This window comes from Lagenorhynchus albirostris, chromosome 9, assembly GCF_949774975.1.
Source record: "Lagenorhynchus albirostris chromosome 9, mLagAlb1.1, whole genome shotgun sequence".
NCBI lineage: Eukaryota > Metazoa > Chordata > Mammalia > Artiodactyla > Delphinidae > Lagenorhynchus > Lagenorhynchus albirostris.
This window is the reverse complement of record NC_083103.1, coordinates 32,742,190-33,030,547: the sequence shown is the minus strand read 5'-3', so window position 1 is coordinate 33,030,547 and position 288,358 is coordinate 32,742,190. Positions and strand designations below refer to the sequence as shown.

At 35.7% G+C, this 288,358-nt stretch overlaps 1 protein-coding gene across 1 annotated transcript; it reads left to right on the top strand.

Annotated features, from left to right (window-relative positions):
• The first annotated feature begins 149,735 nt into the window (after positions 1 to 149,735).
• On the top strand, positions 149,736 to 150,176 carry LOC132525212 (NADH dehydrogenase [ubiquinone] 1 alpha subcomplex subunit 13-like). The gene has a single exon (XM_060157751.1). It carries the CDS (start codon positions 149,736 to 149,738, stop codon positions 150,174 to 150,176), a length of 441 nt encoding a protein of 146 aa, XP_060013734.1.
• The last annotated feature ends 138,182 nt before the right edge of the window (positions 150,177 to 288,358 follow it).

The window sequence follows — 288,358 nt, the reverse complement described above, 5'->3', positions numbered from 1 at the left end:
TGGACCACCAGAGATCTCCCAGCCCCATCGGTGAGAGCTCTCCCAGAGATCTCCATCTCAATGCCAAGACACAGCTCCACCTAATGGTCAGCAAGCTCCAGTGCTGGACGCCCCATGCCAAACAACTAGCAAACAACTAGCAACACAGCACCACTCATTAGCAGAGAGGCTGCTTAAAGTCACACTAAGTTCACAAACATCCCAAACACACCACCAGACATGGCCCTGCCCACCAGAAATACAAGATCCAGTCCCACCCACCAGAACACAAGCACTAGTCCCCTCCACCAGGAAGCCTACACAAGCCCTGAACCAAACTCACCCACTGGGGGCAGACACCAAAAACAACGGGAACTACGAACCTGTAGCCTGTAAAAAGGAGACCCCAAACACAGTAAGTTAAGCAAAATGAGAAGGCAGAGAAACATGCAGCAGATGAAGGAGCAAGGTAAAAACCCACCAGACCAAAGAAATGAAGAGGAAATAGGCAGTCTACCTGAAAAAGAGTTCAGAGTAATGAGAGTAAAGATGATCCAAAATCTTGGAAATAGAATGGAGAAAATACAAGAAACGTTTAACAAGGACCTAGAAGAACTAAAGAGCAAAGAAACAATGATGAACAACACAATAAATGAAATTATAAACTCTCTAGAAGGAATCAAGAGCAGAATAACTGAAGCAGGAGAACGGATAATGGACCTGGAAGATAAAATAGTGGAAATAACTACCACAGAGCAGAATAAAGAAAAAAGAATGAAAAGAATTGAAGACAGTCTCTGAGACCTCTGGGACAACATTAAATGCACCAACATTCAAATTACAGTGGTCATAGAAGAAGAGGAGACAAAGAAAGTGTCTGAGAAAATATTTGAAGAGATTATAGATGAAAACTTCCCTAACATGGGAAAGGAAATAGTCAGTCAAGTCCAGGAAGGGCAAAGAGTCCCATACAGGATAAATCCAAGGAGAAACATGCCAAGACACATATTAATCAAACTATCAAAAATTAAATAGAAAGGAATAATATTAAAAGCAGCAAGGGAAAAGCAAGAAATAACATTCAAGGGAATCCCCATAAGGTTAACAGCTGATCGTTCAGTAGAAACTCTGCAAGCCAGAAGGGTGTGGCATGACATATTAAAGTGATGAAGTAGAAAAACCTACAACCAAGATTACTTGACCCAGCAAGGATCTCATTCAGATTTGACAGAGAAATTAAAACCTTTACAGACAAGCAACAGCTAGAGAATTCAGCACCACCAAACCAGCTTTACAACAAATGCTAAAGGAACTTCTCTAGGCAGGAAACACAAGAGAAGGAAAAGACCTACAAAACCAAACCCAAAACAATTAAGAAAATGTAATAAGAACATACATATAGATAATTACCTTAATGTAAATGGATTAAATGTTCCAACCAAAAGACATAGACTGGCTGAATGGATACAAAAACAAGACCTGTATATATGCTGTCTACAAGAGACCCACTTCAGACCTAGGGACATACACAGACTGAAAATGAGGGGACGGGAAAAGATATTCCATTCAAGTGGAAATCAAAAGAAAGCCGGAGTAGCAATACTCATATCAGACAAAATAGACTTTAAAATAAAGACTATTACAAGAGACAAAGGACACTTCATAATGATTAAGGGATCAATCTAAGAAGATATAACAATTGAAAATATCGACATAGGAGCACCTCAATACATAAAGCAAATGACAACAGCCATAAAAGAGGAAATCGACAGTAACACAATAATAGCAGGGGACTTTAAGACCTCACTTTCACCAATGGACAGATCATCCAAAATTAAAATAAATAAGGAATAATAAGCGTTAAATGACACATTAAACAAGATGGACATAATTGGTATTAATAGGATATTCCATGCAAAAAAAACCAGAATGCACTTTCTTCTCAAGTGCTCATGGAAGATTCTCTAGGATAGATCATATTTTGGGTCACAAATGAAGCCTTGGTAAATTTAAGAAAATTGAAATCATATCAAGTATCTTTTCCGACCACAACGCTATGAGACTACATATCAATTACAGGCAAAAAACTGTAAAAAATACAAACACGTGGAGGCTAAAAAATAAATATTAAATAACCAAGAGATCACTAAGAAATCAAAGAGGAAATCAAAAAATACCTAGACACACATGACAATGAAAACACGACAACCCAAAACCTATGGGATGCAGCAAAAGCAGTTCTAACAGGGACGTTTATAGCAATATAATCTTACCTCAAAAAAAAAAAAAAAGAAAATTGCAAATAACCTAACCTTACACCTAAAGCAATTAGAGAAAGAAGAACAAAAAAACCCTCCAAAGTTAGCAGTGGATCAAAAAAGAAATCATAAAGATCAGATCACAAATAAATGAAAAAGAAATGAAAGAAACAATAGCAAAGATCAATAAAACTAAAAGCTGATTCTTTGAGAATATAAACAAAATTGATAAACCATTAGCCAGACTCATTAAGAAAAAAAGGGAGAAGACTCAAATCAACAGAATTAGAAATAAAAAGGGGAGGTAACAAGTGACACTGCAGAAATATAAAGGATCATGAGAGATTACTACAGGCAACTCTATGCCAATACAATGTACAACCTGGAAGAAATGGACAAATTCTTAGAAATGCACAACCTGCCAAGACTGAATCAGGAAGAAATAGAAAATATAAACAGACCAATCACAAGCACTGAAATTGAAACTGTGATTAAAAATCTTCCAACAAACAGAAGCCCAGGACCAGATGGCTTCACAGGCGAATTCTATCAAACATTTAGAGAAGAGCTAACACCTATCCTTCTCAAACTCTTCCCAAATATACCAGAGGGAGGAATACTTCCAAACTCAATCTACGAGGCCACCATCACCTTGATACCAAAACCAGACAAAGATGTCACAAAAAAAGAAAACTACAGGCCAGCGTCCCTGATGAAGATAGACAAAAAATCCTCAACAAAATACTAGCAAACAGAATCCAACAGCACATTAAAAGGATCATACACCATGATCAAGTGGGGTTTATCCCGGGAATGCAAGGATTCTTCAATATACACAAATCAATCAATGTGATACACCATATTAAGAAACTGAAGGATAAATACCATATGATAATCTTAATAGACGCAGAAAAAGCTTTTGACAGAATTCAACACCCATTTATGAAAAAAACTCTCCAGAAACTAGGTATAGACGAAGCCTACCTCAACATAATAAAGGTCATATATGACAAACCCACAGCCAACATCATTCTCAATGGTGAAAACCTGAAAACATTTTCTTCAAGATCAGGAACAAGACAAGGCTTCCCACTTTCACCACTATTATTCAATATAGATTTGGAAGTTTTAGCCATGGCAATCAGAAAAGAAAAGAAATAAAAGGAATCCAAATTGGAAAACTGTCACTGTTTGCAGATGACATGATACTATACATAGAGAATCCTAAAGATGCTACCAGAAAACTATTAGAACTAATCAATTTATTTGGTAGACCAGCAGGAAACAAAATTAATGCACAGAAATCTCTTGCATTCCTATACATTAATGATGAAAAATCAGAAAGAAATTAAGGAAACACTCCCATTTACCACTGCAACAAAAAGAATAAAATACCTAGGAATAAACCTACCTAAGGAGACAAAACACCTGTATGCTAAAAACTAGAAGACACTGATGAAAGAAATTAAAGATTATACAAACAGGTGGAGAGCTATACCATGTTCTAGGATTGGAAGAATCAACATTGTGATATGTCTATACTACCCAAAGCAATCTAAAGATTGAAGCCAATCCCTATCAAACTACCAATGGCATTTTTCATAGAACTAGAACAAAAAAATTTCACAATTTGTATGGAAACACAAAAGACCCCGAATAGCCAAAGCAATCTTGAGAAAGAAAAACAGAGCTGGAGGAATCAGGCTCCCTGACTTCACACTATACTACAAAGCTACAGTAATCAAGACAGTATGGTACTGGAACAAAAACAGAAATATAGATCAATGGAACAGGACAGAAAGCCCAGAGATAAACTCACACACATATGGTCACCTTATCTTTGGTAAAGGAGGCAAAATATACAGTGAAGAAAAGACAGCCTCTTCAATAAGTGGTGCTGGGAAAACTGGATAGCTACATGTAAAAGAATGAAATTAGAATACTTCCTAACACCATACACAAAAATAAACTCAAAATGGATTAAAGACCTAAATGTAAGGCCAGATACTATCAAAACTCTTAAAGGAAAACACAGGCAGAACACTCTATGACATAAATCACAGCAAGATCCTAATTGTCCCACCTCCTAGAGAAATGAAAATAAAACAAAAATAAACAAATGGTACCTAATGAAATTTAAAAGCTTTTGCACAGCAAAGGAAAACATAAACAAGATGAAAAGACAATCCTCAGAATGGGAGAAAATATTTGCAAATGAAGCAACTGACAAAGGATTAATCTCTAAAATATACAAGCAGCTCATGCAGCTCAATATCAAAAAAAAGAAACAACCCTATCCAAAAATGAGCAGAAGATCTAAATAGACATTTCTCCAAAGAAGATATACAGATTTCCAACAAATATATGAAAGGATAATCAACATCACTAATCATTAGAGAAATGCAAATCAAAACTACAGTGAGGTATCACGTCACACCAGTCAGAATGGCCATCATAAAAAATCTACAAACAATAAATGCTGGAGAGGGTGTGGAGAAAAGGAAACTCTCTTACATTGTTGGTGGAATGTAAATTGATACAGCCACTATGGAGAACAGTATGGAGGTTCCTTAAAAAACTAAAACTAGAACTACCATATGACCCAGCAATCCCAGTACTGGGCATATACCCTGAAAAAACCATAATTCAAAAAGAGACATGTACCACAATGTTCATTGCAACACTATTTGCAATACCCAGGACATGGAAGCAACCTAAGTGTCCATCAACAGAGGAATGGATAAAGAAGATGTGGCACATATATTCAATGGAATTTTATTCAGCCATAAAAAGAAACAAAATTGAGTTATTTGTAGTAAGGTGGATGGACCTAGAGTCTGTCATACAGAGTGAAGTAAGTCAGAAAGAGAAAAAACAAATACCATATGCTAACACATATATATGGAATCTAAAAAAGGAAAGATGGTTCTCATGAACCTAGGGGCAGGACAGGATTAAAGACACAGATGTAGAAAACGGACTTGGGGACATGGGGAGGGGGAAGGTAAGCTGGGACGAAGTGAGAGGGTAGCATTGACATATATACACTACGAAGTGTAAAACAGATAGCTAGTGAGAAGCAGCTGCATGGCACAGGGAGATCAGCTCAGTGCTTTGTGACCATCTATTGGGGCGGGATAGGGAGGGTGGGAGGGAGGCTTAAGAGGGAGGGGATACGAGGATATATGTATACATATAGCTGATTCACTTTGTTTACATTAGAAACTAACAGAATATTGTAAAGTAATTATACTCTAATAAAGGTGTTAAAGAAAAAAGATTATTTCTTCCTTGAATAAAGAATGTTTTGCCTTTCCTTTCTAATTTTTATGACTTATAACTTTACACTGGGTAGACCTTCTAGTACTAACGTTCAACAGGAGTTGTGAGAGAAGAAATTATTGCTTTGTCCCTGAAGTTAGAGGGAAAACATTCAGTCTCTCACTATTAAGCATGATGTTAGTTGTAGGATTGCTGTAGATGTTTCTTTTTTTAGTTTGAAAAAGTTGCCGTTTATACCTAATGGCTTGCTAGTATTTATTATGAATGGATGTTGAGATTTTTCCATTGTTTTCTGGGTCATTTGAGATTTTCATGTGTTTTCTATCTTTTATTCTATTAATATGTTGCAATATATTAATTGAAATTCAGATGTCAAATGTACCTTGCATTCCTGGGATCAACTTTACTTGGTCATAGTATGTAATCCCTTTTATATGTTGCTGGATTTGATCTGCTGTTTTTTTAAGGGTTTTTGTATCTACGTTCATGAAGTATATAGGGCTGTAGTTTGTCTTATCTTGTGGATTTTCATGTTCTCTTAATATAAATTTTAAAAAATGGTTTCTCCTGAATCTTCTGATATATTTTATATGGGATTCATATCATCTCATCCTTAAATATTTGTTAGAATTCACCAGTGACACAATCCAGGCTTGAACTTTTATTTGTAGGAAGATTTTTAATTACAAATTTAATTTATTTATTCAAAATATCTATTTCTTCTTTAGATAGCTGTTATGTTTTTCTAGGAATTTATCTATTATATAAGTAGTGTCATGTGTTAAAATGAAGTTGTTCATAACATTCTCTTACAATTTTTGAAATTTTGGTAATGATTTCATTGCTGGTTTTAGTGACTTGTATGTTCTCCTTTTTATTTTGGTCAGTCTAGCTAAGGTTTATCAATTTAATTGAACTTTTTAAAAACTGACTTCTAATTTCATTGATTTTCTATATTATTATCTTTTTAAATAAATAAATAGATAATTTTTTTTTTGATTTTTGCTCTTATATTTACTATTTTTCTCCTTACTTTGGTTTTCTATTTTTGTTTTGCTCTTCTTTTTGTTACTTTCTGAAATGTTAGCGTACATTATTGCTATTAGATACTTCTTTTCTAACATAGGCATTTATAGCTATGAATTTCCCAACTTCACTTTTCACTTGGTATGTGATCATGAATGAATTACTTAATACTTCATGTGTCAGTTATCTTGTCTGTATATGTCGTAAGGATTTTTTGAATTATTAAAGGGCTTAAAATTGTAACTGACATGGAGAGTGTCCTATATGTGTTAACGTTTAATATTATTTTTGTTTGGAGGATCTGCCATTTAAATTCAGGCAATATAATAAAATAAACTGTTTGGTTGACATGATAGAAGAGTTTCAAAGCTAGTTAAAGTTAATTTTTGACACAGTAAAGCTAAATCTTGAGAAAACACAGTATCATCACTTAGCCTTCTGAACTCCTCCTATTATTAAATAAAAGACACAGGCTCTAGCCAGAACTTTTTTTTACATCATTCAAATGAATGTTCTTCAATTTAGTCACCCTCGATAGACGGGGAGTTATTTCAATGATACATGAGACATTTCTAGAACTCCTCAGTAGGATATGTCACTGGAACCTGGAACAAATTACTTTGAACAAACTCAGTAAATGAACTTTTTCGTTCTTCACAGATAGGTGATCAACTTTTAAAAACAGCAAATTGTTCTAGTTGCTATATAAGGCAGATTATGAAGTTCATCGTAATATGGTTTTTAATGAGATGAGATAAAAATAATGATTCATTTTTCTCTCTACAAGATGGTAACTTGTAAGGTGAAGTTTTATAAAATGTCTTGAAGATGTGTAGTCTTGGGAGATGACTAGTTAAGACATTAGTGATCACTTAATTTTATCTGGGTTTGTTTAAATCAGGATCAAGTAAATAAGCTAAAAAATCTAACACTATAGTGAAACAGCTAAATGTGACCCTCATGCATTTATGGGCTAATCCTTTAGAAACACACATTATACTGTTTGAGCTCTGTGTGAGTTAAATCCTATTTGACTTCATCCACAGTCAGATATTATTGAGCTATTTTGTCTAGGCTTTCTCATGTTAACTGAAATCATGCTGAGTTTATGGAAGCCTCAACTGAAAACACAGGATTCCAGATGAATAGCGGTTGACGGTTTTTTTTCTGCTCCAAGGCCATCAGAGACACCTCAGTAGTGGTGGTTACTTAGAGCTTATGTTCAGGATTTGCCACATGTGGGAATAAGTAACTCTAAATCTTCTTCTTATTCTCTCCTTTTTGATCAGTCTCCTTCATCTTCTAGTCTACATGTATTTTCTCTACTTGAGTTGTTATTCATAGTTTCTGCCATTTCTCATCTTTCTCATCTTTTCTCATCATCATTTCACATCTTTCTCATCTCATCTTTTTTAAAAAAAAAGTGATCCCTGGGCTGCTGCAAAACTGGTGAATTTCCAGAGTTCCAAAAAAGTTAATTCTGACAGTTTATGCCACTTCTTTGTGACTTTTATGGAGGAGAAGTAATTCTTTTTCTTTAATTGAAATATAGTTGATATACAATGTTAGGTCAGTTTCAGGTGTGCAACATGATAATTTGACATCTGCATACATTATGAAATGATCACCATAATAAGCCTAGTAACCACCTATCTCATTCAAAGTTATTACAATATATGTTGGCATTGCTTATGCTGTAATTACATCCCTGTGACTTACTTAAATGGGGGTTTGTAAATTTTAGTCCCATTTCACCTATTTTGCCAATCCTTCAGCCATCCTCCCTTTGACAACCACCCATTTGTTTTTGGTATCTATGAGTCTATTTTCAGTCTGTTTTGTTTGTATGTTTTCTTTTTTAGATTTCACATATAAGTGAGATCATGTGGTATTTGTCTTTCTCTGTCTGACTTATTTCACTTAGCATAATACCCTTCATGTCCATCCATGTTGCTGCAAATGGCAAGATTTCATTCCATTTTATGGCTAATATGCCATTGTATACATATACCACTTCTTTATCCATTTGTCTGTTGATTGACATTAAGGTTGCTTCATATCTTGGTTAATGTAAATGCTGCAATGAACATCGGGGTGCATATATCTTTTTGAATTAGTGGGTTTTTTTCCTTCTAGTAAATAATCAGAAGTAAAATTGCTGAATCATATTGGCAGTTCTATTGGTAATTTTTTGAGGAACGTTCATAATATTTCCATAGTGGCTGCATCAATTTATAGCAATGCATGAGGGTTACCTTTATTCCACATCCTCACCAATACTTGTTATTTGTTGTCTTTCTGATGATAGCTACTGTGTCAGGTGTGAGGTGGCATCTCATTGTGCTTTTATTTTGTAGTTCTGTGGTGATTAGTTATGTTGTGTAACTTTTCATGTACCTATTGGCCATCTATATGTATTCTTTGGGAAAATATCTACTCAGGACCTCTGCCTATTTTTTTTTTTTTAATGTTGAGCCTTCTTTTAATTTATTTATTTTTATTTTTGGTTGTGTTTGGTCTTCGTTTCTGTGCAAGGGCTTTCTCTAGTTGTGGCAAGTGGGGGCCACTCTTCATCGCGGTGCATGGGCCTCTCACTGTCGTGGCCTCTCTTGTTGTGGAGCACAGGCTCCAGATGCGCAGGCTCAGTAGTTGTGGCTCACGGGCCCAGTTGCTCTGCAGCATGTGGGATCTTCCCAGACCAGGGCTCAAACCCATGTCCCCTGCATTAGCAGGCAGATTCTCAACAACTGCGCCACCAGGGAAGCCCCCTCTGTCTATTTTTTAATCCAGCTGTTTGTTTGTTTATGATGCGTTGTATGAGTTCTTTTTATATTTTGGGTATTAACCTTTTATCAGATATATCATTTACAAATATCTTCTCCCATTCAGTACATGACTTTTAAATTGTGTTGATAGTTTTCTTTGCCATGAAAAAGCTTTTTAGTCTGATGCAGCCCCATTTGTTTATTTTTACTTTTGTTTCCCTTGACTGAGAAGACATCCAAAAAACAATGCTAAGACATGTCCAAGAGCAAGTTGCTTATGTTCTTGTCTACGAGTTTTATGGTTTTAGGTCTTACATTTAAGGCTTTAATCCACTTTGAGTTTATTTTTGTTTATAGTGTGAGAAACTAGTCCAGTTTGATTATTTTGCATGTTGCCTTCAAGTTTTCCCAACATCATTTTTTGAAGATGCTGTCTTTTCCCCATTGGGTATTCTTGTCTCCTTTGTCACAGATTAAGTAACCATGCAAGTATGGGTTTATTTCTGGGCTCTCTATTCTATTCCATTGATCTCTGTGTCTGTTTTTGTGCAAGTATCATACTGCTTTGATTATTTTAGCCTTGTAGTATAGTTTGAAATCAGGAAGCATAATAACTCTAGCTTTGTTCTTCTTTCTCAAGATTATCTTGGCAATTCTGGGTCTTTTGTGTTCCATTACATATTTTAGAATTGTTCTATTGCTATGAAAATTGACATCAGTATTTTGATAAGAATTCCATTGAATCTATAGATTGCCTTGAGTAGTATGATCATTTTAACAAGATTAATTTTCCAACCAATGGGCATGGTATGTCTTTCCATTTGTTTGTGTTATCTTCAGTTTCTTTTGTCAATGTCTTATAGTTTTCTGAGTACAAGTTTTTTACCTCTTTGGTTAGATTTATTCCTAGGTATTTTACAATTACAAATTGTAAATTTACATTTACAATTGCATCTTTCTGATGCAATTGTAAATGGAATTTTTTTCTTAATTTCTTTTTCTGATAGTCCATTGTTAGTGTATAGAAAAACAACAGATTACTGCATATTAATTTCATATCCTGCAACTTTACTGAATTTATTTATTAGTTCTAATGTGTTTTTTTTTTGTGACATCTTTAGGATTTTCTATGTATAGTATCATGTCATCTGAAAACAGCGACAGTTTTACTTCTTCCTTTCCAATTGGAATTCATTTTATTCATTTATTTTTTTGGTCTGATTTCTGTGACTAGAATTTCCAATGCTATGTTGAATAAACATGTTGAGAGAGGGCATCCCTGTATTGTTTCTTATCTTAGATGGAATGCTTTCAGCTTTTCACCATTGAGTATGTTGTTGGCTGTAGGTTTGTCATGTATGGCCTTTATTATTTTGAGGTATGTTCTCTCTATACTCACTTTGTGGAGAATGTTTTTCCTGTGAACAAAGGCTTTAATTTGTTGAAAGTAGCAATTTTCCCAGTGAAAAACTTGCTATCAATTACTACTGGAAGTAACAGTTTGAGCCAGATCTAGACAATAAAACATCAGCCAAAGTCTTTACTGAGATATTGGAAATCATCAGAACAGAATTATTTGTCCCCCACATATAGCACCCACATGCCACTTAGTGCTATATTGAACATGGATATGGTGGTTAGAAAAGAAATAGTCACATAACACCCATGGCTAAATGCAGAGGAGCAAATTTAAAAGCCAAAAATAGTAGAACTTTAAAATAGAAAATCTTGAGTCTCTGATGGTGTCATTGAGAAACTGAACCACTGATGCCAGTAGTAACACACCTCATTACCTCATATCATATAAGGAAATGATACCCTCATATGTAAATACACTCATGGTTGGGCTTTTTTCACTTACAATAAACACTTTTGTAATTGCTACAACCTTTGATACTTATTTGAAACACAACTATGAAATATTAGATTCATTTTCTTTTTTTCTTTGGTGACACTGTATCCTTGCTGCATCACACACGTGCTCAATCCAGTTATTCTGGGCTTAATGGAGATAAATAAGAAGGGGCCTGTAGTCATTGAGCTCTTAACTATGTGTCTGCCTAAGATCTGAAAGCCAGTTCTCCTTCATTTATCCCCGAAACCTTGTATTGAATAAATACAGTGTTATAATTTTCAGAGTTTATAGATAGAATCTGAGGTTCAAAATTATGAAGTAGCTAGTCCAAGGGTATGCCACTAATGTGTACAGAATATAGTACTGAACTCATGTATGTTTTGCTTCTACTTTTAATCACTGTGCAATATTACCTCCTAAAATCAATGATCCATTTTGTTATACAAGGTTAAAGAGACTGAAATTTAAGTAATGTGCAAGACTTGATTTGCTCAGGATTGATAGAAAAAGAAGGGAAAGTGGAAAAGACTTTTTCTAAGACAATATATGTATTTATTGTAGGTGGTCAAGTTCATTGTTTATGCATACTTCTATAATTTTCTGTATAATAGCTTCTTTATACTCTTTTGAGAAATAATGGTAACCAAAGTGCCAAAATTTATCCCTAATGGAATTTAAAATGGCCAAGTAATGCATGTTTTAAATTTTTTGGAGGACTACTTCAAGGAAAATACTAACAAGTTGTTAAGAGGCCAATTACCGGGCACTTTGCTGATTAGATTTATTGAAAACAGTGTGTTTCTGTTTGTTTTGAAAAATAATATTTGTGGAAACATCTGAACATAACAACTGCAGCAGTCAAATGTTCATGAGTTAGAGCTCCCACCATCTTACCTTCCCACCCCCGGAGCTGTGTCCTAATTTCAGGATTTTGTAAACTACAGAATCTGCATTTCAAAGAAATGTGAGTGGTTGCAGTCTGGCCAGTTCCACTCCACTCCTTACAATTATGAAAATAACAATTTGATAATAAGAAGCCTTTACATAAATGAGTTAAATAGCTTCCAATATATTCAAGAGAACTATCTCATGCTCTTCATCTTTAATGAAAAAAAGAGGAAATGCTTGAAAACCTCACAGTGCTATTGTCTGTGTGCTTCTCACCATTCTCCTGACCCTCTCCCTCACTTTCTTTTCCTTTGAAAACATATTTTCTTCTTTCATTATGAAATTGGCAATAGGTAGGTAGGAAAATAGTGAGCTGAGTATTCAAATCATTATTGTACATAATGTCAGCAGGCTTCAGAATAGCTAGTGTTATACTCAAAACGGAACAAACACAAAAGCATTTTTCTAAGCAGATTTAGACCAATAACATACTTAGGGAAGGGAGAGAAAATAGAAAAAAGCATTAGAGGTAGGGGCATGAAAATTGAATTTCTTTAAATATTTATCACTCCTAACTCTTCAGCCCAATAAGAATTGATATGCTGACTTTTGTCCTTTTTTTTTTTTTTTTTGTGAGAAGTGTTTTGTTTTTGTTAGGAATTATTTGACAACATCTGCAGTTTTTATTCCTGAAGTTAGTTATACTCCTTAGTTCTGGCAAGAATAAACCAAATAAGAGACAATACTAGTTGCCTTTTATGTCATCGCCTTTGTCTTCAACTCAACTTCATGATGGAAAGAAACTCTATTTACAGATGATAGAATATAAACATATGTTTAAATACTTTCTAAAGGTTATACAACCAGAAAATGTTGAAGCCAGAATTCAGCTTAGGTCCTGTTGATGTCATTACTGCTTCTCTTTCTACTAGGGGGCATCACAAAAATGTTAAAATACGTGAGTATTGCAAGATGCATTTTCATGAACATTAAGAAGCAAGATAATCTTTTAGAAATTGGATTATTTTTTTCCCCTTGATCAGATAGATCTGTTGAATGCTTGTTTGATCAGATATTCAAGAGGAAGACCTCTTTTCTATTGCTTTCCACAAAAAAATAACAGACTACAGTAAAAGCTAAATGAACAAAACAAAATCAGTTACTATCAGCACTAAATTGTTTGGTGTTAACCAAAGATGGATTAGGTATTCAAGACCCAGAGGAAATTTAAATTGACCTCATACTTGTGTAGGAGTTAGATAATATAGAAGAGGGAAGCCGTTGTATCATAAAAATTGATCCTTTTATTCAAGAGAGAAACTCCTAATTTTTTTAAACACTTGATAATTTAGTACTTTATCTTGAATGCTTATTGTTTGTATGTATAGTTAGAAACGTACGGAGAAACACATATTCCATTAAATTGATGTAGCCTTTCACTGACAGAAAAGTGGTTTAATGGGAGGTATGAAATCAGTCACAATAGAGTGCACAAGTGGACAAGACCATAGGTGTCAGCTTTGAGTCAGATGAGAGTCAAATCCCAGTTCTCTCTGGGTTGGTTTTCTCACTGTGAGCACATTGCTTGATTTCTCAGCCTCAGTTTATCTATAAAACAATGGTAATGGTGCCTATAGAAATACTACTGAGAAATAAATTAGAACACACAAGTAAATATTCAAGATCTAGTGCTAAAGTTCTTGAATATAGCCTGTGTATTAGTATAGTACTTAGTACTTGTGGGTGTTCAGTAAGTGTCTGTTTCTTCCATTTAAATGAGACTTTTCTAGAGAACAAAAATTAAAATACATTCCTTGGGTATTGAGCAACCTGCTCAGTCAATGATTTGAGGAATTAGAGAAACTATTCAAGAATAATTAACTTTTAGGGCATAGATAATGCAGGGAATTTCAAGTCTGCTTCCTGGTGCTCGCTGCTTCATGATACGCACCACCTTAGTGCTACTCTAATGAAAAGAACTATCATGAAATGTATCAGGTGACATAACCTAGCCAATATTTCCACCTGTTTTCCTTTCTGAGTTAGTTTTCTGTGTTCAAGTGCTTGTTGATCTGGCTGTCTTGAAACCTGGCGTGAGTTTTAATGTTGCATATTCAACCCTGCTTGAGTGGGTTTACAAAGAAACATGCTAGTATTTTAGCTATTTATTCCAGTTTTTCCCATTTGGTTTGGGTAGCTGTGCATAAAAGGAGGGTTGCAAGTGAGGGAGGGAGGGTGGTGCACTCTTCTTGATGCAGTGAGAACAGGGGGATGGCAGCTGATGTGGCACTTACCCTTCACTGCACAATTGTATGCAACACCTGAGTGGGTTCCACTGAAGCTCCCAGGGAAAACCGACCACGAGTGACTATCATCCTACTGTTCTTACAGCCCTCATCTGAAATTTTCAACTTGATACTGTGCAGGAATGCCCAGCTGCCAGCAAATGACATGATAGAAACACAAGGCAGAGCCAAGGAACATCTTCTACTCTAGAAGCACCATGGGACTGTAGGATAGAAGGTCTGAATTTTTCATAAAATGCTACAAGAGTTGAGAGTTGCAGACACATTGTAGCACATTCAAGGGACAATTGCCAGGATTAGAATCATATCATGTGAGAAATCAATGCAGGGACTTAGAAATAAGGATATTTAATCTACAGAAGTAATTATTAGTCAGGGATGTAAGTATGAAAATTGCCTGCATATTTGGAAGCAGTAGAAAATCAAAGAGAAATTAGAATTCGTTCTGTGTGGCCCCAGATTGTAGATAAATCCAGCATTACTTGTTGAAAGGTAAGGTAATTCTAGTTGGAATCAAGAGAGAGCATCCTAATGTTTCGCATTATCCAAATTAAAGCGTGTAGTCACAGGAAACAGAGAATTCTCCATTACTGGAAGTATTCGAGAAGCACCAACACAATGCTATAGAGCATATTCAGTCTTAGATGAGTACCCTCCAATGATTAGTCATTAATTAGCCAACTAATGATGAAGTTAGGACAGTACACCTAGTCGGCCTGCTTCCATTTCCCTTACAGTAAATCCTGAGGCTTCAGGATCAGTTGTTTAGTCCATATGTGTTCCTAGTTCAATGGGACATTGTATAGACTCTGTGTTGCTGCCATGAGGTAGAAAGAGAATTATAGGTGAGACCAAAATCTTCACTGAAACGGTAGGAATATTAACACTACTCTTGCACCCCTCCCAGGAGACTAACAGCTACTACGTTTTTCGATTTAGTGAGAAGAATATGTTCTTAGTCCTGGTTCTTCCCATGGTTAATCATATGACCAGTCTTGGCAATAATGAAGCCTTATCATTATAGCACAGAATATATTTTCGTTCCTCACTTCCAATTAATAAAAACATCTTGATTTCACTCCCGAAATAATTCTGAATCCATCTGGGTTATTTCCCTCTTCTCAATCTCTATTACCACCCTTCAAAATTTAGCTTTTTAATCACTATGTTCTGCAATTTTATAATAGGGTTCGGATTGTCCTTCCTGCTTCCCATTGTACCCACCTTATTAGATTTTTCACTGTGCGGCCTTAAGGAGCTATCTAAATTCAAATATAATCCTTTGCAAAACCCTTCAGTGGTTCTATATTTTTCATAATAGTGATTTCCAAAATTTCTAGCTGAGGAATCATTTATTCCACACATAGTTACATGCGAGACCCTAATATTTAAATAATGACATTTTTCTATGTAATTAAACGTTTATATACCATAAAATGTTAACATTTGCTTATTATAAAACTAGTTACTAATTTACTTTTAAATCATTTTAATTTTAATAAAAATTTTAAACTGGCTATTCCAGATAACAGTTGTATTTTATATCAATTTATTTCTCTATTTTAAATTGGATATATACTATCTAGAAAACCTTGATCACCAGACATTGTGAATCATATTTCCATTGTAAAATGGGATACTAAAATGCATTCTAATCATAAATATTATGAATGTAATACTTATGTAATGTCTAAGCAAGCAATGCTCAGCTTGCTTGGGCCAGAAATATGAAAATAAAAATAAAATGCCATTTATTTTAAAAATTAAAGTAGAAAGTACTTTCTTGAATTAGTCAATTTTTCATTTAGAGGGAGTTGATGAGTAGATTAACAGCAACTGTAGTTTAATTTTCAGGTTGGATGTACCTCTCCAAATATACCATATAACATTTTTGCATTCCCAAGAATATAATTTAAAAATCTCTGAGACTGTATTGCTTATTTTTAAAATTAATGCACTCAAAATTGTAAAAGTCAAATTGTTAAATGAGTCCAAACCTTGCTCGAATTTTCTCATTGAATTCTGCATCAATGAGAATTGAATTCAAGGTGGTATCTTTGCAACACAGAATTATCTATTCAAGTTTACTTAGCTTGTTAAAAATAGCAAAGCATGCAAGTTGGTATAATCATGTTATATCAGATAAGTATTCCAATAATGAATTTTCTTTGTCATGAAAAAATAGTGATTTCTTGTCTCAGAAAAATTTGTACCATCACCTTCCCTCAGGACAGCCAATGAAATTAAGTATAAAAATGGACATTCTGTAAACCACTTCCTGTTTCATTAAAAATGAATTTGGAATGTCAGCAATTTAAAAACTTAATCAATTCACATTTGTATGGCATAATTTGACATGTTTTTGGTTAATGCTGTCATCACCTTAATTTACTAATGCTTATCTACCTAACACCCCATGACTGTCTGAACACATTTCAATAGCAGATTTAACATGAGGTGACACTCCTTTAAATTTCTGCCATTGTTTTCACACCATCAATACAATTGTCCTATGATTTTCCATTACTTAGTTGAGAGTGTATTCAAAATTTATCTAAATACTCAGAAATATTTTCTCTTGTATAAGTGCCAAATCCTATGAATAGACACAACACATCAAACTCTCATGAAAATAAACTAGAAATATTTTGCTTGAACTACATTCCCCAAGCTATTTCATAAAATATATTAGATGCACAAATCGTTTCATTTAGGTCTCTTTGGAAAGCAACACACCCAATTAGTCAACTATATCTCTCTATCCTTTGTTCTACCTCATTCTTCTTCATGGAGTCTCCAGTTGTATTGCATATTTATTTGTCTACTTATAACAATATATTGTCTATCATCTCCTCTAGCATGTAAGACTTTGCCTCATTTTCTGCTGTATACTTTGAATCTAGAAAACTTCTGTACTTGCGATGGAAGCTCAGTAGGTATATTTTTGAAAGAACTAATGAATATTTATTTCTAATTTCTTCTTTGAACTAAATGATGCTAATTCATTTTAATCTTGATTTTTAATTGACTTCCTTATATATAACATTTGTAAGCAATGTCAACATCATAGGATCTAGTCAACATTTCTTTCTGAAGATATATGTCTCTTCCTTACACATGTGCATATATAACATTAAATTTTCTTTGCATTACTATTTTTATAACATAGAGTAACTGAATTTAGGCTGAAAGCAAAAGAGATTTTATGATTATGTTTTGTTTCAATATAGTGTAATTTGGCAAGGATCATATGATTATTTTGCAAAATCATTGTAAAATTTCACCTTGTAAACATGGGCAATATATATATATATTGTAATAATAATTAAATCTATATAAAATAATTCTTTTAATTCTTCATATGTTTTTGTGATTTTTTGTGATTACAGCTACTATATAAGGGTAAATTTTTTAAATGAATAAAAAATTCCAACTGCTTCTTAAGTAAGTAGGTGTCCTGGTTCCACAAGCTGAATTGGGAATATAGTGCAAATTCCAACAATATCCCCCCATAGAAGTGGGATGTATAATTCGTATTTGATGGAGAACATTTGACAAGACCTCTACCAAAATGTCATAGAAAAACAAACAAACAAACAAACCTAGAACCATTTCCTTCAATAAAGTATTCACAGTATTCCTACCGAGTTCTCCCTCTCTTTGGTTACGCCCACATACAAAAACAAAGGACATTTAGATTACAGTTTGGTGAAGAAGACAAACAGGTTTCAGGTAAGGTAAAATTAGTGACAGAAGATTTCCACATAATAAATAAAGAAAATAGATTACATTAAATCTCTTTTAAAAATCATCTAGGTAAAGAAAATTAGGAACAAATAAAAGTAGAGTTTACATGCAGAAGAACAGTAAAAAATACTAAGAAAATTAAATCCTCTAAGAAGAGTATAACATTTCAGACTCATAAAGAATTACTGTAGAAAAACTTGCTGAGAAAGTTAATTCAATATGACAAGATCTCAAAGACTTGAGCATGAAACAACAGAGAGAAATATAAATTGCAGAACTAAAGAAACAAATTGACGAACAAAATAAATCTATCAAGAACTCATATATAAATGGATGAGATAATTCAAGATTGAAAATCATGTTTCTTCTGTAGAAGAAAAGATTGGTTTTTTCATTAAATGAAGAAAAAATTCACTTAGAACAGTGGAAAAGAGAATGAAAGATATACATGGTCCAAAATACTCCCACAGAAATATAATTAATAAAAAATAATATTAGAAAGATAAAGAAGATATTATGATTAAAAAATGGTTTCCTGAAACAAGAATTGGATCTGAATATTTAAAGGACTAGCTTGTGTTAGACAGAAAAAAATGATCCAGAATGAAAAAAATCAAGCCATGCTTTGTTACATTGTTGAATGTCAAACATAAAAGAAAAACAAACAGAAAAGAACCAAAGAAGTACAATTTAGTCAACTTTAATGAGGAAGAAAACACGGCTGGACTTTCACTTCTAACACAGCAACGTGTAATGACTATAGATAGTAGAAATGTCTACAGCATTCTGAGTGGGGTACAAAGAGCATCCTGATGACATTAAACCTGTTGTATGTGTCTGTACATACTTGTTACATCTCTGTATTGCACTTGTATTATATCTGTTGTATAAAGACAACAGATGAGCATTTGTAGATTTCAAAGCAGCCTCCAGAATTGACTTAGTGACAAAATCCAGTCAATAGACAGTGAAAGACCTACAATCAAAGGCCTAACTATATTCAGAGGGAGAAGACAAAGACCAATATCTCAATATCTGAGAAAAAGTGTGGCAACCATTTTGTACCTGCCATAGTCAATTAAGAAGAAGGAATGTGATAAATCAAGGACTGCAACTCCTCTGATCCCTTCCTAATGGGCATCAAGGATGAGGTTTTGGTTAAATCCAAAGAACAATACATTTATGTTAAGAATTTAGTTTGGAGGAACTGGTTTATAAAGAATGGTGTGAACATTTAACACATTCACATGTAAAACAAAGAAAATAATATATTGTTGGAGAAATACGTTTATAGAGGAAAATAAAAATGGTCTAAATCTCAACAGTCTAAAGAAGTAGAATAACTCAATTGGAGGCCAGGAGAAAGGAAGAGAATAAAGAGAGAATTCTTAAAGGAAAGAGTTAAAACATGTAATAATGAATCACATAGGTAACTGTGACTTCTTTTAAAATTCTTCAGAATCTTAAATTATAGAATGGTCACTTTGAAATAAAATATTCCATTTGAGATGAAAAATTATCTAAATCTGTACTTCCCAGTACAGAACTACACATGGCTACTAAGCAGCTGAACTGCGGCTGGTCTGAAATAAGATGTCTTATAAGTGTAAAGTACACACTAGATTTCAAAAGCCTATGAAAAAAAGGGCAAAAAATATCTCATTAAACACTTTTATATTGATTAAATATTGAAATGATAGTATTTTGATATATTAGGTTAAGTACAATATATTAAAATTAATTTCAACTCTTATTTTTTTATACTGTTAATATGTGGTTACTAGAAAATCTACAATTATATATGTTCCTCATATTATATTTCTATTGGGCAGCACTGACTTAAAACATTTGATTTACTTTATAAAATATAATATATTTTTTAGCTGGTAGGTCTGCATTTTAAATTTTTTGGATACATTATCCAACATAAAATAAAATAAAATAAATATTAATAATGTTAATTCTTTTCTTTTTGAATTTTTATTTGAAATTCAATTGCTTTCAAACTTAATATGATTGTTCTGTAATACTATGCCAACATTTTAGTGATTGAATACCACTTAGAAATCTATTGGTGAGAAGCAAAATTAACAGTACTTTAAATCTGTGTCATATTCTTATTTAACTTTTTGAATTTCTTTATTGATTTCAGAATGCTTATTGATCTGCTTCTTCGTTTTCTGTATTTTATTTCAAGGAAAATGGTTCCCATCATTATCTCATTATTTCTGAGATACTGGCTGTATTAAAATCTCATTACCATTTACAACTATGGTTTGAACTCTTTCTCTCAGCCAAATTCTCAAAGAAAAAAAATATCTATTTTTATATCACTTATCCTTTCCTTAGAACCCTGTGGTTGAAGTACTGTGAACCTCCTTCCCTTCCACCCAACACTTTAATAAAGCAATTGATTTAAGGCCATGATCAAAGTAATTGTCCTCATTTTCTTTGATGCTTATTAAGGTCTTATTGTTTTAATATTTTGTTTCCTACATTTTGTGCCAGCCTTTTTCTGCAAGAATCCATTCTTGTCTATGCTGTTTACCCAACACAAGTCCCATAGTTTTAGTTTCACTCATCTCATTTAAGATAATGACCTGTAAATCTCTGTCCCAGCCCTGAACACCATCCATCAACTCATGTGACACAGTTATGGAAAGAGTTAAGGTACCAGGCTAGAAAATGTATTTCCTTTGCTGGATTTAAAGCTTTATTAAAAATAGATATGGCAAGGTATTAAGTTTAAAATTTTACTTTGTACATTTCCCTCCCCTAATTTTAAAATGAAAGACAGGTTTTAACCTCCACTGACTTAGGGAAAGTGCTTTGCAAGGAGGAGAGCAGATCCTTCAAGGTCATCAAGTTGTTGCCCATAAGCTACTCTTACAATCCTCAGAATTTTGCAGATATAATTAAGGTATAATTAAGATCCTATATTGTGGATGTGAGAAGACCATTTAGCCTTCAAGACTGGGGTATAATTTCTAACTAGACACATGAGTAGGGGTTAGATCATACAAAGAGCTAAACTAGAGGTTGCCTAACAACTAGAAGATCCTAAAAAATATATAGATTCAAAAGTCTTTTTCTGAGACCTCTAAGAAAACAGATGAAACTTTAAAGTTACAGGGGAAAAAAAATTTAGAAGAGCCAACACTAGTGACTAAATTTCCAACACTGAATCTTTCCTTTTGACACTGCACATAGGCATGTTTCCTCTTGGGATTTCCCACATAACATACAAACTCTGCACTCATTTTCTTAGAGTCATCTTTGAAAGCCTAATATTTTACCTTTCATTTTATCAATTTTTATACTATTGCCTTTTATAATGCTTTCTTAAGTATCTCCAGTCTAAGGCAATTATGATCTGTAGGACCCGAATTTCAACACTACCTTGCAATCCATCACTCTCAATTCATTTCCAGATCATAATCCAAAATAGTCTCACTGGTTCTAATTATTCCTAAAAGGAGGGGGTTTGGAGAGCTTCCAGGCTGAGGAAACAGAACACTTCCATATGGCACTGCACTGCGCCCCAAACTCCATGAGGACAGAAACTTCTTTATTTAGGACCTTGCCCTACATATCTCTTCATGATTGTTTTCTTTAATGGTCTTTTTAATAAATTGGTAACCTAGTAAGTAAAATGTTTCTCTGAGTCCTGTGAGCTGCTCTAGCAAATTAATCAAAAGTGAGGAGGGGGCCATGGGAACCTCTGATTTATAGTCAGTCATTCAGAAGTACAGGTAAAAACCTGGGCTTCTGGTTGGGGTCTGAACTGGAGGGCAGTCTTGCCCCACTGAGCCTTTCACTCAGAATTGAGTTGAATTGTAGGACACCCAGCTGGTGTGAAAAATTGTTGGTGATGGAGAAATCTCCCTCAGCCATTGGAAATTGGGTGCAGAAACCTTTCAGAAGTTATAAAAAGTACTTTAATTAAGAAGACCTAGCAATGGAATCAATACTATAATTTCAAAGTTATGACATGTAAAAAAGATACTTTGAGGTGTCTGCTACAGCAAAGATATTTTATATAAGAATTTCTCTGATTTCTATTGAGGATAGAATCATAATACTGCTCATGCAGCTGTGATTTTTGCTGTAATAATGGAACAAAATTCTAAACATGAATTAAAGGTTAGTAAAAATAAAGATATAAAAATATCTTTATCCGAATTCATGGGTCTCCTGATTCTTATGCAAGGATCCTGTGTTAAGAACATCTGCTCTTGGAGAGGGGGAAGATGGTGGAAGAGTAAGAGGTGGAGATCACCTTCCTCCACACAGATACATCAGAAATACATCTACTCGTGGAACAACTCCTACAGAACACCTACTGAATGCTGGCAGAAGACCTCAGACCTCCCAAAAGGCAAGAAACTCCCCACATATCTGGGTAGGGCAAAAGAAAAAAGAAAAAACAGAGACAAAAGAATAGGGACGGGACCTTCACCAGTGGGAGAGAGCTGTGAAGGAGGAAAGGTTTCCACACACTAGAAGCCCCTTCGCGGGTGGAGGCTGCTGGTGGCGGAGGTGGGGAGCTTGGGGGCCGCGGAGGAGAGCGCAGCAACAGGGATGCGGTGGGCAAAGCGGAGATATTTCCGCCCAGAGGATCAGTGCCGCCCAGCACTCACCAGCCCGAGAGGCTTGAGTGCTCACCCGCCGGGGTGGGCGGGGACTGGGAGCTGAGGCTTGGGCTTCTGTCGGAGCACAGGGAGAGGACTGGGGTTGGCGCCGTGAACACAGCCTGAAGGGGTTAGTGCATCACAGCTAGCCGGAAGGGAGTCCGGGAAAAAGTCTGGACCTGCCGAAGAGGCAAGAGACTTTTGCTTCCCTCTTTGTTTCCTGGTGCTCGAGGAGAGGGGATTAAGAGTGCTGCTTAAAGGAGCTCCAGAGACGGACGCAAGCCGTGGCTATCAGCGTGGACATCAGAGACGGGCATGAGACGCTAAGGCTGCTGCTGCTGCCACCAAGAAGCCTGTGTGCGAGCACAGGTCACTATCCACACCTCCCCTCCCGGGAGCCTGTGCAGCCCGCCACTGCCAGGGTCCCGGGGATCCCGGGACAACTTCCCCGGGAGAACGCATGGCGCACCTCACGCTGTTGCAATGTCCCGCCAGCCTCTGACGCCGCAGGCTCGCCCCGCACTCCGAACCCCTCCCTCCCCCACCGGCCTGAGTGAGCCAGAGCCCCTGAATCAGCGGCTCCTTTAACCCCGTCCTGTCTGAGCGAAGAACAGACGCCCTCAGGTGACCTACACGCAGAGGCGGTGCCAAATCCAAAGCTGAACCCCGGTAGCTGTGAGAACACAGAAGAGAAAGGGAAATCTCTCCCAGCAGCCTCAGGAGCAGTGGATTAAATCTCCACAATCAACTTGATTTACCTGCACCTGTGGAATACCTGAATAGACAACGAATCATCACAAATTGAGGAGGTGGACTTTGAGAGCAAGATTTATTATTTATTCCCCTTTGCCTCTTTTTGTGAGTGTGTATGTGTATGCTTCTGTGTGAGATTTTGTCTGTATAGCTTTGCTTTCACCATTTGTCCTAGGGTTCTATCCGTCCGTTTTTGTTTTTATATTTACTCTAAAATTTTTTTTAATAATTATTTTTTATTTTAATAACTTTATTTTACCGTACTTTATTTTCTTTTCTTTTATTCTTTCTTTCTTTTCTTTCTTTCTTTTTTTTTTTTTTTTTTGCGGTACGCGGATGTCTCACTGTTGGGACCTACCCCGCTGCGGAGCACAGGCTCCGAACGTGCAGGCTCAGCGGCCATGGCCCACGGGCCCAGCCGCTCCGCGGCACGCGGGATCTTCCCGGACCGGGACACGAACCCGTGTCCCCTGCATCGGCAGGCGAACTCTCAACCACTGCGCCATCAGGGAAGCCCTCTTTCTTTCTTTCTCTTTCTTTCTTTCTTCCTTTCTTTCTTCTTTCTTTCTCCCTTCCTTCCTTTCTTTTTATTTCTTTCCCTTCCTTCCTTCCTTCCTTCCTTTCTTTCTTTTCTTTTCTTTTCTTTCTTTCTACTTTTTCTCCCTTTTATTCTGAGCCGTGTGGATGAAAGGCTCTTGGTGCTGCAGCCAGGAGACAGAGCTGAGCCTCTGAGATAGGAGAGCAAACTTCAGGATACTGGTCCACAACGGACCTCCCAGCTCCACGTAATATCAAACGGTGAAAATCTCCCAGAGATATCCATCTCAAAACCAACACCCAGCTTCACTCAACGACCAGCAAGCTACAGTGCTGGACACCCTATGCCAAACAACTAGCAACACAGGAACACAACACCATGCATTAGCAGAGAGGCTGCCTAAAATCATAATAAGTCCACAGACACCCCAAAACACACAAGCAGACGTGGACCTGCCCACCAGAAAGACAAGGTCCAGCCTCATCCACCAGAACACAGGCACTAGTCCCCTCCACCAGGAAGCCTACACAACCCACTGAACCAACTTTAGTCACTGGGGACAGACAACAAAAACAACGGGAAGTATGAAACTGCAACCTGCAAAAAGGAGACCCCAAACACAGTAAGATAAGCAAAATGAGACAACAGAAAAACACACAGCAGATGAAGGAGCAAGATAAAAACCCACGAGACCTAACAAATGAAGAGGAAATAGGCAGTCTACCTGAAAAAGAATTCAGAAAAATGATAGTAAAGATGATCCAAAATCTTGGAAATAGAATAGAGAAAATGCAAGAAACATTTTAAAAAGACCTAGAAGAACTAAAGATGAAACAAGCAATGATGAACAACACAACAAATGAAATTAAAAATACTCTAGATGGGATCAATAGCAGAATAACTGAGGCAGAAGAACGGATAAGTGACCTGGAAGATAAAATAGTGGAAATAACTACTGCAGAGCAGAATAAAGAAAAAAGAATGAAAAGAACTGAGGACAGTCTCAGAGACCTCTGGGACAACATTAAATGCATGAACATTAGAATTATAGGGGTTCCAGAAGAAGAAGAGAAAAAGAAAGGGACTGAGAAAATATTTGAAGAGATTATAGTTGAAAAATTCCCTAATATGGGAAAGAAAATAGATAATCAAGTCGAGGAAGCACAGAGAGTCCCATACAGGATAAATCCAAGGAGAAATATGCCAAGACACATATTAATCAAACTGTCAAAAAAAAAATACAAAGAAAACATATTAAAAGAGGCAAGGGAAAAACAACAAATAAAACACAGGGGAATCCCCATAAGGTTAACAGCTGATCTTTCAGCAGAAACTCTGCAAGCCAGAAGGTACTGGCAGGACATATTTAAAGTGATGAAGGAGAAAAACCGACAACCAAAATTACTCTACCCAGCAAGGATCTCATTCAGATTTGATGGAGAAATTAAAACCTTTACAGACAAGCAAAAGCTGAGAGAGTTCAGCACCACCAAACCAGCTTTACAACAAATGCTAAGGGATCTTCTCTAGGCAAGAAACACAAGAGAAGGAAAAGACCTATAATAACAAACCCAAAACAATTAAGAAAATGGGAATAGGAACATACATATTGATAATTACCTTAAATGTAAATGGATTAAATGCTCCAACCAAAAGACATAGACTGGCTGAATGGATACCAAAACAAGACCTGCATATATGCTGTCTACAAGAGACCCACTTCAGACCTAGAGACACATACAGACTGAAAGTGAGGGGATGGAAAAAGATATTCCATGCAAATGGAAACCAAAAGAAAGCTGGAGTAGCAATCTCATATCAGACAAAATAGACTTTAAAATAAGGACTATTAGAAGAGACAAAGATGGACACTACATAATGATCAAGGAATTGATCCAAGAAGACGATATAATAGTTGTAAATATTTATGCACCCTACATAGGAGAACCTCAATATATAAGGCAAATACTAACAGCCATAAAAGGGGAATTCGACAGTAACACATTCATAGTAGGGGACTTTAACACCCCACTTTCACCAATGGACAGATCATCCAAAATGAAAATAAATAAGGAAACACAATCTTCAAATGATACATTAAACAAGATGGACTTAATTGATATTTATATGACATTACATCCAAAGATAACAGAATACACATTTTTCTCAAGTGCTTATGGAAAATTCTCCAGGATAGATCATATCTTGGGTCATAAATCAAGCCTTGGTAAATTTAAGAAAATTGAAATGGCATCAAGTATTTTTTCCGACCACAACATGATGACACTAGCTATTACAGGAAAAGATCTGTAAAAAATACAAACACATGGAGGCTAAACAATACACTACTTAATAACGAAGTGATCAATGAAGAAATCAAAGAGGAAATCAAAAAATACCTAGAAACAAATGACAATGGAGACACGACGACCCAAAACCTATGGGATGCAGCAAAAGCAGTTCTAAGAGGGAAGTTTATAGCAATACAGTGCTACCCTAAGAAACAGGAAACATCTCGAATAAACAACCTAACCTTGCACCTATAGCAATTAGAGAAAGAAGAACAAAAAACCCCAAAGTTAGCTGAAGGAAAGAAATCATAAAGATCAGATCAGAAATAAATGAAAAAGAAATGAAGGAAACGATAGCAAAGATCAATAAAACTAAAAGCTGGTTCCTTGAGAAGATAAACAAAATTGATAAACCATTAGCCAGACTCATCAAGAAAAAAAAAGGGAGAAGACTCAAATCAATAGAATTAGAAATGAAAAAGAAGTAACAACTGACACTGCAGAAGTAGAAAGGATCATGAGCGATTACTACAAGCAACTCTATGCCGATAAAATGGACAACCTGGAAGAAATGGACAAATTCTTAGAAATGCATAACCTGCCAAGACTGAATCAGGAAGAAATACAAAATATGAACAGACCAATCACAAGCACTGAAATTGAAACTGTGAATAAAAATCTTCCAACAAACAAAAGCCCAGGACCAGATGGCTTCACAGGTGAATTCTATCAAACATTTAGAGAAGAGCTAACACCTATCCTTCTCAAACTTTTCCAAAATATAGCAGAGGGAGGAACACTCCCAAACTCATTCTACGAGGCCAGCATCACCCTGATACCAAAACCAGACAAGGATGTCACAAAGAAAGGAAACTACAAGCTAATATCACTGATGAACATAGATGCAAAAATCCTCAACAAAATAATAGCAAACAGAATCCAACAGCACATTAAAAGGATCATACACCATGGTCAAGTGGGGTTTATTCTAGGACTGCAAGGATTCTTCAATAGACGCAAATCAATCAACGTGATACACCATATTAACAAGTTGAAGTAGAAAAACCATATGGTCATCTCAATAGATGCAGAGAAAGCTTTTGAAAAAATTCAACACCCATTTATGATAAAAACGCTCCAGAAAGTAGGCACAAGGGAACTTTCCTCAACATAATAAAGGCCATATATGACAAACCCACAGCCAACATCATCCTCAATGGTGAAAAACTGAAAGCATTTCCACTAAGATCAGGAACAAGACAAGGTTGCTCACTCTCACTACTCTTATTCAACATAGTTTTGGAAGTTTTAGCCACAGCAATCAGAGAAGAAAAGGAAATAAAAGGAATCCATCTCGGAAAAGAAGAAGTAAAGCTGTCACTGTTTGCAGATGACATGATACTATACATAGAGAATCCTAAAGATGCTACCAGAAAACTACTAGGGCTAATGAATGAATTTGGTAAAGTTGCAGGATACAAAATTAATGCACAGAAATCTCTGGCATTCCTATACACTAATGATGAAAAATCTGAAAGTGAAATGAAGAAAGCACTCCCATTTACCATTGCAACAAAAAGAATAAAATATCTAGGAATAAACCTACCTAAGGAGACAAAAGACCTGTATGCAGAAAATTATAAGACACGGATGAAAGAAATTAAAAATGATACAAATAGATGGAGAGATATACCATGTTCTTGAATTGGAAGAATCAACATTGTGAAAATGACTCTACTACCCAAAGCAATCTACAGATTCAATGCAATCCCTGTCAAACTACCACTGACATTTTTCACAGAACTAGAAAAAAAAAAATTCACAATTTGTATGGAAACACAAAAGACCCCGAATAGCCAAAGCAATCTTGAGAACGAAAAACGGATCTGGAGGAATCAGGCTCCCTGACTTCAGACTATACTACAAAGCTACAGTCATCAAGACAGTATGGTACTGGCACAAAAACAGAAATATAGATCAATGGAACAGGATAGAAATCTCAGAGATCAACCCACACACATATGGTCACCTTATCTTTGATAAAGGAGGCAGGAATGTACAGTGGAGAAAGGACAGCCTCTTCAATAAGTGGTGCTGGGAAAACTGGACAGGTACATGTAAATGTATGAAATTAGATCACTCCCTAACACCATACACAATAATCAGCTCAAAATGGATTAAAGACCTAAATGTAAGGCCAGAAACTATCAAACTCTTAGAAGAAAACATAGGCAGAACACTCTATGACAGAAATCACAGCAAGATCCTTTTTGACCCACCTCCTAGAGAAATGGAAATAAAAACAAAAATAAACAAATGGGAACTAATGAAACTTCAAAGCTTTTGCACAGCAAAGGAAACCATAAACAAGACCAAAAGACAACCCTCAGAATGGGAGAAGATATTTGCCAATGAAGCAACTGACAAAGGATTAATCTCCAAAATTTATAAGCAGCTCATGCAGCTCAATAACAAAAAAACCAAACAACCCAATCCAAAAATGGGCAGAAGACCTAACTAGACATTTCTCCAAAGAAGGCATACAGACTGCCAATAAACACATGAAAGAATGCTCAACAGCATTAATCATTAGAGAAATGCAAATCCAAACTACAATGAGATATCATCTCACACCAGTCAGGATGGCCATCATCAAAAAATCTAGAAACAATAAATGCTGGAGAGGGTGTGGAGAAAAGGGAACACTCTTGCAGTGTTGTTGGGAATGTGAATTGGTACAGCCACTATGGAGAACTGTACGGAGGTTCCTTAAAAAACTACAAATAGAACTACCATATGACCCAGCAATCCCACTACTGGGCATATACCCTGAGAAAACCATAATTCAAAAAGAGTCATGTACCAAAATGTTCATTGCAGCACTATTTACAATAGCCAGGAGATGGAAACAACCTAAGTGTCCATCATCGAATGAATGGATAAAGAAGATGTGGCACATATACACAATGGAATATTACTCAGCCATAGAAAGAAACGAAATTGAGCTATTTGTAATGAGGTGGATGGACCTAGAGTCTGTCATACAGAGTGAAGTAAGTCAGAAAGAGAAAGACAAATACCGTATGCTAACACACATATATATGGAATTTAAGAAAAAAAATGTGAAGAAGAACTTAGGGGTAAGACAGGGATAAAGACACAGACCTACTAGAGAATGTACTTGACGATATGGGGAGGGGGACGGGTAAGCTGTGACAAAGTGAGAGAGTGGCATGGACATATATACACTGCCAAATGTAAAATAGATAGCCAGTGGGAAGCAGCCGCATAGCACAGGGAGATCAGCTCCATGCTTTGTGACCACCTGGAGGGGTGGGCTAGGGAGGGTGGGAGGGAGGGAGACGCAAGAGATATGGGAACATATGTATATGTATAATTGATTCAGTTTGTTATAAAGCAGAAACTAACACAGCATTGTAAAGCAATTATACTCCAATAAAAATGTAAAAAAAAAAAAGAAAAAAAAGAACGTCTGTTCTTGAGTGCTGTGGTAAAGTAAGAAGTTTCACTAACATTCTGTACACACTGCCTAAATTGTAACTGAAATGGTCTTACTTTGTCAGTTAGCCAGAAAAAAATCAATTGAAGAAGGCAGCAATTTCAGTTAGCACATGTTTACTGTGCTCTTTAATACCACTAGAACATTGACATTAGGATTCCAAATTTCATTAGTTTTACTCACACTATTTTCAACAAGAAATTAGGGTTACTTAAGCTTATGATGAGAGACATGAAACTGTACTGTTTAAATGAAGACTAAGTTGAAAATCCATACGACCAGGTGTGATATTGTGATTTATAGGACATATATACTTGGTCCTCTTCTGCAGTTCCTGGCTCACAGCTTTTAAAACCCTTAGAATTTCCTGAGTGATAAGAGCAATGGAAGCATTCTTTGTCACAATATATAGTCTTATTCTCAGCTTCTAAAATCTGCTTCAGAGCCATAAAAATGAAATGGATAACTTGTTACTCATAATAAGTCCTTTCCATGACTGAGTTTATGTTAATGAGGTAAGGTGACTTTTGGAGAACATTTAAGGGTGGGCCTGGCTGCCAGGGAAACCAACAATGAATAGAGAGGTAGAACTTTAAGTTCCACCTCTTGATTTCCTGGAAGGGGAGAGGGGCTAGAGGTTAAATCATTCACCAATGACCAATTATTTAATCTTGTCTATGTAATAAAACCTCTATAAAAACCCAAAGGGGGATGTCTGGAGAGCTTCCAAATTGGTGAACAGGTGGAGATTTGGGGAGAGTGGCTCAGAGAGAGCATAGTAGCTCTGAGCCATTTCCTCATATATTGCTCTGTGCATGTCTTCCATCTGCCTTTCCTGAGTTGTACCTTTTATAATAAACAAGTAATCTATTTCTCTGCATAGTATCTCTGAGCCATTTCCTCATATATTGCTCTGTGCATGTCTTCCATCTGCCTTTCCTGAGTTGTATCCTTTTATAATAAACAAGTAATCTATTTCTCTGCATTCTGTGAGCCAATTCTAACAAATTAATCAAACTTAAGGAAGGGGTCATGGGAGCCTCTGATCTGTAGCTAGTTGTTCAGAAGTACAGGTAACAAACAACCTGGACTTGTAGTTGGCATCCTGAGGTGGGGTGGAGTGGTCTTTGGAACCTCTGATTTGTAGTCTGCTGGTTAGAAGAGCAGGTAATAACTTGGACTTGTGACAAGGATGTGAAGTGGAGGTGGGGGGCAGTCTTGTGGACTGAACCCTTAACCTATGGAATCTGATGCTATCTCTGAGTAGATACTGTCAGAACTGAGTTGAATTCTTGAACACGTTGCTGATGTATCGAGAATTGCTTGCTGTTTGTGTGGAGATCCCCCCAACCCCAACATTGGAATTGGCTCCAAGAACCTAATTTACCAGGGATCATGAAGAGAAAATTTTATCGGAAGCCTAAATATGTTCCTAGTAATTTCTATATTCTTTTATGTTATAGAAGTAAGTTCTACTCTTTTAGGCTATGACAAATAAAATTTTATTTTTCATAGATTATACTTGCATTGTTGTTTTCAGACACAGTTTCTTTTTCACAATCACATATTTTAACTAAAGCACTGAATTCATAACTCCTCAAGGGAAAAAATATGAATCTACGAGATAACACAGACCTTAATCACCAAGTCATATTTTTACATTATAAAATCATAAAAATTTACTTCATTTGTTTCAGATTTTTGAATGACCTAACAAAAGAATTTGATGCTGTGATACACTAAAAATGCAATATTCTTTGTTACCGTAATCTTGCAGCAATTCTTGCCAATCTGTAGACAATACTGAATATTGAATCCCAGGAAAATTTCAGCTTAGCTACTCTGCTTCATTGTCGAATGATCGCCTATTAGGAGAAAAATCTTGCCCATGCTGGCATATGAATTTAAATGAAACTTCCTGACGATTGTTGCAAGTTAGAAGCAACACCTGCTGCCTTTTTGAAATAATTTGCATCTTTTCTTGGTTTTCTGTGGGCCCTGCCTGTTTAATGGGCTACAAACAGATGCTTGGATCAGATGTCACCTTGCACAGCTGGGGCTGTTAAGCCAACAAGCACATTTCTGCTCCATTCGTCTCTCCTTGTTGGCACAGCTGTCCTTTTCAGTACACTGAGTTTGAGGTTATGTTGTTGATGATTCCACTGACCTCAGTTTTCTCTGGGGTTGAAATCTCACCATATGCAGACAGACCATCAGCCTCTTTTCTTGGGCTGAGGAGACTGGTTCACACTCTCCTGGGACTCTGTACTTACATATCTCAGTAACAGAGCTCATGAAAAATAATACTTTCTTAAATAAGGCAAAATATTAACAATTAGAGACAATAGATAAAGGACTTTCAAGAGTTCATTGTATATACCTTTCAAATTTATCAGTGATACCATAAAAAGAGGAGACCCATAGATGGGGATTGGAGCTGTAGGAAGAAAAACAATCTCCATAAGCATTGTTTCAACCCAAGAGTGTCTACTGGACCCAAACTCACCAGCACCAAGTCATTTTTTTTTTAACCAAAAAAGCTATGAAAAGCGTAAGTAATCCAGAACAAATTTATTTCAGAGACATGTAAATTTCCAAATGGAAAACCACTTTTGTGTTGGTCCTTTTCCCCTCAGGCAAAGAAGGAAAGAGAGGAACAGTTGAAAACTCATTGAAATCCATCACTGTATTTTACATTCAAACATAAAGCTAAAAAGGATGTTGGTAGTTTTCTGAGATGATTTAATTTCCAGCATTATATACAAATCTGATGAAATAAAGAGAAAGTTATATAAAGATATCTGTTCTTACGACCTAGAAGAAAGTTTACGCTCAGATATAGATTCCCATTTTAATGAATGATTAGTGAAGTAGATGTAGGAGAAAGATTAATTTTCAAAAAAGAAAATCCCTTGCTTTCTAAGTTTGGAAGCCAAAATGCTTTTTAATGTAAATCCTAAATAATGGATGAAAAAATTAATGAAGAAGCCAAAAGGATCCTGTCAAGAAATTTGGGAAAGGAGCAGAACACAGTAGAAAAAAATATTTGAGCCAATATCTTAAGACAGTGTTTCAGGCCCTTTATTCCAATACTCAGTTTTTTTAGAGCTTTATAAAAATTACTCAACCTCTCTTTTGAGTCCCCTCAGCTGGCCTTATATGGAGTTTTTGTAGAGATAAAAGGCGATAAATTATGGAAATCTGCTTTGAAATTTGCAAGGTACCATAAGTATATTGAATGTCATTATGAACACTGACCAAGAGGAGTTCCTTATTTATTCATGTTTTTTTTTTCCAAAATAAACTTATAAACTTATCTCTCAGCTCCCCACCTCCAAATATATAAGTGCTGCTTGAATGAAAAAAAAAAGTGCATTTATTGAATGCCTACTAAGTTAACGAAATTGTAGTAGGTATTTTCTTGGGGAGACGGGAGAATTGGTGAAGGCTGAGAAGACAGAGAGAGCATATATCTTTAAAGGATTCAATTGCTGTCACCAGATTTCTTGATTTGCTCCCTCCCCTGCAGTCCAAGGTCCCAAGAACAATTAACCTCAACAATCTAAGGACCTGTGTGGGGCCCAAGTGAGCAAACCCAGTAGGTGATAAATAGATTTAGTCAAAAATATAAAATACACCATAAGAGAAGTCCAGATTTTGTGACCCTGTGTGTCACCGTGACTTTGAAAATGTTCCCAAATGAGGTGGCAGACTAGAATTGGCCTTTCAGCAATCCATGAGCCCTAAAACTGAAGTCTTCTGGTGTACTTCAGGATTTTCGAGCTGTAATACTGCCAGTCAACAACTCTGGTTAAACTATATAATACGTGAGTTTAGAGGACATCTGCAAAGCATTAATAACTAATTTAAAAAGAAAGTAACAATGGCAGGGGAAAAATGTTCTAAAGGGGAAAATAAACAATAATAACACCAATATCAAAAAGCAATCCCATAGAGTCACACAAATTAGAGGAAACTAATGTCAAAATCACAGATGGCACCAGGCTGAGAAAAACTGAAAAATATTAATGAACAACCAAAAATCTTAAGTGATAAGAGTGCCTTGGGGGGACCTTCAAGATGGCAGAGGAATAAGATGTGGAAAACACCTTCCTCCCCACAAATACATCAAAAATACATCTACATGTGGAACAACTCCTACAGAACACCTACTGAACACTGGCAGAAGACCTCAGACCTCCCAAAAGGAACAGATGCTGAGGGAGATCTACATGCAGAGGTGGGGCCAAAACCAAAGCTGAACCTCAGGAGCTGTGCAAACAAAGAAGAGAAAGCGAAGTTTTTCCGTGCAGCCTCAGGAGCAGCGGATTAAATCCCCACAATCAACTTGATGTACCCTGCATCTGTGGGAATACCTGATTAGACAAAGAATTGTCCCAAAATTGAGGTGGTGGACTTTGGGAGCAACTGTAGACTTGGGGTTTGCTGTCTGTGACTGATTTTTTTCTGATTTTTATGCTTATCTTAGTTTAGTTTTTAGTGCTTGTTATCACTGGTGGATTTGTTTGTTGGTTGGGTTGCTCTCTTCTTTTATTATGATTATTTTTTTAATTTAATATAATTTTAAATTTTATTTTATTATTATTTTTTTCTTTCTTTTTTTCCCCCTTTTCTTCTGAGCTGTGTGGCTGACAGGGTCTTGGTGCTCCAGCCTGGTGTCAGGTCTGAACCTCTGAGGTGGGAGAGTCGAATTCAGGACATTGGACCACCAGAGACCACCTAGCCCCCCATAATATCAATCAGCAAGAGCTCTCCCAGAGATCTCCATCTCAGTGCTAAGACTCAGCTCCACCTAATGGCCAGCAAGCTCTAGTGCTGGATGCCCCATGCCAAACAACTAGTAAGACAGGAACACAACCCCACCCATTAGCAGAGAGGCTGCCTAAAGTCATACTAAGTTCACAAACACCCCAAAACACACCACCAGATGCGGCCCTGCCCACCAGAAAGACAAGATCCAGCCCCACCCACCAGAACACAGGCACCAGTTCCCTCCACCAGGAAGCCTACACAAGCCACTGAACCAAACTTACCCACTGGGGGCAGACACCAAAAATAACAGGAACTACGAACCTGCAGCTTGTGAAAAGGAGACCCCCAAAACAGTAAGTTAAACAAAATGAGAAGACAGAGAAATATGAACCAGATGAAGGAGCAAGGTAAAAACCCACCAGACCAAAGAAATGAAGAGGAAATAGGCAGACTACCTGAAAAAGAGTTCAGAGTAATGAGAGTAAAGATGATCCAAAATCTTGGAAATAGAATGGAGAAAATACAAGAAACGTTTAACAAGGACCTAGAAGAACTAAAGAGCAAAGAAACAATGATGAACAACACAATAAATGAAATTAAAAACTCTCTAGAAGGAATCAAGAGCAGAATAACTGAGGCAGAAGAATAACTGAGGCAGAAGAACGGATAAGTGACCTGGCAGATAAAATAGTGGAAATAACTACCGCAGAGCAGAATAAAGAAAAAAGAATAGAAAAAATTGAGGACAGTCTCAGAGACCTCTGGGACAACATTAAATGCACCAACATTATAGGGGTCCCAGAAGAAAAGAAAAAGAAAGGGACTGAGAAAATATTTGAAGAGATTATAGTTGAAAACTTCCCTAATATGGGAAAGGAAATAGCCAGTCAAGTCCAGGAAGTACAGATAATCCCATACAGGATAAATCCAAGGAGAAACATGCCAAGACTCATATTGATTAAACTGTCAAAAATTAAATACAAAGAAAAAATATTAAAAGCAGCAAGGGAAAAGCAACAAATAACATTCAAGGGAATCCCCATAAGGTTAACAGTTGATATTTCAGCAGAAACTCTGCAAGCCTGAAGGGGGTGGCAGGACATATTTAAAGTGACTAAAGGGAAAAATCTACAACCAAGATTACTCTACCCAGCAAGGATCTCATTCAGATTTGATGGAGAAATTAAAACCTTTACAGACAAGCAAAAGCTAAGAGAATTCAGCACCACCAAACCAGCTTTACAACAAATGCTAAAGGAACTTCACTAGGCAGGAAACACAAGAGAAGGAAAAGACCTACAAAACCAAACCCGAAACAATTAAGAAAATGGTAATAGGAACATACATATTGATAATTACCTTAAATGTAAATGGATTAAATGCTCCAACCAAAAGACATAGACTGGCTGAATGGATACCAAAACAAGACCTGCATATATGCTGTCTACAAGAGACCCACTTCAGACCTAGAGACACATACAGACTGAAAGTGAGGGGATGGAAAAAGATATTTCATGCAAATGGAAATCAAAAGAAAGTTGGAGTAACAATTTTCATGTCAGACAAGATAGACTTTAAGATAAAGACTACTGTAAGAGACAAAGAAGGACATTACATAATGATCAAGGGATATTCATTTTTAAGATTTAAAACTATCTGACATGTTTCCCTTCTAAGCAAATTTAGTGCTGCTATATAAGCAGCACAGGGAAGCTGGAAGCAGCTTTACAAATGTGGAAATAATGAGCCTTGATCCTTTTCTGCCATAAGGGCATCAGGGAATCTTCACCTCCCTTTTGCATGACTGGAGGAAAGAATTTCATCTGGCACTATTAAATTTCTATTATGTCTTCTCTTCTTTTCCTAGTTCCTCTTTCTTTTTCCTTTTTTCTTGTTTCTCTACTTCAAGCCAACCATTGTATCCTGTAACATCTTATGGAAAAACCCAAATGAAATTTTTGGTCAACCCAATATCACAGTTATCTATTTTTAGGAATGCTCAGTGGTGCCAAGCGTACAATTCATGAAAATTGAATTGCCCCCTTTTTCTGCTATCAGATATCTTTCTGTAATAGTGGTGCATTTCCATGGAACTGGGCTTCATCTCTCAGTACCTCAGAATACATTCTGTTGGCTCTAGTTAGAAAGAGCTTGGTTTGTCTTTTCTTATTTACATATTATTCATTTTTTTCCCATTGGCATCTGCTTTCCTCAGACACATACCTTACCTGACCAGCAATGCCAGCTTTGTTCACTATTCTCCTTTAGGTAAACCATTTCACTTCTTTCAATAGGTCTAACATGACCCACCTTATGCCAACTGAAATTTGACCTTGTGTATTATGTATGCATGTGTATTATTTTTCTGGACTTCCAAGTGACATTTAAAAGTCAGTTCATCCAAAAGAAGACCCATAATCCCTATATTGTCACCCCCATTCCGTGCCAAGATTAGTACTTTAAATTTTTGATTTCAACTGGCAATAACATTAGAGAGTCATGCCTGATCTCTTTTTTTCTTATGTTTTCTATAGCCAAACTTCAAGTCCCAGAAATTCTACCTTCCTAATATTTCTCCTACCTTCTCCTCTTCTCTCTTTCCACTGACTTTTTGTCTAAAGCAAATCATCAAAACTTTGTGATTCTTGAAATGCCTCCTAAATCTTTCCTTTCTCTAATTTTTTCTCCCTTTCAACCCATCCTAAACATGATTACCAAACTCATCTTTCTGAAGCTTAGTTTTGCTTTCATCCTTTCATCTGCTCCTTGTTGCCTATAGGAAAAAGAAACAACCAAAAAAGAAATGTTCCACAACCTTACATCTGAGTCTAACCACCATCTCCCACAGTATTTCCGGGGTTCTAAGGGCTTATGTTTTCTTATTCAACCTTGCTCTGTTGTCTCATCCTTTTACTTTAGCTGTTCTCTTTTCTCAGACCCAGATTAACCCAAATAAAACAGTTACTTTTCCCTTAACTGCCTATTTCCCAAAGTTTCCCTTCCATAAAGCATTATGTTACTGAAGTTTGCAAAGGATTATTGAAATAAGAAATAATAGCATATTTAATTAAATGACATATTGCTATAGTTTGAATACTTGTGTTCCCCCAAAAGGCATATGTTGAAATCTTAATCCTCATGTGATGGTATTAGGAGGTGGGGCCTTTGGGAGGTGCTTAGATCTTGAGAGTGGATCCCTTGTGAAGGGGATTAGTGCTCTCATAAAGGACCCCACAGAGCTCCCTAGTCCCCTTTCACCATGAGGACACAGCAAGAAGGCCCTGGCTATGAAGAGCGTCCTCACCAGAGTGTGACTGGCGAGGACTGGAACCTTGATCTTGGACTTCCCAGCTTCTAGAGCTGTAAGAAGTAAATTTCTGTTGTTTATAAGCTACCTAGTCTGTGGTATTTTGTTGTAGCAGCCTGGATGGACTGAGACACATATCAAATTATCTTTTCGAGGCACCACAAATGATTTATCGAATACCTTTGCTCCTAGTAACCTGGCCTCGTGTTGCATTTCTGAGACCATATCTAAGTTAATCTGACATCTATGTTCTCTAAGCCTTACCAACCCTCTCAAAAATAAAATTCCTCACATTTTCTTCTAAGTATAAATTTAGTCTTTGTAGACTGTCGTCCAGATGGGACCAATGGGCAGGGTAAGCAGGTACCCAACATTTTCACAATAGAATTCAAGTTCCCTAGTCCTTCAAGATCCAGCATCCACCTACCTATCAACTTTTTTCTTCTCTCAGCAACCCTCTCATAGGGCCTTCCTACAGTGAATACTAAAACGGCTCCATTTTTCTGAAAGCATCATGCTTTCTTTCCTCTGTGCATTTACACTTGCCTTGCCTTCTACCTGTAACATGATATACAGTTTCCTTTCTCATGTTGTAACCAGCTCAAATATCATCTCCTAAAAGACTTTCCTGATCACCTACCCATTCTGACTCTGCTTAACTATCTATCCTCTCTGTACCCGTAGTCCCCAGGTCATGCATCAACTCTAATTGATGTCTTCTTGCTTATATTCTGTTAAATAATGTAGTCTGTGATTGTCCCTGGGAGATGAAACTATGTTTTTTATTTTATTGATGTAACTCCTCAGTTCCTACCTAGCAGAGAATAGACAATCAATACATGTTTTTGAATGAACAGTTATTAGGGTTTTGCTTTGCCTAATAGATGGGACCACCTAAAGCACTTTGATGACCTATTCCCAAATATTTGTGAAAGAGAATTAAAGCATGTATTATACTATACTACTTCATACTTGAACAGAATGTGAGGACTTATTCTCTCACGTTTGGTTGACACTATCATATATGTACTATTCACTCCTGACATTTTTAAAATTGTGCATCATAATATTGAAATAGTAGGTAAATCGATCGTATTAATAGTTACTGAGGTTGGCAAACATCATTTTATGCCTTTGTTTTCACTATGAAATAAGCAAGTGTGAAAAGTTGCTTTATAAAACATAGGAAGTTAGGTTTTTAGCAACATTTGGGAAGAAAAAAAGTGTGGTTTGCAAAGTGATAATTCACTGAGTTGATTTCGTTGTCATTTGAATAACTTGTTGCAGCTTTTCATTGCCCTTCACAAAGCCATATTCTCTGCTTAACAGTGGTATCATTTAGTGCTTGGAACAGTTGCTCCCTAGACATTTGTTTCAACATAAACAATTAAGAGGCAGCTTTGGAATGTTCCCAAGCTAGTTATAGGATGTACTGGGAAAGAAGTTTAGTATGTTCTATGAAGTCCCTTTCCCCTTCGTAAAGTTACACATCCCAGCAAATATGCTTTACAAAATCATTTTCCCACTCAGAGACCTAAGTGCATCTGTCCAACATACATTTGCATTTTCTTCCCATTGAATTTGTTCTAGAGGCTCATCCAAATAGCATCTCATCTGGTATCTATAGGAAACAATCCAATACTTCTTAGGAGTTTGGCTTCCCAAATGCTGGCTTCTAGCTCTTTTGGCAGTAATATGATGGTCCAGTGCTTATGAGCACAGTGACATCCAAAATTCTGCTTCTGTTAGGTAGACACTTGTTAATTCTCCCTAATATATCTGGGTTTCAACCTCCTTACATCATAGCTGGAGCCCTTGATGTTTTTATGCTGATGGCCTGACCCTAGTCTTGCTGTTCCTTCTGTCCTCCACAGAAATGTCAAGGAACTTGACATGGAGATCAAACTTTGAAACTTCACAAAATAAGTTTTATTAACATATTAACACTTGCATGGCCAAAGGATCCACTGGGTTGTGCCTCATAAATTGTTCTATGATGAGGGTTTAATGTGTCTGAGAAAAAGTAAAGAAAAGAAAAGAAAAACAATGTACCCCAGAGTCTTCAACTAAGCTGATTTGTCAATTTAATGGATGTCCTTTCATTCTGAGATAATGTCTTCTCCTACACTCTTCGTGTTAAAATATCCTTTGTCCTATGAAATGATGATGACAATAGACGGGAGTTAATAAATTTTAAATGTCTTTACTTGGAAAAAATCAACATTTAAAAAGCTTGTTTTTCTCCCCCCAAAACTATTTTGGAGATATTTACTTGTCTGTGAGATTCAGAAGATTAACAATCACTATAAAAAGTTGCAATAAATCTGGTAAGAAAGCTAACATTTACTGTATTTTGGGCACTCTTAGCAGTTTACATATTTAATATACATTAATTCCTCTAATCTTCACAATGTTCCTGGAGATACTATTTTATAGATGAGCAAACTGAGGATTAGAGGAGTCCCACTATAGCTAATTTAACCAAATATCTACTTCTTGACCCCCTAATAAATTTCTCCCCAGTATTTTAGAAACTTCAGTAATTAGAGTGATTAATGTTAAAGAATATCTAGTCTAGACTTTTCATCTTACACATACATAACTGGAGACAGAGAGATGCTAGGGCCTGGCCTGAGGTGAGAAATGGAGATAGAGATAGAAGCAGAACCAGAGTTCCATTGTCCATGGTGTCAACTCACCTGGTGTCATGGCCTGAAGTGCAGGTTCAGAGGTCTGAACACAGGAAATATGAGGGCAGTAGAAAAGAAATAATGTTTGAAATATACAGAAAGAGAATCTGGTACATGGAAAATTCCATAAGCATCCAGAGTGTGAACTTTGAAGCAGAGGATTTAATTCACATGGTGGCCCGTTCAACATGGAAGTTCAGGTTTGCTAAGAATATATCCAGTGATGATGATGAAGCGTATACAATTATAAACATAGTATACTTTTGTTGGAATACCCTGAAACAAAATTAATCAGAATCCCTGTATTTCTTGCAATACATAGTGTGTGTACCTGTGTGTGAAGTCGTATTTTATCCAGTCCATCTTACAGTATCTGATGCATCTTGTCCTGATAAAATAGAGTGATTCTAGTAAAAAGGCAGGCAATATTACCAGGGTGTAGTGAAATAACCTAAATTGAAGTGTTCCTGGGATAAGCTCCTGTGAATATCCATCAATAAATCAATGTGATTAGTATAAGAGGTATGTCAGGTAATTTATTAATAAAATAATGTTATGTTTTTCTGAATATTGTAATAGTTTTGGCATTTCTCACTTAAAAAATATATTTTATTTAGTATTCATAAAATTCCTTAAAAAGAGAATAAGCAGTTGTAAAAGTTTCAGGTCTATAAATCTGGATCTGCTCCTAAAGGAGAAAATGGAAGATAAAGTATACAGTTTCCTCCCTTGTGGATTAGCAAGGGGCAAGAATGTGCCTTGTCATTATAGACACATTGAAGAACAAGGTAACTCCTCTTAGATAAAAGGGAATAGTTTTCACTTACATAGAAGGATGAATTGGAAACAGTGGATACAGACTTGGGAAGTTCTAATTTTGGAGCTTATAAATTTGTAAGAAAATATCTCTCTGTGTTGGGCTTCCTCAAGTAGCACATAACTTGTTATCAATGGCATGGGGTATTCCATGGACCAATAAAGCCCAGTGAAATTCAGCCAGCCAAATGGGACTTTCTCTTGATTATGGTTTCCCAGGAACCATGGTGTGTACTAGTAACAGGAATTGAGAATACAAAGATTGATTCCATGGGTTGGTTTTAGAACAATAATTCTATCACATCAATTAAAATATTATCATATACAGGAAAAACAATATATTGCACCTTCTGAAATTTTCAGTAAAATTATGTCAGTCAGGTCATTTAAACATAATTTATACTGGTACTGGCACAAAAAGAGACTTATAGATCAATGGAAAAGGATAGAAAGCCCAGAAATAAATCCATGTGCCTATGGTCAATTAATCTATGATAAAGGAGGCAAGAATATACAGTGGAGAAAAGACAGTCTGTTCAACAAGTGGTGCCGGGGAAAGTGGACAGTTACATGTAAAAGAATGAAATTAGAACCCTCCCTAATACCATACACAAAAATAAATTCAAAATGGATTAAAGATCTAAATGTAAGACCGGACACTATAAAACTCTTCGAGGAAAACATAGGCAGAGCACTCTTATAAATCACACAAGATCTCTTAGGATCCACCTCCTAGAGCAATGAAAATAAAACAAAAATAAACAGATGGGACTTAATTAAACTTAAAAGGTTTTTGCACAGCAAAGAAAACCATAAACAAAACAAAAAGGCAACCCACAGAATGGGAGAAAATATTTGCAAACGATGAGACCAACAAGGAATTAATCTTCAAAATACACAAATAGCTCATGCAGCACAATAAAAAAAAAAAGAAACCAATAAAAAAATGGGCAAAAGATCTAAATAGACAGTTCTCCAAAGAAGACATACAGATGGCCAAAAAGCACATGAAAAGATGCTCAGCATTGCTGATTATTAGAGAAATTCAAATCAAAACTACTGCGAGGTATCACCTCACACTGGTCAGGATGGTCATCATCAAAAAGTCTATAAACAATAAAGGCTGGAGAGGGTGTGAAGAAAAGGGAACCCTCCTGCACTGTTGGAATGTAAATTGATGCAGCCACTATGGAGAACGGTATGGGGGTTCCTTAAAAAATTAAAAACAGAGCTACAATATGATCCAGCAATCCCATTGGGCATATATCCAGAGAAAACCATAATATGAAAGGCTACATGCACCCCAATGTTCATTGCAGCGCTATTTACAATAGGCAAGACATGGAAGCAACCTAAATGTCCATTGACAGATGAATGGGTAAAGAAGATGTGGTATACATATATATACACTACAATATATAAAATAGATAATCAACAGGGACCTACTGTATAGCACAGGGGACTCTACTAAATATTCTGTAATAACCTAAATGGGAAAAGATTCTTAGAAAGAATTGATATATGAAAAAAAAATTTATAGCCATACACACTTACTTCAGAAGCCTTTTGTTTTCCCTTGTGGTCTCTATATTTACTTGAACCCAGTGATTTCTTCAATATCTCCTTTCAAAATTGATAGAATGTCAGGACAATCTACTCTTCTTGAAAAATTAGAAAATTTTTAGTAGTGGATCTACAGTTTTTAGCCCACACTATACAAGTTACTAAACTAGTTTCATCTCAAGGCTCTCAAGCAGAAGTACAAAGTACTATAAGTTGGCTTCAAGCATTTTATTGTTGACTGCTCCTTGATGTTTTGTGTTGCCTTTGACCATGAAAATGAAACAAAACAACACAAGCAGAAATTTGACTTTCATATTCACTGTATCACTCTTTACACAACCAAAAATGGGAACACCTTTTTAAAAATTTTTTTTTATTAGAGTATAGTTAATTTACAATGTTGTGTTAGTCTCAGGTGTACAGCAAAGTGAATCAGCTATACATATACATATATCCACTCGTTTTTAGATTCCTTTCTCATATAGGCCATTACAGAGTATTGAATAGAGTTCCCTGTGCTATAGAATAAGTCCTTATTAGTTACCTATTTTATATATAGTAGGGTGTATATGTCAATCCCAATATCCCAATTTATCCCTTCTCCCTTTTCTCCCTGGTAACCATAAGTTTGTTTTCTATAGCTGTGCAGCAACATGGACAGACCTAGAGACTGTCATACTGAAGGAAGTAAGTCAGACAGTGAAAGACAAATATCATATGATATCGTTTATATGTGGAATCTAAAAAAAGGTACAAATGAATTTATCTCCAAAACAGAAATAAGAGTCACAGATGTAGAAATGGGAACATCTTAATGTCTGACCCTTAATCTCTACAATATATTTTTTCTGCATTTTATAACATTATTTTGTGTTTCATCTTAAATGAAGTATATGATCATTGCCTGACATGGAAAGAATAAACTTTATATTGATAAAAGTCATAAATAATATGCATTTTCTTATAAAATGAAAGTTGAATAATAATATTTCTATGAAAGAGATAATTGTGAATTAAGCTAATAATAGGGCTTAAACTTATTTGCTCTTTTATCAAATGAACAATTTTCATGCACTATATTTATAGGATACTTTGACTTTTAATGTGACAAAACAGAGACAAAAGATACATTTACTTTTCAATTGAAATTGTAGTGAAAATGTTAGATGGGTACACATAAAAATAAAAACTCAAATGGCAAATGAGCACAAATGGGCAATAGATATATGATAAATACTTGAACTCACTGATTATTATACTATAAAATAAAGTATAAATCATATATGCTTTTTACTGGTCAGATTAGCCAAATTTAAGAGGATTGGCAGCCAGTTATGGTTAAAAAGCTGGGAGAAATAGAAACTTGCAAACACTTCTGGTTTGCTGGTAATGTAATACAAAACTTAGAGAGGGTAATTGGGCAGTATGTATAAAATTTTAAATGGGCACACCTCTACCACAGTAATTCCATGTGTTGGTAATTATTCTGACATAGTAGCCACAATGAGGTTTTATTTGCACTATGAAACTTACAAGTTATCACTGTATATTCAGAAAATGTCAGGTTTTTAACTTCTTCCTTCTGTGAAGGAAAAAGTGAAATCAATTTAGTTTTGATATAAGCCACCCATCCAAGCTTTAATTTTCAAGGGCAAGGATTACTTTAAAACTTTATATTTTTAAAAAAATATATTTCCTTCTGCCTAAATTTTTATAGTTAAAGTAGGTTATGCTTTTTCCTTGAATATAATAAAACAGCAGAAGAGATGATGGAAGAAAGGACTAGTAGAAAAAAATCTTAAGAGGATTTGTGGGAGGGATTTTAGTCATGTTTTATTTTCCTTAACAGTTCTCCAAATCCATCTCTTTATAGCTAACATGTCATTATTTGCCAGAACAAACCCAACCTGGATTTGAAGACCAATGGGTCAGTTTACAAAATTTAGGACATCCAGAACTAGGTAGAGTGTTCTCTGAAGATATGAAGCTAAACAATTGTGAAGCTATAGGTTTCAGTATGTACTGAAAGTAAATTCTTCAGCAGATATTCATTGTGGATGGTAATAAACAGCTGTGCCTGTTGGACACCATTTGAAGGTAGCAACCTGGTAACAAGGTAACATGTGAATTGCTCATTTTTAAAACAATAAGTTTGGGACTGAAGCTAAACAATTACAACTAAAATGTTGCAGATGGCCTCCACTGATTGAAATAATGTCAATTGCTACTACTGTTCACCTTGATTAATAGGTGTTTGTTATGCCACCTGGACCTTTAAAAAAGGATCTTTTATGTTTTTAGTGTGGCTATTAATATAATTGGTGCATACATATATTCAATAATTTATCATATTGATGCAAAATTCCAAATAAACATGACATATTCACATGGGAATATGATAAACTTCCTAGTTAACATTCCAAAAATCTTTTAAACTGACACATGTGCTAACAATACTAAAATAAATAAATAGATAAATAAGTGTCCTGAGGCTGCTGATGGCCTTTTTAGAAAGTACTGAGGGACAGGTGGACCAGAGGATGTACCCTTCAGGGTGAGACTACCTTACCTCCTAAAACCACGGGGACCTTTTCCTTGTGAGTCGTACAGCCAATTGTCCTTGACAAACCCTTTTCAGATGGGTGAAGAAATAGTCATATTTTGAGGCCCCCAAAACTTGACTATATGGCTCATGTGTCTGTTATGTTCAATGTTTGTGTTAAAATGATATGATGGTGATGTTGACAATGAAATGATGATGACAATCCTTTTAAAAATTACCATATATTTTTATATATTGAGAGGGAAATATAAAAAGAGGTGAAAAAATATTTACTGAATGCCAAGTGATTTTCACATACATGATTTCTTTAAGAGAAATATAGCTTGGGTATACCCGATAATCCAAATTTCTTTTTAAAAAAATTATTTTTAAAACTGTCTTGATCCCCAATCCCATGCTATATGCAGACAGAAATCTAGTGTCCTCTTATCAGTAACGTTAAGAATTTTCTGAGCTCTTCCTTTTGTCCTAAGAAACTCCTGCTTAGATTTCTTACTTCCATTTATGCTTGATTGCTCTCCTATGTGTTACTTTGCTTGTCTATTCTTTTATCTATATCTCATATGAACCCCAAAGTAAAGTGAAGCTCTCCCTTTCCTTTAATGGCTCCCAACACTCAACAGACACATGACAATTACTGAAATATTGGATAATCAGGGAACAGCATAGTTCAGAAACTGATGTAAAATGTAATAGCTTAAAAGATATATTTGTACCTGAATGTTTATTAGTCCTTCCTCTTATAGGCAGTTTTGCATGGCCCAAGTTTGCTGCCTGGCCCTGCTCTTCTGCCACTTGTTGAGTTGTCTCTCTCCCTCCTTACAACTCTTCCCTTTCTCCTTCTTTCCACCCCTATCCAACACTACCTCTTTAGGGTGTGCCTCACTTTCCCTGTCTTCCCTCACAGAAATATAATTCTTCCTACTTCTTTCACAGATCAAATCAGCCATCCATTTATTTATTCATCAGCTTCCACATCTTGAGATTCAACGTATACATTTACACAAAAATGGCCTATGGAGGTTCCTTAGAAAAACAAAAATAGAACTACCATATGACCCAGCAATTTCACTACTGGGCACATAACCTGAGAAAACCATAATTCAAAAAGACACATGCACCCCCATGTTCATTGCAGCACTGTTTACAATAGCCAGGACATGGAAGCAACCAAAATGTCCATTGACAGATGAATGGATAAAGAAGATGTGGTATATATATACAATGGAATTATTACTCAGCCATAAAAAAGGAACAAAATTGGGTCATTTGTAGAGATGTGGATGGACTTAGAGACTGTCATACAGAGTGAAGTAAGCCAGAAAGAGAAAAACAAATACCGTATGTCAATGCATATATGTGGAATCTAGAAAAATGGTACTGATGAACCTATTTGCAGGGCACCAATAAGAGATGCAGATGTAGAGAACAGACGTGTGGACCTGGCGTGGGAAGGGGAGGGTGGGATGAATTGGGAGATTGGAATTGACATATATACACCACCATGTGTGGAATAGATAGCTAGTAGGGACCTGCTATATAGCAGGGAGCTCAGCTTGGTGTTCTGTGGTGACCTAGATGGTTGGGATGGGGGGATGGGAGGGAGGTCCAAGAGGGTGGGTATGTATGTATACATACAGCTGATTCACTTTGTTGTACAGCAGAAACTAGCACAACATTGTAAAGCAAATATGCCCCAATTTTTAAAAAAAGTACAAAAAAATGACCAGTGTATTTTACTAACTAAAAGAACAAACACAAAATCTTTATCTAAAAGGTATTTTGCATTACAGACGTAAATTTTATTCAAAAAAGGTGTTTATAGTCTCACTTTTAAAATAAGAATACTGAGACTCAGAGATTAATTAGCCTGTCCAAGTCACACAGCTGGTGAGAGTTAGAGTTTGTATATACATCAGTACGCCTGTTGGTATGGACACTTGCCCTGGATGTTTTGTTTGCTTTATGACATTGTTTTTTTATATATCTATATATATAAACACACACACACACACACACACACACACACACACACACACACACACACACACACACACACATATATGTTGCATTTAGTCCTTTAGGACATAGCCAGCATTTAGTCCAACAGTTAGAACAAGCAGATTCAATGACGTCAACTGGAATTCAGGAAAGCTTCTTGGTATCTAAGATGGTAGTAAGTACCAAAGAAATATGGAGAGACTTGAGGCCAATAAGGCAATGAGTGTTAAATAAACTTTAGCAAAACAAGAAGAAAGGCTCTAAGTAAACAACCTGCTGAATGGGAGAAAATATTTGCAAATGATATGACTGATAAGGGGTTAATATCCAATATATATAAACAGCTCGTACAACTCAACATCAAAATAACAAATATCCCAATTAAAAAATGGGCAGAAGAACTGAATAGACATTTTTTTCAAAGAGGAAATGCAGATGGACAACAGGCACATGAATAGATGCTCAACATCAATAATTATCAGGGAAGTGCAAATCAAAACCACAATGAGATATTACCTCACACCTGTCCAAATTGCTATCATCAAAAAGAACACAAATGACAAATGTTGGCGAGGACATGGAGAAAAGGGAACCCTTGTACACTGCTGGTGGGAATGTAAATTGGTACAACTACTAGAGAAAACAGTACGGTAGTTTCTCGAAAAACTAAAAATAGAACTATCACATGACCCAGCAATTCCACTCCTGGATATATATCCAAAAAAAAAAAAAATGAAAACACTAATTCTAAAAGATACATGCACCCCAATGTTCATAGCAGCATTATTTACAATTGCCAAGATATGGAAGCAAGCTAAGTGTCCATCAACAGATGACATATATATAGATTTAATATATCTATATATTAAAAAAAAAGAATTTTTGCCATTTGCAGCAACATGGATGGACTTGGAGGGCATTACGTTAAATGAAGTAAGTCAGACAGAGAAAGATAAATACTGTATGATAGCACTAACATAAAAGAACAGACTCACAGATACAGAGAACAAACTAGTGGTTACCAGTGGGGAGAGGGAAGGGGGGAGGGACATATAGGGATAGGGGGTAAGATGTACAAACTATTAGTATAAAATCAAACTCTATACAGTTATATCAGAGGTTCCAGTAATTCAAGTATCTAAAAGAGTATTTTCAAACAGATGTGATATTTTAAATGGACATACATATATTTGCAGGAAAATTTATGAAGTTATGTGTAGGATACTTTATCAATTAACATCTTTGCCTACAGGTCTTTTGTTGAATCTGTTAGACATTTATTATCTCCCTGTTTAAACAACTCCTGTGCAAACACTTGTACTTTGAAACCTATGTATTCTTTCAGAAGATACCTTGGAAAGTCTCACGTTTTATTTCTGTGCTATCTCTGCTGGAGGTAGTCTGAAAGCATTTTAATTAAGTCATTTTGGATATAACATTTTTTATCACCTTGGATATAATTATCAGGTACTGCATTATTAGGTCTTCAAGTAAATAACATTTGAGGAGTTGTGGGAGGAAAGAATATATTTTACAAAATGTTACAATTAAGTTCACGACTGACCTTTGACTATTAGAGGTATGTTTGTTGTTAAAAATATATAATGGATAATGCAGAAATAGAGACACAGATATAGAGAACAAACGTATGGACTCCAAGGGGGGAAAGTGGCGGGGGGCAGGGTGGTGGTGGGATGAATTAGGAGATTGGGATTGACATATATACACTAATATGTATAAAATAACTAATACGAACCTGCTGTATAAAAAATAAATAAAATAAAATTCAAAAAAATATGTATATATAATGGACAGTTAAGGAAATTACCAGAAAGTAAGAAAAACTGTGAGCTCCTCATATAAAGATTTCGGTGTAGATATACTTAAAGATAAAATGGAAGAGGCAGCCGTGGTTGTTTCCTATTGTTGTTCCTCATTACACACCCTTATTGAATTTCCACCCTAACTGCATCATAAGCTTTTTATCAGGTATATGTTGAACACTTCTGTTTCAGAGTAAAGATAGATACAGAGACCATGAATACAGAGAACTTATGTGTCTCTTCTCTTCTATCTTCCCCCATTACTGTATCTACTTCTGTCTTAGTCTGCTTGAGCTGCCATAACCGAATACTAGAAATTGGGTGGCTTCAAAATACTAGAAATTGGGTGGCTTCAAAAATATAAATTTATGTAAATATATATGTATATATATGTAAATATATGTAAATATATATGTAAAAATATATGTAAATATAAATTTATGTTCTCACAGTTGGAGCTGGGAAAGTCCAAGACCAAGTTACCAGTAGGGTTTGTGGATGGCTGCCTTCTTGCTGTGTCCTCACACTGTAAAGAGAAGAAGCTCTGCTGCCTTTTTCTCTTCTTATAAGGGCATTAGCCCCATCAGATCAGGGCCCCACTCTTATCATTTCACCTAAACTTAATTACATTTTATCCCCAAATATAATCATATTGGGAATTAGGGCTTCGACACTGGATTTTAGGGGGCACACACAGTCCACAGCAACTCTTTTGTCTTGATATATGAGCAAAGTGAGAAAATAAATTTTGCAAGATGTGTTGCCTTCTGATTAACTTTGTGTGTTTACATAAAAAACACATTTCACTAGTAGAGGATGTACCCATGACTGTTTGATTTATAACCTTCTGCAGCATGTATGTGACTGATAGAGCTATATTGATTCGGCAATCCTGGTATGCTGCGTGGTTTTCAGATCTGTCATTCTGCACCTCGTATCTGGTTAGGAAAAGACTAAATGAGAAAATGAAAGGCATAAGGCCTGCATGATCCCTCTGCTTGTACATGTGGAAATCTTCAAAGCCACCTTTATAGTAATGAAACCATCCCTTTTCATATACATAAATCCTTTCGTTTCAGGAGCTGAGTGGTTCAGAAACGGCTTCCCACTGATCCTCACAATTGCTCATGAAGTCACTGACACTGGCCTGTTAAAGTGTTAAGTGGGTCTGGACCAAGCAAATGATAATAACAGTTAACCTGGGGGCAAAGAAAATTGTTCTCTCCAGAGGAATGAATTTGTATTACTTCCCAAGGTGGGAACATTTAACTAGAGATCAGACTCTGGCACATGGTTATTGGAATTGTCTCATAATCTAGGGTCTGATTAAACCGGCAGCTGAGAGAAGCCAGACACCACAGCAGCTATTTAATCCATGAGCTCCTCTAGGAAACTCAATTTGCTGCTGAACAGAAGTCTGACTTAAATTCTTCTACCCTTCTCTTTTCCCCCTCTCTGACTGTGTTTGATGCCAAAAGATATAAACATGTCTAAATATATAAATAACATAGACGTAAATTGTATTTACACCTCCTTATTAGTAGCTATCAGATGAATCAAACCGTGATTTACCTTTTGAAACTCATCTAGAAAGACTCTAAATGTTTAAAGGACTTCAACCGGCCAGGTTTTGTTTTTTGTTTGTTTGTTGGCCTGTTTTCATTATTTTTAAGAAAGAGTCTATGGCTTGATAGTGGGTTCCTACATTAATTATAGGGGATTCACAGAAAGGTTTCAAGGGGTTGTGCATCTGTGATTTTTCATTGAATTTTAGATGTGTATGAGTACATTTTTCTTCTGGGTAGAATGTTCATACCTTCAACAGATTCTCAAGGAAGCTTGTAAGTCTCAAAGTTTAATAACCACTGCTCTTGAGCTATCACAGAGTGGAGTCAATCAGTTAAGTTCTAAGGTCAAAATGCATCTGTCTGCTTGGGCTGCCGTAACAAAAATATCACAGACTGTGTAGCTTAAATAACAGAAATTTATTTTCTCACAGTCCTGGAGACTAGAAGTCCAAGATTAACGTGCTATCAGGGTGGGTGTCTTGTGAAGTCTCTCTTCCTGGTTTGATAGCCTTCTTGCTGTGTCCTCACATGGCCTTTCTTCTCTGCAGGAGTGGGGAGAGGGAGATCTCTGGTGGCTCTTCTTTTTATAAGTATATTAGTTCTATTGGATTAGGGGCCCACACTTATGACCTCATTCTACCTTTGTTACCTGGTTTCTCCAAATACATTCATATTGGAAGCTGGGACTTCAGCATGTGAATATTGGAGCGAACACAGTTCAGTCCATAGCAGTCGGTAAAATAAAAATAACACTTTAGATTGAGCCATGTCAAAAGCACACAGAGCCAACCTGAAAGAGCTCCCAATAGTCAAAACTGGAATTATCTGAGCAACAAAAAATGATGATAATATTGGATTATAATCAAAGAACAGAAATATGAACCTATACTGATATAAATAAATAATTGATTGTACAAAGGGTGGATAAGGGACAAGTCTTCCTTACAGAAGACTCTCAAAGCATAACTGCAGGTACACACTCATTCAGGTGGTGAAGCCTAATCCCCCCCTCATTGAGTATAGGCTGAACTTAGTGATATATTTCCAAAGAATAGAGTATGGAAGCTAATAGTAACTTCACACTGGAGAAATCTGGCTGACATCATTTAAAAAGCAATCAACAAGCAAAAAAAAAAAAAAAAAAGCAATCAACAAGCAATCAACTTTGCGGCAGAAGGACATGCTCCCAAAGCATTCGAACCACCTCAGTCTAATGGCCTCCTTGGATTACTTTAATAATACAAATATACACAATTTTAAAATACTTTTTAGAGAAAATCAGCATTGATTATTCTGTGTCTGCATTTTGAATATATTTTCAGACACTTTGCGGCAGACGGACATAGGAACAACAACAAGAATGTCAACAATAGAATATCTATTATTTTGTATTTTCCACAATATGACATTGTCTCATATATAATCCATCAATAATGTTCAATCAGCAACTATATGTCACTAGCACTATAATAGCAGCTTTAGGGCAGTTATTTTCCACCTATAATTTGTGACTCAGTTAACGTATCATAAAATCAAATTTCAGCGTTATGGCCAGTTTTAAAAATTACAGAGACGTAAAGGAAAATAAAATAGAAAATGCCAGAATATAACTCATGGTATTAAGGATAAGAATTTTTCTATGAATATTTTAAATTCATAAGCAAATATGCATGTTCAGATACATACATGTCTCTCTTAGTGGGTCAGTTATTTGAAAGGTATTTTTCACAGAGGGTAGTTGTAAAATAAATTTGAAAAACATTACTGTAAGAGATGGGATGGAAGACTATAGCACAATCATTTATTAAAAAGTACAAATCTTAAATTATTAATCACGAAATGGTGTAGTGGAGAACATGTAGGACACAGGATCAAAAGAGGGAAAGATGATATGGAAGAGACTTGAAGAAGGAAGTGATGCGACCTAGTATGTCCACCTAGATTGACAGATAGTGCATTAGGGCACATCATCCTGTTTAAAAGCAAGGCATAGGATTTTATCCAGTTAATTAATGCTTTTCAGGCATCTTACTGTGTGCCAAGTACTCTGTAGAAAATGGTGCTACGTAGTCAATCTTTGCAGTGTAAAACCTCATTGTTTTGTGGTTCAATAGTGAAATAGTTAGATGGCACAATTGGCCCAATATTTCAGTAAGACTCATAAGAATCGGGGATCTTTCCCAAGATCATTCTTTGCTAATGACTTCAAGGACACAGAGGCTCACAGATAAAGGCAAAGCAAGAATTCGAAACCATCAACGTTGCTTCTTGTTACTTTAAACTCTTCCCGGTCCAAATTTAACATAAGACCACTCTAACTGATACATTTGTGGCATTATTAACAAAGGGGAGAGATTTTTTGTCATGGAATATATCTTCCTTTTATACTATGAAAGTCAGAGAGCTTGTATGACATTTTCTAAAGAGCCATTCCCCATTCCATCCATTCCAAGTTTATTTGTAATAAGCAACGTATATAAGCAAGGCACTTCATACTAAAACCACTTAATGAAAAGAATTTTTCCTATTTTAAATATCATTATTATGTTTGCCAGGAAGTCTGTTATTAGCATGTTTATGAAGTATATTATTGAGGCATGCTTCTGTTTTTCTTGAACATCATTGCAGAAGGTGAATATAGACTATAGACCTGATTTTAACTTTCACTTATAGCCTAACCCCAGTCAATATATCCTTATCAAATATTACTCAGGTACCTCTTAAGAATTCATCTTACTTCAATCTTTCATTAAAAATAATAATAACAAGCCCACTGACACCTCATATGACCACCAGGATTTAAATCACCCAATAAGGGAATAGAGATTCCCTCTATAAAGCATGTTAATTGTTATAATATCCCTATAGGGATCTTTTCATCTTATCCTAATCACTTAATTGCTCTTTTTTTCATCATTCAAAGTCATTTGTACCTTTTCATGTGTTAGTGGAGGCATTTAATTGTGAAATTCAATTTTTAAGACCAAATTCATTAATTTTTCTGGCCAATCACTTTCCATCATTATTTTATTATTTGGGAACTTCAAATCAAAACCTCTTTAATTTTCTCATCTGAGGACATCATCACATAATTTTTTTAAAAATTCTACTAGTGAACTTACAAACCCTTTAATACACCTTGGATCTGTAGCAGAGAGACTGAAATGATATTTAATGTATCATCCATCTAACAAAACTAGAGCACCATTCTCTATTTCTTCCTAACAGAATTGACCCTTTCCTATGGGTCACATATTCCCAGTGACTGGAATTGTGACTAGGAGCCATTGTTCAGTAGAACATTATTTCATATAGTTTGTGATCATAACCATAGCTCATGTATTATAGTGTTTTAAAGACACAGCTTCCTAGTAATACTTAGATAATGCTGTCAATCTAATTTCTATAAAGGTGACATTCTCTATCCAATCTTTGACTAGTTTCCTTTTTGTCTCTGGTAACCAGACTATTATAGAACAATGGGTAAAGGCCAAAATGTCCAATGATGCCCCATCATAATTTAGGTGTATTTTAATGTTCCCATAGATATACACCCTTCATCTGGACCTCAAGCACTCTAGACAATAAAGACTCAAGATTCTATAGCAATTAAAATATCCAGTAGCCTTTGGTGAAAGGACGAGTCCTCTCCCAGCGTTACTGACTGAAGTAATTACTTGATTAGCCAAGTTACTTATACCTTTACTGACCTCCCAGGCTGATGGATAGCCACAATCACTCTTCTGGAAAAGAGTTCTTATTAGCATCACTATTTGGATAGATTAGCAAGCCTTTTTCATCATGGTGAGACTTTAGCATTGCCTTTCAGTTGGCTTCAGTAGTATCCCCACCAAAGCAGCACTTAAAAGCCCCACAAAGCATCTGGCAAAATTTGGCCTTTACAGACCAAACCTTTACATGTATTGTTCTCATTGAAACTATCAGGTTCATGCCTTTTGGAACAATGGCATGCAACCAAAAATATTATATGCCAATGGGACTTTCATTTCTATTTATATATTTACCTTCAAATACATCTCCATGCAGCTGGACAATAAGGCTTTACATAAATGTTCTTGGTCTACCTCTGGAGAAGAGTTATATGTGTATTGGGTCACCAAATTGCACCCAATTTACTTCTATTCAGGTTATCTGGGGTCCATTTCCACTTTTCTTATATGAATTTCATCTGTAATCACTTTTGATAGAACCAAATGGGAAAATCAAGCTAGAACAAACCATTGTCTGGGTTCAATTCTGAGATACCACTTATTGCTAGAAGTGTTACCTTGGGTGGGTAACATTCTCCCTGTGCTTCAAATTTCTCAACTGTAAGACAAAACTAATCTTAATCTTACCTCACAGAGTTGTTCTGAAGATTAAATGAATTAGTGTGCTAATGTAATAAGAATATGATGTAGCACACAGTATGCGTTCAGTAAATTACATTCACCTTTATAATAAATTACAATCACTTAAAATAACTTTGGAGATGTACTTATTGTCACAGACATTTGGGATAAATAAACTGGGGCATGAACTGAAGTTGTACAATTGGAAGAAAATGAAAATGTGATTCCCCATTTATTATGTGACTTTGCTAATAAGATTGAAAGGAAACCTGGAAGCATTAATAACAATCTGATTACTGGCTGATTACTCTTAGTCAGTGGAAAGTACATCAGGAAGATATACTGTGGTTCTTAGCAATGAACCATTCCAGTTACTCTCAAAGGAGATAGATGTGATCAGTTCCAGAGACCTACATCAAGAAAGGTGAGAAGAAGGAATTCTAATAGAAACTCATTGTAGATGGGAATGGGGTGCATTTATTAGTCAGTACTACAGAATTTGGCTGTATTAACCACATTTTCTAGTTTCTGTATCTGATGTTTTGGCATCTGAGGTCTTGCTGAGTAGGCAAGGACTGCTTTTCCCAGGGTTAGCAGTTTCCTACAGATAGCAAACAACTCTCCCAATATGCAAACTAACCCCCACTCTCCTGTGTTATCAGGCTCTTAAACTCATGAGACACAATTCTTCTTCCATAATCACTCTGGGGCCAAGCATCAGGCAATTAGGGGCTGCCCCTACACCACACAGTCCACTGAAATTATTCAAACTAACCATTCCTAAAACCTGCTAGCCCACCTACCCTACCTCACCCATTTCTTCGCATAAAAATCACAACAAAGGCTTTTTTGCAGTTCCCCTGGATGTCTTTCCACCTTTGACTGGGCTCAGTGTTCTCTTGTGAGGCTCTGCGTGGCCATGTTGTGCCCCTTTCTCTTAGAAACTGTGAGTAATAAACTATCTTTTCTTCTGTTCTGTTGGAGTCACCATACACGAATAAAAACAAAATCCCAGATACCTTTTAAAACATTGGTAAACACAGCTTCTTTTAATTCTGTAGAAAAGCTGTGAAGCATGCCAAACTCCTTAGAGATAGTGATTATATCTTTTCTTTATTAGGTGGCTACTGTGGGATTACACGGTTTTGTTATAAACTTACCTTATTTTTAACTATTTTTAGGAGAAAAAATAAGAAAACCCCATAGTCAATTAAGGCATACACTGATCTAGATTCTGCTAAAAATGTCAGGGATAATTACTATGATGAAAGTAATTGCTTGTAATAAGTAAAGTTTCAGGTTAAAAAAAAAAAAAGCCAAGGGCTAGCAAATATCTGATGCAATATATCACCTTCAAAATAACTAATATTTTTTGAGCAGTTACTGTTGTCCTAAGAGTTTTGTCATCCATTATTTCATTTAATTCTAATGACAAATTTTAAAAGTATACTATTATGATTTTCCACCAAGTTATTGGTGAGAAAATAGGTTTAAATTGAACAAGTCACTTGTTGAATTACATAGAGATAATGAAAGAAATTAAACTCAGTCTGACTTCAGAATCTCTCATTTTAACTTGTGATACACTGGGTTTGAACCATAGCAGTCACCATCATTTACCATTTTCCACATTCTCCTTAGTTGTCTTTGCATTCATGGGATGATAGTAATGAAGGTGCCAACATCTTTAATTTGTTAAATATCTACAAGACCCTGTGATAGGTACTTCACTGATATAATACATGCAATTGTCACAGAAAGGCTATTATTGTTATCCTCGTGTTAGAGGTGAAGACACTGACATCCAAAAAGGTATAGTGATTTCCCCAGTGACACAGAGTGAGTCAGTTTCAGAGACAGGATTTAAATAAGAGTTTGTTTCCTTTCTATTGCCACTATCCCTACATGTCTCATACTACACTATCTCAGTTTTCAACTTCTAATATAATAGACATAATAATGTAATGGAAATTGATAGTTATGAGAATTGGAGTGTTCAACTAACAAACCTCTTAGAGAATGCTTGGTAAGACAGTGCATTTGCTATATAACAAATACCCCAAAATATTGTGGCTTAAAACAACATTTATTGTTGTTTCTCTGGGTCAGGAATCTGAGTGTGACTTAGCTGTAATTCTGGATCAGGGTTACTCACAAAACTGCAACTAAAGTGTCAGCCAAAGTTACAATAGTCTTAAGGTATGATATGGGAAGATTTACCTCCAAGCTCATTCGAGGTTCTCATAGGCTATTGGCAGAGACCTAAGTTTCATGTCACATGGGTCTCTCCACACAGTAGCTAACAGTATGTTAGCCTGTTACTCTCAGAGCGAGGGTTTCCAGAGAGAAAAAGAGAGAGAGACGTGCACACAAAAAGTCACAATCTCAGAAGTGACATCTCATTACTTGCACTATATTCTATATTGAATAGAAGTCAGTAGGTCCAGCCCGCATTCCAAGTGTGGGAATTATATACACAAGGGAATGCATATTAAGAGATGGGGATCATTGGTAGTCCTTTTAGAGGCTGGCTCCCATAGAAAAGGATTGGTGATTTTTTATGTTTAAATCATTGTCTGCTAATGTTGACTTTTTCAGATTAAACAATTACTGATTAAGGTATTATATTAACAGTTTTTCTTAGTACCCTATCTTCACAGACTAATTTTTTTTAAAACATGGATTCCAGATTCCTGTGGACTTAATGCATAAATCATAAATAATAAATAGAAAGGACCAAACAGCTACTTATTTTTGACTTCTTTGGCCATGACCTGTCTAATGTTTGGGTTTATGTAGGGGCACTATTTATTCACCCTTGTATTTGTAGAAACTAAGCTTGACACCGTATTATCATATCTTTAGAGAGCACAGGAAGACTTTAAAGAGAGAGAAGAGATACTATTTTTATATTCTGTTATAAAAAGAAACCTAGATACACTGAAGTGCATCAGTTGGTGTCATAAATTCCTGTGTGTGTTCTTAGAGCTGTACCTGCTAGCACGGTGTGTTTGCACATTACTGTTTCTGAGAGTAAGTGCTGGCATATCATGGTCCATAGAGCTAAAAGTAGTATAAGCCTCCATTTTTCACCAAAGAAAATCTCTTCCTCACCCCACCTCCACTTTTTTTAAAAGTCTTCGGAAAACCACAAGGAAACAACCAACAGTAATGTCGAGAATCTTCTAAAATCTAGAATTACGCAGCCCTTTTCCTTCTCCTATGTTTTTATTCTGTCTTCCTAACCCCTAAACCCAGATCTGCTTGCCATAGTGGCTATGAAACTATAAATTTTTATTTTTCCAAGATAAACTGTGAAACATACCACAGTTATGGAGACAGGAAGTCATGGACAACAGTTAAAAAGAGTTTTAAAAAAATTCCATATTGTTTGAGCCACATATAAAGAATTTTTTGATGTTTTCTAGTCTTCAATGAGAATCTGAAAGTTCAGAAGACCACTGAATATATAAATGTATAATAAACAAATTCTAGTAAAATTATTGAATATAGTTTGATATCCTGGTTTTCTACTGTACTTTCCTCTATATACCTCAGTCAGATAGACCCTAATAAGTGTCTGCCTATCCACAGGTATACAAAATTACACTGACTGCAATGGAATATATATAATGGTACCACAATGAGAATTTAGCATTCTGTAGTTGTGAAGTAGCTTGGCTGAATTAACACTCACACAGATAAAAATTATGAAGTTTAGATAAAATGTTATTTTTTACAAACTAATGGAATGTAGATTTATCAAAAGTACTCAGAAACTAGAAGGAAATCAACTCTTAAAGATGGGAATGACACTGGGTGAGATTTGAATATTTCTGGTTTTTCGTCTGAGGGTGATATTGAAAGCTTAATTTTTACTGGCTGGATATGTCAGAAGACAATTTTCTGGACTAGTATATCTGTAGAAAATCATAAAGTAGAATCCTAGAAAGGAGGGAGTCTCAGGGAGTGTAAGCTTCAGAATTTGTACGTAAACCTTTCCAAATGTTTCCCTAAACACTGACCTACATGTGCATGGAAGATACTCCAGAGCACTGGGCAAAGACAGCAGTTGGAAGCTGAGAGAAGTAAGCAAGGATTTCAGATGTTTCCTGGCATAAGTGAGAGAGGGATTGGAGTTTAAGTCGAACCAAGTAAGATGCTACTAAATAAAATAAATAAATAAAATTTTTATAGAAATTTAACTTAATCTAGTCTGTACAATGTGTTAATCATAATCTATAAAAATATTTAATCACTATGTTTTATACCTGAAACTAATATAATATTGTAAACCAACTATACATCAATAAAAAAATAAAAATAAATAAAATGACAATTTCTGGACATGTTTTATATTTTGTTGTTGAGATTCTTTGTTCTATTTTTCCAAAGAGTCTTGATGTTTTTGTTTTATCAGGTTACACTCAAACTGCTAACTCTATATTATCTGCACTGAATAACATTTCTAATCTGTTTATTTCTTTTGGTCTTAATTACAAGTTGCATTGAGACTGCCCGGTATATGCATGTTTCAGGAATCAGCCTGTCAATTATGTAGAGCTTATACATAGAACTAATGTTTATACACAGAATAATTGTGGTTGTCCTGAGCTCTCTTCTCTTGTTCTTCAGACCACAAAGATGAGTTTTCCATCAGGAATATAGCTGCACTGCACTGCAAATGCAGTTGCCCTTCAAGCTAAAGCTAAAAAATTGAGGAATTTATGCAGTGCCAGTCCCTATTCCAAGTTTTGACTCACTGCCAAAATCTGACTGCTCTTGTTCATCCTCCAGAGACTCTGCATTTGCTCAGAGTTTATAGTTATTACTTTGGGGAGAGTCATGTGTTAGGAGCTGACTCCATGGCACTGGAAACAGAAACCCCATGTCCGTGTCTCCTGAGAACGAGAGGGGGCATTCTAACAAAAATTAGAAAGTTTCTTTTTTTTTTTTTTCTGAATTATTTGATTCTTATCCCTTTTTCTTAGCATTTAGAATTTTCTCTATTTTTTAATTCTTATATTTTAGTATAACGTGTGGATTTTTCTTTCTTTCTCCTCTTTGGCATTGTAGGCACTTTCAACCTTAGGCCTGTTACCTTTTAAGAAATCTGGGACATTAGTCTACATTATTTCTTCAGATATTTACCTCTCTTTTTAAATTTTCTTTTTTTCTGTGATTTCCATTATTTGGAGTTTAGCATGTCTGTTTCTATTCTTTTATACCTGTTGACTTTTATATTTTTCATTTTGTTTCCTTTTCTTCTTTTCTCAGCGATGTCTTTTTAAAATGTATCCTTGTTTTTTGTTTCCTTATCAATGATTATTTGCTTCCTTCTGGCTTTATTAAGATATAATTGACATACAGTACTGTATAAACTTAAGTTGTAGAGCATAATGACTTGACTTACATGCATCATGAAATGATTACCACCATACATTTAGTGAACATACATCATCTCACACACATACAAAATGAAAGAAAAAAAGAAATCTCCTCGTGATGAGAACTCCTAGGATTTACTCTCTTAACTTTCACACATAACATGTTGTACAATACCTGTCATGTTGTACACTGCATCTCTAGTACTTATTTATCGTATACCTAGAAGCTTATACCTTTTGACTACATTTTTGAATTCCCTCTCTCCACCTATTGCCTTTGGTAACCACAAATCTGATCTGTTTTTCTATGAGTTTGTTTGTTTGTTTTTGAAGTATAATTGATCTACAACATTATGTTAGTTCCTGTTACACAACACAATGATTCGATACTTCTATACATATCAAACTGATCACCATGGTACATGTAGTTACCATCTGTTATCATCCTTACAAAGATATTACATAGTTAGTGACTGTATTCCTCACCCTGTACATTTCACACCCGTGACTCCTTTATTCTGTAACTGGAAGTTTGTACCTCTTAATCTCCCCCACCTATTTTGTTCTTATTTTTGTCGTGTTCAGACATAATTACAGAGTGGTCTTGTTTTTGTCTCCGTCTGTTACAGTCAGAGAATGGCTATGTCTTATGTTGAAATTCTCTGACATTGTTTAGGTTTTGTATGGCACAGTCATTACAGCCAGATTATCGCCAAGCTGACAGGAATCAGGGCAACTGTTTTTCTTTTTCAGTAAGGTTATGACACACAAAAAGTGTCATAAAAATAGTGATATAGTTTTCTTTTTTAAATGAAAAGTTACTTGTGAAAGCATCTGTTGTAAATGGCAAACTTGTAGAGCAAAGAATATTTGGTGGGTTTTTTTTTCCATTTTCAACAAGTGAAGCAAAGCCCAGGCTTATAAGAACATTGTAACCCAAAGGGGAAAAGTGCTTCTGACATATGCTTCTTTACTGTGTCCCCTGTCAAAAAGGCCACTCTAAAGTTCAAATAGAGAACATGCTTTTCTTAATTTTCACAAAGACTCAGGCCGCATAAAGAATTTTTGTTACCTCTTAGCTCCGAGTAAGCAGGAATTAATCAGTCAGGAGCAGCAGAGGGGAACAGAGATTTTACTCTATTAGCAAGGCTTGAGTAATTCTTTTCTAGCTGGTAACTTCACACCCCGGTATGCAGTCAATGGTAATAGCTCTCCAGTCTTATTATATTAATTGTGCCTCTCTTCTTTTCTCTCTTTTCTATTAAAGTAAGGAATCAATTAAGTCTCTTCCAGAGGTCATTCAAAGTCAGCTCAGACAAAGAGACATCTGAGAAGGAAATATATTTTTTTGAAGACAAGGAGAAGCAGAAAGAATTTATCAATAGCACTTCTTCTATTCAATAAATATTGAGGGAAATTCTTCAGGAAGATGAAAATAAATCTACATGAAAGTAGGGAATTATAGGAAGAATAAACATTACTAGAAACAAAAACTACGTGAGGAAATATAAAGAATATTATAAAGTAAAAGACTATTGGCTGTTTAAAGCACAAAAAAGGCAATTTATTGCAGAATGTCTACATATGTAGTATACATATAGAGAAAACAGATAGATAGATACAGGTATATAGATATGTAAATTTAAAACTTCCACTCATCAAATGATACCAATAAGCAAATAAAAGTCACAACTGGAAGAAAATATTTTCAATACATATATGCAACAAAAGCCTTGTATCCTTCAAGTCTGAATATCTTGTACAGCAGAATAAGAAAAAGACAAACATCCCAATACAATGATAAGCAAAAGACTTCAACTGGCATTTCACAAAACATATCCAAATGGCCGTGAAGCATATGAAAATGTGCCAAGCACCCCTAGTCATCAAGGAAATGCAAACTAAAATCACAAGTAACTACTATTACATATCTCCCAGAATGGTTAAACTTTAACATATAACAAATCCAAGTGATGATAAAGATATGGAGCAACTGGGACCTCTATACATTGCAGGTGGGAGTGTAATATGGTGCAAACGCTTGGGACTATTCTATGTTACTTCATAAAAAAATTAAACTTAATGTATCTAGTAACCAAGTGATACTACTCTTAGGTAAACATTCGAAAGAAACAGTGCAAATGTCCACAAAAAGCTTATTATATTAATGTTTATGAGAACTTTTTCTTAAGTATCCCAATGTGAAAACAACCCAAATGTCCATCTAGAAAGAAGTAGATAAACATGGGCATAGGCATATATAAGAACATTACACAGAAAAAAAAGAGACAGCCTGTTGCAAACCACGGATGAAGGGAATAATTGATCGTGCAGAAAAATACGAAAATGGAAGGAAAGAAAATATTAAGAAGCTATGGTTCCCACACTTTGAGATGCTAACAAAGAATTTTAAAAGCGCCCGCTCTTCTAACAGCAGAATTGGTTTTCAAATATGTAAGATGTTATGGTGTGTAACAAGAATGCACACCATATATACACATATATCTTTCCTACCTTATATAATAGTTAATTTTTCAATTAAAAAGAGAGCATTTCTTTAGTGGTTATAAAATAATTATTTTAATTTGATCATCTAAATATTCATTAAGAACACTTTAATTCTATTTCTGATAAAGATATTAAAAGCTTTTCTGTATTATTTCTTAGAATTTATTATTATTATTTATTATCATTATTATTATTAGATCATTATGCCTTTAGTTCTTTGAAAGAAAAGAAATATGTATGATTTACGCAAAAATGTTTTAAACACCCACCAATTTTATCAGTAAATCGGTAGATAAACATTATAAAACATAAAGATGGTGTTAGATGGTATATCATAAAATACAGAAAAAGACAATTTTTTAAAAGGCAGGAAACTTGTTTTGACCTAATTCTGTTCACACATACTATTTCCTGAGATCTGCACTTTTTCCCCCTAAGCAAATTAGCAAAGTGGCAAATCTATCGAAACCTATGTCCCCAATAGAAAACCTTTATAGACTTCCAAAGCAAATGTGCTGTCATGTGTGGCCAAAGAGATTATTTAAATATATCGAAGTGCACTTGATGCATTTCACTGGTTCGGATTATTTTTATGGCTTTGCTTGTTCTAAATGAAACATAATTTGTCTTAAAGTAAGATTCAGTTTTAACCTTTGACTTTCATTAAGAATAAATACTCACTATGTTTTTCCATTCTTTATTCAAAGTGAAAAACTAAGTATTATCTTTCTGAAGCTTATTTTATAACCATTTTCTAAGAGTATTTTTTCAGTAGGGTTAAAACCTGCTGGAATTCTATCTAGGCCAATAGTTCCAAAATGCCAATACTTTTGAAATTATCTAGATATACTTTAAAGCTCTGAATATTTGAGTATTGCATTCTCATAGAAACAGTAACCATCCTGTTTCAAAATGAAGTGAGCAAACTTTTGACCTTACAGTATGTTTTTATTAAACTTTTCATTAAAATTAGTTGTTCAATAGGAAAAATTGATATTGAACATGAGCAATTTATAAGCATTTGGTGGAAATAATTTGCACTAGTAAATAAACAGATTAATATAAGAGGTTAACTTATAATTTTAAGAGGTAAAATCAAGACTCTCATTTGAATATAAAATGATTTTAGTTAATTCATTAATAAATGAGAGGCATTAAGATGTTCAGCAAGTCTAAAGTCCACCTAAAAACTTAGGCACATAGAGACAATTTAAAAAACAGGATAAGAATGCTGAGTTAGATACAAAAAAGTTTAACATCTAATAGCGTTATGAAATACAATCTCTGTGGTTATCTGTTCTAGTGGACAGAAATTATTTGTATCTCCAACAGACAAAAAGCAGCAAGTAAATCTCTGCCCCTACAGAGTTGTAAATTGCCAAGTCAACATAAAGTCAAACTGAGCACTGAGCTGAAAGAAAACATTTCGCCAGGACTACTTGGCACCATTCACCAACTGAGCTTGTAGGAAGTACTATAAAGTTCCTCTAAATATGCAAATTTCATATCAATTTCCACTGAAAAACCTAATTATTAGCAGAAGGTTTTCTTATGGTACAAATAGATTCTTTCTTAATTAAAGTCACAATTTACTTACATAATTGCCTTATCAGAAAAAAAAATACAAAATTTGGAAACAGGTAGATGATTACCCTGTGGCCATCGGACTTAGGGTGCTGAACTTCAGTGCTTTAAAGGGTTGGAAAAGTTAACTATTCGTTTATCCCAAACAAAATGTATAAGATGGTTTCTCAGCATTTCTTTCAAAGTCTTCTGGTTAATATTTCTAGCTTGACCAGCTAAGCTAGTTCTTAGGCCAACTGCCTACTCACTTAAGCATCATCTCAGAAAATGTGTCGACGACTGTCACTAGCAAAGGGAGGAAGGAATAAGTAAGCAGAGAAGTCTCAGATTACAGGGAGAAGAGTGAGGAGAATCCAAGTTTTAAAATTATGACTTAAGAAAATTATTTGAACATAACTACTTTACCTGGATATTTCTGGAGGCAAATAAGCCTGAAGGGGAGATAGGGGTGGTAACTGGGGAGAGTATATAATCAAGGGTAGGGGTCTTAACAACTCCTGTCTATCAGGATTCCTTCATTGCTACCATGCAGTGACTACTATATGTTCCCCACCCCCACCATCCATTTTATGTGGGAATTCTTTTTTTTTTTTTTTTTTGCGGTACGCGGGCCTCTCACTGTTGTGGCCTCTCCCGTTGCGCAGCACAGGATCCGGACGCACAGGCTCAGCGGCCATGGCTCACGGGCCCAGCCGCTCAGCGGCATGTGGGATCCTCCCGGACCGGGGCACGAACCCGCGTCCCCTGCATCGGCAGGCAGACTCTCAACCTCTGCGCCACCAGGGAAGCCCCAGAGAAAATTTTTTATGTATAAATATTTCTTTTCTTACCATAAAATATGATTTTATTTCGCATATCAATATTTAATTGATCTAATGAGAGCACCATATGGATATAGTCTACCATAGTGTACATAGTAAGCTCTCAAAAAAGGGCATTAATATTGGATTTAAAGAGTTCCTTCTCCACCATTTGTCAAAGATGAATTGCAAGAACATAGAGGGGGAAAGAATTTCTTATTCAACAAGCTGAAAGTGTGAAGAGGGAAGGAAAGGGTACTGAGACATTGCATTACTGGAGATAAGTGCTACAGGACAGACAGAGTTCAGTGATACTGGCAGATCAGGGAGGCGGTGGAAAAACAGCCAGGACAGAGCCTGTATGTCCATTGTCTCCCAAAAGATAGGAAGGTTAAAAGTGCTGTCCTCTGAGTTCATGCTTTTTCCTTTGCAAAGACCTATGGTATTGCCCTCTGGAGAAATTGATTTATTCAGGAAACATTTAGTAAGTGACTCATAGAAGCCAGGTACTGGAAGCTTGTGTCCTGAATCTGTCAGAAATAATCTCAGTATATTTGGGTCATTGAAAAATGGAGCTGGGAATAGTCATTAAGATACTGTAGCACACTAATTTCCAAATATGTGTCTTAACTTAGATTCTCCCCTTCCTCCAAGAAGACCCTGAGTGGAAGGAAATAGCTTATTTGGGATGCAAAGCAAACATCAGAAAAGAAGGGCAAGGAAGAATGTCAGCAAAAAGGGTACATTATGGTGCCAGATTTTAAGCTTTGTCCTTGGGGAAACTGGAAGCCAGTGTTATACCTCAGAGTGTGAGAAACCAGAGTACCTCAGCACATCAACTCCTGCAGAGGGATGCTGGGGTGTGGGTGGAGCTAATTTATCAGTATTTCTGGTTCCCTATGGGCATGCAAAACACTGGTGGGAGGGACAGAGAAAATCCTTCAGGCAAAATGAAGCAAGTACTGACAGATTGAAGTTAGGCAGTTAGGAAGGGGATCTGGGTGGATGACAGAGTTTAAATACTTAGACATTACTTTGATAAAAGGTAGGTTAAGCAAACAAAGTAGGGTCTTTTTTTTTTTTACTCCAAGTCTTCTCAGGTCTGTTAGCATGTGAATGTAAATGTACATTGTAGCTTTAAGATAGGGGCATATTATCAGTGTTTCCCAAACTGTTTAACAAAGACTACTTTTATTTCCCAAATATCTTATAATATCAGAATTTCTTAGAAATACTTTAGGGCTTTAAGATGGAATCCAATTGCCTATATTTTACACCTGAGGAAAATGAGGTCTAGGTAAGTGGTAATATATTCATAAGGACAAAAAGTATGGAAATGTAGAAAAAGGAGGCGCTTATCTGCCAAGAGTTAAGGCAATGGTGTGATAGGGACTTGCTGTTAAACATATCATTATGGTTACTTTCCTCATTCAGATTCCAGCTATTCTCCACTTAGCCTTTAATACTGTCTTTATTTTCTGAGATCAAAACTTGCGCTAGCACAGTGACCTGTGCTAAAATATACATTTTATTATAACCTCATATGAATTATGATTATTTAATAAAATGTATATTAAGTATTAGATAATGTAATTGCATTTTAATATTAGTTCATATATTGGTATATTGATACCAATGCATTAGTATTATGCCATTGTTATAAGGAAAATTTCACCTCCCCTTAACAGGGAACTTCTAACTTCTATTTTCTATTTATTATTCCTCTGAGAAGATTAGGCATGCTGGGTTATTCTTTTTTAGGTGAGGAGGCTTAGACCCAGAAATGTTGCCAATTTCTAAAAGTGATAAAATAATTTATGTTCAGAACCAAGATTCAGGATCAAAAATCTTCTGAGCAGCTGAAGCCTGGTGCTTGTTCCACCAATTTCCTTCACTTCTCAAAGTTCTTGAGTTAATGTTTTAGAATATTTTAGTCAGCATTATAATGGCCTGATGTAGAGTCATTTTCTCTAAAACACTTTTCATAAACTGGTGGCTCTCAGGCATACGTTTTACATGTCAACAGACTAAGTGGCCTCTATGCACAACTAGGCTTTAATTGGGCTCTAATGTAAACATATACATATATATCCATACAATGAAATTATTTCTCTGAGTTTGTTATTTGTATTTGTATTGACCCTACATTTTTTCTAGTCCTAAAGATCAGCAACCTCTAGAAAACTGGTGGATAAAGTCAAACAAATCTACTTGAGCGTGTACTAAGGCTCCTGAGAAGAAAATGATGCTGAGAACACCCAGTCCAGGAAAACTTTAAAGTAACAGCAAAGACCTCGTCTACCTGTCAGAGTGGACATCTAAAAATGTCACCTTCTTGTTTGAAGAAGCTCCTTGCACAGATCTCTATGGAATAATGTATGAGTTATTTGGTGGTAGAGAAATGCCTAGTTAAGGAGGAAAAGACAAAAATAGGCACTTCATTTAAAAGATTGCTAAACAAGTTGAGGTTCAAACAGCACCATTTAAGATTCATCAGAAACAGCAAAGGGGGAGAAAAGGGAAGTAAATGATCTGGACACTTCACACTGTTCTACTGTATGGAAACTGGAAAGAGACTGTGTAGCCAATAGTCACAGTCATCAAAATACAAATGTTGAATGAGGTCAGAAGTGAAATAAAAGTATGTTCATTAAAAGGAACCCATGCTTCTCCAGAAATACATGGGGTGACTATTTTGCTGGAAGCTGTAGTACTACATTATTAAATCAGTAAAGGACACCTAACACAGAAGTCATGATGACAGAAATAGAAGTAAAACAAGAATGCATATTTTATCACTGTTTATAGATGTCTATATGATCATCTTTAATTTCAAATGATTTGAGTTACTTCAGGAAAACCAAGGAGATCCATATTGCTACTGTTGCCAAATCCTTGAGCCCAAAACATGTGTTTCTTTTTGAATTTTCATTTATTTTTTTATAGAGCAGGTTCATATTAGTTATCCATTTTATACATATCACTGTATACATGTCAATCCCAATCGCCCAATTCATCCCACCCTCCCCACCCTCCTGCCACTTTCCCCCCTTGGTGTCCATACATTTGCTCTCTACATCTGTGTCACTATTTCTGCCCTGCAAACCAGTTCATCTGTACCATCTTTTTAGGTTCCACTATATGCGTTAGTATACAATATTTGTTTTTCTCTTTCTGACTTACTTCACTCTGTATGACAGTCTCTAGATCCATCCACGTCTCTACAAATGACCCAATTTCATTCCTTATTATGGCTGAGTAATATTCCATTGTATATATGCACCACATCTTCTTCATCCATTTGTCTGTTGATGGGCATTTAGGTTTCTTCCATGACCAGGCTATTGGAAATAGAGCTGCAATGAACATTGTGCTACATGACTCTTTTTGAATAATGGTTTTCTCAAGGTATATGCCCTGTAGTGGGATTGCTGGGTTGTATAGTAGTTCTATTTTCAGTTTTTTTAAGGAAGCTCCATACTGTTCTCTGTAGTAGCAGTATCAATTTACATTCCCACCAACAGTGCAACAGGGTTCCCTTTTCTCCACACCCTCTCCAGCATTTGTTGTTTGTAGATTTTTTTGATGATGCCCATTCTAACCAGTGTGAGGTGATACCTCATTGTAGTTTTGATTTGAATTTCTTTAATAATTAGTGATGCTGAGCAGCTTTTCATATGCTTCTTGGCTATCTGTACATCTTCTTTGGAGAAATGTCTATTTAGGTCTTCTGCCCATTTTTTGATAGGTTGTTTGTTTTTTTTTTTTGTTTTCATTTCCACTACTCTAGGAGGTGGGTCAAAAAAGATCTTGCTGTGATTTATGTCAGTGTTCTTCCTATGATTTCCTCTAAGAGTTTTATACTGTCCAATCTTACATTTAGGTCTCTAATCCATTTTGAGTTTATTTTTGGGTATGGTGTTAGGGAGTGTTCTAATTTCATTCTTTTACATGTAGCTGTCCAGTTTTCCCAGCACCACTTATTGAAGAGACTGTCTTTTCTACATTGTATATCCTTGTCTCCTTTGTCATAGATTAGTTGACCATAGGTGTGTGGGTTTATCTCTGGCATTTCTATCCTGTTCCACTGATCTATATTTCTGTTTTTGTGCCAGTACCATACTGTCTTGATGACTGTAACTTTGTAGTATAGTGTGAAGTCAGGGAGTCTGATTCCTCCAGCTCCATTTTTCTCCCTCAGGATTGCCTTGGCAATTCGGGGTCTTTTGTGTCTCCATACAAATTTTAAGATTTTTTGTTCTGGCTCTGTAAAAAATGCCATTGGTAATTTGATAGGGATTGCATTGAATCTGTAGATTGCTTTGGGTAATATAGTCATTTTCACCATATTGATTCTTCCAATCCAAGAATACGGTATATCTCTCCATATGTTTGTGTCATCTCTAATTTCTTTCATCAGTGTCTTATAGTTTTCTGCATAGAGGTCTTTTGTCTCCCTAGGTAGGTTTATTCCTAGGTATTTTATTCTTTTTGTTGCAGTGGTGAATGGGACTGTTTCCTTAATTTCTCTTTCTGAATTTTTGTTGTTAGTGTATAGGAATGCAAGAGATTTCTGTGCATTAATTTTGTATCCTGCTACTTTACCAAATTCATTGATTAGCTCTAGTAGTTTTCTGGTGGCATCTTTAGGATTCTCTATGTATAGTATCATGTCATCTGCAAACAGTGACAGTTTTACTTCTTCTTTTCTGATTTGGATTCCTTTTATTACTTTTTCTTCTCTGATTGCTGTGGCTAGGACTTCCAAAAGTATGTTGAATAACAGTGGCGAGAGTGGACATCCTTGTCTTTTTCCTGATCTTAGAGGAAATGCTTTCAGTTTTTCACCACTGAGAATGATGTTTGCTGTGGGTTTGTCATATATGGCTTTTAGTTTTTCTGAGAACTCTCCATGCTCTTTTCCAAAGTGGCTGCACCAGTTTACATTCCCACCAACAGTGTACAAGGGTTCCCATTTCTCCACATCGTCTCCAACATTTTGACTAGAAGAGATTAGAATGATGCCACTATAAGCCAAGAAATGCTAAGAATTGCCAGGAGCCCCTAGAAACAGGAAGAGAAAAGGGAGGATTCTGCCCGTATCTTTGAGAGGGAACATGGCTCTGCCAACACCTTGATTTTGGACTCTGGCCTCCAGAACTGTGAAAGAATAAGTCTCTATTGTTTTAATCCAAAAAAAACCAAAATTAAAATGTAGTTTAAAAGCAATAACTTCTTAGTTTTTCATAGTTTTTTCCCTAACCCAGATAACTGGTATTGCTTGTGGTAAAGAAAAATTATCTAATATTCTACAATTCCTTCAAATTTACTGTTATGTTATTAAATTAAAATTAAATTTAGCACTAAAACAGTAGATTGTGCAGTGATGCCATTTTTATAAAATTACTTCCATTAATTCATGTAATCTATCAAATATATCTTTGCACATACAGGTTACAGTTATATGGAATAATGTTCTGATGTTTATCTAATATTAATCATTAAAATATCTAGATTGCAATATAAAATAAAATAAAATAAAAGTAATGAACCACATATTCAACAACATGATTAAACATAATTATGCTGAGTGAAAGATAACAGTTAAAAAATACAACATACTCTGTGATTCCACTTATACAAGATTCTTGAAAGTGAAGCCTTTTCTGTAGTAAGAGATAGCAAATAGTTATTGCTTGAAGGTGAGGTACAGGCAGGAAAGAGGTATTACAAAGGAGAATGGGGAAATTTTTGAGGGTCACATGTACGTTCATAATCTCAACTGGGAATGTTTTCATGAATGTATACAAGTGGCAAATATATTTAATTGTATTTCTTAAATGTATGCAGTATACTGTATGTCCATTTTTTAAAAGGCATATGCAGAAGTTTTGCCCAGCTTTATTAAACTTATTGAGATACCTCCATACGTTAAAGTACCCAGAGTTAAATATGAATAAACTGTAAGCAATAGTATACATTTCATATCAAAAGCATTGTGCTGGGTAAAGAAGCTACATATGATACAATTTCATTAATAAGACATTTTGGAAAAGGCAGAAATGTTGGGAAATAGAGCAGTGATTTCTAGGGTGGAAGGAGAGGGAGTAGACTACAAAGAACCATGAGGGAACTCTTGAGGTGATGGAAATAATTCTATATCTTCTCTGTAGTAGTGTTTATATGACTGTATACATTTGACAAAGTTCCTAGAAGAATGCTCCCAGAAAAGCTGAATTTTATCTATGTAAATTATACCTCAATAAACCTGCCTTAATGACATGTTCTAAGTATGCATTAACAATTGCCTTTCTTATCCCTTCAACTGATGACATTCATATAACCAACAATCCTTCACTACGCTAAGTGCAAGCTGCATGGGATGCAGGTTTAGTGCATAAGAATTTTACAGACACATTCATGCATTTTCTTCCGTCTTAATGCCAGTCTCTTACATAAAAACATTTTATCTTGATGCACTTGTCTCAGAGACTCGGGAGCACTGCTATATTTAAAATGATGTGTTGTAACTTTTCCTAATATGCTTAATAACTAAAAGAAGACAAATGTAACCACATATGAAAGCTTTTCATCAAACTATATATATATGTATGTATATATATATTTGATTAAGCATACACATTCTCTAAAGAAGTGTTTGCCAACCATTTTAACCCCAAATTCTCAACTCATGAAAATTTCCCTGAGCTGTGCATTTTGTAATTTATATTATGAGAACAATGGTACCTTTTTAAGTTTCTCAGATATAAAATGATATTCTTACAGCACATGTAATTTTTCAAAGACATATATTCCTCTACCCTATCTTCTCCCAGAATTCCTGCCATCCCCTATCCTCTGTCCACTCCCTCTCCTCTTTAGGAGCCTCTGCTCTAACACCAGGAAACAACAACACTGTGTCCCAGTTGTCAGGACCAGGACTTAGTCTTCCCTCAAGTTGTGCCTCCACATCTGGTCCACCTTGTGATGAATCTTATGGAGATTTTGCTAATATAAATAAAGGACAGATTTTTATAATTTCATTCTGTCTCCTGACTGGCAGCCTTTGACAGTTATTTTAGTCATTAGAGGTGAAGTAGATAATAAAAATAAACCCCCCAACAAAGCTCACACATCAAACCCCACTCTCTACACAATTCTTTCTCAAAGGAAATTAGCAACAAGCCTGCTGAGGCCTGTTCATTCTAATCCTATCCTAGTGAACCTTGATACCATGTCATTTCAAGAAGCTGCATTAAGGAAAAAAAAAAAAAAAAGCAAAGGAAACTCCATTGCTTTGCTTGCCTTTGCAGAAAGTAGCTTTAACAGACCTTAATTTTGCAAGACCTGTCTTGTACAAATAAGTGTTAACAACTGAGGGAGACAGAATAATGGTCTCTCCAAAATGTCCAGGCCCACCAGAACCTGTGACTATGCAACTTACATGGAAAAATTGACTTTGTGTATGTGATTAAGTTTTTTAAAAATCTACTCCAAGCCAAATAGCTAACTGAGGATGATCGAGCATTTTAACTGTCTTGCTGCTACTAAATTAGTCTTTATTGTTTCAAACTAGCTATCTTGTTTCTTGAACACGCTAGGTATGTCCTCCACTTAGGGCTTGTATTAGTTATCTACTGCGGCATAACAGATTACCCAAAACTTAGTGACTTATAACAACAAATTTACAAAACCTCTCAGATTTTGTGGATCAGGAACTTGAGAGTGGCTTAGGTGGGTAGCTCTAGTGAGGGGTTCCTATCATCTTGCAGTCAATATGTTGGCCAGGGCTGCAGTCATCTGAAAGACTGACTGGACCTGGAAGATATACTTGAAGACGGCACACTCACATGGCTACAGGCAGGAGGCCTAAGTCTTCACCAGAGGGCCTTAGGGAAGTTTGATATGTCCTTAGCACATGGCAGCTGGCTTCAGTCAGAGTGATCCAAGAGAAGGAGACCAAGAATGAGCTTCAATGCTTTTTATGATCTAGTTTCAGATGTCACATACCATCACTTCTGTCTTACAGATTCATTAGAAGCAAATTACAAAGTCCAGTCCATGCTAAAGAGGAAGGGGATTTGAATATAATTTTTGAAGAAAGTATCAAAGAATTTGTGGACTTATTTAAATAATGATTTTGCTTTGACTTTCCCCACTGTTGAAATGCTCTCCTCTGACTTCTGCTGGGCTAACTCTCTTAACTTTCAAGTCTGCACACATCTACTTTGTCAATGAAACTTACCATGACTATTGCAGACACCATTGGTACTCTGCCCAGATCTCCTCATATTCATTTTACTATTTCCGTATGCCCTTTCCCCAGCTTTCCTCCTGAAACCTGTGCATCTGGGACACTCTGGAGGATTGTCCCTATGTTACTGAAGCTGCTTAACCTTTTGCAGAGATCCAGAAGTTCCCGGGAGTTTATGTTCCACCTTATTTCCACCAGAGGTGGCCTTTAGCCAATGACTGTCTGATATGGAAGAATAATAGCACAGTCCTCTTTTCTCTTGCTAAGATAGAAACTGATACACACTTCAGAGCAACTCTACAGTATGAGGCTGAGGCCAATCATTTGCTTGAGACTGAACCTTTGTTTGTTTTCTTCCTCATTATTGTCTTGCTTACCCCAATCTATTACCATTTTCTCTTGAAAACATTATTAATAAATTATTTGTACACTAGCCTGGACCTCTGGATCAGCTTCTTGAGAATCTGACTTAATAGAACTACCCAGTTTAATCCTATAAAATGCCTACCACCTACACATACATCTCTGATATCCCTCATTTTTTTCTATTATTCCACAGTACTTACCTTCTAATGTATAACACAATTTACTTACTCATTTATTAATTACTGCATGTCTCCCACAACTAATAAGTAAGTTCAACTAAGCAGAATCATTATCTGATTTATTTTCTGTGAGTTTTGTTCTTTTCATTATTTTGAGGATGTTAGCAGTTTCCCTGTCAGGGTGATGCTTAGTGGCCAAGTAAAAATGAACATGTCAATTATCTTGGAAGTCTGCTGAGCCCAATCACAGTCTAAAAAGCAGCTGGTCCTAGATGATGCCTAAGCTTTGAAAATTTGTACAATTTTAAAACAAATAGGGTCTTTGGGAGAAATTAATGTGGACAAGCATCAGCCCTAGGCAATCTATGGTGCAGAGTTAAAAACTGGTAGTCAAGTCTTTCCCAGCATCACACTGATGACTGAAGTTGTAAACTTATAGCCCCTGTTATTATTCTTTGTAGAGTAGAATCTGATCATAAATAACAAGAGGTATTGAAGGTTCTGTTACTACCTCCACCCGAAACATCCTACTTCAGAGTACAGAAATTCAGATCCAGAAGTTTGGAGCAGTGTGTGTGTGTGTGTGTGTGTGTGTGTGTGTGTGTGTGTGTGTGTGTGTGTGTGTGTGTGTGTGTGTGTGTGTGTGTGTGTGTGTGTGTGTGTGTGTGTGTGTGTGTGTGTGTGTGTGTGTGTGTGTGTGTGTGTGTGTGTGTGTGTGTGTGTCTACGTAAGTGAATATAGTATACTTGCATTCCCTGTCAGAAATGTTCAGAAGTCTTCTCTTGTCATTTCCAAGTTTTGGGGTATTTATTTCTTACTTTTGACAGAGGATATCTAAATGACTGCTTCACCCACATGGCATTTACTAGACTATATCAGAGAACCAGCATGTAATGAAAATCTGTTTCACCCTGTTTTTTGTGGCCCTGGCTTATGAAATCTTTCTTATTCCAATCCCCCACCTGTGTGCAGCAACAGACATTTTATATCTTTGATCTTCCCTTTCCTTTCCCCTTCCCCTATGGCTGTCAAAGATGATAGGGTATAGTTTGAAAGAATGTGAATGTAAAAAAATAAAATTTATAGCTTATTATTTTTGATTTTTTACTCTTCCAACTATGTTTATAGTCATAAACAATCACTAAGTTCTGTGTGTTGATTTTATCTATTATTTGACAGAATATAGTTAAGTGTCTCATTCACTGTGCTAATGTCAGGGAAACCTATATTTAAAATGTTTAAGGCGTCTACCTTGGTCCAGTTGCATTCTCCTAATATTTTTATTGGATGATTTTACTCATTTATTCATTTATTAAATAATTTACTGAATGTCTACTATATGTCAGGCATTGTTCTAGGATCTGAAGATATGGTAGGGAACAAAATAGACAACAATCTTTACCTTTGTGTATGTTACAATTTACTGGGCTTCAAAGGCTTTACCTACAGCTTTACCAAGGATGTCATTCACACAGACTGTAATATGTATATTACGCCGTGTGGCAGCTTTAGTAGGTAGAGATATACTAAACAAAATGAACACGTAAAATGTAGTGAATTTATTTATGCAGCATATCTTTTTGACTACTTCCATGGATTACTTATTTCCCTGTTCAACTTACTTGGAATAACCTGAAGAATAAAATAAGCAGAGATTCCAAATTTCATAGAGCCTCTGTATTCTATTGGGAGGAGGCAGACATTTAAAAAGTTAAAAATGAAATTATAGTCATTGCTAAAAGGTGACAAGTCCTATTAAAAAAAAAACAATAAAAATAGAAAACAAGGTGAGGGGACCTGAGTTGGTATTGCTAACAGTAGACACATTTTGAAGCAGCAGTATATAGGGTTGTCAGGGTAAATATTACTTGAAGAAGGTGAGGGATTTTGCCAGAGTCCAAGAAATAAAAAATAGTGTATTCCAGGAAGTGGGAGCAACTAGACCAAAACTGCTAAATTGTTCAGAAGGATAATGGGGAAATCAGTAATACAAGTCTTGTGGGCCATTGTAAGGACTTTGATTTACATAATCTAAGTAAAACTCAGAGACACTGAGGTTTTTGAGAAGTGAAGTAAATAGTCTGACTTATGTCTTAAAATCATCACTCTGGCTACTCTTTTTTGACACAGAAGCAAAGAAACCAGAGAAAGGTCATAGAGAGACCAGATGAGAGCTGATGGTGGCTTGAACTGGCGGTAACAATGGGTGTGCTGCTGATTGGTGAATTTGTGAATATATTTTAAATAATGAGCTAATAGAATTTTCTGAAAGACTGGACCTGGGCTTTAACAAAAGAGAGAAGTAAAGTTGACTTTAAGGTTTTTGACCTGAGCAATTGAATTTCAGTGCGGAGCTGCCATCAGCTGAGAGGGAAAGCAGGTTTGGGGGTAAAATTAGCAGTTCAGTTTGGGACGTGTTGAGTTGAATGTCTATTAGACATCTACATGGAAAAGTAAAGTTGGTGGATATGGAATTGGAGAGAGTTCTGGGCTGGAGGTATATATTTTGAGGCAGATTAAAAGGTACGAACTGCAATGGTGACCCATGAATCACAAAAAATTAAATTCTGATGGGGGCTATGCTAGAGGATATCAGAGAGGATAGCATTTGCACAAAACTTGAGATAGGCAAGGGAAAGAGTCAATCAGATATAAATGGGAAGACTATTTCAGGTCATAGTGAAAGCACAAAATCCCTGGCTGATGGAATTGGCGGAAGACTGTGCCCACTCTGTTGAAGGACAACATGGAGAGCAGTGTGACCATCGCAGAGTGGCCAGAAGGAGGAGGAGAAAGGCCACAGAGGAGTCGGACCCTGTAGGGCCTTCCACACCCTTTAATGTCAATAAATGAGGGGTGTAATGAACATTCTGATCAGGGAAGAGACACGGTCTGACAAGTTTGCAAAGAACATTCTAACTGCATTCTAATCTTCTGAAGTCAGAAAACTTTGTAGGGGCTGCAATTTGAAAGCAAGAAGAAAATTGCAAAAATTATTTTAAACGTCCAAATAAGAGATATTGGTGGTTTGGACAAGAGTGTAGCAGTAGAGATGCAATCTTTATCTGTGTTTCTCCAGAAGCAGATTTTGAGGTAAGTATTTCAGGGCAAATAGAAGGGAGATAGAGGTAGGCAACTGGAATAGAGAAGAGTTATTCCAGCTAAGGGGTCAGAAAGCTGCGAAAAGATTTCTATCAAATTCTTGTCAATCAGTGGTTGAGGGCTGTTTGAAGGGACATTTCTGGCTTGCCCTCCTCTGGTCAAGAATGCTCCTTGACTATAGCAAGTCCATAGTCCTTAGGGAGAGATTCACATTTGTCGTAATAACTAGACTTTAGCATGTAGAGGTGGGTGCTGAGAGGATGTAGATGGGCCTGTGAAAGCAGCTGCTTCAGGTAGTGAGAAGTGCTTGTATTCTGGATCTATCTTGATGCTAAAGCCTGAACACAGAAACACAGAAGTGTGATATATGCACACATACACGTATATATAATGAACTATATTTCTGTAAAAGATGCTTATTACTTTAAGCTTCTAATTTCATTACGTTTCACAAACGTTTACTGATCATCTATACAGTGCCATGTATTTCTGAGGGACTCTGGGATATATCAAGAGGAATGAAGCATAAGTATTGACCTCAAGGGACTCATAGTTGAGTAGCAAATTTAAGTCTTTTTTCGTTAATTAGGACACACACTAAAATATGAAGAATGTCATAAAATAAATAGAAACTAAATTTTACAGTACTTATCTTAGGAAAATAATAGTGCCTAGATTAATAAGTGCCTAGATTAATGAAGTGACCCTGGAAATGGAGACTGGAACCCTTTCCCATTGTATTCCACTATGAGTTCCCTGGTCCAAGCCCAAAGTCTAGCACGTGGAAGGTGCTTACATGTAGTCACGTTGCTCTCTTACCACATGGAAGCTTATTTCTTCAAAGCCAGTAAGGGCTTTTTCTTATTTAAGCTTATTTCTTCAAAGCCAGTAAGCCCTTTTCAGCAAAAGCCCCACTCTTCTTTGAGGGTTCCACCTGATTAGGCCAGGCCCACCCAGGGTGGTGTCTATTTTACTTAACTCAAAATTAACTGATTTGGGACATTAATTACATTTAAAAAAATCCTCCACCTTTGCCAGGTAATTTAATCTAATCACATGAGTAACATTACATCAGATTCGCAGGTCCCGCTCACACTCATGAAAAAGGATTTTATAGGGTACGTACAGCAGAGAGCAGGGATCTTGGGGATTGTTTTAGAATTTTGCCTGCCATATCCCCAGATGTTCAAAACTCAATTTTTATTAGCCATTTACCCATCCTACTCCCATATTATTAACTCCTTCTCCTCATTCCCTGGTTTATGTAACACTATTATCATCTACCAGTTGTTCTCACTAAAAATATATGCATTTTGCTAAATTCCACTTTTTCCTCACCACTCCCCAGACCTCCTATCAGTAACCATGTATTAGGCATACTATGTGTGCCAGGCAGTGAGCTTAGACCTAGTGATTCAAGGTAGAATAAAATAAGTAATGCACCAACCTTTATTTCCAGGACCCCTGCATTAATCAAGATTATCTTCAGTATTTTCCTGTTACAATAACTTTTAACCTGATCTTTCTGGCTTCAGTCTCTCACTCCAAACTCTGCTGTAAACCAGCATCAGAATATCAGTGGTCTATATTTAAAATAAAATCATATCTTATGTTATAAAATATAACCATATTAAATCCTTGTTCTTTTGTCTGTTTGTTTTGGTTGCAGATGAAAGAATCTCAATTCAAACTAGCTTGAGCAAAATGTTTTTTTTAATTGCCTTACAAACTGAAAATCTCAGGGGCATTTATGGCTTCAGATTAGGCTCTGGCTTTAGTTTCTCTTGTTTAATCATCACAGCGATGTTTCTGAAATGTATTTTTAGTGGACCAACACAGGTCCATTCTTGAACTAACGACAGTAGTCAAGAGAAGGAATACACAGCCTTGCAGGCCTAGGTTACATTCTCGTTCCTGGTTGGGGGATGGAGGGGTGGAGTCATCTGTAGCCAAATAATATTGACTGAATATAGGAGGGAATTAGATCTTTAAAATAAATTGTAATTATTTTATTAGGAAAAAAATGGAGAAGGAAGGAGTCAGACACTGGGCAAACAAAACCATGTTATGTCCAGAAGTTTGTGTTAAAAATTAGCATGGGTCACCATATCCATATTCCTTAGTTTGACATATAAATTTTTTAAGACATTGTCTCTATCTAATTCATTAGCTTTTCCATGATACTTCTTTTGGTTAGGCTTATGTTCCAACAACATCAAATTATCACTTATTCTCTAACTGTATCTATTGGCTTTCCCGTCTTTATGCTTCTGCTCCAGTTGTTCTATCTGGAATGCTTCCTCTGCTCTTCCCTCCAAGGAAACTCCCACTATTTATGGGGAAAATCTCTTATTCAACAAAACCAGTTTCATTGTGAAATTGTCCTTCTTCCTCAAACAGAATTAATTGCCACCTGTTCTCTGTTCTCAGTAACACCTTGTGAAATCCTCTATTTTGGCCTTAATTGTGTTTGGTAATTTTCTATTTAGAGTCCTGCTTCTTTCACTGTAGACTGAACTTGAACTAAAAACACCTGCTTTATTCAACCTTGTATGTCTAGTGCCTAAGTATGATATCTATGTATATTTGACATCAATAAATTTGTTGAGTTAATAACATTAAGAAAAAGAACAAGATGCTACATTCAAACTTCATCTTGGTAACCAAAATAATGGAACACTCTCTCAGATATTTTGTAAAAATAGATTAAGTATTTGTGGGAGAAAAAAAAAGAAACTGCTAGAGTGGTCTCTTGCCAAAAATAATTTTTATTCTTGATTAACTATGTTTTTAGCTATTATTTCCCAATGATTAAATATATTTTCCTGTTTTGTAACAGGGCTTCCAGTGGTGATGATGAGGGCTTATCTTTAAATGATTTCACAACAAGTAGAAAGAAATTTCTTTAAGGCCTTCAAATACAGTCTGAAAATACACTTTTTTATTCAGCCAGGTAGGTGATTGTGATCTACCCCCTCAATGACCTGAAAAGTCATTAAGGAAATAATCAAAGAACACCACATACCACAAGCTTCATGCATAAAGAGTTCCAGCCTTGGTCATAACATAGAATAGTCTGTCCTACATTCATTTCTGCTTGAATTTGGTTGGGTGGAAGTGGAGGACTGTGGACGGAGCAGTAGAATTTGGGAATAGGACGTGGGCAGTGGGCAGTGAGAAAAGGGTCTTCCACGTTGCTATAAGTCTACAGAAGATGGCTATTTATCATTTTATGCTAGATTACAGAATGTCAAAGTTGATGGGCTAATACAGATCATCTGTTTCATTACCTTGAATGAAGCTCACAGCACAAAGACATTAAACAAAAACCTCTTGTCACACACCAAATGACTGCTAAAACTGACATGAGACTTTTGACTCCCAGGCTAGTCCACGTACATCTTCCTAATTTATATCCAGAGTACTTCCTAGAAGGCTTTTTAGTGACATACAATTCACTTGAATTAAGATTAATAAAATAGAAATAGAAGGATGTCATTTGAAGTATTACATGCAGAAAATTTTTCGATCTAATACTCGCTGGGCTAGCTGATCTAACATCCTTGTCTTTGAGGTTTATCAGGCTGCTGGCAATAGCTTACAGATTCATCCTCCAATGAGTTGAAAAGCTTGGAGAATATGGGGAAGACCTAAGGTTTAAGTAAGGGTCATACCACTCCTGCCCTTGCCCACTTGGTATTTTGCATACAGAATTGAAATAACTGGTTAAGACAAAGTGACGAGATCAATTTTCTATAGGTGACATGCTCCCTCTGTTCTTTCCTTAGAATGATACACATACATATATGCAAACACATTAAAAAATGAAACCAAGTGTAGACTAAACCTGGATAAAAATAAAAGGCAGTATGATACAATAAAAAGAACCAGGAATGTATAAACTTGTTAACTTGGCTAAGTCTCTGGACCTCAGTTTCTCCACCTGTGTAAAAAAGAATTCTTTTCTCACTGCTGCAGCCTCTCCCGGACGTGCAGTCTCAGCGGCCATGGCTCACGGGCCCAGCCGCTATGGCCCACGGGCCCAGCCACTCCGCGGCATGTGGGATCTTCCCGGACCCGGGCACGAACCCGCGTCCCCTGCATTGGCAGGCGGACTCTCAACCACTGTGCCACCAGGGAAGCCCCTAAAAAAGAATTCTTGACTAGATGACTACTTTGGCCTCTTTCTCCAGGAGGGCAAGTCCTGTAAGCATGACGGCAGCAGACAGTGCAGCTCTGCTCTGCCCAGGCCTGTGTATTCCTTGGTCTCACTAGTCTCTTTGATCATGATGCTGGTGTGATCTTTATTTCAAGCACATCTTTCACTTACTCCTGAGAAATACCTCTTTTCTTCACTCCTCACACTTTCTCCTGCTTTTCTCAAAAGTTCGAGAAAAAAAAAATGAACTAGTAAAAATGGATCTCTAGGTTTTCTCATATTTAAGATGTGATGAATCATTTAGCTGCACCTATTCTTTTAGAGGAATTTAACTGTTTAATGATAAGCAGATGAATTTCTGATCACCAAGCCCTTATTGATTATCATGAGAGATGAGCTGATTTATTCCATCAAACATTTGACTCTCTCTGGCCACAGAGTTATAAGCACTGTTGTGCAGTCACAAGCATTAAAACCTCCCTGTCCGGGCTTCGCTGGTGGCGCAGTGGTTGAGAGTCCGCCTGCCGATGCAGGGAACGCGGGTTCGTGCCCCGGTCCGGGAAGATCCCACATGCCGCGGAGTGACTGGGCCCGTGAGCCATGGCCGCTGAGCCTGCGCGTCCGGAGCCTGTGCTCCGCAACGGGAGAGGCCACAACAGTGAGAGGCCCGTGTACCGCAAAAAAAAAAAAAAAAAAACCTCCCTGTCCTCATAGGGCTTTATGATCACACTCTTATCTCATTTGAGGAATAAGACACTGCTCAGTATAAGTCTAGCTGTATCTCATAAACATTATAGGTTTAGAGTAGATCTAAGGAAGTAAAGTTCCAGAAGTGTTCACTTTAACAGAGCTTTTCCAAAGCCCTAGAGAAGGCCTGAAAAATGTATTCACATGGCCATAATGGTTTTTACAGCTTTATTATTGAGGAATAATTGACAGACAATGAATTGGCACAAAATGTGAACATACGTAAACACAATGAAACAATCTCCATTTTAAAGAAAATTAACATATCCATCAGCAGAAAAACTGTTCTAATGATTCTTTGTAATTCCTCCCTCTGGCCCCTTCTAGCCTCCTGCCAGGCAACCATTTAGCTGTTCTCTTCCTCTAAATTAGTTTGCATTTGCAAGAGTTCTGTATAAGTGAAATCATATGATATTATGTTTCTCATTGAATAGTATTTTGTTTGTTTGTTTTTTAGGAACAAGTTTTCTTGCCCTTTTCTACTCTGTATTCAGAGCCCTGAGATTACAGAATGTACTCAGTAAACTTTTTTTTCAATTGAATTGCTAGAAAGATGACCACCAGTAAAACTCAAGATGACCATTTCTCAAGAGGGACATTTGGAAACAGATTAAAACGGGTTAAAGAGTGAGGGGTTGTGAGAAAGTAGGAGCAGTAAGTTATACTCACACTTTTTACAGTGTGTGGAGCTGTAATTTTGTATTGAAAAGTTTCCATGACCACTGCTGTGATAATTAGCATTAGTGCTGTATACTCTTGGCATTTTAAACGAAAATTACTTCTAGGTTCATACTCCCGCTGTTGTACTAAAAAGCTCAGATCCCACCTGACTTAGAGCTCTTAGTTCCCAGAAATACATTCAAATCCTCTGGTTGAACTAGTTTGTTCAATTTTGCTATTCGTCATCTTAAATTTTCCATTATTCTTGCCTTTTCAAGTAGTCTTTTAGAATCTGGCGGAGACCCCTAACATTTTAGGCAGTATTCATTCTCTGTATCATATAAGGGGAACAACTTAGGTAAAGTTACCTAATGGATGTCACTGGCAACTCCTGTAAGGTAGGAGGAATTCTGTTACCTACCTACCAACCAAAACCAGATTTATATAATCTATACATATGTTTCAATTTGGTAGGATGTGTTTAAGATAGTTTTACTTAACATATGAACTATATGGAAACGTATCTGGATTTATGGGAGGGTCCATAGGGAGTTCTTAAAATATACACATATATTTAATATATATATACATATATAAAATATTTATTTATAAATATATGATGGATTATATATAAACATATATCTTTTTTTAATAGATCTTTATTAGAGTATAATTGCTTCACAATACTGTGTTAGATTCTGCTATACCCCAAAGTGAGTCAGCCATATGCAAACACGTGTCCCCATATCCCCTCCCTCTTGGGCCTCCCTCCCACGCTCCCTATCCCACTCCTCTAGGCCATCACAAAGCACCGAGCTGATCTCCCTGTGCTATGCTGCTACTTCCCACTAGCTAACTATTTTACATTCGGTAGTGTATATATGTCGATGCTACTCTTACTTTGCCCCAGCTTCCCCCTCCCACCCCGTGTTCTCAAGTCCATCTCTATGTCTATGTCTTTATTACTGCCCTGCAACTAGGTTCATCAGTACCTTTTTTTTCTTTTTAGATTCCATATATATGCGTTGGCATACAGTATTGTTTTTCTCTTTCTGACTTACTTCACTCTGTATGACAGACTCTAGGTCCATCCATCTCACTACAAATACCTCAACTTCATTTCTTTTTATGGCTGAGTAATATTCCATTGTATACATGTACCACATCTTCTTTTTTTTTTTTACATCTTTATTGGAGTATAATTGCTTTACAATGGTAAGTTAGTTTCTGCTTAATAACAAAGTGAATCAGTTATACATATACATATGTTCCCATATCTCTTCCCTCTTGTGTCTCCCTCCCTCCCACCCTCCCTAGCCCACCCCTCTAGGTGGTCAAAAAGGACCTAGCTGATCTCCTTGTGCTATGCGGCTGCTTCCCACTAGCTATCTATTTTACGTTTGGTAGTGTATATATGTCCATGCCACTCTCTCACTTTGTCACAGCTTACCCTTCCCCCTCCCCATATCCTCAAGTCCATTCTCTAGTAGGTCTGTGTCTTTATTCCTATTTTACCCCTAGGTTCTTCATGACATTTTTTTCCCCTAAATTCCATATATATGTGCTAGCATACAGTATTTGTCTTTCTCTTTCTGACTTACTTCACTCTGTATGACAGACTCTAGGTCCATCCACCTCATTACAAATAGCTCAATTTCATTTCTTTTTATGGCTGAGTAATATTCCATTGTATATATGTGCCACATCTTTATCCATTCCTCTGTCAATGGACACTTAGGTTGCTTCCATGTCCTGGCTATTGTAAATAGAACTGTAGTGAACATTGTGGTACATGAGACTCTTTTTGAATTATGGTTTTCTCAGGGTATATGCCCAGTAGTGGGATTGCTGGGTCATATGGTAGTTCTATTTGTAGTTTTTTAAGAAACCTCCATACTGTTCTCCATAGTGGCTGTACCAATTCACATTCCCGCCAGCAGTGCAAGAGTGTTCCCTTTTCTCCACACCCTCTCCAGCATTTATTGTTTCTAGATTTTTTGATGATGGCCATCCTGACTGGTGTGAGATGATATCTAATTGTAGTTTGGATTTGCATTTCTCTAGTGATTAATGATGTTGAGCATTCTTTCATGTGTTTGTTGGCAGTCTGTATATCTTCTTTGGAGAAATGTCTATTTAGGTCTTCTGCCCATTTTTGGATTGGGTTGTTTGGTTTTCTGTTACTGAGCTGCATGAGCTGCTTATAAATTTTGGAAATTGATCCTTTATCAGTTGCTTCATTGGCAAATATTTTCTCCCATTCTGAGGGTTGTCTTTTGGTCTTGTTTATGGTTTCCTTTGCTGTGCAAAAGCTTTGAAGTTTCATTAGGTCCCATTTGTTTATTTTTGTTTTTCTTTCCATTTCTCTAGGAGGTGGGTCAAAAAGGAGCTTGCTGTGATTTATGTCATAGAGTGATCTGCCTATGTTTTCCTCTAAGAGTTTGATAGTTTCTGGCCTTACACTTAGGTCCTTAATCCATTTTCAGCTTATTTTTGTGTATGGTGTTAGGTAGTGATCTAATCACATACTTTAAAATGTACCTGTCCAGTTTTCCCAGCACCACTTATTGAAGAGGCTGTCCTTTCTCCACTGGACATTCCTGCCTCCTTTATCAAAGATAAGGTGACCATATGTGCATGGGTTTATCTCTGGGCTTTCTATCCTGTTCAATTGATCTTTCTGTTTTTGTGTTGGTACCATACTGTCTTGATTACTGTAGCTTTGTAGTATAATCTGAAGTCAGGGAGCCTGATTCCTCCAGCTTCATTTTTTGTTCTCAAGATTGCTTTGGCTATTTGGGGTCATTTTTGTTTCCATATAAATTGTGAATTTTTTTGTTATAGTTCTGTGAAAAATGCCAGTGGTAGTTTGATAGGGATTGCATTGAATCAGTAGATTGCCTTGGGTAGTAGAGTCATTTTCACAATGTTGATCCTTCCAATCCAAGAACAAGGTATATCTCTCCATCTATTTGTATCATCTTTAATTTCTTTCATCCGTGTCTTATAATTTTCTGCATACAGGTCATTTGTCTCCTTAGGTAGGTTTATTCCTAGATATTTTATTCTTCTTGTTGCAATGGTAAATGGGAGTGTTTTCTTGATTTCACTTTCAGATTTTTCATCATTAGTGTATAATAATGCCAGAGATTTCTGTGCATTAATTTTGTATCCTGCTACTTTACCAAATTTATTGATTAGCTCTAGTAGTTTTCTGGTAGCATCTTTAGGATACTCTGTGTATAGTATCATGTCATCTGCAAACAGTGACAGCTTTACTTCTTCTTTTCTGATTTGGATTCCTCTTATTTCCTTTACTTCTCTGATTGCTGTGGCTAGGACTTCCAAAACTATGTTGAATAAGAATGGTTAGAGTGGGCAACCTTGTCTTGTTCCTGATCTTAGTGGAAATGGTTTCAGTTTTTCACCACTGAGGACAATGTTGGCTGTGGGTTTGTCATATATGGACTTTATTATGTTGAGGAAAGTTCCCTCTATGCCTACTTTCTGCAGGGTTTTTATCATAAATGGGTGGTGAATTTTGTCAAAAGCTTTCTCTGCATCTATTGAGATGACCATATGGGTTTTCTCCTTCAACTTGATAATTGGGTGTATCACACAGATTGATTTGGTCTATTGAAGAATCCTTGCATTCCTGGAATAAACCCCACTTGATCATGCTGTATAATCCTTTTAATGTGCTGTTGGATTCTGTTTGCTAGAATTTTGTTGAGGATTTTTGCATCTATGTTCATCAGTGATATCGGCCTGTAGTTTTCTTTGTTTGTGACATCCTTGTCTGGTTTTGGTATCAGGGTGATGGTGGCCTCGAAGAATGAGTTTGGGAGTGTTCCTCCCTCTGTTATATTTAGGAAGAGTTTGAGAAGGATAGGTGTTAGGTCTTCTCTAAATGTTTGATAGAATTCGCCTGTGAAGCCATCTGGTCCTGGGCTTTTATTTGTTGGGAGATTTTTAATCACAGTTTCAATTTCAGTGCTTGTGATTGGTCTGTTCGTATTTTCTATTTCTTTCTGATTCAGTCTTGGCAGGTTATGTATTTCTAAGAATTTGTCCATTTCTTCCAGGTTGTCCATTTTATCGGCATAGAGTTGCTTGTAGTAATCTCTCATGCTTTTGTATTTCTGCAGTGTCAGTTGTTACTTCTCCTTTTTCATTTCTAATTCTATTGATTTGAGTCTTCTCCCTTTTTTTCTTGATGAGTCTGGCTATTGGTTTATCAACTTTTTTTATCTTATCAAGGAACCAGCTTTTAGTTTTACTGATCTTTGCTATCATTTCCTTCATTTCTTTTTCATTTATTTCTGATCTGATCTTTATGATTTCTTTCCTTCCACTAACTTTGGAGTTTTTTGTTCTTCTTTCTCTAATTGCTTTAGGTGCAATGTTAGGTTGTTTATTCGAGATGTTTCCTGTTTCTTAAAGTAGGATTGTATTGCTATACACTTCCCTATTAGAACTGCTTTCGCTGCATCCCATAGGTTTTGGGTCCTTGTGTCTCTACTGTCATTTTGTTTCTAGGCATTTTTTGATTTCCTCTTTGATTTGTTCAGTGATCACTTCGTTATTAAGTAGTGTATTGTTTAGCCTCCATGTGTTTGTATTTTTTACAGATTTTTCACGTAATTGATATCTAGTCTCATAGCGTTGTGGTTGGAAAAGATACTTGATACAATTTCAATTTTCTTAAATTTACCAAGGCTTGATTTGTGATCCAAGATATGATCTATCCTGGAGCATGTTCCATAAGCACTTGAGAAAAATGTGTATTCTGTTGTTTTTGGATGGAATGTCCTATAAATATCAATTAACTCCATCTCATTTAATGTATCATTTAAAGCTTGTGTTTCCTTATTTATTTTCATTTTGGATGATCTGTCCATTGGTGAAAGTGGGGTGTTAAAGTCTCCTACTATGGATGTGTTACTGTCGAATTCCCCTTTTATGGCTGTTAGTATTTGCCTTATGTATTGAGGTGCTCCTATGTTGGGTGCATAAATATTTACAACTGTTATATCTTCTTCTTGGATCGATCCCTTGATCATTATGTAGTGTCCTATTTTGTCTCTTCTAATAGTCTTTATTTTAAAGTCTATTTTGTCTGATATGAGAATTGCTACTCCAGCTTTCTTTTGGTTTCCGTTTGCATGGAATTTCTTTTTCCATCCCCTTACTTTCAGTGTATGTGTCTCTAGGTCTGAAGTGGGTCTCTTTTAGACAGCATATATATGGGTCTTGTTTTTGTATCCATTCAGCTAATCTGTGTCTTTTGGTGGGAGCATTTAGTCTATTTACATTTAAGTAATTATCAATATGTATGTTCCTATTCCCATTTTCTTAATTGTTTTGGGTTTGTTATTGTAGGTCTTTTCCTTCTCTTGTGTTTCTTGCCTAGAGTAGTTCCTTTAGCATTTGTTGTAAAGCTGGTTTGGTGGTGCTGAACTCTCTCAGCTTTTGCTTGTCTGTAAAGGTTTTAATTTCTCCATCAAATCTGAATGAGATCCTTGCTGGGTACAGTAATCTTGGTTGCAGGTTTTTCTCTTTCATCAGTTTAAATATGTCCTGCCAGTACCTTCTGGCTTGCAGAGTTTCTGCTGAAACATTAGCTGTTAACCTTATGGGGATTCCCTTGTGTGTTATTTGTTATTTTTCCCTTGCTGCTTTTAATATGTTTTCTTTAATCTTTGAAAGTTTGATTAATATGTGTCTTGGCGTGTTTCTCCTTGGATTTATCCTGTATGGGACTCTCTGTGCTTCCTGGACTTGATTAACTATTTCCTTTCCCATATTAGGGAAGTTTTCAACTATAATCTCTTCAAATATTTTCTCAGTCCCTTTCTTTTTCTCTTCTTCTTCTGGAACCCCTATAATTCGAATGTAGGTGTGTTTAATGTTGTCCCAGAGGTCTCTGAGACTGTCCTCAGTTCTTTTCGTTTTTTTTTCTTTATTCTGCTCTGATGTAGTTATTTCCACTATTTTATCTTCCAGGTCACTTATTTGTTCTTCTGCCTCAGTTATTCTGCTATTGATCCCTTCTAGAGTATTTTTAATTTCATTTGTTGTGTTGTTCATCATTGCTTGTTTCATGTTTAGTTCTTCTAGTTCGTTGTTAAATGTTTCTTGCATTTTCTCTATTCTATTTCCAAGATTTTGGATCATCTTTACTGTCATTATTCTGAATTCTTTTTCAGGTAGACTGTTTATTTCTTCTTTATTTGTTAGGTCTGGTGGGTTTTTATCTTGCTCCTTCATCTGCTGTGTGTTTTTCTGTCTTCTCATTTTGCTTATCTTACTGTCTTCGGGGTCTCCTTTTTTTAGGCTGCAGGTGCGTAGTTCCCGTTGTTTTTGTTGTCTGTCCCCAGTGGCTAAAGTTGGTTCAGTGGGTTGTGTAGGCTTCCTGGTGGAGGGGAGTTGTGCCTGTATTCTGGTGGATGAGTCTGGATCTTGTCTTTCTGGTGGGCAGGTCCATGTCTGGTGGTGTGTTTTGGGGTGTCTGTGGATTTATCATGATTTTAGGCAGCCTCTCTGCTAATGGGTGGGGTTGTGTTCCTGTCTTGCTACTTGTTTGGTATAGCATTTCCAGCACTGTAGCTTGCTGATCGTTGAGTGAAGCTGGGTGTTGGTGTTGAGATGGAGATCTCTGGGAGATTTTCGCCATTTGATATTATGTGGAGCTGGGAGGTCTGTTGTGGACCAGTGTCCTGAAGTTGGCTCTCCCACCTCAGAGGCACAGCACTGACTCCTGGCTGCAGCACCAAGAGCCTTTCATCCACATGGCTCAGAATAAAAGAGAGAAAAAGTAGAAAGAAAGAAAAAAAGAAAGAAAGAAAGACAGAAAGAAAGGAATGAAGGAAGGAAGGAAGGAAGGAAGGAAGGAAGGAAGGAAGGAAGGAAGGAAGGAAGGAAAAGAAAGGAGGGAGGCAGGAAGGAAGGAGGAAGGAAGGAAAGAATGAAAGAAGATAAAATAAAGTAAGATAAAATTTTAAAAAGTTATTAAAATAAAAATAATTTTTAAGAAAAATAATTTTTTTAAAGAAAAAACGGATGGACAGAACTCTAGGACAAATGGTGGAAGCAAAGCTATGCAGACAAAATCTCACACAGAAACATACACATACACACTCACAAAAAGAGGAAAAGGGGAAAAAATAATAAATCTTGCTCTCAAAGTCCACCTCCTAAATTTGGGATGATTTGTCGTCTATTCATGTATTCCACAGATGCAGGGTACATCAAGTTGCCTGTGAAGCTTTAATCCACTGTTTCTGAGGCTGCTGGGAGAGATTTCCCTTTCTCTTCTTTGTTCTCACAGCTCCCAGGGCTCAGCTTTGGACCTGACCCCGTCTCTGCATGTAGGTCGCCGGAGGGTGTCTGTTCTTCAGTCAGACAGGATGGGGTTAAAGGAGCAGCTGCTTCGGGGACTGTGGCTCACTCAGGCCAGGGGAAGGGAGGGGTACGGAGTGAGGGGCGATCCTGCGGCAGCAGAGGCCAGCCTGACGTTGCACCAGCCTGAGTCGCGCTGTGCGTTCTCCCGGGGAAGTTGTCCCTGGATCCCGGGACCCTGGCAGTGGCGAGCTGCACAGGCTCCCCGGAAGCGGGGTGTGGATAGTGACCTGTGCTCACACACAGGCTTCTTGGTGGCAGCAGTAGCAGCCTTAGCATCTCATGCCCGTCTTTGGGGTCTGCGCTTTTAGCTGCGGCTCGCGCCTGTCTCTGGAGGTCCTTTAAGCAGCGCTCTTACTCCCCTCTCCTCGCACACCAGGAAACAAAAAGCTGTACAACATCTTGTTTATCCATTCCTCTGTCGATGGACATTTAGGTTGCTTCCATGTCCTGGCCATTGTAAATAGTGCTGGAACGAACATTGTGGTACATGTTTCTTTTTGAATTATGGTTTTCTCAGGGTATATTCCCAGTAGTGAGATTGCTGGCTCATATGGTAGTTCTATTTTTAGTTTTTTAAGGAATCTCCATACTGTTTTCCATAGTGGTTGTATCAATTTACATTCCCACAACCTTTTTAAAGTATATAATGATATACACAGGTATTAAATACATTCATCCCTTGATATCCATGAGGGTTTGGTTCCAGGACCCCCTCAGATACTAAAATTTGTGGACACTCAAGTCCCTTATATGAAATGGCAGAGTGTTTGCATAACTTATGCACATACTCCTATATACTTTAAATTGTCTCTAGATTACTTATAATACTAATAAAATATAAATGCTGTGTAAATAGCTGTGAATACAATGTAAATGTTATGTAAAAATTGCCAGTACGTGGCAAATTCAAGCTTTACTTTTTGGAACTTTCTGAAATTTTTATGAATATTTTTAATTCACAGTAAGTTGAATCTGCAGGGGCAGAACTTGTGGATACAGAGTGATGACTATTTAAAGGAGATATATGTGTGTATATATATATATATTCACATATAAAAATACATATATAATATATATACGGTTTATAATCTTTATCCTTTAAATATATATCCTTTAAAAATATAATTTATATATATTCTTATCAGATAGATAGAGAGGTTGATAGATAAATTCAAGACAATATGGAATTGCGGCAGGAATGTACTTTCTCAATGGCAAAAGACTTTAAGAAAAGTATAGACACCTAAAGAAAGAAGCTATTATTTCCAGAGAAGCTAACCCTGAAGTAAAATGAATAAACTGTTGAACTGTCTATTGGATGTGATATGTTCTAGCCTTAGAAAATGAAAATTAGTCCAAAGAGAGCAATGTTCAGGAAATAATTGGAAGAGGCTGGTCCACAGTATCAGGATGTTCTGAATGCAAGAAACTCTGATGATTTCAAATCATATTTCAAATATATTAAGGGACTGGTCAAGTGGTTCACTATTGAAATATTCCATTAATGTAAGTTCTGACATGAAAATGGCAATTTTATATGTATTAGGTAGATCACTGGTAAGAGCATGTTTGAATTAATTTCTGTGACCTCAGTAAAAATTTTTATTAAGGGAGAAACTTCGTGAACCCAGACACAGGAAAACAAAAGAACATGACATTGAGTCTACAACAGTGCATATGAACAAGTGTTAAACAAGAATGGACCAATATTTATCACCCAGATATAACTAAATTCCTCAAAACAGGAAATCATTTTAAAATTTCTTTAGATTTTAATGAGCTTCACCAACAAAGAAGATCTATATTGTAGGCTTCAGTTTTGATTAGGCTGCTTCTTACATGGAAATTTTTCAATCTATGGCCCAGAGTGATCAGCAGAGTGAATGTATTTATATGTGCTCTGGATAATGTAAAATAGCATTAGATTTTATTATAAAATTGAACATTAGAACATTGAGCATTAGATTTTATTATAAAATTGAAAATTATAACAATTCTTTATTAATTGTTACAATTATAGAAATTCTTTACAAGTATAGTTTTTCTATTAAATACTTCCTATTTAGTGAGTGCCTGCCATATATCAAACATTTTATACATTTTATCTCTGGTCCTAATACAAACTTTGCCAAATATGTTTTGTAATTCCTGTTTCACAGACATGTGAATTGAGGCTCAGATAATTTAAAAAACTAGCCCATATCATACATATCAAATAATTACCATTATTATACTGATGATTAATAATTTCCTAATTATTTATATAATGTGTGCCTCTTCTGCTAAACTTTGAACCCTTTGAAAGTAGGGACTCTGTCATGTTTGCTATTTAGACCTTTTTTTGGAACAGCAAGAATAAGTAAATGTTCTATTGGGCCGTATTTTCAGAGGTTTGAGATTGCTCAAAGCAACTGGATAAGTAGGTTCTGGCTGCATTTACGTTAATTTTCCTATGTACATATACTTCTGAACTTAACTATCCATATGAGTAATGTCATTTTGGCTCAAAATATTTTTGGAATTTCCCTTTTACTTGTTTTGGGGTTGAATTTGAGTCTTGTTCATAAGAGTTTTCTGGGTTGTGTTATATATTTGTTAGTTGTGGGTGGGTTTGGTCTCAGGATTATGCAAACCACTATTCAAAGTTAACTACAGAGTCTACAGTTTGTGATTAAAATAGAAAATAAAGTATGCAATGAAGTAAGGAAAAAGTCTTTAATGGGCATACAAAACACTGTGTTTAAAATACACCCAAAGGTTCTAAAAAAGAAATGCATGCATGAACTTCAAAGTGGATTACTTGAATATAGTCAACATTTACTTATTTTTTAATGAAATCTTGATTTAAAAATCAAGCTAAGTGATCACTAGCCGTAATCTGATTATGTGTAATCTTCAAACATTTAGGGTCTGTGGTTGTAAATGTTAATTTTTTTAAATTTATTTCATTCCCACAACACACCAAACACTTAACCAAGAAGTAATTTGAAAATTTTCTGCATTTTGCCAACATGATATACTGTGGCAAATGCCAATTACTTATAGAGATAGTAAACAAATAGTACCAATTTAGTGGCAATAAAATAATGTACACTGTGGATTAAGCTATGGAACTTGGACCCTTTAAAATACTTGTAGTAGGCAGAATTCTAAACTTGACCCCACTAACTTTGCCATCTTGTGTTATTCCAGTGATTAGGTTACATATATAGTAAAACTGATTTTTAGATACAATTAAATTTACTTATCTGTTCAGTAAGATTATCTTGGTGGAAGTAAGATAAGTAAGAGAGTAAGCTAGGAGGTAGGAAGGTTATATCTAGGTTGGTCTAACTTTCACAGGAGCCCTTTAGCAGTGGAGCATTTTCCTTGGGTGCTAGCAGAAGGGGAAGTCAGACTGAATAAAGGGATTCAATATGAGGGAGTTTCTGCTTTGCTCAGATGGAGGGGGCACAAAGCAAGGACCTGGAACCGTCGCTAGAGAGAGAGAGCAGTCCTAGGTCAGCACTCAGCAAGAACATGGAACTGAATTCTGCCAACAACCTGAATGAGCTTAGAAGTACATTCTTCCCCAGAACCTCAAGGTAAGTACCCAACCCAGCCGACTGACACCCTAAGCAGAGAACCCAGTCAAGTCCACCTGGAATTCTGAACTATTGAACTCTGAGATAGCACATGAGTGTTGTGTTAAACCACAAGTTTGTGGTCATTTGTTACACAGCAGTAGAAACCTAATACAATAAGGTCTCTACACACGATTCAAGTTGTTTTCATGGGAATTTCCTTGGAGTGCTTTAGGCAGACATTGAATAGAAATTGTAAGTACTCTCCAGACTCAGCCTAATGTTTTTCTCAAGGTCTTAAGTTTATCTTTCATGACTCCTGGGTGAATACAGGCACATCTGAAATGTAGGGTAAATTCTGACACCTAAGTACAAAGTGTGTATGAGGGGAGCAATGTGAGAAATGACTATTTAAACAGTCAGTCTGCCTTACTTGATTAAAATTGCAACATTAGGTGAAGCTGCTGTCTTCAAAACATAACAGTTATAATATGATTCGATTCAAAAATGGATAGACTATGCTATACCTGGCTTTGTGCTATCGAAACTAGATTCAATAACACAGTGTAAACAATAACATAGCTGTGAAAGAAGGGTAGTTTAAAGGGGTTTGGGGTAAAGATTGTGGAATGATTCAGAAAAGCAAGAATCAGAGTGACCAGGATAAAGATAAATGTGACTCAACTAGTGAGAAAACTATCTTTTGAGGTAAACCAGTTGTCAGTTTCCAGGATTTTATTAATTTTATATCTTGGGACCATCAGTATCTACTGAAATTGGCTTAAATACCCAATATTTTATGTGGTACTGAATTGGAAATTTTTCCTAACAATTCCTAACTTTGGGTGTTTATCTTCCTCTAATTCTCTGCTTCTGATGAGTTCTTGGGAAAGCATCTGTGCTTTGCCTCCTGTACCTCTCATTCTTTTCCAGTTCAAGTTGCTGAGCTGAATCCTCCTTTTCTTAATACTTCAGTAGTTTGTGGCAAATAAAGAGGATCTATATTAACATGTGATATAATCAATAACTGAAAATTCAATTAGCCAATAAGTCATCCTTAATTTTGAGTCCCTCAGAATTTTCTCCGATAGATATTTTACCTAGAGCCCTATAATTTAACTCCTCTAGTATTTCCTTAACCCTTGCCTCTTTCCTAATTCAAATTCTTATCAATTTCTTATCTAAAGTATGTTAAATATTGTGCTGCCTAACCTCTAGATTATGACTATATGCACAGTGCTTTAACTCGTAGGCAACATACTCAAAAGGGATCCCATTCCTATGAAGTTTTAAAACAGGCAAAACTAGCCAGAGTGATGGACGTAGAAAAGAAGTTGCCTGAGAACCGGCAAGGGGCTCAGGTAACTTTCTGGGATGATGGAAATATTCTGTGAATTGATAGGAGTGTGGGTTATATGGGTATCTGCACTTATCAAAACTCATCACATTGCATACTTAAGATTTATACATTTCACTGTGTGTAAATCCTTCCACAGTAAGGTATGTAAAATATATATACTAAAAAGGAAACAAAAAAAGGAACTATGATGAAACATAAAACAAATCAGATTTACTGGGGAATTTTGGAAAGGCTTTAGGACCAGAGTGAAATTTGAGTTGAGCACTTAAGGATAGGGAAGAATAAGACAGATATTTATGGGAGAGGGAATAGTAAAACCAAAATATAGAGAACATGATGTGGAAGAACTCCTAAGGAAAGAGGAATTTTGTCATAGTTAGAGAGTGGGTAAATATCTAGGAACAAAAATAAAAGGGAACAATTGTACCAAGGCTTTTGCAAGTTAGGCTGAGTAGTTTAAATGTCTCAATAGCTGAGAACCATGGAAGGTTTACAGACATCAAGGCTTTATCTGAGAATCTATTTGCATCAATTTGTATATCAAGTTAATTATTAACAAGATTAATGGAAGAAATGGAACATTTTTTAAAAGGAGGAAAGCAAACACAATTCATGCTGATAGTAATGAAAGAGCATTTATGTGTATATGTGTGTGTGTGTACTGAGTAACAGTAATAGCAAATCCTCACATAAAAGTATAGAATGCAACACACCATTTTAAGCACTTCATATTTATTAAATGATTTGCATACCATCCTATGAGGTAAACATTATTATTTCCATTTTACAAGGGAGAAAACAGTGGCACAGAGAACTTATGCACCTTGCCTGGATTCACATGCCTATTAAGTAGTTGTAGTGGTCTCTGAACTCAGGTAGTGGAAGCACAAACTTTTCTTCCAGTAGAGATTTGGCCTAAATCCACCACTCCATGAAGGAACATAGGCCAATCTCTACTTTAAAAAAATTCTCAGGACAAACTTTGCTGACTTCATAATTTGTTTTGGCATTCTGTTGTAATCAATATATGAGAACAAGGACACTCAAGACTAACTCTATTCTGAAAATTTGAAGTCCAGCGTATGCTGTAAATAGAGCTTGTAGCACTGCCTGAAAAGCAGTTCACAGGGGAAATTGGGAAGCAATTCACTACCGAGCAATTTACTACCTTTCTGAGTGTTCAAAAGAAGGGTAGAAATGAATATATTGGAGACAGTTTTAGCCTTGTTGGTGATTTGCTCACCTCTCTCAATTCTAAAAAAGTAAATGAAACTGAAAGAACTCTGGGTAAACAGTATTTCTGGTGTCACTGCAATGAGCTTAAGCCCGTATTGTGTTAGCTTTGTGTTTTGGACACTTTTAGAGGAAGGTTGTGTTGCTATTGAGTTTGGTCGGAGGAGATATCTGTTAGAGGGTGAACTTTTTTTATTTGCTGCTTTAGAGAGCTCAAGGTTGCTGTATTACAAATTCTGCTTTTAACCAACTGAATTGTTGACAGTTCTGGTAAAGCCATAAATTCAAAAACTCATGTCAAGCAATTTAGCAACTTAACAATATTTATGTAACTTAGGCAACTGGAACATATATACCTTTATTACATATTCATAAAAACAGGCATGTGCAATTCTAAATTAATCCTAAGTATCTGTGAAAGTCTTCCTTTATCGTTTTATTATTTCATAGAATACAGCAAATTTAATATTGAAATTTAGAATTCCTTTAAATGGGGATCATAATTATTTTAAAACAGGAAAACCAGGAATAAACTTGCAAGGACAAAATAAGGTAGTTGAAAGAAAATAATATTCATTTTCAAGTGCTTCTCTTGAATGTTCATTAAGGAAAATGTCAATTAAATGCATTGCTGTGATAGTAGGTGTCAAGCAAATAAAAGATGAACTGAAATAATTTAGGAGAATTAACTGATGAGTGATCAAGCGTAAAAGAAATCTTCTGAAATTTTTATTAGTTCTGTGAGCTGTTCAGCTTTCAAGGAGCTTTAATGAATCCTGTAGGGTCTTGCATGCAACACTCATGTTATGGCTAGCCGTAAAAGTGCTAGTCTCTTTTTAAAAGTTAATGACTCTGAGTTCTTTTCAGATTTGTCTGTATATCATATAGTTTTTTCTAAATTCTAGGTTTTGTTGGATTTTCTCTGGTTGTATCTACTTATCAACCTCATTTGAGTGAGAACAGGCTATTAACAAGCACCACGTAAACTTAAGCTTTAGAGGCACCAAAATGAAGGTAGCAGAGGTGCAGGGATTTTGCTGTTTACCGTATGTACTTTAATCAAGCCAAGAGATCCTCTGATTTTGCTTTCTCATAAAAATTATGCTTGTGCCATGCTTGCCTCTCACAATTGTTTCTTATTTCAATTAAGCATTAAATATTTCACAGGTTTAATTGTAGGTACTAAGGTTACATGGTGAATAAGACATAAAATTATTTCCCCTCATGAGCTGTATTCGAGTGGAAAAGATGTTAATGTATAAAAAGTCATGTATTATGAATAAAAATACGGCAGAACAAAGGATAGAAAATATGATTTCACCACACAGGGTGATCAAGGAACATGTCTCTAAGGAAATGATACATGCACCAAGTATTAAATATGATTAGAGGAAAAAAAATCCTTGAATATTGGAACTACGTATATATACAGATAAAAATACCATTACCCTATTATTTATCTGAGAAATGCTGAAAGCAAAAGAGGGTTCACTTGGAATTCAATCTTAAGCTCACTCAACTAGGATAGACTGACAGGACACTAGGTACAGCTCAAATATAGCCCCTGGAAATTTTTAAAGCCAAACCCAAAGTTGGCTCAAGTTCTTGTTGGAATAATGCTGTTATCTCTCTTCCAGAACATTTCAGAGAGATTGAAAACTAAGACAGACGCTTTCCACCATACCAGAAAGCAGTTACTTCAAGAGAAATAGAGAAAAGCTTTGTTCCACACAGGGAGCCTGATGGCTGGTGGTGACAGATTGGGAGCAGTTTATTGGAAAGGGGAAATTATGTATGTGAGCTCTATTAGAAATATCTGCCTTGGGTGTTAGGGAGAGGAGTGGTGCCTGCCCGCCTTTACTTCCTATCACTGCTTTATAAAATCTGTTTAATGCCTATGCTGTCTCCCAACCCCCCCCCAAAAAAATTGAGCTTCCTAACTCAATTCCACATATTAAACATGATCGATGTGAAAAAAAAAAAAATCTCTATCACACATCAGCATCTTGATTTTTTTTCCCTCTAAAGACTTTCATTCCCACCCTCCACATTATAAAAACCCCTTCTGTGACAGCAGCAGACAATGGTAGCATCTTGGTGGGATTAAACAGTACCCCTCAGCTGCTCAGGGTCAAGCAGTTTTACTGATGGATCTATTGTAATTGTTTGCTTCCCTCCCTCATCACTGGGCTGGGCTCCTTGACAAATGAGGATCTGTCCATCTGTATTCCCAGTAGCCAGCATAGCATCATAGGCACTCAGTAAATATTTGATGAATGGACAAATAAAGAGGAACTGTCACAACAGTTACCCAACTGAATGTAAGGTTGTTGTGGTGGGAATAGGTGCTTTTAGTCCTTGATCTAAACATAACTGCAGCTTCTACAAGAAGATCAGTCCAAGAATGTGATTTGTCAGACAAGCCCAGGCAAGAAAACCTTTGTTTAATCTTCTCCTATTCAGACAGGCTGAGTATAGCTGGCAAACACAAACTCAGGATGTGATATCCCATAGGCATCACAGTTGTTGTGCATCCAAGCAGTTTCAAACAAGCATCTAGCCGTCAGCAGGCTGCCTTGTCCATTTCAGGAAAAAATGTAGGGCTCCCTGGGCAGTTTGTCTAGATTTTTGGATCTATATGCCCAAAGAAGTGTCAGAATGAGGACAAATTGGCTCAGATGCAAAGTCTAATATCGTCTCCTCTGAATTTAAAATACTTTCCCCTTTAATGTCAGTTAAGAGATTTAATACATTTGTTCCTGTTCTCACAAAATATGAAGTTAGTGTTGTGCTTTCCTTTTAAAAAAATCTTTTGTTCATGCTTTAGCTGTCATACTTTCATTTTGGCACATGAATTTTCATTTTAAATGAATAATTCTAGAATGACCCAATTTTAGTGACTCAGTTTTTTATAATATGAATCTTATATCAACTATTTTATCAGTTTAATGGTTTTTTATTGTTTTTCATAAACTAAATTATTATTACTACATTCTTTCCTCCTGCTTTACTGTGGGGAGTCTTGTTTTGCTGGTTACTTATATGTTCCCACAGCTACCTGTTAAGTACATCTTGGATTAACAGGAGGATGCTCCCATCTGTCACAAACCTGTCCTGGGGATGGGGCCCTCTGCTCCAATGGCTGCTGCATACTTTCTCCATAGGCCTTTGCTCTTTTCATGGGACTTGTTTTCTAAAGTTCCTGGACACCTATGTTTCCTCAGGCTGGTACCAAGTAGGTCACAGATCTTTGATTTAATTACTCACAATAACAGCTAAGAACTCATGGTAAATTGTGATGAGATATTATTACAGATTTAAATATAAGGAAAGAAGTATAACACAAAAGAGGAGTAATTTACAGTGACTACTGAAGCCCACACATCCAGTGCCACTGCCATGGTGATCCTGTTGAGAACAGGGCTGCCTCTTCATAGATTTTGTCAAACTTTTTTCTATCTCCAGTGTCAATGTCAGTGTCAGTGCTTTATAAGAGAGTGTTTTTCTTCCTACCTTCCTCAGTTCTTGTGTTTTGGCCCCTGATCTCTTCCTAGAATACATAATTAACAGCAGAAATATCCACTTTTTCAGAGAAACTCATTAATCACCCACAAGAGTTTGATCTTGTCGAATGACCCCTAAGAGAGATCAATTTATTTCAAAAAAAATAAGCCAACAGTAGTATCTTCTAGAATTTCTAGTCTTATATACCACTTAGTGTACAGTACATGAAAAAGATATGAATAGTCCAACCCTGTTTGAGATTAATGAGGCCAGTTTATTTTTTGTATGTGATTTCCCTGTCTTTATATGTATCTACATATCATCTTTGCATTGTTCTCTCAGCTCTGCATCTCTTAAGAGTTTCCTAACATCTTGTAAGATTCCAGCTCATGCTTGTGGATTCCAGCCTGCCCTTGATCTACCCCACATTACAGCCATCATCGCTTCCTAATTGCCTGCCCAGTGAAGTTCAAGCTCCATCATCAGACAAAAGCCCTACAGAGACAGCTTAGCTGAGCTCCCACAATCTCACAGGACTCATTCCTTGTAACTGAATCGAGTTTTCAATTTACTTTCCCACATTCGGCTCTGCACGATTTATTTAGCAGATGCTCTGTACAGCTGCCTTGACAACTGCACATTTCTAAACACTGGGTCATGAAGAACAAAAGTTGCTAAGCTTTTTGACAAAATGCAGCTTTGATCATAAAAAACTCTCATTTCTGTGCACATTTCTGACCATCTCTAGATCATTAATTATCATATGTGTTTCTTTGGAATAAACTTATACTAACTGTTATTACTAAAGAGAACAGCACTGCTGATTCTTTTGTATCAGGGACATATGACAAAATCCACTTCCTGCATTTTGTCAGCTTTGTAACATTGGCTGGTCTAGAAAGAACTACTCTCATGACCTTTCCGATTATTGCACTGGATGGAGTACAATGAAAGTAAAATTACACAGCCAGAAATCTAATCATGAAAGCACGTTTACCAGAATAGATGGGTGTTTCATCAAGTAATTTCCAAGCCTCTCTAATGTGGTTAAAAAAGAGTTACTGCAGTAGAACAAGCAAGAAAAATAACAAAGGAAGAACAGTGTTAAAAATTTTATTAACACTGTGAAAAACTCTTAGCTGTTCCCCGTCGCTAAAGCAGTGATTAGCTCACATTTCTCTACTTAAATTTCTTCACCTTTCTTTGAAAACAATGGTCAAAAGTTTGCTTCCTTACATTAAGTGGGTCATTTGCATGAGTGTCCTTGGCCTAGGGAGACACAGAGCCTTGGGTTCACTGGCAGCAAGGAAGCTTGAAAATGGCAGTGTCAAACATCTTGACAGCTACCACCTGAGGAATCGACTGTGAATGTTCAGATTTCTAGGTCTAATGCACCATACTCTTCAGCTCAATTACCTAAATGCACTTTAAGGGTTTGTAATTTTCCTGGAGTGTAATTTTATATTAACAGATCTTAGTTCTTGCCTCAGCTCTGCAACATGACATCTCTGTAAACTCTGGTGGGTTATTTCACCTCTTCAAGTCCCATTTTCCTTCTCTTTAAAAGAACTTTAACAACTTGAATAACTTCTACATTTAGTTATCATTCAAATCCATAATGATAATAGATTTTCAAGGGATTTTGTAGACATTTAATGTTATAGAGGATTTTATCATTCTTAAAAGATTCTGTGGGAGTTCTGAGGGATCCAAATGGAGAAACAGAGGAAGGATCTAAGGATCAAGATGGTTGTTGCTGTGATTTACCTGGAGAATTTAACAAGATTCAGGGACAAAATGGACTTTTAACAGCTCCTCTACTGAATTGAAATTATCTACATATACATACACAGAGCAGAGTCAAGACTGCTGGAAAAAAAGCCCAAGTGGGCTTTCTCCATGAATCACTGGAGAATGATTTCAGGCTAAAAAACAGACCCAAAAAAAATAGACCCAAAAGTAAGCTACAACACATATGTGTCATGACGATTTTTTCTCCGGATCTTACAATCAAATAAATATGACTGGAAAACAAGAGGTCAAGATAGAAGTTTTCTTCTCAGCATTTCCAAAAGGATGGAAATTTCTATCTTTTTTTAAACCAAGGTCCAAATGCCGGGAGAAAGAATAAAATCTCCTAAGCCCTCACTGAGATTGTAGAACTTTTAAAAAAACTTAAATATAGAAGACATACAATGTTACTGATATATTATTATTTTCTAGTGCATAATATAGTGTTTTGACACTTATATACATTATAAAATGGTCACCATGATAAGTCTAGCAAGCATCTGTTACCATACAAAGTTATTACTATATATATATATATATATATATATATATATATATATATATCTCACATCTTTATCCATTCATCTATTGATGGGCACTTAGGTTGTTTCCATATCCTGGCTATTATAAACAATGCTGTGATGAACACAGTGGGGCATACATCTTTTGAATTAGTGTTTTTATTTCTTCTGAAATATATAACCAGAAGTGAAATTGCTGGATCTGATGGTAGTCCCATTTTTAATTTTTTGAGGCACCTTGATACCATTTTCCATAATGTCTATACCAGGTTACATTTCCACCAACACTATACTAGTGTTCCTTTTATTCCACAACCTCACCAACACTTGTTATTTGCTGTCTTTTTCATAATAACAATTCTGACAGATATGAGGTGATATGTCATTGTGGTTTTGGTTGGAATTTCCCTGATAATTAGTGATATTTAGCATTTTTCATGGGAATATTGGTCATCTCTATGTTTTCCTTGGAAAAATGTCTATTCAGGTTCTCTACACGCTTTTTAAAATTTATTTATTTATTTATTCATTTTTGACTGCATTGGGTTATTGCTGCTGCACGCAGGCCTCTCTCTAGCTGCGGTGAGCGGGGGCCGCTCCCTGCTGCAGCGTGCTTCTCGTTGCAGTGGCCTCTCCCACTGCAGAGCACAGGCTCCAGGCGCACGGGCCCCATCAGTTGTGGTGCCCGAGCTTAGTTGCCCTGCAGCATGTGGGATCCTCTCGGACAAGAGATTGAGCCTGTGTCCCCTGAACTGGGAGGCAGACTCCCCACCACTGCACCACCAGGGAAGTCCCATCTGCCCATTTTTTAATCAGGTTGTTTTTTTTTAAAGGTTGAGTTGCAGTTCTTTGTATATTTTGGATGCTAACCCGTTATTGGATATATTATTTGCAAATATCTTTTCCCATTCAGTAGGTTGTCTTTTTGTTTTGTTGTTCCTTCACTGTGTGAAAGATTTTGTTTGTTGTAGTCCCATTTGTTTATTTGTGTTTTTGTTGGCCTTGCTTAAAGAGACAGATTCAAAAAGATATTGCTAAGACAAATCTTTGTTTCAATATCTATTTTATCTGATGTAAATATTGCTATTCCAGATTTCTTTTTGTTTCCACTTGCATGGGATTTCTTTTTCCATCCCTTCACTTTCAGTCTGTGTCTTTGGATCTAATGTGAGTCTCTTGTAGGCAGCATATATATGGGTCTTGCTTTTAACTGTCATCCAACCTGTCTTTTGATTGGAATGTTTAGTCCGTTTACATTTAAAGTACTTACTGCCTTTTTGTTAATTGTTCTCTGGTTGTTTTTGTAGTTCTTCTTTTTTTTCCTTTTTCTTCTCTTACTTTCTTCCCTTGTGATTGGATGAATATCTTTAGTTTTATGTTTGGATTTCTTTCTCTTTTTTGTATGTGTATCTGTTATAGATTTCTGTTTTATGGTTATCACAAGGTTCACATGTCATATATAACTATATACCTATATCTATTTATATATCTATATATAGATATATAGGTTGATAATCTCTTAAATTTGAATGCATTCTAACAACATTGCATTTTTACACTCCCCAATAATGTTTTATATTTTTGACATCATAGTTTACATCTTTTTATTTTTGTATCCCTTAACTACTCATTGTAGATATAGATGATTTTACTACTTTTGTCTTTTAACCTTTGTGCTAGCTTTATATGTGGTTGATTCACCACCTTTATTAATGTTTGCCTTTACCAGTGAGATTTTGTTTTCTTTCATAATTTTTTATCTGTAGCTGTGACCTTTTCTTTCTGCTTAGAGAAGTCCATTTAACATTTCTTGTAAGATTGGTTTAGTGTTAATAAACTCCTTTGCAGGACTGATTATGATTTTAATAACACAAAAGTGATGGGCTATGACAGTGAAAAGATAAAGAGAACCAACTGTTCTTATTTTACAGAATATAATTTATTTTCTTTGATTGAGAAATAAATAAACCTGAGTGAAATTACAAACACAAAATATAAAATGGGCAATTTAAATATTGTGCCTGTGATTCTCTCTCTCTAGGAATCAAGTTTGCTCAATGAGTAACTAGAATAGTATGAAAAATGTTTTAGTCTTAGAATCAAAAGTAAGAATAAAGAATGAATACAAAAAAGAAAGAGAGAAAGAAAGAAAAGATAAGAAAGATGGATAGAAGGACAGAAAGAAGCAGGGAGTGGGTATTCCCTGGTGGTCCAGTTAGGACTCCATTTCACTGCCAAAGGCTTGGCTTCACTCTCTGGTCAGGGAGCTAAGATCCCACAAGCCATGTTGTGTGGCCAAAAAAATTTTTTTTAATTAAAAAAAAAAAAGAAACAAAGAAGCATGGAGGGAGGAAAGAAGGAAAGAAGGAAGAATGAGAGAGGTCAGTTGATCTGGTGAGCCAATAAGCATTTTTAAAATACAAACATCTCATTTTTAGTTTTTTAAGGAACCTCCATACTATTTTCCATAGCAGTTGTATCAATTTACATTCCCACCAACAGTGCAGGAGGGTTCCCTTTTCAGCACATCCTTTCTAGCATTTATTGTTTCTAGATTTTTTGATAAGTGAAGTAAGTCAGAAAGAGAAAAACAAATATCATATGCTAACACATATATATGGAATAAAAAAAAATGGTACCTAGTTGCAGGGCAGGAATAAAGACATAGAGAACGGACTTGAGGACATAGGGTGGGAGGGGGAAGCTGGGGGGAGGTGAGATTAGCATCAACATATATACACTACCGAACATAAAATAGTTAGCTAGTGGGAAGCAGCAGCATAGCACAAGGACATCAGCTTGGTGCTTTGCGATGACCAATAGATGTGGGATAGGGAGGATGGGAGGGAAGTTCAAGAGGGAGGGGATATGGGGATATATGTATGCATATGGCTGATTCACTTTGGTGTACAACAGAAACTAACACAGTATTGTGTTAACACAGTATTGTGAAGCAATTATACTCCAATAAAATCTATTAAAAAATAAAATAAAATACAAACATCTCAGAGGTTAAGGGAACCAAAAACAAAAAAGATAATGAGGTATATTTAAAACTACTATTTGACATGGAACCAAAAAAAGGGAAGCTAATTCAATTGTCACTAGGGTTTCTGGGAGTCAAAGTGATTAAATGGAAGAAAACAGATGAGAGTTTAAAAATCAAATGGAGTACTTACCCCCAGAGGTAAACAAGAACCAGGGGGACAGTGAGAGTTTGCCTCTTAAAATGTAACTAAAGAGTTAACAGGGGGCTTCCCTGGTGGCACAGTGGTTGAGAGTCCGCCTGCTGGTGCTGGGGACACGGGTTCATGCCCCGGTCCGGGAGGATCCCACGTGCCGTGGAGCGGCTGGGCCCGTGAGCCATGGCCACTGGGCCTGCATGTCCGGAGCCTGTGCTCCGCAACGGGAGAGGCCACAGCAGTGAGAGACCCATGTGCCGCAAAAACAAACAAACAAAAAAAAGAGTTAACAGGAATAATTGAGAAATCTGGAATAGCAATATTCTATTGTTATGTAAAACTTTGACAAATTTGAAAGATAGATAAAATATATCAAGCTTTATCAGGTGAGATTCAAGGGTGATAATTATTTCTGCTGGTGTGTGGATAAGGCAATTCATGACTTTCATCCCCAACACATATATCAAATTAAGTCTCTAAGTGAAACTCAGAAAAGATAAGTCATATGGAAGGAAGTCTAGGGGAGGAATAGGAATAAATGGAGATACTTCCGGAGTGGAATTATACTGCTTTAGGAGGTGGAAGTGAGCCAAATTTTTTGAACAAATGAACGCTCATTTACTTCATTTTTCTTGCTTTCGAGGCTATCCATAAATCCAAATACAGAGAAGTACATAATCAAAACAAATAGCTTGGCCTTAAACAGGCAAAAAAACAAAATGTAAAATAAACGAAGACACGCTGCTCTGATCCAATCGCAGTGATAACATTACACAAAGGAGAAAAGCAAAAAAGCCAGCATAATAAGCAGGCTTAAGTGTTACAAACTAAAGAAAGCTGCCTGAATAAAAACGGAGGGGGATAGAGGGAAGTGGAAAATGAGGGCTATATGCCATACTTCAGGAAAATATGTGGCCCACAGCAATGCTTTTGATGACCTCAAGGTGATATTGGTTACTGAAGGGAACCATATTGGTCTTCATTAGGCTCCTGAAGACATAAAACTTTAAAAAGCTAAATGTAGCTTAAATGTAAGAAACTACTACAGGTAATTCTTCTATAAAAGCAAATATGGGGATGACAAACAGGGATTTGTAGTTCCCCAAATTTCCATAAATAAGATAATGATAGTCAAAGGCCTATCCATAGATCATACGGAAGGATCTGTGTTATAATAATATATAATATAATATAAATACATAGGTTGGAGACTAGGAATGTGGTGAATGCAAAGCTAAGATATGAGCTTAAAAAGTTTTCTATACCAAATATATATTAATATAATGGGGCGGAGTTAAAGTTTTTAGAGCCTTCATCAAATTCAGAATTAAAATGGATTGCCAAAGACACAAGGTTCAAATATCAAAACTAGTGCTTCTAATCCTATAACAATTTATATGTTCAGATAAATCAATTCTAATATAGCATCCCTAAAAATGCAGCATATAATAGAAAATATTGCTTTGAAATGCATGCTTGAGCTGATGTTCCATGAAAGGCAAAAGTTGCAAAACAGATTCAGTCCAGGGGTTTAGGTTATAACTGGATCCAGCTTTTGGCTTTGAGGCCTCGGCTGATCCTAGAGCTTGACTCTCTTTAGTAAAGACACTAGCAAACAGTGATGGACATCTACTGTGGGTGGGTCACTGAACTCAGGACAGTTAAAATGCAGGTGAGGGCCTCCCTGGTGGCACAGTGGTTGAGAATCTGCCTGCTAATGCAGGGGACACGGGTTCGAGCCCCGGTCTGGGAGGATCCCACATGCCGCGGAGCAACTAGGCCCATGAGCCACAACTATAGAGCCTGCACGTCTGGAGCCTGTGCTCTGCAACAAGAGAGGACGCGATAGTGAGAGGCCCGCACACTGCGATGAAGAGTGGCCCCTGCTTGCCGCAACTAGAGAAAGCCCTCACACAGAAACGAAGACCCAACACAGCAAAAATAAATTAATTAATTAATAAACTCCTACCCCCAACATCTTCTTTTAAAAAAAAAATGCAGGTGGGAAGCCTGTGTAATTGGATAAAAACATACAAAATCTGAGGCCAGTAGGATGGTGGGCAGATCAGAGGCAACTGTGAAAATCAGAGACACCTAATATAGTGATACCCTTGGGGGTAAAATGGAGAAGAAGGAAGAGTTAAAGAAGAAGGAGGTGGAAGAGGAGGGGAAGAAGAAGAATGCTACTTGAAGACTCCCAAACTCAGGGCTTTTACTCATGTGGGTTTGGGTCTAGAATTCATGCACTTTTATAATTAACCCCACCCTGAAAAAAATAAGCAGAAAATTTTGTTAACTTTTCATGGTGGTTAAAGTTGTAGAAGCATGACAAACAAATATAATCCCTCTTTAAGACATTGGCTTTAAATAATTTCAGGAAAATGAGGTTATAGAAAAGTATCATTAAGTCCTTAAAGGAACTAATCATGAGAGAGAGTCAGCAAATAAAAAAATCTATTGAAATGGATCAGCAAAGTAGATGACCTCTCCCCTATCATATATACAAATTAAATACATTTAATATGGCTAATAACTAACAATACAAAAAAGAATTATACAATAATATGAGGCTATTGAAATTGAGGAGGCATATCAGAAAAATAACAAATTAAATATTAAAAAATAAAGTATATTAATAATTAGGAATCTGTAAATATATAGAATATACTAAAATATACATTAATATTGGAATCCAATGAACAGATTAAATTGGTTGAACTAAAGCTTAACAGCTGAAGAGAGAAATATGGAATATCAAAAGAAATTTCTCACAGAAGCCACAAGAAATGACCCATAATACATTTCACAAAGATAAGAAAAATATATGAAATGAAGAATTGCAATATGGAATATAGAGTGAGAAAATGTAACATAAATCTCATGAGAGAATTTAAAGTAGAAGTTAAAAACAACTTGGGGAAGATAATCTGAAAAGAGATAATGAAGGTTTCCCAGAATTAATGAAAGCTACTAATACATTTAGGAAGCCCAATAAATTCAAAGTAGAATTTTCTAAAACAGGATATTGATATTTAGACACTTCACAACAAAATTATAGAATAGCAAAGATGAAGAGAGGAACATATAAGTAGAGAAGAGCAACCAAAGTTTCTGGCAATAGATTATTCAAGGTCAGCAATAAAAACCAAAGAAATCAATAATAGAACACCAGGCTTCCCTGGTGGCGCAGCGGTTGAGAGTCCACCTGCTGATACACGGGACACGGGTTCGTGCCCCGGTCCGGGAAGATCCCACATGCCACGGAGTGGCTGGGACCGTGAGCCATGGCCACTGAGCCTGTGCGTCCAGAGCCTGTGCTCCGCAACGGGAGAGGCCACAACAGTGAGAGGCCCGCGTACCGCAAAAAAATAAAATAAAATAAACAAACAAACAAACAAAATAATAGAACACCAATATACAGTAGAATAATATTTTCAAAGCTCTGAGGAAAAAATAACTGTGATTCTGGAATTTTATGTTTACCACATTTTCTTTAAAGTATGAGAATTACATAAATATTTTCAGGCAAATTAAGTCTGAGAGTCCATTACCAACAGACAGTTGTTTACTAAAGATACTTCTAAAGGTGGTCTTTAGAAGGAAGATAAATGACCCAGGAAGAAAAATTTTTGATGAAATCTTGACAATAGTGTATAATTTACAAGCAGATTAGATTAGATGTATGACATACTGTATTTCAAAAAATATTTCTGGACCCCTATGCTCTTCTAAAACTTTGCCACTCCCTTGTCAAGACATGGTTCCTATTTCTTCTCATCTTTAACTTGGACAGGCTTTGCGACTGCTTCAACAAATAGAATGTGGTGGATGTTATAATTAATGTCTTCTGATATTAGGTTATAAAAGTTGATGTGGTTTCTATCTGGCTCTGGAGAGATCTTATAGAAAGACCACATAAAGACCGAGAGAAGTGCTCAAGCAGACCCCATTATTCCTGTCCTCAACTCATTTTGAATTTCTTAGCTGGGACAATTAATGTGTAATTGAGAGAGATTTCAGAAGATTTCAGGCCCAGCCATTGTCTGACTGCAGCTTTCTGAGAGGATCTAAAAACCACCTAGCTAACCCAGCCAATCTTCAAAATCATGACAGATAATAATTAAATATGTGGTTGTTTTGATTCACTAAGGTTTGTGCTGGTATGCTGTATATCAGTAGTAACTGGAAGCTCTTTGGGTACCTGATAGAGAAGTAATGTTAATGGCCTTAAAGAAACTTGGCAAAAGCTTGACGGCCCTTAAGGCAGCAATAAATGAGAGCTAAAAGGAAAGTAAGTACAGTGATATTAGGAGCTGTAGGAAACTGGCTTTTAAAATTCAAGCATTTCTGAATGCCTTCCTATAGTAACAGGAAGTTTAGCAACACTATTACCTGCAGTGACATGGAAAAAAGAAAAAGTACCTATTAACCTAAGAGATCTAACTATTTCTAGGCAGACTGTTGAAGTTGCTGACTGTCTTCTTGTCTAATAAAATATGAGAAAAGAGAGATAAGCTAGTGAGATAACTGGTAAATATAAAGGCACCAGGATCTGCATGAATCTAAAATAAAACTGATTCTTATTCTGATTATCTTATTTTCTTTGTTAAAATTGAGACATAGCTTCTGGGCATAAATTAAATTCACTGCACTGTCAAGGGAAATAGTTTAAATATGTTGTGTGACAAGGATGTGACTTTATAATCTTTTGTTAACACCTCAGAAAGATTTAAGGTGGTGGCACAAACAGAACTCCATTTAAGCATCTTAAGAGCATACCATACAAATCTTTCCTGTTAAACAACAGAACTTCTAAGAATCTTAAGAATGCTGCCAATAGCTACATTATAGGAAATTCTAGACAGAAAAGGCTTATTTTGAAGAGATTTGGGGAGAGGGCTTTTGTCTAATGAAGTGAACTGCAATAAGGTTTATAGTTACCACACAATGCTTTAAAAAGAATTATATTGGCAGAACATCATCAACTAGGTCTAAAATGGACAGAGACCATGCAAAGTCAGAAAAAGTATTTGGAACCTAGAATTATGATTAACAGAAGCCAACCCAGCTTCAAATACTTGTTATTTCTTATGCAAAACAAAGGATGACTTAAGAATCCAGAGGTTGAAGCTAAGAGCTGTTGCAAATCATTCCCAAGCAATGGGACTGAGTCCTATTCAAGGAAATTCCAAAATACTGTATTTTGGAATTACTATAGATTGGTGACATCTGGAACCTTGTTTTTTCACTATTTTAATTGGAATGGTCTATAATTGCTATCATATGACTGTTCCACTATTTTAGGTTGTGTGTGTATGTGGGGGGGAGGGATGCAGATAATGTATTTCCTTAGTTCACAGGTGTTTAGATCAATTAGCTGACAAAGTTAACTGTAGCAGAAGAATTTCATCCACACATAAACCTTATCTGTATTGTGATATCCTGAACCTCAAGACTGAGTTTGATGTTGCAAAGAGATGAGGTATCCTGGGGAAGGGTTGATTTTAATCTGATGATGGAAGAGAGATGTAAATTTTTTTGGCCAAAAGAAGTTGTGGCATATTATATTTTCCAAAATAGCCATGGAACTATATTTGGCCCCAAAAGGTCTTCCTTTTTATTCACTATCATTATGTAGAGCCTACTTATTCTCCTCTTGATGATGGATGGACTTTTGTAACTGCCTCTAATATAGCAGAATTGACATTGCTTGATTTCCAAGGCTACGTCATAAAGGACAATACAGTCTGGGCTTGACATTCTCTGTTTAAGGACAGATGTCTTTGAAGCCTGAGACTTAATTAAGAAAACCTGGTTCCCTTGACACAGACATGCTAGAGAGGACATGTGGAAACACCACTTAGAGACAGAGAGATGCCCAAAGAGCTCCAGCTCTTTCAGTTCCAAGCTCTTTAAGTTTGCCCTTCCAAGGCACCAGACATGCAATTGAATGAACTTTCAAATGATTCCAGACCCCACCTGTCTGATAGCATGTGGATCAGAAATCACAAAATAAATTATCTGGCTGAATAATAATAAAATGTTAAAAATTTTTAAGAAACTAAATTTATAATGACTGATATTCAACAACAAATAACTGGCATAGATACAATTAAAGCATAAATCCCTCTATGGTTTAAGAATGGAGTCAAAGTACTATTAAACACATGTTTGTTAAGTGAAGTATGCAGGGTAAAATTCCTATGTTAACATCTAAAAGCATCAAAATAAAATTTATATGTACAGTGCATATATTTATTGATGGTAAAATCACAAATAAAAGTCAGAAAATAATTAACATAAAATTCAAGATAGTGCTTACCTCTTAGAGGAGGTATATGCAATCAGAGAGGTTTACAGAGGAATTTAAAGTATGATGGTTTTCAGTTCATGAAGCTTATTGAAGGGAACAGTTTCCTTAAACATTTACATGTGTTTCATGTACAATTTTTGATACATACACCATTATGCAATTAAAATACAAAACATTACAAAATAAAAATTCCCTGCAAAATAAAAATCTCAGTAAAAACAAAATAATAATCATTGTGATGTACCCATTGGTCTTTCCAGCAAAGTAGGTGAGCTATTGGTATAAGAGAGAGAAATCCTCATATAATATGGCAGGCAGTAAACAAAAAATATCTAAATGTCCAAAATTAATTATTTCAGAAATAACATTGCTATCATAGACCTATCAGAAGAAATAGTTAAGGGTCAAAAAGGTGGCTGTCTTAGGAAGTAAAAATGGGATGTGCTGGTAAGTGGGGCAGAAAATCTCATAAGCTCTTCTCCATATTTGAATCTTTAATATCCATTAAATTACTTTTAAAATACAATAAATACATAGTAACTCTAATAAAAGTATATGGACATGAAAGAAAAAAAAAGGGGGTTTCAATAAAATGCAGTAAGGGTGGGTGGGTTCTAGAAAATCAAATTCAAAGATGCATTCTATGAGAAAGGAGGTGCTACGGGTGAATAGAGTGTTAACCTAGACTCTGTAAACATATGGCACAACAATTGGTCTCTGGCTGAAATATTTTTTTTTTCCCCCAATCTGGTTTCAGAAGTTGAACTTCCAAAAAGTTGGAATTCTAAAAAGCTATCAAAGACCTGTTGTCTGATATCTTGGCTAGATTGACCCAAGAAATTTTATCTTTGTTCTTAATGATTTTTCTGAATGCCTTTATTCTTGGAAACATTAAGCTGTTATAGAGTAATTGACTACCAAAAGCAGTATGTGACTTTAAATTATAGTATATCTTAGGTTTGGGAAACAACATTTTCTTGGGATGACTATTGTAGAGGTTAATGATTTGCATTTTTTTTCTAGGTTTTCTTTTGATAAAGATATGTCTTATTTTGACAATTTGTACTCATTAAAAACTGAGAGCTACTTTAATACACAATAAAATTCCTGGACTAGAGCATATCACACATGAAAGAGAATAGCTTAAAATATGTCAGGAATGTATTGAATTTTTCACTTTTTTCTGTGTTGATTGAAATTATCATCTGGGGGGGCTTCCCTGGTGGTGCAGTGGTTGGGAGTCTGCCTGCCAGAGCAGGGGGCGCAGGTTCGTGCCCCAGTCTGGGAGGATCCCGCATGCCGCGGAGCGGCTGGGTCCGTGAGCCGTGGCCGCTGGGCCGGCGCGTCCGGAGCCCGTGCTCCGCAACGGGAGAGGCCTCAACAATGAGAGGCCCGCATACCGCAAAAAAAACAAAAACAAAACAAAACAAAAAAAAACGAAATTATCATGTGGTTTCTATCTTTTATCCTACTGATACTGTGTATTACATTAATTGACTTTCAGACATCAAACATACCTTGTAATTTGGGGATAAACCTCACTTGGTCATGGTCAGAAAGATTTAATATTGCTGACTTTGAGAAGAAAGAAGATTACTAGCCTAGAAATGTAGGCATCCTCTAGAAGCTAAAAAAGGCAAGTAAATTGGTTATTTTTTTGAGCATACAAATAAAGGAACTTAGCCCTGCTGGCATCTTGATTTTATCCAGTGAGAATCATGTCAGACTTCTGAAGTACAAAACTGTAGATAATAAATTTGTGTTGTTTAAGTCACTAAATTTATGGTAATTTGTTACTGTGACAATAGAAAACAAACAATATTAGTCACAAATATTTTTCAGGCAATGGCAATGGTACAAAATTATAATATCCCAATATAAGGGGAAATAAAATAATAGAAAGTATTATGCCTAAATGTAGCTCTTTTCATGACATTTCTGGTAAGTTCTCACTGGGAAATTTACTATGACCTAAGCATGATCACCTTGAAAAATATGACAGTGAACACAATACTATATATACCTTTTAATTTTCTATGTATATTCACTTGGCATAAAGCTTGTATTCTTAGTCTAAATAAGAATAAAATTCAAGCATATCCTCAGCAATTTATAGAGCACTACAACATAGGCATTTTCAACATGATTTTAAATGATTAAGCATTTCTCTCACTCTTTTTAGTTTGTTACATGATAATATTATTAAAGATAATTGGGTAAGTAGAGTGTCAGATTTAAGTGATTTAAGGGATACATACTGCCTTGTACATTTTCAGCTAATGTATTGTTTTAGGGGGTACAGGGTATATCATAACGGTATGCTCATATTTTAAAATGTTACTGAGCTCTTACTATGTACTAGACCTTGAGAGTACAAAGATAAATAAGATAAAGTCTTAGCCATCAAATAATTCAGTCTGTTCTAATAGGTGAGAGAAAAGTAGACCAAATACAAATGCATTATGATAGTATGTATACAGCACATACACATATAAAAAATGGAAATAATAAAGGAGTAGTGTAGGCAGCAAGATGAAAAATGATAGGGACTGAAACAGGTAAAGTAGTCAAGTTTTGAGAGAAAGTTATGAAATGACCTCACAACCTGTGCCACAGACTTGGATTTTACCCTGTAAGCCATGTTTCCCAAGTGTTAGTAATTTGTATGCAATTTTCAGGATGTGCATTGTTTCCACACATCAACTAAACAAAAAGCCTTTAATCCATGATATCTCTGTAGAATATACATAATGGATCCACTTCTGTCTCATTCTAAGAAAAAAATGTATTCATGGGCTCAAATATAACACCCATATGTATCACACACACATATGCACATACATGCATAAACACTGAGTGGGACTCATGTTGAATGAAATTTTTACATGCTTTTATGTGTATAAATCACAATACAGACATTATTATTACTCTGGTTCTTTTTTGTCATTTTCCAAGATTTTCAAATCTATTTTTAATATTATGGTAATATACATATAGTTTTGTAATCTCTCTAAAGATATTTTATAAGTTGGAAAATATATATACACCGAAGCTTCAGTTCTTTATTCTCCTCACTGACTGCACTGCTTTTTACACCATCTGATAAAATAGTGATGAAGCTATAGAGGCTGAAAGTCGGGTAATTGAAACACTGGGATGGACTTTTCTGAGCAAAGACGGCAGACAAATGATGTCACTGGAGGAAAGAGATGGAGCCACATAGACACGGAAGACTAGTAACCTATCCAGATGTAAGAGGAATCCAAAGAAGTGTCCATGTGTAAGGCACAGGTTTATTCATGGTCAGGAGAAGCATTTCTTAGAAGTGCATCAGGGTTTCATCACACATAGATTCCTTTCCTTTGGCCCCTGGGAATGTTTTATAAAATTTCTTGGTGGAATTTATTGCAAAGGAAAGGAGCCTAGCCAATAGTCAGGATCAGAAAAAGAATTTACCACTGACTGGGTCCAAGTGGCCAATTGACCTGAAAATAGAACAGGACTATGGGAACAAACAGAAGTGTGAATGGTAAGGCAGGAAACCAGAGGCATAAGGGATAACAATGTCTACGAAGTAGTGGGGAAAAGGAGCTTCCAGGAAGTTGAGAGACAACTTTAACGAAGCGGCGTATGTTCAGCATCACCAAAAATAGATGATGATATTTGGGAAAAGGGAAATTAAAAAGATAAAGATAGATTATAGTATAGGGCAAATACAGATCTCATGGTAGAAAGCCCTGTACCTGGTTAATCTTTAAGTATGATGAAACCTGAAGAAATAGGGTTAGAAAAAGTTTCTAAAGAGATGAATCACTTTAGAAATGTGGGCAAAGTTTTTAAAAACCACAAACCACAAAAATTTTCAAAAAAAAAATTAGAGGATTCAATAGATTATCCACTATAAATCTCTCAACAATATGCACAGGATCCAGCCAGCCATCCTACATTCATTCAGTGATTTATTATTCTGAAACACAGAAATTAATTTTATATTAAATTAAATCAAAATTAAAATTGAATGGAAATTGAGGCTTAAAAATTATTGTATAAAGGAAGCTAAAATGAACAAAGTTAATTTTATTAAGAATTCCATACTTATGTATGCATTTTCATACTTTATTCTCAGAAGACAGGACAGAAGCAGCAAGATTACAGCAGAGTTAATTTTAGCATCAGATTCTTCACAAAGGAAAATAAATGAATTGGGTCTCCAGAGAACATTTTCTCTCCCTTTCTATGAAGTGAATTTGAAGTCTTGAAAAAGAAAAAATGTATAAAAATCATGGGAAAAGTCCTTTATTCAAACATATACCAAGAAATCTAAAATCATTATTTTTCCACATATCATTGTTCTGAAAGTAATATTATTTTAGTGATCCTAGATTTATATTAGCTTTTAGAAATAAAATTATTTAAATAAAATTATATGAGAATCCCCAATATATAAAACAGCCATAAAAAGGGCTTCCCTATTTAAAGTAGTAGTGTAGATCCTGAATCCCTCCCTTTTACAACTTCTTACCCAGTAGGTCACAGAAAGAACACAGATGGATTTTTCAAAATAATCAAGTTCTAATTAAAATAAATACAATGAATTTACAAGTTCTGACATGGAAAATTTTATCCAACATGTGAAGTGAACATGAATTTTGCATAACAATATGTACTGATAATATGTTTTTTAAAAAATAAAGATAGCATATGTAAGGGTATGTGTGTGTGTGTAAAAAAATGTCTGACAGGATATTTATCACAATGTTAACACTGGTTACCTTAGCTACAAAATCCAAACAGCACACTTTTGTATTGTTCCAACTGTTTACAATGAAAAATGTATCATTTTACAGTAAATACATAGTTTTAAAAGAAAACACTGCTACATGCTGTCACAATGATAAGTTAAAAATAGAGATTTACTTGCACACTTGTTCAATATAAGCCAAATTCAAATAAGCCCTTTAGGTCTTGGAGAGGAATGTTATGTAAATTCTAGTCATGTTTTTCAGTTGGCAAAATACTCAGCCTTTTTAGACAACAGTGCTCAAATCTAGGTTCAGCTGTTTGCCTTTAGAAATAAGACTTTTAGTGAAGATGACAATTCTTTTTTTTTTTTTTTTTTTTGCTGTATGCGGGCCTCTCACTGTTGTGGCCTCTCCCATTGCGGAGCACAGGCTCCGGACGCGCAGGCCCAGCGGCCATGGCTCACGGGCCCAGCCGCTCCGCGGCATGTGGGATCTTCCCAGACCGGGGCTCGAACCCGTGTCCCCTGCATCGGCAGGCGGACTCTCAACCACTGCGCCACCAGGGAAGCCCAAGATGACAATTCTTTAGATCAATCATTATCACTTTGCTCATGGGGAGAACATTATCCTTAAGAATTATGTGCTATAATTTATAGAACATATTTAAGTAAAGGTAAGAACATTTTGTAAAACTACATTTCTCTGATAATTTCACTTTATAATTACCAGATTATTAGATCTCAGTGAAATAAGAAATATAGGATCTGGCACAAAAATCCCCTTTATCTCTGGATGTTCATTCCTTAGCTTCAAGCCACAGAACATAGCAGAACAACTTGGAAAAAGTGTGAGTACAGCCATCTTATACCTACAAAAGCATGATATTATACTTATGCTACAGACAGAAGGCTAATATTTTGCTTGAAATAATATCCAATTTATTTATAAACTTATATCCCCTTCCAACTCAGTTGTAAATGATTGTATCTTAGCAAAAGTAATATAAAGCAAGATGGAAGCTTCACAGCTGACATTAAGATAGCTTTGATACAAATCTGTCTAAGCAAAACAAATGGGCTGATACTCATTCACACAATTCACAAATTCAAGTATTCCTTTCTGGTCATTCATCAACTAGATATGATACACTATGCTAGTTATTGAGTTTACCTGCAGTAGATGTCCAAATCCAATAATAACCTTCCTTTTATTTCTGCATCTTCAGTATCTTAATCGTGTGCCTAATACTTAGTATTTGGTATGATATTTTTATGTTTTATACTGAAATAAATTCAACTAAATTTGCCTGAATTAAATGCATATATTGCGGTTACTGGTCTGCAGTATCTCAAAACATAGATAATCAAAAATGTTTTTAAAACACAAATAAGAAGTCCCAAATAAGCAAGTTTGGGCACCAGATCTCAGAAAATCAGACTGTGAAATTGATGATGTCTATGCCTGTTACCACTCTCCTTGTCTAGATTACCAGCAGTAATTGGTCACACCTTTGATGAGGCTCATACCACTTTGTTTCCTAGCATCAAAAATTAGGTAATTAGTTGAAACCCAGTGACTAAATCCATAGACTTCCTATGTATCCAAGACTGTGGTTCTCATCTATTTCTTTCTGCAATAGCTCATAGATTTTTTGGCCACTGACTGACTTCCTGCAGAGTGTCCAAGCAGACACCAACCTAATATTCTAATTCTGGTTGCACAGCTGTCATGATAGACTTGGGATTTGGAGGATAAAAGGAGAAGTTGGAAACTTTTTCATCAACACAAGAAGAAGAAACAAGAAAGCAGAAGGCAAATGAGGTAACATTTTTCCCTACTTAGCTTGAGAGACTGATTTGGAGACACATTAGAAGAGGAAAATCATGACTGGAAGCTCAAGGAGATGAACTAATGAAAAGTTTTTTGAGACTCATTAGCAATTGTGCTACCATTTCATACTAGCTTTACCCTACAGAGCAAAACTTCCACAAGGCACTTTCAGCAAAGGCAGTAATCATTGGCACGGCTCATGACTGGACCAGAGAAAGGAAATATGAGCTGACTTGTTCTTAGCTTCTGTGATTCTAACTCCCTAGATCTTCCTGACATAACCAACAAAGAATGAGGGTTTTGGTGAGGTGGGAAAGCTGAGGCCCAGACTGAGCAGGTGAGAGCCAAATGTTAATGTGATCTAATCTTGACCACAGGCTGGAGGTGCAGGTCAGGGACTTTTATATTACGCATATGTTCCTGCTTCCCCTGCAGACTTGTTACTCCGTGTCCTAGTTCATCTGTCATACAGGGTTCAGTTCCTGCTCATGTATTTTGCATATTTATTTTGAGCAAAAATATCCCTTGGGAAAAGTAAGATTTAGAAGTACTATTGAAAAAAAAGATAAGTCAATTTTATTGCTTAGTAGGTTTGAGTCCTCGTTTCTTTATATCCTGAGCTTTTGCAATAAGAGGAAAATGTATTGTCTTTGGGGTCTAGAGAGACCCCAAACACAGGTGTTTAAATGACTTCTAATAAACATTATTTTGCAAAATTCTGAGGGGTAATAAATTTCACGTTGATGGAATACAAATGTTACAAGAAAAATGACCATAATGAAAGCCAACTTAAAAGTGGGTTTCAATATATTTATTTAGCAGTCCTATCTTTCTTTTTATTGAAAAAATATATAGTCAATGAAAACTATATGGGATAAAATTCTATGTAAAGAAATAGGAATAAATTTTATTTTCTGAGAATAGAAACAGAGATTATGTTATACAGATTTGGGGGTTGGCTACATTTGGCACACTCAAATCTGCTGTAATGCTACCTCTCCAGATGATTCATTTATATATTTTAAAAATATTTTGGTGGCTATATTTTAGTCATGCATCATGGTAGGAAGAATAAAACATTCTCCTCTACATGTAGAATTTATAAACCAAAGAGAAAGCTGAACTTTAAAGAAATAGCCACATATGAATTGTAATATTTGAACTGTGACTGTTTTAAAAAGGTAAGATTCATAGTGTTCTAGGTTATGGTAGGGAAATTTGACTTCTTCATGGACATAGAGGAAAGGTAATGGAAGGAAGGTGCTATTTGGGCTGAAATGCAAAGGCATTGATTACTAATGATTGAAAAGGAGAAAAAAAGAGCATGCCTGGCAGATGTTCTGAATGTGCAAACGCCCTGTAGATGTAATGGGCAAAGCACCTGTGGATGTAATTAAGGTAGTTGACATAAAGAAGACTAGAGTGGGTCAGCTGAGACATTGATTCCAGAATTATTCTCCCACCATGGCCTGAGCCTTGAGTAGTTGGTGTTATAAAGAAGCTACTGTACAGAATATCAGTTCAGCCTTTTGAGCTTCCTGGACACATTTTGTGACCTTGACAGTTTCAGTAATCTTTTTGTTAATCGTCTTAATGGCACTCACAGCAAAGTCTGCTTTATGTCACAAACAGGAAAATAATCCAAGGAAGGAAAATGTGAATGATACCGCTTTGTATGAACTTTGTAAGAATCAAATAAACAATATAAACAATGGAGCATCACCAGATTTCAAAAATTTGAGGCCATCTTTCTTTTCTTTCTTCCTCCCTTCATCTCTCTTCCTTTCTTTTTCCCTCCCATCCTCCCTCCCTCCCTCCCTCCCTCCCTTCCTTCCTTTCTTTCTTTCTCTAGAATAATGATTAACTTTCTTCCTCAGCTCTGAAAACCTTCAAGTAATACAAGAAAGATGACAATCCAACAAAGTTGCATAGCCAGCACTGATGAGATTCCATAAGGGTCATCTCCACAGTAAAGTGGAGGTTTTATGAGCCATATCTTCTTTTAAATTCCCTTACTGTTCTAAAGGATCAGAGGTATGGACAAGGTAGATCCTGATATTCAAAATCCACCAACTCATCTAAATTTGTTCAATATTTCTGGCATTTCCCACAGAGCTTTGATATACTCAATTTCATTGATTCAAAACCACAACTAGAAAGTTCCTAGGGTCTCACATGAATGCTCAGGCAAAATAAAAATGAACTTTTATCTTATGTCCTTTTCTAAATATAAAGTCTTGGAACAGAAAAATAAATGTATTTTTCTATCCCTCCTCCATCCATTTCCTTTCAATGGATTCTTTTATTTCACAGAAAGTAAAATGATAGATGGTGTTATATTATCCTGAAATGAGATGACCCTATTACCCATCCTGACAACTTTTGATTACTTCCTCATCCATGAGCTGCTCACATATACATGCTTATGGGCAAGTGAAAAAGATTATCACATATTTTACATTTTGGAATTAATATTTATATATTATAGTTTCAATACAAATATGCTCTCTCATCTTGGGATATATATTACACACAGAATATCTATTCTGTACAAAGACAAATGTATCATAGCTGAATTTAAAAATATATAAAAGTAAATTAAGAAAAGGGGCAGTAAATTTAAACACTCTTCAGACACATGACCCCACTAGCAGCTGTCCAGATGGCAAACTTAGTTTTAGTAGAGTAGAAAAAGAAGAAAATTCAGATATAATCGTGACTTACTGAAGCACTAAGACACCATAAACTGAAAAATTGATATGGAGTTTCCATTGAATAATTTCTTTTCCAATCCTAAGGCTTATTTTAATTTTTTGAATTTTATTTTATCTATTTATTATACAGCAGGTTCTTATTAGTTATCTATTTTATACATATTAGTTATCTATTTTATACATATTAGTTGTATATATGTCAATCCCAATCTCCCAATTTATCCCACCCCCCCATTTCCCCCTTGCTGTTCATACGTTTGTTCTCTACATCTGTGTCTCTATTTCTGCCTTGCAAACTGGTTCATCTGTACCATTTTTCTAGATTCCAAATATATGCATTATTATACGATATTTGTTTTTCTCTTTCTGACTGACTTCACTCTGTATGACAGTCTCTAGATCCATCACGTCTCTACAAATGACCCAATTTCATCCCTTTTTATGGCAGAGTAATATTCCATTGTATATATGTACCACATCTTCTTTATCCATTCGTCTGTCAGTGGGCATTTAGGTTGCTTCCATGAGCTGGCTATTGTAAATAGTGCGGCAGTGAACATTGGGGTGCATGTGTCTTTTTGAATTATGGTTTTCTTTGGGTGTATGCCCAGTAGTGGGATTGTTGGGTCATATGGTAGTTTTATTTTTAGTTTTATAAGGAACCTCCATACTGTTCTTCATAGTGGCTGTATCAATGTACATTCCCACCAACAGTGCAAGAGGGTTCCCTTTTCTCCACACCCTCTCCAGCATTTGTTGTTTGTAGATTTTCTGATGATGCCCATTCTAACCAGTGGAGGGCAGAAAAGATAGTAACTGGAAAGTGTCGGAGAACTTTTTTTTTAATATAAAAGATATGGAAGTGAATAGATACGATGTGGACAAGAAATGATGATCCAAGGAACAGATGGAACCACTGAAGAAGCAATGTTTTGCTGAAGAGTGGATGGTGGGTGCTGGGAAAACTGGACAGCTACATGTAAAAGAATGAAATTAGAACACTCCCTAACACCATACACAAGAATAAATTCAAAATTGATTAAAGACCTGAATGTAAGGCCAGACACTATAAAACTCTTAGAAGAAAACATAGGCAGAATGCTCTTGACATTAATCACAGCAAGATCTTTTTTGACCCACTTCCTACAGAAATGAAAATAAAAACAAAAATAAACAAATGGGAACTAATTAAACTTAAAATCTTTTGAACAGCAAAAGAAACCATAAAGAAGATGAAAAGACAACCCTCAGAATGGGAGAAAATATTTGCAAACGAAGCAACAGACAAAGGATTAATCTCCAAAATATATAAACAGCTCCTGCAGCTCAATATCAAAAAAAACAAACAACCCAATCAAAAAATGGTCTGGAGACCTAAATAGACATTTCTCCAAAGAATACACACAGAGGGCCAACAAACACATGAACACATGCTCAACATCACTAATTATTAGAGAAATGCAAATCAAAACTACAATGAGGTATCACCTCACACTGGTCAGAAAATGGCCATCATTAAAAAATCTACCAATGATAAATGTTGGAGAGAGAATGGAGCAAAGGGAACCCTCTTGTACTGTTGGTTGGAATGTAAATTGATATAGCCACTATGGAGAACAGTATGGAGGTTCCTTAAAAAACTAAAAATAAAACTACCATATGACCCAGCAATCCCAGTACTGGGCATATACCCAGAGAAAGCCATAATTCAAAAAGACACATGCACCCCAATGTTCACTGCAGCACTATTTACAATAGGCAAGACATGGAACAACCTAAACGTCCATCAGCAGAGGAATGGATAAAGAAGATGTGGTACATATATACAATAGCATATTACTCAGCTATATAAAGGAACAAAATTGGGTCATTTGTAGAGATGTGGATGGACCTAGAGAGTGCCATACAGAGTGAAGTAAGAAAGAGAAAAACAAATATCGTATATTAACGCATATATGTGGAATCTAGAAAAATGGTATAGATGGTCTTATTTGCAAAGCAGAAACGAGACACAGGTGTAGAGAACAAACATATGAACACCAAGGGGGAAATGGGTGGGGTGAGATAAATTGGGAGATTGGGATTGACATATATGCACTGTTGATTCCATGTATAAAATAGATAACAGATAAGAACCTACAGTATAGCTCAGGGTACTCAGTGTTCTGTGGTTACTTAAATGGGAAAGAAATCCAAAAAAGAGGGTATATATGTATGTATAGCTGATTCACCTTGATGTACAATAGAAACTAACACAGCATTTTAAAGCAACTATACTCGAATAAAAATAAATTTTAAAAAACACAATGAGGTGTCACCTCATACCAGTTAGAAGGGTCATCATCTACAAATAATAAATGGTGAGGAAGGTGTGGAGAAAAACAAACCCTTCTACACTGTTGGTGGGAATGTAAATTGGTGTAGCCATTATACAACGCAGTATGGAGGTTCCTTAAAAAACTAAACATAGGGCTTCCCTGGTGGCGCAGTGGTTGGGAGTCTGCCTGCTAATGCAGGGGACACGGGTTCGAGCCCTGGTCTGGGAGGATCCCACATGCCGCGGAGCAACTGGGCCCGTGAGCCACAACTACTGGGCCTGCGCGTCTGGAGCCTGTGCTCTGCAACAAGAGAGGCTGCGATAGTGAGAGGCCTGCGCACCGCGATGAAGAGTGGTCCCCGCTTGCCACAACTAGAGAAAGCCCTCACACAGAAACGAAGACCCAACACAGCAAAAATAAATTAATTAATTAATAAACTCCTACCCCCAACATTTTAAAAAAAAAAAAAAAAAACTAAACATAGAGCTACCATATGATATAGCAATCCCACTCCTGGGTATATATCTGGAAAAGATGACAACTCTATTTTGAAATGATATGTGCACCCCAATTTTCATAGCAGCGCGATTTACAAAAGCTAAGACCTGGAAACAACCCAAGTGCCCATCAGCAGACAATTGGCTTAAGAAGATGTGGTATAAATATATATACAATGGAATATTATTCAGCCATAAAAAAGAATGAAATATTGCCATTTGCAGTGACATGAATGGACCTAGAGAATATTATACTTAGTGAGGTAAGTCAGAGACAAATATTATATGATATCACTTATATGTAGAATCAAAAAAATAATACTTACAAATGAGTCTATATACAAAACAGAAATAGATTCACAGACATAGAAAACAAACTTGTAGTTACCAAAGAGGAAAGGGAGAGGGGTATGGGATTAACAGATACAAACTATTATATATAAAACAGATTTGCTGGATTTACTGTATAGCACAGGAAATTATACTCAATATCTTGTGATAACCTATAATGGAAAATAATCTGTATATATATATATGTATTTCTCTCTATATATACATATATATATATATATATATATATATATATAAATAAACAAAATCCCTTGGCTGTACACATGAATCTAACCCAATATTGTAAATAAACTATTCTTCAATTAAAAAAATAAAGAAAGCTTAAATTGCCAGATCAGAGTCACAGTAATCACAGCTCTTACCTAGAACCAAATGTATTAGTCATCCAAAGTCCAGAGAAAATGTCAAAACACAGGAAAAATAAAATTATGGAACCATTCTGAGACCAATGTTGCTCTTCAGGTCTTTTTTCCTACATTCAGATGCATGCTGGTTCAGATAGGACACCACTAATGATTCAGGTGAGGTGATATTTACCTCATTATTTCATTTATGTTATGTTTCTTACATATCCCATCAAATCCATAGCTTGTATAAGCTTTCCTGGGGATTTATAAATCCATAAATTCCTGGTTAATTTAAAATAGCAACTTAGGCCAGGTTCATCCTCATGAAATCATTCATTAGATAAAATCTCCCTAGCCAGTAAGTTTGACAGGTGATCTCTCATTAGCATGTTTAAAAGAGACTAGATCCTTTCTTCTTTTATCTCTCGGTAAAGAGAGATACTAGATTTCAGAACTGGTAATATTCGTTCCTTTCTGCTATCACTCCCCGAAATGAAGAATAATACCTGCAGACAGAAGCACTGGTAAACCAGAGTCATTGGCCAAATTATGAAGACCCCCTTACTGATTTTTAGTACATTTGTTAAAGTTAAAATTATTTGTTAAAACTTTACAAGAATAGCATGAATACCAATGATATTTTACACATATCAAATTAGCAAAATGTATCTATATGTTATCCTCTGCATGTTAGATAATGCTCAGGGTCCTCTTTCCATAATGTCAGGAAGATATTCTGATATATGTTTGATTTTAGAAAATTTGAAAATTAAGAGGTATTTTTCTTATGGGTGTTTCTTCAACCAGATAGTTACCTTAAAAACAATTTAGATAGATTTGAAGGTTTTTGTTTGTTTGTTTTGTTTTGTTTGCGGTATGCGGGCCTCTCACTGTTGTGGGCTCTCCCGTTGCGGAGCACAGGCTCCGGACACGCAGGCTCAGCGGCCATGGCTCACGGGCCTAGCCGCTCCGCGGCATTTGGGATCTTCGCAGATCGGGGCACGAACCCGTGTCCCCTGCATCGGCAGGCGGACTCCCAACCACTGCGCCACCAGGGAAGCCCTGAAGTTTTAACTACTGTAAAAAGTGCATACAAATGTATTGATATATGGTAAATATTTTATAATAAAATATCTCACTTATGAGGTAACAGTGTAATTATACTTGCTTTCGTTTTCTCTGTTATTATAAAGTTATTAAAATGCACTATTGTTTCCCTCTTCCTTAGTTCCCACATGTGTCCCACACTACTATGTTTGTGCCACGTGCTTGAGGAATAAAATGTGTGCAAGACCAAAGAAAGGTGGTGATAGCTTAATAACTGAAATGAATATTAGTCCTTGTATCTTGCTAGGAAATTCTAGAATCTACTGCTAGGAAAAACTAATATGAACACTAAATATTTGATCAGAAACACTCTAACTTTTATTACTACACTGTCAAATCTGTTACTTATATACTGACTCAGATTCAATATCAAATGAAAGAACAGCTTCATCATTCTCTATTCTTTGAGTTCATGAAATATCTTGATTTCTGAAGAAGGCAAGTATTCCTGGAACAGTGCTGACCAACTTTCTAACTGGGCAATAACAAGTACTTATTATGTACTAAATAGTCTGCTAAGTACTCAATATATTCTGTTTATGAAGTTATCTCAGTTACCATTCATATTGGGAGATAGATGTTATCAATACTATTTCATAGATATTTAGGCTTGTATCTTTCATATTTTAAGATCGCTAAAATCAGGGTTGATCTTACAAGCAATGATAGTTTGCTATTAATGTTGGCCTGGGGTCAGCTATGATGCAGTTGTTGATGCCTAAGCATTAAAAAATATCAAGAAAAAGCAATATCAAAACTTGCAGATTTGGAGTAAAAAGTCTGGAAGAAAATTCTAGTAGCAGTGAATAGTGAAGCACTGTTTTAACTCTGAGGCACCAAAGGACTGTGGAAAGGGGAGATGGTGAATCAAACATTGTTTATAAACATTTTTAAAGTTGAAGTAAAAAGTTTTTCTATGTTAACTTAATTTCAAAGTCAATTTAAGAGCTCAGTACCATTATGTTTTAAAATATTTTATACATTAAGAGATATATCGCCAATGCTATTTATGGCACGAAGGATGGAGTTATATGTAAAAACAAGAAAATTAATCACTGAGTTGAAAATTCAGTTGGAAACATTAGACTCAATGTGAAAAGACTGAGGAAAATTTAATCAATAAGTTGCTTATATTTTTCTTTTTGTATATCTATGAGTGTTTTAGTAATAAAATCTCTAATAAGGATTAAAAGAGTTCTTCCAATAAATATAAAATAAAAATTTACTAAAAATTAATTTTAATTGGTAGATTTTTTTTTCTTTGAGGTACAGCAAAGGATGGAGTATCTTATAATCAAAGGCATTTCTGAATAGATAAAATAATGTGCTCCCATTTATTGATGAGGGAATTAGAGCTTTGTAAACCTAAGTCACTTGCACCATGTTCCATTACTAGCAAAGCCGAGATTTGAGCGTAAATAGAGAATAGTTAATATAAACAAACTGTAAAAACCCAACTGTTGATCCACAAATTAACATAATTAAACCATCTTGGCATGAATATTTAGTTACCATAGCAGACAAATTATTTTAGATAGCTGAGGTTTGCTCCTGGGGAAGAGATTCTCTGATTCAGTTACACTGCAGCAGGAGGATAAAGAACAGACAAATAAATAGTCTGGGCTAAAAGTGCTTGCACTGTCCTTTGACCTTTGACATTAAATTCAATTTAGGGGTTGTGGAAAAAGTGTGAAACTACCTCCAAATCTTCTTTATCTGCCATATGTTTCCTTGGTCTACTTCATTCTTCCCTGTCTTACCAGAAATGTATATTATATATCCTATTCTAAGTGAAAAATCTATTGCATTTGACTGGATTTGATTTTAAAATACAAAATGTCATATTTAAGAAAGTTTTCAATTCAAATTATTTTCTATGCATGCTATTCACTTTCACTGGGCCTTCACATCTTCTAGTCCCCCTACCAAGAGTCCTTTCCTCTGATTCTCTCCTTTCAGTGCAAGCCTCACCTCAAAAGAATGTTTCCTTGATCTAGAAGTCTTCTTTGTCATGCCTCCTGCTCACCTTGATATGATTACTTTTCCTCTCCGTGTTTATATTATACTAATGTAATGGCAATACAAGTCTTATATTTAAGCATTTCTGCTCCTATGTTAACTAGTGAGCTCTACTGTATACCCCTATATGTCCAGCATATTGCAGGCCCTCCAAAAGTCATCAGTGAATATTAAATGAAAAGGAAAATGTTAAAGGGGAATTTGATCTATAAATTTACTCTGCATTATTTTGTGTAGTTGAATAAATCATCCAATACTAAACATAATATGAATCTTAAAACAAATTGGGAAAAAAAATCCTTGATGAAGTACTAAGGAAGAAAAATGGTCTTATCCTGCACAAAGCAGAAATTCAGGGACTTAGCAGGGAGATAAGGACATGCATTTATCCACTGAAGCAATTTCTGGTAAAAGTGGAAAGATTTTTTATTTCTTTAAAAATATTAGGCCAAGACTGCAATTTAGTCACCTTGGTTAACTCCTCTTAGTAGAGGTTCCTGAAGGTCTATGATTCACTTTAGATTTTTATGGTAGCTTGATTAAAAATATATTAGAGAACTGAGAGTGATAAAAATGTTTCTTTTCCTTCATTCACTATATAATAAATGTTTACTGGAGAGATTGAGATATTTCCTTCAGGAGCAAAGTGATGGAAATAATCAGTTGGCTTACTACAGTTCTTCAAATGGGTTTCTGGTTGAACTCCATACCGTCTCTTGCTCTTTGTCAGCAGTACATAAGGAATAGTGAGATGGTTCACAGGACCTCAGAGATAAAGAAAATAGAGTTGACCTCTGAGATTTAAACTAATCAAACCTGGAACAAAATGATTTAAATTGCATTAACTAATTCTTTTTTATTTTTTTTAACTAATTCCGTTTTAATGTAGTGATGAAAGTACTTATACTGACAACTTAGGAACCTAGTAATACCAACTCTTAAGACATTTGTAATCCAAAATAAGGGAAAAGTTAAGATTCTACAGAAGAAACTATAATTAGGCTTTTAAAAATGCTTTAATTAGGCTTTTAAAAATGCTTTTAAGGAAATATGAACTATGTCCAGAGGGGAGAGAATACAGGAATAAGTTATACTGTATAAGCAACTTCAACTTGATAAAGCTGTATCTCTAAAGACTTAGACCATAAAATGGGAATTTCATACAGATAAAAACAATCTGAGGAAGATAGAAGATGGGATGAGACAGAAAGTTTCCTAACCCTGCTAGAACCACTATCTATATTATTAAATTGAAAGAAACATGGTCTCAAGAGAAGGACATGACAAACTTAGAAAATTAAGTTTAGATTATCCCCCATTTCTGAATTTTCTCTAATTCTCTACTCACCACAAATGCATCATCTTTCTATTTTGGCTTTCCAAGAACTTCAGTTGAATGAAAGTCTATGTGTTTAAGAGTGTGGATGGATCCTGTGATCCTAGGATCCTCTTAGGTCCTAGTCATCTCATTCCAGTACAAGAATAAAGATCATGGGAGCCTTGGTAAATCCATCAAGTTAAAGTCCAGCTGTGAGGACTCCTTGAATTGACATTTCATGGTGGAAACACCCCCTCTAATACACCACTGCTGTATCTGCTTTACCAACATCAGTTTTTCCTTTGATGTTTATCTTGAAATTTTATGTAATTATATCCTGTATTTTTTGTTCGTTTTCTTTCAAGGCACAAAAATTAGGAGCAATCTACAAACAGCGATCAAGATTACCTCATCCTCCTAGAGTCCAAGACATGCAAGTGATACTACAAGTGGGCTGAAATTCAGCTATCACCATGTCTCCAAAGTGATAAGAGTATAATTTTCCACATTCCCCTCATCAACTGAGAGCTTACATGTTACAAATTGTCACATCATTCAAAAAATTCACTTATCAGAATCATAGAATCAAAAGTTAAAAGGGAACCATACAGTTTATCTAATTTAACTTTCCACCTGAATATTTAATCCCATACAATATCTTCAAGTTGTAAAGTGAGGCTTGACTACCTTGAGAAGCTAATTACTGAGTCACCTCTCTGAGGTAGCTCTGCTTGTAAAAATGTATATCTCTCTAGAGCTTCCAAAACCAGTTACCAGGTCATGATTTAAGTTATACAGAGTCTTAGACCTCTTTCTGCAAATGTACTTCCCCAGGCTTAACTTTATCTGTCTTTCAATTTCTTCCTTAAACAGTTTTTACATAAGTCCAACCTAACTGGTTTCCATTGAATAAATTTCATTTTATCTATACAGCTCTTAAAGAGTAGTTCTCTCTAAAGATTGTGTTATCCCAAGGATATTCTGGTAACTGGTACAGAGTAGAGTGGTACCTATTTTTATGTAATATTCCCACCTACTTTAATGGCATTTATTATTATTTTTTGGTGGGTGGGCAAGGTTGGCACATCACACCATTGATACTGCATTTACTGCCAGCTTGAAACTCCTAAATGTTTTTCACTTCCTAATGTAAAGTATGTGAGTCCTATCTCCTGCATCTATGGTTATGTGGCACTTAGATTGAATGAGGGATCTCGTCTTCCCCCATTAACTTTGAATGATTAATTTTTTATTGAAGTAGAGTTGATTTACAATGTTGTGTTAATTACTGCTGTACAGCAAAGTGATTCAGTTATACATATATATATATATATATACACATTCATTTTTAAAATATTCTTTTTCATTATGGTTTATCATAGGATATTGATTATAGTTCTCTGTGCTATACACTAGGACTTTGTTGTCTTCCCCATTAACTTTGTTTAACCTTAATGTGAGGAGAAAAATGGCATTTCTTGACTACCTTTCTGAAAATTATCCATACTGTCAATTCTGTTTTGTTAAATTATCTGTATAGTCTCAAGAAGCCATAAAAATGTAAACCACTGAGACGATCCTAATTACGGAGTGTTTTTATGCTATTTGACTTGTTCTCCTTGTGACCTCTGGGTTAGACTATTACAATACCCAATTTTGGAATAACTCCCTGAAACAACTTAGTCCAGCAGCAGCTGTGTGTCCAGGCCCTCCTTCACAATGGAAACGCTAACCAGATCCTACGGATCCTTCACCATGTTCTTGTCTTCTGACTAGTGGTTTAATTATCTCTGTAGATAAAATTCAGTTTAGAGTTCATTTTTCAGAGAGGTCTGCAATTTATTTTGAGTTATTCTAAGCTAATCAAGGACAATTAGAGTTCCATACAAACTCCAGAATCATATGGATGCACGTCTCAGTAGGTTTTGTGGTCTCTGCGTGGTACTTGGTGAAGGTACTGTGTGTATGGAATAAAGAGAGACAGAATGGCATAAAGATTAAATGCTCAGATTCTAGAGGTAAACTGCTGGGATTTCAAATCCCAGCTGTGTGAGTTATTAACTCATTGGCCTTGAGGAATTTACTAACCTCCTTGTGCCTTGTTTTTCCTACCTTTGAAATAAGTTAGAAACCTCCCTGTGTCTCAGTTTTCTCTTCCAGAGTGTATAATGTGGGTCAGTGTTCACGTTGTAAGTTAGTGATATGTTTGTTGGAAAAAATAAAAGAATAAATATCCGAAAAGTGCTTAAAAACTGCTTGTCACATAATGCAAATATACACTTTTTTCTTTTAATCCCTGCTGCTCTATTTTAGCATCTATGCTAAACCTATCTCTTTGTAGTTATTCCATTTTGTCTCTTCATGTACAGACAGACTAAAAGCAAGGTGTTCAGTTATTGAAGAGAAGCAAAGATGTCACTCATGCAAATCAACAGAATTTTATAATGTATTTGGGAATCAGAAAACACACACACACAATATTGTGTATGCAGATACAGATATGCAACTTTGAAAAAAAAAAAGGAAAATGACTCCATGTCTCAGTCTAAAATAGTTTTGATGTAACACCATACACAAAAATAAGCTCAAAATGGATTAAAGACCTAAATGTAAGGTCAGAAACTATCAAACTCTTAGAGGAAAACATAGGCAGAACACTCTATGACATAAATCACAGCAAGATCCTTTCTGACCCAGAGAAATGGATCCTAGAGAAATGGAAATAAAAACAAAAATAAACAAATGGGACTTAATGAATCTTCAAAGCTTTTGCACAGCAAAGGAAACCATAAACAAGACCAAAAGACAACCCTCAGAATGGGAGAAAATATTTGCAAATGAAGCAACTGATAAAGGATCAATCTCCAAAATTTATAAGCAGCTCATGCAGCTTAATAACAAAAAAACAAACAACCCAATCCAAAAATGGCCAGAAGACCTAAATAGACATTTCTCCAAAGAAGATATACAGACTGCCAACAAACACATGAAAGGATGCTCAACATCATTAATCATTAGAGAAATGCAAATCAAAACTACAATGAGATATCATCTCACACCAGTCAGAGTGGCCATCATCAAAAAATCTAGAAACAATAAATGCTGGAGAGGGTGTGGAGAAAAGGGAACACTCTTGCACTGCTGGTGGGAATGTGAATTGGTACAGCCACTATGGAGAACAGTATGGAGGTTCCTTAAAAAACTACAAATAGAACTACCATATGACCCAGCAATCCCACTACTGGGCATATACCCTAAGAAAACCAAAATTCAAAAAGAGTCATGTACCAAAATGTTCATTGCAGCTCTATTCACAATAGCCCGGAGATGGAAACAACCTAAGTGCCCATCATCGGATGAATGGATAAAGAAGATGTGGCACATATATACAATGTAATATTACTCAGCCATAAAAAGAAACGAAATTGAGCTATTTGTAATGAGGTGGATAGACCTAGAGTCTGTCATACAGAGAGAAGTCAGAAAGAAAAAGACAAATACCGTATACTAACACATATATATGGAATTTAAGAAAAAAAAATGTCATGAAGAACCTAGGGGTAAGACAGGAATAAAAACACAGACCTACTGGAGAACGGACTTGAGGATATGGGGAGGGGAAGGGTGAGCTGTGACAGGGCGAGATAGAGTTATGGACATATATACACTAACAAACGTAAGGTAGATAGCTAGTGGGAAGCAGCCGCATGGCACAGGGATATCGGCTCCGTGCTTTGTGACCGCCTGGAGGGGTGGGATAGGGAGGGTGGGAGGGAGGGAGACGCAAGAGGGAAGAGATATGGGAACATATGTATATGTATAACTGATTCACTTTGTTATAAAGCAGAAACTAACACACCATTGTAAAGCAATTATACCCCAATAAAGATATTAAACAAAACAAAACAAAACAAAAATAAAACAGCAAGGTGGGCTTCCCTGGTGGCGCAGTGGTTGAGAGTCTGCCTGCCGATGCAGGGGACACTGGTTCGTGCCCCGGTCCGGGAAGATCCCACATGCCGCGGAGCGGCTGGGCCCGTGGGCCATGGCCGCTGAGCCTGAGCGTCTGGAGCCTGTGTTCCGCAACGGGAGAGGCCACAACAGTGAGAGGCCAGTGTACAGCAAAAAAAACAAAAAACAAGAAAACCCAGCAAGGTATATACACATACATACGTATTTTTTCCAGAAGCAAGGTAATTGTTCTTATAATACTGAAACGGAAGTGAGGTAGGAGATAGATGGACCCTTGGGCAGAGCACCTGGAGTTTGTCAAGCAGAGTAAAGCTGAAGCTTTGTTTTCCCTGACACTCCAAGGACAAAGTTAATGTCAGGAGCTGAGCGCTGCTGGAGTAAAGAGATAAGATGACCACTCCTGAGGTCAAGGAAACCTCCCTGTCTGCACCTACGCAGGAAGGCTCCCTGGGGGTAGAGAAAGGAGGCGGGCCACCCCATGGAGGTGATGCCAAGCCTCCCACAGGCCTCTCTGCTGGAATCCATCTTGGCAAAAAGTTGCACACGCATGTTGGGGAGGGCCCTAGGACAGGTCAGGTGTGGAAAAAGAAACAAAATAATTGATCAAAGGTAACAAAGACCGGGAAGAACTATTCTATATTAGTAATTTAAATCACCTCTCTGGGCAGTCCTCATTAGGGAGGATACCCGCACCCTTTCTCTCCAGGTGTGTATTTCTGCCTTGCTTCTGTCTTAAATAAACAAACTGCTTCTCTCTGTGCTCTCGCACATGTTATGCTGTGTCTCTGATAATAAACTTGTACCTGTTTTTACAATTTGCCTCTTTGAGAAATTCATTTTTCAAATGGGGCAAAAGCCAGGAAAACTTTGCTTCTAGCCTCTAGCCCCTGGTGGACTAGTGGCTAGGATTCCTGGTTTTTCATCCAGTTTCAATTCCTGGGCAGGGAACTAAGATCTCTTTTCAAGCACTCACTGCTGCCCCTCTGAAATCAGAAGCATAGGCTTAGTGATTCAGAAGCTGAGGCCTTAAGACATCAAAGCAAAAATTACACAAGACAAAGTCAGACAGGTAAGGGAAGACTTTATGCAATGAGAGAGAGAGGCCAGACACACTTGGAACTCATTTCCACTGAAAGAGGAGGAAGATTTCTAAGAGTTGGGGTGGGGGCGATTGTAGGTCATTTGTGTTTGCTAATTGGCCTTAACCAAAGGCAAATTAAACTTTATCTATTCACGGCAGGTGGTAGTTTTATAACTTGGGGCAAGGCACACAACAAAGTTAGGCTCCTACCCTCCCGTAGAGACTGGGAGACAGAGCACTGTCTTCCTTGATGGTTATACTTCAAGGGAATGGCTCCCAGGTCCTTGAGAAAGTCCTGGGTTGTAAATGACAAGAGGCTTTAAAAAAAGATATATTTCAAAGGGGCAGGCAAAGAAGTTACAATGAAAGTTTTCCTAAAGTAAATGCTCTAAAAAAAGAGAATTCAGGGCCTAGAGGCAGGAAGAAGGCTGCCAGAAGTTTAGTCAAGCTGAGGGGTATGTTAAGGTTTTGTCAACATTCAGTTTGTAAGTCTGATTATTAAAAACAACAACAACAACAACAAAAAACCAGGATTATCTTGGGTAAACTCCTTAACCTTTCCCTACCTCAGCACTCTCATCTTGAAATGGAGATTTTAATAACTGATTTTAATATGTTGTATTAATTGTGAGGTTTTAATAAAATAATGTAGATAAAACATTTAACTCCCTGGAAGATTATTTTCCACTCAATACTACAGTTGTATTTTTTTAAATTATTGTAAATGTTTTTACTCTATGATACGATTTTATTTGCTTTATACAATGTAGACCTACTCTATGGATATTTTAAAACAAAATGAAAAGATAAGTCAACCAGGTGCTTGGCATTAAAGCAACACAGCTATTATCTTCTTGCTAGTTAATCACTAGCAAGACACAGCTGATGTTCTGTCATGAAAAAACTTTTGACCTGCTCAATAACATTGAAATCTGTTTTGACCATGAGTATAAAAAACATAATTTTCACTTTTAAATGTGTGTTTTCATTCTAATGAATATGTAATCTTGTGTTTTAATACATAATTGTTGTTTTTCCTTATTATGTTTTTGGCACTGGGAAAACACAGTATATCAAATCCTATAGTTGTTAAGGGACATGAGAAGTTTCATCATCTGCTGTTTGCAATGTTCATTGTTCCAAAGTTAATAGTCTACTTCATTAAACAAAATACAATCAAGGTAAATATGGTGTTAAATTAATGGTCCCAGTCTTATGAGGTAACTAGATAAGTAAAATATGTTCTCTTTTTCAAAAAGAGTGCTAGTTTTTTGCTATACATGACCTCTTTTAAGAAGCCAGATGATGAGTGGGATAAATACTTGAAATTTAAAGGTATAAAATGTATTTAAACATAGGATTGGGGCCAATGCATGTGGCCCCTATAGATATATAATTGCATAGTCCCATGAGCTTTTACACTACTTCTATGTGAAAAATTCACCAGAAGGAACTGAGTAGGAAATAAAATAAGGCTTGTCCAAACCATATAGATCTGACTGTTTCTGAAGCCTAGAGTTCAAGGACCAATCTAGCCCAGAGTATAGATCTATATGAACAAATAATAAAATCTTATTATGCTCAATTGGAAATCTTCCATCTCTGAACATATTCTATATGCTTATTTTAAGAGACACATTAGCGATATAATTTCTCAATATGTCAAATATGATTCAATTATTCCTATATGAAATGGGTCACTGATGATTGCTCATGATTTATTCAGGAATTTAGTAGTTAATATTTGACAACCATCAGTCTATTTCAGTGAATATTTTCTAAGTAGTTTCCAAGTATCCAAGTATTAGACTTTAAAGATTGTTCCAGTGAGCCAACTGATATCTTCTGAGCGCCTTATTCTCTTCAGAATGGTTTATTAGTTGACTTAAGAGGAATGTAAAATAACTTGTATACTAAGTTGTAGGTAGAATAATGGTCTCCCAAGAATGTTCATGTCCTAATCCCCTAAATGTGTGAATATGTTACTTGAAATTGAAAAAGGAACTTTGCTCATGGAATTAAGGATCTTGAGGTGAAGAGATTATTGCTAATTATCTGGGAAGCCAATGTAATCATAAGGATCCCTATAAGAGGGAGTCACAGGGGTCAGGATCAGAGAAAGACATGGAACAATGGAAGCAGAGGTCAGAGTGATACAGGACCATGAGCCAAGTAAGGCAAAAAGCTGACCTCTAGGACTTGGAAAAGGAAAGAAAATCCATTTCCATTTAGAACTTCCAGAAGGAACACAGCCCTGCTCACACCTTGATTTTAGGCCAGTGATACTTCTGAGCTACAAAGCTGTAAGATAATAAATTTGTGTTGTTTTAAGTCACTAAATTTGTGGCAATTTGCTAGAGAAACAATGGAACAAGAATACATGCAGCATCCAACCGCAGGACCTGTGAGCTAATCATATAGACAGAAATTATACCTAAAAAAAAGTATGAAACAAATTCTAATGCGTTTAAAGAGGAAACGAGTGTGTCCAGAGACCACCAATATATTTTATGATACACTGCTTGAATGAGATAGACTTTAAGTCAAAATTAGAAAAATTAAAATTAAAAATATGTAAATAGAATGTCTTCATCTCATAACATTTCACTAATCCTGCTACTTTCCAGGTCATTTCATTCTCCACTAGCCTGCTGGCATCCCAAACTGTATCTCTCAAGTACCCATGGACTTTCTCATCACACATTTGTTTTCAGTACTCTCTTACAGGCCTTCTGTCTAAAACACCACTTGAATCCTGAGTTATGCTGTTACCATGGCTGCTGTTTTCCTGCAGGACAACCCTGATGCCATGGCTCAGGATGTTGGTTCCCAGTACTACCTAAGCTAAAACAAATAATTGGGTAGCAAAAGTGATGCTGTCTTCTACTGAGACCTCACAGTGCCAGAGCCACATAGTTTTTCTATTAAGATACAGCAAACTCCCCCTCTTTGTTAACTCCTGAATAGTGTCAGTTGTCAAAAACGGAGTGAAAATATCTCATTCAACTTCTGGCTTCTATCCCTATCTGTACATGATTAGGTTGGAGCCAGAAAGAAAGGGACTATCTAACACAGATACCATCTTGTTCAGCCCATTCTAATCTAGGTCCAAATTTAGCACTAGAAAGCAATAAAACCTCCATTCATTCTTGAACCAATATTTTTACTATAAATTAAATTCTTGGGTCTTCCATTTTCTTGCAGAAAATGAACATTTCTTAGAAGAAAAAAAAAAGCTGAATACAAAACAAAACAAAAATATCATGCTTTAAGGCAATAGGGGGCTTTTGAGATAATCAGAACTTAAGGATAGAAGATCCTAGAGAAAAGGCAACTTGGGAGATGGAATATGCCATTCCAAAGGCCCATTCCTAGGAAAGGGAGAGATGATGAAAATATTTCAGTGAGAGGATTTCAGCTAAGAAGTAAAGAAGTTAGCATAGCTTTTGGCTGTCTCACAGGGCTGGGTAAACAAAAATTAGACCTTGGAGCTATCAAGATACACAGGAGGTAGGGAGCATAGATTTTCAACAGAAGTGCAAGTAAGTAAGCCGAACCACATATTTTCTGCCATTTGAGGCATTTGCTGAAGTTTTAATTTGCACCAGGAAAGAGGTCAAGACATCAGGCAAAAAGCTGCTAAACATGAGCAGTGGGTTTTAATATCGCAGAGGAAAACATGTGAGATGGAGAGCTCACCAAGGCAGAGAGTCCCTAGTAAACAAAACAAGTTCTCAGTTGGAGAGGGCAAACAGGAGATGATCATTGACTTTAAAATAACTGGCCAACTATAGCTTACTTTTTTTTTCTAAATTGGATTAAAGTGATGACCTCATTCATGCTGTCTGCCGGAGAATAGTATAAACTCACACGCAAGGAATATATTATCAAACAGACTTCCACAGTTTTTATAAATAATTTCCACTTTTCCATCATGAATTTCCAAACGTAACAACCGTAACAAATTGAATGACAAATTGAACTAAGAGAGAGGAAACAAAAAAGACAATACATAGACAGATGAGCCAGTTATTGCAATTTTCACAAATGAATATTAAAGTATCTACAGTTAAATGTTCCATGAAAATGTACTGCACAGTTGAGAACTTCCCAAAGAATATGTTATGTTTTAAAAAAAAAACTGAAAAAACATAATAGTTGAAATTAAAGACTTTAAACAGATGAGTTTAAAATTAAGCTAGACACTGGACTTCCCTGGTGGTGCAGTGGTTAAGAATCTGTCTGCCCATAGCACAGGGAGATCAGCTCCGTGCTTTGTGACCACCTAGAGGGGTGGGATAGGGAGAGTGGGAGGGAGCCGCAAGAGGGAAGGAATATGGGGATATATGTATACATATAGCTGATTCACTTTGTTGTACAGCAGAAACTAACACAACATTGTAAAGCAATTATACTCCAATAAAGACGTTAAAAAAAAAAAAATCCGCCTGCTAATTCAGGGGACACAGGTTCGAGTTCTAGTCTGGGAAGATCCCACATGTCACGGAGCAACTAAGCCCATGGGTCACAACTACTGAGCCTGTGCTCTAGAGCCCTCAAGCCACAACTACTGAGCCCGTGGGCCACAATTACTGAAGCCCGCGCGTCTAGAGCCCGTGCTCTACAAGAGAAGCCATCGCAATGAGGAGCCCGCGCACTGCAACGAAGAGTAGCTCCCGCTTGCTGCAACTAGAGAAAGTCCGTGTGCAGCAACAAAGACCCAATGCAGCCATAAATAAATATATAAATACATAAATAAATTTATTTTAACAAAAAGTAAACTAGACACAACAGAGGAGAGGAACAGTGAAAAATTGGTTAGAAAAACACAGCCAGGATAATATACAGAGGCAGCAAAAAAGATGGGAAAAATTCATAAAAGGCTTATATCTTATGGGCAAAAGGCCTGACCGTATATTTATGGTGCCATAAGGAGAGCAAAGAAATGAGGCAGAAACAATATTTGAAGAGATACAGAATAATTTTCCAAAACGTACAAAATACTTCAAGCTATGTATTCATAAATCTACAACAAACACAAGTAATGTAAATTAAAAGAAATCAATAATCAGATCCACAATAACAGACATGCTAAAGATAAAAATTCAAAGAGAAAACTTTCAGAGCATTTAAACACTGAAGACGCATTACCTTCAAAGAGCAATGTAAGATAAGTGACTGATGAAAAGAAATGATGGAAAACAGAAGGCATCTTTCAAATTATAAAAGAATAAACCTCTAATATAAAATCTTATAGTCTTCAAAAAGAATTTTCAGTAGGGGAAAGAATATTGATCTCTTTAATGCACTTTGAAATGCATCAGAATAAATAAAATGGATAGGGTTTGAATGACTGGAGAGATAATGTAATAAATCAAATATAGTGAAATATTAACGGTCATATATACGTAGTAGCTATACTTTTTATCGTGATAATCTGTCCACATTGTTCTCTGTTTGAAATTTTTCATAATAGAGTGTTGAGAAGGTGTTATTCTTCTGACACCTTTGATTAGGTCCTGAAAATTGTGACTATTCAATTTTTATTGTAAAATAAGATTTTGTTTGTGATTTGAAGGGTAAAAAATAACAAATACCCCACAAATATGACAAAATTCTGGTATTTTAAATAATTCAAAGTTTTTAAAATTCTGTAAGGAAATTTGTCTAAGAGAAATAATTTTTCTTCTCACTAAGAGCAAAACAAGAAATGCCTTTTCATGAATGAAAATCTTATTTTCTACTTTCATCCCAGACACCAATTAGTAATATGAGTTGATCTTGAGCTTCAAAGTAGAAAGCAATCAGTTATACATAGTTTCATAAAACAAAGTATAAGCCAAGCAAAGACAAAATTAACAGCACTATTAGCCTAATTCAAAGCTGTGATAATCTCATGACAAGACATGTGTCCTTAGAAAAGTAAAGAAAGACACTGATTTATAATAGAACTTTTAATTTTATTGAGTTAGAAACCATCAGAGGCATGAGGTCTTCTAGTTAATTGATTCTATCATTTGAATGTGTTGTGCATCCTGGCATGAATTGATATTCTTCTTCTCCAAAGGCAGATCCTCAATTGACCTCCATATTAAGTAACGATGCACATTAAAAATCCCAATGCTGTTTGAAAGCCACTTCCTTATACAAAATTTGTTTAGTTCGCACATATGGAAATTTATCTGTAAATTTACATGTAATTCTAGGACCCACTTATTTAGAAGAAAAAGAAATTCTAAAATGTCTACGGATGTTAAAAATATCTGAGAACTTATAAATTAGTGTATTAAGCAACACATAAGCCTATGACATGGAAATATTACCATTAAATTGATTGGTATAAAGATTGGCATTAAACTGTTTTTCATAAAACTAAAGCTAGTCATTTTAAATGGTTGAATCTAATACTAGATTTTACAATAGCAACAAGCTGACATTATTAATACTGTTTTGTATTTTTATTTCAACTTAAATGGAAAGTCAATTTCTTTTTTTTTTCGGCAGTCCTATGATTATTTATTAGGAAAGAAACTTAACTTAGTTCTTGTTATAGAATAATTTGAAAGACTGGTATAAAATATACCCAAGTAAATATTTATCTACCTTTCCATTTTTATATTTTGCCACTTTACTTACACCCACTCTGAATTCATGGAGGATTTTCTGCCTTTCTGCCTTTCTCTGATCTTCTGACCAAAGGATGTCCATGCTTTTATTTTACTCATGTAGTTTTCTGTCTCCAGTGCCCTCCCCATTACTTTATTTTAAGAGGGGCAAGAGAGGACACCTAGAATTTTATCTCATATGTGAAGCCTTCCTAGAATTGTTCACTCAGAACTGATAGTCCCATCTTTGTGCTCTCACACTAAGACTTGATTTAATTGTGATTGGATATATCTTACCTGTACCAGTGGAGTGCAAGTTCCTTGAGGTGAGAGATCATGTCAATTTATTTGTATGTAATTTTCGTGGTCAGCATATGGCTGTATGCACACACAAAGTGCTCATTGAATTGGATATTGCTACTAAACTACAGTGCATTCCAAATACTAGAAGTACTGTAGCACATCTCCCAAAGGCATTTTGTTTACACATAGAATATTCAGTTATCTGCTGGTGCTTTTTTTCATTTTTCTACTACACATTTCCTATTACAGTCAGCCCTCTGTATTTGCCTTTCCACATCTGTGGATTCAACCAAGAGGAGACTGAAAATATTGGGGTGTGGTGTAATTCCAGAAAGTTTCTTTTTTTTATATACATATATTTTTTTATTTTATTTTATTTATTTATTTACGTATTTACTTACTTTGGCTGCGTTGGGTCTTCACTGCTGCTCACGGGCTTTTGTCTAGTTGTGGTGAGTGGGGGCTACTCTTCGTTGAGGTGCGCAGGCTTCTCATTGTGGTGGCTTCTCTTGTTGCGGAGCATGGGTTCTAGATGCGCTGGCTTCAGTAGTTGTAGGATGCAAGGTCAGCAGTTGTGGCTCACGGGCTCTAGAGCACAGGCTCAGTAGTTGTGGCACATGGGCTTAGTTGCTCTCCGCAGCATGTGGGATCTTCCCGGACCAGGGCTCAGTCCCATGTTCCCTGCATTGGCAGGCGGATTCTTAACCACTGTGCCACCAGGGAAGTCCTCCAGAAACTTTCAAAAAATAAAACTTGAACTTGCTCTGCACCAGCAACTATGTACATAGCATTTACACTACACTTACAACTATTTACATAGCATTTACATTGTAACAGCTATTATAAGTCATCCAGAGATGATTTAGAGTGAGTATATAGGAGAATGTGTGTAGTTTATATGCAAATACTACACCATTTTATCTAAGGAACTTGAGCATCTGCAGAGTTTAACATCCTCGGGAACCAATCCAGCAGCTACGTATCTTGCCAATTTGTGTCAGAAAATGTTAAAATGTTGCCTTCTTAGTGGTGAACTAAACTGTAGGAATGTTAACTACTTACTGTGGCAACAGAAGTGAGGGAAACTAAAAGCGACAGATTAATTCCATTGGAGGGATGAGAGGGCTGGATCTCCCAACAGAGGTGACCTGATATAGTCCCCAAGGCCAAGTGCTTCCCCTCTTCTAGTTTAGAAACTTCAGGTTCTTTGTGATCAGAAGACTATCCTGACTCTGCCCAGAAGGATGAGTACAACACTCTACTAACTGAATCAGTCTAAGCTGTTTTACTCAGCAGATTATGTGGCTCCTTCCTAGACTATTCCCCTTGCACCAGAAGATGAGACAATAGAACTTTAACCATTCAAAGCATACCCTGAAAATAAAGATCTTCTCATCAACTGCAGCAAGCCACTTTCAGTTGCTCTTGAATTTATTGGCAATTTGTCTCCAAGGTGACAAGGTTTGAAACTTATACTTTACAGGAATTTGAATTCTATTACTTTCAAGATCAATAACAATTCAGATTTGTGCAGCTGGGTTGGAATTCCCTCTGCCAGAGTGTCTAGAGTGTTGTGAAGAGAGGCAATACAATAATGTACCATATCCTTGAGAAAATGCTGAAGGTAACTTAATGGTAAGAGTATATAAAACAGACTAGGCAATTATATTATCTTTCCCTGAAAATTTGTTCTTCCTCTTGCCTTAACAAGATAAAAAAAAATTTCTCCTTCTTGCTCATTTCCAACTATCATTTGGTAATTAAATTTTACATATGTTTTTCATGCCTTTTTCTTAGGTTTTTTGAATTGAAGTTAACTCGAAACGTTTGGTCACTTTGCAGTAATTCATTGATCTGTATCTTTATGATATGTATATTTGTGTGTACTTATGGAATAATTAAACAAGAATTTTTCAAAATGATATATAATTTTTATATATCAGTAGATTTACATATAGATATAGACATGTAGATAGATCATTTATACTGACAAGGGTTATATGTTATCTAATAAAGAAAAACAAGTTGTGCAGTAAGTATAAATTAATCCCATTCTTGAAAATTATTATATTATATTGTATTATATTACATTACATTATATGTATTCATCTATATATACATTTATCTACAAGGAAACAAAGGAATTTTTAACAGTTATATTTTGGAGTGGAATTGAGAGAATTCAGGTAGAGGATCTTTCTTGGAGTTTAATATACATTTACAATTAGTGTAATTACTGATGTAGTTGTATTTTACCTTCCTACTATTGATTCCCATTTGTGTGATTTGGTCTATGTTACCTTTTTTCTCTTATCTTTTGAATTAATCATATATACATACACATATATATGTGATTATATATGTTCCTTATATATATGTACATATATTTTTAAAACTTCTATTAAATTATTACTTATGCATTTACTTTTCTTTAAGTGATTATGTAAAGGGCTATAACATCAACCATTATTTTATTACTGTCTAATAAAAATCATATTTATATCTTTCCCACTGTTGCTAGAGAGCTAAGATTATTAAATTATATCCACTTTGGCACCTTTATTGCCTTTAGTTTAACATAAGGTTAAACTCATAAGAGCAATATAAATATAGTTTGTGTTTGTTCAGTCAATACTTATTTATTAACCATTTTTAGTTTTCTTCATTTTCTCCTATGTACCCATGCTTCCACTGGTATTTCTTGAAAATCCTCTGAATAAAGTCCTTTCTTTATGGGTAAGCTTGCTTCACATTTCCTGTTTTTCTTTATTTGAAAACATCTATTTTTCCTCTTTATTTTTAAATATATTTTTCTCAGTATAGATTGCTAGGTTGGCTGTTATTTGTTTTTAGCACATTAAATATTTCATACCACTGCCTTCCGTATTCCACTGTTTCTACTGAGATGTCAACATCAAATATTTCTTTATTCAGTAATTTTTTTTCTTTGCCTGTATATTTTCAAGATTTTCACTCTGTGTTAGTTTTCAGCAGTTTTATTATTATGTGTAGAAGTAGTGTGTGTGAGAGTGTGTGTATTGATACCGCTTTGAATTTGTCGAGCTTTCTGAATCTGTGTATTACATCTTCGATCAATTTTAGAAAACTGCTCAGCCATTATATTTTCAAATATTGCTTTTTCTCCACTCTCTCACTCTTCACCCAAAAAACTTGAACAACATGTATGTTAACACATTTGACTGTGTCTCACATGTCTCTTACACTATTTATTCAATCATCTCTTTATGTTGTAGGTTGAGTATTTACCTCTGAACTTCAATATCAATTTCATTTGTAGGTCTGCTTTTGTTGTCCATTTTTCTCATTATTAGCCATATTTTATTATCTCTTTTATTAATTTTTAGAAAGAGTCAGTCTACATCAAGTTTATCCCTATTTTCTCTGCATGGTTCTTTCAGGTCTAGGAGCTTCTTTTCTCTCAGTCCTGTTATTATATGTCTGAGCCATTCTTGGGATCCCAAGTTAGCCCTTGAGCTTTCTAGCCCATGCAATTTTAAATTTTATAAATATCTCTAAGGAAGACAGTACTTAAGATTGAGACAGGATCTCTCTCCATGTGTATCTATTTTCCCCTAAGAATGGGGGAGCCTGCAAGATAGTGAACTTTCTTATTGTTAAGCTTTTGGCTTAGTTTCCCAGCCTTGTATGCAGCTCTACAGCTCAGAATTAACTTCAAATTTGAGGCCACTGAAAGATTCACATGTCATTCTAGTCCCAAGTTTCTGCAAAATGCATTGCTGGATTATCTTTCTCCTTGTGAAATGTATCTGTTTGGGACAAGCTTGATCCTCAGTCCACGTGCAGAACCAGCAAATGTCCCAAGGAAAGCAAAACAGCTGGCCATCCTCAATTCATCTCAAAGCAGTTTTATTTTCTCTGAATTGTAGCTCATCTAGGCCTTATTGCCTACAAACGCCTCTGATAACTTTAAAAATATGATTTTGTAATTTATCTGGCTTTACTATTTGCTGTAACAGTAGCATTACCCTGCCACAAACTACTGTATCTTACCTGGAAATGTTCCTGTTGAGTTTTTGGACTAATATGTAGATAAAAATTATATAGCTCATTGGTATCTCTGTAGATAAGTTCTAGATAGGATTTGATTTTCAGGCTAGGTTAGGATTAGATTACCTTAATCCTCTCAGAAATTAAATGCTTCAGATTTATTTTTAGTGACAGCTGGTTTATCTCCAGTTTAGCATTACTTCTTGGATTATAGTATTTTGGATTCTAGTAGAAAATCCTGGATTAAAGTTTACCAGAGCCTCTATAACATGACAGCCTCTAATTTTTATTCTATCTGTCTCGTGGTATGATGAAAGTATACTTTGGACCCTCAGATGGTCAGCATCAGATTTCTTCTTAGCTTCTCATCTCAGGAACACTTTTTTTTTTTTTTTTTAGTAAATTGGAAAAATACTTCAATAGGAAAAGTGTTTCCAAATGTCTGACTCATTTTGCTTAGCTTCCTTACTCTCTGGGAATGATAATTACAATATGTCTTTGCTGTTCTTCTGTGCCATCAAACTTATTTTATCTTAATTTTTTCCCAGCTTGGCTGGTTGCTCTCAGTGAATGAATTTGTCCAACACAAATTATTGTGTTGCTTTCAAATTGATTATCATGTATTTTAATTCTATTTCTACTTTCAACCACACAATACATTATAAATAAAGTCAATGTGTATTTTTTACCTTATTCTACACATTTATATTTTCTCTTTTATTCCCATTACTTCTATTCAACAATGTGTTTCATTTTTTCCTTAAAAAAGCCTCTAAAATTTCCTTTAGCTTAATCATACTGTTAACTAATTCTTTGCAAATGAAACAGTATGCACATACAATTCTCTGCAATTATTCAGAACAACCCATTGGAAAAAACGACTGAGGCTAAATTTAGCCGAAAATTATATTTTCAAACAATAGAACAAAATACTAATTTTTTTGTTTATACATGATGTCCAACATTTATAATTATTAATCTGTAAAATTATTACATCTTAGGATAATGGAAATAAACCTATAATTCATTTGATTAAAGAGGTTTCTAGAAATCTGTGAAACATGATTATGTGATTCCTTTGTCTCAAATAGGAAAACAAAATACTTAAAGGATGTAAAACTAAAAACAGATTGATTTAGTTGAAAAAAAAAAAACTTGAATTATAAGCATGGTGTATTTTACAATATATATTATTTTTGAAATTCATTTTAGAAGCCAGCATCATTATTCATGAGAGAGAAATCACTTCAAAGTCTGTTCCACAAGGAGGAGTTCTGATCCTTCTCATTAACCTTCTTTTTCCTCTCCCCCAATCTCAGTCCTTATACTAAAATTTTAACGTATCTCTGGTGTTATTGACGTACATTAGTCTTCAAACTGAAATGTCATAAACCACTTAAAATTCTCCTCAATTCACATTAAAGTAAGTGGTTATCTCTGGGCAGCAGAATTGTTAAGAGATATAAACAAATGGAATTTGTGTTTACTACATGCATTTTTAAATAACTGAATCAATAAAACAAATGTATAATATTTATATAGGATATAAAAAAATTAAATTAAGTTGTCAAAATTCCTCTTTAACCTAGTAGTTTTCTGGAAACTTTCATGATTTCTATAAGTAGAATTAATTGACACTCTTATGCTTTACCAAGTGGATCACATCCATATCCTTGAAACTATGTGCATAACTCATTGCCCTCTAAATCAGGCATGTATTTTTTTATATTAACAGCACCTAAACTTGTCTGAATTGACAAGTTATTTGTTACTGACATTATAAGAAAAGCTTAGAAACCACAAAACACAAGAGAAGAAAAAAGGATTCTACTGATAAATGGATTCTATTGATAAATGTAAAGTTTGTTATGTGAATTATACCACAGTTTAAAAAATATATTTTTGTGGCTTTTAAATGTGGATGACAACTTGGGAGCTATATTTAGAACTCTCTCTCTCTCTCTCTCTCTCTCTCTCTCTATATATATATATATAGAGAGAGAGAGAGAGAGAGAGAGAGAGAGAATTTTCTCCTTTGAAGGAGATATAGTGGTTTGCCTGGTTATTCTGTTTTAATGATTATTGCATTTAAAAAAAATAAATTTGATAATTTCACAGTGTATATCTTTATTTCACTTATTATTTGGTTAGCTCTTTTAAAATATAGACTAATACATACATCAGTGAAATTTCCTTTAGTGTATCTATGACTATTGTCTCTGTCTCTTTTATACCTGAGTTTTGGTTCTGTGTTTCAACCATTCATATCTACATTCTTCTCTAAGAACATTTTATTTCTTTTTGTCTCATTTTGATTTGGGTGTGATTTCCCAAACCTATTGTTGAAATCATTGGTTTCACTTTCTCTAGTTTTTATCCTACTCTATCTGGCTTCTATTGCCATTTTAAATTCTTCAATGACATAATTTTTTTCACCCTACCATAGTTCCATATTTCCATATTTCCTCCAATGTCCTGTGCTCTCAGACTGTAATTTTATGCAAACAAATAAGTACTGTGAGAATATCTAAACAATTTATGTTCACTTGGGAATATGTGTGTGTGTGTGTGTGTGTATATATATATATAATTTTCACATATAAATATTTGTTTATTTACATTTTTGTTTCAGAATATATATTTTAAATGTTTATCTTCATGTTTTCATATTCTTATGGGTGGCACATGTATCCAAGCCATCTGTTAAGTGTGAAAAATTATATGAGTATTTTTACCATTTCCTACTTATGTGTGCAAAATTCTCCTGTCAAAATTTAAATTGAGATAATGAATGATGTATGGATATCTATTATTTTACCTACCCTTTCTTTTCTTTTCTTTTCTTTTGACAGTAGCAGTGTGATGGTATATGAGGAATATTGTTGAAATTTTTAACATGTGCAGTCAGAAAACTTGATTTCTGACATATTGTTTTGTCTCTCTCATCTTTGTTTAAGTGTCTTATAACAGTAACCTGAAGTCCATCCAGCTCTGTTGAGTTCAGGAAGTAAACTGAATTAATTGGTGTTTACCCATTCTAAACTGCTCCACAGATTTTTAATAAATCAAACATACTGGAGAGCAATCAGCTTAAAGGCCTATAACCCACACAAAAGTTTTTGTATTTGTCAGGCCAAGTAAATTTCTTTCATCCAAGGTTTTCAGGACATTTTGTGATAAAATCAAGGGGTGAGCTCTCAGCTCACCTATCAGTTTCCCTACCCTTCAATACTTACCAGTCCCAATTAGGGGATTCCTTCTATATTAGCATGATATTATAACTAGAGTGAAACAAGATTTAAAAAATAATATTGAATAATCATGGAATTTCTTTTCTTACCCAGGAAAATCAGGCTTTTAATGGTATTTCTTTGAAGCAGAGAAAAGTGTTCTACATATAGTGGTTCACATCAACCAAATAAAGTACTGATGTCTCTAGCCTTTGCTTCCCAAAATGGAATAGCAGGGTTTTCAAAATATGTCCCCACTTACTTGCCACTATTCTAAATAAAAGGAAACACATAAGCCAACTTTTGGTATTCTCCAATTGGACTATATCTGTTAGGCATCTCTTGAAGCCCATAGTATATGATGAGACTGCAGTGGGTTGAACAGTGCCACCCCCCACCAAATTAATGTCTGCCTGGATCCTCAGAATGTGACCTTATTTGTAAATAGGGTCTTTGTAGATATAATTAGGGTAAGGATCCATATAAGACCATACAGAATTAGAGTAGGTCCTAAATCCAATGAGAATGTCCTCATAAGAGACAGAAAAGGGAGAAGAAGTCCATGTGAAAATTCATATGAAGACTGAGGCAAAGATTGGCTCCAAGATAAGGAACACCTTGAACCATCAGAAGCTGAAAGAGGCAAGGAAGTATTCTCTCCCACAGCCCTCCAAGGGAGTATAACTCTACTGACACCTACAGTTTGAACTTAAGAGCTTCCAGAACTAAGAGGGAATAAATGCCCATTGCTTTAAGCCAACAAGTGAGTGATAACTTCTTACGTGCATCCCTAGGAAACTAATATAATGCCCTGATCTAAAATTTGCTATTTTGGTCATTTCTGTATCTTTCTGAGAAGAGTTTGTAAGCTCGTTCTTCTACTACCAATCTTTCTCAAGGACTCTCTTTTAATTTTTAAAGGTAATTAACTTAAGGTCCTGTTTTCAAGCCTTAAAATCAATTTAAAAACTCATAAGAAACTTGGTTTAATTTTTTGAAAAAAAGTTTAATTTTGGTTGTGTGGATGGGGTTTGATGTATACTATGTAAGTCAGTGATTCCAATCTTCTGTTTGTAAGCGCAAACGCACTTCTACCAGTAAAAATATTCATTTCATATCATGATTTTTCAGCTCTGTTTAGAAGTCTTAGTAAGACAGAGATAGGCTACTAAGATGGATATTGTAAATAAATAAAATACCAACAGTCATTTTTTATGTTCTGCCAGGAGGACTTTGTTCTCCCTTATTTGTTAATCACTTGTCTGTAATGAAGTTAAGTTCCCTACTTGGAATGTAATGTTAAGTTCTGAATTCAAATTTTAAAGAAACAGAAAAAAGAAGGATTGAAGGCCCTGCAAGCATGGTGTCATCGAAGGGGAGGAAGGACATGCCCCAGCTGGGGGGCTACAGCCCTATCGACTACAAGCGGAACCTTCCACGTTGGGGGCTGTCGGGCTACAGCATGGTCGCCATGGGCATCGGGACCTTGCTCTTTGTGTACTGGAGCATGATGAAGTGGAACTGCGAACGCAGGCGCCTGCAGATCCAAAAGTTCGAGGCCCGCATTGCGCTGATGCCTCTGTTGCAGGCAGAGAAGGACCGGAAGCTTCTCCAGATACTTCGGGAGAACTTGGAGGAGGAGGCGATCATCGTGAAGGGCGTGCCAGATGGGAAGGTAGGTGAGTCCGTGTTCCACACAACGTGCTGGGTGACCCCCATGCTGGGCAAGCTCTACGGGCTGTGCATGTGCACAAACGAGGAGGTTCTCAACGCCACCTCCGGCTTCAAGCAGTACACCTAGGGGCCTGTGCCCCTCAGACCACTGGACCCCTACTGCCTCCCCACCAGGAGAGAATAAACGCTCTGGAGACTGGCAAAAAAAAAAAAAAAAAAAAAGATAGAAGGACTCAAAGTCATTTTACACGATGGAAGAAAAGGGATATATGTACCTGTGTACATGCTGACTTTGTAAAACAGCTTAACCTCCTTCTGTTTGGCCTTCAGATATAATGAGATGATTAGGAAGTAGACGATTCAGAAAAAAATAATAATTGACATAAAGTTAATAAAAAGGATTTTCTAATGGACCGAATTTCCTGAAAATGGAAGGCACTAGGAATTGCAGTGGGGAATCTGTTACTAGATTAATAGTTTTCTAACAGTGAGTGCCTGGAATTCCATTCTGTGGCTTAAAACATGGCAAATGTATATCTACTAACAGGTTGTAGATGTGTCTGACTGTAACCTCAAGAAATAAAGGAAAATAATAGAAGCAAAGAATAAAATGTATGTAGTGCTTGAATTATAGAAAACCTTGAATGCAAGATTAAGTGTTTCTGATTTTTCTCTAAACAATGGGGCTGGGATGTGATACTACGAGTACTTCTTGAAGTTTTTGCATAATTATGCAATCAAAATACATTACAATAAAATGAACATGATGATAAAATTAAAGATAGTGTGAAACAAACTCCAACTTTCTTACATTTAAAAGTGTGTTTTTGGTTTTTTTTTTACATATTTGGTTTTAACAGATACTTTTATTCCCTAAAACTTTGCTGTAGAACATTCTCTCAAGAACTGAAAGAAATGGACATGAAGTCAAGAAATACATCAGGGTTAAGAAATAGAGACATGGAAGGAGAATAATAAACAGGCAAACTAAAATATATAGAAATGCAATCAAATACACTAAGAAAAATGTCCACAGGAATTCAGTAGAATCTCATTTTCTTGATTCACATATTCTATTGCTAATCCTTTGAAGCATCAAGCGTTGGGAATTCCTATTTCTCAGGGTAATTATAAATTTCCCTAGAAGTCTACAGAAAATCATATGAGCACAGAGAAGTAACAATAAAATACTACACAGGGCTGAATGTGATGGCTTAGTTACTGAGTTTACTACTAGATGTTACTTTTAATTCATAACAATGAGAAAATTGGCTCATATGTTATAGCATAGTTACTGGGAGAAAAAAAGGGGCTTAGACACAATTTTCTATGCCTTTTGAAGTTGACTTTAGCTGGGTTGTATGATTAGTTTTGCCTGGGGGTTAGAGAACTGTTGAACATTCTGTCAGTACTAGGGCTCATTTGGCTTTCTCTATAAGATATTGGTCAATTTCAGCTTATCTGGCAAAGACTAAGGTTGCAATTTATTTTATTTTATTTCTTAAATATTACTTGAAACTTTTCCTTTTTCCATTCTAAGATCAACCAAGAAGTTTTACACAAAATGGAAAAACACAATGGTCTCTCCCTGTGGTGACTTCTTGGTATTTTAACAAAGGCCAGCTGAGCAGCAGGGAGGCGCGTTAAAGACAGCACTTTCCTGGCAGGTTTGTAAATACATGAGAAAACAGGCAATGCTCATGCTTTTAATACTCAAGAATAATTTAAAAATTAATTGTACTAACTCTGAAAATTGTATTTATTCAACATTACTGTGTCACAAGAACTATATTATTTAGGTGCTAGAAACGAATTGCACAGTCTAACCTCAAAGAGCTTACAGTTGACAAAAAAAAAAATGTAGACATATAAATATAAATCTCTATATAAAGATGGTATAATAATTTCACAAAGGGTATGTCACATCCAGTAAGTGTTGGGATCATAGACGGATTCAATGAGGAAGTGATATTTGAACTAAATTTTGATGACTTTTTGATGAAAGACATTAAGGAAATAGAGGGAAGGACATTCCAATAAAGAGGAAAACATACATTAACACACATAGGCAGGAATGCCCAGACTGGCATTAGGAAAATAAATTAGGAAAGTTAGATTGTCTGGAAAGTAGGATCCATAGTAATAGAAAATATTACCTCAACTTGCAGCCTGGATTAAGCCATGAAATTATGTTAATAAGTATTTCATTACCACTGTAGTAAACTTTTAGAAAGGAATTCATGAGCCAACTCAAGATTTGCTTCTCTAAAGAGGACTAAGCTCTCCAGCCTGCATTCCTAATGTCCATTTCTGATTTCTCATATCTCTCATAGTTGCTATTTGGCCCTTTTGCAATCAACATTTCTCCTGATATTCACATAATTCAACCTCATTTCCTCATAGAGCATCTGAAATCCTTCAGCATAGGGTTATCTTCTTTCAAAACTTTCAAATATTCATCACAGCATTTGTCACAAAATACTTAGTAATTCATCCCTAATGATGGGATTTGAACAACTAAACAAGTTTGCTTACTTCAGTAATTTAAACCTCAGCATGCATTAATATGTGCTAGGTAAAGAGAATGTACTTTCACATTACATTTTGATGTGCACTTTTTATCTCTGAATACTTTCTGAAAGGTGATATGCACCACTGCTTGCTTATCGTGAAATCCCACATGTCATAACAGAAAGCCAGATAATAAACATTTATCAAGAGACATGCAAGTAAATTGCTTAACATAGTATTGGGGCATAGAAATCCATTAAATAAATGTTGCCTAGGATTATGATTATTAATAGTGATCGTGGTAGACACAGTAGCAGTAGGAATAGTAACAGTGGAGGTGGTAATTCAAAGATATTTGAAGAGGTAAAGAGTCAATATAAATAAAGTCAACAAATAAATAAATAACATCAACAAAATATGGATCATATTATAATAAATACATTACTATATTTTATGAAACTTTAACTTTTAATAAATGTTTGAAACATATTAACAAATGCTGCATTAAAAATAAACCAGAAATATTTCATTTTGACTTGTATTTAAACTAATTTTTGTAAATCTTTTGTTTTATGCAAAAAAAAAGTAACACTTTTTATATGGCACTCTTTTTTGGATCATCATGGCCAATGAAAGGTATGTTCAAAATTTTGTAGTCACAGAATAAAACTATTTTTTCACAGCATCTATAATAAAAATTTACAACAAAATTTTTATTCAGCAACACAATATGGTGCAGTTTTATGTTTCCTCTTATTATTGTCAAAATGTATGGTTTATTCCAAATGATATTTAAATCTCCTTATTAATAATCCTTATTGTCTGCATAGAACATACATTTTTTATACCTCACACAGAGAAAATTTTTAGTGTTAAACAAAGTCTATAGGAATTTTCTGAATGAACTCAATGTTGAATTTAAAATATGTATATATTGCACAAGGAAAATTATAGCTGAAAATGGACGATTTTCATAGCTTTCCAACAAAAAAAGCTAAATGGTTTAAACCTGTATCTCAAAGAAGCAATCCACTGATCATCACTTCTCTAAAGCAAGAGAGAAATCTATGTTGAACACTATTTGAAAAGCCATTAAGGACTAATTACAGAGAATTAAATCATGTCTTTTTTTTTTAATCCATTTTAGTAGCTGAAGTAGTTTTCAGGAGTTACTAAATTTTAAAAACCTGTGGGGACAACTAACCGCTGAACAATCATCGATAGGAAGACACTGGAATTCATCAAAAAAGATACCCCACATCCAAAGACCAAGGAGAAGCTGAATTAGATGGTAGGAGGGGCGCATTCACAATAAAATCAAATTCCATAACCACTGGGTGGGTGATTCACAGATTGGAGAACAAGTATACCACAGAAGTCCACCCACTGGAGTGAAGGTTCTGAGCCCCACGTCAGGCTTCCCAACCTGAGGGTCCGGCAATGGGAGGAGGAACTCCCAGAGAATCAGACTTTGAAGGCTAGTGTGATTTGATTGCAGGACTTTGACAGGACTGGGGGAAACAGAGACTCAACTCTTAGAGGGCACACACAAAGTAGTGTGAGCAAGAGGACTCAGGGGAAGGAGCAGTGACCCCATAGGAGACTGAACCGGACCTACCTGCTACTGTTGGAGGATCTCCTGCAGAGGTGAGGGGCAGCTGTGGCTCACCATGGGGACAAGGATACTGGCAGCAGAAGTACTCCTTGGCGTGAGCCTTCCTGGAGTCTGCCATTGGCCCCACCAAAGAGCCTGTAGCCTCCAGTGCTGGGTTGCTTCAGGCCAAACAACCAAAAAGGAGGGAACTCAGCCCCACCCATCAGCAGACAGCGGATTAAAGTTTTACTGAGCTCTGCCCACCAGAGCAACAGCCAGCTCTACCCACCACCAGTACCTCCCATCAGGAAGCTTCCACAAGCATCTTAGATAGCCTCATCCACCAGAGGGCAGACAGCAGAAGCAAGAAGAACTACAATCCTGCAGCCTGTGGAATGAAAACCACATTCACAGAAAGACAGACAAAAGGAAAAGGCAGAGGACTATGTACCAGATGAAGGAACAAGATAAAACCCCAGAAAAACAACTCCATGAAGTGGAGATAGGCAACCTTCCAGGAAAAGAATTCAGAATAATGATAGTGAAGATGACCCAGGACCTCGGTAAAAGAATGGAGGCAAAGATCGAGAAGATGCAAGAAATGTTTAACAAAGACCTAGAAGAATTAAAGAACAAACAAATAGAGATGAACAATACAATGACTGAAATCAAAAATAACCAAGAGATTACTGGAGAAATCAAAGAAGAAATCAAAAAATACCTAGAGACAAATGACAACGAAAACACAATGATCCAAACCTTTGGGATGCAGCAAAAGCAGTTCTAAGAGGGAAGTGTATAGCAATACAATCCTACCTTAAGAAACAAGAAAAATCTCAAATAAACAATCTACCCTTACACCTAAAGGAACTAGAAAATGAAGAACAAACAAAACCCAAAGATAGTAGAAGGAAAGAAATCATAAAGATCAGAGCAGAAATAAATGAAATAGAAACAAAGAAAACAATAGCAAAGATCAAAAAAACTAAAAGCTGCTTCTTGAGAAGATAAACAAGATTGTAAACCTTTAGCCAGATGTATCAAGAAAAAGAGAAAGAGGACTCAAATCAATAAAATTATAAATGAATAAAGGAGAAGTTACAATGGACACCACAGAAATACAAAGCATCATAAGAGACTACTACAAGCAACTCTATGACAATAAAATGGACAACCTGGAAGAAATGGACAAATTCTTAGAAAGGTATAAGCTTCCAAGACTGAACCAGGAAGAAATAGAAAATATGAACAGACCAATCGCAAGCGCTGAAATTGAAACTGTGATTAAAAATCTTACAACAAGCAAAACTCCAGGACCAGATGGCTTCACAGGTGAATTCTATCAAACATTTATAAAAGAGCTAACACCCATCCTTCTCAAACTCTTCCAAAAAATTTCAGAGGAAGGAACACTCCCAAACTCATTCTATGAGGCCACCATCACCCTGATATCAAAACCAGACAAAGATACTACAAAAAAAGAAAACTACAGACCAATATCACTGATGAATATGGATGCAAAAATCCTCAACAAAATACTAGCAAACAGAATCCAACAACACATTAAAAGGATCATACACCATGATCAAGTGGAATTTATCCCAGGGATGGAAGGATTCTTCACTACATGCAGTCAGTCAATGTGATACACCATACTAACAAACTGAAGAATAAAACCCATATGATCATCTCAATAGATGCAGAAAAACTTCGACAAAATTCAGCACCAATTTATGATAAAAACTCTCCAGAAAGTGGGCATAGATGGAACCTACCTCAACATATTAAAGGCCATATACAACAAACCCACAGCAAACATCATTCTCAACGGTGAAAAATTGAAAGCATTTCCTCTAAGATCAGGAACAAGGATGTCCACTGTCACCACTATTATTCAACACAGTTTTGGAAGTCCTAGCCATGGCAATCAGAGAAGGAAAAGAAATAAAAGGCATGCAAATTGGAAAAGAAGAAGCAAAACTGTCACTGTTTGAAGATGACATGATACTATATATAGAAAAGTCTAAGGATGCCACCAGAAAAGTATTAGAGCTTATCAATCAATTTGGTAAATTTGCAGGATACAAAATTAATGCACAGAAATCTCTTGCATTCGTATACATTAACAACGAAAGTTCAGAAAGAGAAATTAAGGAAACAATCCCATTCACCTCTGCAACAAAAAGAATAAAATACCTAGGAGTAAACCTATCTAACGTGGTAAAGACCTGTACTCAGAAAACTGTAAGACCCTGATGAAAGAAATCAAAGATGACACAAACAGATGGAGAGATATACCATGTTCTTAGATTGAAAGAATCAATATTGTGAAAATGGCTATACTACCCAAAGCAATCTACAGATTCAATGCAATACCAGTCAAATTACCAATGGCACTTTTTACAGAACTAGAGCAAAAAATCTTAAAATTTGTATGGAGTACAAAAGACCCGAAATAGTCAAAGCAATCTTGAGGGGAAAAAATGGAGCTGGAGGAATCAGACTCCCAGATTTCAGACTATACTACAAAGCTACAGTAATTAAGACAATATGGTACTCGCACAGCAACAGAAATATAGATCAATGGAACAGGATAGAAAGCCCAGAGATAAACCCATGCACCTATGGTCAACTAATCTATGACAAAGGAGACAAGGATATACAATGGAGAAAAGACAGTCTCTTCAAAAAGTGGTGCTGGGGAAACTGGACAGCTACTTGTAAAAGAATGAAATTAGGACACTCCCTAACACCATACACAAAAAGAAACTCCAAATGGATTAAAGACCTAAATTTAAGACCAGATAGTTTCAAACTCTTAGAGGAAAACATAGGAAGAACACTCTTGGACATAAACCACAGCAAGACCTTTTTTGACCCACCTCCTAGAGTAATGGAAATAAAAACAAAAATAACCCAATGGGACCTAATGAAACTTAAAATCTTTGCACAGCAAAGGAAATTACAAACAAGACAAAAAACAACCCTCAGAATGGGAGAAAATATTTGCAAATGAAGCAACTGACAAAGGATTAATCTCCAAAATATATAAACAGTTCATGCAGCTCAATATTAAAAAAACAAGCAACCCTATCAAAAAATGGCCAGAGGACCTAAATAGACATTTCTCCAAAGAAGATATACAGATTGCCAACAAACACATGAAAACATGCTCAACATCTCTAATTATTAGAGAAATACAAATCAAAACTACAATGGGGTATCACCTCACACCAGTCAGAATGGCCATCATCAAAAAATCTACGAACAATAAATGCCAGAGAGGGTGTGGAGAAAAGGGAACCCTCTTGCACTGTTGGTGGGAATGTAAATTGATACAGCCACTATGGGGAACAGTATGGAGGTCCCTCCAGAAACTAAACATAGAATTACCATATGACCCAGCAATTCCACTCCTGGGCATATACCCAAAGAAAACCATAATTCAAAAAGACACATGCACCCCACTGTTCATTGCAGCACTATTTACAATAGCCAGGTCATGGAAGCAACCTAAATACCCACTGACAGATGAAGGGATAAAGAAGATGTGGTACATACTTATAACAGAATGTTAATCAGCCATAAAAAAGAACAAAACTGGGTCATTTGTAGAGATGTTGACAGACCTAGAGACTGTCATACAGAGTGAAGTAAGTCAGAAAGAGAAAAACAAATACCGTATGTTAATGAATATATGTGGAATCTAGAAACATGGTACAGATGAACCGGTTTGCAAGGCAGAAATTGAGACACAGATGTAGAGAACAAACATATGGACACCAAGGGGGGAAAGCGGGGTGGGGTGGGGTGGGATGAATTGGGAGATTGAGATTGACATATATATACTAATACGTATAAAATAGATAACTAATAAGAACCTGATGTGTTAAAAAAAAATCAGATCAGTATTTGCCTTAAAAATGATGGAAATGTTCAAAATTTTGTTTGTGGTGGTGCTTACACAAGTATATACAAATGCCAAAATTGATCAACCTGAAAACTTAAGATAGCTGCATTTTATTTCATGAAATTTATACCTTAATAAAGTTGATTTTTATGAAAGGAAAAAAAAAAAACTTGTGAGATAGAGAGATCAGGATAAAATCAGGGAAGAAAATAATTTCACAGTGCATACAACTTGTATAACGCCAAGCCCCATCTGTAATTATTTATAATGCCAAGTTCCTTTATCAAATGTGATTTTCCCTTAAATGTTCTGAGAAAACATTTTAAAAAGTCACTAAAGGAAAGAATTTTCAACTAGGTTCTCTAATACTACTACTACTAATAAATCTAGTAAAATAATTGGATGCAATTTCTTCAGGCATACACTTTTGTTTGTGTGTTTGTGTGACAAATGCGTGAAATTTAGATGTCTGCCAAGAAGAGCAATGCAGCAACTACTTCCTCATCTCAGCTGGAGCCATAACTCTAAGGTACTTGAGAGGTACAGAGATGAAAGAAGCAATCCTTAGGAAGAGCCTTATGATAAACTATCTTTAGTCTCAAAACTCCTTTTGTACCTACCTTTGCAAACTTATATGGGTTCATCTGATGCATTTTTGTTGTGCTTCTACTCTGGGCTAAATACTATGCTTGATTCTTTGGATAAAGTGAAAACAGAATAAAGATCACCCTTTCCAAAAGCCCATAAACCAGTTCAGGACATGGTTTTCAAATTGTTTGTGAGCACCAGACTGAAAAGTGTAATAACATGGCTTCCATCCAGGGTCTAGGCCAATTACAGAGCCAGTAGCTGGGAAGATGTATAAAAACTGTCATTTTACTTAATTGCTATTATAAACTTTGTTATTTTTTAATTGATTTTTAATTGAAACATCAACTTCCTTTGAATTCGGATCAGAAGCACAGTGAAATTATTTTTCCTAAACACCTTGGTACTCAGTCAGTCTACAAAAAAAACAGAAAGAATAAAGCTGATGTCTTTTCTCTCTGGAGACATCTGCCTGCACATTTGAGGTTCTTAAATACTCCTTTTTTTACTTCTAGCTTTCACTTTCCATTATAGATTATCTTCAGGGCATGTTAAATAAAGGAATGAAGGTTCATTACATTATCCTCCAAATCTACACTGTTCTTATTTACTCAAATGAGAGCAATGTTGAGAGAAGAGGTCTTTGGCTCATTTTACAGGGTTGCTTATATACCGCACCATGGGGTTTTGTTCTCTCAAAAATATTCTGAGATATTCACTTAAAATTGTGGCATTCCCTTAAAATTCCTTTCCAGAAAATCCTCTAGTATTGTGAGTTTGGGGTTTCCAAGTTCACCTAATTTTGAGGATAACTGTCACAATTTAAAGGTACTTTTAAAAATGAAGATTTTTACTCTTGCTGAGAACAGTTTTAGATAGAAGCTTACTTGCATGCAAATTAAACTTTCTGATTCTAGTCTTCGGAATGTTATGGCGACCAGAAATATTCAATATCATTCCTTTGAAACTCTAGCTTTTTTTTTTTTTTTTGCTGTACGCGGGCCTCTCACTGTTGTGGCCTCTCCCGTTGCGGAGCACAGGCTCCGGACGCGCAGGCTCAGCGGCCATGGCTCACAGGCCCAGCTGCTCCGCAGCATGTGGGATCTTCCCGGACGAGGGCACGAACCCATGTCCCCTGCATCGGCAGGCAGACTCTCAACCACTGAGCCACCAGGGAAGCCCGAAACTGTAGCTTTTTAAAAGGAAACTTAAGCAGCCTCTTTTTTTTTTCAATTCATTAATTAATTTCTTTATTTTTGGCTGTGTTCGGTCTTTGTTGCTGTGCGCAGGCTGTCTCTAGTTGTGGCAAGTGGGGGCTACTCTTCATTGCGGTGCACAGGTTTCTCATTGCAGTGGCTTCTCTTGTTGCGGAGCACAGGCTCTAGGCGTGCAAGCTTCAGTAGTCGTGGCACGCAGGGTCAGTAGTTGTGGCGCACGGGCTTAGTTGCTCCATGGCATGTGGGATCCTCCCGGACCAGGGCTCAAACCCGTGTCCCTTGCATTGGCAGGCGTATTCTTAACCACTGCGCCACCAGGGAAGTCCCTAAGCAGCCTCTTATATAACATTTTTTCTTTATGTCACTTTGTTATGTATAATATAGATATCTATAGTAGTGAATTTTCAAATTTTCCACTTAATTGTAAAAATAACTCCTTTTTATTTTACTTATACCTTCCATCCATATGACAGCTGACACAGCAGGTAAGTTATGGTTTCAAGTTATTTTTGCCTATATACTAATGCTCATTCTAATGCATCTCAGAAATGTCCTGTTTTCCTTATTTCTTTTAAGCCTTTAAATACATAAAATCTCTGCAAAGAACACTCTCTTAATGAATACATCTGTCTGCCATTAAGAGCATGAAATGCGTCCCCACAGCTAACACTGATACTTCAAATAGCCAAGGGGTATGAAGAACTGTAAGCTGTCAGGGGAGAAAAGGGGATGATGTTGACAAAACTACTAGGTGCCCCTTGTAGAGCTCAAGGTCAAGTATTGAGCTGTGGAGCTCGCTTCGTGCTGATTCCTTTTTATGAACTACAGTAGTACTTCACTTTGTATACAGGGTCCCCAGTTTTATGCAAATAAATTTGTACCATCTGCTTTGTTTACTCCTAGACACAAAGGAAGAGGTTTTACTCTCTCACTCAACATACCGAAAGATGCTCAAACAGCTAGGCTGGTCAATAACCTCAAGTATGGATTTAAATAATTTATGTCACACACACAGCTCAATCTGAATCATGATATCATTGGATATACAAGAGATAAATGCTTTTTGCTTTTCTCAGGTCTCATTAGACTGTGATTCCTTGGTCGATGGCCGGAACGGCTGGAAGAAATATATAATCAATACACTGGGAGCCTCCACACGGCATGAGTAATGAAAGAAGACACTTGCAGCTTGGCAGTCCCCAGAAGCATCATGCTGTGCCCAAAGAACAGGAAGAGGGAATGGTGACTGTGATGATGTTGGATAGCCAGGAATATCCTGGCATTATAAACATACAAGGATGCTGCCCCTGGAAAGAATATTAAAAGGGTCTCCATTAGCAGAGTGAGGAGAGACGAGGAATCACTGCCAAGGTAAGTACTGCCAGGGGCAGTGATTTCAAAAGAACCAGAAGGTAAGGGTAAGCTATTGAATGAGAATGAAAACACATAATGTCAAGGAAGAGGATGTAAGCAGAGAAAATGGCATGATTAGCAAAAATAGCACGGAAACAAGTGGAAAAGACAATGACATTGTTCTCAAGACTGCCTATTTGAAGCCAAGAATTTAAATTACCTAGAACAGTTGTAATGAGAGTAGTAAGCTCTCCATGAAATTCTTGTAATTACTGGCTGACCAGAACCTATCAATACATGGAGGCAGCTGAAATGAGGAATGATTTGCCATGTAAATTAAATTTTTGATCACTCATTTATTCAATATATATTATTTGAAAGCCTATAAATATGCCATTGAGATTTCAAAGTTTTATATCAGCTAGGATTATCATGATTAACGCAACTTTGCTCTCTAGAGTCCTACCTCCTCATCTTCAATGTTGAGCATCTAACTGTCTTCCTCCCTACAGCTGCACTGAGAGTTCAACCATTAAACCACAGGTTGAGCTGAAGTTAAAAGGTTCCACCGTAATCATGTGAAATCTCCCATCTCATTGCAAGAAAATAATTCAGTCATTAAATCACAATATTAGGTCATCCACCCAATTTTATTAATTTCTAAGTATTAATTACTGCATATGGTTTTCAATGACACAAATAGGTCTGGAATAGGAAATATGCTTAATGAACAAATAGATTACAAATAACTAAATTGTACAGATTTTTCAGAGGGCTGAAACAATTACAATATAGTTTTATAAAAATACAGTGAAATGAGAATGCAGTTTCACATGCATAATTCCAACAAGCCTAAGCTTTTTTACACCAAATGCTGCTATTTGTAAAAAGAAATTAGTGGTAGATATGACAGGGCTATTATATGGTAAATTTAGATTTATGAAGCTTTTCCTAATATGTAGACACAAAACAAAAAAGTGCCTAGTTACTCGGCTCGTTAAAATTCTCATGAACTATATTAACCAATGTGCAAAGGAAAGAGATCAACTACATTTGCCTCCAGTGAGGGTAAAATTAAATTACAATAAAGAGTATCTAGTTATCATTTTCAAAGAGACTAAATGATTAAACAGTGGAATTTCAGTTAGGAAACAAAAATATTCTTGGGCATTTCCACAGGAAAAAAAAGAGATATAGGGAATTCTCTATCCAGGTGATGGGAATTTTACTCTTTATGATACAGAGCAGAGTTGGCTAAGGATGAAGATGGTTGGGAAAACAAACCACAGTAGACCAGCATAACCAGTGGCTCCTAACAATGTACCAAACCACAGTGCACTAGGTAAAGAAGGGACTCGAAGAAACCCTTGAGACGCTTTCTAATGCTGAGTTTCTATGATTCAATGAAATAAATCTTCATAAAATAATAAAGTAATAGCATTTTTCCCAAGATGTGTTATGGTATCCTGGTTAACATAAGGTGTGTACCCTGAATGTGTAACATCTCATTTACTCTATAACTGACATAAATTGAGAAAAAAGGTATAATGTCAGAAATTATTAAAAAGATGTTTTCTGACTCGACTTTTTCGGATATATTCTGCAATTTTCTATCCTTAATCAAACTTGCTAATAATATATTTTACAAGGATATGCAGATACACATATCAATTTTTAAAAATTTAAATTTAAAAACTGAAGATTCTGTCATTTTTGAGTAGAGTTATTTGTTTAGCAATCTGACGACAAAAGATGATGCTCTGTCAGAGAGATGAATGAATCAGGATACTAGGGGCTTCGCTATAGGACGCTAAATTTATAGCAGATTCTACAGGCCCTAGAATTCAGTAGGGTTCTCTAAGTATAATCCTCCAAAGAGAATAAGAGATTTCATAAATCTCTATAAGGCTAGAGGGTTATTCTGAGTCTCCACTTCTTTTTAGAAGAATTTTTTTAAAAACCTATGCAAGTATAGACTTTCTAGAGGTATTCCGTCTACTGAACTCTCTGGGGGATATTTACTTCTTATAGAAACAAGAAACCCATCTTTCAAGTGCAGCCCATCTCTGATTTATTTTCCTTGTTTATACAACATTACGACCACTCTGGATACCTGTCATCACATTTCCCAGTTTGTATAAGTTATTGAAGAATAATGTAGTATTTCTTTCTTTTTTTTTTTTTTTTCGGTACGCGGGCCTCTCACTGTTGTGGCCTCTCCCGTTGCCGAGCACAGGCTCCGGACACGCAGGCTCAGCGGCCATGGCTCATGGGCCCAGCCGCTCCGCGGCATGTGGGATCCTCCCGGACCGGGGCACGAACCCGTGTCTCCTGCATCGGCAGGCGGACTCTCAACCACTGCGCCACCAGGGAAGCCCAATAATGTAGTATTTGACCTGGTAGAAACACAATTGCCTCATTATGCAAACAATATGGTATTAATAAAAAGTAAAATTGAACTGTCTAATGTCCAAAGTAACAGGAAAATTCAGAATTTGTCCCCAGAAGAAGGCTTTTCTTTTTATACCATAATCTTCCATGTTTTATTTGTTTTTTTCTATAACAGCTTTAATAATAGTATGAGGAAAACTGCATTTTCTCCTGCCAGATAAATTCTGCCATATCAATACCAAATGAATATGTATATATATTATATATAATAAGATTCATAGGATATATACTGTAGTATCCCTCTTATTTGAGTTTTCTTCTTTAACTTATCAAATATTCTAAAACTATGATTACACGTACATGTGTTGCTTCTAAAATCTTCCTATTTCTTTGTTTATGACATACTCAGTTCTATAAATCATTCCATGGACTTTTTCAAAAACAAAATGTTTCTGTATTTAATTTATAGTACATGTTTCTTTTCCTCCAGTATATGTGTCCTTTGATATGTGGAAATATACTTGCTTATAAACCACTCGATTTTGGCCAAGAAGAGTTATTCATTTAAAAGATTTCTATTTACATGTCTCATTAGAAAAGAAGTAGAAGTTTTAAACACAGAATACTGAAAAATATTTCCAAAAAGAATACATTCATATACTAGAACTGCTTTTGCACCCGTTCAAAAGAATTGATTGTTATTTTAATAAGCAAACATGAAACCCTGTGATTCAGAAATGTGGCTGGTATGTTTAATTCACTTTCCAAATGTCTGTTTTGATGAATTACGGATGTGCATGTTCACACATATACTACAGAAGAAAAATCTCTTACTAGCATCTTTCAACAAAAGACATACGCACACACTCAGGGCTTCTCTGGTGGCGTAGTGGTTGAGAGTCCGCCTGCCGATGCAGGGGACACGGGTTCGTGCCCCGGTCTGGGAAGATCCCACATGCCGCGGAGTGGCTGGGCCTGTGAGCCATGGCCGCTGAGCCTGCGCGTCCAGAGCCTGTGCTCCGCAACGGGAGAGGCCACAACAGTGAGAGGCCCGCGTACCCAAAACAAAACAAAACAGAACAAAAAGACATACGCACACATTCACCACCAGTAGGCAAGCTCAGAAAACTATCAGAATCACATAACGGCCTTAGGAGTCTATTCTTCCAGAGCAGAAAAAACACAATGTAAAGGTCACAGTTTTTACATAGGGAGGAACAGAATATTTGGTCTTGAAACATTTACAAGTTTGACCGTCCACTGAAATGTTTTCCACATAGCCATAGCATTGAAAGCTCAAAATATATTTTTACCCATTTTCTAATTGTGAATTAATCCTTAATTCCTAGTACACTATCAAATAAACAGTGATACTTTTTAAGTTCTGCAGCCCCATTCAATGTAGTGAGGAAATGTTCCTTCCTGAATTTTTCAGCATTTCTTATTTGCACAAACTGTTTATGAAATATTGTGGAAATGGGTTAAATTAACAGGCAATATCAGCATCAACTTTTTGTCCTTCAGCTTGTATATGATGCCAGCATTCCTATAATACCTTGGGCTTATTTCTATATCTTGTTAATACTTCTGAGTCCACAGCAAGCTAACTTCTAGTGCTGGACCAAGAATACAACCAGTGACAAAAACAGAATGAGAGATTTTTAGTGAAACACTCACTGTCATTGTTCTTGGGAACATTATTTTAGGTTCTAGATTTTTCATTGGAATGACCAATAGAAGAATTTTATTTCTTCTGTTATTTTTCAAAGGAGAAAAAAGCAAAAAGGAGCTTGATCCTACTGAGAAGTTGACTGATTTTCTTGCTTGGTTTTTGCCTGTATGACATGTTGACAATTGCCTTTTACTGACAGCTGAGAAAAAGTTAAAATTATAACATCTGACACATAAACCATTTACTCAAATATTAGCATTTGGACAGACTTTCAAGTAAGGTCTCAGATAACTGTATTTACCTTTCAAAAACAACTTACTGGCTCTACCCTTTTGCTACCTTCTCTAGCTCAACAGAACTCCTGTTCCCTTCTATAGTTATGTGTCATGTGCAACATAGGAACTAAAAAATGTTTGAATTTTCTTTAGTTTTATTTAGCTCAGTTTTTTAAGGCATTTGTGTCTATGCCTTTAAAAAAAAAGAGTAAGGGAGAATTAGTGCTTCTTTCCACTTCTTTTTCTTTTTTTACCATCCCTGGGCATGGAATCTGGATGTTTTCTCTCAAATTCGTCAGTAAATATAAATGAACCATGATGCACTGTCAATAAACAAACAAGCAAACAAAACACACGTAAAGTGCATATTTAACTTACCTTCTCCAGTCTCATCTCCCAGTTCTAGTTTTCATGCATTCTATGTTATAACCAAATTGAATTTCCTAGTATTTTTTTTACTAATTCAATCCTTTTCTTCCCTGCACTCTTTCTTTTCCTGTCTATATGGCAAGACCCAGCCTGGGGACCCTCCTTTACATTGTTTCCCTGGTCATGCATAGACATGACTCATTTCCATGACCTCTTACCCTCATTAGCTTTAATCAGCATGTCTTTTATGCTATGTGCTACTGCACCTTGTACTAGAAAGTTTTTCATATATGTATGTCCTGCTCACTTAGAGATTCTAAGTTCCTAAGGGCCTGGTCAACATCTTTATTCTTTTATGAATGCCCTGAACCCTAGTTCCTTGTAAGAGTAGGAACTCCATAAATAACATTGGATGACTCTCTATGCTCACTCTATTCTGAAAAAATTATTCTAAAAAAAATTAAATTGAAACAAGAAAATATAATAAAAATTATCAACATAAACATGGATAAATATAAAAATCTATATAATTCTCTTTGGAATCAATATTATTTTTAAAATGTGAAATGTCATTGAGTATCCTCAGATATGCATAATCTCAGGACTATGCATGTAAGTGGTTTTATAAAATTTTATGCAAATTACTTTACAAATTTTTTAAAAGTCAGATTTTCTGTAATGGAGTAAACTCCAAAGCATAGAGTGTAAGTAACTGCTTTGTCATCAAGATGCCTGAGTTCAAACTCTGGCTCGGTGGCATAGTATGTCTATGAAGTTTGGTAAGTTTTTTAAAGTCTGTGAGCTGTGGGGACTTCTGTAAAATGGGGATCATAGTATTACCCTACAACATAGGGTTTCTGAGAGAATTAATGATGAAAAAATAGTGTTTAGAAAATATCCAATACATTTTAACTTTTAGAATAATTATTGGATTTTAATTAAAAGAAATCATGTAATAAATCTACCATTCTTTTTTTTTTTTTTTTTTTGCGGTATGTGGGCCTCTCACTGTTGTGGTCTCTCCCATTGCAGAGCACAGGCTCGGATGCGCAGGCTCAGCGGCCATGGCTCACGGGCCCAGCTGCTCCGCGGCATGTGGGATCCTCCCGGACCGGGGCACGAACCCGTGTCCCCTGCATCAGCAGGCGGACTCTCAACCACTGTGCCACCAGGGAAGCCCCTAAAACTACCATTCTTGAGTAAATATATGTAGAGTTTGTTCCACTAGTATAAAAGTATTGTAACTTTCTTAAAAGTGCATGTCTCATCCATACACGACCACCTGGAGTTGTCTCAAGAGAAAGGTTATAATTTGCAAAGCTAAATAAAGTGAACTCTGCATTTCTTAAAAGTTTGACACTTTGAGACTTGGGAAATGAAAGTGGTCATCCTGAAAGTGCCCTGAGCCAGGGAATTTCTTCTTTTTATTAAAGATGAAGCACTAGATTTTAAATAACTTATTTAGAGTCAAATATCTATGATGAGAGAAAGATTACCACATTATTAATGAAATCATGAATTTAATGTAGTCTATAACTTCATTGTATATTGAACACAGTTATTTCATTCAAATGATTCATGATGATTATTAAAATGCCATATTTTCAAATATCTAAATATCTAATGCCTAAACAAGACAAAAAAATAAAATTTAAATGTAAACTAGAATCTAAAAGCCATGGAAGCTTATTGTAGAAAGAGATTTAAGAATAATCCAACCTAACACTCCTCAGTGCATAATTCCCTTGGCCACATTGCTGACAAAGAGACATGTAATTCTGTTTTCCAATCTCTAGTTGAAAAACTCAATATGTGGAAATCCACTAATTCTTGTATAAATATTAATAATATTCATCTAGAATTAAGCTAGCATTAGCTGTAAAAAGAGATGCAAAAAACTTTCAGGGGCTTCCCTGGTGGCGCAGTGGTTGAGAGTCCGCCTGCCGATGCAGGGGACGCGGGTTCGTGCCCCGGTCCGGCAGGATCCCGCGTGCCGCGGAGCGGCTGGGCCTGTGAGCCATGGCCGCTGAGCCTGCATGTCCGGAGCCTGTGCTCCGCAACAGGAGAGGCCACAACAGTGAGGGGCCCGTGTACCACACACACAAAAAAAAAGATCACCCTTATATTTTCAAGATGATAAAAGAAAACTTTTTCAGAAATACTTTTTTAAAATAGTAGTTTTACGTTCACAGTAATATTGCAGAGGAGGTACACAGATTCTCATATATCCTTACCCCATATATGCATAGCTTCATCCATTATCCACATTCCCCACCAGTACTTGTTACAACAATGGTACTTTTGTTACAACTGATAAGCCTACGTTGACACATCATAATCATCCACAGTCCATAATTTACATTAGGTGTTACTCTCGGTGTTGTACACTCTATGGGTTTGGACAAATGTATAATGACATATACCCACCATTATAATATTATACAGATTATTTTCACTGCCCTAAAAATTCTCTATAACTCCTTCCCATCCCTCCCCAATCCCAGGCAAGCACTGATGTTTTCACTGTCACCATAGTTTTTCATGTCTTTTCCAGGATGTCATAAAGATATCATACAGTATGTAGCCTTTTCTGATTGGCATTTTAAGTAATATATATAATGAAAATGAAAGACTGGTGAGTACATCTCAGTTCACTAGAGTCAAAATGAAATGTGGCCCCTGAGTCTCTATACTCATCTCCCAGAAAGTTAAGAACATTGTGTTGGAGAGATGTGTAGGATGTTTAGAAGAGAATTACTTTCTCATTCTGATTCAAGTATACTAAATAGGATCATATTCTCGTGAATCAGCTGTATTCACATTACTTGAATGAAAATTATACACTCAAAAGAGCTTGGTATACGTTTCCATGCAGAAGATCATGTAAAAAATATCAAGTAAAAGCATTAGCAAGCATACGTTTTCTACCAATACATACTATAAATTCTGTTTTCTGCACCTCTGCCCAATACAGTTGCTTCTCTAACCATAATCTTACTATAACCCACATCCCTTCACGCTCCACTTCACTTAACAAGCTCCAGCTGTACTGACCATTCTCCAGTGCGCTGCAGTACTCTAGTCACTATAATCAGCAAAATGAAGAGAGAGCCAGTGTTCCCTAACTACTTTCAATCAAGGAAGAAAATTGGATTGAGAAGAGATGGGCAAGAACTCACAGAGACAGAAGTAGTATGATCAAGTGGGACCCATTCTTATCCATACGTAAAGTTCCCTCCAGCAAGCACACGGTATTAAATTTACTTTATCTGTTGAATTTACAGATGACTTCACCTGATTTTGGTAGCTATTTATTCATTTTCATGGAAATATTTCCTTTGCTATGTTCTAAACCAAATCGCCATGAACGAAATTACCTGCTACTCCCGTGGTCTGAAGAAATCCCCATCATCCTGCAGTTCTGAAGTGACTTCAAAAAGGGGACAGATCTAAACTTCCTCTCTCCTTTGGGTCCCAGAATATTTGTAAAAGTGCACTTAGAGGGGACAAGCGGAAAACATAAAGCCACTGAAAACTTTAAATGCACAGTTGATATATAAGCCTAAATTAGTCAGCAAGGAACTATGGTCTTTCTGGCCAGAGTTAAACCCTCTATAAATGGAAATTACACTTGATTTAATCTTTCAGGGTCTTCATTTTTCTCATACTTTGCTGCTAGAATATCTCCTCCATTGCTTACAATGTGCTTACCCCTGTTCTTAACAACCGTTTTAGTTAATAGTCTCAGGCAACTCAGCAATTCATCCATTGAGGGTACACACCCTTCCTCCCACAGGCCAGGAGTAGAAAAACTGGAAAGGTCTGCTTTGAAATGGAAATGAGGAAGTGAGAAGATGAAGAAAAGGAAATAACTGAAGGCAGTGCTTTGCAATTTTTTTCCCTTCAAGTATGGCCAGTAGCAGAAAGAAGTGGAGATGCACCCTCCTGTGAGTCTGGGAGCAGCCTAAAGTAATCCATCTCAAACACAAATTTTCTTTGAACTCTCAAGATTAATCATTAAAAGTAAGAGAATTTGCATTCTGTTATAGAGCATAGATACTTATTTTAGTTTAAAAGTAATGCTTTAAGTATGTTAATTACAAATATATTACCACCAGTACCCTGCAACAAAACACTAGATCAAAATACAGTATAAGGAAGGTGCACCAGGTTTACTGTGATTTCTCTCACCTTCTAGCACCCATTAGAACACATTAACTATAATACTTGTCAAAGACCTTACACCTCAGACCTAACCTACCTAAATAAAAGAGACAAACATATTCGTTATTGAAACATCCTAAAGTGCAAGCATATTTTTAAAAATATAAATATACAAGTTGCCATAAATTTTCATAGAGTAGGATATCTAGAGCATATTCATATGATTAAAAGATACATTTCATTTTTCTCATATTCTCATGTATGGTTTAAAGAATAGATTCATAAGGCTTACATAAGGCTTCCATTCACTACCTTACATAAGGCTTTCTAGTTATTCTAAACCTGTTTATTAACTTTTTCATGTTTTTTCTTACTGATTCACGAGACAAGCATTTTATCCTAATTATCCATATTCATTTGGGTCTATTTCTGGAATTTCTGTTCTGCTTTCTTTCTATTCATGTAATAATATTACATTGGTTTTAATTATGGGGGGGTTATTGCATATTAACTTTTCTGCTCCCCTGTAATTTCTCTTCTTTTTCTGTCAATCTCATGATAATTCTTGCCTGTTGGTTTTTTAAAATGAATTTACAACCATACTGACTAGCTTACAAAAATATCTGTTGATATTTTATTGAGACTGATTCAAATGTAATATAAATTAGGGAAAGCCAACATCTTCATAATATTTTGTTTTTCTATTCATGAATGTGCTATGTCTTTACAATTGATGAATTCTTTTTCTGAAAACTTCAAGAATGGTTTATGCAGATTTTTCATGTATGTTTTGAATATTTTTGTTAAACTATCCACATGTGTTTTATTTTTCTTTCTATAATAATTGGATGTTTCTTTTCCACCTAAACTATTTTTATTTGTATATGTGTAATGGCTACTGATTTTATATGTTAATTTTATTACCTTCTACTTTATTAAATATTCTTTCTTTCTTTCTCTATTCTTTTTGATTCACTTTATAGCACTTCCCAGATACTGTGAAAAAAGTATCAATTTTTTACAAATTGAAGGTTTGTGGCAACCCTGCATGGAGCTAGTCTATTGGCGCCATTTTTCCAACAGCACTTGCTTACTTAGTGTCTGTGTCACTTTTTTTTTTAATTTTTTAATTTTATTATATTTATTTTTTTATACAGCAGGTTCTTATTAGTCATCACTTTTATACACATCAGTGTATACATGTCAATCCCAATCTCCCAGTTCATCACATCACCACACCAACCCCCCCCCCGCTTTCCCCCCTTGGTGTCCATATGTTTGTTCTCTACATCTGTGTCTCAACTTCTGCCCTGCAAACCAGTTCATCTGTACATTGTTCTAGGTTCCACATATACGCATTAATATACGATATTTGTTTTTCTCTTTCTGACTTACTTCACTCTGTATGACAGTCTCTATCTAGGTTCACCCATGTCTCTACAAATGACCCAATTTCGTTCCTTTTTACGGCTGAGTAATATTCCACTGTATATATGTACCACAACTTCTTTATCCATTCATCTGTTGATGGGCATTTAGGTTGCTTCCATGACCTGGCTATTGTAAATAGTGCTGCAATGAACAGTGGGGTGCATGTGTCTTTTTGAATTATGGTTTTCTCTGGGTATATGCCCAGTAGTGGGATTGCTCAGTCATATGGTAATTCTATTTTTAGTTTTTTAAGGAAACTCCATACTGTTCTCCATAGTGGCTGTATCAATTTACATTCCCACCAACAGTGCAAGAGGGATCCTTTTTCTCCACACACTCTCCAGCATTTGTTGTTTGTAGATTTTCTGATGATGCCCATTCTAACTGGAGTGAGGTGATACCTCATTGTAGTTTTGATCTGCATTTGTCTAATAATTAGTGATGTTGAGCAGCTTTTCATGTGCTTCTTGGCCATTTGTGTGTCTTCTTTGGAGAAATGTCTATTTAGGTCTTCTGCCCATTTTTGGATTGGGTTGTTTGTTTTTTTAATATTGAGCTGTTTATATATTTTGGAGATTAATCCTCCGTTGATTCGTTTGCAAATATGTTCTCATTCTGAGAGTCTTTTTGTCTTGTTTACGGTTTCCTTTGCTGTGCAAAAGCTTTGAAGTTTCATTAGGTCCCATTTGATTATTTTTGTTTTTATTTCCATTACTCTAGGAAGTGGATCAAAAAAGGTCTTGCTGTGATTTATGTCAAAGAGTGTTCTTCCGATGTTTTCCTCTAAGAGTTTTATGGTGTCCAGTCTTACATTTAGGTCTCTAATCCATTTTGAGTTTATTTTTGTGTATGGCGTTAGGGAGTGTTCTAATTTCATTCTTTTACATGTAGCTGTCCAGTTTCCCCAGCACCACTTATTGAAGAGACTGTCTTTTCTCCATTGTATATCGTTGCCTCCTTTGTCATAGCTTCGTTGACCAAAGGTGCGTGGATTATCTCTGGGCTTTCTATCTTGTTCCATTGATCTATGTTTCTGTTTTTGTGCCAGTACCATATTGTCTTTATTACTGTAGCTTTATAGTATAGTCTGAAGTCAGGGAGTCTGATCCCTCCAGCTCCGTTTTTCTCCCTCAAGACTGCTTTGGCTATTCAGGGTCTTTTGTGTCTCCACAGAAATTTTAAGATTTTTTGGTTCTAGTTCCGAAAAAAATGCCATTGGTAATTTGACAGGGATTGCATTGAATCTGTAGATTGCTTTGGGTAGTATAGTCATTTTCACAATATTGATTCTTCTGATCAAAAACATGGTATATCTCTCCATCTATTTGTATCATCTTTAATTTCTTTCATCAGTGTCTTACAATTTTCTGCATACAGGTCTTTTCTCTCCCTAGGTAGGTTTATTCCTAGGTATTTTATTCATTTTGTTTAAATGACAAATGGCAATGTTTCCTTAATTCCTCTTTCAGAATTTTCATCATTAGTGTATAGGAATGCAAGAGATTTCTGTGCATTAATTTTGTATCCTGCAACGTTACCAAATTCATTGATTAGCTCTAGTAGTTTTCTGGTGGCATCTTTAGGATTCTCCATGTATACTATCATGTCATCTGCAAACAGTGACAGTTTTAATTCTTCTTTTCCAGTTTGTATTCCTTTTAGTTCTTTTTCTTCTGATTGTCGTGGCTAGGACTTCCAAAACTATGTTGAATAATAGTGGTGAGAGTGGACATCCTTGTCTTGTTCCTGATCTTAGAGGAAATGCTTTCAGTTTTTCACCATTGAGAATGATGTTTGCTGTGGGTTTGTCGTATATGGCCTTTATTACGTTGAGGAAGGTTCCCTCTATGCCCACTTTCTGGAGAGTCTTTATCACAAATGGGTGTTGAATTTTGTCAAAAGCTTTTTCTGCATCTATGGAGATGATCATATGGTTTTTATTCTTCAATTTGTTAATATGGTGTATCACATTGATTGATTTGCGTATATTGAAGAATCCTTGTATCGCTGGGATAAATCCCACTTGATCATGGGGTATGATCCTTTTAATGTGTTGCTGGATTCTGTTTGCTAGTATTTTGTTGAGGAGTTTTGCATCTATATTCATCAGTGATATTGGTCTGTAATTTTCTTTTTTTGTAGTATCTTTGTCTGGTTTTGGTATCAGGGTGATGATGGCCTCATAGAATGAGTTTGGGAGTGTTCCTTCCTCTGAAATTTTTTGGAAGAGTTTGAGAAGGATGGGTGTTAGTTCTTTTCTAAACGTTTGTTAGAATTCACCTGTGAAACCGTCTGGTCCTGGACTTTTGTTTGTTAGAAGATTTTTAATCACAGTTTCAATTTCATTAGTTGTGATTGGTCTGCTCATATTTTCTATTTCTTCCTGATTCAGGCTTGGAAGGCTATACTTTTCTAAGAATTTGTCCATTTCTTCCAGGTTGTTCATTTTATTGGCATAGAGTTGCTTGTAGTAGTCTCTTAGGATGCTTTATATTTCTGTGGTGTTTGTTGTAACTTCTCCTTTATTCATTTCTAATCTTATTTGAGTCCTCTCCCTCTTTTTCTTGATGAGTCTGGCTAATGGTTTATCAATTTTGTTTATCTTCTTAAAGAATCAGCTTTTAGTTTTATTGATCTTTGCTATTGTTTTCTTTGTTTCTATTTCATTTATTTCTGCTCTGATCTTGATGATCTCTTTCCATCTGCTAACTTTGGGTTTTGTTTGTTCTTCTTTCTCTAGTTCCTTCAGGTGTAAGGTTATATTGTTTATTTGAGATTTTTCCTGTTTCTTGACGTAGGCTAGTATAGCTATAAACTTCCCTCTTAGAACTGTTTTTGCTGCATCACATAGGTTTTGAATCATCGTGTTTTCATTGTTATTTGTCTCTAGGTATTTTTTTATTTCTTCTTTGCTTTCTTTAGTGATCTCTTGGTTATTTAGTAACGTATTGTTTAGCCTGCATCTGTTTGTGTTTCTTATGCTTTTTTCCCTGTAACTGATTTCTAATCTCATAGCGTTGTGGTCAGAAAAGATGCTTTATATGATTTCAATTTTCTTAAATTTACTGAGGCTTGATTTGTGACCCAAGATGAGATCTGTCCTGGAGAATGTTCCGTGTGCACTTGAGAAGAAAGTGTAATCTGCTGTTTTTGGATGGAATGTCCTATATATAACAATTAAATCTATCTGGTCTATTGTGTCATTTAAAGCTTCTGTTTCCTTATTTAATTTCATTTTGGATGATCTGTCCATTGGTGTAAGTGAGGTGTTAAAGTCCCCCACTATTGTGTTACTGTCGATTTCCTCTTTTACAGCTGTTAGCAGTTGCTTTATGTATTGAGGTGTTCCTATCATGGGTGCATATATATTTATAATTGTTATATCTTCTTCGTGGATTGATCCCCTGATCATTATGTAGTGTCCTTCCTTGTCTCTTGTAACATTTTTTATTTTAAAGTCTATTTTATCTGGTATGAGTATTGCTACTCCAGCTTTCTTTTGATTTCCATTTGCATGGAATATCTTTTTCCATCCCCTCACTTTCAGTCCGAATGTGTCCCTAGGTCTGAAGTGGGTCTCTTGTAGACAGCATATATATGGGTCTTGTTTTTATATACATTCAGCAAGCCTGTGTCTTTTGGTTGGAGCATTTAATCCATTCACATTTAAGGTAATTATTGATATGTATGTTCCTATTACCATTTTCTTAATTGTTTTCTGGTGTTTTTGTAGGTCCTTTTCTTCTCTTGTGTTTCCTACTTAGAGAAGTTCCTTTAGCATTTGTTGTAGAGCTGGTTTGGTAGTGCTGAATTCTCTTAGCTTTTGCTTGTCTGTTAAGCTTTTGATTTCTCCATCGAATCTGAATGAGATCCTTGCCAGGTAGAGTAATCTTGGTTGTAGGTTCTTCCATTTCATCACTTTAAGTATATCATGCCACTCCCTTCTTGCTTGTAGAGTTTCTGCTGAGAAATCAGCTGTTAACCTTATGAGAGTTCCCTTGTATGTTATTTGTCATTTTCCCCTTGCTGCTTTTAATAATCTTTCTTTGTCTTTGTTTTGCCAATTTGATTACTATGTGTCTCGGCGTGTTTCTCCTTGGGTTTATCCTGTATGGGACTCTCTGCGCTTCCTGGACTTGGGTGGCTATTTCCTTTCCCATGTTAGGGAAGTTTTTGACTATAATCTCTTCGAATATTTTCTCTGGTCCTTTCTCTCTCTCTTCTCCTTCTGGGACCCCTATAATGCAAATGTTGTTGCATTTAATGTTGTCCCAGAGGTCTCTTAGGCTGTCTTCATTTCTTTTCATTCTTTTTTCTTTCTTTTTTTTTTTTTTTGCGGTATGCAGGCCTCTCACTGTTGTGGCCTCTCCTGCTGTGGAACACAGGCTCCAGACGTGCAGGCTCAGTGGCCATGGCTCACAGGCCTAGCCACTCCGTGGCATGTGGAATCTTTCCAGACCAGGGCACGAACCCGTGTCCCCTGCATCGGCAGGTGGACTCTCAACCACCGTGCCACCAGGGAAGCCCTTCATTCTTTTTTCTTTATTCTGTTCCACAGCAGTGAATTCCTCCATTCTGTCTTCCAGGTCACTTACCCATTCTTCTGCCTCAGTTATTCTGCTATGGATTCCTTCTAGTGTAGTTTTCTTTTCAGTTATTGTATTGTTCATCTCTGTTTGTTTCTTCTTTAATTCTTCTAGTTCTTTGTTAAACATTTCTTGCATCTTCTCGATCTTTGCCTCCATTCTTTTTCCGAGGTCCTGGATCATCTTCGCTATCATTACTATGAATTCTTTTTCTGGAATGTTGCCTATCTCTACTTCATTTAGTTGTTTTACTGGGGTTTTATCTTGTTCCTTCATCTGGTACATAGCCCTCTTCCTTTTCATCTTGTCTATCTTTCTGTGAATATGGTTTTTGTTCCACAGGCTGCAGGATTGTAGTTCTTCTTGCTTCTGCTGTCTGCCCTCCAGAAAGTGTATTTATTACTGTGTAGCTACCACTATGCCTAGTTCAGTGAGCAGCTTTTCAAAAATCATTTGCTGATTGCCTATGAGTCCCCTGCTGATCTTACCATTTGATTCTCCATCTCTCTATGCCTAGGACACTATCCTGTGGACACACTCTAGAGAGTAGAAAACAGTATAGTATATTAAGGGTATTTACATTTATAGTATTTTATTTTTAAATTATTCTTAGACATCATAACAATACCAAAAATCAAAAGAAAAAAACATCAATAGATATTCTACTTCCCTGCAAATCAACTTTTTATATCTTTGATCCTTTTCAGTTTTTCTAAATATATGCATCTACAATTTTGCATAGCCATAATCACAGGTTGTATATAATTTTTTATTCTTCATGGAATATATCGTAACTTGAAATATTTGAAGATGTGTAGTGTACTACAGCCTGAGTATTTAAAAAGAAAATAGGTTAATAACTGTAGTTAATAGAGGTAGTTAAAAATTAAATTAAATTGAAAGATTATATTAAAATATAAATAAATAAATAACAAATGTTGAGGTGAGTTACAATGTTTTTAAAGTTAATATAATATACAATAGAAAATACTGGATTTTACTCCTACAAATAGTAAACCCCCTAAAATAGAGGTTTTAATGATATATAAGCATGTTTCATTTGGGAAAAATGTACATCATAGATAAGAAGAGAAATAGATTTAAAAAATAGGTTAAAATATAAGGTTTGAATTTTGTATTAACAAATGTACACCAAACAAAGCAGCCTGAAAAACCAAATGGATTGTTCCAAATCTCAAGTCACTCAAAATTTTATCTACTCTACCTCAAAATAATGAAGGCCATATATGACAAGCCCACAGGTAACATCATACTCAATGGTGAAAGGTTCAAATTTTTCCCTCTAAGATCAGGAACAAGTTTCTCACCAGTCCTATTTAACAAAGTACTGGAAGTCCTTGACAGATCAATCAGGCAAAAAAAAAAAAAAAAAAAAAAAAAAGGCCAACAGAATTGGAAAGGAAGAAAAGCTAAAATTGTCTCTATTTGCAGATGACATGATTTTATATACTACAGAGTACCCTAAAGACTCCATCCAAAAACTGCTGGCCCTAATCTACAAATTCAGTAAAGTTGCAAGATACAAAATTAACATACAAAGTCAGTAGTGTTTCTATACACTAACAATGAATTATATGAAAAATAAATAAAACAGTCTCACTTACAATAACATCAAAAACAATAAAATACTTAGGAATAAGCTTAACCAAGGACGTGAAAGATCTCTACACTGAAAACTGTAAGACTTTGATAAAAATAACTGGAAAAGACACAAATAAATGGAAAGGTATCCCATGTTAATGAACTGGAAGAATGAATATTGTCAAAATGCCCACGTTTCCCAAAGCCATCTATAGATGCAACACAATCCCTATCAAAGTTCCAATGAAATTTTTTATAGAAGTATAAAAAATAATACTAAAATGTTTATGGGACCACAAACGATCCTAAATATTGAAAGTAATCCTAAGAAAGAACAAAGCAGAGAACATCTCCCTTCCTGATTTGGTATTGAAAATATGTAGAAATTCTTTTCTGATTTCTTTATTCTCTTCAAGGGAAGGGAAATGGTAGTGCATGTTGGAAGCTGAGTAGTCAAGATGTGTGAAATAAATGTCTGGGAGAGTGGCTGAGTGAATTCACCAGCTTCAATGAGTAGAATAGATGGGATCCACTCAGGGCTCATACGGTTATAAATTTAAATTGAGACCAATTATTTAGCTTGTTTATTTTTCTGTATCCATGGACAAAGAGTGAAGAGATAGCAGTATTGAACTCAGATTGGAGGTGTGTTAAGTTGAATTCTCAGACAGAGATAGAGGTAATAGAGTTAAGATAATAACAATTAAGTCATTAAATGTAAAGAAGGAAAAGAGTAGAATAAGAATATAAGGTATATGATAGGCTGTGGAAAGACCACTAGATAGGATGTGCCAGTGAGGCAAATTTTACTTGGAGTTTGGATATTATAATGAGTAAAATGGAAAAATGGTAGGCATCCATTGGAACGTGTTGATGCGTTAAGATTTTGGAAGGTGTAAAATTACTGTAAAGAAAAAGATAAGGCCATGGTAGTGTTGGGAGAGGGGACTGAGGGTCATAGGAGATGGAAAGCCTAAAGATGTAAGAAGCTCGAGAATTGGAGAGGGGGAGAGAGAGAGAGAGAGAGAGAGAGAGAGAGAGAGAGAGAGAGAGGATATTATTGAGAAATGAAGGAGAATGTCAAAGATATACAGGAACAAGGTGTGGTACAGGTGACATAATCTAATGTAATTAGCTTCAAATGAAGATGACAGGGAGGAGAGAGTAACAGTGGTATGGAAATATTAATAAGGACTAGATAGCACAATACTTGGAGTGAGATATAAAGTTGTTCTGCTATGTGATGTAGTGTCCCCATAGGACATCCAGTTTTCTGTTAGAGTGAGAAAGGGGACATTCAGACAAAACATTAGGATAGAGGCAGCTTTGCTGAAGCCCTATTATGTGTTCCAGGGGTCATAGAGAAATAGTTTGGGTCATCAGGAGACATAATGAGAGAGAGTTTACAGAGATGAATGAAGCATAAACTATGAGTATTGAATATTCTGTGATTACTGAGGTTAGCACAGATATAAGTCAGGATGAATTCATCCTGAAAGTCTCTTAGAAGAGGTCAATTATCCATTTTAATTATAAGCTCCTTCCTGGAACTGGTGTCTTAGACAGATTGTGATGGTAATTTGCATAGTATGAGTAGAAAGAAAGGGGAATCCTGCCAAAATTTTCAGCGTTCTATGGGTTCCCTTTTTAAACCTGCCAAGAGCAATGTCAATGCCAAGAAATTAAAATATTTCTCAAAGGCGGGAAGTTATAATATAGTTGCTAAATTTATGTTTTTGTGTATATTTTGAAATATTTGGCTAAAGAGTTTCAAACAGTCTTCTGTTAAACAACAGTTTCCTTTTAAGCATAATTTTATGTAAGTGTTTTTAAATAATACTATGAAATACTTAAAATGATAAATATTCAGGTGTTTGCCTGTCCTATAATTCAATCTAGTGTTTCCTGGCAAGGAAAATGTAAAACAGTTTCTTTCCTATTTTCATTTATTCTTTATCTTCCTCATCACTGGAATCAGGTAGAAATAAATAAAATCACATATTGTCTAAAACTAAAAACCTAAAGCACTCATGGCATTGTATATAATAAAACAAAAGACCTATACAGAACATATCATGTATACACTAGATCAGATGTTATCAAAATGTAGTCCATCGACCACCTTAATAAGAACCATCTAGGGTGTGCACCTCCTAAATCATATTCTCAATGTATGGAATCCTAAAAGACTTATATATACACACACACACATATATGGATATATGGATATATATTTAGATAGATATATACACACACGCATATATACACACACAGAAGCATGCACATGTATACACACTAAAATATGACAACCGTTCTAGTTTCAGAGAGAGTAGGATATGGAAGATGAAAAGACCACATATTTATGTTGCCAATCATCACACACTACTGTTTTGACTAGGATCATAGATAACAAGATTTTTTTAATTCTTACTATATGCTCTGTAAGTAGTGTTTTAAATTGTGTTCCCATCAAGAAGAAAATCCTAGACCCAGAGACAAAAATTTGAGGACAAATAGTTCATTTTAATGATGAAGGAAATGTTACTCAGGCAGAAAAAAGTGGTGATTTTGTACCATGTCAGCTATGTTTCCCACAATTACCTTCCCTGTATGGTTTCAGGTTAAAGTTGGCTGCAAGGTAAATGTGCACACGACTGGGAAGGCAGCCATGAAGCAGCAGCTATCATGCTGAGGAGGTCAGAGGAGAATGCCAGGGATTTGTGTTGCTCAACCAAGTTTCATTGATCTATCGGGTTGCCTTGGTAGTGAGCGGCAGCAGCCAGGTTTGCACCTCCCCCTGATCCCACGATATTCCCTCTCTAGTCTTTCAGAATCCTGAACAGGCACATATACATTTCTGTGGCAAACACCTCAAGCTTTTTCTATGAATCACCTGTGCCAATAAGGTCAGAGACAGTGTGAGACAAACGTGGGTTCCTGTCTATATTCGTGGATTCCACTCTGTCTCTCTTTCCCTCTCATCACATCAAACTTCTTTTCCTGACTTCAAGGACTGCTGATGTAGCACAACTTCAGGCTCCCAAGTAATGCACAGGCAATGACCTTCCATATTTTGTTCTCCAAGCTCTCATAACTTTGTAAATTCTAATCTCTATAGTAAGTCCTTGATTTCATTTCACTCATAGGGAGCCTACCTTCTTAATAAAACCGTAATTAAAGAGACAGGGAAGGGAAGAAAATCAGTCAAGAGGGAATGATCAAACACATTGCTATTATGGTTGACCAGAGCTCAATCCCACTGGAGACTCTGGGAGCCAATACAAAACATATCTTAGAGTTATTCCACTCTAGCAGAGAAGGAGCTGAAATATTTAGCCACCTACTTCTGTCAATCACAGGTTAACAGCAGCTCTCAAGGAGTAATTCTCTAGGTCTTCTAATCTGCTCACATCTATGAAAAAAGCAGGCTCAGGTGGCCAGATTAAAGCCCTCCAGCAAAGAGACACTACTGCTGGAAGATGGAGGTCGGATGACCTGAGCAGAATAGTGGCGGCCAAAAAGATACGTGTGTCACTGTAAGAATCATTTATGAGAACTTTATAAGAATTAGCTCTTTTATCGTCACAGCAACTCTACAAGGTATTCAGTATTGTTTATACTTGTCTTCTGCATTAACAAAAAGAGGTTTGGATAGCTTAGGCAAATTTCCCAAAAGTCACAGAGGTGATAAAGGAAGGAGTTAGGATTTAAACGCAGGTACAAATGATTTCAAAGTCTGTATTATTAATCACTATGATAGCTGTCAATCTAATTTCTAATAAGAAATTTTAGCCAGTTTGTCAAATGCATGATTCATATTTTAAAAAAAATAATTGCATCTTTATGCTATCAGAAAACAATAGCAAGATGAAATTAAATAAATTACATTTTTAAAGTGATGAGAAATACAATATGCTTAAGAGAAAATTATCAAAAAGAATATAAGACCTCTGCACTGAAAACTATGGCAGGCGAAGAGAAATGAAAGATCTAAATAAAGGTAGGAATGTTGTTAACATGGCAATTCTTCACAAATTGATCTATAGATTCAATTTAATCCAAATCAAATCCCAGCAGGCTTCTATGTAGAAACTTACAAGGTGAGTCTAAAATTTATATGGGAATACAAGTGTTCTGGAAGAGCCAAAACAATGAAAAGAAGAACAAAATTTGCAACTTGCACCTGATTTTAATACTCTGATTAAAAACTTCCAACAAACAAAAATCCAGGACAGATGGATTCACAGGTGAATTCTATCAAACATTTAGAGAAGAGTTAACACCTATTCTTCCGAAACTCTTGCAAAAAATTGCAGAGGAAGTAATACTCCCAAGCTCATTCTGTGAGCTTCTCATTCTACCATCAATCTCACTTCTTAGGAACATATCCAAAAGAATGAAAATCCAGAGGTAGCTCTATTCCCGTGTTCATTGCAGCATTATTCAATGTAGCTAAGATACGGAAACAAACTAAATGTCCACTGATGGATGAGTGGATAAAGAAAATGTGGTATACACATACAATGAAATATTATACAGCCTTAAAAAGAAGAAAATTCTGCTTATGTGACAACATAGATGAACCTGGAAGACATTATGCTAAGTGAAAGAAGCCAGCCACACAAGGAAAAATGCTATATGAACCCATTTATATAAAGTATATAAAGCAGTAAAACTCATAGAAGCAGAGAATAGAAAGATGGTTTCCAGGGTCTAGAGAAAGGGGGAAAATGGGGCTTTGCTGTTCAACTTGTATACAGTTTCAGTTATGCAAGATGAATACATTTTAGAGATCTATTGTATAATGCTGTCTCTCTAGTAAACAATACTGTACTGTGCACTTAAAAATTTGTAAATAGGTAGATCTCATGTTAAATGTCCTTACTATAAAATCAATCAATCAATCTCTTGAATAACAGTTTTTAAAAAAACAATTATACCTCATGCTGACAGTAAAAAGTAATAGCCAGGTCTAATTATTTACTGTATCACACACACACACACACACAACGAGAGAGAGAAAGGAAACAAACAAAAATCTCTCCAGCACCTGCTCAAGTAATAGCCTGACAATAAAAAAAGAAAAGGGTATTACATGGATATAGAGTGTTGCACCAGAATAACACAATTAAATTTGCTGCACTTTTAATTGATACCTATGTCATTATAATTATTCATACTAGGGTTATCAAAGTTAATAAATACTTGTTAGTTGCCAATGGCAATTTTTCACATTCTGCCTGGCAGTAACCTGTAACTGTGCCAGAACCATTTTTGCAGCTTTAAAAGATCTGCTCTAAAGAGCTGCTGAGCATGTCATTTCACTAATAATTGATTTTCTTCCTTTCATTTTCGCAACCCTTCAAGTAGAAGAAACACAGGCTAATAAATTCACAGCACCGCAGGGAAAGATCTTTTCATATGTTCAGTTGTGATGCTGATATCCTATTGGGCTCTATCTAAATAACTGTGTGTACATTGTCTTATGTCTCTATATGAACTAATACAAATTTTTTCCTCAGTATAAGTAAAACAATTATTGAATTTTATATTCTGCTTAGATGGTACTGATTACCTTCTAAACTATTCAGCACATTTAAAGCAATAATTTCTGAATGTTCTCTTAGCTTCTTGAAAGAGTTAAAATTATAGAATTATGGATTTTAATTCATTGCTTCATCTTTTATTTTTGTGTTTGCCACTCTGCTGTGTCACATCACAACTACAGATAGTAGTAAAGAACGGAAATAATTATGTGAGATTACAGATTTTTATCTACATGTATATGTAAAATTTACATGCGATTATTAAACATTTACTTTTTACAGGGTATGGAGTTGAATTTAAAGAGAGTTAAGGCATAGTTTCTTCTCCAAGATGGTCTTATATTCTATTACAGCATGTTAGTTCGTTCAGATTCTTCGATGAGGAGAAATCAAGGCAGAATTATATGTGCAAGAGATTTATTGGATAGGGGAATGCTTTGGGGGAGGGTAAAGAGGAGAATGCATGAAAAGGCAGAGAGAGCCTTCAGACCAGCATATAATTCTGACATTTTTGAAGAAGTGGGGGAAGGAAAGAAGATTGGGTAAGGAAGAGTCTTAGATTTCAGCACAGTTCTAAGAAAATTTGATTAGGCAAAAAGAGAGAGATGTGTCAGAGTTGCCTGTCAGACAAATCCCATATCCTGCAGGAATGGTCCAGAATTAGTATCTCTACCACAGTAAGCCATCGAAGAACAGCCCACAGGAAGAATATTCCTGGCACAAATGCCATCCTAAATTTACATGAAAGCTGCTGGAGCTATCAGCCAACAACACACCTTCCAGTGGACCTAAGCAGTGCATTTCATGACCACATGTCACCACTTGTACCACAAAGATCATCTTCACCATGCAGTCAGCAAACAGCTTCTATATAATTCCTATTGGGCTCTTTTTCTAAGGGGAAAACTGAGAAAAGGGAGGGCAAAGAGTAATGGGACAAATGTAGTTTCCATCACTACAGTTGGTCTTGGGCTACAACTGGTACTCATTCTCTCCAGTCAATGGATTCTAGATCAGAAAATTGGCAAAGGATCATAACTTTGTACTGGGGCCACCACCCTCTAATTCTTCTGCTTTATCATTCTTCTCCTTTTCTGGTTGTAGATTGTATTAGTCAGTGTTCTCCACAGAAACAGACTTACAGGAGTTGATAGATAGATAGATTGATAGATAGATTTATTATAGAAATTGGCTCATGTGGTTCTGGAGGTGATACATCTCATGATCTATCATCTGCCAGTTGGAGAACCAGGAAGGTAGGTGGCATGATTTAGTCCAATTCCAAAGGTCTGGGAACAACGGGACTGATTATGTAAGTCCTTATCTGAGTCCAAAAGCCTGAGAACCAAAGGCACCAATAACTAAGGGGAGGAGAAGATGGATGTCTCAGCTCAAGTAGTGAGAGGGCAAATTTACCCTTCCTCTACATTTTTGTTCTATTCAAGCCCTCAACAAGTTAGATTATGCCCACCCACACTGAAGAAGGTCATCTGCTTTACTCATCAACTCAAATGCTAATCTATTCCGGAAACACTCAGAAATGCAGTTTTACCAACTATCTGGGTACTCCTTAGCTCAGCAATTTGACATAAAATAAACAATCACACAGATGCGAAGTAGGACCTTTGTTGGCTGCTCATCTATTTTGCCTCTAGGGAGAACATGCTCTATCAATCATTTCCACAATTCCCTGCAGATCAAGTTCCCTTAGCTTCCTCTTTAACATTGCTAATAATTGAGGTCTTCAGACTTCTGGCTGTTAGGCACTGTTAGGTGACCTCAATTACATGGGGTCCCACAATTTTATTAGATATTAATGAGCCCAACTGTGTGGCACCTCTCCTGTTGTCAACACTTGCCTACAATGGAGAGTTATCACTGAACTTTTTTGTGATGTTGATTCCCCTCTCAGCAGAGTATTCCCAGTGCTTTTGGTGAAGGGTGTGTTCTCTGGGCCCTTCCATGGTACATAATACTCTGACGGGTCTTCTGTTCTCAGACAACATACTCATTCCAGTGTGACCACTTCACCCTCTTTATTTAGTCTTTGAGGGTCCGCCAGGGTAATTTAGACATTACTTCACTCATTATTTTCCAGTTCTCAAGGCTTCTAAGAGTCACTTAAGGAGCAATTTTGCTTTAGTGCTCAGCACAACCTTGTTAGATAGGTATATCAATATCCGTATCCTGTTTACAGTTGTGGAAACCTAGGCTTTAAGAGATAAGCAACTGGCCTAACAGCATGCAGTTAATTTGTAGTCAGAAGTAAATGCAGACCTGTCTAGCTCCAAAATCCATGTTAAAGAATAAATACATAAAGAGTAATCTGACTCCACTTTGTGTCTTTTTGCTAGGATGTTTAAATCCTGTATCTTGAGAAATGCACAAAAGTCAATGGATTCTGGTTTGTTCTGACCCACTTGGTCAGACACCCTTAAAATCCAATCCTAGAGTATTCTTTTGGCTATGTCACAACATGCAAATTAATTCCTTCAGCTTCTTTATTGTATAATACATTTCTTCCCTTATTAAGCCCAGCATGTCCCTGGCCAGGTTATGCTGAAATTTAACCCAAGTTATCAGCCTGGTCACAGGAGAGGAGATTTGAGCTTCTGAGGGGAAAACCTGCTACTCTGCAGTGGCAAGACTTCTGCAGCACCTTCTAGCAGAGTAGTGCTAGCTTGTGCTAGTGAAGGGTGGCTAGCCTCTCTAACCTCTGAGATTTGAAGGAGATCTGAGCTAAGGTCTTCAGAGATTCCACCAGATATCCCCATTCACGTTTCAGGGTCACAGTTTTCCCAGTTAGGGTTCTGGACTGATAATAAAAGATCTTCCCTGGCTGGGCATTTTTACATCTCTAAAGCTCTGGAACTCTGTTAGGTTAGCTTCTGTTCAGCTGTTCTGGCTTTTCCAGTTCAGGAGATAAAGACCTCTTTAAGCTGTCAAAGCACCTCTTTGCTCTCACATTTAGGACTTAACTGCTTGTTAATAACCTCAGTCTCTCATTAATACCACTTGGCAGTAATCAGCCAACTCTGCTGGCTTTGTCCCCCCTCATATATTTCAAATCCTTGAATCATCGAATGTACTAGGGGTGTTTTCCAAGGTCACCAGCAGTGATAACAATTGGGCTGTCAACGTGTGCTTTATTATATGACTCAGGATGGTGCCTTCTGGGAGGTGGTGAGGGAGCCAGCCTCCAAACCCATTTTTGTTGCCCATTTTCCTATGATATTTCTGGCTCCACTTGTTTTACTTTCGGTCCTCTGAAAAGCAGGTGACAAGATTATACATGCGAAAAGTGTACTGGCAGAAAGGCCTATGAAGAGTAAAGGGGAGCAAGTATGAGAAGGAGGGAAAGCTTTCACACCACTCTGCAGTGCTGTCGGCTGTGAAACAGAGCAGGTAAAGGAGGATCACTTAGGAAGAATCCCAGGCTGTAGCTCAGTTCTAAGGAGATTTTGAAGAGGGAGGAGTGTACTTCTCAAGCCATGCTTTCCCTGTAGAACCACTCCTCATACTGCAGGAATGGACCTCTATTATTACTCATGCTATGCTCAGTCAATGTTTGGGAGCAGAATGTGGGAAGCATAGTTTGGGCTTGAATGCGGTGTGTATCTAGGAGGGCAGCAGCTGGAGCTATTCTCTTCACAAGAGAAGAGTGATGTGTTTTCATGATGTCCACATAGAGGAAGTAATTTATATAAACAAATACTCAAATACAGTGTAAAGTGATAAGAACCCTAAGTGAGATATGGATGAAATGAACTAGCAGTTTAGAAAAGTAGAAATTATTTGATGGAAGGGGAATAGACAGGGAGTACTGGTCTGGAAAGAGATAATGTCTATAGAATATTTCACGAGGTAGGTGGCATTGGTAATTGAGATTTAAAGAATGTGAAAGAGGAATGGGGTTGGATTTTGAGGCACAGAGTAAAAGGGCATTCCATTCAGAGTGAACAGTCAAAGCAAAACAGTAGCCTCTTTGGGAAATGGCCAGCAATATGATTTGAACTGTGTGAAATGGAGTTATGGATACACATGGAAAGATTGTTATGAATAGAATTTGTCACCTGTTCTCCATTCTGGGCTCTGAAATCACTTCTTATAGAACTCAGTCATGTTAATTTGTGAGGTTGGCTGGTTTTTTTAACTACTGTGAACTCAAGATAAGAAATCTGATTATGATTTTTAAACTCTTGTACCTAAGAGAAAGCTAACAATGAATAATGTTCAACGAATCCGTGCTGAGTTAGAAACTGATTGCATACTAATAGAGATAAATAACTTTAGATACCGGACTCACAGATTTGTCCTTTTTGCTGCTGTTGCTACTACTTTTATTTTTTTCCTGTTGTGAGTGAGGTCAATAGTGAATCAAACATTTAAATGAGAAATACATTAAATAAATCTTCATAGTAGTTTGTATTTCTAATAACAAACTCAAAGAGCAATGACTCATTTTAATTTTAGTTTACTTCTTCCCATTACTGTGCTAATGCTGTTTTTAAAATTACTATCTAGCTACTTCTTAATATTTGATTTAAAAGGTATTACTCTTTTTCTGATTATAAATGTAATATATAGAATAAAAATAAATCACAATACCACAACTGAGAAATGATTACAGTCAATATTTTCATATAGTGTATTTTAATATTTTATTTAAATATTTCTTAATTTCTATTTAATGGAATTTAATTGGCTCAAGAGCTGCTTTCACTATATTTTAAAAATATGGTATAAGAGGGGAGGTACAGGAGGGTTTCAACCATTTTGAAAATAATCTAACATCAATTATTGCTTTGCCCCAAATAACCAGTATGGTTCCTTCCTTTTTATAAAGAGAGATAAATTTTTATATTTTCTTTATTCATATTTGTTACCGAAGCTTGGAAACAAATATGATGCCCAGATTATAGCATCTTTTTCTAATCCTTACTCTTGATTTTTCAAATTTCATTAACCTTATTATAAAATCTTTATTCTTTTTTAAAAGGTTTGAATGCATACTTTAAAGGATCTCACTTGGATTTTTAATGTTGTCACCATTTGTCTGCCCAGAGCTCTTCCTAAAACAGACCTGTGATAATATCCAGAGGGATAAAACAGAGACTCAGGAAGTATACATAATTTTAAAATATTTAGCTATTTTATTTTATTACTCATAATACATATTATTAAATGCTTCTGTTTTCAGGATTATTTTCAATGTAAAGGGACTCAGCCACAAAAGCATATAGTCTCAACTGTTAAAGGTTTATAATAAATAGAAGCACTGAATCATCTCTGCCTCTGTATGGAATTTGATCTGCTTGTTAATATTTAGTAAGTCTTCAAATCTACCATTAAAGCAATTTCATTTAAATTGAGGACTTCAAGAGGCTCTTGGCTTTTTGTGGTTAGTCCATTGAGAGGAAACATAATTAACATAACTGTGGAGCATAATTTCCTAAAGTACTATTAAAAGAGTACAAGGCATTTGAGTTTATAAAGTCACATCTGTTTGTGTCAGAAGGCTCATCATCTAGTCCAATAAATGGAATAAAGATTGATGTTTTAGAAGTTTTTTTCAAAACTAAAAATTACAACATTAGAGAATATTGAGTTTTAGAATTAAGAGAGATCTTGGAAATATTCTAGTACTTGATGGCAAATGAATTTTTCTCAAGTAGCAAATCTACTTTATTGTTAGTGGTCACATGAAGTTCTCTCTTAAGAACAATGTTAATGCTGATACTGGTTCCAGTGGTGGAAAAACTGGATAGTTGTCCTTTGGTATCTGTGGGGGATACCAAAATCTGTAGATATTCAAGTACCCTATATATCCAGTCAACTCTCCACACCCATGGGTTCTAACTATACTATGAATAACAAAAAACATACATTTTGACTGTACTATGGATAGCAAAACCATACATGTAGGAAATAGACCGGTGTGTCACCAGCAGGGTATTTGACAATTTTAATTTAATTCCTTCTAAAATTTTAAGTTGGAAGAAATTGATTTTCCAATATTATGTATAGTATAGTGGATCCTAAGGTAGAATTTTGGTCTCCCAGTTCCTAGATTAATGCTTTTTCTGCTGTCCCATGTTTTCCCCTGAGAAAGTGCTATTAAATGGTAGATAAACCAACTGCCTAAAACACCTGTATGTAATGAGAGTATAAGTTTTAACTATAATATAAATGATTAAGTATCAAAAGCTGAGTCTTTCATAAGGCACCCATAGAACTTAATTTTTGAATAAATTAATGATGGCATAATTAAATATTATAGTATTACATTTTTGATGTTTTTGAACAAAACTGTGATACATTTGAAATAATTGCTAGTTAAAAAGCTTTAAAAAATTAAATTCATTGATGACTAATTGTTGAGGTCAACTAAGTATATATATCAGTGAATAATTAATAAATTGTTAAAAGTTTTGCTTTCTACGAAACATATTTTAAACAAATCAAGATATTTTAGTTATATCATTGTCTATAGAAGATACTAAAACACATGTTATAATGTTTTTTAATGATTCACTTTAATGTTAAAAATTTTGACACATTTTTTGTTGATCTTATTTCAAAATATTGCTTGTAACAATTAAAGTGGTGTCGTGGCAGTTATGTAATTGTTATGCATAGAAATTATTAGAGAAACCAATGTTCCTTGGGTACTTTGAAGGCAATGTATCCAAGGAGTCAGCAAACTCTCTTCCTTTAGTTCTTATATATTTACTGTAACATAAACACATTATATGGGAATTAGTGTCACTCACAAGTCAGTAAACATTGATCTCCTTAAGGGCAAAGGTCACATCTTTGTCAAAATTCACGGCTCATAAGATCAATTACTGATTGGTGATTGAATAAGAGAGAGATAAAGAGATAAGAAAATTAAATCAGAAAAATAATTACATCGGGGGTTAGCCATTAAACCAGTATAATTTAAGACAGGAGTTAGAAAAATGATAAAGGAACTTTCTTATTTTACTCGTCATTATCTTGATCCTGTTTTTGTTTTCTATACAACTCCCTCCACATATTTTGTCCCATAGCTCACTCATATCCTGTTCATATTTTTCAATTACATTGTTCTCTGTGTGGCATAGTTTGGATTTTGAATATTTTGGATCGTTTCTCAATTCTATCTTCTGTAGTGTTAATCTGCTATTGATCTTATACGTTATATTTTCTATTTCTAGAATTTTGATGAGGGCCTTTTTCATACCTTCTATTTCTTTTCTCACATCATGCTCACACTTTTCCCAACCTTCCCTGCATCCCCTTCTCTTACACACACACACACACACACACACACACACACTTTTTATTTCTTTGTCTACTACTTCCATTATCTATGTAAGTCTTGAATCTATTTCTATTTATTTTTCTCACCAATATTTTGATCTTTACATTGTTTGTTACTTTAAAGAAATTTATATTTGAGCTTTGTTCTTAGATACAGTTAAGTTAAATGAAAACTGATGCTTTTGAAGCTGGTTTTTAAATTTTGTTAGGTGGGGCCAAAACAGCCTTTAGACTGGGCATATTTGGTTCTATTCCTGAGGATCCCTTTCTGATACCGTCCTAAGGACTCCACTCAGTGCCCAGTGTATTAGGAGGAATTTGCACTCCGGTTGGGAGGCACATGGAATATCCCATACCCTTCTCTCTTTTTGAACAACTTTGCCTGTTGTCCAATATAATCATAGCTTTTTTTTTGTTGAGTTTTTTAAGATGAGAGCCAATTTCTTTTCTTGTCACTTCATAATAGCCAGAAATATGAACCCTTTGCATAGATACTTTAACTGAGAAAAAGCATTTGACTAATTTTCAAGTAAAGATGAAAAAAATAGACATATGCATTTTCTTCTGCTCCCTCCTAAAATGGTACCAGTAAAATAATAAAATGTTTATGAAAAAAGCATACAAAACCATATGAAGGGAAAATAACATTAGCAAAATTTTGGCAACTGGAAGGCAGATGATGATTGTTACCAAACTAGGAAACCAAAGAAAACTCATTTCTAAGCAGTCAGTGGAGAAAGCCAAGAAACAGCTCAACATGCAGTGTGAAATCCCCAAGATGTGTGGGCATTAACAGTAATCAGGACTTCTAGAGATAAAAGTAAATGTTGGACTTAAGAGCATTTTGAGTAAGTCACAAACACACTGTACCAAGGGAATAAAGGCAAACTCATTAGGTTACATACTGTATGATTACATTTATATGGTAGTCTGGAAAAAGCAAAATTGTCTTCAGACAATTATTTAGCAGAAGTAGCCAAGGAAAACGTGAAGACCTGATCTCTGTGTTCTACAACTTGAGATAACATCCTGGATTGATTTTGCTTCAATTATTAGTGCCCTCTGAGAAATATTCTGGTTATATATATATGTATATATTTTTTATATACGTATATATAAAAACAGCCTCTCTCTATATATATCTATCTATCTAACTTTATGGTTTTCTAACATTTATTTATCCACTCTCCACAACTGTATAATGGAAGTTATTTTGATACATTTTTAATCATGCTACTCCAGATCTAAGTTATTACCTCGATCTACCACCTATAAAAAGAGATAGATTAGCTATGATGGTTCATTAATTTCTTTATCCAGAGATCTCAAACAAAATCCATATAAATATTTTCCAGAATGTGAAAGGGGTTCTACTGTCAAACTTGTGGTTCTGTAGATTCAGGCAATCACTTAATCTCTATTAGAAAATAAAGTAGCGGGTGGGCATCTTCTGGCTCTGACATGTTTCATATCCTCCATGGTTTATCAAATGCCAACATATTTTCTTAGAAATTGCATTTTCTCTTTCATTCAGTACCTTGGAGACAATGTTCTTGGCCTAAAAACCAAATTCCTTAAATCTAGCTTAGTGCTCCCTAGCCATCTATCTTGGGACTTATTTTTTCCCTTAGCCATGTACTTTCTACTTCTACAGATTAAAAATCATTTTCCCTTGACAAGATAAAAACACAATTGGAACTTAGTAAGACTTATTTTTCTGTCATCTGTAAAAATTCTGAGATCAAACAATAAGTAAATTTATTTTGTTCCCTTTCATACTCCTAACAGTTATTTCATGTTACAGGGTACTGTGGATTTTAATTCTAAAGTTATATAATATTCTCTAATTATTACTGGGTTTTTGGAGTATATTAATATGAGACAAGATTCTTCCTTGTATGTCAGAATAATCAGTGATATCTTGATTCATCTCTTCATGGAATTAGGTTCAAGTCACATACTGAGTTATAATATATGCTATTTTTTTCCAGTAAGCATTTTCATAACTTTTATTTGAATGTATTTTAAAACTTAAGTGTCATACAAAGAACCCTCCTATACCCTTTACCCAGATGAATTAATTGACCCATTGCTTTACTATTTCTGTTCTCTTTTCTCTGGATCAGTTGATAGTAAATTGCAGATACTGTACCTTTTATGCATAAAGATTTTACTGTTTACTTCTACAACTACTATAATAAAGTAAGATATTTGATATTTCTATTACCTTGATATTTCTATTATCTAATCTACACTCCATATTTGCAATGATTAATTTTTTTTTTTTTTTTTTTTTTTTGCGGTACATGGGCCTCTCGCTGTTGTGGCCTCTCCCTCTGCGGAGCACAGGCTCCGGACACGCAGGCTCAGCAGCCATGGGTCACGGGCCCAGCCTCTCCGCGGCATGTGGGATCCTCCCGGACCGGGGCACAAACCCGTGTCCCCTGCATCGGCAGGCAGACTCCCAACCACTGCGCCACCAGGGAAGCCCTGCAATGATTAATTTTAAGTGTCAAGTTGACTGGCCATGGGGTGCCCAGATTAAATATCATTGCTGTGTGTGTTTATGAGGATATTTCTGGATGAGATTAGCACTTGAATCAGTGGCCTCAGTAAAGTAGACTGCCCTCACCAGTGTGGACAGGCATCATCCCATTTGTTGAGGGCCTGAATAGAACAAACGGTGGAGCAAGGAGGAATTCACTCCTTTTATCCTTGCGTGACTGCTTGATATGGGACATCTCATTTTCTCTGACCCTCAGACTGGTATTTACATTAATGGCTCCTCTGATTCTCAGGACACACGTATACAGTTGACACTTGAACAACAGAGTCTGAACTGTGCAGAACTACTTATACTCGAATTTCTTTTCAGTAAATACTACAGTTGTACTACAGCATTTGTGGTTGGTTGAATCCGTGGATGCACAACTGAGGATATAAAGGATGGACTGTAAAATTATACTCAAGATTTTCAACTGCTCTGGGGGTCTGTACCTCAAACTTCCACATTTTTCAAGGGGTTTTCTCTGGAAAACCCTGACTAATACAATGTTCAATTTTTACCAATTTTGTTCTCTATGGCTCATTTTGTTTTCCCAATCTACAATCCAGTTTAGGATCGTACATTAAATTTAGTTATGGTTCTTTAGTATCCTTTAATATGTAATATTTCTGCATTCTTTTTGTTGTTGTTTTTCATGACCTTGTTATGTCTGAAAACCCATATCAGTTATTTGATAGATTGTCCTCAATTTAAGGTGGTCTGATGTTTCTTCATAAACAGATCAATTTGATGCATTTTTAGCAAAAACACCAGAAGTGATACCAAGTCCTTCTTAGTATATCACATTAGGAAACACATGATATTGGTTTATCCTATTGTTGGTAATGTCAACTTGAATCATTTGGTTAAGTGGTGTCCACAAGATTTCTCTGCTCTAAAGTTATTTTTTCTCTTTGTAATTAATGAGTTAACTATAGAAACAGTTTGAGTCAGGGTAAATATATATCTAGTTCATTATCAAGCTTTCACTCATAATTTTAATGTCCATTTATGATTCTTGTCTGAAGCAATATTTTATGATGGTTGCCAAACTGATATTTTCTAGTGTTATTAATTTGTATTGTATTGCAACTAGAGCTCTTTCTTTCTTTCTAGCACTGTAAACACATGTGTTCATATTTTATTCACTGGGGTACTATCTTTATTAATTTTGATAGTCAAATTATCCCAGATTTGGCCAGTGGGAATCCTGTATCTTTATGTCTATGCCTGTCATTTTTTCGAGCACTTTTTTAAAAAAATTTCTAACACAACAAGATATTCCAGGCTCATTTTTACTTTCCCTGTCTCAGACTTGGAATCAATCATTTGATTGATCCATTTTTCAAAGGATCTCTGGTCCCTTCAGAATGGTATTTAGAAATCAATATCTGGCCTCCTAAGTATTTTGTATGTGCATTAAATTAATTCAGACTTCTTGGTTGAAAATAACAATTTTACAGCTAAAGAAATTGAAAAATATACAGGTAATTTTACCAAAGTCAGGAAAATAGTAAATGACATATAAAAAATGTGAATATTCAACCCCTGATTTCAGGTGGTTATCATTTTAAATAATAGCTGCTTCCGATGTTGTATTTCACAGTAAAGTTTAACCATTCATTCAAATGGGTTTTATTAAACACTTACAGGCACTCTTATAAGCACTAGAGATACAGCAATGAAAAAACTGGATAAAAATCCCTGCATTCATGGAACTTATTTTCCAATAAGAAAAGCAATCAATAAGAAAGAAAGAATGTTAATAACATAGTATATCAGATGGTGAAAATTACTATGAAGAAAAAAAATAAGACAATAGAGTATACTAGGTGGAAAGTCAAATGTACCAGATGGTGCTATAATTTTAAATAAATTTGTCCAGGAAAGCATCACCCAGAAGGTTCCATTTACACAGACCTGAAGCTGGTAAGGGAGATGACATGTGGATATTTGGGTATAGAGCATTCCAGACAGAGAAAGAGCGTGTGTTAGCCACTAGTGCTGGAATATGCCTTATATGTTTGAGAAATACTGTGCCTGGAGGGGAAGAGCATGGTAAGACATTAGGTTGGAAATGCCCCTGTCCTTCTCTCAAGAAAAAGAGAACAAATAAACTTTTACACAGATAAGAAAACAAAACTATAATTTAAAAAGCAAATGAATACTACGCTTTGAGTAAAAGCTTACAAAATAATAGAAATAAAATTTTAGAAACCAAAATAAAATTTTAAATACAACATACTAAGCATAGGAAAGCATCAAAGAATGGGCACAGGACCTTATGCATGGTGGTTACTCAGCTTGAATTTTGGCCATGAAATGTTTAAGAGAGTAAAAGGAGCAAACATAGGCAACATTAGCAACCGAGAAGATCAGAAGTTAGCATTAAAACATAAAGGAAAATATAACAGAATATTAGAATTATTTCTTTGAAAAAATTAGCATAGTTTTTTGAAAATTTTATAAAAAGAATTCATCGTCATTGAAAAAAATCTTACAGTATGTAATAGAATTAAGGAAAAATAAAATTAAAATTTTACCACATGCTAATTATTATTTATTCTTATTTCCTTTGTATGTATGCGTGTATGCGTGTATGCGTGTGTGTGTGTGTGTGTGTGTGTGTGTCTCATAATGTGAACAACAAAATGTCCCGGGTAAATTTTCATAGTAAAAAAATTTTATCTGTACTATTTATTTTATTAGGATTCAGATACATCTTTAACAGCTAGTATTAAAGTTCTTCTTATGAGAGATGAAAAATTAAAGTCTGTATCTGTAGACCATTTTGGAAGAGGTAGTGTGTCTTTAAGGTGCCTTGTAAGAAGCTATGAATACAAATATATGCTAAACTTTCATGAATGAGACATATTATAGGTTGGAAGTGAGATGGACGCCAGAGAGAGGAAAGGACCCTGATATCATAGGAGGCTAGATCCTGGATTTGAAAGATGGCTTCTGGGAATTTCCTGTTTCCTGGTACATTGCCACATGCTTTAAAAGGTTTTGTTATTAGTAATCAGTTCTAAATAATTTGGGACTTATGTGAGATAAAACACATACATTGTCCTAAAACCTCAGGAAAATCTGAAATAATATAGAAATTTTGGGGGTATTTATTTGCTTAAGGAACATTAACTAAAAGGTACCATGTTCAAGGTCTAGGTTGCATGTTTAACTCTTGCAAGAATGTGAACCCAGATGACTAAGAATATAAGCCCAAACTATCCAATAGTTGTTTTTGTTTGTTTGGTTTTGGTTTTGTTTTTTACTATTCCAAATGCTTTATTTTCAAAAAATTTTCTTGGAGTGTAGTTGATTTACAATGTTGTGTTAGTTTCTGCTGTACAGCAAAGTGAATCAGTTATACATATATCACCCCAATGTTCATTGCAGCACTATCCAATAGTTTTAATGGTAAATGCTTTCTCACAACTTTTTCATCCTGGTGAGGTTTTTTATTTTAATCTTTACCAAATTCATTTATTCAATAAATATTAATTAATTAACAGCAGTTCTAGGCCCTGGGGATATAATATCAAAACAAAGCATGCTTTTTGTTCTCACAGCGCTTACAACATGGTGTATATTTGCGAGTGTAGTTCAGGAATGGAGGGTAGAAGGAGAAGGTGGAGCAAGGGTAAAATAGACAATAAAAAATATTTATGTGAAAAATGATAACACAAATAAAATATAAAGAATTGATAGGTACAAAATGACATCTCATTATGTTAACTGTGTTTTTATTTCTGTGGGTGTTTCCAGAACACATCTCCTGTTTGTAACAGTAACTGAATAAAGATGCTATTCTTTCTGATCTCATTGTCAGTCCTAAAGATGCATTCAGGAAGAATATTACATGATCTATCTTTTTACAAGTCAGCAATTCAAATCTGAGTCCCTTCAGAAGAAGTAAAATTCTACTCTGTTCCACTAGAAATTATCTCCTCTTGGAATTTTCTTACACACTGAGAATATTGTAATGCATTAAGATTTTATTCAAGAATCAAAAGTACATTTATATTTCCTATATTATCTGAAAGCATTTTTCCACTTAGTGCAATTTGTTGCCCCTAATTTCTTCAATGATATGTCTAAGTTTTTGCCTATTGAACATGAATGTTCTTTTATACAAGCTTGCTTTTCATTAAACTCTGGTTTTTATGGTTGAGATGTTTTATCAATTGTGTTAAGTCATGAATATTATTCATAAATGAAGTTACATCCCAGAAGACTAGTCTTCCTATATTAGGGAGCTGATGAAGCTAATAAAATAATTGGAAACTTATTTATTACGGCTTCATCTATGCTTGTTTGACCCTTTCTCCTCATCATTAACTATCTTACATATGAACTCAAATTGTTATGTTAAAGAATTTTTAATTGATTCTGTCCTTAAAAGCTCAATTTCTGTTTTTCCATATCTCACTTGCTTTATGAAGCTGTTTTGAATACCAGATTATGACTTCAGATTAAAAAACAAACAAAACAAAACAAAAACAATTCCTAGATGCCATTAGCAATAGATAAGAAAGCGATTAAATAACATTTATTGATTGTACAGTATGGTCCAGATATTGCTAAACATTACAGAACCCATCCCATGTAGTCCTTGTGTTCTTTCACTATTTACTTTCTGTAGTAAGACTGAAAATTCTGATTCATGGTTTGCTGTGCTCTTGCTATACTCTCTTTGATTGGAGTGATAGATTTCTTTACTATGAAATAAGAAATGCATTTTCAATAATGTAGCCAAACTTACTGTTTTTGCAAGGAAATTCCTGTTTACAAAGAACTGAATTACCAGATTCTTAATAAGGGAAATGTTTGTGTCATGCGCATGCTACTAGTATGTCGAGGGTTGGTAGTAATATAACGTCATAGTCACTTAAGGACTCAGGTTAATGTAAGCCCATCTGTGTGCTTCCAAAACACCTCAATATAGGAAAAGGACATAAATCACAATCTGGCTTATAAAGTTTTCTTCCCAAAAGGGACATATATCAATTCCATCAATATTTTATTGGCCACTGAAAATAACATGGTCATACCTGATTTTAAAAGGGGATGAGGAAAGACATTGCTATTATGTCTCTAAAGGGAGATAGTTGAAAATATTTGGTGAACACCCCTTTGACTATCACATGCATAAGGCTTATTTTATCAATATCTGTTGTCTGATTGTAGCATAAAATTTCAATAAACCACATTTAAATTGACACTATCTTTCAAAGTGATTCAAGAGCTTATATTCAAATTGATTTCATAAAAAAAAATCCTATGATAAATGAAAGAAAAACATCTCACTAAAAAATCAGCTGATACACTGAAATCTAATACTTTTCATTTTTATATCAAACAGGTTAATATTATCTGCAAGGATAAGTTTCTGATTCATATTTAATTTTACAGCCCTTTTTGTGTATCAACGTTATCTTCCCTTAAATTACTATATACTACAAAATATATTACTAACATATCAAACACACAAAATTAAAAATAACTGACCCTCCAAAATTTATAATCAACATAACAGTACTTTTTTTCCAATATATTATCTTCCAGGCTTTCATCAAGAGACAGAAATATGTTTTTAAAAGATAGAACATTATTGAAGGTTCAACTTTTATTTGCTTTATTTTCTTATACATATTAATTTTTGTTAACAATATGTTCAACTGATCCTTCACATGGTGACACAATAATTTATTTTTTCATTCTTTAAATGTTGCTTACAAAAATTTATTAGGTAAGTAGCACTAAAATAAGTACAATCTAGGATATGCTTTTTGGCTTTTCTTTGATTCCTAGGGATGGAATCGCTGCATAATTCAAAGATGACCATAAATCATAGATTATGATTTATCTAATTATATGCACCTATGATCCATAAAAGATTACTTCACAGATGAATAAATAAGTTAAATCTTCCCATCTAAATAAGTAAGCAGTTTTATACCTCCTGTAGTCTATTTTCATTTCTTTTTACCCAGAAATTGCATCTATTATTTCAATATCTGTTTGTTTTTATTAGATTCAGGACATTTTAATAAAACTTTTAGAATACACTTTAATCTTTAAACAAATCACTGCATGACAAAATTATGTGGTTTTTTTGACAGGTAATAGGATTCCATTAGCCTTAACATGACCATTCAACATTCTTAATGACACTTGAATGGAGTAAAGCATTTTAAAGAATAAGAATAGTTGTAATTTTTAGTTTGTCTATTCATCAGTTATTCATGTAATAAGCATTTTTGAGTATTAATATGTGTCAGACTCTATGTTAATCATTAGAGATAAAAAGTAAACGATACAAAGTTCATATTGTGGAGATGAGGTTAATAAGAGGAAAAAGTTCACAATTTTCCGGTGAGAGCAGTCACTAGTGTGGGCATGGAAAAGCACTGAAACCTGAAAAAAAAACGTTTCTGTCCATGCTGTCCAATATAGCAGCCACTAACCACACGTGCTATATAAATTTAAATTCAAATAAATTAAACTTAAGTAAAATTTAAAATTCAGTGCTTCAGTAACACTAAATACCTTTCAAGTGCTCAATAAACACATGTGGTTAGGGTCTATTATATTGGCCAGTGCTGATTGTAGAACATTTCCATCAACCCAAACATTTCTATTCTACTTATTGTCTGAAATACAAGTCATGTGGGAATGTGGCTGGGTTGATACGTACTCCCCATTCCACTTTCCCTATTTAACTGTTAATGGGAAGAGAGAGGCTTCCTAAATTGAGTAAAAACTAATGCATTTTCTTTTTCTTTCCTTTGAGTTTCTTCTTTTTTTCTTTGTTTTTCTTAATTTATCTGATTTTTTAAAATGTGTTGGATAAAGCTGAATAAACTGTTATTTGTAATTTGCGGTATTCTGTCTCACTAGAGGTGAAGACTTCTACCTTTTGGAAACAAATTTCTTCGATTTAGGTAATCTCTTGAATGGACCCTTTAGATATTTCAGATGTGGAATGCAAAGCAACTTTACAGGCATGGCTCTGTGGGAAATCAGTGAATCTGTTTGTCCTGTAGTACTGGAGCACCTCTTCTTCAGAGACTCCTCAGATTTGTGATATTCAAGCACACGTCAGGCCTAAACTAGGATTTATTCCTTGGGACACAGTGAGGAAGCGTAAGGGCCTTAGCTCAAAGGAGACAAGGCCCTGGTATGAATACAGTAAGTCCCCTACATACGAATGAGTTCCTCTCTGAGAGCGTGTTCGTAAGTCCAACAAAGTTAGCCTAGGTACCCAACTAACACATTTGGCTATATAGTACTGTCCTGTAATAGGTTTATAATACTTTTCACATAAATAATACATAAAAAACAAACACAAAAATTAAAAAAAAAATTTTAATCCTATAGTACAATATCTTAAAGAGTACAGTAGTACAGTACTACAACTGGCATACAGGGGCTGGCATCGAGTGAACAGGCAAGAAGAGAGTTACCGACTGGAGGAGGGAGAAGAGGTGGGAGATGGTAGAGCTGAGGGATCCTCAACAACAGGAGGAGGGCAAGCTGCAATTTCACTCACACCTGACGTTGATGGCACAGGCTCTGGTTCCTTGTTGGATTCAATTCTATCTACCCTCTTGAAAAAATGATCCAGTGATGTCTGGGTAGTAGCTCTGTTTTTTCTCATCATAGATGACACAGTAGCACTGGATTGCATTCTGAACGGCTGCTGCAGCCTTTGTGTACCATTCTATGTTCAGGTCCTGTGCCTCAAACACTAATGGGTGCCTCCTTAAATAAAGAAAATCCCCTTGCCATTTCCTGCCTTGTGAATTTCTTTGGTTCTTCAGTTACTTCTTTCTCTTGTCTCTCTTCGTTCTTTCTCTGGGCCTCCAATTCCACCAGGTCGTCATTAGTAAGCTCCTCGTGTTGCACAGCAAGTTCAATGGAGTCATCCTTTTGCAGATCTACCTCCAGCTTTTCTCCTCGCTCTACTCTCTCAATTATTTTCGTTTTTGTTTCCATCGTTATCACTTGGAGCTTTTTAGCAGTACCAGCTACATCACCGCTGCTTTTACGCTTGCTTCTGGACGTCCTGGGCTTGAAATATATATACTGTACTACTGTACTCTACGTAGTAGTGTACAGTAAAGTACACAAAAGCACAACCACTTGTAGAGGATGCATGCACGTGACAATGTACGCCAGACACGTGAACTAATTTACGTGATTGGACGTGCGAACGCAAGTTTGCATCTTTGAAAGTTCCCAACTTGATGGTTTGCATGTAGGGAACTTACTGTAGTTATTTGTCCCTGAAAGGTATGCTGCTTTGAAGCCTTCCAATAATCATTAAGGCAAAGAAGGTAAATTTGAGGTTTTTATTCTAGATTCATTTTGGATTTGATTTGTAAAATTATCATCATTATAGTTGTAATATTGTGCCACAACATAGTAGTTGAATGTTCCAGTGTGTAGCAATGGGAGATGGATACTGAAATGATGAAAAAAAAAAAAAAGTAAAATGAAAGGAGGTTGGAAAGAATTGAAGAGGAAAGAGATCAAATTTGTTGGTCTGAATATAATACAGACCATTGAAGCTCTATTATTTGGTGGTTCATCTGCATGGACAATATATCATCCTGATGATGACAGATGTTGGGATACAGGGTGTCTAGGATTGAATTGTCAAAATTGTCAGTGAGTGGAAATGGGTGACAGAAGCTTTGTTGATGACTATGACAACGAAGGACTGAGTCTACAACAGTAAAATGAGAGATTAAGAACTTCAAAAGGGTTTTGGTTGTTACAGTATGTTTGTTTTAAGCAAGTGGAAAAGAACTACCTTGAAATTAGTGATAAGGAGCTTGAAAGTTGCAGATAATGTCTCTAGACTCCTACACCTCTGGGGTGTGAGAGAGAAAAGTGCTTTCATTTAAAAGGGACATAGGGAAAGCGGTGCCTCCCAGAAGATCCAGCTGTAGTTGAGGCCAGGTAGAGATTACATTGTGATAAGTGGAAGAAATGTGGACAGGAATATTGAAAATGTTAACATGTGCTGAGGGCTATGGAGGGATAGTTGAAAGTTGTTAGGCAGAACCTAATAATCAAAGACAGAAACCAGAGCACAACAGACATAAGGAACATGACTTTGGCCAGAGGGAACTGCATTTGTTTGGTGACAAGGATGGCAGATATGAGACAAGGGGCAGGGGAAATTGAATCTCTGAAAGCTTGATTACATTCAGGGCCCAGGTGGAATGCGGAGAAATCAGCAAAATAAATCTTTGCTCAACATTCAATATGAGTGTTACTGAGTTGTTTGAGCATCCCCTGAAACAACAACAGCAGCAACAATCACATTTCATAAGTTGTTAGTGGGATGAAATCTTCTGGAATTTTCAACTTTTTAAAATCGTAACTGTCCATGGGTTTAGGTGGCTCAAGATTTTCCACAGTGGACTATCAAATTTTACCCTAGAGGTTATGGGACTCAGTCAACGTTTTGGGGGACCCTGTTGTCTTTGGACCTACATTTTAGAAAGCTCATGTGCCTTTGGTAATTTAATAAGAATTTAATGAATGCCCTCCGTCAAAATGATTGGGCTAGTTCCTGATATGGAAGATAAAACCTCTTCAAGCAAGGAGCTAACAGTCCAGCGATGAAACAATTAAGACAATTAACAACAAATTAAAATTAATTATTTTATTTAATATCAGTCATTGTAAGCGCTCCACAAAAATTTATGAAATGAAATTGAGTTATCTGTAGTGAGGTGGATGGACCTAGAGCCTGTCATACAGAGTGAAGTACATCAGAAAGAGAAAAAACAAATACCGTATGCTAACACATATATATGGAATCTAAAACAAACAAAAAAAATGGTTCTGAAGAACCTAGTGGCAGGACAGGAATAAACACACAGATGTAGAGAATGGACTTGAGGACACGGGGAGGGGGAAGGGTAAGCTGGGACGAAGTGAGAGAGTGGCATGGACATATATACACTACCAAATGTAAAATAGATAGCTAGTGGGAAGCAGCCACATAACAGGGAGATCAGCTGGGTGTTTTGTGACCACCTAGAGGGATGGGATAGGAAGGGTGCGAGGGAGACACAAGAGGGAGGAGATATGGGGATATATATATATGTATGGCTGATTCACTTTGTTATAAAGCAGAAACTAATACACCATTGTAGAGCAGTTATACTCCAATAAAGATGTTAAAAAAAAATTATGAAATGCTATGAAAGTATATTGTAGGACAAACTGGCCTAATCTGAGTGAGTATAGTGAGTGTCTGGGGTGATTGGGGAGAGGAGAGACAGGGAAGTTTTTTATAAAGAAATACAATTTCAGCTGAAAACTGAAAGGAAACTGGTGTGAATCAAGGAGAAAGGAGGGAAGCAAAGTATATTCAAGGCAAAGAAAATTGCACACCAATTTCCTCAGGTGAGGAAAAAGAACCCAAAAAACTTGGCTCATTTGAATAAACCGAAATAAGGAAAGTGTGCCTAGGGAATAGTAAACTAGAGAAAGTGTGACCCTAATGTAACCATTTTCTAAGGCAATGCTTTTCCTCTTCCTTTGCATGCAAATTCACACTCTCTGGAGCAGTGGTCAAATTCTTTCCTTCCAAACTACGTGCCTCTGTCTTCTCTAGCCCAGTGTGCTCAGTCCATCTCTAATTTAATTTTTTTTCTGTGTCCCTCTGTTTTAAGTGCTCACATAGAGAGGCTCATATTTTCACTTACTTAATTGTCCTAACTACATCTGGTTTCCCACTCATATTGTCCCAGAGGGTTTCCATTACGTCTTACATTTTAATATATTGCATTCAGCATCGGGCACACACACCTGGCACAAAACAATAGGTTTTTAACTAATGCTGGCTAAATTTGTGAATTGTCACTAATAACAAGTCTTAGGCATACACAATATGCCTTTGATTATTTTCTGACCAAATATTTCTGAGCACCATCTCTGTGTTGGGCACTACTTTTTTTTACATGTTACCACTGATTTTTATTTTCAAATATTCAGAAGAAATTCTGTTTTAGTTTTTATTTTATATTGGAGTATGGTTGACTTACAATGTTGTATTAGTTTCAGGTGTACAGCAAAGTGATTCAGTCATACATATATTTATATCTATTATTTTTCAGATTCTTTTCACATACAGAGTATGCAGTAGAGTTCCCTGTACTATACAGTAGGTCACTGATTATCTGTTTTATATATAGTGGTGTTTATGTTAATCACAACCTCCTAACTTATTCCTCCCCCCACCTTTCCTTTTTGGTAACCATAAGTTTGTTTCCTAAGTCTGGGAGGCACTATTTTGAGCACTGGGGAATGCAATGATAGTTCCTGCTCTCAGCAAGTAAATGGTCACAACATTACTGGAAGTGAGCAATGAAAGTGATTCCGAATGTCTTTCATGAATACATAAGGGTCTACCTACAATCCCTTTTTGTTTTTTTTTTGCGGTACGCAGGCCTCTCACTGTTGTGGCCTCTCCCGTTGCGGAGCACGGGCTCTGGACGCGCAGGCTCAGCGGCCATGGCTCACGGGCCCAGCCACTCCGCGGCATGTGGGATCTTCCTGGACCGGGGCATGAACCCGTGTCCCCTGCATCGGCAGGCAGACTCTTAACCACTGCGCCACCAGGGAAGCCCTACAATCCCTTTTTTAAAAAATTATTTTTGACACATATTATGTGTCATTGTTCTAAGAACAAGAGATACACTAGGGAATGAACAAGGTAATATATGCCACCGTAAAAAGCTTGCATTATAGCAGAAGAAATTCATAGATGTGCCAAAGATATAAGCATCCATGTTCTATTTTTTTTGTGTGTCATTGAGCCTGCACTGAGCCTGGCCAGTACCCACTATAGAGGACTAAGAATAAATCCCCAAAAAGGGGGTGGTATATAGCACTTTATCCATTCATTTATGGATGGACAGGTTGCTTTCATATCTTAGCTATTGTAAATAATGCTACAATGAACACGGGGTGCATATAATTTTTTCAATTAGTGTTTTTGTTTTCTTCAGAAAAATATAGTGGAATTGCTGGATGGATGGTATGGTAGTTCTACTTTTCATTTTTTGAGGAACCTTCATATTGTTTTCCATAGTGGCTATACCAGTTTACATTCCCACCAACAGTGTACTAGATGAATGGGTAACAAAGATGTGATATATATATATATATATATATATATATATATATATACACACACACACACACAATGGAATATTACTCAGCCGTAAAAATAAATGAAACCTTGACATTTTTGACAATATGGTTAGACCTAGAGTATCATTTCATTCATATGTGGAATCTAAAAAAATGAAACAAATGAACAAACATAACAAAACAGAACAGACTCATAGATACATAGAACAAATAGGTGGTTGCCAGAGGGGAAGGGGGTGGGCAATGAGTGAAATAGATGAGGAAGATTAGGAGGTACAAACTTCTAGTTACAAAATAAATGAGTCATGGGGATGAAATGTACAGCATGGGGAGTATAATCAATTACATTGTAGTATATTTGCATGGTGACAGATGGTAACTAGACATATCATGGTGATCACTTTGTAATGTATAGAAATATTTAATCACTATGCTGTGTACCTGGAAATAACACAGTGTTGTAGATCAATTATACTTCAATAAAAGAAATATGTAGACACTGGGAGGAAGTGAATCAAAATGCTGATGATGGTTATTTCTGGGGGTGGAAATTATGGATTGTGAATTTTTACTTTATGCTTTTATGTATTTCTAGTTGTCTGCAATGAATATGTATTGTTTGAAAAATTAGAAAGAAAACAATAAATGTCATTAAAAATCAAAATAAGCAAATAAAGATTTAAAGAAAAAGAAGGAAATGATGATTCCTAGTAGCTACTGAGTACCATGACTTGGCATACTGCTACCTTCTCAACAGCTCCAAACATCATGAGGTAGTACAACACTGACTTACAGGAATGCAGAGAGCAGAATGGGGAGAGGAAGAGGTCACTGAGTTGCTTCCTCTTTAGTGAAATATCTCAAGTGTCATCTCCCAGATGTCACAGTGGCTGAAGTTTGGGATTCAAGATTGCTCTTTGGGGATGTTCCTTGTGACCTGAGAATAGCTACAATAACTACGGAACAGGTTTTCTGCCCACTGAACAGGACGATGACTAGCAGGCTTTCGTACTCTTTCTGTGACAGAAAAGGACTTTATTTCAGAAAGGCTGAGGTGAAAAGTTGTTGGTCCTGTGCTCACTAAACCCTCACCTTCAGAAATTCCATACCAAATAGTTGAGTCCTTAAATAAGTCTCGCAAAGTTTGTCACTGCGTGTGGAATGTCTCAGATCTAATATTTAATAAGGTAAAAACAGTGAATGGCTTTGCTTTCCCTGGGCCAATAAATGGAAACAGTCTATCAGGGTTATTATATTCAGTCCACTAAAGCAAATATTTCCACAGTATGCCCACTTCTCCCTCCGTTAAGGCTAATTCCTCAGAGCTCTTTAAGTCTGGCAGCTACACCTGTAACCTGATGTTGATCTTGAACTAGGCACTACTGAACTTGAATGTGAATGTGGCATGGAAAAAAAAAAAATATATATATATATATAACTATATATATATAGTTAAATACAGTTAAAGAACTAAAATCATGTGATAATGATATTCAGCATCAGTAAGTCTCTTTCAAGGCTGGTTTTACACAGGTTACTTTAAGAATATTTGATTACCTGGGTTGATATTTGGCTACTATCTTTGTATTTCCTTTGTTCTTTTGAGACTCATCTCCTAGCTTATATCAAGCAGGCCCTGACAGCTACTTCTTATCCACTTATTCATTCATTCATTCATTCAATAAATATTGTGTGTTTCCTATGCTATTGGTACTTGAGATGCACCAGTGGAGAAACAGAAATCCTTACCCTCATGAGGTTCACCATGTTGATTTTTACATTGATTAACATCTTCATAATATTTTATTTCCTGTCCTATCCAGAATGAGGCTTTTTTCCTATATTTTTTCTGCTTTTTCCTCTGATTCCTGCTGTCTGTCAGTAGTATCTAGAATATACCGACCTGGACACTTAGATACCCACTTTGCATCTTTACCTTCACATCACACAATCTATTGCTTTACCAGGTCCTCTGAATAATTGGCCATCTGTGCACAGAACAAAATAACTGCCATAATATTTCTGAAAAAATAATGATCAACAAAACCAAAACCTTGTTCTACATTTTCAAATTTGTTTTTGAAAAGCTTTTAGAAAAATCTCCATTAAATGTTGTATTTCTTTTGGCATGCTGCAGCAATTCTATTTGCTATAATGATGTCAGGATCACATAATGGCCCCTCTTCAGTACAAATGAAAAAGTGTTGCCTGTTCTCAGAAACATTATTCCATTTGATTCCAAATTAAAGAGATAATAGAATCCTTATAAAAAGTCTGTGTTCTAATGTTACTCCTGGAGTTACTCCTGGAGTACAGTTCAAACTGTAGTTTGAACTGTATTCAAACTACAGTTAGCAGGCAGTGGGGTAATCTAAAAGCAATACAAAAAGAAGTGGAGCTATAAAAGGATATAGAACTATTGATAAGTTAAAAAAGGAATAATAAAATTATACTTCTAGTTTTAATTGTGAACGTAATTGTTATTTTGAATGAAGAACTATAATGTAAAGTATTTTTAATATTAGAATTATGGTTTATTTTTATTAAAAACGATTCATGAGTTCTTACATTTAAACATCATGTACTAAATACCTTTTTTTGTGAACCTAATATTTCTGTGTGCAGTTAAACTGCCAGACTTTCAAAGTTCACAACACACACATACAAGTAGACATGAAACAAGCAGAGAGTGCATTTTGTGACTGTTATTCCTGGTGAAGAGTGATTCAGGAAGTTACCAGAAAATTAAGATTCTATAAATAGATGGGGAACAATATTTCACTGTGTTTTGGTGAGGATGATTTTTTTCCCCTTTTGGGTGAAAAAGGCTATATGGGAAAGCCAAAGTACGGAAATGATTTTGAAATGACGGAGCAAGGAATATGGTAGTGCTCAGAAAGAAACAGAATGAATTTCCTGGTGGAGGATTCATTGATTTAGAGAGGAAGACAAAGTTTGTTAATCAAGTAATATAAAAGAAAACATCAAAATGAGGTTAGACCCATGTAATCAAGGGTAAAGCAGAAAGAACTGCAACAGAAGACTGACTCTTAAGCTTCACTTTTTTCTGTACAGTGCCTGAGAGTGTTTAGTAGATTGTCTTAATCCGATGAGAATGAAAGGTTTATTAGCATTTTATAATATATAGATTTAAAGTATGTCATATATGTATACATACCCAAACATATACATGCACAATGCTAATTTATTATTCCCTCAGTATTGTCAATTAGAGTATTAGTAAAATGGTTTAGGTATTACCTAGACTTATTTTGGAGATAGGGAAATACACTATCACATATTGAGAATACACAATGCAATATTCTCAAATTGTGAAACCTATTGGATGAAGGTGACATCTATTTATAATTATTATTTGGTATTAGAAAATGCACTGTCCAAAGTAAACCCAAATGCCACTATTTGTCACTGTGAGTTGACTATTACCAAGCACCATATTTAGCATTCTCTGTGGTTATTAGTTGGTGCTATTTAAGCTACTCACTAGGAGTTTATCTAAACTATCAAGCTACTCTTAACAAACTTGAGGTTATGTACAATTCAAGCAAACTTTAAAATTTCAGGGTACTTTCTAATCTTATAAGCTATGTGATTTTACTGGAATTATTTGAATTAGTCTTCTTTGTAATAATCGCCTGCCTTACAAGGTTTTCCTGGGCTCAACTATGTTAGTTTTTATGAAAACATCTTGTCAACATTAAAACAGGATAAATATAAAATTTTGGGTAATGTTATAATTAACATATTTCAAAGATATTTTATATTTTTGTGTCACCTTCATGTTTAATATGATAAACACTTTACCATTCAAAAAACTCTAGTCAAGAGTGATGGGAAACAGTCCACTGAGAATATTTGTGTACTGTACTTAAAATCTCCATACAATATTTAAAATAACTTATTTGTAAAGGTTCACTTTTTTTCTTTTAAATTACTTCGTATCTATGTAAAGTTATATATAATACAAAGCCTCCAAACTGAGTATGATACAGCTTTCAGATAAGCCACAAATTGGGATGGTGTGCCATGAAATATCAATGTTTGTAAATGTTTATAGTAATAAAAATTCAAAATCATTTTAACAGCCACTCAAATTGTTATAACAATTTTAATAATACTTCTATGGCTTACTCTGTAAAATGCAAACATTTACTAATCTTTTTCTTATCTGGGCATAAAAGATTTAATACATAGCCCCAGCAGTCAGAATGTTCTCTTCTAGGATCACACAGCACCTGAACTTGACTTTTTCCTTGAAACACCAGGAAAGTGTGATTGTTATTTTAGATATGTTAGAGAGCAAAGTTCTGTATTTTTCTTGCAGGTGTAAAAGATCTAGTGCTTATTTTTACTTAAGTAATTCTAAATTTTTCACAATATATTTGTAGAGTAATGTATGGCATATCTTTATCAATAGCAGCAGTAGTAGTATTGGGTATTAGACATTTCTATACAGAATATAATTGATTACGGCATTACTGACTAACTGATTTTTAGCTTTTGATGTTAACAATTAATCAAATTCTTGCTCATAATGGAATTGTGTTATGAATTACCACTTGTTTTCCAAAATACCAAAAGTGCTCGTTTGTAAAAATAATTGAAAATGATTCAGCTTAATAATTCATAAAAGGGGACTTTACATCTCCAGAAAATTACTTCTTCAAAATGTTTATATTTTACATGATCCTAAAATTTATATTATTTAAAAATAATTATAGTTATTGAATTAAATGAAAATTAATATAAAATATTTTCTATACTGCACACCAGAATAATAGCTGTTATATATGAGGACTATCTCAAATTTAATATTTATTCCTCAGTATATTTCTCTTTCATAACCTAAGGGTTTTAACTGCCTGATAAAGTTAAATAATGCAATGGTGCCAACCAGACCACCAACACCTGATGGAAAAAAAAAAAGTTGAACTCATTTCAGCTATTTCTTGTAAGTACAAATGAAGAAACTCTATGCTTCTATGAGATCAGTTACTACATTTTCAGATCAAGATTAAGAAGCTGTTTGGAAAATATTTCAATCAACAGCTAAATTCAAAATGTCTCACATAGTTGCAAAATTGCTTATTTTCCCAGCTGACTTGCAATTTTCAACGCTATGTTTCACACCAATTCAGCAAAGAAATAAGACATTTAGTATTGAAACAAACTCTTATAACATGAAATGACAACATGCCAGATGACATAAAGACAACACAAACCCAGATGATTATTAGATTTAAGAAATATCTATTGCATATAGGTGAGTTTACAGATGTCAGTCCCTATGCACAGTTAATAGTACTACATGGAATATTTGAAGGGAAATATTTGAAATAAATTTATTTGTAGAGTAGAAACATGCAAAAGAAAATTCAAAGCAATTAATGAATACTTAAAAAATAAGATATTCTGGAAACCTACATAGTGTTTGCAATGATGGTGCTACTGCAATGAGAGAAGGGAGACGTATTTATATCTGCAATAAAACACTGAAATGCAAATGAAACATGGTTTTAGTCACTGAGAAGCTCTCATATATAAACATATCTTATTGATCTGAATAATTAAATAGATATATTAAATATTTGCAATAAAATCAAAGTTGCTAGGTTCACCTCTCTTCAGCTTTGATGTAAGAAGACAGGCTCAGTATAAGCACTTTTCTACTTTATACAGAAGTGTTGGTTGTCAGAAAGAAGAATATTGTCAAGAGTTCTACCCATTTATCCATCATGGGCATTTAGGTTGTTTCCATATCTTAGTTACTGTGAATAAAGTTGCAATGAATATGGAAGTGTAGATATCTCTTCAAGGTCCTGATTTTAATTATTTTGAACATATACAAAGTGGTATATACATACCAAGGAATGTTATTCAGCCTTGAGAAAGACACAAATCTTGTCTCGTATGCCACAACAGGGATGAATCTGAAGGATATTATGCTCATTGAAAGTAGTTGTTAACAGAAGGAAAAACACTGAATGATTTCACTTATATGAGGTACGTAAAACAGTCAAACTCATAGAAGCAGACAGTAGAATGGTGGTTTCCAGGGGCTGGGGGTAGGAGGAAATGGGGAGTTGTTGTGCAGTAGTTGTAGACTAAAAAAATATTCACAACCTAAAAGTTGAGAGTTATGTTTTATTCAGCAGAAATTTTTAGGAGTTCAAGCCCGGAAGGCAGCATCTCAAGTAACCCTGAGAGAACTGCTCTGAGGAGGTGAGGGGGGAGCCAGGATATATAGGAGTTTTGCAACAAAGGGGAGGTAGTCTGAACATCAAAAGATTATTGTTAATTAAAGAAAACCAGATATCTCAAGCTAAGGAATTCAGTGCTTTTCTATGTATGGGAAGATGCAAGAGTCTAGGCTCACTGAAATCATTCCTTTGATATGCACCTCAGCTATCTGGGGCCAGTATCCTGTGTTTTCATATACCGAGTTTCCTCAGGGCTCACCATGGTGAGTGCTTGTAGTCTGATGGCTGCTAGATGGCAGGTATTGTTTTTTCTTTCCTGACTTCCCTCAGGGATCACCAGCTCACCCTTGGCTGGTGGCTGCAATCGCTGATGACTGTGGCATCCTTTGTTTACTGATATGACAGGCAATATTCCATTTCTCATAGGTATAAAGTTTCAGTTACAAAATGAATAAGTTCTAAACATCTGTCTTACAACATAGTGATTATAGTTACAATGCAGTATTGGGCATTTAAAATTGTTAAGAGGGTAGGTCTCCTGTTAAGTGTTGTTACCATAAGAAAACAACAACAAAGGGTCATGAGGACACTTTTGGAGGTGATGGATACATTTGTTACTTTGACTGTGGTTATGGTTTTAAAACTGAGTCCCGCTAAAACTGAGTTCCTCTGCTGAGTTTATGATTATCCTCTAAGAAATGGAATATTTCCTGCCAGATCAGTAAACAGAGGGTTTCACAGCCATCAGCAAAGGCAGCCACCAAGAATGTGAGCTGGTGAGCCCTGAGGGAACTCAGGAAGGAAAGAATACCTGCCATCTAGCAGCCATCAGGCTGCAGCCACTCCCTGCGGTGAGCCCTGAGGAAACTCAGGATGTGAAAATACAGGATACTGGCCAAAGATAGCTGAGATGCATATCAAAGGAATGATTTCTGTGAGCCCAGAGTCTTGCATCTTCCCATACACAGAAAAGCGCTAAATTCCTTAAGTTGAGATACCTGGTTTTCTTTAATTAACAATAATCCTTCGATGCTCCCCCCCTCACCTCCTTGGAGCAGTTCTCTCAGGGTTACTTGAGATGCTGCCTCCTCAGCTTAAGTCCTAAAAATTTCCACCAAATAAAACATAACTCTCAACTTTTAGGTTGCGTGTATTTTTTCAGTTGACACGTCTCTAACCAAAATGATAATTTCCTTTCTTGTCCAACACCTGTTCTCTTCAAGACTGAGGAGTATCAAGGAAAAGAGGGTATTGAAACCAAGCAGGACCTGTGGACTTCCTAGGCACAAAAGTCTTTCTGTGTCCCCTGTTTCTTGTTTGTAGGAAATAAGTGTCATTCAGCCTGCAGGACCTTCCCTGAGCTCCAAAGGGCAGGTTCAAACAGTTGCTAATCAGGGAAGGGAGGGGACACAGAGACAAGGAGGATCAGTCAAGAAACAATAGTGAAGCCTTGGGGCAGGGTCCTGGTTCCTCCTCAAGTGATATACATAAAGATATCTTTGAGTTCTTCTACAGAACTAAAACTCCCACCAAATGGAAAATGTTAACTACTTGATGAAGCATTCTTCATTCTAGAGAGAAGGTCATGGTTTGATAACCTCGAGAACCACAGAAGCCCACCATGAGACCACCTGACTCCAGATGATCTCTGGATTGAAGGAATGCAGGCCCTGCAGTCACCCTGATCCTTATCAGCAACCCTGCCCCTTGACTATAAGACTGCTCATGAACCACTCCTCCCCCACTCCCCTGGTTGGGGACACACAGCTTTGAGGGCATTAGCCCACTGTGTCCCCCTTTGCCTGGCAAAGCTATAAAGCTGTTCTCTTCTACTTCACCCAAAATTCTGTCTCCAAGATTCAATTCAGTGCTGGGACAAAGAGGCTGAGTTTCCTCATCAGTTTCATAATGACATGCATGTGTCCAAACTCATCAAATTGTATAATTAAATATGTCCAGATTTTTATATATTACTTACATCTCAATAAAGCTGCTTTAAATTTTTTAATGTAAATAAAGCTCAAGTGCTCAAAAATTTGAGAATAACTGCCACTTTTCAGGTTTGTTGAATGATAGCCATTGTCCTTAAAAATAGGTTACTTAAATGACATTTTTTAATACATGAATGAACTTAATTGTAAATTGACAGGGCCATGAACATAGATTAAGTTATTCTGATGAAAGATGCAGATTTAGAGGGGGAAAAAATCTAACTTTGGAGAACCGAGTTTAAATTTTTTTTTTAAAGTTCAGATTAGTAGAACAACCACTGTGTATTTTTGAAGGAAGCTTTCATCATTACTTTTAAATTACTGATATAAAGAAGTCCAGTTGATTTTTCAATCTAGTTTTACAAGAAATTTCATCATAACACTTATGTCTTCCTTCCAAGTTTAATTGATACATAATTGATATACAGAAATGTATAAGTTTATACAGCATAATGATTTAACTTACACATATCATTAAATGACTACAATATGTTTAGTGAATATCTATTGTCTCATATAGATACAAAATAAAATAAAAACATTTTTTTCCTTATGATGAAACCTCCCAGAATATAAAACACATCAGTTTTAGCTATATTTTTCATGTTGTACATTACATCCCTAGCACTTATTTATCTTATGACTGCAATCAGAAAACACTAAAATATAAATAAAACATGTCCTTCTATAAATCCTTTTGCATATAACCAAATCAAATAATGGATAAGTGTTTCTCTTTGTCCATTAAGGCATCATGTGAAAATGATGAGGTGCATTTTCACTAACTCTGAGTATATTTAGGGTGATCTGGCTTAGAATATAGATTGGGTGGAATTAACAGAAAATCACTTTGGGTCCCTGGGGAAGCTTCCAAAGGTCTTAAGAGGGATTATCAGTTCCACTAATAAGTGTGGGGGAAGTTCTGGAGCCCTGGGAGCATGTCAAAGTAATAGATCATTGTCAATCTAAGCAGCCCTGAAGGAGAAATAAATAAGAAAGTTTTATGAGATTGCTTACTAGGGGTGATCTGGCATAGCATTGATATGTCATGAACTTAAAACAAAAACAAACAAACAAACAAAAAACCCATAAGTGGTTCCAAATATGAATGTCAAAATAATCATCACAAGGATTAATGCTTGGACTAGCAGGCCTCAGTTTTGAAGTCAATTTTCTTTTCATTTAGCAACACTGTGTAGTGGCCACCAAGGTGAATGGAATAATGATGGTTAGTGTCTCCCCAGAAAATCCAAAGGAATCCCCAGGTTGCCCATAACATTCCCTTGAAGGGCAGTGCTACTTACCTTACTGCACTAGAAAACACTGAGGAAGCACATGCTGGATATGAAATCTAGCACACTCTGCTATTAAGTGTAGTTGTATTTCTTTCTTCAAATGCATTACCATTTTTGAATAGTGAAATTCCCATTACAAAAATGTGGAAAATTCAAACACAAAATAGAAATAAGAAATGCTGCAAGCAAATTCTACTCAAATACCCAAGAAATTCAGTATTAGCTATTTTTCTCCAAGAGAAATGGAGTAATAGGACCCAATTACATGTTATCAATGTTTAAGTCTTTAGTTTTTTGCATATTTTTGTGGATTAAAAAAAATATATATAGTTGTAACCATAACAAGTAAAGCTGAGTAGTGAACATTGTAATTGGGTAATTCCTTCACCATTCTGTGTACTAAACCTGCCAATTAACCTACTGATCTTACTATTTCAAGAAAAAAAAAAGTGTATAGGTAGATATTTAAATATGGTAGACCCCCCTTACCACACACTGGCATAAAATTAAAGGAAAACTCTATTTTAAGAAACAAAACGATAAGTCTGATATGGAAACAAAATGTTAAAAAAAGAAAAGAAAAATTAAAAGTTATGGTCCTGGTCCCACAAGGACGTATACAAGTATGGAATCTCACAGCTTTCTCCAGATAATTATGATTAAAAAATAAATGCTATTATCAGTAATACTATTTTTTACTAGGGTTTTATGAATGTAAATTATATTTGAATTAATCATAATTAACATTTTGAAAGCATAGGATAAATAACATGAGGTGAATTTTTTCCAAGTTACAATTTCAAGTTAGGTAACTTCACTCATATTTCTAAGGTTTTTATTGTAGTTCCTCAACATTTACTACAAACACACCAAACTTTCACAAATATTCCTGCATTCCCAACTGCTTCTTTTAGATAAATTACTGCATTCAATTATTGAACACTCTATTGTATAATCTCTAAATAGTTATATATCCATCCCTATGAATTTTCAGCTTTGAAGGTTAATGTCACATGAGAGAAGTTAATGGATGAGGCCCCACTTTCAGATTAAACATTTTATTCAAACTCTCCATGGCCTGTATTGTGACAGAGAATCAAAACTGCAACTGAAGCCTGCTATCATATGTTTGAGAGGAGGGAAAGGAGAAGAAACACATTTTTCATCAGTGTTTTCCTGACAGGTAAGAAGCACACCAGGTTGCAATAACTGTATAGGTTGGATAAGGTAGAGCTGGTCCCACAAAGAGATTCATTAAATATTTAACATAGAGAAAGGGGACAAAAACAGATGTACTATATAGGTTTGGGGGAGGTGATTACAACAATAAAGCTAGCTGCAGAAAACATGAGTTAATGAGGGTGCTGGTGTCAATCTAAATGTTAATTAGTAGAGATGTTTGATTTCTTATACTTGAGATAAAAATAAGTAGAAACAGAATATTTTCATTTTGCTTCCTTAGTTATCATCACGTGCACCTCCAGCCTGGAAACCACTAAATTACATAAAGGAAACAGTTATTCTTCAGGCATCAGCAGATTCTTATATCTGGCTATTGACTAGATATATTTTATTCCAACTTGTCATTATAGACAAGATTGACAATTACAGAATATTAATGAATACCTTTTATTTGTAATTCATTCAATAATTATAAGTGTTAGGATAATTCCATGATTTCAGATGGCTTTGATTTATCTTTAGCAGACATAGTTGCATTTCTTAATATTTAAATGTGCATGGCAGTTAAGAGGCAGTGACAACTATAATATACTGAAGCTGTGTCTAGGTTCCAACGATTCACTTCACAGCATTTGGTCTTATGTTTTTCATGGTTTTCCTAGTAAATTCTGTATGGTTTTAGTGGCCTATTCTTTGTATTATAATTCCTGTCATCTAGTGAATAATTCAAATATATTTTTTCAATGACTGAATTAATAAAATAAAGCAGAGAAGATAGATGATCATTAGGATCACTTTCAACACAAATATACTCTAATACTAAACATTTCTTCACATGTAGCAAACAAACTCAAAGTATATCGCTTTATTTATGCTAGGGAAATGACATCATATATATATATATATCTCACATTACAAAAGAAAAGATTTTTAAAGATACTCGTCTCAAAAAAAAAAAAAACTCGTCTCCTCACTAGAAACATTTATAAAAATTAAACGTATTGAAAACAAAAACTCTATAAAGCCTTGTATTTTAGAAGAGAATTCTCTAAAGAATGTGCTTCATCTTACGATATTATCAACAAATACAAAAAGCCAAAAAAAAAATTGCAGATGTCATATTTTAAAAATCCATCATATCCTAAAGAATTTCTGATCCACTTTCCCTGGGAGGATTTTTATCAAAATTGAGTAAAACCCTTTGAGAAAATCTGAACTGCTTTACAAAATTAAAATTTTCAAATTTAGTTATAGGGGAGTGCAATCAAATAATAGCTCTATTTTCAAACTAACCACTTTGGTTTAATTTTCTTTTTATTTCTTTATTTTTTTTGGCTACACCACACAGCATGTGGGACCTTAGTTCCTGGACCAGGGATTGAACCTGAACTCCCTGCAGTGGAAGTGCAAAGTCTTAACTGCTGGACCACCAGGTAAGTCTCTAATTTTTTAAAAATATTTCACTTGTATAGTTTTGATTTAAAAGATAAATATAAGAAAACACTGTAAATTAGTTAATTCCATAGCTAAATTTCTGAAAAGTATATACGCCACTTATAATAACAGTTGACCCTTGAACAACATGGGTTTGAGCTGTATGGGTTTTTTTTTTTTCAGTTGAATCCTAAGATGCTGAACCAAGAATGAGGGGCCGGCTGTCCAGTTACATGTGGATTTTCAACTGCAGGGAGAATCAGCACACCTAACCCAGTCTTTTATGTATATCAAGTTGTACTTCCCTCTTTTTTCTTGGGGTGGGAGGGCTCTTTACTCTGATTTATTTGGGTAGTTTTCTTCCTTGAGTAGTGTCTTTTTTTTCTAGAAATGGCAAGATCTTTTAGGGCAGAATGCTTGATATGTTCATGGTAGAGTTAAATATGACAAAAAAACATTTTGAAAGGAAAGAAAAAACTTTTTAAAAATTTAAATCTGAAAAAAAACACTCTAGGTTATTATAAAAGATTTTGGAATGTCAGTAAGGGAGATGAGTAGATAAAATTAAGCTAAAAGTTTTGTCTTATTCAGGAACAGAAGTGATAAAAGAAAGACTTTTAAAAATGTGTTTGTTAAGATAAAAAATTAATCACCCATAAAACGAAAATAGAAATAAAATTATAAATTTGAAAACAAAGAAACAACTATAATTGAACTAGAAATGGTAGGGAATAAAAGAAAAAGAGGGAGAAAAGATGATAAGCAGGAAACATAATTAAGAAGATAGGACTAATATCAAATATATATTTGTTCACAAGAAATACTTTGTTTAAAAAGTCAAAGACACATAACCCAGAGACCTGAGGCATCATTAATAACTCCCTTTCCCTTATCCCCCCATCCAACATAACATGAAGCTCAGAATATTTACCAAACCTAAACAAATGTATTTCTCTCTATATCTATTCCTACAACCCAGCTCCACGATCTGAATTGCTGAAACAGCCTACCTAACTACCTTCCATCAAACGTGACTAGGAATTTATGGGCACAGCTTCCCATGCAGATTCTTTTTCAAATTATATCACTAAAACTATATAACATGCTTAATATGAAACTAAATTTGAACACTGAACTATAAAATGTTGAATCATCTTGCTTATAGTTTAAAACCTAGAGACTGTAACAAATTTAAAGAATAATCTTATGATCAAAGAAAGTCCTGTCAACGGTTGGCATTTGTTTGGATCATTCAGGTTGCACAGAAATGGGGGCTTTTTCTGGGGACTCCAACTAAGACACATGGGAGAGATAACCAAACAGTAAGAACAACAGTGTAGAACCATAGATTTTTAACAAAATTTCTTCACTGCTTTGTTATATAATGCATCCTTTTCCCACTCCGTGTTCTATACCTCTCTTAATGCTTAGGAGAAAAAAGATTTTGAACTAAGCATGAATTTCTTCCCTGGTAACAGGTATTGTCAACAATAGCAGCCCTAAACCTCTAAGTATAACTAAATCTTCACTATAGCCTAGCTTTATTTCTCTACAGTATGAAGTCTAAAATTTATATTGAGTGGGTTGTTGTGTAGTTTTTTACTAATATAGTTTTATTTGTGTGTATATAAATGTACTTGCATGTATGCTTCACAGTAATTTCTGCTCTACTGAATTCACGTCAATCTTATTGAAGAGCTCTTTGAAATAACAAATTGAACCAAGTGAGCTGCCTGCATACAGTGAATGAAAGTAAAATAGTTCCTATATGGAAAAACATTTCCATATTAGTATCAGGTATAGTCTAACACTGCATTTTAAGAAATTAAGATTCCTACATTTATTATTCACCCTTTTCAGAGGGTTTACTTAGGAAGGCAATGGACAATAACATTGGAAAGAAGGGCTGGTGTCACATGAGTAGATCATTCCATACTCATCCCATCTGCCTTGGTTATATAGACAGATTCACTAACTAGATCTCTTCTACCAAATGCCAACAGATTTAGGTTTAAAAAAAAAAAAAGGTAATTTAGGGTTTTTTTTCCTAGTTACCTAATTAATTTTGGGTTTTCCCTATGGAAAATTTTCCTCTTAAGTCATCATATTACCTTTCCATTATAAATAAATGGGCTAGATTTGGGGGCTCTCAATGAATACGTACCCAGTAAGAATGATAAAGAGGTATGTTTAAATAAAGATAAAAATGAGTGGGAGGAAAATTTTTTAAATGTCACATTATATAAATGGACAAAAAACTGTATTTGTTACCTACCCAAATTCTTCTGCGGAAAGCCCTGGAAGAGTAATATTTGTATCATTTCTGGTCTTTTACTACTACTATCACAAATGCTTATTCATCAGTCCCTTGGGTTCTAGGTTAAAAACAAACTAATGAACAGGATTGTTCCAACAGAGCAGACCACATTGAACAAACTGCTTCGTATTTCTGAGCCAATCAACTCTCCCCTCTTATGTTGAGAGATATCAGAGTAGTAGGGAATGCACAGTGGCAGAAAACTGAACTCTTGTCTTCCTCAGAGAAATTATCTCTTATTTAAAGGTCTTCAAGTAGAGATCTGGCTTCTAATGAGGTATGAAAATTTACAACCTCCATGAACCAAATCAAATGGCAATATTTCAGTCTTCCTCTTTTCTTTGTAACTGTATCATAATCAATACTTATCTAATAGACATAGCCATAAAGTTGAATCATCTAATACTACAGCAGCCTTGTAATATTTCTCATTACCCATTTTGTGCCTTTTCTTCAGGATTGAAGATCTTACAAGGATGACTTGAGTCAAAGAAAATAACCATAACCACAATGTTGTTTAAATTTAATAACAATTATGTAAATAAATTTTAGGTAGCAGTTTAAAGAAACAGAAAGTTTAGCTAGAAGAACCTACAAATATATGTTATTCCATATTTTTTAAGATCTTAATAAAACATTGATCTAATATTTAAAATTTGTCGAATAAAGTTTTTAAAGATGTCCCCTAAAGCCTGAAAATAAAACATTGATATGCTGAGATCTTCTATTTCCTGATAATTCTTTTTAAGTACCTATGTATTTATTTGAAATCTCTCTTTTTAGAGGCCTAAAGAAACAAGAGTTAGAAGCAGTCTTTGCCTCAGATTCTTCCCAGACAAGGCTCTCAGGTAAAAGACTCAACAACCTGGTTACAGGCAAGGTTACCTAGCAACTCCCATCCACCACCTGAAGCTGTCTAAATGCATCAGTTCCAAAAGTCATTAGCCTGCAGATCAATTACTAAGACAGAAAATGAAGACAAAAATGAAGATGTTAGAGAAGTGCCCCATGGAGTAAAAGTTGTTCAGATATTGAAAGGAAAAACTCCTGTAAAATAGCTCTCCTTAAATTTTTTTTCTTTCAGAAACTTGTGTGCACAAAGACCCTGAAAGAGAAAACTTTATCATTACAAAACCATAAGTATCACTGGACTAAAAGCAAGAAACTGTGAACTTTTTATACTGCATCTTGGCAACCTCTGAAGAGGCAAAGAAAATTTTGTCTTTGGTTTTTCTTTTAAAATGAAGCTTTTGTTTATTATAGGTGCTTTGAGAAAATGATTTCTGGAATCATTAAGGTACTATTTTAACTGATATTTATATCTCTAGGGAGAAACTATTTAGTTTGTACGTTACACAGTCACTTGATCTCTTTGCTTCATAAAGCTTTTAAATTTCTTACTGAAGCTAATAACCAGGAAACATGACAGATTAAGAGAAAGTAAGTAAAGTGAAAACCAATCACAGCCCAAATCCAGACACAGACTTCATCTATAAAATGCAGTTTAGAAGAGATGTTCTCCAGGTTCTTTCCAGCCATCTTTCACTCTTCCAGCCACTATAATGTCTCATTTCACATTCTTTAGTAGTACTTGCTGCCTATACTAGTAATTCTCAAAGTAAAAGATGGTCTCCATTTAGAGGTAAAAAAATAAAATAAAAAATACTGGCAGGGCTTCCCTGGTGGTGCAGTGGTTAAGAGTCCGCCTGCTGATGCAGGGGATGCGGGTTCGTGCCCCCGTCCGGGAGGATTCCGCGCGCCGCGGGGCGGCTGGGCCCGTGGGCCATGGCCGCTGGGCCAGAGCGTCCGGAGCCTGTGCTCCGTGACGGGAGAGCCCCTTGTACCGCAAAAAAAAAAAAAAAAAAAAAATACTGGCAAATACCTGGCTCCTAACTGCTGGTGGTTTATGCTATCCTTGAAGTTCCTTGTCTTATAGATGTATCACTTCAATCTTCATTCACTTCTGTCTTCACATGGCTTTCCACTTTGTGTCTGTGTGTTTTAAATAACTCTTTTCTTTCTCTTACTAGGATTCCAGTCATTGGATTTACAGCCATAAATCGAGGATGATCTTATCTCAAGATCCTTAACTGCACCTGCAAAGACCCTATTTCCAAATAAGATCATGTTCAGAGATATAAGGAATTAAGACTTGGACATATTTATTTGGTATTAGACAATTCAACCTACTACAACATAATTTCCTTAATCTTTTAGAAAGCCAAACAAAACTATCAGGCAATAAACTTTATATTGATAACTTGGTGTCTTAAATAATCTTGCCTTGCTTTAACATATTACAAAAGTCTCATGTCCTGTTATACAGATAATATATTTTTCTACTATGACTTCAACATAATAATACAGAGAATGCTGTTTCTAATAATTATGTCTTAGGAAGTGATACCTCATACTTAAAAATCTCTAACAGAGCAGTCTCTTGAATATTTGTTCCTATAAGGTGAATTTTGGTAACAACCTAAAGCTGCTTTTTTCCTATGGCAATAAGGTTCGTCTTAAGGCATATGAAACTCTCCACTGGAAATCAATAATAAAAAAATATCTGTATTGTTGTCACTATTTCTACAGTTGATGGAGTGAGGCAAGTGAGGCAAGATAAATCTGAATTTTTTAAATACATAATTCATATCATTATCTTTATAAATTCATTATTATTATCCTCATTTTGGAGGAGACTGTGGTATATAGAAATTGGCTCAAGATCTCAAAGCCTATAATTGATTTGAATGCTATAGAAGAAGATTTTTTATTTTTATCTTTAAATTGGGTGTGTATATACTATTGGCTATCTATTTCAACTGCTGTAAAACCATTACCAATTATAATACATATAATACATCTTGGTATGAATGTGATCATAAATGTGAACATAATGCCCATGTTTCCTATTATTGAGTATATTAAAAATATCTAGATTATCCATATACTATTTTACAGGTTATTATGAAAATGAAATTTCAGGGACTTCCCCGGCAGTCCACTGGTTAAGTCTCCATGCTTCCACTGCAAGGGGTGTGGGTTCAATCCTTGGTTGGGGCACTAAGACCCCACATGCCATGCAGCACAGCCAATAAATAAATAAATAATAAATAAATAAATAAATAGAAAATGAAATTTCAGAATTAAAAATACATTTTTATAGTTAAATTTAAAAATTAACAAATTTTATCTGTGGGCCTTGTTAGGGATCCACTGGTCTACTTTTGTGGCTCCCAATGTTCAGCCCATGGTTTAATTGGGGATCCAAGATGATTTCAGCAATATTTAGCAAAATACAGTATAAGGATATATTGATGTACACATTTGGTTGTTCCTTGGAAGGAAAAAAAATATGCCTTATGTCTAGTTACACTAATGAGTAGTTTGTTGCAAGTTGGCAAATATAAAGATAGAATCTTAAGATGAAATCTTAAGATTGAACAGTTATTGACACATTTAAATAAGGCATGCACTTTACATATTATAACTCATGAAATTTTTAGAACTACTTACAAGGTAGGTGCTGATATCATCCCAATTTTACACATGAGGAAATGAAGACACTGAGAATTTTTCTCAAGATCAAACAGCAAGTAAGTGACAAACCCAGGCTACAAACTCAGGTAATACAAATCCAGAGTTAGCACTCTTACTCAACATACTATACTGCCTCATTGCATAACCACTAAAAAGCTGAGAACAGAGTCACCCAGAATAAGGATTATATTCCCAACCACCCCTTATACCTTTCTTATGACCACAAGACTGAGTTCTGGTCAATATGATGTATGTGGAAGTCTTAATTTTGTCTTTCTGCTTTGCTGCCTAGAATGTGGAAGTCACCATCCTCGATTGTGAGAATGGAAGCCACACCCCAGGAAAGATATAGCAGAGCCTACATACAGCCTTGGGCTACATATCCTAGATATTTATAAAAGAGATAAATAAATATCTGTATTAATAGGACTCATTGTTTTGCAGTCTAAATTAATTTTACCTGATACAGGTAGCTACATTATTACTCATTTGGCAAATGAGAAAGCCTGGGCTCAGAGAGTTGAGTTGACTGAGGTTATTTAGCTGATAGATATGCCCCTTAGACTGAAATGCAACTGTCTCTAATTCCTGAGATAATAGTACATACGGTCCTCTCTATGTTCCCATTCTACACAAAAAACAGAAAGGTAAAGAATAAAGAAAAGCATGTTGCTGCTGGATGTGGTAATTTTCTATAGGTTAACATTTTCTTTTTCCTGAATTATCCAGTAAATATGTCACTTATTTGGTTTACTATACTAGACCTAACATTATTTAGAAAAGCACATATTTCATGTGCATTATTTTTTATATCTACCTCACAATGGGAATGAATTTTAGTCCTCCAACTTAAAGCAAAACCATATTTTGTGTTAGTGAAAATATTTAATACTATTTCATGTAAAAACAGTGTTTCAGATTTAACATTAACAATGAATTCACTCTTGAATACATTTTACTCATTATTCAAACTTTCAAATAATTTAATGCTTTAGAAATGGGATTTTCAATGTAATGATTTAAACATTAATAATCTTTCTTTCACATGAAAATAGAATTCAAAGCCTTCTTAGCAAACCCTATGAAATTCCTTCTATTCATTATTGCTATCAAAACTGCTACAAAATATTGCATTCTACTCATTTGCTCATATTCTTATAGGCATCTTATAATAGTTCTGCTAGAGAAGACCCAGAGCTGCATTCCTTGGTGTATTTAAATCCAGGCTAAGACTTCTTTGTACCTGGAGTACCTTTTGGCATACATCACTAAGTTGCCATTACTGTATGACTCAAAAAAAAAAAAAATTAAAAAAGAATGCCCCTCTAAAGAGTTTCTTTCGCTGTTGATACACTGATTAAGAGCATAAAAGTACACTTAAATTGATCTGGTTTAAGGTCAACTTTTTTAGCTCTGTGGCCTTGGGCAAAGTCATAAGTTTCTCTAAGCCTTATTCTTTTCATCTGAAAAATATTGATTATAGAACAATTAGTGTATAGGATTGCACTGTGTAGATTAAATGAGAAAATGCATGTAAAGTTCTTAATCCACTCTCTAATAACTGTTAGTAATCTCCTGGAAGGAGTATCACCAAAGAATCTAAATATAGAGGCTGAGGAAACAGAAAAACCAGAATAGGAAGAACTAAAAGGAAAGTTCCAGCAAAATGCAGGAAGGAAAATCAAAGTTTGCAAGCTCTGTGGCTGATATCATGAACCACCCATTCAGGTGTAGGCTATGCCAGAAGACTTTGGGTAAGAAGTCTTGAGATTGAGATTAATAGAATAAGTAACTGATGCTGTGAAAGTATTTCTACGATATTTACCCTGCTGAGGGAGAGCTTGGGAGGCTGAATGATACACATAAAGAAAGCTAAGAGAATGGGAGGTGAGAATGACAATCATATCTTGCTTTTGGGTAGAAATGAGGGAGGGGGGGAGCAGGATGACTTTGCAGATGCACAGGTCAAAAGAAGTAGTGGAGGAGGGCTTCACAGTGAGCCTGCCTAAGGGGAGGCCTTCACAGTGAGCCTGCCTAAGGGGAGGCCTTCACAGTGAGCCTGCCTAAGGGAAGCAATATAAAATGCACCCAGAATTTTCTCTCTTAGCAGCATAACTAGTAAGTTAAACATTGATATGTTTTTTGTTTGTTTGTTTGCGGTACGCGGGCCTCTCACTGTTGTGGTCTCTCCCGTTGTGGAGCACAGGCTCCAGACGCGCAGGCTCAGCGGCCATGGCTCACGGGCCCAGCCGCTCCGCGGCATGTCGGATCTTCCCAGACCAGGGCACGAACCCGTGTCCCCTGCATCGGCAGGTGGACTCTCAACCACTGTGCCACCAGGGAAGCCCCTGATATGGTTTTTAAAGAGAGTGTCTTGAGTTATATCACAAAGCCTGCTAGGTTGCCTTAACCTCAGGTACCAGGGTCTAGCAGGGAGGGAGATAAAGAAATCTGCTTTGCTACATAAATAATTAAAATGCAATATGATAACTGCTGAAATAACATTTTTATATCACACACACACACACACACACACACACACACACCACAAAAGTTATTAAAAGTAATTGCTTGTGAGAGAGAGAGAAACTTTTCAAGGTGTAGATGCTTTGAGTTTGGGCCTTGGTATAAAAAAGTGGAACAGGCATCCAGGCAGATAAATAACATGTGCACAAGCAGAGAGGAGAGAAAGGCAGTCAAGTGTAAGGAAAAGGAAAGTGTTTTGTGGGAAGAGAAGGAAGAAGGCCCCTGGGAATGGGGATAATATGGTATGATCATTCTGATTTTAAAAGACTTGGTACCAGAATACTGTAATGAACTTGGCCTTAAAACCTGTGATAAATGGAATGTTTTGAAGCTGAATGTTTTGAAACTTAATGTTTTAAGTTAATATATTTTAATTTAGGCATATATGTGCCTTTAAAAAAAAGATTTCCTACTTACCTGAATTTTTATAAACCCACAGACTTTCTGCAGTAATAGCATTAAAATGAAAGGATTTTCAGTATATATACTAACACTATATTTCTCATCCATTATATAGATGAGAAAAAAAATCTCAAAAAGTCTCTTAGAATTTACAGTTAAATGACAGGGTGTAAACCTAACATCAGAGCCTAAACTCTTTTTGTTTTTTGTTTTAACAGCATCATTGATTATAATTGATATACAAAGAACTGCACATATTTAATGTGTACAATGATGAGTTTGGGCATACACAGACACTCAGGATATTTTCACCATCATCAATAGAGCCTGTTAATTTTATTTTTTTTATCATTTTTTGAAACTTAACTGCTAACTAAATAGTTCAGAGAAAGGATGTCACAGCCTGATCTAGGAAATCAGGATTAATATATAGCATCAAATTTGTAGGTCAAATTCTACTTAAATATCAAAAAAAAAAGGAAAACAAAACATTTCATAAAATACAATAGACTCCCTTATCTACAGTGGTTTTGCTTTCTTCAGTTTTAGTTACTACAGTCAATTACAGTTTGAAAATATTAAATAGAAACTTCCAGAAATAAACTCATACGTTTTAAATTGCGCACCATCCTGAGTAGTGTTATGAAATCTCAAGTCATCCCACTCTGTCCTGCCCAGGACGTGAATCATCTCTTTGTCCAGCATATCCCTCCCATAGTAACTTAGTAGCCTTCTTGGTTATCAGATCCATCAGATCAACTGTTGAGGTACTGCAGTGCTTGTTTTCAGGTAATCCTTATTTTACTTCATAATGGCCCCAAAGCCCAAGAGTAGTGATGCTGGCATTCATGCCAAAGAGAAGCCCTAAAGTGCTTCCTTTAAGTGAAGAAGTGAAAGTTTCTGATTTAATAAGGAAAGAGAAAAACTGTATGCTGAAGTTGTGCTATGATCTATTGTAAGAACAAGTCTTCTACTTGTTAAATTGTGAAAAAGGGAAAAGAAATCCATGCCAGTTTTTTGCTGTTGCATCTCAAACTGCAAAAATTACAGCCATAGTGAATGATATAAGTGCTTACTCAAGAAGGAAGAGGCATTACATTTGTACAATAAAATATTTTGAGAGAAAAGGGAGAGAGGCCATAGTCACATAACTTTTTTTTGCAATATGTTGCTATAATTGTTCTATTTTTATTATTAGTTATTGTTGGTAATCTCTTACTGCACTTAATTTATAAAATAAACTTTATCATAAGTGTGTAGAGTTTAGGAAAAAACAGTACTCATAGGATTCAGTACTATCTGAGGCTTCAGGCATTCACTAGGGGTCTTGTAACGTATCCCCTGTGTATAAGAGGGGGCTACTATGTATTTAATATGGTAAAATTAGCTTTAAAAAAGAACTGTTTTTTAAATGAGTTATTCAGCAATATCTTTGCATAAAAATTCATTTTAACTAAAAAATATGCAAACACAAATCTGCAAAACAAACAAACAGAAAAATGTAGGAGTTTACCAAGATGATGAAATCAATTCTAATTTAGAAAATGCCTGGGTACCAGAGTAGACATTTTTCAGTTTCTCTGACTAGAGTCTGAAACAATTTCCTGCAAACAGTGAATCATGCCATCCTTGACCACAAAGGATGAAAGCAAAATTTTAAGTAATTGGAAAAATTCAGTATGAACTTTGTGTTAAAAATATTTCTTTAAGGAGTAATATCAGCAGGCAGCATTTGTGAAAATGAGCAAACATTGTATGATTTTTCCTACACCCTCTCACAGCATACTTATTTTAAAATATCAGGGATGTTTTCCCTCTGAATATTCTGTTGGATTTCTAAACATCATTTATTACAAGATTTATAAGGTGAAAATGGTAAAAATCCAAGTCCTCACATGATGTCAATAAGTGCTTTAGGGCTGTTCAAAAGGATGTGTTCCTTTGTAGAATATCACATAACCATGGCTAGCAGTTTGCTTATTGTAAATGCAATAACCTGAGTAACAATCAAGGATCCAGGATAATAAGGTTTTAGGGGATCATACAGAAAGAAGGCTTAATCTTATCCAATTAAAAGTCTGAAACAAGAATACACTTTTGTTTTCATCATTTCATAGAGCGTATTCATTCTCAAGGGGTTCTTTTCTAACTTGGTTTATTCTCTTTACCTTTTATAAGATCCTGTAGCAGCATATGTCATGTTGCTAGATGATAGTTTCAGTTCTCTTTGTTCTTCAGTTTGATTCAAAATTTAATAGATGTAGTTAAATATTGCCTTTGTCAATTCCTGCTTGAATTCAGTCATCCTCCAAGAATCAATACCCTCAAGTAAGAAACACTTGGTAATCTCCTTAATGGGAGGGCTGTGATCCACTTAGTATTGCTAACTATAACAAAAATGGAAAAGGTCTATAAAACTGGTTCTCAAGCTTCAATGTGCATCAGAGTATCTGAAAAGCTTGACTGTTAATTTAGGTTTTTACAAAACCCCACTTATATCCCCTGTTTTTTTAAGCATTCCTGGTACCACTTGGAGTAGTGAGGGTTCTCTGATAAGCCAATACTAAAATGAAATTAGAGGTACAAAAGAAGAATTGGAGGAGATGCCTGGTAAAGATGAAAGGGAGGGAGTCAGAAAAGTGGGGAAATCATTCAGACCAAGAAGTAAGTTTGAGCCCAGTGAGAAAGAGGGGAAAGAAGAATATTTGATATAAAAAGTCTCAGACTATAGCACAGTACTAAGAATGCTTTGGCAAGACTGATGCTACGGGCCAAAGTTACCTGTTAAAGGAGCTCTGCATCATGCAGGAAATACAGCTCCTTTAGTATACCTAATCTACTCAGTCACTGGCTAGGAGCAGCCTTTATGTGAAAATGGGGGCAGATCCAAAAGGGCTGCAGTTGGGACCATTAGTTAATCTTGTTCCCTGCAGCGGGAGAGCTGAGTGTGACATTTTCATGGCCAACATAGCTTGTCAAAACAGAAATTTCTGGGCTCTACCCTGAAGAGTTTCTGATTTAGTAAGTTTGGGGGTGGGTCTGAGAACTCACATTTCTAACAATTTGCATATGCTACTGATCCAGCAACCACATCATGAGAAATGCTAGTCCATATATAACAGCATTTGTTGGTTCACTTTCCTCTTTGGGTGTTAAGAGTGGGAGATAATATATGTGGTGCTAAAATTAACTCTTTTGATACAAAACGTTTTTGCAAAGCTTTATTTAATAATATACTGAATAGTTCAGTGAGTAAGAGTTTAGAAAACTGCATAAATGCTGCTATATGAAACTGCTTTAAAAGCACTTTGCTAGTACAAAAGAAAACCCCTGGGATTCATTTATTGCTTTGTCTTATTACCTCAGCTAAGAAAACCTAACTTTTCTTTGTTATATTTTAATAGTTGATAGCCTGTATATTAAAACAATACATTGAGAATAATGCATACAGGGACCAAGGATATGGGGTGAGACTATGGTTGGGAAAAGGGCATTTATTTAATGACCCAAATTTCATGCAGACACAAATTTCAATGTGTTGTATACAGAGACAGTGGTAAAAAAAAAACTTACTCAATGATTCTCTTGCATTAGGAACACGCAAATTCCTCCTGAGTATTTTCTTATGTAAAATCAATGCTTGGACAAGAATTATAGGGAGTAATCTGGATAATCAGACATTATATCTAGGACTTTGGCAACAGGCAAAATTATTTTTCTCAGCAAATTGGGGAGGCAGGAGAACTGAGACCTAGGAACTTGGACAAGAATGAGAAGTGAGTGCAGCTGAAAATCAATAAAACTTATGACCTATGAAGCAACACTGGTACTCAGTGGTCTCAACAGATGATCAGATCTCTCTTGTTGTCAAAAAAAAAAAAAGAGAATATTAGAGGAAGAATGAAATCCATTCCCTGCAGCAGTGGGACAACCAAATACTAGGTCCAGGAGAGAGATGAATAACAAGATCCCTGAACTGAAAACTAGAATGGGGGAAAAGGGACCAATGTCCTAACAGCATGCAATCAACTTTATAATTAAACAAATGAGACAGTAAAGAGTGTAACTAATAGCAGAGACAGAATCTCACCTTATGGACATAGACTGGACTCTTAAAATTTGACCTCACTGGAAGCAAGTACACAAGCAAACACTGAGAACATCCTACAATTGATGGCCATAAAAATAGAAGAGAATATAGAAAGAACAAGACAAATACAAATTATATTCAAAGAAGAGATGAAGCATCCACCAAAAATTATTCCTTTAGTCACATAGTTTAAGAAACCTCATCAGTTATTTTTTAAGTGAATAAGATTTCAAAAGTGTCTTCAAAACAAATTGCATACATCCTGCAAGTCATAACATATAAGTATGGATAGTAAATGGTACAAAGTTTTCCTTTGTAATGTAAGCACAACTACTCTGTGTTTTTTTTTTTTTACAAAGTCGAGTCAAAGTGAACAAAGAAGGAACTTCTGCCTCATGGCGTTACTTGTCCAAGTTTGTATCTAAGCTCATTCATTTAAAAAAAACAAATGATACTTTATACAAAGAGATACACACAAAATAAATTCAACTAAACTCCTACCATAAAGTTTCTAAAGCTTAAGTTATAAGAAAATAAATTAAAAATAATTGAGTATTGCCTGTAAAAGTTAATTTTAATGACTATGGTGCGGTATATATGTATAGTTTACATAGTTTCCCTAAGCTTAATTAAACAATACAGTTCTATACAATGTCTAAATTATTTTTTAGTTATTTCTCTATAGGAATTGGTAAAAATATTAGTTACAGCACCAGAGGAATGAGTTTCCCGTCACTTTCTGATAAGCCTTTTCTTTGGACCTGACACAATTCTGGCTCTGCAATTAATAATGTGAACGCTAACCCTCCATATCTGGATGTTTACTGCTAATTGCTGAAAAATTATATTTTATACTGCATGCGCTCTACATTTAGTCCTCAAATATAGAAAGTGTATGAACTCAATTTCTGAAGAGATTTTGTTTTAATTCAACATTATAGGAAAATTGCCTGCAGACAGCTATTTGAGAATGGTGTTTACACTGTGATATTAAGATGAGCCATTACATTTTTCCTAATATGTTTTCATCCTTCCTTGAAAAGTAACTTCATGTTCTGTGCCCTTGTTCATGTCCACATGCTTCTTCTTCTGCTCTGTGGCCAGAATTGAAAGTGCAGGGTAGGGGAACATGATATAGTTTATATCTGACTAATTTTGCAGCAAGTAGGACAACCCAATTGGGTGTGAACTGGAAATTATTTCCACTGAGGCAGTCATAGGCACTATGAAACATTATTATATACCTTTTGGGCTACTTCAGTTTTATCATTTCATTTGAAGCTCATTTTCCTTTAAGTACTGCTATAGACTGAATGTTTATCTCCCTCCACCCCATACTTGAAAGCTAATCACCCTGTTTGGAGGTGAGACCTTTGAGAGTTGATAAGACAATGAGGATGGAGCTCTCATGAATGGGCTTAGTGCCCTTATGAAAGAGACCCTGTGCCATATGAGGTTACAGTGAGAAGACAGCCATGGATGAATCAGGAAGTGGTCTTCACCAAATCTGCTGGTGCCTTGATCTTGGACTTCCCAGTCTCAAGAAGTGTGAAAGATACATTTCTGTTGTTTATAAGCCACCCAGTCTATGGTCTTTTTGTTATAGCAGCTCAAACAGGCTAAGATATGTACACTGAGACTACAATAAAGGGCAGAGGGTAGGGAGCTCTTTCAACATTATACTACTATAATGTTTCCTTTTTAAGATTTTATTTTATAGCATTTTAGGTTTATACTGTAAAAAATTAATAAACAGAAAACTCAATTAAATAGAGTCTGGACACCAGAAAAGGTAGTTCTCACTCCCTGTGACAGTAGCAGAGCCCAACAGAAAGAACCAAGACTCCCCTTCTTTCCTGGCAAGTACTCAGCCAATGAAAAGCCAGACTCTTTGTTTACTCCCAACTTTCTTTTCCTCTCTATAAAAGTCCTCTCCTTCCCTTGCTGTGCAGGGGATTTGTACATGGCTTGCCATGGTTCCAGACCCTGAATTTCAATTGTTTGCTGATCCTAAATAAACCCATCTTTGCTGGACAAATATCTGGCAGTCTATTTGTTTTAGGTCAAAATACAAAAATAGCTCAGAAATAATTACATTTGAAAGAATGAGAGCATTTGGAGGAAGCCAGACTGTGTGTGCTTTCAGCACAGACTTCATGAGAACTTATAGTGAGCATTAACTAATGGATACAAATGAAACTACTGAACTCTTCCTGTCACATTAAAATATTTACAATTACATTTTTTTTAAAAAATTGAGGATCTAGATCTTTTTTAGAATTTTATGCCTTTTGAAGTCATTAGAATACTATGAGCAAATAATTATCATAAGGATCAACTAAAGCAATATAATGTAGTCAATGAAAGAATAACCATAAACTGGACACCAATTGCCATTTTGGGAATACCATCTCACATTCATAAAATAAAATGAACATAATACGAGACAATATATAATGAAATGATGGAATGAATTAAGTTGAATGTGACTGTTTAAGAAATTAATATGAACAATATTTGGTTAACAATAATACCATTGCCTTTTCATACCACTTTATTTCAAAGATGTATCACATAAATAAAGAGAGTTAGATTTTACATAGTAAAACACATTTGATAGGGACATAGTTGACAAGTGTTTTAATCAAAAACCGGTATATAACATCTACATGAATTTACAATATCAAGTAAATTAAAAGCCTTCATTTGCATATGATATGCAAAAATACTTAACTCTTACCTCAGATTTGCATGTGATTTGCACAAGACATAAATTGGACAAATTCATAATCAGTCAATTTAATTATTTTTCCAGTTTTATTGAGGTATTGTTGACAAATAAAATTGTAATATATTTAAAGTGTACAATGTGATGATTCGATATATGCATACATTGTGAAAGGATTCTCACATTCAAGTTAATTAACACATCCATCACCTCATGTAATTACTTTTTTTTTTGGCTGAGAACTTTTAAGATCTACTCTGTTTGCAAATTTTAATTTTACAATAAAGTATTATCAACTACAGTCACCATGTTATACCTTAGATCCTCAGAATTTATGCATTCATTGAAAAGACTATCCTATTCTCATTGTGTATTCTTGAAAGTTAATTGACCATATATGTGTGGGCATAATCAGTCAATTTTAAAACAACCCTTTAATTATTTGAACTTGTACCCGAAATGTACCCTTTTATTGCCCACACACATAAAAATTGAAATTCACATCAATTGTATTACGAGTATCTCATTCAGTGAGTGAAATAAATGAACTGCATTTAAATCATGTAATGTGGAATCATATGATCACACTATAAAATCAGTATATATATGTGTGGTCATATGAAAAATTTATATATACACTACAAAATTTACTTGTAATTATTTGTTGCATTTTGTATTTCCCTTAACAATTTGTAGATATTACTAGAAATTAATCCATATGTTTCTAATTCATTATTTTCCTTGGCTACACAATATTTCATGAGTTGGATAAATAGTAATTTATTCAGTTATTTTTCTATTGATGCATCTACACTTTCTTTCTACTTTTTTCCCACATTGTGGTCTTTCAAATATGAATTTGCCTGCACTTCATCCCAGATCCAAAAAGCTTTTACAGGACACAGAGCCCTATCTGTTTCACCTTTACCCACCACCTCTTTGCCTCATTGACCCTCATATACCCTTGCACACCCCGAGTTACACATATACAAACAGACACACACACAGACATATACACCCTTCATTTCTTATCAGTATTTAGCTCACTTGTCACTTTTTTAGGAATCTTTCATTTGATATTTTTCTAAGTAGGTTCTTTTACACAATGAAGTGCTCCAGGGTACAATGCATTAGTACTGCACTTATTGTTAGATTGCATTGATTTGTGATTTTCGTAACTGTCAATATTCTGGGTTAAAAAATAATATCCATGAATGTAGATATTTTTTCTGATTTTTAGTTTTATATTCCTTGTCATCTCTTTGAATCTCTAACAAAGCACTTATTATAATAGCACTTAATATATTTAATAAATAAATAAAAATATGTATAGTAAACACAAAAAATAAAAACAAAATTACGCACAATTAAAATATTATGATGGGGAGACCTTCAAGATGGCGGAGGAGTAAGATGTGGAGATCAACTTCCTCCCCACAAATACATCAAAAATACATCTACATCAGGAACAACTCCTACAGAACACCGACTGAATGCTGGCAGAAGACCTCAGACTTCCCAAAAGGCAGGAAAATCCCCACATAAGTGGGTAGGGCAAAAGAAAAAACAGAGACAAAAGAATAGAGACAGGACATGCACTTCTGGGAGGAAGCTGTGAAGGAGGAAAAGTTTCCACACTCTATGAAGATCCTTCACTGACGGAGACAGGGGGGTGGGTGAGGAGGAAGCTTTGGAGCCACGGAGGAGAGCACAGCAACAGGGGTGTAGAGAGCAAAGCAGAGAGATTCCCACACAGAGGATCAGTGCCGACCAGCACTCATCAGCCTGATAGGTTTGTCTGCTCACCTGCTGGGGTGGGTGGGGGCTGGGAGCTGAGGCTCAGGCTTCAGAGGTCAGATCCCAGGGAGAGGACTGGGGTTGGCTGCGTGAACACAGCCTGAAGGGGGCTAGTGTGCCACAGCCAGCTAGGAGAGACTCCAGGAAAATGTCTGGACCTGACTAAGAGGCAACAGACCATTGTTTCAGGGTGCACGAGGTGAGGGGATTCCTTCCCTGTCTGCCCACAGAAGGCAGAGCACCGCCTAAACAAGTTTCAGAGATGGGCACAAGTGGTGGCCAACAGCTCAGACCCCAGAGAGGGACATGCAATGCTAACGCTGCTGCTGCAGCTGCCAAAAATCCTGTGTGCAAGCACAGGTCACTATCCACACAGGCCCCACCCCCGGGAGCCTGTGCAGCCCACCACTGCCAGGGTCCAATGATCCAGGGACAAATTCCCCAGGGAGAACACATGAGGCGCCTCAGGCTGTTGCAACATCACGCTGGCCTCTGCCACTGCAGGCTTGCCCCACATTCGAAATATAACTACCTATGTACCCCTCCCTCCCCCCCACCTGAATGAGCCAGAGCCCCCTAATCAGCCGCTGTTTTAACGCTATCCTGTGTGGGCAGGAACAGATGCCTGAGGGCGACCTACACACAGATGTGGGGCCAAAACCAAAGCTGAACCCCAGGAGCTGTGCAAACAAAGAAGAGAAAGGGACATTTCTCCCAGCAGCCTCAGGAGCAGCGGATTAAATTCCCAAAATCAACTTGATGTACCCTACATCTGTAGAATACCTGAACAGACAACAAATCGTCCAAAATTGAAGCAGTGGACTTCAGGAGCAGCTGAAGACTTGGGGTTGGCTGTCTGTGACAGATTTATTTCTGATTTTTATGTTTAGTTTATTATAGTTTTTATCGCCTGTTATTATTGGTGGATTTGTTTATTGGTTTGGTTGTTCTCTTCTATTTTTTTTAATTATCATTTTTTTTAATTTTAATAATTATTTTATTTTTTTTTCTCCCTTTTCTTCTGATCCATATGGCTGAGAGGGTCTTGGTGCCACAGCTTGGTTTCAGGCCTGAGCCTCTGAGGTGGGAGAGGCAAGCTCAGGACATTTGACCACCAGAGACCTCCCGGCCCCTCGTAATATCAATCGCTGAGAGCTCTCCCAGAGATCTCTCTCTCAACACTAAGACCCAGCTCCACACACCGGCAGCAGACTCCAGCGCTGGATGACCCATACTAAACAACTAGCAAGACAGGAACACAAAACCACCCATTAGAAGAGAGGCTGCCTAAAATCATACTAAGGTCAGAGACACCCCAAAACTCACCACCGGAAATGGCCCCACCCACCAGAAAGACAAGATCCAGCCCTACCAACCAGAACACAGGCACCAGTCCCCTCCACCAGGAAGCCTACACAAGCCACTGAACCAACGTCACCCACTGGGAATAGACACCAAAAACAACAGAACTACAAACCTGCAGCCTATGTAAAGGAGACCCCCAAACACAGTAAGTTAAACAAAATGAGAAGACAGAGAAATATGCAGCAGATGAAGAAGTAAGGTAAAAATCCAGCAGACAAAGAAATGAAGAGGAAATAGGCAGTCTACCTGAAAAATAATTCAGAGTAATGATAGTAAAGATGATCCAAAATCTTGGAAATAGAATGGAGAAAATACAAGAAACATTTAACAAGGACCTAGAAGAACTAAAGAGCAAACAAACAGTGATGAACAACACAATAAATGAAGTTAAAAATTCTCTAAAAGGAATAGGTAGCAGAATAACTGAGAAAGAAGAATGGATAAGTGACCTGGAAGATAAAATAGTGGAAATAACTACTGGAGAGCAGAATAAAGAAAAAAGAATGAAAAGAACTGAGGGCAGTCTGAGAGACTTCTGGAACAACATTAAACACACCGACATTCAAATTATAGGGGTCCCAGAAGAAGAAGAGAAAAACAACGGGCCTGAGAAAATATTTGCAGAGATTATACTTGAAAACTTCCCTAACATGGGAAAGGAAACAGTCAATCAAGTCCAGGAAGCACAGAGAGTCCCATACAGGATAAATCAAAGGAGAAACATGCCAAGACACATATTAATCAAACTATCAGAAATTAAATACAATGAAAAAATATTAAAAGCAGTAAGGGAAAAATAACAAATAACATACAAGGGAATCCCCATAAGGTTAACAACTGATCTTTCAGCAGAAACTCTTCAAGTCAGAAGGGAGTGGCAGGACATATTTAAAGTGATGGAGGGAAAAACCTACAGCCAAGATTACTCTACCCAGCAAGGATCTCATTCGGATTCTATCGAGAAATTAAAACCTTTACAGACAAGCAAAAGCTAAGAGAATTCAGCACCATTAAACAAGCTTTAAAACAAATGCTAAAGGAACATTTAGCATCTCTAGGCAGGAAACACAGGAGAAGGAAAAGACCTACAAAAACAAACCCAAAACAATTAAGAAAATGGTAATAGGAACATGCATATAGATAATGACCTTAAATGTGAATGGTTAAATGCGCCAACGAAAAGAGATAGACTTGCTGAATGCATACAAAAACAAGACCCATATATATGCTGTCTACAAGAGACCCACTTCAGACCTAGGGACACATACAGACTGAAAGTGAGAGGATGGAAAAAGATATTCCATGCAAATGGAAATCAAAAGAAAGCTGGAGTAGCAATTCTCATATCAGCCAAAACAGACTTTAAAATAAAGTGTATTACTATTACTTTAAATAAAGACTACTACTATTACAAAACTATTACAAGAACGACACTACATAATGATCAAGGTATCAATCCAAGAAGAAGATATAATAATTGTTAATATTTATTCACCCAACACAGGAGCCCCTCAATACATAAGCCAATGCTAACAGCCATAAAAGGGGAAATCGACAGTAACACAATAATAGTAGGGGACTTTAACACCCCACTTTCAACAATGGACAGATCATCCAAAATTAAAATAAGAAATAACAAGCATTTAATGACACATTAAACAAGATGGACTTAATTGATATTTATAGGACATTCCATCCAAAAATAACAGAATACACATTCTTCTCAAGTCCTTATGGAACATTCTCCAGGATAGATCATATCTGGGTCACAAATCAAGACTTGGTGAATTTACGAAAACTGAAATCATATTAAGTATCTTTTCTGACCACAACTCTATGAGACTAGATATCAATTACAGGAAAAAAACTGTAAAAAATACAAACACATGGAGGCTAAACAACATGCTTCTAAATAACAAAGAGATCACTGAAGAAATCAAAGAGGAAATAAAAAAATACCCTGAAACAAATGACAGTGAAAACACGATGACCCAAAACCTATCGGATGCAGCAAAAGCGGTTCTAAGAGGGAAGTTTATAGCAATACAATGCTACCTCAAGAAACAAGAAAAAATTCAAATAAACAACCTAAACTTACACTTAAAGCAATTAGAGAAAGAAAAACAAAAAAACCCCAAAGTTAGCAGAAGGAAAGAAATCATAAAGATCAGATGAGAAATAAATGAAAAAGAAATGAAGGAAACAATTGCAATGATCAATAAGACTAAAAGCTGGTTCTTTGAGAAGAGAGACAAAAATTGATAAACCATTTGCCAGACGCATCAAGAAAAAAAGGGGGAAGACTGAAATCAACAGAATTAGAAATGAAAAAGGAGAAATAACAACTGACAGTGCAGAAATACAAAGGATCATGAGAGATTACTACAAGCAACTCTATGCCAATAAAATGGACAACCTGGAAGAAATGGACAAATTCTTAGAAAAGCACAACTTTCTGAGACTGAACCAGGAAGAAATAGAAAATATAAACAGACCAATCAAAAGCACTGAAATTGAAATTGTGATTAAAAATCTTCCAACGAACAAAAGCCTAAGACCAGATGGCTTCACAGGCAAATTCTATCAAACATTTAGAGAAGAGCTAACACCTATCCTTCTCAAACTCTTCCAAAATATAGCAGGGGGAGGAATGCTCCCAGACTCATTCAACAAGGCCACCATCACCCTGATACCAAAACCAGACAAAGATATCACAAAAAAAGAAAACTATAGACCAATATCACTGATGAACATAGATGCAAAAATCCTCAACAAAATACTAGCAAACAGAATCCAACAGCACATTAAAAAGATCATACACCATGATCAGGTGGGGTTTAACCCAGGAATGCAAGGATTCTTCAATATATGCAAAACAATCACTATGATACACCATGTAAACAAATCAGAGGAGAAAAACCATATGATCATCTCAATAGATGCAGAAAAGGTTTCTGACAAAATTCAACACCCATTTCTGATAAAAACTCCCCAAATGTAGGCATATTACCTCAACGTAATAAAGCCCATATATGTCAAACCCACAGCCAACAGTGTTCCCAATGGTTAAAAAATGAAACCATTTCCACTAAGATCAGGAACAAGATAAGGTTGCCACTCTCACCACTGTTATTCAACTTAGTTTTGGAATTTTAGCCACAACAATCAGAGAAGAAAAAAGAAATAAAAGGAATCCAAATCAGAAAAGAAGAAGTAAAACTGTCACTGTTTGCAGATGACATGATACTATACATAGAGAATCCTAAAGATGCTACCTGAAAACTAATAGAGCTAACCAATGAATCTGGTAAAGTAGCAAGATACAAAATTAACACACAGAAATCTCTTACATTCCTATACACTAATGATGAAAAATCTGAACGAGAAATTAAGGAAACACTCCCATTTACCATTGCAACAAAAAGAATAATATATCTAGGAATAAACCTACCTAAGGAGACAAAAGACCTATATGCAGAAAACTATAAGACACTGATGAAAGAAATTAAAGATGGTACAAACAGATGGAGAGATACACCATGTTCTTGGATTGGAAGAATCAACATTGTGAAAATGACTATACTACCCAAAGCAATCTACAGATTCAATGCAATCCTTATCAAATTACCAATGGCATTTTTCACAGAACTAGAACAAAAATTCCACAATTTGTATGGAAACACAAAAGGCCCCGAATAGCCAAAGGAATCTTGAAAAAGAAAAATGGAGCTGGAGGAATCAAGCTCCCTGACTTCAGATTATAATACAAAGCTACAGTAATCAAGACAGAATGGCACTGGCAGAAGAAAAAACAAACTACAGATCAATGGAGCAGGATAGAAAGCCCAGAGATAAACCCACACACATATGGTCACCTCATCTTTAATAAAGGAGGCAAGAATATACAATGGAGAAAAGACAGCCTCTGCAATAAGTGGTGCTGGGAAAACTGGATAGCTACATGTGAAAAAATGAAATTAGAACACTCCCTAACACCATACACAAGAATAAACTCAAAATGGATTAAAGACTTAAATGTAAGGCCAGACACTATGAAACTCTTAGAGGTAAACATGGGCAGAACACTCTGTGGCATACATCAGAGCAAGATCCTTTTTGACCCAGCTCCTAGAGAAATGGAAATAAAAACAAAAATAAACAAATGGGACCTAATGAAACTCAAAAGCTTTTGCACAGAAAAGGAAACAATAAACAAGACGAAAAGACAACCCTCAGAATGGGACAGAGTATTTGCAAATGAAGCAACTGACAAATGATTAATCTCCAAAATATACAAGCAGCTCATGCAGCTCAATATCAAAAAAACAGACCACCCAATCCAAAAATGGGCAGAAGACCTAAATCAACATTTCTCCAAAGAAGATATACAGATTTCCAACAAACATATGAAGGCTGCTCAACATCACTAATCATTAGAATAATGCAAGTCAAAACTACAATGAGGTATCACCTCACACTGGTCAGAATGGCCATCATCAAAAAATCTACAAACGATAAATTTTGGCGAGGGTGTAGAGAAAAGGGAACCCTCTTGCACTGCTGGTGGGAATGTGAATTGGTACAGCCACTATGGAGAAGAGTATGGAGGTTCCTTAAAAAACCAAAAATAAAACTATCATATGACCTAGCAATCCCACTACTGGGCATGTACCCTGAGAAAACCATAATTCAAAAAGAGTCATGCACCACAATGTTCATTGCAACACTATCTACAATAGCCAGGACATGGAAGCAACCTAATTGTCCATTGGCAGATGAATGGATAAAGAAGATGTGGCACATATATACAATGGAATATTACTCAGCCATAAAAATAAATGAAACTGAGTTATTTGTAGTGAGGTGGATGGACCTAGAATCTGTCATACAGAGTGAGGTAAGTCAGAAAGAGAAAAACAAATACTGTATGCTAGCACATATATATGGTATCAAAAAAAAAAAAAAGGTTCTGAAGAACCTAGTGGTAGGACAGGAATAAACACACAGATGTAGAGAATGGACTTGAGGACACGGGGAGGGGGAAGGGTAAGCTGGGACGAAGTGAGAGAGTAGCATTGACATATATACATTACCTAATGTAAAACAGATAGCTAGTGAGAAGCCGCTGCATAGCACAGGGAAATCAGCTCGGTGCTTTGTGACCACCTAAAGGGGTGGGATAGGGAGGGTGGGAGGGAGACGTAAGAGGATGGGCATATGGGGATACATGTATACATATAGCTGATTCACTTTGTTGTACAGCAGATACTAACACAACATTGTAAAGCAATTATACTCCAATAAAGGTGTTAAAAAAATTAAAATGAATTAAATAAAATAAAATACAATTGTTCTCTTATGAGAAAAATAAATAAAATAAAATAAAATTTTATGATAATTGAACTTATAAATTAATATTTGAATAAAAGTTGAAGGAAATAGAACAAATGTTAGTAGTTTCCAATATTCTAAACATTTGCAATTGCTAAGTATAAACTATATTTTAAAGTATCATAGTAGTAAGCAAAAGGAGAACTATGGGATAAAACATGTTAGTTCTTTAGACTAATTAAAATGAAATTTCTTCCACAGAACTTAGATCTAATAAGAATGTTTTTATCTAGGGCTTAACATAAAGTAATAATTTTCCAAAAAATTTATTTTCCTCATCCCTCTTTTGAATTTAATCTCTCTTAAGAATAATGAAAATAATTATAATTTCAAACACTTATGTAGGCTTACGGCATGCTTGGTAATTTTCTAAGCATTTTATATACATCATAAGCTCTTTATGTATCTTAACTCACAACAAGTCTATCATTTCCATTTTAATGAGGGTGATGTTAAGGCACATAGAGATTAAGTAGCCTAGAGCTAGCAAAGTGAAGAAGGCAAGATGTTTAACCTTCCATTTAATGAAATAAGAACAATCAATAATAATAAATCGATAACACAGAAAACATTCTAATAGGATCTTCACTTTGAGTTTTATTTCTAATCTCCTCTCTGCACATTTATTTTTCTTCTAAGCAGTTCAAGACACTTTCTATTGTCTATTGATGAGTAACAGACCTACAAAAACTTAATGGTGTAAGAAGCATTATTTATTTCTCACAATTCTGTGGAATGATTGTGGTTAACTGAGTGGTTCTTCAGTTCCACATGACATCAGACGGGGTTATTAATTCAGATGCATTCAGCTGATGCATGGGCTAGATTGAAAGATCTAAGAAGGCTTCAATTATAATGCTCTTGCACTGGGCACCTCCTCATGGTGAGCTCAGCTTCCTCACGGTACGTTGATCTCAGGGTAGTTGAACTTTTTATTTGGCAGCTGGTTTCAGAAGAAAGAAAGTGAAAGATGCCAGTACTAGTAAAGGCTCAGCTTGGACCAGAAGGTCACTTTTACAAATTCTGTTAGATAAAACACGTCCCAAGACCAGTCCAGATTCAAAGGAAGGGAGAACAGATTCTACCACTTGATGAGAGGGTCAGTAACTACTTGTAGGGAAGGGAAGAATTGTTGGTGACTAAATTTAGGGATGCTAACCCAGACTCATATCAATGTTTTATTATTCTCTTTTCAAATATTTATTTTTCTAGTCTGTTTTGGCAGCACTGGAAATAGAATTGGAAAAAAAATAAAAGGAAATAATAGGAGTATAAGGAAGGCTATATATCCCAAATATTAATATCTTAGTTTGGAATTTAAACTAGCTCTGAAACTTCCTGATTTTTCTTTAGGATTATACAAGGGCAAGGAAGACCAAGCAGCTTGAGCCAAGGGCCAGGGGCAAGAAAGAGGAATGTGGTTTTGGAGGACTGCTTATAAGTCAATAAGACTCAAAACACACACACATACACAAATGGCACTTGATGAATGCATTAAGTGTAAGATTAGGAAGGAAAGGGAAGGACAAAATGTGGAGCACTTTGAATGAGAGGCTGAGGATATAAATTCTTGCCCAGAGTCAGCCTTGGGCTCACTCTTTTAAAATCAGTAGAGACAACATAACTAAGGGAGAATTAAGAAGAAGTTATTTTGACTCACTGAGAGATGTCCAAATTCTGTCAAGTGTTTGATCTGTTTTTGAACACATATTTTCCTGGTCTTGAAATATGATGGCAAATGCTTTGAATAAGCATGTTCTTGATAATGCCAAACAAATTATTTCAGTGTAAAATGTTTTAAAAAGTGTCATTCTCATTCTTAGAGAAAAGATTTAAATGATCCTCCTTAGAATTACAAAGTTAAAGGGAATTATGAAAAAATACATTTTCCAATTAATAATTTTTAAAAACTCCATCTAATAAATGATGCAGTACTATTATTTAAGATAAAGTATTTATAGCTTAACTTCTACTACATGAACTTAGGATGCATCAATATGTTCCCATCCTCCATATACAAACATACACAGCCCATCCATGCCTGAAAAATGGCAGCAATACACATATCATCAAAAGCAGAGAAAATTAAAGGAGAGGAATTGATTCAATTATTTGACCCAATTTTACACTCCTTCTTGATTGAATTTATGACCAGTGAATAAGAACAGAAAAGAGAGAAGGAACTTGAATATTTTGAAATATAATTTGAGTTGTCTATTTTTTTGGAAATATTTAGCACATAATATGCGCTGGCCCATCCACTCTTCTAAACACTTTATAAATATTAACTCATCTAACCCTCATAACAACCTTTTGCAGTGGATACTATTATAGCCTCATTTTACAAATGAGATACATAAAGGTTATAATCTCGTGGAAACTCACATACGTAATTAATGGCAGAGCCAGGCAGACAAGTTCTTTGCCATGGCTATATGCATTCTTCAAGATTTCGTCTGTTTATTTTCCAGAAGGTATCAAATATGGTATCATTCACCAAGATTCTTAGCAGTATGGATATAAATTCAAACAAAAATCCATCTCCCTGCCTTCTTTGAACTAAATTTTTTATTAGATGAGACAAGAAATAAGTAAGACGATAAATAAAGAAGAACTTTCACAATGGCATAAATAAGTACCATAAAGGAAAAAAAAACAGATTTATCTAATGAGTAATAACTGGAGTAGAACATTTTCATTATTACTTGGCTAGGAAAAAACCTTTAAGGAGGTAATGTTTGAATTAATTCCTAAATAATGAAAAGGATCCAGCATATGAAGAGTCAGGGCAAAAGGTTAAAGAAACAGGAAACAACATGTGTACAGGCCCCAAAGTGGAAATGAGCTTGGTTTGTTCAAGGAATAGAAAGAAGGTAAGTGTAGTTAAAGTGTAAGGAGTGAGGGACAGAATTAAAGGAAGAGAGGGTTGTAGGCACAGGCAGGCAGCAGACTTTGGTGGGGCCTGTAGAATACAGTAAGGGAGTCAATATTTTATTATTAAAAAAAAAAAATTAGGGTAGTTTTAAAAGCAGGGAAAAAATATTACCAGAAGAAAGAGTTACTGTATGTCATTTTACTTGCTTAGTGATGAGAGTGACAGTCATCAAAATTTTAAAAGTTAAAGACACTGCATTCAACTCTTCTTGCTATTTTAGCATGTGCAGATCAAAAAGAATCCAAGAATGAGAAAAATGTTAGAAAAAAATATTCTTAGCAAAGGAATGAGTTCATAAAAGTCACAATATCAGCTGTGGAACTTGTTTAGAGATCAAGGGAGCCATATCTGAGCTGGAGGTTAGAGTGCTCCTGGAAGAGTGGTTTAAAAAGGTAGGTATCATGATATATATATATAGCATGATTAAGAGAATAAATAATTTTAGTATATGACACAGATATTTGTTGTTATTAAAAAAAAAGTAGAGGAAGAAAATAAAAAGAAACTTCAGGAAAAATAAATTCAAACAAAATAATGATCTATTTAAGAATATCTGGATTCAATTATTACTTTACTTAAACTAAAATTTACTATGATTCTTAACAACTGATGAAGTTTAAGGAAAGAAGATTAATTCTTCACACTTGAAATCTTCTCTTTGAGTGGTTCATGTTAGTAATGTAGATTAATATTTCTTTCAAAAGATCCCAATAGCATGGCACAGTGGTTGAGAGTCCGCCTGCCGATACAGGGGACACGGGTTCGTGCCCTAGTCTGGGAAGATTCCACATGCCGCGGAGCGGCTGGGCCCTTGAGCCATGGCCGCTGAGCCTGCGCGTCCGGAGCCTGTGCTCCGCAACATGAGAGGCCACAGCAGTGAGAGGCCCCCGTACTGCAAAAAAAAAAAAAAAAAAAAAAAAAAAAGATCCCAATAGCAGTACACAGTTCTGCAATGAACCAGAACTTAAAATAGAGTAAGTGCTATTTATTGCCTTATTTCAATCTGTAGATTTAACTTGTAGACAAATCAGAAGTGATTTAATTATGGTTGTAAGATAATGTGTATGCTATAAAGTTTAAGAATGCAAAAACAATATTATAACTCACAGCAATTAGGAAATAGAAGGGAGGGAGGAGGTAGAGGAAATTGTAGGGACACTAATATCCTCAATTTATCTAAAATGAAATGTGTACATATGTGTATTATATATATGTATACAAATATTTATGTCTACTATATATAGTACATATACTATATATATAATAGTGTGTGTGTGAAGTGAAGAGATATTTAATTTTGATTGAAGAAAAAAAGTTTCTCTTAAAGTTATAACCAATAAGAAAAAAAATAACATGTCAATTAAAAATGGACAGAAGAGTGAGAGGGCTCGTGGCCACGATAAGTGGGCTCAGTATTCATCGTTTAACACAGCACATTTATAGATACTGATTAATTTTGACAAATCAAGAAATAAGAGTTTAATCATATTAGAGTTATAGAGTTAACCACAAGGAGAAAGCTAAAAATCAAAAATTATTTAAAATGTCTGGTTTCAGGGCCTGGTAATGAAGTTTGTGTGAGAAGGTAGAAAAAACATAGTATTTATGTTTTTGTATTTCGTTTAAAATGTATTATATATTTATATAACTATTGTTCAAATATTTTTAACTGAAATGCTATTTACTTACACTTTCAGGTAAAAATTTTCCCACCAAAAATGGAAGGAATGCAGGATTGAATAGGTCATTGGGGTGATCTACAACACTCATTCTCATATTCTTAGGACAACAGTTGGCCACAAAGCATAGACAATTATGCAGTATCTAAGAAACCCACGTTGAGCAATCAATACATGTATTAGGACTAAAATCTTATACAGTAACATCTCTTTTTTACCACTGCCACTTTGTATAATCCAATCCACTGATTAAACAATACACATATATATATATATAGTACTTTAAACTTTCCTAGAAGATAGAAAGCTATCATCAATATTTGAAATCCATGTTTATATACTCATTATAAATAGCTGATAGTATTTGGCTCAAATACTTGACAACATTTTCATTTCTGAAGTCCTGCATATTTATCACAGATTGTTTTCAGTAAATATATTAAGCTTCCTTTAATCCTCAAGGGATCTTTTTTTTTTTTTTTTTACAAATAATGCTTTTGTGTAATTACATATTGAAATGGCTGCTTATGTTTTCCCAGGTCTCCACAGCCCAGAGGTCGTATATATACCACTTTGGATTCCCAAGTTGAAGGGTTGATTATATTTGACCTGTTTGATTTTGAAGAAATTATATTTTATGTGTAGCTCACCTGCTTTTGATATGTTAAATTTTGAGTTATTTGAAATGTACAACTTGCATTCCTACTTATTATTTCTTAAAATGTAATGGTAGCCAGTTTATTAAGCATTACTATTAACAGAGAACAGGCCTTGAATTCTGATCATCTATAAGGACACTATACTAAAGATTTAATATTATTTTGGGGGTTCAAAAGTCATACACTCAATAAGGAACATCTTTAGATTTCACAGGTGTTCAGTGCAGATGCTGATAAATAGATGCAATTCTGGAATGCCTAGCAATTTGTCAACTACTTTGCTGAGCTAAAATTAAGCAAAAAAGAAGAAGGAATCCTATTGGCCATTGGCTAACAAAATAACATAAATCTATTATTTCAGTGATACATAGCTTCATCTAAACATTGGGAGTGTCAAAAGCCTTTTAAAAATACCTGAAAAGATTTATCAACTGCTAAGAAATTATAGCTAGGTCTTAAAGGAGCCCAGTATAATCAAAATACTGCATAGCCATACCTTGGTGAAAAACTGAAAATTAAATTTGCCTTGCAAAGAATTGCTCAAAAGTGTTAAGTCATCAAATCATCAAATTTCTTTCTAGCATGGGTTTTCACTGAGTAGTTTCATGCTTGATTCTATCATTGCTTCTTTCTCCACTCCACTATTAATAATATCTTAGAACAGATTTATGGGAAACCCATAACAAAACAGGTAAGGGCACAGGGGAAGTGGCACAAAGCAAGTTCAATTTATTTTGATTGTTCTATTGTGCATTTCCTTTTGGGTATAAAGCCCATGTATATAGTAACATTTTCATAACTATGTTTTATTAACAAGTTTTAAAAGTTCTGTGCTGACATCTGAGAGTAACGTATAAATAAATCTTAGATATAAGGATAAATGAAAATGGCATTCTCCATTTTTAGGAGACAAGGAGACCATTTCCCCTTCTTTTCTTAAGAGTTTTCTTTGGAGGCACAGTCAATCTGAGCGCATACTTCAATCTTTGGAATACAGAGAATATAGAGATAAATCTCTCTAGGGATTAAGCCCATCACCAGTTTCGAAAATGTAGAGATACCTCCAAGGTTAAGGCCAAATAACCTCTAGATATGTAAGAACATATCTCCAGAATTAGCTCAAGGATCTTTCAGGAGATGTACAGAAGACTGTCACAAGGTGCGATCCTTTGTCTATTAGGAAGGTAAAAGACATTATTGTTCTTTCTTCTGTTTTGCTGTATAAAATATGTGAGATTTTATTCTAACTTCATAATCACTTTCATGCTCCATTACATGCACATAAATCTGTTAATGCTTATTCAATAATAGTCTGTGTTCTCTCTCTCTTCTGTATTGATACCGAGAAATCTTTTTCCTGACAGGACTGTTTTATTTCCCCATCGTAGGTAAAGGTGACATGACTCACAGAATCCCATATTAGTAAATTTTAAAAGTTAGATATGAAGTCAGTACAACAAATCATCAAAAGTGTTTAAGGAGCAGACAGCTCTGATAATTATTTATACTGCTCATGCCCTCAGCTGTAAAAACATTCTAAAATAATTCACTGAGAAGACTATACAAACAGCTGGATCTTCAAATTTTGCACTCTTTAAGGTATTTTACCAGACTGATTTATGATCTAGCTTCCTAGTTTTCTAGGAAGGTTTCTCATGAGCTACACAGCACTATATTCATAGGTTTATCAAAATTGTTTATTTCTGTGTCTGTCTCTTCTACACGATTCAAAACTGTGAAATCTGAAACTTTCTACCCCCATGTGCTGCCTGGATACCGAGAATCAAAATCACACTTTATTGTCTACATTAACCTGACTTTGGTATTCTACTGTCTTCATTAGTATTCACTTTTCCCAGACTTCCATTCTAAAGCAATAGTTTTAATATTTATTGTGGGAACTTCCCAAAAGGGCTATCTCAATGGAAGGCATCAACAGACAGCTTGGTTCCTACAATTCTTTGAATTTCCTGAAAAATCCTCACTTGGCTGTTTCCATCAATACTGGATTATTGTATCATGATCCCGATTCAATCTCAATCAAGCCTTCACTTTGAAAGAGCTCTTTTAAATCAAAATTCCAATTCTCAGTAGCTGCTGACCTTGGAGTTCCCTTCCTTCTCCCCATGAGAAATTTTGCCAAAGGTTTGTGAATTGATATTCTCAGTTATTGCTGTGGATAACGGATACATTCAGCTTTGTCTTATCAGGAGGTACTGTTGGTGATATATAAGGAGTCCAACACTGATAGTCCTCAAAGGCAGTAACTACTTTTTTTCAGATTTTTGACAATTTGAAAAATTCATAGAGGATCAGCATAGACTAGAAATATCAAAAAAAATTAAGAAAAAATTAAGTATGTCATTAAGCATAAAATCTGTGTAGATACTAGTTTATCCTTACATAGGCATAAGGTGAGTGATATTTAGTATAAAATTAATAATGTATTAGTTTTTGTACTTTTCTATAGCTTTGCTTTCAAAGAATTATATTGCCATATAGTATGCCTCTTTCTCTCATAATTGGAGAAACTGCATATCAATCTATCATCACAGGTTTTTTTTTTTAAGGTAAGAATGTTTCCAATACTGTATTATGGATATGACTATAATATTGTATGCCATAAAAAATGTATAATGATTCATTCATTAGTGTATAGGCTAGGCTACCATGAGGCAGTCATTACTGATTACACTAGGCTACTGTAAAGCAATAATATTGATATTTCTTCCTTATCAATTCATGAATGCATGAATACCTGAGAATAAATATGAATTTTTTCATATTATCTTTTTATTTTTGATGTCTAGTGTTAGTAATATGTGTAACATTTCCAGTTTTGTATCATATAAGACAAAATTGATGTATGTATTGACAGACAATTCATCTTGTACACAAAGTAAACTTATTGTATCTACAAATATACTACAGTATTTTAAATGTATCTTCTCTTCCTTATGATTTTATTAATATTTTCTTTTCTCTAGCTTACTTTATTATAAGAATACAGTATATAATAACATAATGTATACCATATGTTTTAATAAACTGTTTATATTATTGTTAAGTCTTCCCATCAACGAGTCTATTAGTAATTAAGTTTATGAGAACTCAGAAGTTATACGTGGATTTTCGATTGCTTAGTGGGTTGGCACCTCTCTCTCTTGTTCTCTCTCTCTCTCCCTCCCTATATATATATATATATATACACACACACACACACACACACACACACATAGTGAGAGATGGAAAGATAACATATATAGAGAGAAATAAAGAGGTATTATGTATGATACATATATATACATACATATAATGAGAGAATATATAGATATATGTGTATATATATATAAATTTTACAGTAAACCAATGAAGAAGGAAATAATATACTATTTCTTATTTTACAAGTATTTCCAATTTAGGGTCATGTAAAGCAGAAAGTCTGAAGTTCACTGCAAATAACTTACGATTTCCATTAACCTATAGTACTTCTCCACCTTTTCATTTGTAACACATATCACAGTAGCCAGCATATCATGTTCTCAAAAAGTGCATATGAAATAAAATTTATCCTACGTAGTTATACAATGACGATAATTATTGCTATTATACAGAAACCAGTCTAATAAGAGTCATGGGTAGAAACAGAAAAGGAAAGCCATTTTGTAGTTTTATAGGAATATGATATACTCAACTATCAAGGATAAGACGAGTCTCTCCAGGGCAGAGCAATGTGAAAATTAAACTCCTCTCCAAAGGGTATCCTTTGACATATATTTACATGAACAATAAATGTTCTTTCCAATGTAAAGGAGGAAGGACAGAACTGATTCTGACTATCTAAGAATTTCAGGAGACCAAACAGCAAATTACTTTTGTACAATAAAAATATCACAGACTTTACAAATTTTCTGTCACACATCTTTTCTCAACTGTAGTGGAAGTATCTCATAGGGCTGTTGAGATTAAGTAAATGAATATATGTGAGTCATTTAGAAATGCCTCATGTTTATGTAAATGCCATGTAAGTGTTAACCTATTGTAAGCCTTTTCATGATACCATCTGTTTAACTTTTGATGTTTAACTGGTGCATTACTATTGTTTTTGTCTCCATTAAGGTGTTTGAAGTGTCAGGAAATAGAACCCAAATTGTGTTAACACTATGACATACCTAGAGGACACAATTTTTTTTTTTTTTTTTACTAAATTTCTGATTCAAGTGCTTCTCCCATAATTTCTTCCATTTCTACTTATAATCTTGCCCACTCCATCATATTTATTCCATCAACATTAACAAATAAACACAAGCAATTTATACACAGAATTGATTAAGTAGGTTCTAATTAATGGCATTTTTCTTGGCTATTTCTACTTTTTCTGATGGTTAAGAAAAAATGTTAAGACTTTGAAATAAGCAAAAGATATTATTGAATATCTTTTTTTGTAATACTGGAGCTTCTGGAGATTATCTAAACATATAGGAACATGCATATCCATTTTATCTCTTATTAAGCTATTTATAATTCTGTAGAAATTATTACATGTGTAACACTAAAAGCAATGCAATGAAAACTGATTACTTTCTAGAGACAGACATATAAATTCTTATGGAGGTTTAATTGATACCCCTCAACCAAGAGAAAGTCAGTTTTGGGTCATTTGCAAATTCATTTCAGTATTCCTGATCTATAAATATGTCTGGTATTTATACTTTACTTAGAATCATTTCTTACTTTTTGCATTAATGCAAAATAATAATTATTGAATTAATGAGTTAAACAAAATCCTTAACACAGGTTTATTTTACATCTGTCTGAGTTGGATTTTTTTTTTTTTTTTTTTTTTTTTTTTTTTTTTTTTTTTGCGGTGCGCAGGCCGCTCACTATTGTGGCCTCTCTCGTTGCGGAACACAGGCTCCGGATACGCAGGCTCAGCGGCCATGGCTCACGGGCCCAGACTGCTCCGCGGCATGTGGGATCTTCCGGGACCGGGGCACGAACCCGTGTCCCCTGTATCGGCAGGCGGACTCTCAACCACTGCACCACCAGGGAAGCCCTGGATTTTTTTACTATGCTTTCATAATATTATTTTTTTTATCAACATTGTTAATTTGATTATTTAAATCTTTATATATTTTCACAATATGATTTTTTTTTTTTTTTGCGGTACGCGGGCCTCTCACCGCTGTGGCCTCTCCCGCTGCGGAGCACAGGCTCAGGACGCACAGGCTCAGCGGCCATGGCCCACGGGCCCAGCCGCTCCGCGGCATGTGGGATCCTCCTGGACCGGGGCACGAACCCGTGTCCCCCACATTAGCAGGCGGACCCCCAACCACTGCGCCACCAGGGATGTCCACAATATGATTTTTTAAAGTTAACATAACTAAGGAATTTTTTGAGTTTTTTTTTCATTTTTTGTCTAAACACTTCAAGAAAAAAAAATTATGGTTTTAAATTGGACATGATTATTTTAAAAATATATTGGTAAATGATACTTTTAAAAAATGATCAGATTGTATACCAAGGGCAGGTAAACATTCAGAAGAAAGTTTATTCTTAAATTAACGTAATGCAACCTTGCTGGTCATTCACAGCAATAAGAATTTAACATAAGTGACTGAGTTGCCCACTACTTCTGCAGAAGAAAAAACTAAGTCCAAGACAAAATCAACGATGAATGTTTATTCCTAAAGTGTTGCAAAGGAATTCATATCTCAGTGCTTTTACTTTAACAGGATTTCATTGGTGTTATAGAGGAGAGCAAGTTATAAAGAGTAGAAAAGAGAAGGCTGAGACAATATCTGATTGACAAGCAGCTCTATTAAGTGAGACTGTTGAAAGTGGGGAGATTTTTTACTTGGTCTTCAGGTGCATTGCAAGGGAGCAGTTTGGGAACATTTTAATAGAAGAAGGCACGTTTATTAAGGACTGAAGGTTCTCTGGATGGCCATATCCTGAAACAAGTGAGGGTCTACGGTGAGCTTTCACTGGTCAAGCTGTCCTGGCTGGCTGCGAGGGGTACTACCATGGAAAGCGATTTATCTGTCCCCAAAGAGTTTTCTCCTTTTTAAAGCTATGTTTCCTATTTCTTATGCAATTTAGTTAAATGTTAAATATGCTACTTTGTTGTTGCTTTGTTTTGTACATTACTATTTACATTTTAATATATTTATATCCTGTGTCTCCCCAAACAGATATGCTCTTTAAATGCAATCCCAGAGTCTTGAACATTTTATGTTATCAAGAGTAGATACTGAAAGCTCAGTTGCTAATGAAGTTGAAAAGTCCCTTCAGTGTGTGCACGTGTGTGGAGCTCAACCCATTAAATATTTAAAAAATAAACATACATTATTTTTCTTTATTATGTTGCTTTTCTATTATTTATTCCAACATTTCAAATGTAACCCTTTAGTCCATCCATATTGATACTGCTATTTAAAGCAAACAATTTCATTCGTTTAGTTGTAAATAGGGATTAATTAATTTATGAAGATGTTATGTTAATCCCTAGGTCTGATATAACCAGTCTTCCAATAATGTCTGGGACTGTCTGCACAAACGCCTCAGTTCCACAACAGACTCTTCAAAACTCCTGAAGATTCTGATATAAAAAAAAAAATCAGGGCTTCCCTGGTGGCGCAGTGGTTGAGAGTCTGCCTGCCGATGCAGGGGACACGGGTTCCTGCCCCGGTCCAGGAAGACCCCACATGCTACGGAGCGGCTGGGCCCGTGAGCCATGGCCGCTGAGCCTGCACGTCCGGAGGCTGTGCTCCACAACAGGGGAGGCCACAACAGTGAGAGGCCTGCGTACCGCAAAAAAACAAAAATCAAAAAAAAAAAAAAAAAAAAAATCAGAAGATAAAAGTGTATGCATAATAAGTACTGATTAAATGCCCAAGTTTATAATACCACCTTGTGTGTGGGGGTCTGTGTCTGTTTTTATCATAGGAGGAAACAATAGAGAAACATGATCCACTAAATTAAAGTGGCTACAAATTTTGAAAAATTCTGTACACATAGAAATGAAAATAAACCTGCCAGTAATAATACATGGAGCAAGGATCTGCATGAAAACCTAATCATACACTTTTAAAGTATACACTTAAAAGTCCACACATTCAAGGGGAGGGAGGGCAAAAGAAGTTGCATGATGTGAATGCTTATGGCCTCTTCATAACCACATATTGTGGCTCTTCACCTGGAAACACGCATCCAATTATTGCATGCCTCAGAAAAGCCATCAACATCAGGAGGAGGAAATGATCCAAAGAAACGTGGCCTGTTCACTCCAAGGGCTAAACCGGAAATCACAATGAACTGTGAATATTGATTTAATGCCTACTCATCATTAAACAATATGCCTGTGGACTTGTAATTATTGGTTTAGAAGGGCAGGCAGTGATACATATGAATCTTTTATACTGGAAACTTAAGTTTTTGCATTAACATTTGTCTTAAGGACCACAGTATCTGTAGATCATCAGTATAAAAAGTTATACTCAGAGACTGTCCACATGTGCACTCTAAAAAAAGAGACTACACTGTGTGCATAGCAGTCTAGAAATTTAATAGTTCAAAAAAGATGGCACACATGAAGAGGAAGATATAGGTTTTATCATGACAACCTGGAAAAGACTGATATTCTGAGAAGTTACGTGGGTTAGTTATTTACTAGAAAATGTGTGCTTGACAAAACACAATGACTAGTAATGTATTATTCTAATACATAAAATCTTAATACATTTCAGCCTAGAGAATACAGCAGGTAAAGAGAATCATTTTCTATATATGTAATAATAATTACTAATTGTGTATATAATTTATAATAATATCTGTTTATGTAATAGTAACTATATTGTATATTAAATACTAAAATTATACATCAAAGTTCTCTCTCTTCAGAACACACACACACACATGCAAAGAGAAAGAGAGAACAAGAGGGAGACAGGAAGCTGAGATTAGCAGGGGAAAAAGAAATCTTTAAACTTCAGGCATACCTTGTTTTACTGTGTTTCTCTATATTGCACTTAACAGACATTGCACTTTTTACAAATTGAAGGTTTGTGGCAACCCTGTGTTGAGCAAGTTAGTCTATTGGTGCCATTTTTCCAACAGCATTTGTTCACCTAATGTCTCTATGTCACATTTTGGTAATTCTCCCAATATTTTAAATTTTTTCACTATTATTATATTTGCTATGGTGATATGTGACCTTTGATGTTACTATTGTAATTGTTTTGGGGCACCATGAACCATGCCCATGGAAGATGGACAACTTAATTGATAAATGCTGTATGAGTTCTGACTGTCCCACCAGTGTGCTATTCTGTGTCTCTCTCCCTCTCCTCAGGTCTCCTTATTCTTTGAGACACAACAATATTGAAAGTAAGCCAATTAATAACCTTTCAATGGCCTCAAAGTGTTCAAATGAAAGCAAGAGTAGCATGTCTCTCACGTTAAATCAACAACTAGAAATGATTAAGCTCAGTGAGGATGGCATGTCAAAGCCAACAAAGGCCAAAACCTAGGCCTCCTGCACCAAACAGTTAGCCAAGTTGTGAATGTAAAGGAAAACTTATTGAAGGAAATTACAAGTGCTACTCCACTGAACATAGGATGATAGGGAAGTGCAACAGCCTTATTGCTAATATGGAGAAAATTTGAGTGGTCTACAGAGAAGTTCTAACCAGTCACAACATTCCCTTAAGTCAAAGCCTAATCCAGACCAAAACCCTAACTCTCTTCAATTCTATGAAGGCTGAGAGAAGTGAGGAAGCTGTAGAAGAAAAGTTTGAAGCTGGCAGAGGTTGCTTCACGAGGTTTAAGGAAAGAAGCCGCCTTCATAACATAAAAGTGCAAGGTGAAGCCCAAATGCTGTTGTAGAAGCTGCAGCAAGTTACCCAGAAGATCTAGCTAAGATAATTAATGAAGGTGGCTACACTAAACAACAGATTTTCAGTGTAGACAAAACATCCTTATATTGGGAAAAGATGTCATCTAGGACTTTCATAGCTAGAGAGGAGAATGCAATGCCTGACTTCAAAGCTTCAAAGGACAGGCTGACTCTCGGGGCCAATGCAGCTGGTGACTTGAAGTTGAAACCAGTGCTCATTTACCATTCTGAAAATCCTAAGGCCCTTAAGAATTTTGCTAAATCTATTCTGCCTGTACTCTCTAAATGGAACAACAAAGCCTGGATGACAGAACATTAGTTTACAACACGATTTACTAAGTATTTTAAGCCCCCTCTTGAGACTTATTCCTCAGGAGGAAAAATAAAAAAGATTCCTTTCAAAATATTACTGTTTACTGACAATGTACCTGGTCACCCAGAGCTCTGATGGAGATGTACAATGAGATTAATGTTGTTTTCATGCTTGCTAACACAACATCCATTCTTTAGCCCATGGATTAAGGAGTAATTTCAACTTTCAAGTCTTATTATTTAAGAAATACATTTCAAAAGGCTATAGCTACCATAGACAGTGATTCCTCTAATGGATCTGGGCAAAGCTAATTGAAAACATCCTGGAAAGGATTCACCTTTCTAGATGACATTAAGAACATTCATGATTTAAGGGAAAAGGTCAAAATATCAACATTAACAGGAGTTTGAATGAAGTTGATTCCAACTTTCATGGATGACTTTGAGGAATTTAAGACTGTAGTGTTAGAAGTAATTGTAGATGTGACAGAAATAACAAGGGAACTAGAATTAGATGTGGAGACTAAGGATGTGACTGAATAGCTGCAATCTCATGATACAGTTTGAACAGACAAGTTGTTCTTATGGATGAACAAAGAGAGTGGTTTCTTGAGATGGAATCTACTCATGCTGAAGATGTTGTGAAGATTGTTGAAATGACAACAAACGATCCTGAATATTACATAGCCTTAGTGAATAAAGCAGCAGTAGAGTTTGAGAGGATTGACTCCAATTTCAAAAAAATTTCTGCTGTGGATAGAATGCTATAATTGCATGCTACAAGAAATATCAGTAGTTTGTGAAAGAAAGAGTCAATCAATATGGTAAACTTTATTGTTGTCTTATTTTAAGAAATTGCCATAGCCACTCCAACTTCAACAACTCAAGGCAAGACCCACCACTAGCAAAAAGATTGACTCACTGAAGGCTCAGATGATCTTGGCATTTTTTAACAATAAAGTAGTTTTAAATTACGGTATGTACATTGTGTTTTTAGGCATAATGCCTAAAAACATTCATAGACTACAGTACAGTACAAACATAACTTTTATATGCACTGGAGAATCAAAAACTCTGTTATGACTCACTTTATTTCAATATTTGCTTTACTGCAGTGCTCTGGAACCAAACCCAAAATATATTTGAGGTATGCCTGTATATTTGCTGTTGATTGCTGGTGGGTGGCATTCTTAGAGTTGAGAAGACCATGGTTTTAAACTATATGTGTCAAATAGTATGCATTATGCATAACTAAAGAATTATCATTTTGCTCAAAATTTAAAGTACAAATTCTGAACTTCTAGATTTTTAAATTCTATTTTACACAGTAATAGTGCCACTTTCCATGAAGAAAGGAAGAAAATAATCATTATTACTTAGCTAATATCTACTGTGTGACAGGTGCTGTGAAAATACATCCTTATTTGTATTTTTATTTAATATTCATTGCAACCTTTAGAGTGATAGTCAACTGACATTTTTACATATAGGAGAAAACTAAGTGTATTTTATGCAAATTAGTAAGTAACGGAGCTGTAATTCATATTTATATTTCTGAAGTTCATGGATACTGCCATGGGGCTGTGCCACAGTTGAAAACGTTTATTTGTAACCATTTGCTATTCAAACACTGTCTTATTAAACATTTCTTCATACCGCAGCCAATAATTTGCATACTCAACAGAGGTCAGTGACTACAAATTAATCATATTTAATTCTACCACATATTCATATTGCACAGTATGCTTGTCCACAACAAATTCCTATTTTATTTATTTATTTATTTTTTTGCGGTACACGGGCCTCCCACTGCTGCGGCCTCTCCCGTTGCGGAGCAACAGGCTCCGGACGCACAGGCCCAGCGTCCATGGCCCATGGGCCCAGCCGCTCCGCGTACCCGTATCCCCTGCATCGGCAGGTGGACCCCCAACCACTGCGCCACCAGGGAAGCCCCCAAATCCCTATTTTTAAATGAATTCTAGAGAAGAGATAATTGCTGCAAAGCTGCGTAAGAAATTCTTGTACCTAATGCCAAGAAAGAGAAAGGCATTGTGTTAGATTTTCTGCACTCCAAGTCAATTCTATCCCTTTTTATTTTCTCCCCTCTATCATCGAGTCTGGAAGCCTCTACATTCTGGAAGATTCTACATTTTCTAGAATCTCTTTTAGGCAATGTTCCAAGTTACAGTGCACCAATTATAAGCAGACTTACAAGAAAGCTTGAAAAGCAGAAGCCTTACAAACCTGTAGCAATGGCAGGCAGCCATCTGCTTTCTCAGACATAAGATTTGACATCAGCTTCTGGGTTTCACTTGTAAATCTCACTTTCTTTTTCGTTTCAGCTGTGAACCTTGTGAACAGTTTCCTGATCTATGGCAGAAACAACTTTCAGATTCTATTACCAGGTCTGTGAGCTAGTAGTGAGATTTCTTGACCATTTCTCCCTTCCAGTTCTTTTTTTTTTTTGCAGTATGTGGACCTCTCACTGTTGTGGCCTCTCCCGTTGCGGAGCACAGGCTCCAGACGCGCAGGCTCAGCGGCCATGCCTCACAGGCCCAGCCGCTCCGTGGCATGTGGGATCTTCCCGGACCGGGGCATGAACCCGTGTCCCCTGCATCGGCAGGCGGACTCTCAACCACTGTGCCACCAGGGAAGCTCCCTTCCAGTTCTTTTTTAAGCAGCTCATTTCCTGAGTGAAATCTCTCTATGCCTAAACATTCTAAAGATGCTTCTATTTTCCAGACTGAACTCTAAGAGAGGAGACAAGAAAAATGACAAATGAAATGATTTTTCCTGGTTAGTTTCCACTTAGAGACACCACTGTGCATCCACATACAGGAAGAAACTTCAAGTCTAGAGATAAAAACACCTAACAATATTTTAACGTATTTAGTGGGAATCATCAACTGAGAAATGTTCCCTTCTTGCATTCTGAGGTAGGTCTCAATGTTTCTCCTTACTAGGCAGAATTATATAATTTTAACACCACCCACAGTGACTTCCTATCAGTGCCACAAAGCCTAACAGTGGTTTCTACAGTCTCCATCGATTCCTCAACAGCTCTTTCTTTCAAGAGGTGGGCAATGGACTATGCTTTCAACTACCAGACCTTTGATTGTCCTAATTGATAATTCCCAGATTTCAAGACTTATTTAAAGGATTCATCACCTCCTATTATTATTACTATTATTATTAGTTATCATTAAAATAATTAATTCAAGGGATTGGTATTATTAATCTATTACCAACAGGGGTTGCTGTGGGTCCTTTTTAAGCCTGAAAGATCTTTTATAAAATAAAATGCTTTACTTATGAAAATACAATTCAATATGTCATTTTCTTTCTTTAAGGTAATGTTTGATACTCTGATTTAATATTGTAGAGCTTTGTACTCTTTTCTCCTCCCTTTATTGAGTGGGAGGGCGGTTGGAAAGAGGTCTGGAACTAGAAAAAAAAATGTAGACATCTAACAACTTGTATATACTTCAAAGGAATAAGGCACTTACTAAAAGAGGTGATGGAAGTTGTTCTCTGGAACCGAATAAGCTCTGACAGTTAATGGAAATAATTTACGAGTGAAATGATGAGGGAAATGATTTATTTCATGCATATAGGAAGTTGGAAATATTGGTGACATGGAGGTGAACATCTAAAATTACTCTATCTTCATATTAGAAAATAGCAATTTAAATTTTAAAAATATCATTTCCTTAAAGCTTAAAAAAATCATGCTTAATTCCCAGTATAGGTCATAAAGGGGTGGGGCAAGAGGATAATCTACTAGAATCCCCTTTATATATTCAAGCACCCAGACAACTAGGGCTCATTTAGTCACATAAGCCCAAAATAAAAATACTAATCTAGGTATAAGAAAATCAGAAAATATGTCTGATTTGAGACTTTACTCACTGACCCCATCTGTCACCTTCTTGAAATACCTTTGCTAATAAGGTTGTACAATGGTAAACAGTATAAAATAACCAAAAATTTATACTAAGGACAGAACCACATTTTTAATATGGCAAGCCATCAAGAAGGTATGAATTGAACCAAAACATCTGTTTTCCTTTCATTTCCCCATGCCCTTGAGACTGAGGTTTCTGATTATCAGAACAGCGATATTGATAATCTTAAATGACAGATGTAGTGAGATTATTTTTGGAACTATAATTTAAAGAATATTGAGAAATTGAATTTTGTTTAAAGAAATATAAGAACTCATATTCTATTCCCAGGAAAAGAAAAAATATATATATTTTTCTGAGAACATCTTAAGAATATGGAGTAATTTAGAAAATAAGGTAATTTACTTTTTAGACTCCTTGGTATTTTGCTAATAGGATAATTTTCTCTATGTATCTGATAACTTCCCAAAGGAAAACCTGTCCATCTACAATAAGACAGACTTATGTTAGGTTAATTAGAACTGTTACCCCCACAATGTAACATATCTCAAGAAAATTAAAAGCATAAATCAATTTTTTTGAAAAATAAAACACAATTATGACATTTTAATTTAAAAATTAAATAGTCAAAATTTTCAACTCCTAAGTTAGTATTTTTTTTTTGTATTTGAGCAAGTACAGATTAGCTGACAGACCTCTGGGTCTTTTCTGAATGATTATGTACATTTGCATTTAAGGACCTCGCTGAAATAACTTGCTTAGGATCTCCTCCCACAAAATTTGTTTCAACGTGTTTTATATTTTATAGCATATAAGATATTGCTTAGCATACAGATATTCTAATTCTCTGCAAGTCTGCATTCAAAACAATTCTCCAGAACTAATAAAGTGTTTTTTTTAAATGTGTTTTGAAAATAGTGAGTCCATATTACAAGACTTCAAGAAAATGGTAGCAAATAACCTCTCAGAGGCACTGTAGCTATGAATGGTATTGTAATTTGAGTTACTGAGATAGATTCCAATCCTGGAATCACATCAGAGTTATCTGGTGAGCATTTAAAAATAAATATAAGTGTCTGAACTCAGATCTAATGAATCTTAACGTGTAAGGAATAGGTTCCAGGCATACATATTGTTAATAAGCTCCCTGAGTGATTCTGATCTATCTGGTCTATAAACAACATTTGAGAACCACAGGATTCAATTTTTTTAAAGACATATACACAAAACAAAAACCTTTAGTCAGGTAAACAAACTACAGAGAATGAATCACACTTGAAGTGCATCCATCACTTAATTATAGAATCCTAAATTGTTAAGATTAATAAAAAATTTAGTTTCTCCATGCTGATCTGGTTCTCTATTATGAGTTGGCAAAGTGATTTGAATTACAGATCTCAGGGAAAACAAGCACTTGCAATTAGATTTTCATTCCTACATTCAGTAAAAAATTACTAAGCACCTCCTAGGGACCAGGCATTATTCTCTTGAACTCCTTGATATCCTAGAGTCATCACTTTTACAATTCTGGTCCCCACTCTTAAACTCCTCCATATGTATCTCTTTTTCTTGGCATAAGGCTATGAAGGATTGATTACTTCAAATAACCTATCTGACCCCCAAATTCTATTTTCAGTGTTATACCACATGTGGGGAGGAGGACAACCTACACACAGGCAGATGTCCTGCCTTTCTGAGGACATGTGACCTGAGACCTAATCATTTCACAGTCGACCACAACACAAAGACAGTAGCTGCTTTCAGCCTTGACTCAGTATTGAATCTACTTCACTTTAATGAATCTGTGAAAATCAATTCCAGATTCTTCGCAGTTAAGGATATTTATAAGAAAAAAATTCAGAAGCATGTTAAACACACAGAGATGCTAAGTGGAGTGGAGAGTATCGCCAATTGCTTGGTTCAGTTTCTAGAGAAAAAAATCTGAGGATGTGGGTAACGTAACATAAAAGATGCCCCACTGTAAATATAGTGAGCACTTCTCATTTAACCATCTCTGCCTCAACTTCCTATAAAATCTGCATTTAAAAAAGGATCTCTAGTTAACATCTGTCACCTTACATAGTTAGGTGAAAGAAAATATTTTTTCTTGTGATGAGAACTTTTAAGATCTACTCTCTTAGCAGCTTTCAAATATACAATATGGTATTATGAACTGCAGCCTCCACGCTGTGCATTACATCCTCATGACTTATTTTTTTTATAACTGGAAGTGTGTACCTTTTGACCCCCTTCATTCATCCATCCACCCCCACCCCCACCCCTTGCAACCACCAATCTGTTCCCTGTACCTATGAACTTCATTTTACACCTGAAATTAATTAGTGTTATATAAATTATACCTTAATAAAAATAAATTTAAAGTCACAAAAAAGATATCTAAGGACTGGCCTCATGAGGTTTGCATTTTTGCTAACATAGCTGTATTAATATTCCAGTTGTATTCACTCAACTAACAAGACAAAAATAGAAGAATCAAACATCAAAATTACTCAGTCTGTAACTGGCTTAGTTAATAATATTGGAGAGAGGTTCTTTGTTTCATCAACATTTTTTTTTCACACCTTCAATAAGAATCCCACATTGATGGCAAATAAGCTTCAAGTCACATGCCAATGTAAAATAATTTGTAGCAGCTACATGAAACAACCTATTGAGAAAGAAACCAAGTTCAGAATCAACAAAAAATAGAGCCCTGGAAGACTGTGTATGTCTTCCTTGTGCCAGTGAATGGGGATGGTGACACTTGGAATGTGTTCATACCAACCATGTCTGCATTACTGCATTATATTACAATTATCTATGGCTCTGCCAGTATAAGCTTTTGTTGATCAGCAATTATATTGTTTTCATCTTTATATCACGACTTACTCACATAGTTCCTGGCCCACAAAAGATACCAATAATTGCTGAATGGTAATTATTGGTAAGTTGTAAGTAGTTCGTTACTACTTCGCAGACAGTAATTCATGGAAGTGAAGACCCAGGCGATGATCACATTTCTGTTCTTTAGCCAGGTAAGGTCAAATCTCTGAGTGCGTGTGTTAACTGAAATAACCCTCCCGATCACTCCAGTGTCCAGATGAAGCTAACGTTCTGAGTAAAGAAATTAAAATAGACTAAAGTGGAGATGTGCAAATACTTGGAAGTGTATTAAATAACTATTCATGATAGGTGTTAATACTTAAGCTTTGGTATTATTCAGTGAGACTGAGGTGATTATCTAATATCTCAGAGATCACCTGATATCCAGAAGATCTCACTTGCCTCCAAACAACTTTCTTTTTTATAAGCATTTACTTATCAAACATTTACTGGCAATCCTGCTATAAAAAGAGAATTTGGAAAGATGTAAATAAGTTTTCATGTTTTCTGTGACTAAGAAACTTGCAGTCCATTGAGGGGGAATAAAGCATCTGTAACGAGATAAAGAAATGCTATGGAAAAGTAAAACAAGAGTCACCATTTAGCAGTTCGACCCATAAACCTGGCACCCATCATTGACACCACTGTGTCCCTTCACTACCACACACTCCCATCCAGTCATAACCAAGTCAACACCACCTGCCAGATTTCTCTTTATTTCTACTATCAACACTATTACCCACTTTGCCACTATCTCCAGTAACTTCTTTAAGAATACCCATATTCTCAGCCTCTAGTCCTTCTAATTCACATTCTCAGTGAGAGTGATGTTGCTTAAACAGCCCAGTTTATTGTTTTTATCTTGATAAAAAATCCTTAATAGCCATTTGTTTTGCTTAAGAACAATTTCTCTCAGAAATAACTTTTGCCATCTGGTCTCAGCCTCCTGACCTGTCTTGCAACTCTCGCCTTTGTTTTCTGAACTGCAACCCCCTTGTCTTTGTTGTAATTAGAGACTTAAGTTCTGTAAGTTCAGAAATATAGTAATCTTCTTTATATTTATCAAAGAAGTTGAACACTGTATGGTATGAATTTTGGAAAGGCATAGTAAAATTTAACAATATTGAGAAAAAAATATTGGAAAGACTTAAAAATGATATCATGGGAATGTAGTAGAGAAAACATTTACTTTGCCCTTACTGTATCGCAGTCATTGTCTCATTTACTTTTTCTGATACTTTCACAGGGAGAGGCAATTATGTATACAAAGAAATTGTCTATCAAAGTTAAAGTATTTATCCAAAATCAAATGTCATTAAGTGGCAAAGCCAGAATTCAATTCCAGATCTCTATGACATGTTCTAACAGCCTATGCAATGTAGGATATTTTAACTTTATCCTAAAGGAAATAAGAGATTTGTAAGACTTTTTAAGCATGGAAATGGAATAACATGATAGACATATTATAAATTTTAGTTTGGCAACAGTGTACATGAGTTAATTAAAGAGAGAACAGATTGAATGTCATGGAAGTAATAAAAACTTATGCCGTGATCAAGAGGGATGCATGCTGGGACAGAATAAGGAAAAAGAAAAGGAAGAGATAACTTCTGCCACGCATTATATTTCAGTGTATATATACATTTATATATATAAATATACCTGGGGGAAGAATTCAGAGGCAAACTTCAAGGTATTAAAAAAATAAATGTGATGTGCTTGTTAGCCTAGGTTAGGAAAAGTGCTGCAAAATGAATCCAATTTCTGACCATGCTGTGATAACCCATTTAGGTAACTGTAGTAAAAGGAAATAAAACCCATTTAGGTAACCGTAGTAAAAGGAAATAAAATGTGATGTTTCTAACTTCGTTAGTTGAGAACAATCTTCCAGCAAATTAAAAGGAAATGCAAGACTAAAAAGTAAAAAGTATGATTACTTTGTCAAAATGTAACCTCCAAGTACACTGCTAACAGGCAGGTATTAGAGGATAAAAAATAGATCCTCTTTTCAGTAAAAGATTCACAAACCCTGATCTGAATGTTGGAAACATCTGAAGATCAGTTTATTAAGACAGCCATCCTCTTTTGAGTTCCATCATCTTTTAAATGGGAAAGTGTTTATTAATAGGCTGATGGTATAGCATAGATGGTTTTAATAAAAATAAAATATGCAAAGCTAAGAAAGAGATGATGCAATCTGACAATTACAATTATAAATTTTACAAAAGTGATAGCAAAGAGGAGGCACAATGATCAATAGATTCAAGCAAAACTAAAAGGACAGAAAAATACTAAAAAAAAAAGACATTGTATGATATCTTTGTCAGGGTAAACTGTAAGTTACACTTTATTATATCACGGCATCTGATAGATAGAAATTGTAACTCAGTTTTACACTAATAGAACTCATTCATACAAAATCTTCAACTTTTTAGAAAGAGTAATGCTAAGATCAGATAATTGTTTATATGAACACTAGTTTCATGGAACAGGCAAGATACACATATTTGTATACAAAAGCAGAAAAAGATACACACTGAAAATTCATTGTAGGATTTGCTCTGAGAGGAGAAATTTAGGAATAGCCTGAATGTCCAAAACTGAGAGTCTAGATAAGAATATCACATTCCCTGGGAGAAATTTTAAGGCAATAAAAAATTTTAGGCAATAAAAATATCAGAAAAAAAGATGATATATATGCATTTGAGATGTTATCCAAATGGTAACCACCAGTGAGTGATATGTGATTGTTTAAATTTAAATTTATTGAAAAAACGCTATGTTGGACAACACTGGTCTTGAAGGGAATAAATGGGAACATGAAAACATTATTTGTATATAATGGGACTGTTCACCTATTTTTTCCTATTATTTTAATTTGTGTAACACATGCTGCTCTTATAAGTTACGGTTTAAGTACTTGGTTACATTAAAAAAAATACAAATTATATATAAAATTATACTTTTATTGTGGATAGAAGTCTACTTATATTTTTAATTGTTTAAATGCCATTTTGTCTTGTTCTACTGTCTAATGCATTTATGTATCCCTGCTAGCCAAAATACTGGCACATAGAAGTTGCTCACAAATGGTCTAATCAATAGTTTGATAGTTAAAGAGTGTGGATTTTGGAGGCAAATTGCCTGGTTGAAGGTCAGAATTGCCACTTACTGTCTAGGTAACCTTGAACAGGTTTCTTTTGTATTGAATGACGTGTTTTTTTCATCAGTAAAATGTGTTAATAACAGTAACAATATTTACTTGCACTGTAAATATGAGGATCAAGTATGTTAAAACATGTGAAATATTTACCTGAGTGTCCAAAGCAGAATGAGGGCTTAGGAAAAGTTAATTACTATTAGGAAGAGAGCAGAAGTTGATATGTTACTCCTTCTCCTGCAATTGAAGCAGGTTTTGCATCTTATTCTTTGTTGTGCACTCCGTATCTGGCACAGTGATTGACACCTAATCCACGATCCAATATTTATTTATTTACTCATTTAATCAATTAATCTATAAAATAAAGATTACCTTTTTGTGGTTTTGTTAAAAAGGTTTTATAAATGAATTTAATATTATTTATAGTCCCAACTGTAAGTCAGGCTTTATGCTAAACAATGAATCTATAATGAGTCCCTATCCTAGAGGACTTAAAAGTCTGATGAGAAACAGGACAAATAAACAGAGAATGAAAGTACATGGCAATGAGTTTTTGTTAGAGGAAGGTATAAGCAGTTGTGAGAGATCAAAAGAGAGAAACTAACTCAGCCTAGAAGAGGGAAGGTTTCCCAGAGAAGGAGATTCTGCTTTGGTGTTTGGAGTCAATGGATGGACAGTCTTATGATTCAAATACTGCAAACACAGGAAGTAAAAAAGGTCTAAGGCCATGGGGAGCCTCTATGCTCATGATGAATGTGGGTGCCTCTGGAACATACAGATAGTGTCTCCAGGCAATTAATGAACACAAGTAGATCTACATTTTGAGAAGTGCTTTTAAAGAAGAAAAAATACAGTAATATGATTACAAAATTAGATATAAAAGTGAATACTTATTAAGAAGTATAAGAGGGACTTCCCTGCTGGCTCAGTGGTTAAGAATCCGCCTGCCAATGCAGGGGACACGGGTTTAATCCCTGGACCGGGAAGATTCCACATGCCGCAGAGCAACTAAGCATGTGTGCCACAACTACTGATGCCTGCGTGCCTAGAGCCTGTGCTCTGCAACAAGAGAAGCCACCGTAATGAGAAGCCAGCACACCACAACAAAGAGTAGCCCCCACTCAGTGCAACTAGAGAAAACCTGCACACAGCAACGAAGATCCAATGCAACCAAAAATAAATAAATAAATATTTTTTTTAAAAAAAGAAAGGCAAGCATAGTTTAAAAAAAAGTATAAGAGAAATAACAACATATTATTAAGTGTAAAGATCTGGCAAATATCAAATAAATACAAAATGCCCCCAAAATAATGTAATTGAAGCATTTACTTAGTTGACTGTCTCACCTCTATGCTACTGTTTTGTTACATTTTTAGTTGTATACTATTAGCCCACCTCTTTCATGACAACAATTCTGAAATAAGATTTTCTATAGAGAGAACAGAAAGATAATTCAGCCTTCCTGCTGGTAGTTGATTGAAATGTAATTTGTTTCATAATGGTTTACAAAAATTTCTTTCAGATTCACAACCCCATATTGAAAACCTGTCTATAATTTTCTCCGTAGTTTTTTACTCAGGTTATGTTTCTTGCTAAAGGAAAAACCTTATGGAAAATCTGATCTGCTCATCTCACTTGGCATGGTCCGTATTCAGCTGAGCCAGGACTCTCCTGCTTTCCTCTCCTTCCTGAGCCTCTAGAGCATCAGGAGGTAGGGGTAGGGACATAGAAGATAGGGGTATGGAAAAGTGGCTATGAGGCCTGGGCCTTAATGGCTTTCAAACAGGGAGTAGAGCAACGTCTAGGATAAGCGTTTTTCTTGGGTTCAAATATAGGGTCAAGAGAATTGATGAATTCCAGTAAGGCAGGTCTTTACTTGAGAAGGGAAGAGATTGGGTAGGGAAGGTTTTAATGGAGGAAACGATATAAGCCCATTAGCCTCACCAAAGATACAGGATCAGCATGAAGAAAGAGAGGGTAATTCCAAGTTGGGGTAGTGTTCTATGGATTGGCTAACTTTTTTTTTCTTTCTGTAAAGGGTCAAATAGTAAATATATTTGGCTCTGTGGGCCATATGGTCTTTGTTGCAACTACTCAACTCAGTCTGCAAGAAAGCAGCCACAGACAATATATAAATGAGTAGATATGGTCGTGTTCCAATAAAACTTCATTTCCAAAAATAAGCAGCCAATGGGTTTGACCAATGGCCATAATTTGCTAACCTCTGCTTTAGCCTATCATTGGAGTTTGAAGACTTAGCAGGGGTCTCAGCAAGGAAAAAAAAAAAAAAAAAGCCCTCTAGTTGTCTTTGGAGCTAGAATAGGGAGGACAACTCCTTATGTGTAAAATATGATTCTGTGTTAAAAGAGTTTACAAGCTCATTGGGAGAATCCAACAGATTCAATTGTTCATACAATAGCCAAATGCAAATTTACAGAGGCAAAAGTCATACATTTTAAGTGAATGTCACAGACAACAAATGCTAGAGAGGGAAAAAAGATTATTTCATATTGGGTGGTCAGAGAAAACTTCATGGAGCAGATGAACCTTTAATAATCTCTTAAATCACAAATAGAATTTATGTAAATGTAGAAAGTGGAAAAGTATTTCAAGTCTAAAAAAAATGGGAACAAGATGCTAAGGTTAGAATCTAGGGTATCAAATACCATTACTCCAAGGAGTCATAAAACTGGCCATTAAATGCAGCCAGTGTTTATGAGGAAGTAGTCTTCTAACTATAGTTACACATGTAATAGAGTCTGTTAAACTTTTATCTTCAGGTGAAGTAGAAATACAAAGAGAATGATTCCCCCTCCTTGATGATCTATTCCACAGACACTGTAATTTACAGATGCAGAAGAAATGAGTACAAAGTCAAGCTTCCACGTAATAAATCCACCTGGACTATGTTGGCTATGAAAGTTATCACTTTTCTGTAGTGCATGAGATTTGTAGCCTCGATCCCCTAGGACATCCTATAAAATAGAGACAATTCAGCACATCCCTTGAGGAACTGCAATGATAATGAAGTGTTTTGCCTCCTGTATGCCTAGCTAGATTACAAATAAAAATCTGGAGCTGCATTAGCTCCATTATCTGCATTTGCAAGCTGTTCACAAAGAGTAGGCTGAATGATACAGATTTGTAAATTCAGTGCAATAGTATTGAAAAAGGAATAATAGCTATTCAAATAAGTAGTAAATACATTCTCTCAAAACATAATTTCCCACTAGAAAACAAAACAAAAATATTAAGAACAGCTTTTTTTTGGACAAGAAATAGCAAAGTGAGTGCCAAAATGATCTTTGTTCTACAAACACTCATATTCTATTACATTATCTACAAGTTTTCACTAGCAAGTCTTATTTTCTTTCCCCATTCATTTTAACTCTATGAATGCATAAGTAGAGTATTGATCTCAAAGGTAAAGAACCTGTGTGGTCTTATTAGGAGTTTGATATTGGACTTCTCTCTAAAGGCTAAACTTTTAAATATGGAATTGCTCCTTAGCCCAAATTAATCCACGTGAATCAAACTACAGTTGATCTCTCCCACTCTTCTTACTCTGACTGCTTAGTCTTAGAGAAAAAAGGACGAGAAAAAAAGAGCACTCTACATTTCTACAAAATAGCCCATTTAAAATGTTTAGTTTTCAACTACAAATGTAAATTTCAGTACCCTAATATTAAATGTAACCTTTCTTGATGGTTACTTTTTATTAAATATGTATCTGGAAAAAGTACTTTTTGTATATTAAACTTTCTTCTTATAAAAATTACAACTAAATACTAGTTGCACTTACTATGTCAGATATTTTGTTGTTGTTTTATATGTATTAAGTTTTTTGATTGACATAAAAACCTCATGAACCAGCTATTATTATATTCTGAACTTTATTAAACTGAAGCACAGTTTCACCAATTTAAATCCAAACCATTCTGACTCAAGAGTCTATGTTCTTTCAACCACTGCGCCACCAGGGAAGCCCAAGAATCTATGTTCTTAGACACTAAGTTATTGCTTCTTTAACTGTCTATAAGTAAGATGTTTGCCAGAAGCACAGCAAATGTTAATTGAATTCAATATTTAAACAAATTTAAAATTTATAATGGAGACTCGGTTCCTTATAAGAAAATAATTTAAAAATTTTAAAAAGTTTAGCAAAAGACTCCATCTGCTTCTCCAAAGAAAACTACTATTTATCCAATCAATACTTTCTAATTACCATCTATATTTAGATCACCCTGTATTAGGGAGCTTTGAATAACATTATTCTGAAGGAAAGAGACCTGGGACACTTAAGAGATCCTATGACTAAGCTCCAGAGGGGGAGGATCTCCCTGAAATTGCATACAAATTTTTGAGTGGATTCATATGCTTTTCTAAGTTGGGGGTATAATGTGGCTTTCATCACATTGACAAAGGATCATTGACAATCCAAATTTAATTACCACTGTCCTGGAAGAAATGGACCAAGGCAGTCAACTTTTGGACTAAACCACTTAGGACTCCCAACCTAAGTGAGAAGATCCCACACATACCCCAAAGAACTTATTCTAATCCATCATTCACATAGGGTGGAACATTCAAACTGTGATACCAGAGCTCCTGCTGTATACATGAGGATTCTAGAACTTGAGTACAGTCACCTGTCTAATGCTTTCTACCTTGGAGATACAGCTAATTCAGCAACTACATTATCAGGAATGATGGAGTGACAGGAAAACAAGTAGAATTAACAAAGTGAGCACTGATGATAGTGACCCACCTAGCTTTGTGATAAAGATTGTTTCATGGTTAAAAAAAAAAAGTTCTTAATGTTGATAAAAAATGGGAGTTTTGCTGTTTCATATTTTAACTCATTAAATGAGTGCCTCCCTTCATCCCTAAGTACAGTAGATACAACAGTTTTAAGACATGACAAAATTACTGTCTTTGACATTTTCTTTTTTAAGATATAAATTATTCCATCATTCACCATCATTGTCATGTTTATTTAGTTTAGGAGTCACAGTGTGGGTGAACAAGTGTTAGAAAAAATTGCTGGAGTTTCAGTCTGCATGATTAAGGAATGAATGGGGAACAACTGGACAATGCTATGTGAAAACCAGGCTGCCTAGATTCCACTTCCAGGTCTATGTCCATCCGTTAAGCTTTCCTCTTTGCTTTTTTGTTTTTTTTTTTTTTTTTACTTTGAGGTAGACAGAGGATTCCAGGAGCAGCGGTGGTGTCAGGCTTATCTTAAAGGTATGCAAATATAATATATTTTGAGGCAAGTCTATTACTCCCATTGATTGGGATGTCTCATTAGCAGAATTAAATTCCCAGTTTAACAGTTATTTCGGGTATTTGAAATATATAGAACATTTCACATGACAAATGTTTGTGAGCACTTCATTTAGTAGGTTGTCAATTCTAATTCTACCTAGCATGCAGTACCTTAATAAATGAAGTCTTTTGAAGAGGATTGATAATGTCATGCATTGCTTTTCTTTGTAAGGAAAATTATTCCTACTTATGTTAAACACTAATTTATAGCTATGTGAAAATTAAAAATGTATACAAACTAACTACATTAAAAGTCTTCAGTATCTCACTTTAGTCAGCAAGAAAATATCCAAGTTATTATAATTAGCATATAAGGCCCTAGAACCCATGTTTTGCAGGGTATCTTTCCAGCTTTCCTCTGGACACATCATTACCCAACAGGTAATCTATATGGTCAAGGGGATATGCTGTACGAAGTCTGTGGAGAGCTTCTTTGTGGGAGATGTGCCGAGGGTCAGGGGATCTGCAAGCATGGGCGACAGGCATTTTATGGTTTAGGGTGGAGCTAGATTTGGCAAAAGAAGAAAGGCAAACCACGAGGAAAAGCTCTCCTCTTACTGGATCATTTTGGTGAAGAAATTCAAGAAGTTTGAGATTTCTAAATTAGAGCCTGGCTTGTCAGACCACTGTGAAAGTATGTATGTTATGTACTTAACAGTTAGCTTAATTCGTAACTTATGAAATTTAGACATATGGTATATGGGCATCCATGTGTCTATTTGCATGGGTATGATTTAAAGATAGGTCTACTTATAGATGTAATCTTTGACTATCTCTCTAGCCCCATCTTTTTTCAGTGCTGCCACCTTCATTGCAGTATGAATTGGAAACATCACTTATTATACATAGCTTATTGTTTCTTATCTTTCTACTTGGGTCTTTGCTTGTGTGCATAGTTTTCTTCATCTATTCTGTGCCCCAACCTCCACTCTACCTTGTCTAATAAGCAAATTCATCTCTTAAGAGACAGACAAAACATCTTCTCTTTGGTGAGTCCTTTACCAATGTCCCTGTTCTGCACTCACTAGCCCAGATGATCCTTAAGGAATTCTTTCTCTATGATCCCACTTATACTATATCTTCACCTATAAAATTTGGGGATGGTCATGGTGAACCTCAATATAGTGTTAAGCTTGAAATCAATAACAGAAGAACAACAATACAATCACCAAATGCTAAGAAATTAAGCAACTCACTGCTAAATAATCCATGAATCAAAGAGGAAATCCCAAATGAAAATTTGAAAAAAAATATGTAGAACTGAATGAAAAGGGACACCAACCTATCAAAATTTGTGGAAAGTAGACAAAGCAGTGCTTAGAGCGAAATTGATGGAATGAAATGCTTATAATAGAAAAGAGGTAATATCTCAGATCAATAATCTAAGTTCCTATCTTAAGCTAGAAAATAAGAAGAGCAAGATAAACTCAAAGCAAACATATGGAAGGAAATAACAAAGATAAGGGCAGTAGTGAATAAAACTAAGGAAATACAATAAAGAAAATTGATGATACAAAATTTTAGTACTTTAACTTTAAAAATCAATAAAATTAAACCTCTAGCAAGTTAAACCTTGATAAACCTCTAGCAAGTTTGACAAACATAAAATGTATAAGACATCAGTATCAGTAATAAAACAAGGGATAGCACAACAGATCTTGCAACCATTACAAGCATAATGAGGGCATACCACAAACAACTTTGCACTCATAAATCTAAACAGAAGACATGGACCAATTCTTCAAAACCCACAAGCTACCAAAACTCAGCCAAGATGAAAGACATAACCTCAATAATCATATATCTACTAAAGAAGTTGAATTTATAATTAAATAGCTCCTGAAAAATAAATCTGGAGATCCAGATAGTAACTGGTGTATTTTATCAAACATTTTTTAAAAAAGGTTAATGACAATTTTATACAATCTATAATAGGAATTAGAAGGGAGGACACTTCCAATGAATCCAGTTTAAACTGATACCAAAGCCCAACAGGGACAGTAGAAAAATCAGAAAATCAAAATTACAGGCCAATATACCTAATAAATTTATATGCAAAAACCTCTAACAAAAGAGCAAATATAATCCAGCAATGTGTTTTTTAAGATACACCATGTCCAAATGGGTTTTCTTCCAGGTATGTAAGGCTGGTTCAAAATTCAAAACTCAATCAAGGTAATCAACCATTTTAAAATTCTTTAAAAAAAAAATCATACGATCAATGAACACAGAAAAAAGCATTCAACAAAATTTAACACTCATTCAGGATAAAAACTCCCAGTAGAGTAGGAATAGTGAGAAACTTCCTTAACCTCATAAAGAATATGTACAAAATTCTACATCTATCATCATATTCAATAGTGAAAGGCTGAAAGTCTTTCCCTCTAATATCAGATGAAAGGCAAGAATGTTTACCATTCTTATTTGATATATTACCGAATGTTTTGACCACTCTAATAAGGCAAGGCAAAAGCTATACAGATTGAAAAGAAACAAATAAAACTGCTTTTATTTGCAGACAGCATAACTGTCTACATAAAAAACCCACAAAATCTGCAATAAGAAAAAAAACCCTCCTTGAACAGAAAAGTGATGTCAGTAAGGTCAAAGGATTCAAGGTTAACACACAAAATCTAATTGCATTTCTATATATCAAAAGCAAACAAATAAAAATCAATATTTAAAAATACAATATCAAGTACAAATGTTCCATTGTAAATGAAATGCCTAGGTGTACATCTATGGTGTAACAAGACAGGAACAGGACTTATATGATAAAAATTGTAAAATACTCATGAAAGAAATCAATGAAGTGCTAAGTACATGGAGAAATATACCATATCCATGGATCAGAAGACGCTCACTTAAAATGTTAATTCTTCCTAAATTGAACTATAGGTTTAACAAAATTATTATCTAATATTAGCAAGCTTCTTTGTAAACATTAAAAACTTGTTCTAAAATCTATATGGAAAGGGAAAAGCCCTGGAAGAGACAGAACAATTTTGAAAAAAGAAGGAATAATTGAGAGGAATAGTGATTCCTGATAATAAAGATGATTACACAGTTGCAGTAATCAGTAATCAGGAGAATGTGGTACTGACAAAGAGACAGACAAATAGAAAAATGAACAGAATGTGAGAAATAGACCCACATAAATATGCCTACCACACAAATATTCCCAAGTAATCAATTAATTTTTGACAAAGGGACAAAGTAGCTCAATGTAGTAGAGATAGTCTTTTCAGTAAACTGTGCTGGAGAAATTGGGCATCCGTAGGTTAAAAAAGAAGAAAGAGAGAGGAGGAGGAGGAAGGAGAGGAGGAGGAGGAAAATCTTGATCTAAATCTGGCACCTCATATAAAATCAACCATATTAAGGTGGATCATGGTCTTAACTGTAAAATATGAAAGAATAAAACTTCTAGCAAAATGACATGGGAGAAAAACTTTACAGATTTTTTGCCCTGATAAATAAACAAACAACAAAAGCCTGCATTTCTTGCCTACCCAAAGGACTGTACAAGATCTTATAACATGTATTTGAAGTATATATTCTACCCTCAATTAATCTTCCCTTTCTACATTAAAAAGTATTTTTTATTTATTTCACTTTTACTCCTATTGTATTAATATATCTGAATAAGCAATTTCAAATCATTTTTTTGAACTGAGGCAGAATTCCACACAATGACTTTCCTAGAATTAAGCCATTTGGTATATGCTCCATAGACAGTTTCAGAATGATATACCTGGCTAGAGGGAAAATAATACAAATAATTGTCTCCATAATTAAGTTGAAATCTTCAAGGAAAATATTACCTCAATATAAAACAATACTGATATTTTCAAAAACATTATTTCTGGTGCCAATAGTGTAATGCTGGCCATTCTATTCTTCAGATTGTGGTAGCAGTTTTAGAGAGAATGTTAAAAAGACAGCGTGGCAATGTAAAATTAATGAAACCAGCATTTCTCCAAATTCTATGTTTGCATTTTTTATCAGTTTGCATTTGCTTATACTTTATGTAAATCCTGAAATGGATTTAGTCTTTACATATTTTTGGTTTAAGTTATTAATAATGATTGAAGAATATTCGCTTTACTTACTTCAAAAGACTGCTGTATCTAAGAACATTGTGTATCATTTAAGAACCTTGAAAAAGCAATAAAAACTCATTAAGCATCATTTATGTATTCCGGTCATTGATGGTTAGCTTCCTCACCAGTTCATAAAAGTAAGCCATGGATAAATTCCAGCAATTTGTAAATCCTCTTCCTACTTCATTTTGATCACTGCTGTGAAACTCAACTTATTTTCTCAATGCCAGATTCCTAACTACAAATACTGAATTCCCTTTCTGCTCCAGGTATCCCTCAAATTATTTGCTCTCTAAATCCCTTTATGAAGTGTTAACCTCCTTTCCTTCCTTTCTTTCATTCATTTTTCTTTCTTTTCTTTTTATCCTACATTTTATAAGGGAAAGTGGTATTGGTATTTGTTAAATTGGGCTCTGGATTTTTTTTTTTTTTTTGAGTGAGAAATTCCTCACTCTGATACCTGACTCTTCATACACTGGACCCAGAACACTCTAATAAAAGTGGGGACTAAGCAGAAAGATTCTGATATCGGGAGTAAGAATTTAACAATTTCCTAAGAGACTAAAATTAGTACACTCATTTATATTGATCCCATCTTTGTCATCATCTGTTCATTATTTTTAATAAATTTTATTGACAAAAAATTAGATACAGTAGAATGTACACATTTCAGGTGTGCCATTCAATGATTTGAAAAAATGTGTATACCCAAGTATTCACCATCCTAATCAAGGTATAGAGCATTTCCATCACCTCATAATGTTCTCTCATTCTTCTTTGCTGCCCATCCTCCACTAAATCAGATAATCACTGATCTGTTTTCTATCACTAGCTTTCTCTGTTCTAGAACTTCACAGAAAAATGTCACACAGTATGTACTCTTTTGACCCCATCTTCTTTTCCTCAGCACACTATTTTTATTCACACAATAAAATGTTTCATGCCATTGCAAGTTGTGATGCCTTATTTCTATTGACGTGTAGTATTCCACTGTGTGAACATGCCTCAATTTTTGTATCCATTCATCTAATGACGGAAATGTAGTTTGTTTCCAGTATTAGGTTGTTACAAATACAGTGCTTGTGTATATGTTATAAAAAATATTTTTGTGAATATATGTTTTCGTTTCTTTTATGTAAGAATTGCTGGGTCTTATGGTCAATGTATGTTTAGCTCCCAAAGAAACAAACATTTTTCCCAAGAAGTTGTATGATTTTGCACTCTCATAAATAACATATTAGAAAATCTAGTCACTCTGTATTCTTGCTAACCTTTGGTATTGTTGGTCTTTTCAACTGTGGTTTGAATTTGCATTTTCCCAATGACTAATTGTCTTATTATTCACTTACGTAATCATCTTTTATAAAATACATGTTCAATCTTGATTTTTTGATGGGGTTTATCTTTTTAAGTTCATTGAGTTGCAAATTTGCTGTATTCTGGATACAAAGAATTTGTAAAATACACATAATGTAAGTATTTTCTATCAGTTATTTTCTTTTCATTTTTTACAATTACATTTGAAGATAATTTTTTGTAATTTATTTATTTATTTATTTTTGGCTGTGTTGGGTCTTCATTGCTGTGCACAGGCTTTCTCTAATTGTGGCAAGCAGGGGCTATTCTTCGTTGTGATGTGCAGACTTCTCATTGCAGTGGCTTCTCTTGTTGTGGAGCACAGGCTCTAGGCGTGCGGGCTTCAGTAGTTGTGGCTCCCAGGCTCTAGAGCACAGGCTCAGTAGTTGTGGCACATGGGCTTAGTTGCTCCATGGCATGTGGAATCTTCCCAGACCAGGGATTGAACCCATGTCCCCTGCATTGGCAGGTGGATTCTTAACCACTGTGCCACCAGGGAAGTCCCATGAAGATAATTTTTTTTTTTTTGCGGTACGCGGGCCTCTCACTGTTGTGGCCTCTCCCACTGCGGAGCACAGGCTCCGCACGCACAGGCCCAGCGGCCATGGCTCACGGGCCCAGCCGCTCCGCGGCATGTGGGATCTTCCCGGACCGGGGCACGAACCCGTGTCCCCTGCATCGGCAGGCGGACTCTCAACCACTGCGCCACCAGGGAAGCCCAGATAATTTTTAATGAAATAAGTTCTCAGTCATGTTTCTTATACAATTATTAATTTTGTTTGCTAATAAGCATTTGCCTAACTCAAGTCAAAAAATTTTCCCATAGATTTTCTTCTAGGAATTTTATAATTTTAACTTCATATTATGTTTTTGATAGATTTGGGATTATCTTTTGTGTATGGTGTGAGAGTTCAAGGTTCATTTCTTCCACATGGACATCTATAATTCTAGAATTATTTTTTCAAAGACTTTCTTTTCTCATTTTAATTACCTTGGCATTGTGCAGTAAATATTAGTCATGTCCAAAAAAAAAAAAAAAAAAGGTTTGGCCTTGTCCAACTCCTAGAAGATAATCTCTAAGCTCATGGAATGTTCTACCTGATAAAAGTGTCTTTGCTTACCTGGGAACCTTGGGTCATGCCTGATAGTCTATGCTAACAATGCATTTTATAATGAGAACCTTGGGCCATGTAATACCATCTGGACCTCTGGAGGTACTGGAGACTAAGGTCAGTCATAGAGGTGCTCTATCATGCATACTTCACTGATACCCAGTACAATTCTTGGACACCATGGCTTGGGTGAGCTTCTATGTTTGACAATACTCCATTCTGGGAGAAGTAAGTGCTGTCTAAATGACTCCATTGGAAGAAGATAATGGGAAGCTTCCACCTAGAACTCTCCTGGACCCAGCCATATGTACCTTTTCCCATTGCTGATTTTAATTTGTATATTTTCATTGTAATAAATCATAACCATGAATATACAACTTTACTGAGTTCTATGAGTTCTTCTAACAAATTATTAATTCTGAGGGTAATCTTGGGGACCTGTCAAACTGCAGGTACTTTTGTTGAAAATTAATTGACCGTATATGTGGTCAATTGGACTCTATTTTTTTCATTGTATATTTAACTACTTTTAGCTCACAATCTTAATTACTGTAGCTTTATATTGTATTTCACTATCATAAAGTATACGCCTTGCATATTTGTTTTTAAAAATTTTGTTTTGGCTACTTGAAGTACTTTGTATTTCTATATAATTATAGAGTCATTCTTTCATTTTCTACTAAAAGCCCTGCTGATATTTTGAGTAAGATGTTGTAAAATTTAAGACCAATTTGGAGAGAACTGACATCTTAAAAATGATGAACTTTCTAATTCATGAACATGGATATCTGTTCATTTACTTTATTTTTTTCATTACTATATTCTCATCTCTCGACATTTTCTAAATATCTATCTTTCCACAGCATCTGCTCTCCAGCACAAAAGCTGCCACGTATTTAAAGCTGTAGAGATATCATGCTTCTCCTGTGAGGATGAGAGGGGACCTCAGTCCTCAGGCTAAGGAAAGACCTGACCAGACAAGGTGGGTCTCTGTCCAAATTTGAAATATATTCTCAATATTCCAGTTATGCTAACCCTCCAGGAATAATTAAAGATTAGAAAGAGGAAAAATAAATGGAGGGAAGGAAAAAAGGAAAGAAGTGAAAGAATAAAATGTGTTTTCTATGTTAGATTACTATAATATTTTAGAGAACAGGGACTGTGTATTTAATTGCTCTGTGTTCCATACAGTCCCTCTCCCCTTCCCAACACACATTATAAGCACTACATACTGATTAAATAAAATCTGAAGTAAAATCCCTATTGTATTTATGACTTTTATTTGTGTCCTTTATTTGTCATAAACCATTTTTAAAAATTCAATATCTAAAAGATAAAACACTATATTCACAACTTTGATTCATGTAGCATTTTAATATGAGTTGCAGCAACTCATAATTTCAAAACTATATAGATTGAAAATGGAGGAAACAACTTCTATACACAGTCTATACTTTTTTAAACAGTACATGCCTTTCCAGGTTTAACTTGAATGCCAAAAAGGGCAAAACTTAACTGTTAAAAACACATCTATCTGAAAAAGACAGTTTATATTAACAACACTTACAAAAAGTTTTGTTGTCTTCATCATACTTTCAATTGACTTTTTAAAATGAAAATAATGTATACTTCAAAAATTGTTTAATTTGTTGACTGTTTTTAACCTTCATAACACACTTTTTCCTTTACTCTGCAGCAAAAGATTTTTTTTTTTTGTGGTACGTGGGCCTCTCACTGCTGTGGCCTCTCCCATTGCGGAGCACAGGTTCTGGACGCGCAGGCTCAGCAACCATGGCTCACGGGCCAGGTGGGATCTTCCCGGACCAGGGCACGAACCCGTGTCCCCTGCATCGGCAGGCGGACTCTCAACCACTGCGCCACCAGGGAAGCCCGCTAAATTTTTTTTATAAGCAGATTTATTCATTTTTCTTTTCACAAATGTACAAGCTAAGAGCACACAAAGATCATAAATTTGATATTGATTTGACATTCACTATGTAGATTTTGAGGGTTTTTTTGTTTTTTAACCAGCCTTAAATTAATGAGGTTTCATACCTTATGAACAGGATCTGAAGATGTGCTCCGCAACGGGAGAGCCCACAACAGTGAGAGGCCCACAACAGTGAGAGGCCCGCATAATGCAAAAAAAAAAAAAATTTAGCAACTAGATTATAGGAAGAAAATCATCTAGGAGAAGTTATTCTCATTACTCCTTTAACTGCCTGTTCTTTTGAATAATAGCAATATGGGGGAAAAGATCATATGATGTGGCTTTATGTGTTTGTTGTTTTTACACATTTCTGGTAACATAATTAAAATATTAAATATGAGGATCTTTGTGTCACAGGGTGATGTTCAGTAGGGAGATCCTCACAGAAGCAACACTAAAAAACAGGTGGACACAATTATTTGGCCTGTTGAAATCCAATCGCTTTCTTTCATCAACCACCCAAAACTGATACAATTAGCACATTTATGGAATAACTGTGGTTGCTGGTATGGAGGCTATGGATAGGCCCAACTGCATGGATCCCTAGTTATGAAGGTGGCTTTAGCTATTGTTGTTACTATTGCCAGCCACAGAACCAAAACTAAGTTTCTAATACAGTGTGATCCCTCAAATAAATCAACTGTACACTTGATGGTAAATTGACTTCACTTGACCCTGTCTACCCTGGAAGAGGCTAAAGTTCATTCTGACAGAGAGAGACACACAATCCAAGTATGTGTTTGACTTCAATATCAACCAGAACCACCATCTGAGGCCTTAGATGATGCTTGATCCATCAGTATGAGATCCCATATAGCATCATATCAAACCACAGGACCCACAAAAAATAACAAGGAATATGCAGGAGTAGGCATATGATCATGGGATTTACTGCTCATATCACATATTTGAAAACCTATAGTCTGCCAATGTTAAAAATTTATCAAAATGCCTTTTGGAGGCAAAGCTAAAGCATCAGGTTGGAGTCAATACTTGGTTAGGGTGCTTTGCTATTCTTAAGGATTCAGTTAACAACTTAAATCAACTTAAATTTTATGTAGTGCCGTATCTCCAATAAATAGAATATGCAGTATAGAAACCAAGGGGAAGCAGGAGTAGCCCCACTTACCCTCAATCTCATTGAATTATTTGGAGAATTTGTTCTTTCTGTTCCTGCACCTCTGGGTCCTGCAGGTTTCAAACTGCACCTCTGGGTCCTGTAGGTTTCAAAGTCCTATTTTCCAAAAAGGAAATACTTTTTCCAGGAGGAAAACAAGAGACCTAATGAACTATAAGCTACAGTGCAGCTTCAACACTTCGGGGTTCTTATGCCAGCAAACCAGGAGGCAAGACAAGAATTGTTCTCTTGGCAGGAAGGTAGGGACACTGTTAAACACTATAGGCTGGGAAGAATGTGTATTGGCACCCAGTGGATTCACTTGGATGCATTCTGGTATGCCCTAGCTCACTTGTTATGGTAAATTACAAGAGAAGTAAGCATGACTTGAAAAAAGCCATGGTGATAAGGAGTTTGGGTCTCTAATAGATGACTCTGTGACACATAAGCCACAGAACCGCCAGAGGTGCCAGACTAGCTGAGTATACAGTGGAATGACATTACTTCATTGTCATTTTTATGTCCAACCCAACTACAGTGAAAGGGCCTGCAGTTTCTCTAACCTTTATCTTCTAAGTTTCTCCCAGGAAAGGCGGCCCACTGGAATCTTGGAGGAGTTGTTTTCACAACTTACTTAAAGAAGTAGATTTCAATGGCTCAAAAGGTTTACAGGTGTAGACACTTGTATATAATTCCCATATTCCTCTTCAGGAATGAACAACTTTAATCCTGGCTGCTGGAAATGCAGCTGAGCCAACTTTATATTGCTACCTCAAAATATGACAAGAAGAAAAAAATCGCAAAAGGATGTACAACATCTATGATCAATTTTCTTTAGTTGAGAAAATTTTCAATTTTTTTCTCTGTTCCCAGAAGTTCATTCTATGATGATGCTCTTTGGCTTCAGTTTTGGCCTAGGTAAAATATGAATTTTAATCCTCAGCCATTTGTCCTCCTGCCACAATGTATATTTGGCATACCTATAGAATTTAGTGTTGGATAAATTCTATCTAATTGTATACACTGCCATGCTTCTGCCTTCTCAATAATGAGAATGCTGTAATTCATGTGTTCTTTTTTATACAGGCTGTCAAAAAGCTCAATCAGATTAAAAGCCCAATTCCAATAATAGCGTTAGCTCCTCTGAATAAAAATTTTCATTGTCAATTTTTCACTGGTCTTGTTGTCTCTCTACTTTCTTTTTTGTTTTTTAAATTATGAGATATTTCAATCTTATCACTAAGCACATGGGTATAATATAATATTTTAGTTATGCTTTCTGTCAGTTAAGTGTTAATTTTTTATCTCAGAAAGGAACAAGTATACTTTTGTAGATCAGTAATTACTAACAGTAATTTCCACAACATGTAAGACTTTCCACCCGTATATCTGTAAGCAGCTTTTAGCAAGAAAGAGCTCTCTGCCTGAGGCCCCTTTCTCTTGTCACTAAACTTAAACCAGGCACCCCCATACTCTACTCATCTCCGGCTCTAGCACACCTTTCAAATCTTTTGATCACACAATACCTTGCCAAAGAAGTAGAAATGAAGAATAAGTAATTAACAGGTGACCAGATCTCTTCCCTAGCCTCCCCTTCAGTAATCTCACAAACGAACTGTGTGAACAAGGTACATCTAAAGAAAAACCACAGGAAATCAACAAGCCTGCACACAGTAGGGAATGGAGACAGTCTATTTCTTCCTGAGGGAGAAGATTTTAGACACACAGAATTAAAGACAGTGCTTTCACCAAGGCAGCTAAAATGACTCAACTAATTTTGCTAGCTGAATTTTAATTATTCCATTCGTGAGCTCTACTGATGGAGGGGACTGGACAATTGTTTCATTTGAAGATTTGTAAACTGAGCCATTTGGATCTGAGAATCCATGGCTCTGGTAGTTTTCTGTTCAGATTTCTGGGCAAGAGTCCGAAAGAGTGTTCAGCTAGAGTAGCCAATTCACAGGGTCTCAGAGTAATCCATGTTACGGAATATTGTTTAACTAAGGCACTTAAGTCATCTTGTAATCCTGCCATAAAGGCAGAGTTAAATAAACTGGCAGTTTTATCTGTCAGGTCCTCAATGTTTTATTCAAAATGGCCATTATAGTCATAGATATTTTCATCAGGCCATTGGATGCACTGTTGAATAACACACCAGTCAGTATATTTAGGAAACAGAAGGGGAATTTGTGGAGCTCTTCAGCCAGCTTTTGAGGTCTGCTTGCCTCATTATGCCTATTCTAGAAAAAATCATCACGAGAACCTTTTCAATCAACAGCTTCCATTCATTCTCTAGCCATAAGCTCTCCTATAAGCAGATGTATTAATTGACACAGGAATGTCAAATGAGCCCCAAGTGGATCAACAGAGTTTCAAATCATCTCGGGTGATTTTAGTCCAATGCAACAGAAATTTACAAGAGGAAGGTATGTACATTTTAAACATAAAATGAACTGGAGTTCTGGACAGTACTCCAGAGCCTTTAAAAAGTGGCAGAGCCTTTAAAAAGGGAACACCACATAACTGAATACTCATCAAGATGAAGGATTCCCTTCCCAGATAAAGCCGGCAACAGAGGACATCTAAATAAAGGCTCAGAACCTCAACCAAAATGGGAGGTTCTGAACCGAGAGGACTTACCTCCATAATCCAAGGCCAATGAGGAGACAAGAGAGTACAAGGGACTCCTACAGGTGCCTTACCTTCATTAGAGATAGAGGTGAGTCACTTCAGATCCCACTTCTAATGCCATGTAATGTTGAACAATAATCAGTATGGAGGCTGGAAAGGACAAAGAGATTTATTTGAGGTCTTAGGAACTGCAATTCAGGAAACACAGATTTAGGTAAAACTGAAAGTGTGTTCCAGGAAAAAGAAAGAGTAAGGGGCTTATAAAGGTCAAAGCTTCAATGGTGTTAAAGTTGCCTTGCAAGAATTATGATTGGCTCTGAAGCAAAAAGGAAATATTTATTCTTAAGGGACAGTCTGTTGCGAGTTATGTAGGGTAAGGGTTCAATGAGTATCCTAAGTTTCTGGAACATTGTGCAGATGTTCTGGATGCCCATATTAAGACAATAAGTGGTCAAAGTTTAGATTCCATCTGGGCAGAGATGTGCATAAGTCATATTCAATACTTCTTCCATGGCCTCCCTGCTCCATTTTCGAGAGCTCCCTTAGCAATTCTGACTCCATGTTGATTTTCCTTTCATATAACTTCTACTCAGTTTTTAAAACTTTTCCTATGTTTGCTATTTCTTAAAATAGCAGCCTAAAATAATCCATTTTCCAAAGAGACATATTTTAGGGTAACAATTCTGTTTCCCTTCAAAATTAAATATGGAAATCATTTCCAAAAAATCATTTTATGTTTATCTTAATTTTATGTATTAGGATAGCTTTACTATATATATATATATATATATATTTAAATTTCAACTACAGAAATAGCTATAAAAAAGAAACAAAAGCACTTTATACTTGTGATTTGGTTGATCTTCCTTATCCATATTTTCTCTGCAGAATATATTTTTCTTTAAAAATTAAAAATGGTAGAATGATCATTCATCAGTTTGTGTATCCCCCATGTTGGAGGAAACTAAAAAATAAAAATACTTCACTATGATAGATTTAAAGTCTCATAGATTGAACACCTTCAGAGGCAACAGTCTTTTATTTGAATATATATACTTTTTAAATTTTTATTGAGTATAGTTGATTTACAATTGAATATATTTTCTTAAAGTTAATGTTTTTGAAGAATAAAGGCAAAACTTTCCCACTGGCTTTATTTAAAGCAGCCATAGCTGCTTCATGCAAATTTCTTGCTCAAAATATTCTACCAAATTGTGTTCTAGAAATATTTATTTGCAAATTGAACAGGGTTTTGTTTTGTGTTAAACAGAGCTCAATACTGGTGAAGAACATAAAGACTACAGTAACTGGACATTGAGAGCTAAAGAATTTGCAGTTATTACTGCTGCAAAATTAATTAGCCCAATAACAAAACATGGAAGAAATTGTTTATTTTCCTTCCTGAAAAGTGTAAAACATCCTGGTACAAAAACACATTTTGAACAAATCCACCCAGAAGGGAAGTAGAATTTGTCACCCTAAAGCAGTGGTCCCCAACCTTTTTGGCACCAGGGACTGGTTTCGTGGAAGACAATTTTTCCACGGACGGGGGGCGGGAGGGTGGGTGGTTCAGGCAGTAATGCAGGCGATGGGGAGCACTGGGGAGCGGCAGATGAAGCTTCACTCGCTCTCCCGCCACTCATCTCCGGCTGTGTGGTCCAGTTCCTAACAGGCTGCAGGCCAGTAGTGGTCTGTGGCCTGGGGGTTGGGGACTCCTGCCCTAAAATATGCCTCTTTGGCATAAGGATTATCTTGGGCTGGTTATTTTTTTTTATTTTTTATTTTTTGGCGGTACGCGGGCCTCTCACTGTCGTGGCCTCTCCCGTTGAGGAGCACAGGAGCACAGGTCTGGACACGGAGCCTCAGCGGCCATGGCTCACGGGTCCAGCCGCTCCGCAGCATGTGGGATCCTCCCGCACCGCGGCACGAACTCGTGTCCCCTGCATCAACAGGCGGACTCTCAACCACTGCGCCACCAGGGAAGCCTGGGCTGGTTATTTTTAATAAACTGCAGGCACAGGAGAAGCTCTGAAAAGGTATAGAAGTTAGTTAACCTTTTGTAAGAGACCTTTACATTTATGGGGGAAATCTCCATCTATAAGTATGTTTTCCTCTCTGTACCAAGAAGAAGGGGATGTCTAAATCAGTAGAAACTCTTATCACTGGAGAAGGCAAGGACTTAAATATGCAGAACAATGACACCCTTGTTTACTGTGCTTTGCCTGACAACCTCCCATAACTGCCTTCATCCCCACCTCCACATCTTCTTTTGTCTTTAGCTGGAAGTGGTATTTAATGTGATGGCTTGGGCCTTTTTGTTCAAGTTACTCAATTTTACTGGGTCTCCCCCATGTATACAGGAGGTGTACATGTTATTAAAGTTCTGTTTGTTTTTGAATGTCTACTGGGCATTCCTGTGCAGGACAGTATGTGAGTGAAGATCTCTAGGATGCTTGAGAGACACAGATAACTCTTGTATAGCAATATGGACTTTTACTCCATCTCTGGCTGGGAAGAGGAGCCACTGTAGAGGTGAAAACTCAGATCTTTGCCAAGGTGAGTGGTGAGCTCAGCCATATTGTTGTCTGGCTTCCTCACCTTCCCCAACTCCCTACTATTGTGAAAATTACATGAAATCAGAAATCTTTGTTTTATTAATTGATGAGAACCAAGAATTTGATACATAGTATGTGACCAAAATTATTTCTTATAGGAATGGATGAAAATGTCAGCAGATGCTCGAGGGGATTCCTAGTCACCATAGTGGACAGATTTTAGAAGTAAAGACAACAATATAGAGATATATTTTGAAACTATGTTTGTAGCTTTTGTTTGTTTTATAGAGTGATCATATGCTACTTATAAATCCAAGACCAGTATGTCTACTCAGGGGTCCAGCAAGAAAAAGAATATGAGCTACTGCTAAGGAGAGATAAACCTTAAGAGATTGAGTAAGAAGACTAGACTCCCAGAGCAAGTTCTTGGGAAAGAATTATAAGAGCTCTGAGCTTGTTTACTGGTCAAGGCCTGAGAACAGGTCCGAGGTATTCTCTATGCAGCCTCATCCAACATAGGTTATTGGATAAACTAAAAACAATAAAGGATTGAAAATACTTAGATGACTGAAATGATTATATGTCATTGCTATATTCTAATTTCTACAGTATAAACTGCAAACTGTCAAAATCCAGAAAAAGCCTAGCATTTTGGTTAGTTTGTTTTGAATGAAGTAAAAGACAGAAGGTAGAGTGGTAATTTCAGAACTGAACAGCAGCTTGAATGAAGACAAAAGCCAGGATATGCTTGATCATTTGTAGGAGACTGAGTAACCATAGCAAAAGAGGAATCTGTTCTTACTGTTTGCCTCCTATTCCCTTATGTTACTCCTAGGTTGTTGGAAAGTCTGCAAGGAAGTTTTGGGCTAAATCCCAGACAAAGGTATGGGAACTGAATGTGGGTTGGAAAAACCATTTGACAAGAAAAGACAATGACAGATGTTGTATCTATTGGAAATAACACTGACCAGGTACCACAAAGTCAGAATCTTCAGCAGATAGTATAATTAGGCATTGAAGCATTAGGACCCAGGAAGCCATTGAGGGTCATTGATCAAAAAGCGAATGATAGGGCTTCCCTGGTGGCACAGTGGTTGAGAGTCTGCCTGCCGATGCAGGGGACACGGGTTCGTGCCCTGGTCCGGGAATATCCCACATGCCGCGGAGCGGCCGGGCCCATGAGCCATGGCCGCTGAGCCTGTGTATCTGGAGCCTGTGCTCCACAACGGGAGAGGCCACAACAGTGAGAGGCCTGCATACAGCAAAAAAAGAAAAAAGCGAATGATAAAAAGCAATGTTTAACAAAGTTTAATTGATGGTGGTACCCAGTAGAAAGATAATGTAGGAAATAGGACTTTAGAGAAATAAGACATAAAGGTAGAGAGTTTTGCTATTGTCTCCATAAAGAATTTAATCATAGTGGAAGCAATGGAAAAAGAAAAGGCATTGTGAAAATAGTCAGATTTAAGAAAATATCAATAATTTTGATATGTGACTGAATATATAAGAGAAAGAAAAAGTTTAAAGATAACTCCATTATTTTGGTCCTAAATCAAAATACAGTAAATTTCCACTGAAGAGAAGGAAAATTGGGAGAGCTAATGTCTTACAAGTTTATCATCTACAAGGTACTAAAATTTATTTTTCTGAATTTATTATTTCATTTAATATCCACAGCAGGCCTATGCGGTAACACCATTTCTCTGTTACAGATAATAAAACAGGCTCAGAGAGTTTGGACAATTAGGTCATTGTCTAATAAGAAAAAAAAAAATTAGAGAGCCAGGATTCAAGTCTATGTCTATCTAATTCTAAAGCCCATATTTTTCTCTAATAACTTGCTACAAAGTACCTTTCATTAGCTAAGATTAATGTAAAGACATTAGGGGAAATAATAGGTCCTGAAAAAACATACTGTCAAGTTAATAACAGGAAAGAAAAACTTGAATATTTAAAGTTATTAATACATAAACTCATGTTAAATAAGTGAGAACTAGAATGTATATACATATAAAATATACATATTAAAAGTGAAAAAAATGGTTGGCTGGAATTAATGATTCACACTGCAATTACTGAGTTCTTGTAATTAGACTAATAATAAAATTTACACAAATTAACAGAAGTAAAGTAAACAAATTTTAATTTATGCAGACTATGTCTCAGAGAAATG

Excerpts from the sequence above, each read along its gene's own strand:
- LOC132525212 (XM_060157751.1), top strand. The coding sequence starts at position 149,736 with ATGGTGTCATCGAAGGGGAGGAAGGACATGCCCCAGCTGGGGGGCTAC.